Here is a 234,433-nt window from a genome sequence, read left to right as displayed (position 1 = left end):
GAAATTTTATACTCAAAGTCCGAACAGCGAGAGTAGCTTTTATTTGCATAAAGCAGATAAAACGATTAAATAAACGTGCATAATCACCAAAAAGATTCTTTTTCCTTTTTTTTCGCTAAAAGGCTTTAGGGAAAAATTGATGCAGTAAACAGATTAGTTGCCATCCAAGTTGATAGGTTGGCGTAGGAATCGCTCCATCTGGGCAGCCCTACTCCTTATCGACATGTCGAATACCTTTTGGCTAAATTCGACAACGAGCCCACCCAGGATACTCGGATCAATCTGAACAGATAATCGACAAAAATTACGAAACAGTGGAAGAGAAAAAGCCATCAACACAAGTACATAACCCCAATATATAGGCCTCGTTTGGTTGGTTTGATTAGATTTTATTTGATTACCCATCGTTAGTGTACCGCAATTATGGAAGATTGAGAACTCGTTTTGGCTTATAGTGAGCTCCCATAGTTCATTTATACAATTGGTTTCTCATAAGATTTTACATAATCTAATCTTGGGAACCAAATGAGGCCTTGAAAGATAATAAAAGAACGTACCTTCTGTTCGAGCTTGACTTTCTTGCCTTGTCCAAGAATATCCTGCAGTGTTTCTCTCAGTTCTTTCTCCTCTTCTGCTGGTAGAGGCTGCATCAAGAGAGAGACATTAAAAAAAGCGACTCAAAAGTATGATAAGCTGAGGCAGTCCTAGTTTATGATCCACCAATGGTTTACATGCGAAATTTTCAAATACTACAGACCCTCAAAAAACTTTTCTGACAGAGCTGATACAATGACATTCGTGACACGACAACATGAATTAGGATCCCAAGGCCTTGTTTGGTAATCACGATAGGACTTAATAGACAATATAATCAAGGTTTGTCAAATGCTTGGGGTTTAGTTAAGCCCATGGTTATAAAAAAAAAAAGACCCGGATTCTAATCATGCAGATGAAGAATATTTTGTCCAAATTCAACTCGTATTATTACACAATACTATAAAGCATATTACCCAATAGAAGGATTGTATAATCACAAATCTCAAATATAAGATAATAATCTATGTTATATTATCATGGACAATCTACTTGGCTACTCCTAACCATGTGTAATGAAAATGTGTAGTGAACAGGAAAAGTGAATATATCTGATGAACAAACAAGGATAAGCTAGATGTTAAAACATCAAGTGGAAACTACTGATGAAAATTTCCAGTTCCTCTTGTCACTTTTTCTATGATTTCTTTTTGTTTTAGATTCAAAGATGTTTCCCCTTCCTAATCAAAAGATGTCTAATATATGTTGCTTTAGATAGAACAAAACATAGACAACATGCAGATAACAACATACAATGTGCCACATCACAGTTGTGACTTGTGTGAGATAGAGAGAGAACAAGAGTATGGAGGAAGGTTAAATTCATATGCGGTGTTCCTTCTTCTTTCCTTTTTTTCCTCTTTTTTTCCTTTTTCTTTTTTGGTTCAGATCGCAGCTAGAAAAAAGAATACATTTCAGGAGTTGAACTTACAATCACAGAGGTTACTATTGCTTTAACCTCCCCTCTGTGGGCCATAGTCAGCTCGGAGAATCTCTGTGACATACGTTCTATGTGTGCCAGCCTCCCATTTCCAGCGACAACAGCTGTTACAAAGATAACATAATATGTCATACATGGATATATCTAGGCAAAACGAATTACTATAATTTAACCAGGACAATAACAATTGATGTCGCAACTGCATAAATGAAATAAACAATCAATAAACAAATGATGTTTTCAGCGTGGTGTACAAGCAACCAAAATTCGTTCACACTCTGTGAGTGACAAGTGACAATCACTTCATCAATCATTCATATTTCGTATCATCAAACATACTCTTATATGTTAATGTCGGTAAGGTGTCTGGAAACACATTCGAGATGGACTTCTAGGTGTATAAGTACATTTGTGGCATTGTTGTTCTCGTTGTCTGGAAACACATTCAAGTTGTACACGTATCATTACATAAAATCAGGGCATTCGATGTTAGCGTCTTGCACCATGTTTTTCCACCCACACATTCTTTGATGAAGGAACTCATAATAGCCCTCCCCCCTTTCTTCTTCCCTGTCAACTTCCTCCACCATTAACACCTATGTTACACTATCATTACACATACCCACCCACACCCTAAAACAACATTATTAAGGCATTCAAACTCTCTGAGACAAATGTTACTATCTCGAAAAGGAGTTTGTAATTTATAGATGATTTCCTAAATCCAGTACTGACAAGAAACAGTCAACTACATCTAATTCAAGTGCGAGGTCATGTACGACTCCTAAACTAATGCATATTTAATTACAATCAAGTATGACAAACACTGTTCTAAAGAGCTTGCACAATGCTAACTGGTTGTAATAGAATAAAATAAAATAAAATTCATTAACGGATAGGAAACACTAACCCAGGAAGTTCTTTGTGATATCTGAAAATTTAGCTTGAGTACAAATATCAATCACAGCTTTCACTCTCGTATCAGCACTGACTGAATGATCTTTCATGAACTGAGAAAATGTAGGGCTTTTCGTTGAAGCTTCAACTAGGGTAACAAGCTCAGATTCAACCTTGTCCAGTATATTGGCTTTCACTGCTGCGATGTACAAAGCCGTAGCATAGTTTCCAGAGACCCCGAACATTGTCAAAGGAATCTAAAATGCAACAAAACAATGTTACAGTTATAAAGACACTGTAATGTCATACATAGCTTTTTGCAAGCATAGGCAGACAGTTAGGATTTACACTGAAGATATCACATATCAGCAAACCAACATTACAAGACTCATAACATTTTAACTGAATCACGTCCCATTAGCAACTACTAACATAACTGCAAAACCTTTTAAACAACTACACAGAAATGCTTTTATCCATATGATCTCATGAGTTTGCAAGTGGTACAGCTCGTAAACAAATCAAAAGGCAATTCTTTCTCATCCCTTTTGCAAATCAAAACAAAACATTCTAGAAACACGAGAGTGCATATTTACTTTGCCAACAGAACTTATAGTCTGAATCATCTATTTCTCAAACAATAGGTAAAAATAGGTAAAATAGAACTGGTGCATTAGAGTGGACAGAAAATCGACTTTCCATGACAATGGTAAACATAGAATGTCAAGTACACTGTTGATTCGGCAATTATACATACTTCTCAACGACGACACGCAAAATTTTATAAAATCAATGGAGGAGCATAATAATCACACACGCAAAAAAAATACCAAATCTTCACAGAAGAAACTGTAAAGATATCAGTCATAATCTTACAATACAAATTACAAAAATAACAGAAATTTAGAGCATAGCTCAAAATCCGGACTTGAAATACAACGATTAAATAGTCAAATCGAAAAAAATGCCCCCTTACACTTGCTTATGAGGGTAAGGAACTACAAGTTTGTGACTCCTAAGACTTTTAACAAGTTCTTCAAAATTCTCAATTTATATTGATCAGCAGAATCAACAATAACACAAGCATACTTCTTACATGAACATGTATACCTTGTAAATCAATACCCCCAAACTGAATATAAAAAATTAAAAGACCATTACCTTGACTTTCTGCTCTTTAACAGGAGCGGCACTGGCATAGTTCCTCGAAAACTGAAAGAAAGTACAACAACCAACAGCTTAATAGAATGCCATATCTCCGTATAAACATAGCAATTTCACCAATATAAAGAAAAAATCAAGAGCCCGTATATATAATCTCTTTTCATGCTTCGAAAAACAGTGGAGACATTCCTATTGCACCGATGACAGTAACATACCAAAACAATGCCCAGAAAATAAAATTAAAAAACAAAAATCGGACAAATTAAAGAGGGAAAAAAAAACAAATCAACCAGATTTATTTACAGAAAAAATACATTCCTCTACGGCGACGTAAATTACACAAAATCGAAAGAGTGAGACTGAATTAAATCAACAATTTACTGTAATTAAAAATGAAAAGCTTTGAATCGAGTAATTTTAATTGTACCTCGGGGTTGGAGATGCTAGGGCACAGGACGGCTTTCGCGGCGACGGATCTCTCGGCGGCGGAAGGATTGCAGACGGTGAGGGCTCGACGGAGGAGGGGAAGGCCCGATCTCAAACGCCCTGCCATTGCCATTTCAGATTCTCTCAGAGAAAAAATAAATAAAAATATTTTTTATTCGCTTCGATTTCTCTCTCTCTCTCTCTCCGCAGTTTGTTTTACAGTCGACCTTTTCTCTCTCAAGCACAGCGCTTTTGAAGATTGGCAAGGGTAAACCAAATGTTGGAAGTTCTCACTTTAGGGTGTACGAAATTTATGTGCTACCTCACTCATCTTGTGACACGCGTCCTATTTTTTGTATACTGAAATATATTATTCTTTTTCAGATAAAAATAATATAATAATAAATAAGAATGGAAATTAGAAATGCTTCGATTTAAAACAATATTTTCATATCAAATTCTAATAATTCCGACTTTATATATATATATTTTTAAACATCGAAATTGCAATATATACAAGATTCTAATTTTCGATTCAATTTACATTTTTTTTTTAATTTAGATTTTCGCTTTCTAAAAAAAATAATGGACCATGAAATCCTACAACGGATGGGCCATTAAGTAGCAAAGCCAAAAGCCCAATTAATCTTGTAACCTTTGCAAAATTTTACATTTTTCTACAATCTATATATAATATAAAAAGAGAATCTATGTCCTCAATGATTGACATGTGGCAAATGATGATGTCATTTATCAAAATTGCTTAGTTGGAGTTCAATTGATGAGGTGGATTCTTCAATTTGTGAGTTGTCAATTTTATTTTGGTATGTATTTAAGTTATTTCCTATTTAACATTTATACACTCATTTAAACAATTACCACATGTATGTTATTTACTAATTTAATATTATATAAATTCGAAAAAAAATTCGAGTTTATATTTTCAATATTTCAAAATATATTTATTGAACAAATTCAGGATACTCAATTTTTTTTACGAAATTCAAATAATTTTCAGGTTTTTTTTTAATATTAAAATATTAAAATAAAAGAATGCAGTTTTTTTTTCTCAATATTTTGCAATATAATATCCATTCAATAAAAAAAGTATATTAGCAAAAATATTTTATTTTTACATTGTACTATTTAATAAAAATATACAATATTTTTTGTTAATAATAATTTGACATTGCGTATTTCTATTATACGTTCAAACAATTATACTTGATTAATTTATACTTTTTTTATTAATACATTATTATATTAAGACGATGATTGTATTAATACATATATATATATATATATATATATATATATATACATATATAAATATATATATATATATATATATATATATATATATATATATATATATATATATATATTTATATATGTATATATATATATATATTTGATATTCATTTATTTATAAAAATATTTTGATTGTGTATATACTGATTTTAAGTTTGTGAGAATTTGGTAGTGACATAAATGCACAATGCAATATCTAATTTAAATCCAACAACTTTCCTTTTACAATTTATCCTAACTTCCCTTTAGTTAGCAAATCGTAAATGGCAATATATATGCTGACTTTGAAATCAAATCATAATTGCAATCAAAGCAATTATTAGTTTTTTTTTTTTTTTGCGAGCAATAATTTCGGTGTAAGAATAACACGAATTGCCAAAAACGAAGGCATCAAATCAATGCTAAAAACAAATGCATCAAATCTACTCAAATTATATTTCCTTATTCAATTATTTTATAATATTTCTTTTCATATTAATTATGTCCAGTTATGGTAAAAATATTAATTTTATATGTAAAAATATATATTCATTCGATGTTACATATTCTACACATGTTTTGAATATGGAAAGAATGCTCATCGTATTTAGACCCGATCATGATTAATTAATTTTTAGGAAACTTTATTTGATATTGCCGCCCAAATCAAATTTTTGAAATTTGAACGTGTATATTTTGAAAACTATATAAACACCTTACATCTATATAATTTTTACCAGCATTTACATCTACTCGAGCGACACTTTATAACAATGTATGCGTGTTTCATATTCACATGTTGTACCTCTATTTACATGTTTTAAGTTTTATATTGTCTGCGTTTTCATATTTTACTTATCGCTGTTATTGTTTTGGTTGCAGCTTATAATCACGATTCCAAAGTCTTCGGTACGTAATGTCTTATGTGTATGTTCAATCCACTCTAAGCGTACTTTGCAATAAGTATTTATTACTATGTCTGTTTTTGTTTTTGTTTTTGTTTTGCAGATGTCATAAGACTAGGGAAAATTGTCATCAATCAAATACCGTGATAGATTTATATTTTTTGAATTCAATCTTTTCTATTGTTTGGTTGTATTGCATATGAGATTATTTTTTCCAAAGATAGGAAATTTGACGTCTTTGATTCATCCAAAATAAGAGACTATATGGAATTTCTATTGTGCGTTTTATGGGTCAAGTACATTTATCTGAACTTATTTATCGGATTTTTGAGATTTTATCTCCATAACACTAGGCGAACATAAACTATGGCACTATCATACACCTGCCACCTAGAAGTTTATTCAAAATATCTCTCTCTCTCTCTCTCTCTCTCTCTCTCTCTCTCTCTCTCTCTCTCTCTCTCTCTCTCTCTCTCTCTCTCTCTCTCCATTGGCATTTTTTTAATATATTTGCATCTATATATTATGCATTATATTATTGATTTTTGTTTTGTTTATTGTTTATATTTGTAGCATATTAACAAAACAAACATTTTGTTGAGGCAACTAGATTAATTAGAAGTAAAATAGTTCACTTTGAAGTTCAAGGTCGAAGTTCTTCAATAAAAACTCACTCGAGTTTGAGGATGGAGTTTACAATAGGTTCGAAGAATTGTGTGAATCACATGTGATTTATGCGGGGAATAAATATTCGTTTGCGGCAATCCATACAAAGAAAATATGCAATTCATATTTTTCTACGTTTTAAATATGATTGATTTTTTTTTTGTTCATTGAAGTTTTTTAATGTATGCACATATACAATTCATCCATGTACGATTGTATTTGTTTCATTTTATTTGTTAATATGAATGTTTATTGTAAAATAACTTAAATCTCATCAATCAACTACATGTTCATATTAAAACAACAGAAATATTAGTACATTATATAAGATCATATATTTAAGATTTTATTTGTTTCGCTCGCTGCTATTATGTCCGTTCTTCCCTTTTGTTTTTTATAATTAATGAAATAATGAAAAAGTGTTATTTTATCATTAATCAACTAAAAGTTCATCTATCTAAGTAACATGATAATTGTATATTTATACATAAATGCATGTATTAAATCAATATTATGTATTTCAATTACTATATGATTAAAGTTTTCGTAATTAACACAATTTGACAAAATTTTCTACTTATGTTTAAATATATTCCATCCAATCTTTATTCAATTTAGAAAATATTTAAGACTATGGATGAATTTAATGGTCTGTCATATTATAATCCACGTAAAATCATTATTCTTACCAATTACTCCCTCTAAAAATGTAATTAATATGACATTATTATAATATGTTCCATGTAATTGTCCAACAATAAATTTTCATTAGATACCACTGAGTCCCTCTAACTAATATGGCATTATTGTAATATGTTCCATGTAATTGTCCAACAATAAATTTTCCCACATTTTACGTAATACTGTTTGGTTGATTTCTCATTCCTAAAAAAAATATATTCGAATAAATTAATGAAACATAGGTACAACTTTTAAGTATTAGTATTAGTATTAATATTATTAGTATTAGTATTAGTTTAATATTAGTATTAGTATTAGCACCGGTGGAACTAGAAGTGGGCAGCCAGGGGCCCATGACCCCCGATGATTTTGCTTATTTCCTACTAATTACTAATATATTATTTTAATTATATGTTATTATGTATTAGCCACCTTAAGAAATAATATTTATATTTTATCAACTGAGTTTTCTTTTAAATTTGATTATTGATTCTATATTTCTAATCAATATTTGATTTTTTTTAACAATATCACACATTCACGTAATTATCTACATATATAATATCCTTAGAAAAAATCAACTACAGTAAGTACCGTCGAGCAAGTCACGCCCCTACAAACTTTTAGTATACCATCTAAAATTCCGACCCCCCAACTATATATACCTGGTTCCGCCACTGAGTATGAGTATAGTATCAATATCAGTATCAAAATTAATATAAGTATCAGTACAAAAATCAGTATCACTATTAGTATTAGTATTAATGTTAGTATAAGTATTAATATTAGTATCAATATTAAAATACGTATTAGTATTACTATCAATATAAAAAGCAGTATGAGTATCAATATTAGCATTAGCATTAATATTAGTATCAATATCAGTATCAGTATCAGAATCAGATCAGTATCAATATGAATATAGATATAAAAGTAAGTATTAGTATAAAAATCAGTATCAATATCAATATTAGTATTAACATTAGTATTAGTATCAGTGTCAGTATCTATATATAATATAAAAAGAGAATCTATGCCCTCAATGATTGACATGTGGCAAATGATGATGTCATTTATCAAAATTGCTTAGTTGGAGTTCAATTGCTTATGTGGATTCTTCAATTGGTGAGTTGTCAATTTCATTTTGGTATGTATTTAAGTTATTTCCTATTTAATATTTATACACTCATTTAAACAATTACCACATGTATATATATTATTTCCAAAGTTAATATTTTAAATTCGAAAAAACAATCTTATTTATATTTTCAGTATTTCAAAATATATTTATTGAAAAAATTCATGATATTCAATTTTTTTACGAATATTCAAATAATTTTCAGAAAAAAATATTTTTTGATATTCAAATATTAAAATAAAGCAATACAATTGTTTTTTTTCAATATTTTGGAATATTCGAATATCCATTCCATTAAAAATAATCATAAAAAATATTTTATTTTTTTAATTGTACTATTTAATCTATTTATTAAACATTACCACATATACATATATTCTTTAATGTATTTAATCTATATATTAATTCGAAAAATATTTATTCTTTAATGCATAATATTCATTTTTTTTTATATTATGTATAAATTTTCAATTTTTTTAAATAACGTATATATTTTTTTAATTTTAAAAGATTTTGAAATTTTTTGAATTCTACGCAAAAACAATTCGATATTTTTATTATAATAATATTCAGAATCTTTTAAAATAAATTTAATGCATTAATATATTTTATAAATTTAGACTCATATATTTATTATATTTTATTAATCATTTATATTTGTTATCTTTTAGAGTTAAATATCATTTATTTTAATTATGTCCATATATAGTAAACATATCAATTTATATTGAGAGAAAGATTGTCATATCAATCTATACATATCAATAGATATCATCCGGATATATATATTCTACATACTATTTTTTTAATTACATATAATATCTTTCTATTTATTTATATAATTTACAAAAGACAAGATTGATATTGCTTTTAATATTATTGATATTATTACCATATTCAATTGATATTCTCTATTTTTATCATGCAAACACAAGTATATAAACCCCTACAACTTCAATCCATTTCACCACTGCATTTCATTCAAATTAAACGTATGACATTGTGCATTTTTTTATTTTTTATCGTCTATTTGTTGTATTTTCCGATTTTTTTATTGTTGTCTTTATTTCTTTTCGTTTTTCGTTGGTATCAACATATATCAAATATATATTTATAATCTATTAATATATATATGTTTTTCTTTTCCAGATGAATATGATGTCAATTGTCAACCTATGAATCGGAGATTTCGGTAAGAGACATTCATTGATTATTGGTTTCAATATGATCCAATCATATCGTTTGCGGAAAGACTTATGTGCCGAAAGTTATAGATGAATGTCATGTGGTATTGAATAGAGAAATTAATAGTTATGATTTGAAAAAATTAATCGTATTGACTTCTTCTTTTTTGGTGAATCGCCGACTAAAGTATCGATGTTACAAAACATAAGACGACTTATTTTAAATAGTGTTCGCTTAGGAAATTTCATTAGAGCTTCAACAAGTTTATCATAGTTTATTTATTTATTTGTTTTAGTTGTGTATCCATTTTCTTCGTTACTCATGTTGAAGTCGTTGCTCCTTTGACAGAGTTTGTGTACAATGATTAAATAAGTTCTTTAATTGTATTTGTGACCTCTGAAAATAAAATATTTATAATTTGTGCATTAATTTATTTATTAATTATTTACCACATCGTCCACAAAATTCGTCTTTTTTTACATAGCTTGATTGGTTATTTTGTACTACATTAGAAGATTTCCATTTACTATCCTCAAAATCCGACTTTTTAATTATTATTTTCATTCATATCATTGCGTAATAGATAAATCTTGAAAATATTGACAATTTACACATTAATCTGCAATCAATCAATCCGCTCATTGGTCCACGTTAATTACATATTTATATTAATATCAATAATAATATAATCTTCTAATTTATTTAAATCTAAAAGATATTGTTACATTAACCACATCATAAATCCTATAAATACTCCCTCCATTGTTATCACTCACTTATTCGTTTGCTTTTTCATTATGACATCCTTATATTTTTTTCAATATTTTGTGGTTTGTAAATATTATGATATTTCATTTCCATTATTGTAATACACTGTTATTTGTTCTTATTTTTTATTTTCATGTTATTCTTGATATTCTTTTTTCATGGTATTTTGTTGTTATTTTTTTTAAAGTTGTTCTTGATATTCATTGTCCATTGTTGATAACTATGTATATATTTTCCATTTTTTCTGTTTTTTTGCGTACCATACTATACTTAATATGTTGACCTTACTACAATCTTGCCTTAATATAGTTAAATTGTGCATAATTATGAAATCAATTGATAATATCCTCTAATCATGCACAGTTAATACATATTATATGGAAATTTATATTCATGGTTATGGAATCATTAAGGAAAATTATATGAAAATTTGTATACGTAAGCTTTATGAGAAAAAAAGTGCAATTATGTTATATATGTGTTATACTATAATTATTCGATTCTAAAATTTCATAAACGAGATTTTATAATGGTAACTGATAATTTATATTTTTTAAATGATTGTTTATTTAATTATTTTTATTATTTTGACAAACTCAAACCCACTTATTGGGATAAATTATTTATACAATATCCGTTTTGTTACTAAATTTAGACAAAATATAATGGATAATTTTTTTTATACCAGTAAAATATTTTTTTTCATTTTTTAAGTTATATTTTGGTGAATTATGTGTGTTGAAATACTTAAATTGTTTCGAAAAATCATAAAAAATATTTAAATATGGATAAATAATTTTTAAAATATGTGTTACCACTACGGGATACAAGATTTTAAAAATTGGGTGAACGACATTTGATAATGGTAAAATTAATATTTTTTTATTTTTTTCAAAGTTATGTTTTGGTGACTTATGTGCTTCGAACAATTTTAATATCTTACACGACGAACTTAAGCTCATTTAAATTACGACAAATAATTTTTAAAATCCACTACTAGATACAATATTTAGTAATGAAAAAATAGTAACTTTCATATTTTTAGTTATTGTTTGGTGAATTATTTGATTTGAACTTTGAACTATTTGAGTTTATTTAAATGATATTTTTTTTTGTCAACATTTACTTAAAAAATCTTAATGCATATAAATTCTGATATATAATTTATAAGATACCCATTTTGTTACCACCACTAAATAAATATTTAATAATGGGTAAATAAAATTTTATAATGGTAAATTATTTTTTGTGTAAGTTATTATTTGGTGAATTATGTATTGGCCTATTTTAATTACTTTAACTAATCACAAACTCATTTAAATTTGGATAAATAGTTTTATTTATTTTGAGGAAATTTCGGTAAATAAATTTTAAAATACTTATTTCTTTACCACCACGAGATAAGAGATTTAAAAATTGGTAAACGATATTTTTATAATGGTAAATTAATTTTTTTTATTGTAATTTATTGTTTGGTTACTATTTTAATATTCCGACACACATCTAAATAATTTTTAGAATATATATTTCGTTACAATAACTAGAGTTAAATATTTAAGAAAATGGTAACAAAAATTTTAAAATCTAAAATAATATTTTTTTTTAAGCTAAAGTTTGGGGAATTATGTGTGTTGAATTAATTATTTTGATAAACCTAAATCCGTTTAAATTGGGATAAATAGATTTTAAAAAATTAATTCCGTTACTACAACTAGACAAAAGGTTCAAATCTTGGTAAATAAAATTTTATATATTATGGAGAAATAGTAATTATCATTTTTTATGTTATTGTATGGTGAATTATGTGAGTTGTACTATTTTAATTATTTTAATAAAATTAAAACCCATTTAAATTGAGATAAATAATATTTCAAATTTTTATATTGTTGCAATCACTAGATACATGATTTCAAGAAAAGTTAAACTATATTTCATAAAGGGGAAATAACAATTTTTATTTTTTAAATTATTGGTTTGGTGAATTATTTACATTGAATTATTTTTATCTAATAGACTAATTTGAGATAGCTAAGTTTTAAAATTTATATTTCATTATACTACAACTAGATATGTGACCAAAAAAATGGGTAGAAAAGTATAGTAATTACCAAATCATAATTTTTACAAGTTATTATTTGGAGAATTATATGGGTTGAACTATTTTAGTGTCTTTAACTAACTAAACCCATCTAAATTTAAATACATAATTTTTATAATACCTACTGCGGATGAAAGCTTTTAAAAAAAATGGGTGAACAAATTTATTTCATGCTAAAATAACAAATTTTGCAAGTTATTGTTAGGTGAATTATTTGTATTGAACTATTTCAATTACTTTGACTATTCTCAACTTATTTAAATTTCGTTAAATAATTTTTAAAATATTTATTTCGTTACCATTAGAAGATACAATATTTGAAGAATGGTGTATGAATTTTTATTATGGTCGAAATGATAATTTTATTTTTTAAAGTTATTTGCTTGTGAATTATGTGTATTTTATTGTTCCAAAAAAAAACTAAACCCACTTAAATTGGGATAGACACATTAAAATATTTATTTTGTTACCACAACTAGATAAAATATTTAAAAGTTGGGTAAACAACAATATAATAAAGGTAAAATCATATATTCTTTTTATTTGTAAACTTATTGTTTGGTAAATTAAATGCATTGAACTATTTTAATTACTTTTACTAATTAAACTCATTTAAATCTAGGTAATAAATTCTATACTAGGTTTGTTGTTAACAAGACTAGATATAATATTTAAAAATGGGTAGAAGAATATTAATAATGGTAAAAAATAACTGATTTGTTTCAAGTTATAATTTTTCAATTGAATTCCTCAACGTCGTGTCGTGCTCCGAACTCCCTTCGCATAGGTTGAAATTCAAGTTTGTTCATACGAATATCGGTCATCAAACAAGAATGTGCAATGAAACTAGGCTTCAAGTTAATCGAACGGACAATCACATTCTTCAAGTTAATGTTGATCCCATTGAACTTCACCTTGCTACAAAGTTCCAGAGACGATAATTGTTTTTTGTTAATCGTTTGCAATGATTATCAACAAAAGTTGGAATCAAACGCATGTAAGTTTATATTTTTTTTTACTGGTATTAACCGAAATTAACAGAGATTTCCCGCTTAAAAACATATAAGGTGAATATTTGTATTTATGCAAAATTTTAAATCGGATACAAAGCAAAAAGGGTATGAGTATACCCGTATTATACTCGCCCCGTATGTATATATATATATATATATATATATATATATATATATATATATATATATATATATATATATATATATATATATATATATATATATATTAGTTATTGATTTTAAAATACTTTAATTTGTAGCATGATAATTAATGATATTTGAAATTTTTTTATTGTCGTAAGAAATTTATTGGCAAATTTTCAAGGATAATTATAAAAAGGAAAAAAAAACACTATTTACAGGTATTTTACGAGGTGGATATGGCGATGTCAACTTAATAATTCGGGGATTTTGATGGGGAAGGGGAATTTTCTCACGGGATGGGGATGTGGATTGCGAAATCCGCCTGATACCCACCCCATTACCATCCCTATTGGAATACGTATCTGAAGTATTATATTAATTATTTATTTTGGTGATTGCTAAGGCAAAATTGGTGCGATGTTATTTGTTCCAATATCTTAAATTATACTAAGTTTATATTATCCTTTTTTATCGTGTTTTGTTGAATCAATTTTAAATCTTGAATTTGACTCCCGTGCATCGCACGGGTGAGATACTAGTAAATATCAGTATCAGTATCATAATCAGATCAATATCAATATCAATATCAGTATAAATATAAAAATAAGTATTATTATAAAAATCAGTATCAATATCAATATTAACAATAACATTAGTATCAGTATTAGTATAAAAATCAGTATCAGTACAAGTATCAGTATCAATATTAGTATGAGTATGAGTATGAGTATGTATTAGTATTAGTATTAGTTATAGTATTAGTATTAGTATCAGTATTAGTATCAGTATTAGTATAAAAATCAGTATCAGTACAAGTATCAGTATGAGTATGAGTATGTATTAGTATTAGTATTAGTTATAGTATTAGTATTAGTATCAGTATTAGTATCAGTATTAGTATCAGTATTAGTATTAGTATTAGTATTAGTATTAGTATTAGTATTAGTATTAGTATTAGTATTAATATTAGTATTAGTATTAGTATTAGTATTAGTATTAGTATTAGTATTAGTTTAGTATTAGTATTAGTATTAGTATTGGTATTAGTATTGGTATTAGTATTAGTATTAGTATTAGTATTAGTATTAGTATTAGTATTAGTATTAGTATTAGTATTAGTATTAATATTAGTATTAGTATTAGTATTAGTATTAGTATTAGTATTAGTATTAGTATTAGTATTAGTATTAGTATTAGTATTAGTATTAGTATTAGTATTAGTATTAGTATTAGTATTAGTATTAGTATTAGTATTAGTATTAGTATTAGTATTAGTATTAGTATTAGTATTAGTATTAGTATTAGTATTAGTATTAGTATGAGTATGAGTATTAGTATGAGTATGAGTATGAGTATGAGTATGATATGAGTATGAGTATGAGTATTAGTATTAGTATTAGTATTAGTATTAGTATTAGTATTAGTATTAGTATTAGTATTATTATTAGTATTAGTATTTGTATTAGTATTAGTTTTAGTATTAGTATTATTATTTGTATTTGTATTAGTATTAATTTTAGTATTAGGATTAATATTAGTATTAGCATATTAGTATTAGTATTTGTACTAGGATTAATATTAGTATTAGCATATTAGTATTAGTATTAATATTAGTATTGATTAGTATGAGTATTAGCACCAATATCAGTAGCATTATCAGTATCATAATCAATGTATAAATCAGTATCAGTGTCATAATCAGTTTAAAAATTAATATCAGTACCAATATCAGTATTCATATTTCTATTACTATTAGTATTAGTAATAGTATCAATATTAGTATCAGGATTAATATCAATATCAACAACAATATTTATATCAGTATTAATATTAATATGAGTATCAATATTATTATTAGTATCAATATTAGTAATACTATATTAGTATCAGTATCAGTATTAGTAATACTATTAGTATCAGTGTCAGTATTAATATCAGTATCAATGTTAGTATTAGTATTACTATCAGTATCAATGTTACTATCAGTATCAGTATCAATGTTAATGTTAGTGTCAGTTTTAGTTTTGGTATTAATGTTAGTGTTAGTGTTAATATTAGTGTTAGTATCAGTGTTAGTATTATTATTAGTGTTAGTATTAGTATTATTATTAGTATTAATATTAGTATTAGTATTAGTATTAATATTAGTATTAATATTAGTATTAATATTAGTAAAATTATTAGTAATAGTATTATTAGTATTAGTATTAGTATTAGTTAATATTAGTATTAGTTTTAGTATTTGTATTACAATTAATGTTAGTGTTAAAGTTAGTGTTAGTGATAGTGTTAGTGTTAGTGTTAGTGTTAGTATTAGTATTAGTTTTAGCATTAGTATTAATATTACTGTTAGTCTTAGTATTAGTAAAGTATTAATATTAGCATTAGTATTAGTATTAGTGTTAGTATTAGTATTAGTATTAGTATTAGTATTAGTATTAGTTAGTATTAGTATTAGTATTAGTATTAGTATTAGTATTAGTATTAATATTAGTATTAGTATTAGTATTTCTGTTAGTAATAGTTTAGTATTAGTATTAGTATTAGTATTAGTATTAGTGTTAGTATTAGCGTTAGTGTTAGCGTTAGTGTTAGTGTTAGTGTAAGTGTTTGTATAAGTATTAGTCTTACAATTATTGTTAGTGTTATATGGACTTTTATACATCGCTATGTCGAGAGTTAAGAGTAGAGGTGGCATAAAGATATTCATCAAGTCGGAGCGGCGAATAATGTTACTTACATTGCAATGTTGAGAGTTAAGAGTATATGTGGCATACAAATATTTATCAAGTCGGAAACGACGACCTATGTTACTTGCAATGTTGCCTGCAAATAAGTTTTTCAGCGACTATGAAGATAATCAGAAAAATTGTATATTATGATTCAGATACACATTTGTTTTTTCTATTATTTACATGTATAATTATTTTTTTCGTGTTAGGTTTATTTGCAATTTATGCTAATCTTATTGTCCATCGCAATGGGTTTTTTTCTTTAATAAAGGTAATTTAGTATAAATCGTATTTATTTTCTTATATTTTAATTTATGTTTCAATAATGTGTATACAATGAAAAATGTGAATGTTACTTGCAAGGTATTAGATGAGTTGTAGGCCATGTCAATGCATGAGTTATGAAATACTACTTTGATAATTAAGTTTCATATTAAAGATTTGAGTGTATTGGACGAGATGATTGTACCATTTGAGTCAGATAATGTCTCTTATTATTTTTTTAGCCCAAATTTTCGTATTTTATATTTTATTTTATCATTTTTTTTGTCTAACTCAGAACTTCAATCAAATGGAATGGATTTTTTTTTTAAGTTTCGGGCTATATCGTGTTATATATCAGCTATTCAAAATTTTAGGATTATATCGTATTATATATCAATTATTCAAAGTTTTTGTATGATTATTTTATTTAAAACTTTTTTTTTAAATTACCCCCATATATAGCATTAGCATCCTCTTTTCATTCATAGAGATATTCGATTCACCTCCTCGATGTGTTTTAGCTATTAATACACTTTAATCTTAGAGCTGATCCCCGTGCATCGCACGGGTGATCTACTAGTTGATTTTATTTTAATGTATATATATATATATAATTGATGTTTACATTATCCAACATTATATTAATCTAAAAATCAATGTAAATAATAATATAAAACAATAATTTAATCATTATATGGAAACAATCTTGCAAGACAATGTTACAAATTATCTAATATATTCATGGGGAGTAGGACAAGACAAGGCAGTATGTTCGTAAGCACATTGCATCTAAAACCTATCTGATTATTGGTTCGACTCACTCGGATGGGAATTAAATAATTAGTAATTAACCTCCTTTTAAAATATATATATAGTTTTATTTTTATTTTATTTAAAAGATTGTTAAATGCAACTTTATTTGTGTCTTTTTCTCAAGAGACAAATGGGTGTGATGCACACTCCAAATCATTCAAAGGGGGAAAAGGTTGGGGGAAATTGGCTAGACACCCCTTATTCCATACTTATATAGTTAGAGATCCAAGTTGTTAGATAAATATAGGTATAGGTCCCTTAATTCAAAAAAATAATTTAAATTAATTTTATATAGACATAAACACCCTTAATTAATATTTATATGAAAATAATTAATTATGGCAAATGAGGAAACAAATCCGACATATCACTCATTTTCTTATCTCTCTTTCTCTCTCTCCCCTCTATCTCACGTAAATCACTCTCCACTCTCTCTTTCTCAATATCTATTTGTTATTACTTATTCTTATAATTTTTATTTGCATTTTCTAATTAATTATGCTTCATCAAACAAAATAATTTGAACGCATATTTAACGTCACAAAGTCGTTGTAATATGTGTATTTACTGGTTACATTTTTTGGTAGGATTTCATACATTTATTTTCATAATTTTTCGACATTATTTTTTATTATCCAATTTTTTATCCACCAAATTTATATCTTTTGAAGTTGTTCAAATTGCAACAATCAAGCGAGAAATACAAAAGAAAGGATAAACAAACTGCAATTTGCAACAATAAAATAAATAGCATAACAAAGAGAATATGAAAACCAACTAAGTTATGTTTAAAATGTTATTGTACTAATGCCTTTACACAACAATAATATGGAACTAATGATCTTACAATGTTCTCTACCAAAGTCGTTGTTTTTTCCGGGCTTCGTTTGTAGTCTGATTTGCTCTTGTTTTTGCCTTTCGGGAAGACATTGAGGAGTCATGTAATTTTTCGTCCCTTTTTTTTTGACGTAATTGTTTGAGCAGGCAAAAAAAAAAATATCAATAAGATTTTCGATTGCAAAAATAAACATGAAATAGCAAATTACAAACAATAACTGCAATTGTAAACAATAACTTCAAAAGTAACAAGAAATTACAAACAATGAATATCAAACACGAAATTGCAAACAAGAGACTTGTAGTTGCAAACAAAAAACTGCTAACAAGAATATGTTGGTTCAACTATAAACTAACAGCAAACTGCAAATGCAAACCAAATGAACAACAATAAAAAGCAGACCTCGAGAACAACAAAACTGAGACTGTCATAAGAATAACTAATAAACGTAAATATAAACATTAAATAATGCACAATGTAATGCAAATTTCATACGATAAAATACAAATAACGATAACTGTCAACAAACAACTGCAAAAAAAAAAATTAAAAAAATACAAACAACAATATAAAAAGTACGGTTAATAAATGTACAAAATATGTAAATCGAAACCTTTGAAATGTGTGGATAATAAACGAGATTGATACTCATGTATCGGCAAAAGAAATTCCTGAGATAAAAAAAATCTATAACATCTGTCATTAAATCATCATCAAAGCATCTAAAAACAAATGAGAGAAATGCAAAAAAGGTAATTACATACCAGACTTTTACTTTTCTGCATTACTAGTACTTCACCCGTGCGTTGCACGGATATAAGTTTCAAAATGAGAAAAATAATAATATTTAAACGATTACCTCTTTATAACAACACCAATTCAAGTAAAACAAAATGGAAGGAAATAAAAAAAATTATTTCTTAATTCAGAGCTGTAACATATGAAATTCAATTAAATATTAGTAACAAAAACATGCGAACGACGCAAAGCACGATATGAAGATTAAGTGAAATAATTTAAAACATATGGTATAATTCTATTTCATGAAATGCAATCTACTATACCATGTGAATCCTCTGCAAAATAACTAATTTAACAACAAACACAGTAGCATAGAGGTAACACAATAGATATTCAAATAACCTCCAAGTTTATCACTAACAACATTCAATTAGTGATGCACATTACTCAAACAACAACATAACTTATAAATATTACAAAAAAGCTAGATAAGATGTATACGCCAATACCAATAATAATAATACCAATGCTGATATCAATATTTATTGATACTAATACTAATACTAATACTAATACTAATACTAATACTAATACTAATACTAATACTAATACTAATACTAATACTAATACTAATACTAATACTAATACTAATACTAATACTAATACTAATACTAATACTAATACTAATAATAATACTAATACTAATACTAATACTAATACTAATACTAATACTAATACTAATATTATTACTAATACTAATGCTAATACTAATACTAATACTAATACTAATACTATTACTAATACTAATACGAATACTAATACTAATACGAATATGAATACTTACTAATATTGATACAAATATTGATACTGATACTGATACTGATACGGATAATGATATTGATACTGACACTGATACTGATATTGATGTTAGTACTGATACTGATGTTGATAGTGATACTGATATTGATAGTCATATTGATATTCATAGTAATATTAATATTAATACTAATACTATTACTAATAGTGATACTCATACTAATACTGATATTAATATTGTTACTCATACTGATATTGATGCTGATAAAAATACTAATATTAATACTAATATTATACAAATAATACTGATACTAATATTAATATTGATACTGATATTGAAATTCATACTAATATTGATACGCATACTGATTTTGATACTGAAACTGATACCGATACTGATACATATACTGATACTGATATGATACCGATATTGATACTGGTACTGATATCGATATTAATACTGATACGGATACTTATACTGATATTAATACTAATATTAGTAAAAATACTAATACTATTACTAATAGTAATATTAATACTAATATTGATACTAATACTATTACTAATACTAATATAAATGCTAAAACTTATTTTAATGCTAATGTTACATATACATATACTGATACTGATACTGATACCGATACTGATACCGATACCGATACCGATACCGATACCGATACCGATACCGATACCGATACTGATACCGATATTGATACCGATACTGATACCGATATTGATACCGATACTAATAATGATACAGATACTGGTAGCGATATAGGTACTGATAATACTGATACTGATACTTATACTGATACCGATAATAATATTGATACGGATACTTATACTTATGTTAATACTAATATTTGTACTAATACTGATACTAATACTAATACTACTACTAATACTAATACTAATACTAATACTAATACTAATACTAATACTAATACTAATACTAATACTAATACTAATAATAATACTAATACTAATACTGATACTAATACTAATACTAATACTAATACTAATACTGATACTAATACTAATACTAATACTAATACTAATACTAATACTAATACTAATACTAATACTAATACCAATACTAATACTATTACTAATACTAATATTAATACTAATACTAACACTAATACTAATACCAATATTAATACTATTACTAATACTAATATTAATACTAATACTATCATTAATACTATTACTAATACTAATATGTTCATATTGTTAATGTTAATGCTAATACAAATTTTGATGCTAATGCTAATCTAGATATGCTAATTATTGTGCTAATGCTAATTATAATTGTAATTATAATATTATCCAAATCCTTATCGTATTCCTAATTCTATTCATAACACTAATAATAGTTCTAATCGTAATCCTAATCATAATCCTATTCCTAACAGTAATCATAAGCCTAATAATTTTAACACTAATAATGCTAATGTTAATGCTAATGTTAATTCTAATTCTAATCCCAATCCTAATGCTAATCATAATCCTAATACTAACGCATGTCACTAATTATCGTACTAAGCATAATCACAATCTTAATTATAATTCTAATACTAATATTAATCATAATCCTAATAGTATATTAATCCTAATTACAATCTGAATCCTATTTCTAGTATTAATACTAATACTAATTCAAAGAATCTTAATTATAATTATAATTCTAATACTAATATTAATCACAAATTCTGATTTTGCAACATTTTTTTGCAATGATCTATTATTTAATATTAAAAAAAAAATTATATTCAATCTCGAACCTTTATATCAAGTTTCTTATGTGTGGTAGCTGAAGCATAAAAAAACACATTAAATATATTAGAATTAATATTTAATTATATTATCAAACTAACATTAAGATTAATTAAAATATTATAAGGGTATAAGCAAACGTTAAGACGTAAAAGAACAATAATCATTGTTTATAAGATAAATTATGAAAATCCTCCAAGAACAATAATCATTTCTAAATTACAGAAAACACCCCCACTTATCGGTGATTATATCAAAATCCCCCTGATGTTTGTTTCTGCCTTACACGACCCCTTTATGGTGTGTTTTTTTTGTTGGGTTTCGGGCACGCATACGCAGCGGAAAACAAAAATTTTACGTGATTTAAACGACTTTAAAACACACAAGTACATGCCCGATAAATTAAATCAATTAATTGCGTACCTTTGCGCTTCCAGCGAAATTAAAACAACATACATGCTAATAAATTTAACCGAATTTAAATCAATTAACATGCTCGCATTTAAACCAAATAACATGCTTGCAACGATTTAATCGATTACACATAATCACATAAAATCATACGAACATAAGCATGAAATCATAGTTTAAATTTAAACCCTAAAACGAAACTAGGGTTTCGAGTTTTTACCTCTTGACGCGTGAGGTAGGAGCGAACGATACGTCGTGATTACTACGGAAACCAATCCGTAGAATCGGGGCAGCAATGGAGCAGCAGCAGCGGCGGTGTGGCAGCTCACGGCGGCGCGTGTAGAGCACGCGCGGTCTTCCGGGGCGGCGCGTGGGGCAGCGTGCAGCTTCGGCTCGTGCGTTGCTCCTCGATTCTTCGATCTACGGTCTTCCTCCTCTCGGATTTCACCTCGTATACTTCGATCTACTAAATCGTGGCACTAGACACGAAATAGTTAGAATAAAACGGAAAGAATAATGAAGGAGAAAGGATACCGAACAAGAACGGCCGACGAACGGCCGTTTTCCGGCGACGGAGCGACGCCAACGGCGGAGGTGGCCGCGCGGGAGAGGGGCGAGCGAGAGAGAGATCGGCCGCTTAGGGTTAGGGTTTGTGTTGTTTGTGCTAGGGTTATAAATCATGTATTTATAGTCCCTTGCATGAAACCCTAGCGGGCTTAAGTTGGACTGGGCCCAACAGCTTAAGCTCGTTAGTTTCTTTAATCGCTCGTATCTCTCAATTCAATGATCGAAAAATTGTAACGATTACAATTTCCGAGTCATTATAATTTTCTCGTCATTAGGAGTGCCATCTCTTATTTTCCAACTTTCCAAAAGTGGAAACCCTAGTTCAGTGGACTTTCTAAATTTGGAAACTTCCCGATTTAGAAAGTTCACTAACACGTTCGCTTATTCCTTTCCTTTTCTTATTCTCATTCATAATTCCAAATTACGAATGTTGGACTCAATCATATTGACTTCCAATTATGCAAAGACAAACTATTTTATCTCTGACCGTTTATTCAAAGATCTCATGTGCACGAGCAGTGTGACCCTCGATGGTTCAGGTGTAAGCTAGCCGTGGGCCCACAACCCTTTGTGGTCAAAACTCGTCCCCTTCGAGTTACGATTAAGATGAAGCTCGTTTCACATTAATCACCCAACGAATCAAGATTGGCGTCTAGCAACTACGCGTCATGATTCCCTAGATACAAATGAAGTGCCTGCAAGAACCTTCAGATATAGTTAACGTACAGTACGGTCCCTTCGATTCACATGTCCCGATCGAACTAGAGGCATTGGTTCATCGAGACCTCTTTATATGTTCAATAACGGTGCGATCGTTCTAAGTGTTGTAATCCTTACGTGCATGACTTAAAGAATCGAATTCTCTAATCATCACTTAGTCAGCTCTGGCCAGAGACTTAGAATGATTACAAACTTTCAGAACACACAGGACATCCAAGACTATTCTAGCGATCGAATCCCCGACTACAATGCACAGACCTCCCACTAGATTTCGGACTGCACGAACACTGGCCCTTGGGATGGTCCTCGGTGGAACTCAGGGACAGGTCACGATACAGCTGGTCCTCTAGTGAAGTCACGGTGATGTCTAGGTCATAAGGACTAATGGTGTACAACTATACCATAGATATCTCTACTCGATTATTGGGAACCACTTAGAGATTTCTAGGGTGAGGGAGTTCAGTGAACTCGTCAACTTACGAGCACCCACTTATGCATGCCGATATCACAATACCGTTTACTGATGAGATGCAGTACACATACACTAAGTGCTAGTCTTAATGGGAAAGGCCGATATCCTCATTAGTGGCGTAACCCTTCGACTAGGAACACGTTTAACAGTCATAATACTTAAGTAAATATCTCACGATCCTAACGATCAATTACTAGTACTTGTAATAACTGTAAGGACTATATCTATGCTTGTGACAAAGGGACAAAGATATAGAATGCCAATGTGTTTTATCATTAATACGAATAAAGGTTCGTTTATTACAATAATAAATACGAAAGACCACAGCCACAGGTTGGCTTGTTGGTCACCTACTCTAACAATCTCCCACTTGACCTAAAGCCAACTACCCATAAACCGCAATCCCATCGACTCTCGATGTTTCTCATGGACCGATCTCGGTAAAGGCTTCGTGAAGGGGTCTGCAACGTTCTCTTCCGAGGTGACTCGTTCAACCTTAACTTCACCTCTATCAATGATCTCTCGGATCACGTGATACTTCCTCAGAATATGCTTCGACTTCTGATGAGATCGCGGCTCCTTAGCTTGTGCCACGGCTCCGGTGTTATCACAGTACAACGGTACTGGATCACTAGCATCAGGAATGACACCCAACTCTTGGATGAACTTCCTTATCCAAGTCCCTTCCTTTGCAGCTTCGGACGCTGCAATGTATTCCGCTTCGGTAGTGGAATCGGCCGTCGTGCTTTGCTTGGAACTCTTCTAACACACGGCACCACCATTAAGCGTGAATATAAATCCAGAATTCGACTTTGAGTCGTCCACGTCCGATTGAAAACTAGAGTCAGTGAAACCCTCTAACTTCAACTCGGCACCCCCATAGACCAAAAATATATCCTTAGTCCTTCGCAAGTACTTGAGGATATCTTTCACGGCTTTCCAGTGAGCCGGGCCGGGGTTAGACTGATATCTGCTTGTGACACTCACAGCATACGCAATATCGGGTCTCGTACACAGCATGCCATACATTATGCTTCCTATGGCAGAAGCATAGGGCGTCCTTTTCATCTCCTCGATTTCACTAGGTGTTTGGGGACACATAGATTTCGAGAGACGAACCCCATGGGACATTGGCAAGAATCCCTTCTTGGATTCTTCCATGCTAAACCGTTTCATAACGGTGTCTATGTACAGGCTTTGGGATAAGCCAAGCATCTTTCTTGCTCTATCTCTATAGATGCGTATTCCTAATACATAAGATGTTTCTCCCAAATCCTTCATTGAGAAACGTGTGGACAACCATGCTTTCGTTTGCTGTAACATTCCTACGTCATTCCCAATGAGTAGAATGTCATCAACGTAAAGCACTAAAAATATCACTGCCCTCCCACTAACCTTCTTGTATACACAAGGTTCCTCCGGATTCTTCTCAAAATCAAACTCTTTGATAGTTGAGTCGAATCTAATGTTCCAACTACGGGATGCTTGCTTCAATCCATAAATGGATCGCTGGAGCTTGCAAACCTTTTGCTCACTTCCAGAAGATATGAAGCCTTCCGGCTGCGCCATGTAAATTTCTTCCTCAATGTCTCCATTAAGGAAGGCGGTCTTCACATCCATTTGCCATATCTCGTAGTCGTACCACGCAGCTATGGCTAGCAAAATCCTAATGGACTTCAGCATCGCGACTGGCGAAAAAGTTTCCTCATAGTCAACGCCTTGCCTTTGAGTGTAACCTTTCGCTACCAATCTAGCTTTATAGGTCGATACCTTTCCATCCACTCCAATTTTCTTCTTATAGATCCACTTGCAGCCTATAGGAACGATTCCCTTAGGTGGATCTACCAAGGTCCACACCTTGTTGGAGTACATGGAGTCCATTTCGGATTTCATGGCAGTTAGCCAATGTCCCATGTCCGCATCCGATACGGCCTCATTGTATGTTCTTGGATCTCGTCCGAGATCAACATGATCTTCATCATTTTCGAGGAGGAATAACCTATCCGGCATTTTCCGAACTCTTTCGGATCTACGTACCGTAGGTTCAGGAGGTATATTAGTGGTTTGTTGTATTGGTTCGATTGCTTTATCTTGTGTTTGAACTTCACTTTGTGGTTCTTGAACTACTTCAAGTTCTATCATGCTGCCCTTTCTATCGGATAGAAACTCCCTTTCCAAAAAGGTGGCATTTCTCGAAACAAACGTCTTTGCTTCTTTGACATAATAAAACTCGTATCCCATTGAGTCTTCGGGATACCCCACAAAATAGCACAAGTCGGATTTACTATCCAACTTATCTCCCACTAATCGCTTCACATAAGCGGGACAACCCCATATCCTAATATGTTTGTAATTGGGTTTCCGGGAATGCCAAAGTTCATAAGGTGTGGATTTAACTGCTTTGGTGTTAACTCTATTCAGCAAATACGCGGCAGTACGAAGTGCATGACCCCATAAGTATGCCGGTAAGTTTGTGAACCCCATCATTGATCGAACCATATCTAATAAAGTTCGATTCCGACGTTCGGATACTCCATTAAGTTGAGGAGTTCCCGGTGGAGTCCATTGGGACTGTATCCCATTTTCTTTTAGATAGTCAATGAACTCGATGCTCAAGTATTCTCCACCACGATCGGATCGTAGCTTCTTAATACTTCGTCCGAGTTGCTTTTCTACTTCATGTCTAAAATCTTTGAACCTTTCAAATGTTTCAGACTTGTACTTCATCAAGTATACGTACCCATACCTAGAATAATCATCGGTAAAGGTAGCGAAGTAGTTATATCCACCCTTCGCACTAACACTTAGTGGACCACATACGTCTGTATGGATCAAATCCAAAAGACCCTCGGCTCGTTCCATTACCCCTTTGTAGGGTGACTTGGTCATTTTCCCTTTAAGGCAAGATTCACAAGTTTGTAGTGATTTCACGTCCTCCAAAGAGAACAATCCTTCACTAACAAAATCGTTCATCCTTCTTAAAGAGACATGACCTAATCTAGTGTGCCAAAGTTGTGCGGGGTTTTGATCTATCTCCTTACGTTTTGCTGATATAACGTTAATAGGTATTTCACTTGGATCTAGTTCATATAAGTTGTTTAATAGTCGTCCTTTGCAAATTAAATTCTCATTCTTTTGTATAATGCAAATCGAATTTCCAAAAACAAAAGTAAAACCTTCAATATCTAATACAGGAATAGAAATAAGGTTTCTAATGAGCGACGGAACAAATAAACAATCGTTCAAAACAATAGGAAAACTAGAATCCAAAACATTTAAGTAAATAGTGCCAATGGCTTCAGCAGCAACTCTTGCTCCATTCCCCATCCTTAGGTAGGTCTCACCCGCTCTAAGTCTTCGACTTCTTGTCATTAGCTGCAAATCATTGCACAAATGTGAGCCACAGCCCGTATCCAATACCCAAGAAGAAGAGTTGACAGACAAATTTACGTCAATGAAATACGTACCCTTTTCAGAACTTTTCTGCCTTAGGTAAGCCTTGCAGTTGCGGCGCCAATGTCCTTTCTTTCCACAGTGATGGCAAGCATCATCAACTTGTTTGCTAACCTTTGCTTTGGGGCCCCCACTACCTTCACCCACTTCGAACTTGCTGTTAGGGAAAAGAACTCTTTCCTTTCTCTTCTTTTGGAAAGAACTCTTCTTTCCAGAAGTAGCAGCAACGAGAACAGACTTCTCTTTCTTAATGGTGGACTCGAAGCTGACCAACATGTTCATTAACTCATCCAAGGGAGGATCTAGTTTGTTCATGTTGAAGTTCACTATGAACGATTCATAGGAACTAGGAAGAGACAACAGGATCAAATCCAACGAGAGCTCGGCCGGGAGGGTGACATCAAGATTCACTAGCTTTTCAAGGAGAGTGATCATTTTGAGACAGTGCTCGTGGACCGAAGTCCCTTCGCGCAGTCTCGCTGTGATCAACTCCTTTGTAGCAGCGTACCTCGATGCCCTAATATTCTCACTATACATGCTATCGAGATGAGCCTTTATATCGAAAGCATGTAAGTGAGACTCATATTTCCTCGCAAGCGCGGGCTCCATGGCGGCTATCATATAGCACCTAGCATGGGTGTCATCTTTCTTCCAAACTTCATAAGTTTCCTTTTCAGCATCAGTCGCTGTGGCAGGTATAGTGGCGGGAAGCCTCTCGTTCAAAACGTAGAGACGCCCCTCAACAGTTAGCACAAGCTTAAGACTACGCAACCAATCTAGGTAATTAGGGCCATTGAGTTTATTGTCGAGGATTGACATTATGGGATTCTTAGACATGATTATCTGAGACATATAGAGAAGAGGATTATTAGAGATTCGCGTTAAATGATTGTTACAATTAAATGTTTGGACTTGTGTTATTTAATTGTTCTCCCACTAATTTTATCGAGTTCCACTTCCCTCTAGTAGACAAACGAGAAAACTGATTTTTCTTAATGGGCTTTAGGTCCAATAGACAAATATAACCCGTAGTTAATCTAGCCCGATTATATTTGCCCAAAGGTAGATCACAATCAATCATATCCACAATATGACCCTAAATTAATTTTCCTCACACTTGATAATGACCTAAGTTAATCTCGCGAATATCAAAATCGTCGTGTGTCAAGTCTAACCTACCAATCAAAGATGCTCATAGAACTTGATTATGCCAAACTAATGCAGTCCCTAGTTAATCTAGCCGACCACGTTAATCCAACATAACCCTTTTCTATGGCTACCTTCATCAATATGTCAATTGAATTACAGCTTACTCTACCATAGCACTCCCCGCTAACACGGCTTACTGCACTATAGTAAAGGGCTACACATAATCCAACCGTTGGCAGAAGGAAAGAAATAACTCAACAGATTGGGTTTTTCTTTATAGCTTGAAATGATTCTTAATTAAAAGAATGAGGGATTTTAATTAAAGTGTTTTATCTCATCAGAAGGTTTTGGATTGGTCTATGTGATTCCTACATCTATGTTCTCTAAAGGTATATGGAAGCGCATATTGTCCTAAGAGGAACATACGACCTAACTATATAATTAATTACATTAATTAATTATCAGGTTTTCAAAATAATTATAGAACCTCAACTAACATAAATCATTCAAATAATGTTGAGGTACTACTAATTAAATTGAATATATAATCAATATTATATATGTGTTCTATTAATTGAAATCAATTTAACAATTTAAATTTAATTAATTAATCTAACACCTATTTACTAAAATAGATGATTGTAAATCCAATTATCTAATTGGGATTAATTGAAAATAAATTTCCAAAAATTAAAATCAATTTGTTTTAAGTTTAATTTTAGAAATCTGAAATAATTTTTTTTTTTTTTTTTTTTTTTTTTTTCAGTGGACCGGTTCGGCCCAACCGGTCTGACCGGTTCGGACCGAATCGGGCCGGTTCTGTCCGGTCCAGCTGACCCAAATCAGTGGGCCGGGTCAGTCGGACCGAGAACCGGTCTGACCGACCCGAATCCACTTGGATTCGGTCAACCAAAACGCACATAACCATCGAACCGGCCGGTTCGACCGGTTCGATCCGAATAATTTAAAAACCGACATTTTAAAATAATTTCAGATCCGATTTTCCAATTTTAAACAATTTTAAAGCTGGAAAAATTCTAAACAATATTTCAAAAATATTTTAAACTTACGAAAACTCCCAATTACATAATACGACAATCGCTACTTTAATAAATCGAACATGCATATTAAAACGAACGCAATTAATTGCGCAACGAGCTCTGATACCACTGTTGGGTTTCGGGCACGCATACGCAGCGGAAAACAAAAATTTTACGTGATTTAAACGACTTTAAAACACACAAGTACATGCCCGATAAATTAAATCAATTAATTGCGTACCTTTGCGCTTCCAGCGAAATTAAAAACAACATACATGCTAATAAATTTAACCGAATTTAAATCAATTAACATGCTCGCATTTAAACCAAATAACATGCTTGCAACGATTTAATCGATTACACATAATCACATAAAATCATACGAACATAAGCATGAAATCATAGTTTAAATTTAAACCCTAAAACGAAACTAGGGTTTCGAGTTTTTACCTCTTGACGCGTGAGGTAGGAGCGAACGATACGTCGTGATTACTACGGAAACCAATCCGTAGAATCGGGGCAGCAATGGAGCAGCAGCAGCGGCGGTGTGGCAGCTCACGGCGGCGCGTGTAGAGCACGCGCGGTCTTCCGGGGCGGCGCGTGGGGCAGCGTGCAGCTTCGGCTCGTGCGTTGCTCCTCGATTCTTCGATCTACGGTCTTCCTCCTCTCGGATTTCACCTCGTATACTTCGATCTACTAAATCGTGGCACTAGACACGAAATAGTTAGAATAAAACGGAAAGAATAATGAAGGAGAAAGGATACCGAACAAGAACGGCCGACGAACGGCCGTTTTCCGGCGACGGAGCGACGCCAACGGCGGAGGTGGCCGCGCGGGAGAGGGGCGAGCGAGAGAGAGATCGGCCGCTTAGGGTTAGGGTTTGTGTTGTTTGTGCTAGGGTTATAAATCATGTATTTATAGTCCCTTGCATGAAACCCTAGCGGGCTTAAGTTGGACTGGGCCCAACAGCTTAAGCTCGTTAGTTTCTTTAATCGCTCGTATCTCTCAATTCAATGATCGAAAAATTGTAACGATTACAATTTCCGAGTCATTATAATTTTCTCGTCATTAGGAGTGCCATCTCTTATTTTCCAACTTTCCAAAAGTGGAAACCCTAGTTCAGTGGACTTTCTAAATTTGGAAACTTCCCGATTTAGAAAGTTCACTAACACGTTCGCTTATTCCTTTCCTTTTCTTATTCTCATTCATAATTCCAAATTACGAATGTTGGACTCAATCATATTGACTTCCAATTATGCAAAGACAAACTATTTTATCTCTGACCGTTTATTCAAAGATCTCATGTGCACGAGCAGTGTGACCCTCGATGGTTCAGGTGTAAGCTAGCCGTGGGCCCACAACCCTTTGTGGTCAAAACTCGTCCCCTTCGAGTTACGATTAAGATGAAGCTCGTTTCACCTTAATCACCCAACGAATCAAGATTGGCGTCTAGCAACTACGCGTCATGATTCCCTAGATACAAATGAAGTGCCTGCAAGAACCTTCAGATATAGTTAACGTACAGTACGGTCCCTTCGATTCACATGTCCCGATCGAACTAGAGGCATTGGTTCATCGAGACCTCTTTATATGTTCAATAACGGTGCGATCGTTCTAAGTGTTGTAATCCTTACGTGCATGACTTAAAGAATCGAATTCTCTAATCATCACTTAGTCAGCTCTGGCCAGAGACTTAGAATGATTACAAACTTTCAGAACACACAGGACATCCAAGACTATTCTAGCGATCGAATCCCCGACTACAATGCACAGACCTCCCACTAGATTTCGGACTGCACGAACACTGGCCCTTGGGATGGTCCTCGGTGGAACTCAGGGACAGGTCACGATACAGCTGGTCCTCTAGTGAAGTCACGGTGATGTCTAGGTCATAAGGACTAATGGTGTACAACTATACCATAGATATCTCTACTCGATTATTGGGAACCACTTAGAGATTTCTAGGGTGAGGGAGTTCAGTGAACTCGTCAACTTACGAGCACCCACTTATGCATGCCGATATCACAATACCGTTTACTGATGAGATGCAGTACACATACACTAAGTGCTAGTCTTAATGGGAAAGGCCGATATCCTCATTAGTGGCGTAACCCTTCGACTAGGAACACGTTTAACAGTCATAATACTTAAGTAAATATCTCACGATCCTAACGATCAATTACTAGTACTTGTAATAACTGTAAGGACTATATCTATGCTTGTGACAAAGGGACAAAGATATAGAATGCCAATGTGTTTTATCATTAATACGAATAAAGGTTCGTTTATTACAATAATAAATACGAAAGACCACAGCCACAGGTTGGCTTGTTGGTCACCTACTCTAACATTTTTTACGGAATCTTTTTTATTCCATGCAATGTCCCAAAAAGTATGGAGTCTACCCTAATGTGACATTTCTTTTATCGTACTTTTTAAACTAAAAAATTACCCTCGGGGTGGTCATGGTAATAATAAAAATTTGTGAAAGTGTTATTTAAGAAGAATAAAGATTTCGTGTAAAGTTCACCTGAGGGTAATTTTTGTCTTTAAAAAATACCATCAAGAAATGTCGTGTGTGCAGGGTATAATAAGCATTATTGGAATATTCCACGTAATCATACCATAAGGGGGTCGTTTTAAGACGGAAACAAACATTAGGGGAATTATTAATATAAACTATTTACGGCAAGAGCACTTCGAGTGGGATTAGTAAATGAGCTATTAAAATATTTAACCACCATTTTTATACTCCAAAATAGTAATTTTTAATTCTAATAGAGTTATGAAATGAGGTATTTTGATCTTTCATCTTTCATAATGTAAAAATACATTATGCAATCATGTAGAATAAAATATCAAACATGAGTTATGAATTTAATCACCTCAGTGTCCATTTAGAAAATAACATGTGCCAATTAGATATATTTAATTAACAACTATTTAATACCTACGGTTGGAGCAAATACATTTAGATAAATATCAACATAAAATATTAAATAGCACATAAATATTTACAAACTCAATTTTGATACTTTTGGGTTGGAGTTGCTGTAGAAATTTACTTAATTATATTTATTAGAGCTATAATGAAATACTTATTAATGGAATACAATATATAGTATATACGATCATTATACATTTTAAACAAAACAATTGATATTTTTAATGTTAGCCACTAAATAAAGTGGATAAACGAATTTAATTCCAATGATTTAGAATTGTTATGTTTTGAAATATTTAAAATCAATTCGTTTTTTTTATGATTTGATTAAACTTAACTTAGGTTATTCAGTTTATTAGTATAATCATGATAAAATTTGTATTTTAATTATTATATAATTTTAAAAGTTAAATCAATCGTAAAATTTATTGTCACTGGATTCAGTGAAGAAAAAATAATTATTTAAATAATAACGTGAAACTCATGTAGTATAATTTTCAATATGGTAAATAATTGGGAGTACATTACTCTACACATGGCATAACAAATAGTGTCAATTTTCGCAAGATAGTAAATTCAAACATGTATCTTTCTTTTTTACAGATAATATTAATATATAATATTAAATTAGTTAAAAAAATACATATTCTCTAGTCATGCTCATGTAAAATGTATAATATCAAATAATTTATTGTGCAATATTTTTTTTAATATAAATCCAATTTTATGAATTAAAATTAAAAAAATTCGTAACGCCACTCATGCAATTATAATAAGGGAATATTTTAAATCGAATTTAACTAAATTCAAATTAAATTAATTATAAAATAAAATTCAAAAATAAATTTATTTAGGGTTTCCAAGAAAGTTGATATATTTAGAGCATTTTATAAATGGTAGGATATAAATATATTAATAAAATAATTAAATATATTTAATTATCTCTAGTTTTGGAAAATGATGACATGTTTTTTGATGATTTATTTCCACCAATCAATTCGCCACTTGGGATGAAATTGATGACATGTCATCAATTGAAATTGCCAAATGTCAATCAATTAGCTATGGAATTCAACTTTTATATATTATATAGATATCCATAACATTTGTTGCTTACCGAGACTCGTACGTGTCCAAACCATTATTTGCGGGAGGAGTGAAAATCGCAAACACTAAACAAAGCTAGAACGAAAAAAATCCCAAAATAGCAAGCGGTGTCTCCAAAATAGCAAACGAATAACGAGCAACCAATTACCACATCACAAACAGCAAACGAAAGTTGAAGATTTCAAAACAACCCGAAGGCCCTTGCTATGCATACACGATGCAACTTTTGGCTAGGTTTTTTAATTTTTTAATTTTTGGCTTTTGGCTTTTTTAATTTTTGCCGATGAATTTTAATTTCAGGATTCTTGAGATTTTAGAGAGGGGTTGATACGGATCTTTTGGGATAAAAATGAAGTATTAAGTTGTCTATTATTTTGGGATTTTATTCCATATATTGTAAGGGGTATTTTAGATACAATAAGTGCAATAAATTTAATTAAAATAGGGATTTATTAGTTGGATTTATAGACATAAAATCTACTATAGGAGGACCTATAGCAAATTGCCCCAAGAGGTTGTAATTAAATTATGGATTGGTGCTAATTCTTTTATAATGGTCTATTAATTAATTAGTAATAATTCTTTTTCAAAAAAAAAATTAATTAGTAATAATTGTTCTCCCAACAAATTAAATTATATTTACAATTTCTTTTTTAATTTCATTGGCAAGGGAACCATTCCAAACAGTCCCTTTATTTTCAGAATATATTTTGTTAAAAAATATATATCAATGTAGCCCTTCGGGATTTAGATATTATCAAATAGTCCCCCCATTAAATGTACATAAATTAATTTTGTCCTCCTAGTAATTTTCACCTATTTTGTCGAAATTAACCTCAGAATTTTGGCTTTTCTTGCAATTTTGTCCTGTTTCGGCTCAGCCGAGAGAGCGCAGCCGAGCTGCAAAACGAGCTTCAAGAGAGCAAGAAAACGCAAGCTTTCCTTCGAGCTGAATACCGGCTTCTGAAACAACGGCTTTCAGCTGCTCGAGCTGACAAGTAAACCAATTTCGGAATTGTTTAATCATTTTTTTTTTACCAAATCTCACTAGTAGTCCTTTATCTTATTATTTAGTCCCGTTTTAGTCCCTCGTGCTCTGTTGTTTCATTTTCGTCCCTCAACGTTACAATTCATCTCACTTTAATGTATAAATTTGCTCATTTTAGTGGAATCTCTTCAAGATTAGATGGAATATTCCATTGTTAATTATTTTTGATAAATTATAAAATATTAAATAAATAATATAAAATTTATAAATGATATTTACAAAAAAGAAAATTTTAATTTATAAGAATATAATATAACTTCATAATTATACAACAAATTTATTTATATTAATATATAAATAATCATTTAGATCTATTTTGTTGACATGACTTGAATATAGATACACATAAAATAATTATGATAAATCATTTACATATATATTTTAGTGAATTTATTTATATTTTTTATGAGTTAATTTTTTGGCTCATACATCTTTAATATTTATTTAATTAAACAAGATGATGTGGATAAGATTGCAGTCTTTGTTTATGAATTATGTCTGCATGTGTGGTAGATGGCAAAGTCAACCGAATGACTAAATTAAAAGAAATTAAATCAACCTAATTGTTAAATTGAAATAACACATAAATATTCCATTTTTAAATTATTGTTTGATAGCACACCAACAACTTAATAATATAATGTAATGCACCACCACTACACATAATCGACAATCAGGAATTAGTTAAAATAAAATAATTTAATATCTATTTGCAGATTTAGTTTTTCTTGATATTCACATCTTGACTTTGGTCAATTTCATGAGCAGCCAGAATTGTTCAAATTAGATTATTATATCATCATCTACCAGGAGGGAAATTGGGAAAAAAGTAAACCAATTAGTTACAATTGTTCACGTTTTCATATTTTCATTTTAAAATAGAAATTGCTATATTTCATTGTTTTTTCTTAGCATTTTTTTATTTTAATAAATAATTTATTTTTGTTTTATAGAGAGATGTGTACTCAAAAAAGGCATAATCACAGTTTGGTCCTTATATTATACATCCTTTTCAATTTTGGTCCATAATTTTTTTATGGTACAAAATTGGTCCTAAAATAACCTGTTATTTTACAATTTTCGTCTACCTTTTGAAATTGCTATTAGATTTGGACGGAAAAGTCACGTGCAAGAAACGTGAAAATGAACATCAATCCCTTCTTTTTACCAATATTGTTTATTTAGCCTCAATATCATCTTATTTCTTACAATTTCGTCCTAATAAAACTAAGTTCGATAAATCTACTAAAAATGTGAAATGACAAAAAAATACTATAGGAGGTTTTCTAGGAATTATTACATTATATTTTATTCAAAAATATTATTTATTCTTTATTTAAAATTTTTAATCGAAAACAAATTTAATTATACCAAATTCTATTAAAAATTTGTTTTTTAATTTTATAAATATAATTTATTTCATTATTTTATTATTATTAAAATAAATAATATGAAAAAAATAGTTGAACATATATTATAATTTCAAAAATATAGTTTTTAGTCCTTTATACAATAAAATCAATTTTATATGAATCAATCCTTCAAGCAAAGTGCATTTAATCATCATATAAAAATTATATTTTCTTATCACAAAAACATATTTTACCAACGAAAAAAAATCCAGTGCTACTTTATTATCTAGTTATTTGAAAATATTATTTTCTTACAAAGTTGTACCATATATATATATATATATTCACAAAAGATCCACCAATCGAAAATTTATTGAGAAAGACTTATATTTTTTCTTTTGTCAAAAAATATAGTTTATAAGCAACTCAATATTTTTTGTGGCACTTTGTACATTCGAAATTAGGTTAAAAGATGGAAGGAAATGACAATTTAATTAGTTAATTTGCACCCCAAAAGAAATCAACAAAAAATGAAATTGTCTAATTAAGTTATAAGAGTTCAATTTAGGGTAAACTGTGAATAATTTATTATGTTTCGAGAATGCAAAGTACTATTAATTTTTTCTAAAGGTGCAAACTACCAAAATGCTACATTCCAACGGTGCAAAGTGGATTATTAAACATATGAGGTACTTGAATGCAATAACCGCTAAATTTTAAAAGTCAAACTTATTCCATTTTCCGAATCTGTAGACTGGAAGTGTATTTTTTCCAATAAAAGACCTTAATATCCTTTAAACTAAAAATAGTATTAATTTTTTTTTCTGATTCGGAGATAACATTTTTTTCTGGTTTATTTATATTTTATATTTGTTTTCTAAATTGAAATATTATTAAAAATAGAAGGGTAATTTTGTCCTTTTCATCTAAGTCAACAACTAAATTTGATATAAGGGGTGGTATCAAAATAAAACACGACATATGGGGTTATATGCTAATTATTTTTATTAGAAGGGGTTTTTTGCACTTTCAGAATAACAAGGGGGTCTATGTCAATAGCTCCATATATATATATATATATATATATATATATATATATATATATATATATATATATATATATATATTATTTGTTGTCGTAAAATAATATAATGGGAAAATATAATATAACAAAGACTTGTTAGCTTCTTCTTTAAATTAATCAAAAAGGAACACTAGAATGAATCATGACTAAGGTCATGACATTTTTTTTTTTGATGAATTAGGTCATGACATTTGAATCAAAGAAAAATTAACTATTTTCAAACGTAATTGAATACCAACTCTTAGTAGACGACAAAATTGAATTCAACTGCGCAATTACAAACATCACTAAACGTTGTCGTTTAATCATTTTAATGGGAATCTATTATACAATTAAAAATAATGTGAACAATCAATTGTGCATTGATTCGATTGCAGTCTAGGAGTTGGTTGTAACAATATTCAGAACATTGTCAAATTATATTTTTGTAGATTTCTTTCTTATTGATAAATTTAGATACGAATTAATTTGTTAATTTGTGTTCGACTGTATTCGATTTATATTCTCGACGTTTTGTAGTTCGTTAACTTTTTACATTAATGCATTTTGATTTTAGAAGTGATCAACGCGCATTGTGGTATTAATTCAATAAGTAGGGGTGTGAAGAAAAAAAAATTATGGTGTCTTACAAACATTAAAAATTTAAACAAATAACAAGAAAAAAAAAGTAATTGGAATTTTAATAATTTTACATCCCAAAAAAAATTATACAACAAAATATTATTTTTTTTAAAAAGAAAAAAAAAATTCACTTAGAGGAATTAATTTGATTATTAATATCTTCATCCTCGTAATATGCCACGTAGACAGTGTACTCCAGAACGCCGTAATTCGCCACCGCATCGTAAGAATAAGTGTTGGAGATCGAGTACCCACGCGCCAGCCGGAACCGGCCAGTTCCGCCGACGACCGGCAGCTCCCGGTTGGTGCTGTTGATCGGATTCCTCCCAATAATACAGAGGCTGCTGCCGCTGTACTCGCCGGCGGTGAAGTAAAAGTTCAGATTCATGGTGAGCGCCGCCTCGTCGAGGCCGGTGAAGGTGATCATCCCCTGAGCGCGACCTAATTTCGCCGAGTTCCGATCGGGCTCCGCCGTGATCAGATCGTCGAGAACCCTAACCTGGCCGAAGGAGACGGCGGAGGCCGCCGTCATATCGGAACGCGCCACCTCCGAGACGGTGGCGTTGGGGCCGCCGAGGGCGTCCTGGATGTAGAAGTGGAGCTTCACCGCCTTCTCCTTCGATTGGAGGAGCGCTTTGAACTTCTCCTCTTCGGATTTCGGGGCGGCGGCGGTTTGGATCTGGTGGTGGCCGCCGCCGCTGCTGTGGTAGGATCCTCTTACTGCTTTCATGAATGAATCCAGTTTGCTAAGCTTTCCCATTTTTTGATTTTTAATTTTCTCTCTCTAGCTTTCTCTCTCTAGATCATCCAATTTTAAATGTACACCAAAATAGGCGTAGAGAGCCAATATATAGTACATCATTATACATACATATATAATTAGTATATAAAAAAATATATTAAAAAAAAAACAATATATATATATATATATATATATATATATATATATATATATATATATATATATATATATATATATATATATATATATATATATGTGTGTGTGTGTGTGTGTAAGTGTGTGCGAAAACAAAGACCAATCCACTTGCAAGTGTGATCACGCTGTGAGTTTATAATTTTAGGTGTAACGACTCTCGATTATGCTGTCTAATCAGACCGGGATTAAAATAACAATATTGATTAGTGTAAATTACACTTACACCCCTAGAATATAATAAAATAACTTTAAGGTCCATGTAGTATCGGTAATTACAATCAACTCTAACGGTTTACTAGTTTCAGACAGTGGTAGATACAACATACAGCTAGAGGGTGATATGGTTCTCGTAACATTTATGAAATCCTTATTGGTTTATATAAAATTTATAAATTTTTGTCTATGGTTCCCGCGCGAAACAAATATAGTGCATATCGGCATACAAGACATGAAATTTTGGCTCCAGTAACTGTTTTATGGGTGTAGTTGTAATTACCAATACTAGAAAGACCTTAAAGTTATTTTAGCATAGCTCAGAGGTATAGGTGTAATTTGCCCTCTTAATTAAATTCTTAATTAATTGAAAAATCGAATTAGGCCTGAGACTACTATTCAAGTGGATAATGAATTAATGTGTACAATATTGTTTTGGCCAACAAGGAAATGAATAATTGAGATAGGTTTTGGGGAATATAACACGTGGAAATGTAATACAAATCTTTTATTTAATGTCACTAAAATGACAACTGATAAAATAACCTATTTATGATTTTTTTTTTTTCGTTCGACTAAATTTTGTTGACAAAATACAAGGTCATTTACCTAAAAAATAATTATTTTAAATTAAAGAGGTTAGTTAATTGACAATAATTTTCTAAACTATGGTTGGAGATGATCTCTAGAATTTGGTCTATTTAATAAATTAATTAATTAATTGTTACTTATTGTATTAGCTTATTAGCTAAGAGCATCTTTCACAATTTTGCAATAAGATTCATGTATATGAAAATTTCAATTTATATAACGGCGGTGACTATATGCAATCGCAAAATTACTTAAGGGAAGATCAAATCTAATTTTTCACCAAATGACTATTATATCCTTACTAAAATACAAAATCCACAATTACAAAATTCCACAACTTCCTTTATGCAAGACCACACAAGCAAAACTCATTTCATCTTCCTTACAAACCCATTTCACACAAATTCTTCAAAAAGATAATTATTCATCTTCTCCAAAAATCATCAACACCCAAAAACATCAAATCTTACTAAAACATGCAAATGATAACATTATGGAGTCACGAGACATCAATATGGAGAATTCTATAGAAAAAAATAGAAAACAAACTATGAATGAATGTATTTTTATAGTTAGGTGATCGATTTTTAAGTTTTCAAAAAGAAAATTCGCACAGTCAAAATTCGACACGTCACAAAATTCGACATTTAGATGTTGATTTTTCAGCAAAAAATCGACATCAACTCTAGATGTCGATTTTTGTGACAAAAAATCGACATTTAGATTTTTGACAAAAAATCGACATTTAGATGTCGATTTTTCACCAAAAAATCAACATGTACAGGTCGAATTTTCTTCTTCTTCTTCTCCTCCTCCTCCTCCATCCTCCTTCCTCCATATTCTTCTTCTCTTCCTTTTCAAACACCCACGGTTGGGTGGCGGCAATTCTTCGACGGCGGATGGGCGGCGACAATTCTTCGGTAGCGGATGGGCGGCGACAATTCTTCTCGTCTTGTGTTCTTCCCTTCTTCCCCTAGAACATCCCTCTCTCTCGTTTTTCAATTTTTCCTTTATTTTTATTTTTATTTTTATTTTTTTTCCTTTCTTTTTTTCTTTTTGGTATTGTAATAGTAATTATATTTAATTTGAATGAATAGTATCAAAATCAATATTGAGGTTATATTTGTAATTTTCAATCTTACTTTTAGTAAGTTTATTTATATTTTGGTCTAGCATTAAGTAAGATCGTACGCTTAGTAATTTTAGTCTTGCATATATTCATTGCCTATATAATATGTATTACCTAAGAGCGCCTATCAATCTCGTATAATAGCTTTCACACACGCTCGACTTAGCAATTATTGCTAAGAGAAATTCGAAAATTTAAATCAATAATTTCAATGCGGGACAGTTTATTATTTTGTCAATCTTTCTATAAAATAAAATAAATTAAAAAATAAGGATATTGATATTTATCAAAATCAATATTTTTTAATAATAAAAACAGCATAAATATTTAAAAAAATAATTTATTAATTAACAATAATGTATTACAAAATATGCTAATAAATCAGTAATTATGCGCAATGAGTTAAAATCATTATTTTATATACTAATTAATAAAATGGTATTAAGTACATCAAAATACTATTTTCACATATCATTGATGTTTATATATCATTAAAAAATTTCCAATTTCAAGAAAATCAGCAGAACAAAACTAAAATTGGTATTTCGAATATTGAATTTGTTTCAAAACTGTTTAATTAAATTAAATAATTGAAAAATTAAAAAAAAAAATTAACATGTGATTTTTCACAGGCCAAAAACCAATACCAAAAAAACAAATTAAAGAAAAAACAAATTGGAATAAAAGAAAAGAAAAAGAATGTTTTCACCCATGGCCAGACCGAAGAGATAATAGCAGCAACCCGCTACACACGGCGATGGAATATGGGGACGCCTCACTACCTTCGGAGATATACATACATATATACATACATACATATACCTCGACGAAGAAGGCTTTCTTTTGCGACGATTTTTGTTAGAAATATCTAAGATAAATCCAACAAGTTTCACTCGAATTTTACGAACACCGATCAAAGTTCGCCCCAAGTGAATCGTCGCAATCAAATAAATCAAAATTCTATAAAATCAAAATCAAAATTGAAATCGAAATATATATTAGTTTCTGTGTGTGCAGAATTGGGTGTTTTTTGCGTCCTGTAGTTTTCTGTAGAACCCTAATTGTGGGTGTTTAGTGTTTATGAAAAGTGAGGGAGAGAGGGTATTTATAGAGTAGAGTAGATTTGTTTGTGACCGTTGATTTTGATCTGGTTACGTTGTATTAATGCTTAACGCCGCTGCTTTGATCCAGTAATTACTTATCAATAATAACCTTAATTATATATATTAGGGCTCGTTTTTTATAAAGTTATTAGGTTGGATCACTTGTTTATTGTGGCCCACTATACAAACTATGGAAAACCGAGAGAGAAAGAGAGAGTTTATTTTGAATTGAATAATGACAGTAAAAAAATCCGATCGGAAATAGGAATTCTTCGGAATTTCATGTATGATTCTGATTTTGATCCAAAAAAAAAAAAATCGGAATAGTTTGCACTTAGAATTCGAAAATTGGATTGAAAATATCCTCGAAATCGAAAAATTTCGATCGTATTCACATTGCCAGAAAGGAGAAAAAAAATTCAACGTCGACATTGACCGGTCAATGGCAATCAAGGTATGCAATCTATATAATATATAAAAGTTGAATTGCATAGCTAATTGATTGACATTTGGCAATTTCAATTGATGACATGTCTTCAATTTCATCCCAAGTGGCGAATTGGTTGGTCGAAATAAATCATCAAAAAACATGTCATCATTTTCCAAAATTAAAGATAGTTAAATATGTTTAATTATTTTATTAATATATTTATATCCTACCATATATAAAATGCTCTAAATATATCAACTTTTTTGAAAACCCTAAATAAATTTATTTTTGAATTTAATTTTATAAATAATTTAATTTTAATTTAGTTAAATTCGATTTAAAATCTTCTCTTATCATAATTGGATGATTGGTGGTGTTACGAATTTTTTTAATTTTAATTCATAAACTTGGATTTATATTAAAACACATATTGTAGAATAAATTATTTGATATTATACATTTTACATGAACATGACTAGAGAATATGTATTTTTTTTTACTAATTTACTATTATATATTAATATTATCTATAAAAAAAGATAGATATGTGTTTGAATTTACTATCTTGCGAAAATTGACACCATTTGTTATGCCATGTGTAGAGTAATATACTCCCACTTATTTATCATATTGAAAATTATACTACATGAATTTCATGTTATTATTTAAATAATTATTTTTTTCTTCACTGAAGAATCCAGTGACAATAAATTTTACGATTGATTTAACTTTTTAAATTATATACTAATTAAAATACGAATTTTATCATGATTATACTAATAAATTGAATGACCTAAGCTAAGTTTAATCAATTGATAAAAAAATGAATTGATTTTATATATTTCAAAATATAATAATTCTAAATCTTTGGTATTAAATTCATTTTTATTTAATGGCTAACATTAATAATATCAATTGTTTTGTTTAAAATGTATAATGATCGTATATACTATATATTGTATTCCACTAATAAGGATTTCATTATGACTCTAATAAATATAATTATGGAAATATCTAGATCAACACTAACCCAAAAGTATCAAAATGAGTTTGCAAATATTTATGTGCTATTTAATATTTTATTTTGATATTTATATAAATGTATTTGCTCCAACCATAGGTATTAAATCGTTGTTAATTAAATATATCTAATTGCCACATGTTATTTTCTAAATGGACACTGAGGTGGTTGAATTCATAACTCATGTTTGATATTTTATTCACCATGATTGCATAATGTATTTTTACATTTGAAAGATGAAATATCAAAATACCTCATTTCATAAATCTAATGGAATTAAAAATTACTATTTTGGAGAATAAAAATGGTGGTTAAATGTTTTGATAGCTCATTTAATAATCTCACTCGAAGTGCTCTTGCCGTATATAGTTTATATTAATAATTTACCTAATGTTTTTTTCCCTCTTACATCAACCGCTTATGGTATGATTTTTGAAGGAATTTTTTTATTACGTGAAATATTCCAATAATGCTTATTATACCCTGCACACACGACATTTCTTTATGGTACTTTTTAAATACAAAAATTACCCTCAGGTGAACTTTACACGAAATATTTATTCTTCTTAAATAACACTTTCACAATTTTTTATTATTACCATGACCACCCCTGAGGGTAATTTTTAAGTTTAAAAAATATGATAAAAGAAATGTCCCGTCTGCAAGGGTAGACTCCATATTTTTTGGGATATTATATAGAATAAAAAAGATTCCGTACAAAAATCACACCATAAGGGGGTTGTGTAAGACATAGACAAACATAAGGGGAATTTTAGTAATCACCGATAAGTGGGGGTGTTTTCTGTAATTTAGTCTAAGTTCAGGAGGATTTTCATAATTTATTTTATTAACAATGATTATTGTTCTTTTACGTCTTAATGTTTGCTTATACCCTTATAATATTTTATATAATTTTAATGTCAATTTGATAATATAATTAAATATTAATTTCTAATATATTTAATATGTGTTTTTTTATGGTTCAACTACCACACATAAGAAATTTGATATAAATATTCGAGATTGAATAGAATTATTTTTTTTTATACTAAATAATAGATCATTGCAAAAACAATTGTTGCAAAATTAGAATTTTTGATTATAATTATAATTATAATTATAATTATAATTATAATTATAATTCTTTGAATTAGTATTAGTATTAATACTAGAAATAGGATTCAAATTGTAATTATGATTAATATAATATTAGGATTAGAATTATAATTAAGATTATGATTATGCTTAGTACGATAATTAGTGACATGTATTAGTATTAGGATTATGATTAGCATTAAGTTTGGGATTAGAATTATAATTAAGATTAGAATTAGAATTAACACTAGCATTAGCATTAACATTAGTATTATTAGTATTAAAATTATTAGGCTTATGATTAGTGTTAGGAATAGGATTATGATTAGGATTAGGATTAGAACTATGATCAGTGTTATGAATAGAATTAGGAATACGATAAGGATTTGGATAATATTAGAATTACAATCATAATTAGCATTAGCATAATAATTAGCATATCTAGATTACATTAGCATCAAAATTACTATTAGCATTAACATTAACAATATTAACATATTAGTATTAGTAATAGTATTAATAATAGTATTAGTTGTAATATTAGTATTAGTAATAGTATTAGTATTGGTATTAGTATTAGTATTAGTATTAGTATTAGTATTAGTATTAGTACAAATATTAGTAGTAACATAAGTATCTGTATCAATATTATTATTGGTATCAGTATAAGTATCAGTATCAGTATCAGTACCACAATATCTATCAGTACCAGTATCAGTATCATTATTAGTATCGGTATCAGTATCAATATCAATATCAATATCAATATCAGTATCAGTATCAGTATCAGTATCGGTATCGGTATCGGTATCGGTATCGATATCAGTATCAATATATGTATATGTATCATTAGCATTAGATCATTAGCAATAAAATTAGTTTTAGCATTTATATTAGTATTAGTAATAGTAAGTATTATTACTAATATTAGTATTAATATCAGGATAAGTATCCGTATCAGTATTAGTATCAATATCAGTACCAGTATCAGTACCAGTATATGTATCAGTATCGATATTAGTTTCAGTATCAATATCAGTATGAGAATCAATATTAGTATCAATTTTAGTATCAGTATCAATATCAGTATCAGTATCAATATTAGTATTAGTATCAGTATTATTAGTATAATATTAGTATTAGTATTACTATTTTTATCGGCATCAATATCAGTATGAGTAACAATATTAGTATCAGTATTAGTATGAGTATCATAATTAGTAATAATATTCGTATTAATATTAATATTACTATGAGTATCAATATGACTATCAACATCAGTATCAGTATCAGTATCAATATCAGTATCAATGTCAGTATCAGTATCACTATCAATATCAGTATTTGAATCAATATCAGTAAGTATTAGTATTAGTATTAGTATTAGTATTAGTATTAGTATTAGTATTAGTATTAGTATTAGTATTAGTATTAGTATTAGTATTAGTATTAGTATTAGTATTAGTATTAGTATTAGTATTAGTATTAGTATTAGTATTAGTATTAGTATTAGTATTAGTATTAGTATTAGTATTAGTATTAGTATTAGTATTAGTATTAGTATTAGTATTAGTATTAGTATTAGTATCAGTATCAGTATCAGTATTAGTATCAGTATCAGTATCAGTATCAGTATCAGTATCAGTATCAGTATCAGTATCAGTATCAGTATCAGTATCAGTATCAGTATCAGTATCAGTATCAGTATCAGTATCAGTATCAGTATCAGTATCAGTATCAGTATCAGTATCAGTATCAGTATCAGTATCAGTATCAGTATCAGTATCAGTATCAGTATCAGTATCAGTATCAGTATCAGTATCAGTATCAGTATCAGTATCAGTATCAGTATCAGTATCAGTATCAGTATCAGTATCAGTATCAGTATCAGTATCAGTATCAGTATCAGTATCAGTATCAGTATCAGTATCAGTATCAGTATCAGTATCAGTATCAGTATCAGTATCAGTATCAGTATCAGTATCAGTATCAGTATCAGTATCAGTATCAGTATCAGTATCAGTATCAGTATCAGTATCAGTATCAGTATCAGTATCAGTATCAGTATCAGTATCAGTATCAGTATCAGTATCAGTATCAGTATCAGTATCAGTATCAGTATCAGTATCAGTATCAGTATCAGTATCAGTATCAGTATCAGTATCAGTATCAGTATCAGTATCAGTATTAGTATAAGTATTAGTATTAGTATTAGTATTAGTATTAGTATTAGTATCAGTATTAGTATTAGTATTAGTATTAGTATTAGTATTAGTATTAGTATTAGTAACAGTATTAGTATTAGTATCAATATAACTATTATTAGTATCAGTATTAGTATTAATATTTGTATTAGTATGAATATTAGTATCGATATTACTATCGATATTAGTATTAGTATTAGTATTAGTATTAGTATTAGTATTAGTATTAGTATTAGTATTAGTATTAGTATTAGTATTAGTATTGGTATTGGTATTGGTATTGGTATTGGTATTGGTATTGGTATTTGTATTTGTATTAGTATTAGTATTAGTATTAATATTAGTATCAGTATTAATATTAGTATTAGTATTAGTATTAGTATTCGCATTAGTATTGATATTCGTATTAGTATTAGTATTAGTGTTAATATTAGTATTAGTATTAGTATTAGTATTAGTATTAGTATTAGTATTAGTATTAGTATAAGTATTAGTATTAGTGTTAGTATTAGTATTAGTGTTATAGCAATAGTATTAGGATTAATATTAGTATTAGTATTAGTATTAATATTAGTATTAGTATTAGTATTGGTATTGGTATCAGTATTGGTATTGGTATTAGTATTATTATTAGTATTAGTATTAGTATTAGTATGTGTATCGATATTGATTAGTATCAGTATTAGTATTGATATTAATTAGTATAAGTATTAGTATCAATATTAATATCAATATTGGTATCAGTATTGGTATCCATATTGGTATCGGTATTGATATCAGCATTGGTATCAATAAGGACGTATACATCTTATCTCTTTTGCAATATTTATAAGTTGTATTGTTGTTTGAGCAATTTGCATCACTAATTAAACGTCATTAGTTATAAACTTACAGGTTATTTGAATATCTATTTTGTTACTTCTCTCCTACCATGTTTGTTGTTAATTTAGTTATTTTGCAAAATATTGACATTGTGTAGTAGGTTGCATTCCTCGAACTAGAGTTATAACATATATTTTAAATGATTTCACTTAATCTTCATATCGTGTTTGCGCGCTTCACGTTTTCTTCTTTAGAATATTTAATTTAATCTCATATGTTAAAATTCTGAAATAAGAGATAAAGTTTATGGTTTTTTTTTTATTTTCTTCCATTTTGTTTACTTGAATTGCTATTGTTATAAAGAGATAGTCGTTTACATATTATTATTTTTCTCATTTTAAAACTGACATCCGTGCAACGCACGGGTGAAGAACTAGTTTGAGTGAAATGAGGATTTCAGTGTTTCTTGTATTGGGACTGAAATTACGATTCGAGGGATGAAATTGGAAATTAGAGTTCGATACCTTAAGCGTTTGTCATGTTATACGATTCGGTAAAAGAGAAAATTACCGTTATATTTAAACATCCCCTTTTAAAAAGAAGAGACCAAAACCTACATTTACAAACACTTGAAAAAGCTCGATCGAAAATCGTTCTTTCATTTCAAGAAAAAATAAAAACAATAATACGAGATGGAACTAAAATGGTAAACGCCTCATTCTTTTGATTCTCTCAAGTGCACCAATGTCTTTGTTTTCTTCATCATTAACAGCATCTTTCTCCAACTCATCTCTTTTCCTTGCTAATCCGCCAAAAACCGCCGACGGGATTTCCTTCTGATCAATCTCAACCGTCGGATCATCATCAGATTCATCTTCCGGAAGCTTAATCTCCTCCCTATTGACCGTCCCCTTTTCTCCTCCATCCTTCTGTTGAATACTACCAGCACTCACAAAACCGACTCGTTTTCTACCGCCGCTCTCTTTCACCGCCAGTTCACCGCCGCCACTTGGTGGTGACAATCTCCTCTCGAGTGCCTCCATTTCAAAACCCACACCAGCTTTCTTTAACACATCCTTCGCTTCCTCTAGTGCCCGCAACTGATCCTTTTGCAGCACATACTCCGGCAGCATAAAGTGCGTCTGTAAAACGAGAAACAAAAGACAATGTTAATTCCCGTAAGGGCAAAATCATAATTTATTTATTTTTCTAATTTTATTTTTTACACTACCTGGCTGTAACTAGCTGAAATGCTTCTTTTGACTCGGAACATCTCTGTGACGGTATCTTCGTTTCCGTGCTGAAACTCAAACTCCTGCCACTTCTTCCAAAAATCAGGGTCGGACCTAGGGTCGGAGAATTGGGAAGCCTGCTTGAATAATGCTCGGCCACGGTCGATTTCGCCAAGGCTCTTTTCTAGTTCGGCGTATTTAACGCACATGGTTTTCACATCCTTGTCAGGCAGGCCAGATTCTATTGCTTGCTCGTAAATTTCTCGAGTTTTGGGCACACCGAATATTTCTGCTGCTCTGGAAATGTATATTTCGTACATGCCTAATTTCTCGTTAGCTGGGACTGCTTTTGTGGCCTGATCGTATACTCTCATCGCCCTTTTTGCCAGACCAAAGTCTTCTTCTAGCTTCGCGTATTGGAGGTATAACTGTTTGACAGATTCTGCAGGGGCCTAATCAAAAGGAAAAACGGTTTATTAAGTCAGCTTCTTCAGAAAATTTGATTATTTCTTATGATTTGAAGAAAATAGTGAATAGAAAAGCATACCATTTCAACGGCATGCTCAAATAACTCTCGAGCTCGTTCCAGCTTTGACTTTCCGTATCTCTTGACAAACTTGGAAAGATAAGTGACCCAGATATCTTTCACGTGTGGGTACTTGAATATCTTCACACCTCTCTCATAAACTTTAAATGCATCTTCAAAGTACTTGTTATCCTGGTCAAATTAAAAAAAAATTAAAAAAATTAGTCTATTCTTATTTGCAGAAAGGAGGGTGAAGAAGACAGAAAAATAATACAATGGGATTGCACTTACTTCCAAAAGCATTGCGTAGTTTATTATAATTTGGGGAGTGGCTATTCTCAAATCCAATATTCTCTCGTAAACCGCACATGTTGACTCCAGGTTACCCAGGCTCTCCTCCAAATCAACGTAAAACGTCCAAAGCCTTAGAGATTTGTGAAGCTTCATTTGCACCGGTTCATTGCCATCAACAGCCACTGCAGCAGCAAAAAAAAAAAACAAGTTGTAGGAGATTCAAGTTCAATCGTATCACGTAATTGGAACAGAAGTTACTGATTTATTACATCTTTGCTCCAACAACACAGTAAACAAATAATACAAGATAGAAATAAGCATTCCCACTCAATTAGAATAAATATTTTTAAACATACTTTCTCCAATCCATACACGCTGCCTTTTGTCAGGCTCGTATGCATGGGACAACGAGATTCTATATATAAGCATGAAGATGCTAAAAGAATAATTTCAGAATAAAATGAGATGTAAGCAAAATACAGAGCAAGCATGACCTAGTGGATGAAGATACGAAAGTCAACCAACAGGCCTGAAATTGAATAAACTTCATATGCCATCTCACCGGAAATTAACTATCTAATTTGCTAGTAAATAACTTAGAAAGAACTTAGGCAGTCAGATACAAGAATTATATTTCGAATCACTGAGAGAAAGAAGTCACAAGTTCCCAACTTCCTTGGAGGAAGAAACAAATCTTATCAACTCTTATCTGCACGATATTAGCTAGCAGTAATACATCAAGACTAGCAAAGAACCCATAATCATCAATCTAAAAAGGCACTTTGATAATCAAGAAGTATCGTTGACGATGAAAAATTTAACTTTCTATACGTGGATCTTTAAAGACAAGAAGTTGCAACTAAATTGTTATTAATTTGACCAAAGATCAGAAGCATGAATATGATATACACAGTTGATAATAGGGACTAGGGAGCATCTAAAATATTAATTTCGAAAAGATGCTTAAACGAAAAAAAGATACTCAGATAACAGTACATATTGCAAGAAAATTCACCCAAAGTACATATTGTGCTTTTCTTTTTATGGATGTTCGACGAAGTAAGAAAAGACGGGCCAGAATCCAGATCATTCATTTAGTACTAAGCATTATTACTTGAAGAAACAAATAACATCGACATAGAAATTACAGAAATAACGAGAAAAAAAGGAATGGGTAGATTACCTCTCCTCTTAACCTCAGCTGATGGCTCTGCAGTAGCACGACACATAAGTTCCAACGCACCCTTGAAATTCTTGTGCCTAAGCTCCATCTCCGCCCATTCACACCACACACTAGCTAGATGGTCCACCGCCTTATAACCAACCTGCACAGCCTTATCAAATATCACCCTTGCATTCGAAACATCGTTGTGGCTTTCGTACAGCTTCGCAAACGCAACCCACAGAGTGTGTGGTTTACCCACAGCCTTCGTGGGGTCCACCGTCCTCACAGCTTCCGTGTAGGTCAAAATTTGCTTCGTGGGATTCCCTTCGAAAAGCCTAACCCTCCTATGCCACTGCTCTACATTGTGAGGATTCTGCCTCAGAAAAACACTGTTTGCCAACTCTGGCCTCCTATCCATCAAATACTCCAACCTCGCTAATCTCAAATCAACATCATTATCATCATTAAACCAAAAACTGTCGATTCTCTTCTTCAACTTCTCTAAATCCAACCTATCATCATCTTCCTCTTCATTCTCATTAACCTCGTCTTTGATAACACCCAAAGTCTCCATATTCTTAGACAACACACTCTCCTCAAACTGTGAATATGCATCAAATATCACACTAAAATCCCTCACAGTTATGACTGTGGCCATCCCTTCTTCGAATATGTCTCTGGCCTTCTCAAACAAACGCCTCCTTATGTAATAATCGGCTAACGATGTCCACAACCAACCAACTTCGTTGGTGAATTTTCTAATGCCGCCTCTAATTATGGCATCCACGTTCAATCCAGAAATTTCACTAGCGTGCTGCGTCAATATATCGCACAATTCTAACCACAGCCGATGCTTCGTCTTTCCCTTTATGGAGTAAAACTGACCGTCGTTCAATACACACGAAAGCCTCTCGGCTGTCTCCTGCCACAGCTCGGAATTGATCGAGAACTCGATCAAATCCTCAATGTGACTCGGGTCATACATCAAACACCTTCTGTGCACTCCCAAAGAGGTTTCGATCGGAACACCCTTCTGCGAAACGAAAACCAGATAGTACTCCCAAATCCGGCCGTGCTGAGTGACGGGGAGCGCGCACAACGCGCGGTCGAACGCGTGGCGCGTCTTGGTAACGAGCTTCTGCTGAGTCAGCACCTGGAGGTACATAATCCAAATACGGGGCATCTTGTGCATCGTGGCCAGAGCTCGCTCGAAGGTGTTGTTCACCGTCTCGTATTGCGAGTGTGTGATCGGTAAACCCCTTACCGCCTCGAGGCGTTCCCGGAGATCGGCGTGCCACCGTTTGTAGCTTCCGGCGATCGACATGATCGGGAAATTCGTTCGCGGGAATTTGGAAAGAGAGAATGTCAGTAGGGTTTTGTTTATGCGGGAATTTGTAATTTTTAGAGCGAGAATTTCGGGATTTGTTTTAAATAAACTGTATTTCGGGTTGACCCGGATATTTTATCTAATAAATATAATAATTACTTATTTATTTATTTTTAATAAAAAAATTATTTAAAAGAAAAACGTACCAGATCATTTAATTTTACACCTAAACCCAATGATATTTTGCAAATATACCTAGCTTATTTACTTTTTTGTCAATACCTGCCGACCGCGTTATTGTTCGGCTGTAGTAATTGCACGGTGTAACATTTCAAAAAATAATATGATAATTATTTAAATACATGAAGTAGTAATAAGAAATATATTAAACAATATATTGAAAATCTATTATGAAAATTAATATCAACATTGCTAAAATAAGAATTGTTACATAATATTAAAAGAAAAATGTTAAGCACCTATGTCGAAAACAAAATTATCGGATGCCGATTACACAAAAGCCGAACACTGATTGTCGATTGGGCTTCCTCTAAAAGTGCATAAACAAAACATAGAATATATAGCATGCAAAAGAGGGAAATTCAGGCCGGTGCTGGAGATAGCACTACGACGATCAAGTCAATAGAGTCTGAAATGTATTTATTGAAAGATCGATAGTGCTTTATATGTAAATGCTTTGTGCGCGTGATTATTATTTCTCTAAACCGAATTGAAATTCGTCAACACATAGTTTAAAAAAAAAAAAATATCATCACTAATATACGAAATCAAATCTTATTAACAAAAGAAAGGTTCCTGGAGAAACCCTAGAAAATTTTAAGGTCAATTTTTCCCGCTCATTTGGAGGATATCTTATAATTAAATTAAATTTAATTTTCTAATCCAATTTTTTTTTTCATATCTTATTAAATTTCGTATAATCTAATAATTAAACACGTAATTAAATAATAATTTCTACTAATCCGGTAACTAATCTCCTAAATATTGGCATAAATCTAAATTAATTTTCTAATACTATTTTTTCATATTTTATTAAATTTCATATAATCTATACTAATTTAACACGTAATTAAATATTAATTTCTACTAATCCTTTAACTAATATCCTAAATATTGGCATAAATCTAAATTAATTTTATAATACTCTTTTTTCATATTTTATTAAATTTCATATAATCTACTAATTAAACACGTAATTAAATATTAACTTCTACTAATCCTTCAACCACTCTCCTAAACATTAGCATAAATCTATCAAATCTTTCAATGACACGCACGGTTAATTATATATTAATTTCTACTAATGCTTCAACATTTTAAATCCACACTTTTCAATGACACGTTCCTCAATTTTTTGTATCACACGTTTCCCCCAAAGAATTACCGGGAACAATAATTTGATATATATATCTTAAAAGATCCGTGGATATCTTTTAGGTTTTCCCCACAAACTCTTTATAAGCATAGCTCTCTCTGTATCTCTCTCTATCTCTCCCTGTATTTGCTGCTCCAACACCTCAGGTAAAGAAAGTCCTGTTCTTTTTTCCGTTCCCTTGCTTTGGTCCCTGCTCTTTAATCTATTTTCACTTGCTTCGGTCTCAGTTCGTTTGCCCAATTTCACTCAATCTCAAATATCCTGATTTTTATTTCATTGAAGGATTTTTATTCATTGAAGTAGTTATGGCTCCACGAATTTTAACTACACAGGTTTCATTGCTCTATGAAATTTACAAGCAGTATTAATTGGAAGATAATTGTACGGGTAATTCGTCTATGGTTAGTGTCAGGTATGTGGAGAAAAATAGAAACGGGTAGCATTGAAATGGTTTTTTTGGATGAGAAGGTGATGTTTTTATTTTTCCGGATTCTTTTTCGATTTTTTTTATTTTCTTTTTATATTTCCAATATTTAGGAGCTAACTATTTTATTGATTTTGTAATAGGGTATGCGTATTCATGCTACCATAAAAAAAATATCATTATGAAATTTAAGGAATTGGTGAAAGAAGGCGAAACTTATATGTTTCAAAATTTCTTGGTGGGTGATTCAAATTTACCATTTAGAGTATCTACATACAGATTTAAGCTCAATTTTGTCGGAATGACTGTAGTTACTAATACAGTAGCCGAAAATATTCCGACAACCAGGTTCAAGTTCGTTTGTTTCGACACAATAAAGAAGAATGTGGATTAATATTTATTATTTGGTACACGGATTTTTCATGTAACTTAGTTAGGTAAATGTTAAGTCTATATCCCATCAGTTAGTCAATTATCGTCCCAACTTTCTTTGACTCGATCAGACGATCCACTCCAGGCAGATAGAATGACCATAGATGAGTGCGTTGAGAGTACAAAGGTTCGTTGATTTGTCTAAAATATATATGATATATTTTTACATAAACAAATATAATGCTTAAGAATCGATTGTTGTATATATATATTGTAGGAGTGTGTTGGATCCGCGCTGGTGAAAATTCTTGAAATCGAGTCGGCAGCTAATTGGTGGTATGCTTCGTGTAAAAATTGTATGAAGAAGGTCGACCTGTCTCAAAGAAATATTGGTGCGAAGAGTGTGACAAGTTTGCTTCTGTTGTACCAAGGTAATTATACTTTGATTTAGTAATATTTTACGAAATAAGTTCATTTGAATTGTTGCACAATCATTCCTCTTGGTATTCGAAATGTGTATATAAAATATATATTTTTGTACAGGTTCAGAGTTCAGGTTAGTGCCATTGATAGTACTAGGTCGACTTCATTCGTAATATTTGATCGGTAGTAAAAGTGTAAAACACTTTGAGGCTGTGGACAAGACTTTCAAAGATATACTGAAATTCTCCAATCCAAACAGCAAAAATGAACTTTTCGGTGGAAAAATAGTTGTTTTTTGTGGCGATTTTAGACAGATTCTACCTGTGATCCCAAAAGGAACGAAACAAGAAGTAGTTTTTGCCAGCATTAATTCATCACCTTTATGGGCATATTGTCAAGTTCTGACACTGACAAAAAATATGAGACTCCTATCCGACAAATCAGATTCAGAGATTTCCGAAGTAAACTTTTTTTCAGAATGGGTGTTAAGTATTGGGGATGGCACCATAGGTGATCCCAATGATGGGGTGGTCAACATTGAAATCCCTGATGACTTGCTCATAAAAGAGTCAGCTGATCTACTTGCTTCAATTGTAAATGAGACATACCCATCATTTTTAGAGAATATGGGTGATATCAGTTATTTGCAACACAAGGTCATACTAGCTCTGACAAATGAGATTGTTGATGTGGTAAACGATTACATGCTATCGTTGGTTCCTAAGGAAATGAAGACATATCTCAGTTTTGATAGTACATGTTCAGCGAACGGAAGCATTGACTGACCTGATGATATTCATACGCCCGAGTTTTTGAATACCGTTAATTCTTCTGGTCTTCCAAATCACGAATTAAAACTGAAAGAAGGTGTTCCAGTCATGTTGTTGAGAAATATAGACCAATCTTCAGGTTTGTGCAATGGCACCCGACTGTCAATCACAAGATTAGAAAATCGAGTCTTGGAAGCGAAAAATATATCAGGAACCAACATGGGTCACAAGGTGTTTATTCCACGATTGACTCTAACGCCATCAGATAGCAGGATTCATTTTAAATTCCAGCGTAGACAATTTCCTATCACTCTTTCGATTGCAATGACGATAAATAAAAGTCAAGGCCAATCTCTTCAACATGTGGGTATATATCTTCAGTAACCAGTGTTTTCACATGGACAATTATATGTTGCTATCTCAAGAGTTACGAGTCGAAGAGGCTTGAAGATACTTATTTGTGACAACGACGGGAACACCTCAAATACTACTACGAACGTCGTTTATAAAGAAGTTTTCCAAAATCTGAGCTAAGTAAGTTATTTATATATTTGTTTAAATTTATATATGGATTTTTTGTCTTCAAAGTTCTATAAATGAGCTTTGTAACATTTATTTTCAATTTATAAAAAGTTTTTCTTTTTCTTTTTTTGTCCTATGGTGCAGGTGACATATGATCAAGAGTTGAAGACAACTACTCTGTTGGTGGCCGGATTAATTCTTTGGTGGATAGAGTTTCATTAGATTTTCCAGTAAAATATTCAATATATAGTTTTTATTAGATTTTTTAGTTAAATATTCAATATATTTATATTTCTGTTTTTTTAATGATTGTTATGTTTGTTTTGTTCAATCCCGTGCATCGCACGGGTCAAATTACTAGTATTTAACAAAACAAATGAATTAGGCAATACAAAATTAATCATAATTCCCTTTTAATCAAAACCAAATTTAATTTTAGGGCAAATTACAGCCACCCCTGAGGTATGACCAAATTACGAAAAAACCCTCTTGTTTGGGTAATTACAACCACCTCCATCCTTTTAACATTTTCACGTAAATTTTATGTAATTCAGTTATTTACCGAACCAAATTGTATATTCAGTTCGCTAAACGGTACGAAATGTTGGCGTACCAAAATTCCGGTTCAGCTTTACCAATTTAACATCCCTAAATTTACCTTTGGAGGAGTTTTTTCGTAAAATAATACATAGTTGAGGAGATGATTGTAATTATCCAAATATAAGGGGTTTTTCGTAATTTGACCATAACTTAGGAGGGTGCCCGTAATTTACCCTTAAGTTTATTACAACAATTGCGTTACAATTAGGGGGCAACTATTTTGAATACTAATTTTTGCTTAGTTGAATACTACCTAGTTGAAAACCACAATTGAGTACATATTTATAAGTTTTTTCTTACTTTAATACCAAAATAAAAATAAAAGTACAAAAATACCCTTTCATACAAAATACTAATTACATCAATTTTTCTTTGAAATTACCTACTTGAAAACCAAATAAAAAAAAGAAAAAAAAAATTCAAACACAAAAAACCTCCCTCCGTCCACCTCCCTCCGTCCACGCCGCCCGACGCCGCCGCCGCCGCTCCAACCATCGCCGCCGCCGGACGCCGACGCCAAACACCGCCGAACGCCGCCCAACGCCGCCCAACGTCGCCCAAAGCCGCCGCCGTCGTCGTCTTCGAATAGTAAGTTATAGTTGTTTCGATTTTTTTTTCTTTAATATTTATTTAAGATTTGATTGTTTGATATGGGTAATTAGGATTTGGTTGTTTTAGGTTAGAATGATCGTTAATTAGTAATGGGTGCATCTGATTTCAGTCGATTTGAGCATTGATTTGAGATTCGTGGGTCGGTTCTTCGTTCACCATTTTCGACCTGTATATGTCGATTTTCGATGAATTTTCGACAGGTTGATGTCGAAAATTCATCCAAAATCGACATGTAGATGTCGAAAATGGTGAAATTGTTGTATCAGTTCAAATTCGACAGCTAGCTGTCGAAAACTCATCCAAATTTCGACAGCTAGCTGTCGAATTTGAACTGTGAATTTTTTTTTTTTTTTTTTTTCGACACTTAAGGGTATTTTCGACACATACACGTCGAAAAATAAGGGTATTTTCGACCTGTATGTGTCGAAAATACATGGCGAGTTTAAAAAAAAAAAAAAATTCAAAATCGATGTTTTAGCTCAAAAAATACATGAATACATACTTGAATGGGTTCTCCTTGCTCGTAAACTACTATTCTATTGTCATTTGAGGTCATTTTGCAAGTTGTGTAAGGTTTTGATTTCTTTTGTTTTGGGGTTTTTTAGGAGGGTTTTTGGGGAGGGAGAAGAAGGAGGTGGAGGAGGTGAGGGGTTTGTGAGTGAGGAGGGAAATGTTTTTTTTAGGTTTTTGATTATTTGGTTTTTAAGAAAGAAAAATAGTATTTGTAATATTTTTTGGTTTTAATTTTCATTAAGGGTATTAAAGTAATTTACAATTAATTATTTATTTTTTATTTTTTTGGTATTCAACTAAGCAAAAATTAGTATTCAAAATAGTTGTCCCCTTACAATTATCCTGAGAAAAGCCTCGTCATCAAAGGTGGACAAGTGTACACTTTGTCTAAAAAAAACAAAAAAAAAATTACAAAAAGAACCCATAAAAGAAGAAATCTTAATCTTTCGGTCCCTGTGCTTTAAATTTTAATAGAGATGTTACATTTGTTCTTCGCGGTGGGTTTTTCTGCAATCCCTTTGATTCTTTACATCCCTCCAGTGAGAAACTTGAGTTGTTTTGTGGAGACAATGGAGTATGTGTGGATGGAGACAAGTGTTCATACTGCTAGGGTTTATCCTCGTTTAAGGTATGCTTCTAGAAGGTTCTTTAATTGTTTGCTCTGTAATAACACCACTTAGCTAGATTTTCTTCAACTTATAGAGGTTTTTGAATCCAAGAAATTTTGCAATTTCTTTTTTCTTTCTTGCAGATTTTTTTATGCATATATTCAAATAATAATATAGAAAGTTGATGTATATATTATGTGGGGTAAATTACAGTTAATCTCTAGGTAATGTCAAATTTACTAAAAAAACCCTCTTGACGTATATATTCTACGGTAAATTACGGTAAAAAATCATTTTTTTGGGTGATTACAATTTACAACCACCATCAAATTTAGTGGAATCTTGAATCTTCTAGAGGAATATTCTCTAGTTTGTACTCGTTTTACCCCATTCGAGTTCCACATTTTGAAACAAGATGATCATAAGATGTGTCTCTTGGCTTGTAAATACCGTGTATCAGAAATTGTCTTTTTGAACAAAACGAGTAGAAACTAGAGAACATGCCACGAAATCTAAGAGATTCAGCAGAAGAAGCTAGCACTATAAGAGTGCACGTGCAAGAAAATTCATAATTGAGGAGTAGTTGTAATTATCCAAATATGAAGAGTTTTTTTCGTAATTTTTAATTTACCGATATATTCTATGATCCAATTTCTTGCCCAAGAATAAATAACGAAAAAATGCAACATAAAAAAGAACGAAAACGGATAACATTAATTTCATTTGCTTAATACAGCATTTTATTTGTCTCCTCAATTACAAATGGATCAAAGAATAGACGAAAATTAAACACGATTATTATTGAATGAAAAAAAGAATGAAAGAATGGCACCTTATATGCAGATTCATCCGAAGGCTTTTTGATATTTGTATATTATAATTCGATTTAAGTCGAAAGAGTGCAAGGTTTTAGGAACCAGAAAACATCCAAAGATCTTGCTTCCTTTTCCGCGACAACTCCTCCGTTGTTGTTAGTCTTGTTCTCTCTCTCAACCTTAATAACTACATCCTTGTTCGTCGCTTTCACTTCCTGCAGAATTCCTCTCTCCTGATTCTGCCAATCATGTGATTTACTCAATAAACAATTTCTATGTTTTTGTGTGTGTGTGTGTATATATATATATATATATATATATATAGGTGCAAGAAAGTTTCTTTATGCAAAAAAAAATTAGCTTCAATTTTGTTTCTCGTTTTAGGCGTTTTTCGATTTTTATTGCTATAATCAAATGGAATTCCTCTTTCCTGATTCTGCCAATCATGTGATTTACTCAATAAACAATTTCCAAGTTTTCGTGTATATATGTATATATATACATATAGTGCAAGAAAGTTTCTTTATGCAAAAAAAAAAAAAAAAATAGCTTCAGTTTTGTTTCTCGGTTTAGGCGTTTTTCCATCATCTTTATTACTATAAATCGAATGGATAGTATATAAAGGATTTCGATTAATTCATACCAGAGGAGATGGTCTTGGTTTGAGAGGCTTATTAGGTGTCGTCGATGTAGCTTTAAGAGGGGGCCCACGATTGGCTGAGAAGCACTGTGGAGTTGGTGGAGATGTTCGAATTTGCGACAAGCTACCATTTTCACAATTCTTGATAATGTTCTTCACGTTAACAGAAATCGGCGTGTTCTCTGCATTATCATCATCTCTTCTGCATTTACAAAAAAAAAAAAACAAATTCAAATTTCCAAATTTGATCACTATTCTTGAAACAAAAGGGAAGGATGGGTAAAAGAGAAACTTTACATTTTCCTCCTCAGCTTGCCCTTTACTTCACTCTTCTCTTTACTCAGCTCCAACAATGGCTTCTTCTCCTTTTCTTTGTCTTTTAAAACTCGTAAATTTTCATTTTCATCCACATTTGGAAAATTGTCTGACAAATTCTCCTTATCTCTTGCCTTATTAGTAGCAAACTTCTTTAACTCGTTGCAAAACTCAGCAACCTTATTGAGTAAGTCTCCGCCCGAGAACAAATTACGTGCAGATAAAGTACTTCTCAGCTTCGGAATATTCCTCTCATCATTACTCGTTTCGTAAATTTGCTTCTTCTTGTTCTCGGTGCTTGATTTGAATGCCTCTTTTCCGAATTTAGATTTGGGATTTGGAGGGGTCAAGAAATTGGGGTCCCGATTTTCGCCATCTTCGATTATTCTGTGGTATTTCGCGTCGGTGTTTGATAATGCAGAGGGTTGATTCGTTCCCCTCTTCTTCAGTGTTGCATCTCTGTAAATTGTTTCGAATTAGAAAAATGCATAAGACGGTAATTTTCGCAGTTTAGAGGTTGGATTTTCTTCTTCTTTCTAAATAAATACCTCTTGTTTTTATCGCCGAACGGAGGAATATCGGATACGCTAGCAGATCTTTGAAGCTGTAAACAAAGAGATGAGACAATGTATCAGAAAACAGATTACATTTTTACCATTTTTTAGGAGTTTAAAAACTACAACGGCTATATTTTTACCAATGAAGATTGTTCAACAGTCAGTAACTTCATCAATTCAACAAGAAATTACAGCAGAATTTGCTCTCATCAGTCAATAAATAAACCTAATTGAAAAACAAAACTCGAATTTTTTTTCCCGATCTTCAAAAAATCTTCTTGAATAACAAAAAATGTGCAGAAATCAAGAACAGCGAAGAAAAATATACCTTTGAATTCGAAATCGGCGTCCTCTGTTTCGCATTAAAGAAATCATCAACGGTTTTGGGGTGATTACAACCTAATAAAAAAACAACGAAGCAACAAAATCAGAACACCCAAATTTTGCAGCTCTGCTTATTCGTAATTACCCACACACCCCGACGTGTGTGTGTGTGTGTGCGTGTGATTTAGTGGACTCACCGGGACGGCAGAACCAGGCCTCATCGTCGACGGCGGGCTCATCGGCGGAGGAGAAATCAACCCATTTAGGCGCGTTGATGTGCTCGTACAACTCGTCCTTCACGAATCTCGAATCTATGTTTTTCCAATCAATCACCGCCACCTCCATTGTTCACAGAATCACAGTGTGCTGAAAAAATCCCCAAATTACAGAATGATTATAGAACAGCTTTTAGAGAGAGAGAGAGAGATGAGAGAGAAACAAAGAAGGAATTGAGAGTTAAGACAGTAGACCGTTGATGAAAGGTGAGCCAGGGTTTTGTTATTTAATTTCACTATTTTTTTAATTAGTATTCGACCGTTGGGGAATTCTTTTATTTATTTTTCCTCTTTCAACATTTATTTTGTGATTAATTAACTTCACGTTTTCACAGGGCGAGATCTGGATTTCTACCACCGTATGTATCTTAATGAATATTCCTCACCCATTGAATTACAATAAAATAATTTATCATTTTTTTTTACAAAACATAAAATAAAAATATGTACCTTTATAAATACATGGATTATTATCTAAAACATGGGATATAATATAATTACATCTAATAACCTAAAATCCGCAGTTTAAACTTTTTGGTATGTGCTATATATATTTTTTTACTAAAATACCCCTAATATTTTCAACACTTGCATTTAAAAAATCGAAACCCTCGTATGGTGTTAATCGGTAGCATTGATCGGGTTTTGCGGCACTGAGTGCTTAGGCGGATGGGGAAGAGGAGGTGTGGGGTGGTCGGAGAAAGGGAGGTGGATTATTTTTACTGTATTTCTTCACTTTATAATAAAAATTTGCGTAGTTTTACTGTTTGAATGAATGATGCAGAACACTGAAAATACCAAAATACTATTGTGATTTGGTTGAAAGTTTGTTCTAGGGGTCCATTTTAGATTGTATAGTTGAAGATATTCTACTCATAACTCTATCATACGAATTTTGATTGCAGTTATTTATAGTTGGGTCGATATTTTCAATCAATTCGTGCATAACAGGATTAATTGGTAGTTGCTAAAACCTTAAAATCTCGAGTCGATCGAAATACCAGACCAACCAACTTTTGTAAAAAAAACTTTTTTTATATTTATTTTCCATTAGTTAATTATATAGTAATTTATTTCTTTAACTTTTACTAGTATTTATTACAAAAACAAAATCTATAGATTAAGTCAATTAACTATTAATATTAATATTTCATAAAATATTTGTAAATAAATTTGAAAAAAGAGATCAATATAGTAAATTGAAGTTTCCCATTCATAAATGTTAAGAAGTTGAAGTTTTCTTGCTACATAAAAGTTATACCGATACTAATTTTAATTTTTTTGTATTATTGGGACGATAATCAATTTTCGGAAATTACGCATGTACCCCTACCCCTATATTTTATCAACCCCTTATTTGTTATACTTTTGGGGCATAAAATACTATTTCATCATTTATACAGACCTAAATTGCAATTTTCCCTTCTTCACCCCTTCTCCTATCTCTTCTTATCCCAACAGTCCAGAGAACAAACACACTGTCACTCTTGGAGAACAATAGAGATAGAGCAAGAAAAAAAAAATGTCCTGCAACCAGATTTCGCTCTCGTTTCTTCAAACCACATGGGCCACTACCCAAACCCGCCAGCTCCTAAATGGGGCCCGACCCAATTCAATCTCTGCGCTAACCCTCAGCCCGAAGCGTCTCGTCGTTGAAGCCAAGGCCAAAACCCGGACCCAGGACAGAACCGCCCGCCATATTCGCATCCGTAAGAAGGCAAGTTCTATACTCTCTCTCCCTCTCTTTTTTGTTGTCTGCGTTTGAATTCTTGAAGAATTGCATTTGTTGGTACTGTGTGTATAATGTAGTGATGAATAATGAACTGCATCACAAGTGTTTGCGTAAATGCTTGTGTGAACAAATGCTGTAACTTTCTTTGAGCAAACATGTTGCTGATAATGTATGTGTATACGGGTTTTGTTTTCGTTAGCAATTGGTTTATAAGTTTCGATTATATCCACAAGTTATCAGTTTCCGTTGAGGTTTGCTATATTATCTGTAAAACTGCTCGATAGTAAAGAAATGCCACTTGAATCGTATATTTCTCTAAGAAATAAATCTTTATTTTATTTTAGTTTAAGGAAGCCAAATTGTCGATTATGTCTAGTTGAGAACTCTTTTTTAACTGGGACTTGGTTTCTTGATGCAATTATTTCTTTGTCGTTACATTTCTCGAAAGATCTGTCTTTTTTGGTGGCACTAAGAAAAATGCGCGAATTTGGAGTTAATTTCTTGGTTTTGTATCAGGTTGAAGGAACAACCGAAAGGCCGAGATTGTGCGTTTTTCGGTCGAACAAGCATATCTATGTTCAGGTGATCGATGACTCAAAGATGTGCACCCTCGCTTCAGCCTCCACTGTGCAGAAGCCCATCTCGGAGGAGTTCGACTACAGCGCTGGTCCAACTATTGTAAGTCCGTTTCGATGCTTTCTTCAAATTCTTATTGCAAATTTCTCTTTGTAGATGTTTTGAATAAGAAAATCAAGAAAAAGTATTTTTTTATGAAAAAAGAAAAAAATCGGGGGAACCCTGAATTATTATAAAGGGCAAATCACGGCCACCCCTGAGGTATGGCCAAATTAGGAAAAGACCCCTCTTGTTTGGGTAATTACAACCACCCCTCCTTTTAAATATTTTTACATAAGATTTATGTAATTCGGTTATTTACCGAACTAAATCGTATATTTAGTTCGGTAAACAGTATGAAATGTTGGCGTACCAAAATTTCGGTTCGGTTTTACCGATTTAACATCCCTAAATTTACCTCTGGAGGGGTCTTTTCGTAAGATAATACATAGTTGAGAGGTGGTTGTAATTACCCAAACATGAGGGGTTTCGTAATTTGACTATAATTCAGGGGTGGCCGTAATTTGCCCTTACTATAAAAAGTTTCTGTGTGATCAATTTTCTCGATTTCCGTTGCTCGTTTTCTAAAGAAACTCGCTATGCATCAAACAAATATTTTCGTTATTGCCATTAATCTGGTATTCTATAGATTGCTGCATGAAAAAATATAATTGGAAGGGCTTGAGCGAAGGTAATTCGAAAAAAAAAACTTCTAGCTACACGTGCGTGTGTGTCGTTGTGTGTATATATAAAATGAGAGTGTACTGAAGTTAATCTTATGACAGGATATTGCAAAGAGAGTGGGTGAAGTTATTGCGAAAAGCTGTATCGAAAAAGGAATAACGAAGGTGGCCTTCGACAGGGGTGGTTACCCCTACCATGGAAGGATCGAGGCCCTTGCTAATGCCGCTCGGGAGCATGGTTTGCAGTTTTGAAGTTCGAGCACTTTAGATTTACAGTTCGTTCTAATTTGGCTTTTTTTATTGCTTTATTTTCACTATTTAAATGGTATGTGAAGAAGTGTTGAGAATTCTGAAATTGGGTAATCTTTTTCTTTTATGTTAATCTGTAATTTTGTAATGAATGATCAGGTCTTTTGAAGCATTTGGTTCTCACTAATTTTGTTTTGAGGGCAAAATTCAAAATTCACTTAAAACCCCTTAAATTTGTTTTTAATAACTAAATCCCCTATAAACATTCATAAAAAATGAGCTTGTTACCCCATAAAATATAAAATGGGTAAATTACAACCGCGCCCCTGAGGTATGGTCAAATTACAAACCTCCCCCTCTTGTTTGGATAATTACAATCACCCCTCAACTCCTCAAATTTAGTGGAATCTTCGAGATTATATGGAATATTATCACTTTTGTATGCGTTTTATCCCATTCGAACTCTACATTTTGAAGCAAGATTATCATAATATGTGTTTTTTGGCTTGTATATATCAGATTGTGGTGCATCAAAAACTGTATTTTTACACAAAACGAGTACAAACTAGAGCACATTCCACAAAATCTAGATGATTATGTTGAATTTGACACCATAAGGGTGGATGTGTAAGAAAAAAACATAGTTGAGTGGGTAGATGTAATTATCCAAACAAGAGGGTTTTTTTTAAATTGACCATACCTCGGGGGGTATTTGTAATTTACCCAATATAAAATTGATTGCACAATGCCTAATAGTGGTTTATTGCATTCGGCATCCTTGTATTTTTTTCTATTTTTTCAAAAAATTCCATATATTGTTTTTTTTTGGCAAAATCCCCCAAGAAAACTACCCATAAAACATCATATGCAATATAATGGAGTTTTTGCCAATATAATAAGATATAGAGTATTTTTAGCAATTCGATACAACATAGGGGGCACTAAAATGCAATAAACTCTATACTTTAGAGGGGTAAATTATTTTGAATAACTTTTAAAGGCTTAGCCATTCACGTATAAATGTAAAGGAGTCGAGTTCGAGTGGAACTTGAAAGGTTTTTTGTGTTCGAGTCGAATTTGAGGAGCTTGAGCTCACTTCATTCTTTTTAAACTTTTATTTTAAATTAGAATTAAAATTATTTGCTTTTACGAATTATTTATATGATGATAAAACAATTATAAAATAAAAATAAAAATAATTTTTTATGTATATATTTTATTGCAATTATTACTATTTATATTTATATAAAAATAAAGAAATGGGTTAACCGGCTCGTGAGCTGATGAACAACTGAAATGCTCAAACTTGTTCGAGGAGATAAGAAAGTGTATTTGTTACCCCTTTTTTTTTATAGAACAAAAAACCATATTTTTACCCTATTAAATATATGAAATGTGACATGGTTGTTTGATTTATATAGAAAAGATTAATATGTTAGTTTGAACTTGCAATAATACGATTAACCAAATTCATTAAATTAGAGAAATAGCCCCCAAAGTAGACTTAATTGCAGAACGCCCCCTCATATAATAAAACTTCTAAATAAAAGGGGCATTGGCATAATACACTTGAAATTGGAGGACTATCGAGACAAGAATTTTACCTAACATCTCAACCGCCAAAAAGCCCTAAATACACTCCCCGTTGTCCGCATTTCCTTGATTCAGTGGAAGCTGCCCCTCGTTATCATCGAACCGCCCGTTAGGGTTTCTTCTCCAATTCGCAGCAGCGACATGTCTAAACGGTATGCGATTGTGAATTCTTCTGATTTTCAAATTCAATTTTTTGTAATAGTTTTTTATCGTGATTAGAATCTGATTGCGTTTAAATTTGCGCTGGTCATTTAGGATTTTTTTATGGATTTTGTTTTCCTTGATTTCAATTCCTTAGGATTTTTGGTTGTTTATTTCAATCGGGTTGACGTTGGATGTAGAGAAAACTGGAACGAGGGGTGGGGGTGGGTGGGGTGGGGTGGGGGGGGGGGGGGGGGGGGGTAGAAAATGTTGTTATAATTAAGGCGAATAATTTCATCTAGCAAGTTAACTTCCCCAATCTGAAGTAAATAGGAAGATATATGTTATCACGGTTTTTTTTTCCGTCTTAATTTATGTTGTTTTATTGGTGTTATTATTTGGGTTCAATTGGAATTTCTTATACAGTTGGTGCTGGAGCTCATCTGTTGAGTTGACTTTGATTTTTATTAAAAATTCTTCGTGTTGTGGTAGTGTGAATGCTACTAATTATGGTTGATCCCATTGACTGCCGAGCTGGAAATTTATTTATCATAAGGATGGAAATGATTCTGGTCTTAAAATGAACAGTTTTGTTTGGACAGAACTTTCGAATGACAGTCTTTTTTGTGCTTTGCACATTCTCTTCTGGTTAAGATAGGTGTTCGTTTTTGTAAGAATTAATGCTTTCTCTGGTTTAATCCTATCAATTTTACTTCATCAGTTAAGATTCTCTGGTTTATCCCCTGGATCTTACTTTTAAATAAAGCGACTGGACAAAACTCGTAGACTGGATCCCCTCGTAAGGATTGGAAATACTGAATATCAGAAGTTAGGCTCTTGCAAAGAAGGCAAATCATTTATACATGGATATTCAAACTTTCAACCCTCTCTGCCAACAACTTCGAAAATATTAGGATGAAAACATAGTTGTGATTTGAGAAATTTAAATTCTATCACATAGTTGTGATTTGAGAAAGTCTCTGTAGTATAGTTTGAAGGTAAAAGGGTGAAATTCGGCTTGATCATCATAGGAAATCTTGATTTAGTAAGTACTACCATTTTTATCTTATAAAGTTGACTCGAAGAAAAATAGATCATAGGAAATTCGGCTTGATGTTTGCATACTACTACATTTTAAAACAGATTACACACGATTTCTGATGGCTTTTATTCTCTCAGGGTTCTTTGCAAATTCTTTGCTCATGGTGCATGTTTAAAAGGGGAACACTGCGAGTATTCACATGATTGGAAGGCCCCACCAAATAACGTAAGTTTCTGTCAACCTGCTTGGAGTCTTAGCAATTTCTGATGCTGTAATGAAATTTATTTTCTTCCGCTTTCCCCATGTTATTGCAGATATGTACATTCTACCAAAAGGGTCTGTGTGCGTATGGAAGTCGATGTAGATACGATCATGTCAAAGTTTCTCGGTTACAGTCTCCAGACGTGTCTTCATCGGCAGATATTTCTTCAGCCAGTGAATTTTCTTCTGGAACTGCAACTGCTGTTAGTGCTGATCGCTCAGCTTCTACTCGACCATTTTACCCTCCCAGCCAACCTGCTTGGGAAGAGAATTTTGTGAGTGGTGATACACTACTAACTGAGGATGATTTTGTAGATGTTGGGGGTGTTGATCCTGCTAGCCGACCAATATGCTCCTTTGCTGCTGCTGGTGAATGTCCACATGGTCTAAATTGCCCTCACATTCATGGGGATCTTTGTCCTACCTGTAAGAAACATTGTTTGCATCCATTCAGACCTCAGGAAAGAGAAGAACACATGAAAATATGTGAGAAGAGGCAAAGGCACTTAGAAGCACTGACACATAGTCAAGAAATAGAGTGCAGTGTTTGCCTTGAGAATGTCCTGTCAAAGCCCACACCAGCAGAACGGAAATTTGGGATATTATCGGAATGTGATCATCCATTTTGTATATCATGCATCAGGAATTGGCGTAGCAGTTCTTCAGCATCTGGCATGGATCCTCATTCTGCATTAAGATCTTGCCCTATATGTCGCAAGCTTTCGTACTTTGTCATCCCTAGCGTCATTTGGTATTCCTCGAAAGAAGAAAAGCATGAGATTGTTGAAACCTACAAGGCCAAGCTGAAGTAAAATTGAGTTTCTCTCGCATCTGCTTTCTTTTGTTACGTACTCGTACTGATAAGTGATTATCTTTCAGGTCTATTGATTGCAAGCACTTTGACTTTGGGAATGGGAGCTGCCCATTTGGGACTAGTTGTTTTTATAAGGTATATCTTTCTCTGATTTCACATTCTTTTTTTCATTTGTGAAATCTATTCAAAGGTCTGCCCAATTATTTTATAGATCGTGTTGCATTGCTGAATTCATACGTCTGCCCAATTATTTCAACTTGTGTGTGGTCTTGTTATCTCACATGATGTTACTCTAGTTACAGTGACTAGTACTGTTTCTTCCTCTTCTTCTATCTCAAGTTTTTAGCAACTGTAAAGCCCTGGATCTTTAAACATTAAACCATATGCCTAATCATCTCTTTCTGGACCCACTACTCTAGATATACACCATCCAAATACCCAATCATTACAAGACCCTCAAGCTTCCAAAAGTTCCAGAAACATTGTTCTGAATCAGTTTTAACATACATGATTGCTCTCTCGTTCCAGTCATCAACCACATTACAATAACCTTTACTATGTTCTCACTTGTGGTCTTGAATCAATCTTTATAGAACTTTACATAAGCTTCTATTAAGACATCTAACCTAATAGTTTTTAACACGTATCAGAAGTTGATGTTAAGCATGAACAACGAATCCGTGCCTGATCAGTTAACACTTGAAAGAGGATCCTGTTTAGTTGCTAATTGTTATGCACAACAGCGTAAGATCATAAGATTTTCTCGAAACAGATTGTACCTCAATATATCTTCACTTAAATTTGCTTCCCTTGTATCTTTTGTTTTTCATGTAGTAGTTGGGAAATGCTTTACTGTTAATGTTTGAAGCATTAATTTTATTGCTATGTGCTGTTTCTTTGTGGTCATGTTATAGCTTTTGCTTCTTGTAATATGAAGATATTGTGGAATGATTTTCAGAGTGTATTTTTTTTATGCCAAATGTAGTATTACTTGACATATGTATTGATTGCTGGTGGTATTCATGATGCTAGAAAGGTAAACTTACTTCAGGGGATGGGACTGTATGTCTTTTAAATTACTATGATTTTACTCAGAACCTCGGACCTTTCATTCCTTTGCGGTTTTCTCTTCTAATATTCTGATGTAAGTGGAATATAGTAAGAGAAATGGTCTAAGCCTATCAATACCAAGGATAACAATATTTACTAATTTTGATATTTCTTTTTATGATGTTAAAATATTATATGTTGTCCTTATTTATGGAAATGAGATGCTTGATGGTAGAAAACATTAATATACTGCTGGTGTGTTTGAAGCTTTTCAAACAAATCTGACTGGATAGTACTTCTTAGTTCAGTAGTGGAAAGTTTTATGTTATTGAAACTCGACCATTGTTTCTAAAGTACTGTCTTATTACCTTTTACGTTTTCTTACTATTAGCTTGGTTTGCTTATTTCCTAGTTAACGGCTACTAGTTTCCGTGTTCCAGCATCATGTCAAGTCTGGCTCGTTTTTATGGGATACTACATTCCATCCTGAATTATACAGCTCAAGAATGCAGGACATAAGTGGTCGCCTTGAATTGAGTGCCGACACCTATGATATGCATGGCTTACAAGTTTTTCTTGAGCAACTTCACAATCTCCACAGTCCAATAGAAAATGAAGGGCTCGATAATGATACTGATGAGGATTTAGAAAATATAATGGCAGGGGTGGTGGCGTTCTTACCTGCGCTGCGAGATGTCGACGCAAGTGATTCAAATCATTAAGACAGTGATAGTACTTGAGCTGTTGTAATTTAATAAGCTGGGAAATCTGTGATCTAGATGTTGATATTCAGCATAGGGGTTTGTAGAAATTAATAATTTGTCATTTCAAAACCATGAGTTAGGTCTTAGGAGTAGTGATGTTGAAGCGCTTATCAGACAATAAATTTCACTGGTGTTCTGTAGTAGTATTGGGATTATGACGTTGAATTGCATGTGCTGAACTGCAGTTTTTAGCGTGGTTTGGTAATCCAAATTAATTATGGCAAACTGCTAACCATATGGATGATTGAAGATTTGTTTGAGGGGAGTTTCTTAGGTGGGATGTGATGTCATAGGATATTAAATGTTGGAATTGATTCCGGGTTCCGGATATTAAATTGGATTGCCTCCGTTATTATCGGAATTGGAAATGTAGTCAATGTAAAGTGGGTCCAGAGTCTCAAATGTCTCAGTAGCGATTACTATACATTAAATGGGAGTTAAAAGAGTGATGTGTGCTCTAAGTTTGTTTGTTGTCATCACATTCTTCAACAATAGTTTCATTTAGTTGAGGGTGTGAACACAATAATGTGTTTGGTGTGTTACTATTGTCTTCACTACAGTCGACACCAGAGAATACATTAGGTAGTTGAATCAACAATTTTTTTTGTTGATATATTGAAACTCAAGTTGTTAATTGAGATATCAAACTGCAGATACTGATGCGGTTTTCAGGTTGTAAAAATTTACTATTTATGTGGGTACGTAATACAAGAAAGCTGACGTAGTACATGCATTTTTGTCGTTTAGATGGTAGATAACAATTTTCTTTGTTACTAGTGTATGACTTCCATGAATTTTGGAAACATTAAGCTGATTTTTTTTCCACTTGGTGCTTCTTCCGCATATACATCTATTATTTAATGAAGAGATTGAAACAAATATTAATTAATATACTCTATTTTACAGCACATGTATGGTGATGGTCGGCACGAGGAAGTGGTTATTCGCCATCTTGGAGCTGAAGATGGAAATACAGTTATTGCCAAAGATATTAGGTTTGTCCTTTTTTTTGCTAAGTTTCTTGATATTGCTTTGCTATGTTGTCTCTATAGTTTCACCAATTTCCTCCATTTGACTTATTCGTTCTACGTGTCGATAATGATACTTTCAGGCTCTCCGAATTTCTTAGTAATATGCGAATAAGGTGATTAAAGCTTTAAAGATTTCAGGGCGTGCTCAGGTCTGAATCCATCTCTCGCCAACTTATATAATCCCCCAACGTACTTCTTTTTGTGGGATTTATTCCGTGTTATTTATGTATCTAGATGATTTCATTCATGCGATTTAGTGATATCTTTTGTTTCTAGATGATTTTACTTAATTCATAAGCTTATGCAGGCTTTTGGTATAATTCCGGTGCACATCCAGCTAAAGAATTCTAAAAGTGATGGAAAAAGAGTGCTTTGTTATAACGTAAGTTGACCCTTTTGCATCGTTGCTGTTGCATTAAAGTCTTTGGTTCATTATGCTTGAAGAACTTTCTTTTCCATTAAGATTTATGCTGTTAATTATAATAATTAAATGTTGGAATCGAAGTGGAATGGCATCAGAAGAATATAAAAATTAAAATAGTGAAAAAAAAGGTTATTTGTTTACGATTCGAATGGACAATAATTTTTTTAAAACTTGTTTACCCCTTATGAATATATTTGTGTAATGAAAAAATGTCGAAGAATGGAATCAAAAAAAAAGGAAAAAATGTCGAAGAAACTCTATTCATTTTTTCCGTTAACAATATAGGTTTTTCTTGATGAACTCACGCTTTTACTTATTCGGGAAATCCATATTATTGTTGCAAGAGCGATATACTGTATTGATTGTCTAAGTCTTGTATCTATAGCTGTATTGTAAATATCTCTTTCTACAAGAAACGACTATGCCTTCTTCCTTCCAATGCTAAATAGGGTGGTTTTTTTTTTTTCCTTTTTTTCTTTTTTTCTTTTTTCCAGATACCGTAGTTCTTCCCTTGAAAGCAAGAATTTCCCGGAATCAAGATTCAAGGGGGGTTCACCCCCCATTGTACTAAATTTTGGATTACAGTATATCCAAGACTGAAAAAGTTTTATATATGAAATGTACATTCTGTACTTTGGGGGTTATTTAATTGTGGTTTAGAGGGCTTATATTTTTGTTCATATTATAAGGTCACTCAATTGAGGAAATACGAAACGGCTGTGCAATATGGGCTCAGTCTGTATAGACCTCGGTGAAAAATAAAGAATTTCGTGTGCGATGGTGAAAATGTGTGGAGTTGATTTAATTGCCTTTCGTACAGGCGTGTGCTAATATTTGCAATTTTATTGGCACATTTTTTTTTTCTTTTTTTAATCTCTCGTTAATCTCATAGCTACAAGATACCCGCGAATATAACTTCGTTACGACTTTAACAGAATTTGCTGTAGACTTGTAAAAAATGATTGCTATATGCAAATTTAGCTCTGGCTGATTATGCTGGTGGAGATGTTGGGGATTGGCTTTGTAGTTTTCATTGTCCTGCTGCTTTTTTTATTGTTCAACTTTTTTTTGGGAATTTTGTATGGTAAGGCCTCGTTTGGTTGGGCTATTGGGGAGATCAGCCATTATAAACTAAATAATTGGATTTTGTTTAAATTTTGTTAATCCAATAACTTAAAGGGTCGACCTGGAAATATTATGCATCTTCTATGTTAGAGAGCTTTTTTGTTGGACGTCCTGTGGCCTGAAAAAACAAATTGGTTTTCATTAGATTATTTAATTTTATATCGATTAATCTTATCTTGTCAACTAAACGATACCTTAAAGAATAATTCTTGCTGAATGGAACGTGACCAGAACACTGAGGAGCTTGTTAAATTAATAAGCTCACTTAAATAATTTTTTTTTCTTTTCTTTTTCGGTCCTGACTTGCTGAAAACGTACTAACTTATTAATTCGTTAATTTAATAATTTGCTAAATTAATAGAATTTTGTTAGTTCGATTGTATTAATATATAGATATTTAATTGTACGGTTAATGCTCTCTGAATTAGTACAATCGAGACTATCAAAATCCTATTAATTTATCGATAAATTAATAGTTATTAATTTATACATTAATTAATAACTTATTGATTTATGAAATATTAGTTAAGAATTAAGAAAAACAATTTTAAAACAAAAACATTGTGATGGGATACAATTGAAATACACGAGTCTCAATTTATTTTGCAAGGACCACCTAAATTCGTAAATTACGACCACATTCATCAAATTTCACACGATATATGAAAGAGATGAAATTCTTCGTTTCCTAGTAGAGTATATTTTTGATATTTTGCTACCAAAATTATTATTTTTTCCTAGTAGAATTGTGCAATATTCAACTTTAATATGAAATTAATTTTGTAATTTTTGAGTGGTGAATTTTCAAAATTAGATAATTTTACCTAAAACTATAATTATCATATTTGAATACCCATACCCCGTAACTACAGGACCAACACTTTCTAAAAATAGAATAACCACCGCCATAAAAAGCCTTCCACCGTCATAAAAACCCTAGCAAGGCGGAACCTCCGGCCGGTGATAATTTCCCTCAGCCACCTCCGGCCGTTTCAATTCTCGCCGGATATTATTTTTTCTCTTCAAATTCCACCACCACGGAAATGAAGAAGATCGCATGCGCAGTGACGAATCCAGGTTTTTTGCCAAGGGTGTTCGAAATTAAATATAGTAAAAAGTATAATGGTTGGCTAATAGTTTACGGGGGTTCGGGGGCAGCGCCCCCGGATTTTTTTTTTTTTGAATATTGTACACATTAAATAATAAAAATCTTTAAAAATTTTAAATTTAAAGGGATTATTTTACCATTTTTGGGCAAATTTAGGAAATATTTAGACATAAAATTGGTGAAAATATTAAAGAAGTGGTAAACATACTAAAGTTGCAAGTGACAAAGTGTACATTTCATTAACATATTTTGAATTCTCAAAAAGAAAAAAAAAACTCACGTAGTTGTTAATTTAGAAAAAAAATTGAAATAATACATATATATATATACAATATTTAGAATTTTGGAATAATTTATATTATATTTGATATAATATAAATTTAAAAAAAAAAAATTGAGTAAAATAAATTATAAGTTACAAATAGCAAAATATATGTTATATTAGGAGTTTTTTTTTTTTAAATATTAAAAAATACCCACATATTCAACAATTTTTAAAACAGTTGAAATATTGTATGTAATGGAAAATTAGGAATAAAAAAGAAAAAATAATACAGAGGTATAAGTTACAAATAGCAAAATATATGTTATATTAGGAGTTTTTTTTTTTAAATATTAAAAAATACCCACATATTCAACAATTTTTAATAGGGGTCTTAAGATATAGGTCCCTGGTGACAAAACTTATTAGAACTAAATGACAAGTCTAACTAAACTTTTGCTTCACATCCTTTATAAATTTCATTCCAGAAATGCCCTTTATCTTAAGAATATAAAATATACACCAAGTAATATTTAAATTGCATTTATCATTTTTTTATTATTTATTTAAGATATTCACTTTTGGATTTAACATTTTTTTATTATTTTTTTACGTAGAAGAACGTTATGTTACGTTTTCTTTTCTTTTTTCTTTTTCATTTTCGTATTTGTTCACTATTATAGAAATATATCATTTTCTACATAAATTGAAAATTGTAAATTAAAAAAAAAAAAAAAAAAATCGGCCATAGACATCTATAGACACCTATAGGATACCATAGAAAACCATAGTAATCCGTAGACATCTCTAACCCCATATTTTTGAAACCCTAACTCCTCCTTTGAACCCTAGCCGTCAGACACTCATAGTAACTCATAGACAACTGCAGAAATTAAATCGAAATTTTTTTAATCTTCCAAACCAAACCCTAGATCCACCCTCCAAACCCTAGATCTGTGACGACAAGGTCACCCACTCCCATCCACGCCACCATCACCAACCCCACACACGCAGCCATCGCCTACCCCAGCATCACCGCACCACCAGTATCATCCTCGAACCTCGAGGGTCGCCGCTGGGACAACAACCCAACGCCGCGCCACCACAACGCCTCCTCCCACCATTGTAGCTTTCTTACCTTCATAGTTGTTTTCCATATGCAGCCGCCTCCACCGCCGTGGTTGTCGCCATAGCCACCATCTTCCTCAATCATGGAGTGGTGGCGAGAGACAGAGTGAGATTGAGCGAGAGAGAGCGGGAGATTGAGAGAGAGAGAGGGAGAGACGAGATTGAGGGAGAGAGAGCGTGAGATTGAGAGAGAAAAAAAAAGAGGAAGAATAGATATGATAAAAAGAAACGTAATATTTAGTTTATAAGATTTAGGGTATAAGGGCAATATTGGGATATAAAAAATATTAGGGATGTGGCTCATATATTATTTTAAATTAAGGATTTAATTAAAAAAATTGATTTGAACTTGTCATTTAGTTCAAATTATGTTTGGTTTGAGGGACTCCTAGCATATTACCCCTTTTTAATATTGTATGTAATGGAAAATTAGGAATAAAAAAGAAAGAGAGAGAGCGGGAGATTGAGAGAGAGAGAGGGAGAGACGAGATTGAGGGAGAGAGAGCGTGAGATTGAGAGAGAAAAAAAAAGAGGAAGAATAGATATGATAAAAAGAAACGTAATATTTAGTTTATAAGATTTAGGGTATAAGGGCAATATTGGGATATAAAAAATATTAGGGATGTGGCTCATATATTATTTTAAATTAAGGATTTAATTAAAAAAATTGATTTGAACTTGTCATTTAGTTCAAATTATGTTTGGTTTGAGGGACTCCTAGCATATTACCCCTTTTTAATATTGTATGTAATGGAAAATTAGGAATAAAAAAGAAAAAATAATACAGAGGTTCAAACTCTCAATGGTCTCGAACCCTGTACCTCTACGATATTCTACAAAGCACTTAACTAGTTCAGCTACAGCATCGCATTTGCCAGGTTTTACATTTGCAGTTATATATTAGAAAATATATAGGAAATAATTTACCCTTGGACTACACTAGATACGCCACTGCGCATGCGCCGCCCTAATTGCCGCCGCTGCCACCATGAGCGCCGCCGTTGCTGACACCACCACCAACAACACCATCGCTGGAGCTCCAGGTCCTTCATACGTTCCGATCAGCCATGCCATCGGAACCCTGCCGGCCGTCGGGTCCCTCGTCGGAGCTGCCGTCTTGTCATTCTTTGCCCTCTATATGTGATTCTTTTTTTAATTACTATTATTTATATAATATATAAATAATAACATTTATTTGTTCCTTGTTCCAATTTCTCTTTTTCATAACATTTATATTATAACTTGAATGATATACAATTTGAAATTAAGAATTAATGTAGGAGTATACAATTATAGAAAGGGGGTAACTATTTTAAATCCCAATTTTTGCTTAGTTGAATACTACCAAGTTGAAAACCACAATTGAGTACATATTTATAAGTTTTTTCTTACTTTAATACCAAAATAAAAATAAAAGTACAAAAATACCCTTTCATACAAAATATTAATTACATCAATTTTTCTTTGAAATTACCTATTTGAAAACAAAAAAAAAAAAAAAGAAAAAAAAAATTCAAACACAAAAAAACGGCCAAACAAACCTTCAAACCTCCCTCCGTCCACCCCTCCCACGCCGCCCGACGCCGCCGCCGCCGCCCAACCATCGCCGCCGCCGGACGCCGACGCCAAACACCGCCGAACGCCGCCCAACGTCGCCCAAAGCCGCCGCCGTCGTCGTCTTCGAATAGTAAGTAATATTTGTTTCGATTTTTTTTCTTTAATATTTATTTAAGATTTGATTGTTTGATATGGGTAATTAGGATTTGGTTGTTTTAGGTTAGAATGATCGTTAATTAGTAATGGGTGCATCTGATTTCAGTCGATTTGAGCATTGATTTGAGATTCGTGGGTCGGTTCTTCGTTCACCATTTTCGACATGTATATGTCGATTTTTGATGAATTTTCGACAGGTTGATGTCGAAAATTCATCAAAAATCGACATATAGGTGTCGAAAAGGTGAAATGTTGAAATTGGGATTTTGGTAAATCGACAAGTAGCTGTCGAAATTTGGATGAGTTTTCGACAGGTAGCTGTCGAAAATTCAACCAATTTTCGACAGCTAGCTGTCGAATTACCATGAATTTTCGACAGCTACCTCTCGAATTTGAACTGTGAATTTTTTTTTTTTTTTTTTAATTTGTTTTCTTTCCTATTTTTATTTGCTTGTGTTTATATTATGTATATTAATTTTTATTTGTGTGTTATTTTGCAGTGGAAGAACCACGTGAACCTCGTATACCTCCGACTGTCTCGAACCGTAAGAAGAGGAAGGAATTATCCGATAGAGGCAAGGGCATAGCAGTCACGACCAAGAAAAAGACCACGACCAAGAAGAAGTCTGGAGAGGGTTCTTCGTCAACGAATCCGGTGCCGGCTCTACCTTCGACTGTAGAAGTTGGTGATTCGAGCAACGAACCGGTCCGAGGTCCCGAGATACCGGAATTGTACACAAAATTTGATAAGCACATTGCTTATCATATTGTGAACGGAGGGCCAAATCGCTCGGAGCGCGGCTCAGTATTTCGAATTCGAAATCACACAGGAACTTTGAAAGGTTGGGAGCCGGCGCCGTTTATTACAGAGGTAGTACAAAGATGTGGATTAATGTCAGTTGTACAAGCATCGTACAACACTGTGGACGGCCATCTACTTAGAGCCTTCATAGAGAGATGGCAGCCAGCTACCAACACATTTCACTTACCTGTTGGAGAGATGACCATCACACTTGACGATGTGAGTACGTTGGTCGGTTTGCCAGTTGTTGGGCGTACCGTATCTTGCGAGCGTTTGATCCGTGATTCCAAAACGACGCCCAGTAGTTTGATGTTCGAGTTGCTAGGTGAGTACCCGGACGATGTAAACAAGAAGAAAGCGGTGAAGTTGGAATGGTTGAAGGCTAAATTTAGCAAAGTGACCATGAGAGATAGTGCGGAGAATAGGACATACGCCATTCTGGCGTATTTGCTATTTTTGCTCGGGTGTACTATAATGTGCGACAAGACAGGCAACATGGTAAGCGTGGAGTTTCTAAATCTTGTATCTGATTTGGATCGGGTCGGCGAGTATGTTTGGGGCACTGCATGTCTTTGCCGGTTGTACGATGAGCTTTCCTCAGCCTCACAAAAATCAACGAACTCGATGGCTGGCTGGCTGACGCTCTTTCAGTCATGGATTTACGAGCACTTTCCTTATTTGGCGGGTGGCACATTGAAGACGGAATTCGAGGGGCCATTAGCGAGCCGATGGGAGCCTCAGTCAAAGACTACTTCAACGCCTGAACGAGCGTCGTACATGCGATCTCGATCGATTAGATGATTTGATCCCCGATCAGGTAAAATACCAGTTTAATAATTTGTTATTACTACTTAAGTAGGTTTTTAAATCTAATTTTTTATTTATTTTACTAGGTTTTATGGTCACCGTATACGGCTATTCGTGATCGTTTCCCGATGCCAGACTCTGCTTGGTTTAGTGGGATGATATGTTGCATGGATCACTTCGAGGCATATCATCCGGACAGAGTGTTGAGGCAGTTCAACCGGGTGCAAATCATTCCAGGTCGTGCATACATGTCAAAAGAAATGTACAAAGCTCTAGTTAGCAAAGGTCGACCGGTCCAGAACTCAATTTTCGTTGCGTACGGCGAACGATTTGTCCCGAGTGCTTGATTTGTCTTTCCTATTTTTTGCCGGTCGACCTTTGCTAACAACTTTTTCACTTGACTCCGTAAGGTTAGTCTTCTCTGGGTGGGTAAAATGTCTCAAATGGTTGTGCAATCGAGTTTTAGCATCGAGATCGGCACATTCAAAGAGCTTCTGGTATTCCGATAATTCTTCGTCGATGGTTGGTAGGATGACTTGGTCTGTGGTCGCGACGGGCTCCATGCTCATGTGTTTCCAATACGAGCCTATTAACTCAAGTGGGATAGGACATTTGTTCACAACAATATACTCTTGAAGTTCATGGAGACATGGTAGACCGTGAGTTGTTCGGATGGCGCAACTACAACCCATATCGCTCGGTTGCAATAGTTTCGCATTGTCCACCTCAACTTTCAGTAGTTGCAGAGCGTATTTTGAGATACTTCCACGAAGCTCATTGTATATCAACGTTTTGAAAGTGTGCTCGTAAGTATTTTTACTTACTTCAAAGGAAGCCTTGATGTCATTGTGTTGTTCGACAATTTGATTGTGGACTTTCGTATACAAATCCACAAATGTGCCAGTTGAATTATGCACATCCCTTTTCATTCGTCCGTGTGCCCCCTCCACCCTATTAGAAGTGTACGTTCCAAAATGAGTACACTTATTTGTCCACACCGATACAAGTCTCTCCTTGTACGGATCCAACCATGAATTAGCTACATATTCTATAGCCGGGAGATAACCGATAAATGTTCTTTTCAAATCCTCCCAATCCTCATTGAACTCCTCTTTGGTATTTCTTTCAATAAGAGCCGAAAAACTCGACTGAAATTGCTTCCATTTGGTGATGTCCTTTGGGAACAATTTCTTACAATTGGCCACTATATTCTTGTTCACATGCCACCGACACAGCAAGTGATGACTCGATGGATACACATTGGCCACTGCTTTCATTAAACCCAAATCTCGATCTGTTACAATGCAATTAGGCCGAGGACAACTGGTCATGGCCTCCTTCAAACAACGCAACGCCCATTCAAAATTTTCCGTCTTTTCGTGATCCAAGTATGCAAAGGCAATTGAGAACGTCTTGTTGGTACAAGTAAAACCCACAATCTCAAGAAATGGGAGTCCGTAACGATTGGTCTTGTACGTGCAATCGATGACGAATACGTACGGATACGACTGTGCCAACTTAATGCATTTCGGGTGGATCCAAAACAAGTCGGTAATCGCATTCAACTCGTTCGATCTATGGTACGAGAGGTATTCATCTTCTTTCAACTTGACGAACAATGATTGCAATTGAGATCTCCCATCCAATTCACTGAAATTTAACTTAGAGATAGTATTGTAAACTGTCTTCATACCAGTTACATTAGACGGGTCATTTTGCTTCAATGCTCTTAGAATTGCCCTTGGTTTCACCATTGCTTTCTTCATAGTGTGAACAAAGGAAACATCCTCCTTTGATAATCTTCCAGCATAAGAGTGTCCGTGCAAGTTTTCGAATAAGTTGTGGTTGTGAATACCACTATAAACATCCAATTTCCACTCAGCCTTTTCATTATCCTTGGATTCTTTTAACCCCTTCAATTTAAACGGACAATTGCATTTCTTTGAACCGGTGCTCCTTTTTCCCGGTCTTTGATCATCTTCACCTGGTACCTTCTTGCCAACATAATGGCCCCCACGCTCACAACGAACAATCACATACGGTGTCCTACGTCCTCTATCCCCGTCACTCGAACCCGCAATCATTATCACCATTCCAATTCTTTTACATACTTCACGAACCCATGCCAATAAAGCTTCTTTTGTTGGGAATTTTTCTGACGTGGTAAATGAATGGGTGCAATCGATCTACACAAAAGTGTCAAAAATATAAGACAAGTAAATTTGCAATATGAACAAAATTCGACACCTAAGTGTCGAAAATGACTACATTTTTCGACACTTAAGTGTCGAAAATGACTACAAAATTAATTGTCATCCATTTTCGACACATACATGTCGAAAATTAGGGAGATTTTCGACTTGTATGTGTCGAAAATGGATGACGAGTTTAAAAAAAAAAAAAACAATCAAAATCGATGTTTTAGCTCAAAAAATACATGAATACATACCTTAATGGGTTCTCCTTGCTCGTAAACTACCATTCTATTGTCATTTGACGCCATTTTGCAAGTTGTGTAAGGTTTTGATTTCTTTTGTTTTGAGGTTTTTTAGGAGGGTTTTTGGGGAGGGAGAAGAAGGAGGTGGAGGAGGTGAGGGGTTTGTGAGTGAGGAGGGAAATGTTTTTTTTAGGGTTTTTGATTATTTGGTATTTAAGAAAGAAAAATAGTGTTTGTAATTTTTTTTTGGTTTTAATTTTCATTAAGGGCATTAAAGTAATTTACAATTAATTATTTATTTTTTATTTTGTTGGTATTCAACTAAGCAAAATTCAGTATTTGAAATAGTGATCCCCTTATAAAAAATACAATTTGAAATTAAGAATTAATGTAGGAGTATACAATTATAGAAAATACAATACAATCTCGATAAATTAATAACCTCGATTAAATAAGTTTTTTTCGTTTCCGACTCGATGCAAATGTGTTAAATTATTAATTCGATAATTTAATAATTCGCTATATTAATAAAGTTTTTTCTAGTTCCGACTGTATTAATTTATAGAGGTTTATCTGTATATCAATAATTAATAGTTTGAATTATGTAATATACAAATTGAAGGATGAGAAAAAAATATTAGTAATTGTGAGAGAATTTGAGATTATTAATTAAAAGTTGAGCACTATAGAATTGTTGTGAATTAGTGTATGAGAAAAAAGTTTGAAGGTATTTAGGCGGTGATAATTGCATAACAAATTTTAGTGAATTAAAATTCAAAAATTAATATATATTGTATCTTATTTTATAAAAAAAAAAATTCGAAAGTTTTCAACAATATTATTTTAGGAGAATATCACACAAAGATATTTAGTAAATATAGACACCACTATTTAAAATTCTAAAACCTAATATCTATTCCATCTTATTCTCTTCAAACAATTTTCTATAAGTTTTTAACAAATTTTAGCACGACGGATCAACATAAATTTTGTCAGTTGTTTTGGTGAAATTTTGTTTCTTAATGCAACAAATTCAATCAATTATAACCTATGCTGCACGGACACTTCTAGAAGGTGAAGAGTCCCCGTATCCGATACCTGGACACTCGGACACTCCCGGACACTTCTCGGACACCCGTGTCGGGCCGTGTTGTAATTTCGCTAAAAGTAGGACACCCGTATCGGGCAATGTCCACAATTTTAAGAAAGTTGTCAGTTTTTTTGGTGAAATTTTGTTTCTTAATGCAACAAATTCAATCAATTATAAGTTATAACTCTATGAAGACAAATATAAGTTCCAATTTCCAATATAGATGATTTCTCCAAATTTAACTTTAGGAATTTAGAACATGAAAAATGGTATAATAGAGATTAAAATTAATTTTCAAAAAAAAAAAGATTAAAATTAAAATTAATAAGGGTCCATTTGATATACACCCCTAGCATGAAAAATATATAGGGATAGGTCCACCTCTAAAATTCTTCCTTTGAGATAACCCCCTGGAGAGGCAAAAGTACTATTGTGCCCTTAAGTGCATTTTCGCCCAATTGCATTTATTACTTTCGCCCTGCATTCAACATAATGCCAAACTGCATTTAGATTTTGGGCTTGCATTTATCATTTTTACAGATTTTTAAATAAAAAATATAAATGTTTATTTTTTTTATTATTCTTTTATATATACCCTATTTTCTGTTTTTTAATTTTTTTTAATTTTTTTTTAATTTTTAATTTTTTTAATTTTTTAATTTTTTAACTTTTTTGATAAATTTACTGTACCGAAATTGACTACACATGACTATATTATACTACACATAACTGTAATATACCACAATCATGTTATGTAATCATGTACTGTGTTTTTACCCAAAATTAATCTACACCAACAACAAAATTTACAATTTCAATCTTGATATTATAAATCAACTAACCCAAAAAAAAAATGAAAACACAATCACATCCATAAAATCTTCAAAACAAGAACACGCATTACTATACATTAAAAAACACATAACATAGATATAACTATATGTTACTACACGTGACTATAATTATCTACAATTATCTACAATGAAACGTCACATGACACTTCTCTGCATCTTATTCTTTGCATCTCATAATGTTACACAAAGCAAAACCTGTGACAAAAAATACAAGTTAAAGAAAACGAAGAACAAAATGGAACAAGCGAATTATATTACGTGAAAAAATACAAAAAAACAATGAAAGACATTTTTTTGATAAATTTATTTTGGTGAACTATAGTCACAAGTAGTTGTTACTGCATATGACTAGATATAACTATATGTAGTCAATTATAGTCACATGTAGTTATGTTCATTCTTGTTACTACATGTGACTATATATAATGTTACACAAAGCAAAACCTGTGACAAAAAATACAAGTTAAAGAAAACGAAGAACAAAATGGAACAAGCGAATTATATTACGTGAAAAAATACAAAAAAAAACAATGAAAGACATTTTTTTGATAAATTTATTTTGGTGAACTATAGTCACAAGTAGTTGTTACTCCATATGACTAGATATGACTATATGTAGTCAACTATAGTCACATGTAGTTATGTTCATTCTTGTTACTACATGTGACTATATATGACTACAATGTACTATATATGTATATAAACCAAAAAGTTCACAATTGAATCTATATAAGATTATGAATAAAACAATGTGGTTGGAAAAAAAAAAAGACACCATTTAGTGGTTTGAAACAGAAGAGCAAAAACATAAACACGATAGAAGAATTGAGTGAAAGTAAATCACGAGATATATTGACAATTACTTGTTGACCTTGCTACCATTCCAAATTAGTCATTCTACACAAAAGCTTAAGAGAGAGAGAGAGAGAGAGAGAGAGAGAGAGAGAGAGAGAGAGAGAGAGAGAGAGAGAGAGAGAGAGAGAGAGAGAGAGAGAGATGATATATGAACAAAGTGGTTGCAATTAATTTACCGGTGACGGTGGCGGTGGTGAGCGGTGGTGGGCGGTGGAGTGGCGGTGGGCGGCTGTTAGCAACGGAGTGGTAGTGAGAGGTTGAGGGTATGGAGAGATGGAAGAGGCGCGGCGGTGGAGATTACGCAGGCGATGGGCAAGCGGCGATGGTAGGCAAGAGATAAGAGAAAATGATGGAATATCTCTGCATCTTATTGTTTGCTTCTCATAATGTTATACAAAGCAAAACCCGTGACAAAAAAATACAAGTTAAAGAAAACGAAGAATAAAATGAAACAAGCGAATTACATTACATGAAAAAATACAAAAAACAATAAACAATGAAAAGACATTTTTTTGATAAATTTACTTTGGTGAACTATAATCACAATTAGTTATGCATTATTGTTACTGCATATGACTAGATATAACTATATGTAGTCAATTATAGTCACATGTAGTTATGTTCATTCTTGTTACTATATGTGACTATATATGACTATATGTATACGATCATATGACTATATATGCATATGAATAAAATTCATCTACACCACAAAAAATGTTCACAACAGTTTAAAATAATGAATTATGCAATCCCTGCCAGATGCTGCTGCAACATTCATTATACTTTATTTTAAAACAGAAATATATATATACAGGAAAAAGAAAACCAAAACACTATTATTGGGCTTTGTGCAGTTTCCAATTTACCACCTTGGTACTAAGACAACCCATAGAAACTTGGTAAATTAAATCACGTAATGAACAAAACCTCCCTTACAGTAGCATTACGCTGTGACGATTAATAGACATTTTGCCTGCTACAATGAAGTCATGTCATAACATAGAAGACAATTTTCAGATCCCAAATCCGTATTTTCAGATCCCAAATCCGTAGGGGAATAAAACGAATCTAAAACGAAGATGGGGAAAACGGAGAACGGGAAAATATAAAACGAATCTGAAACGAAGACGAGGAAATATAAAACGAATCTCAAACGAAGATGGAGAAAACACATAATGGGAAAATATAAAACGAATCTGAAACGAAGACGAGGAAATATAAAACAAATCTAAAACGAAGATGGGGAAAACGAAGCAGGGAAAATATAAAACGAATCTAAAACAAAGACGTGGAAAACGGATCGGAGCAGAGGAAAATAATACAAAACAACAGAAAACGGAGCACCTTGAAGATGTAGATCTCGTACTTCTCCACGCTCTTCTTCGTCCTCTTCTTCTCTCCACCGAAGGTTGCCTTGCCGGCGTCGTTGGGGAGCTTCTTGCCGCCGGCCTTCGGCTTCTTCTCCGTTGCCGGAGACTTTTTTGTGCAGTGGTTTCTTTTTTTGGCGAGCGAGAGTTAGAGAAAGGGAGAGATCGACAGAGATAGAGAGAGTGAGATACGTAACGGCAGTTTGTGGGTGTGGGTGAAGAGAGAGGAAGGGTTATGGCATCTATTGAATTGAAACTAAAAGGGCAAAATAGATATTGTAAGTTATCTAGGGGGTCTCACTAATTAAGATGAGAATTTGAGTTTTTGACTAGAATAAAAAAATTTATTAGACCTCCTCATATATATATTCAAAATTAGGGGTTATCACTTATTTACCCGATTAATAAATATCTTACATTTACTAACCGTCGTCATTTATTTATCATTTCAGAATTACAAATTGTAATATCACTAATATATTGAACTCAAACTAATCATTTGTTTTATTCTTAAATTTTAATTTTAAATTAAAATGTTATTGCAAATACGAAAATAGAGGAGGGGCAAAGATCGAATCATCGAATCAATGATCTCGACTGTTATAGATAGTCAATTTTATATATATATATATATATATATATATATATATATATATATATATATATATATATATATATATATATATATATATATATCTGCAAATTCATTTTTTTTTCCAATTACTAATTTCAATTGGCAAGGAATTCCTTCTGGACTGGTGCGAAGCAAATAAAGCTGAAATGTATTCGTCCAATGGTTGATTTGGCTGCAAACAAATTAAATTAAATGAGATTAAAAAAAATTGTCAATAAAATATTTTTAATCATATAATTAATTTCAATTCAGCCCCGAATATTAATTATTTTCAATTCAATAAATAAGTAAACCACATCGAAAAAAAATAAAATAACTTACGAGGATAATGGGTGATTATTTGTCCAAGCTCTTTATTGCATATTTTCGTTTGACCATATTTTTTGTGAAGAAGAAAAGATGCTTGTGACCGGGTACTCGTTACCATATCCGCATTTGAATCGAAACATAGCCCCCCGCGTTGGATGATCCGACAACTATTCGGATCCTTTCGGCAAGTGGATCTTACGTAATCGTTTAAGTCCAAGTTGTCGATGGTACCTCTTGGCTTTGCCACGCACCATGTACGGTACATCTCCCCCTATATATAAATATATCATACGTGTTAAATATAATTAATTATGTTTGTTTAATTCGACTCGATTAGAACTCATTCGAATTTCGACTTCGATTCTGAATTTTACCCGACAAAGATGAACATAAAGCAGCATATAGATGGAGCAGAAGAAGAGGTTTAATCTAGCCATAAGTGGATATATATTTTTAATTTTATTTTAGGTCCCATATTTAAAGAATTATTAGGTAGCTTTTTCCATGCATAGATAAGTTCCCTTTGAGAGAAAATAAATAGATAAATGAAAAGGGGAAAATATAATAAATATTAGTTTCTGCATTTATTAAATGGTAAATGTTGTGAACATTTGTTGTAAGTCGGATGGAACAGAACGGAAACAAGTCTTTCCGGAAAATTCCAACTTTTGGAAATCAAACAATACTTCTAATTTCAATTCCAAATTTTTCGAAATACAAAATCGCTTCTAATTCCAAAAATTTCAAAAGTTATACTCCTACGACTTATGTAATTGTGGAAAATTGAAACAATTTCGGGAAAACTAATGAAATTCATTGGAATTTAATCGACATTGGATCTAACCAAGGCAAGATCTAAACAACAAAATAGTTCTGAAAAAATCAGAATCATCGAAATTATTTTTGGATATCAAAATTGGACCGTAAATCGAAATTTCCAACAAAAAATATAGACCAAAAGAGATCATTAGTGACTATAGTGGAAATTCGAATGAGATTTCCGAATCCCGCTGATTATGACCGGAATTTCTAATTTTAGAATGTGCGATATTTTTCATTTTGAATTTCAAAATTAAGATTTCCAATTTCCAACTTTTATGATAGATAGGAGGGTTTGGGTCAGCCAATTTCGATCCGATTTTGTTCGGTTTTATAATAAAAAAAATTCAATCCAATTTTCAAAATTTCGACTCCGATCTTTCACATTATTCTTTTTTTTTTTTAAATCGAAATTCAATATAACTTTTTTGGAATTTCTCCGAAAGTTCCGATTGTGAAAAGATGAGAGGCAAATAAGTAAAAAAAAACATTCTAGGGGTTGGGATGCAAATTTTCAAGATTTTAATTTATTTTTATTTTTACAATTCAAAATAAAACAGTTTTCTGAAAAAATAGACAATAATGAAATAATCCTTATGCAAACCCTCCTACTCTAACCAGTATAAAATTAGGGCTTTCTCCCTTCTCTTATTCAATCCCCCAAATCCCCAAATTAAACCCTCCGAATCGTCGATTAGATCCGACAGTCGTCCAATATTAGCGCCACCAGTAATTCGAGAACGGTGATTTTTGATTCGTGGAGCTTGAGTTGGATTTTAAAGCCGTAATCAGGGGTTTCGGAAACGAATTGGAACCGGCGGCGGCGACGACGAACTCCCTCTCTTGTTTAGTCTCTAATTCCAAATTCTAAATTCCCTCCTCTCGCAATCAACCATGTCATCAATTCCGGAAGATTTATATCCGAGTGAAGAAGATTTCCTCTACGAAGAGGAAGTTCTTCGGAACCCTAATAGCTTCAAGCTATGGTGGCGTTACCTGATCGCCCGAAGTGGATCTCCGTTCAAAAAGAGATCAATTATCTACGAGCGCGCCGTCAAAGCTCTGCCCGGAAGCTACAAGCTTTGGCACGCCTACCTCCGCGAGCGTCTCGAGATTGTTAGGAACTTGCCCATCTCCCACCAGCAGTACCAGGCGCTGAACAACACCTTCGAGCGAGCTTTGGCCACTATGCACAAGATGCCCCGGATTTGGATAATGTACCTCCAGGTGCTGACTCAGCAGAAGCTCGTTACCAAGACACGGCACACGTTCGATCGTGCGTTGTGCGCGTTGCCCGTTACCCAGCATGACCGGATTTGGGAGTATTATCTGGTTTTCGTTTCGCAGAAGGGTGTTCCGATCGAGACCTCTTTGAGAGTGTACAGAAGGTATTTGAAGTATGACCCGAGTCACATTGAGGACTTTATCGAATTTTTGATAAATTCCGAGCGGTGGCAGGAGACAGCCGAGAGGCTTTCGGGCGTTTTGAACGACGGTCAGTTTTACTCCATAAAGGGTAAGACGAAGCACCGGCTGTGGTTAGAATTGTGCGATATATTGACTCAGCACGCGACGGAAATTTCTGGATTGAATGTGGATGCCATCATTAGAGGTGGCATTAGGAAGTTCACTGATGAAGTTGGTAGGCTGTGGACCTCGTTGGCTGATTATTACATAAGGCGGAATTTGTTGGAGAAGGCCAGAGACATATTCGAAGAAGGGATGACGACAGTGATAACTGTGAGGGATTTTAGTGTGATATTTGATGCGTATTCACAGTTTGAGGAGAGTATGTTGTCTATTAAAATGGAGGGTTCGAATGATAGCGAAGACGAGGTTAATGAGGAGTTGGAGGAGGAAGAAGAGTTGGATGATAGATTGGATATAGAGAAGTTGACGGAGAGAATCGGCAGTTTTTGGTTTAATGATGAAAATGATGTTGATTTGAGATTAGCGAGGTTGGAGTATTTGATGGATAGGAGGCCAGAGTTGGCAAACAGTGTGCTTCTGAGGCAGAATCCGCATAATGTAGAGCAGTGGCATAGGAGGGTTAAGCTTTTCGAAGGGAATCCCACGAAGCAAATTTTGACCTACACGGAAGCTGTGAGGACAGTGGACCCCATGAAGGCTGTGGGTAAACCACACTCTCTGTGGGTTGCATTTGCCAAGCTGTACGAAAGCCACAACGATATTTCAAATGCGAGAGTGATATTTGATAAGGCTGTGCAGGTTGGTTATAAGGCGGTGGACCATCTAGCTAGTGTGTGGTGTGAATGGGCGGAGATGGAGCTTAGGCACAAGAATTTTAAGGGTGCATTGGAACTGATGCGTCGTGCTACTGCAGAGCCATCAGCTGAGGTTAAGAGGAGAGGTAATCTACTATTTCCTCTTTTCTTTTTTCCCGTTTTTGCTCCTTGTATGTGGTTAGTTATTTCTGTAATTTCTATGTCGGTTATTTCTTGCTTCTGGTTTCCCTTTTAAGGGATTAGGGGATTTTCATGGCATAACACAATGAAAAGTTTGAGAGGTCTTTTGCACTGGTAATGTTATTAGAGTATGTGTTTTTTGTTAATGCGCAAAAGTAAGTTTTTAGATGTTGCCTTTTATCAACTGTGGATATCACATACATGCTTCTGTATTTGTTTAACAGTACTCTCGATCTTTGATCAATATCAATTTAGTCGTAACTTCTTGTCTTTAAACATCCAAATATGGAAAGTTAAAGTCTTCGTCAATGATACTTCTTGATTCTGAGATTGCCTTTTTATATCGACGGTTATGGGTTCTTGGCTATTCTTGATGTATTACTTCTAGTCAATATTGTACAGATATGAATAGATAAGAGCTGTTTCCTCCAAGATAGTTGGGAATCTAAAGATAAATTCATTATCAAATAAGATAGTTAACCTAACAAAAGCACTAGAGGAAATCTCTCTCCTAGTTCTAAACATGTTATTGCCAGCGAGATGGTGTAAGCTGGTTTACTAAATTTCAGCTCTGTTAGTTATTTTTCGTACCTTCATAACGAGGTCATGTTTGCACTGTATTTTATTTATCTCTCAATTTATTCTGAAGTCAGCTTCTTCATTCTTCACATTCTATTAAGATTTTGTTACCTGATGCATATTAGAGTGGCGAAAGGCACAGATTATATGGATGGGAGAAAGGGTGTTAAAAAATCTTTGTTTCTACTTACTGATCTATGATTGCTTGCTTACTTCTATCTTGTATTATTAGTGTACTGTTGTTGGAGCGAAGATGATAGTAAAACCTATGTTTCAATTTTGAAGTTATATGGTTGAACTTGAATCTTACAACTTGCTTTTTTTGCTGCTGCAGTGGCTGTCGATGGGAATGAACCGGTTCAAATGAAGGTTCACAAATCACTTAGGCTTTGGACGTTTTATGTTGATTTGGAGGAGAGTCTGGGCACCCTGGATTCAACTCGTGCAGTTTACGAGAGAATATTGGATTTAAGAATAGCCACTCCCCAAATTATAATAAACTACGCAATGCTTTTGGAAGTAAGTATTTAATCCTATTGTATCAATTTTCTGCACCCACTTTTCTGCAAATATTAGTAGACTAAAAAATGGTTATTTATTTATTTATTTATTTATTTATTATTATAATTTTTTTTGACCAGGATAACAAGTACTTTGAAGATGCATTTAAAGTTTATGAGAGAGGTGTGAAGATATTTAAGTACCCACACGTAAAAGATATCTGGGTCACTTATCTTTCCAAGTTTGTCAAGAGATACGGAAAGTCAAAGCTGGAACGAGCTCGAGAGTTATTTGAGCATGCCGTTGAAATGGTATGCTTTTGTTTCTATTCACTGTTTTCGTCAAATCATAAGAAATATTAAATTTTCTGAAGAAGCTGTCTTAATAAACCGTTTTTCCTTTTGATTAGGCCCCTGCAGAATCCGTCAAACAGTTATACCTCCAATACGCGAAGCTAGAAGAAGACTTCGGTCTTGCAAAAAGGGCCATGAGAGTGTACGATCAGGCTACAAAAGCAGTCCCAGCTAATGAGAAATTAGGCATGTACGAAATATACATTTCCAGGGCAGCAGAAATATTCGGTGTGCCCAAAACTCGAGAAATTTACGAGCAAGCTATAGAATCTGGCCTGCCAGACAAAGATGTCAAAACCATGTGCGTTAAATACGCCGAACTCGAAAAAAGCCTCGGTGAAATTGACCGTGGCCGAGCATTGTACAAGCATGCTTCCCAATTTGCCGACCCTAGATCCGACCCTGATTTCTGGGAAAGTTGGAACAACTTCGAGGTTCAGCACGGAAATGTAGATACTTTCCGAGAGATGCTCCGTGTTAAAAGGAGTGTTTCCGCTAGTTACAGCCAGGTATATATGTATATATATAAACAAATAATCAATAAATTAGGATTTTGCCCTGATGGAAATTAACTTGTCCTTGTATTTTTCGTTTTTTTAGACGCACTTTATCCTGCCGGAGTATTTGATGCAAAAGGATCAGTTACAGACACTTGAGGAAGCTAAGGATGTATTAAAGAAAGCCGGTGTGGGTGATGATGAAATGGAGGCACTCGAGAGGCGGTTGCTACCACCCAATGGCGGCGGTGAACTGGCGGTGAAAGAGAGCGGCGGCAGAAAAAGAGTAGGTTTTGTGAGTGCTGGTACTCAACAGAAGGATGGAGGAGAAGACGAGACAGGAAATCGGGAGGAGATTGAGCTTCCGGAAGATGAATCAGATGATGATGATGAAGATAATCCGACGGTTGAGATTGCTCAGAAGGAAATCCCGTCGGCTGTTTTCGGGGGATTAGCAAGGAAAAGAGATGAATTGGAGAAAGATGCTGAAGAGAACAAAGACAGTGATGAACAACTTGGTGCACTAGAGAGGATCAAAAGAATGAGGCGTGCAAAAGAGTGATGGCTTTTACCATTTTAGCCTCTCTTATTACACTATTATTTAATATTTTATTTTCTTGTAATGAAAGAGAGATTTTGATGGAGCTTTTTTGTATTAACTTGTATGGTGGTGTATACAGTTTCTAGAGCTTTTCTTGATAATAGCTTATTTGATAAATTTAGCTTTTGATTGTTTCTTTTAACATATATAGCAAGTAACATTTGATATTTGTATCACTTATTTTTATCAAAATCACTTTGTTACAACTTAAAATTTATTTAAACTTTTTAAACCGGTAGCTTAAATAATCAACTTGTAATTTATACAAGTTTAACACAAAAGATCAAAGTGAAGTATCTGCACTTTATATTAAAAGTGCCCAATTTATTATCAACAGTAAATAGCAATTAACCCCTATGGTTTGAGTTTTGTGTCATAACCCCTTGTACTTTTAATATAGCATATGAACCCCCCTTGTACTTTTAATAAGCATGATTTTTTACCAAGTGGTATTTCATAGGGGGATTATGCAATATTAAAAGTACAAAGGGTTTTTGTGCACAAAGTTCAAACTAAAAGGGGTCATGTGAACGCATCTCAAACCAATTAATTAATAATTTACTCAAAAAAAAATTATTATTAATAATTATTTAAATGACATCCTAAAATATTGTAAATCAAGGGTAAATAGCATTTAAAAAGAATAATTAATAACTTCGTTTATTTCTCCCCACCAACTTAGGGGTACTAAGTGAAAACAAGTAAAATCCAAAGGGCTAAAGAGAAAATTGACCTCTTGAAATTAAGAAAAAAAATTCAATATTTCACAGTTGACTTTTTCACAACAGCAAATCATCGTCTCTCTTCTTCACCATGAACATGGCTTCAAGAATTTCTCGCAAGCTCTCCTCTAATTTCCTGAACCAATCTCTCTCTCTCTCCTCTAATCCAAATCTTCATCAAAGATCGCTCTTTACTAATCCATTTCTGAACCCCATTTTCATCAGATCGAAACCCACTTCCGTATGTGAGAATCAAGCCGTCCATGGAAGATTTCTTGAGAGAATCTCGGATAATCCGAAAACCCATCGTATATCATCCGATTACGGCCAATTTTCAATTAACCAACTCACAAATTCAAGCCCCAAATCGCTCGCCCAATCACTGATAAACCCTAGAAAAATTCAAAACCCATACGCAGCATACGGGAAAATTAGGTTTTTATCAACCTCAAATAATCCGAATCAATCGCCACCAAGCAACGAAACCCCAGAAAATCAAGAATTGAAGCACCAAGAAATCACTGGGCCGACTGTGGAGCGAGATCTATCCCTATTAGCCAATGAAACTCGAGATGTACTCGAGACGATGATGAAGAATGTGTACAGTTTGAGCAAAGTTTTAGCCGGATTAGGGCTCGTGCATCTCGGTTTAGGGGCTTGGATTTCTTACACCATGAACAATTCCCCAGTTGCACAAGTTTCGATTCAGAGCTTGCTTGCTTTCGGGCTGCCGTTTTCGTTGGCTTTCATGCTGAGGCGAGCTTTGAAGCCGATGTACTTTTTCAAGAAAATGGAGGAGCAAGGGAGGCTGCAGATTTTGACACTCACACTTCAGGTTGCAAAGAATTTGAATACGTTCTTCGTGCGAATTCGTGGGGTTTCGTATTTATGCATTGCCGGTGCGTCCCTCGGTTTGGTATTCGTCGCAATATTTAGATGATTTCGTTTTTACTTGGGAGTTGGGATTCATTTCACACTAAAAGACTATAGAGGTGTGTAATTCTTGATTTCAAATTTTCTTGGGAAGTTTTGTTTTGGTTATTGATTATATAGATTTCGATTAATGTGGGGGAGTAGTTTATGTTGAATGAATGTTTCGGTTTACGATTACGTAATGTGTTCTTGAAAGATATATATATATATATATATATGGAGCATTGCTCTATGAGATTACTGCATGTACCGAGTGAGTAGCAAGTTTTAGAATTTATTCATTAGTTAAGTGCCCAATCCATTTGATTTTGGATTAGATGTTTTTGCTTGAAACATGGTTTTAAGTGTTTATCTTCTTGTGGGCATCTGGAGAAGCACCATTTCTAGGTGTTATTTACGCGTAGACGACGTATTTCACTTGTGCATAATTTTTGTTGACATTGAATATATGAATCATGAATGTGTGTGTGTGTGTGTGTGTGTGTGTGTGTGTGTGTGTGTGTGTGTGTGTGTGTGTGTGTGTGTGTGAAAGTTACACCCATCCCTGAACTAATTTTACTCAATCAATTATTTGGTCTTTGGCAAGATGTTGGTAAGAAATACTCACACTCGGTTGATTGAAAATGATTTCGACTCAACTATCTTCGTTCGCCCTTTTTTGTGGTGCAAGTATATAAGATTAGCTCATATTTGCACTTCCCTGAGATTCCATCTAATATACGCTGCGATTTCAAAGTGACAAATAATTTAAAACGAAAAAAAGTTCATAAGCGACGGAAACAAATTGGAATACAAGATCCAATACAAACCAATGAGCGCAACACTTAGAAAATCTGCTCAACATATACCTAATAATTGACATAAATGAACTACCATAGGGCCAGTTTCCAAGAAAATACTACGAAGAAGAATCTGTCAAATGAAATGTATATTCAACACAATTCCAGGAAGCAAAAACAAAACAAAAAAAACAAAAAAAAAACAGAACTTCACAGCATCGTCTTTTCGGTATCATATTTTCTTTTAAATTAAATAAAGCAAAAAGCTAATAACTGAAATGATAATGTCCACATCCAGTTCGGGTCCGATATTCACAAATAGCCATAACTATTCATGTGTCTTCTTTTATACTACAGAAAGAGAAAAGAAAAAAAAAAAAAAAAAAAAAAAAAAAAGAGACCAATTATCATGGAATCCTCACTAAAAATACCCATCCTTTTTTTTTCTTTTTTCTTTTTTCGAGAGACCCTCAAAAACTCTACAAAGAAACAGCAAACTGAAGGAAAAATGATCCCTCAACTTATGCGTTCTCCGAGCCTGACAGATGAATCCGACCAAGCTAAAACAATATAAGATGACGATGCTACATAAATTATCATAAGATATAAACCCTGAAATTCAAAATTACCCCCCGCCTTTTACTGATCCTCCATATCAAAAACAAAGAAATATAGACGAATTAAGCAGTGCCAGTACTTGCATTTGTCTTCGATTCCGGTCGAACGTAAGTGAGACCACGGGTAGTTGGTGGCTGAACTGAGGTTTCCTCACCCTCGCGCTTCCACTGGAAACTCCTTGCACCGCCACCTGGCTTAAGAGGTAGACGGGTCCTGTATAAAGCGGGAATGCCTCTGGGGAAAGGGGCTCTTCCAAATCTTGGAATAGCAAAGGGAGATGCTCGAGCAACACGAGGAGGCCTTGTCGTGACAGATACAGCAGCTTCAGTTTGAGCAGTGCTTTTCCTTACAATCTGTACGAATAAAGCTCAAGCGTTATGGAGGTCTTATAAGACAATAAATAAATCAATGAAAGGTCAAATGTTCGAAAGTATTACTGCATAGTTTTACCGGTTAAAATTTTAGCAGCATTAATTAACACAGAATAAAAAAAAAAACAGGCATAACAGGATAGTCAATGAAACTAGATACATAAGCAGTCACCCTACCCTGCTGCTGGAACTTTTTGTAGAATATAATATCGTATGTCTCATGCAATTATACTTTAAACGAAGTCCCCGATTTCAGGTTATTCACTCTCCTAACCTTCAAAGGTTCCCAAGCTATTTGATGATTTCTTTTACATGAGAACTGAACCCCACACACGTAAAAAAATAATTCATTTCCTTTTTTTTTTCCTTACGTTTCTAGTAAAGTAGATTTGGGATAATTTTAAGCATATTTTGGAAAGGTTGTTCTATGTTTGGTCTAATTTTTCCCCAACCAATCTCCTTCACTGGAGACGAAAAAATGTGTCTGCCACTTGCAATTTTTTGGGAATGGTATTAAAAAGTCCAATCATTCACCATAATATTTCAATAAACTTATAAAAACAAGTGGAAGCAGGCTAAAACCAAAAAAGGGAAACACAAATGATACCCCAATAGCATCATCTGCAGTTAACCACATTCAGGTAGATCGATATCTACTAAATAGCATCCTTCAATCACGTACCTTGAGATTGCGCGACATAAAGTAGGTCCCATCCAATGATAAAGCAAGCTCAGCAGCTTCTTTTCGCATAAATTCTATATAAGCTGACCTGAATATGCAGTGCATTTTAGAATGAGATTTGAAATAGCACTGGGGAAGGAAATAAAGCATCGAAACACCTTACCCTTTTGGTTGCCCAGTAGCTGGATCAGTCAAAATAATAACCTTCAGGACTTCTCCAAACTTATTGAAATGTCGTGAAATGCTATCCTTAGCGGCAGCAAAATGAACCTAAAACATGGAAAGAATACGTCAGCAGTGATGAAAGGAGAAGGCAAGAAAATAAGACAAAGTCCTAATCCATCAAACAGAAGGTTTAGACACAAACTACAGGCAATTACATTGCTAACAAAAATGGTCCGTGAATCAGCATCTTCAGTTGGTGGACCAGTATTATGTAACCCTGCATGCATAAAATACTAACATAATTAGCACGGCAGATATGCAAACATTTCTCAGATTGGTGAAGTGTTGAAAAGAGGATCATGAAACAATGGCCAATAATAGCAAAGAACAAAATATAAGAACGAACGTATAAACTTACAAGTTGATGTCTGCGTCTTTTCAGGTTGCTGCATAATTATGTCAGGTGTTGCCTACAAGGAAGCAAATCAGGAGAAATGTTGAATAGTGGGATATCAGTATTTAGAAGATAAATTACTACAGATAAAAAAAAAAAAAAAAAAGGAAACAAATTCCAGCATGCATGATTTCAAACGTTTCTTACATTTCCATTAGAGGCCACAATAGGATTGTTGTTCTCCTTCATCAACCAAACGTCAGATTTAGTAGCCAAAGTATCACTACCTTGTACTACTTTGTCATTATACGTCTCAAGTCCTTCCCTTTCTTCCTGATATTGAGGTTTCCTCTTGTTCATGCCTACAGCCGAAGCAATTTTAAGGGATGTATTATGCACAGTTGCGGGTTGACCCAGGTCCTTACGTGGTCTGTGCAGTCTTTCATCAACACTTTCAACAGCTCCATACCCGTATGTGCCTGAACGAGATAGATCTGTGGCTTCTCTTCCTCTGGCATCTAGATCATCATAACCTTCCCCATCATATCCTAAATCTGAATCCATGATAGTCTCATGAAAAGACGACATGTTACTTTCTTGCAGTCTGCTGCTACCATTACGTGGATCATAAGCCGAGTGAAAATCATCCTTTTCGACAATAAAATCAACACCACCCACATCTTCAGCAACATTTTCATATCCTCGATGATTGGTGGTTTCTAAAACAACATCAGTAGTACGACCAAGCCTATCAAACACATTGCGTGAGGGTCTAACTTTGTTCACATCCTTGACTGCTTCTGCCACAGCTTTAATAGCAGCGGAGGAAATGGTAGTACGTCGAATTCTTTGAGGGCGTTCTTCCAGTAATGGATCCCCTGTTGATGTGTAAACCACCGAACGCAGGCGTTTGAGTGAAGGCTCAGCTGTTGCACTGGATGGCCTAGGCTCTGCTGTTGCACTTGATGGCCTAGGCTCTGCTGTTGCACTGGATGGCCTAGGAGTACCAACGGCATCACGTACTGCAAACTGCAGCAGCCTTCTCGGTGCACAGACAGTTGGCTGAGAATTTTCTCTCTGCTAAATATGAAGAATAAAATGAGAAAAAAGAAAAGCAGCGAAAGGACTTCAATTTTTTTGAAGATATAAAAGGACCGTAGAAAACAGTTTCTACTTTCAATATAACATGAAGAATTAAATTAGATTATCATATCTCCACATATAATCTAACACAAATGATTTTCAGCATGGAAAGAACTAATTTGCATATAAACAAATTATATTATAAGAGAAATTTTCCCAACAGAATTCATTCCAGAGCCATGAAACATTTTCCGTTTAAGCTTTAGCAAAGAACGGTAGCCAGGAAGGTCCTACACCAGAGGATCGTACAGTGATAAATGTCAATTCGAAGTGGACCTTGATAAAGTATTATATTATAGGTAACCATAATAGAAGATGAGCATCGGGTTGATATATAAGAGCAAGACACCGGACTTCTAAAAACTCAGCCTAGTAGTTAAATGGAATATTAGACCAGCTATGAAACAGCTATGACCATTTTAAGATTCTAGAAACGGCTGCCACTACTGTACCATGAAAAGAAGCCCACTTGTCAGTTCGGAAGGAGGGGGTCGTCAATACGATTTACTATATATGGTAAGGGGTTTAAGATTAAAAGGCCAAATATGTGCACCTTCTCCATCATCCAATATCAGTTCCCATGTACCACGGGTAATACTTAATTTGCAAGATTCATTCATGCTAGCATACAGTTGCAAACAGTATAACTAGTTGAAAGCAACACCCAAAAGTCGATGATTTTTTTAGCTTAAACTATATTTTGCTCGAAGAATTCTTCCACATGTCGTGTATTTGTTTTCTGGTCTTGTCTCTTCGCATTTTCAACTTGTTGTTTACTGTAAGTTCCAGCATAATTTCTTTCACGTATTGCATTCTCTAGTATGTGGATCCTACAATATCATTCTGCCTACATTCAAATTATATTTCCTTTCTGAAGGAAAATTTCTATTGAGTGGGGATCAAGCTGGGACAAAGATGACACACTACCATGAGCATAGAAATAGTACTTCGTATGTTGGGAGGTCCCAGATGAAAAATGAATTCTTGTTAATAGCTAGATGGAGAAAATTGTGATAGAATTGAACACAGCAATCATCCAAGCTAAGTCGACGAAGGGAGAAATTTGTAAGCTTGCATCTATTAATATGTCCACAATAGAGCCACCGACCCAACTTAACAGGTGATTTCAAGAAAATTGAAGAGAAAACTGGTGAAAGACAGCAACTCAATATTGAATAAGCTGAAGTCTAAAACATAAACAAACTTTGGTGTTCTGAAATACTATTTCCCAGTACGTCAAATATGAAAAGCTTAACTAACTCGAGAAATACAGTGGAATATACAAGTTTATGCTACAAAAGAACTGGGAGGGAAGAAAATATCACCTTTCTCGACTGTTTCTCCTCAGTTTTCCTTCTTTTCTTATGAATCGTTGGCCTAGGAGAAAGAGATTTCTTAGCTCGACCAACCATCTGATGAGTTTCATCCTGGGGATTTACATTGTCAGTGACAGAGTTTAGGGGTACTTCCTTTTCAAACGCATCACTCACTACACTTTTGACTTCCCGATGGCGATGGTGTCCATGTACTTTAATAAAATTTGCTTTATCAGATCCAGATTCAATCTGGTGAGACTCAGTTTTCCCAGCCTTGTCCCCTGATGTAGGTTTCTGTTCAGGGGCTCCATCTGGATGTGCTTTTTCGGGTTGCATGTATAGACTTGAATTAGATCCTAAATGATCCCAGAGCCTGCACAAAACAGTCACAATGATTAGAGAGAACATGATGTTAAATACCAAAGAATACCATATTATAGAGCTTTGTAGTAACCTTACCAAGATACGAAAGAGCCGCTATCATCTCCCAAAAAGACATTCAACTCACTCTTCGCCTCATCCTTACTCCTCCCATTTTTTAGCAAAACTATTACATATTCCTAAAGAAAAATCTCAGAAGATCAGCAATATGTAAAGACCAGGAGTGATCATTCTGAGTTACACACACAAAGTAATCAAGTTCAAATTAAAAAAAACATTACTCAAGTTCAATATTAAAAGATAGGAAACTTGAATGCAATAATACAAAACCTATCAACCCGAATGCACAAAAGAAATTAGAAAAGACAAAAATAATTACCGGTCAAGTGAATAATCTTCCAAGCCCCAAATTCAGGAAACTAAAAATTAATATGATGTAGAAAATGAAAAAAGAGGAAAAAGTAAATGAGACGGGGAAGATAATTTGAAGCAACACGAAGGTATTAAACAAAACCGCATGCAAAAGAGGGAGAATGGAAATGACAGGGGAAGACAACAACTAAAAAGTGCAATCACTGGCCAGTGGCCAGATACGAGCTTGTAAGATGCTTACTAACAAATGATTCATGTTCATGAAAGACATCACTTGGTTTAATTAACATCCTGAATGTATTTACACTGATCAAATTTTAGCAAATAGTTCATGCTCTAGAAAGACGCAAATTAATTCAATGATCATCCTGAAGGCATTATTGCAGTATAATACACCAGAGGTAAGAGCTGGAAATGGCAGGGCAAAATTATGGGAAGCAAAAATGTTATCATGAGAAGTAGATTTTAAGAGTCCAAGAAAATTTCTCAAAACCATACAACTCTCAAGATTGTCCTAAAATAGAGTGCCTGGATCAAACCTAACCTAAGATTGTCCTAATAGAGAGTGAAAGATTTTTAAAAAAATACAGTGTAATTAACTCAAAGAACAATAAGATTCAGGAACCACTTCTAACAGTATTTAGAGTATCCCTTTCCATGATGGTGCATTTATGACTCTTTATCGGGACGGGTTAAAAGGCTATGTCCGTTGCAGCCCAAACTAATTTCTGTAATCTGTGACTCTTTATTACTACTGAATGTTGGGAAGAAAACTATGTCTGTCTGGTGAATATCACCTAGAATATTCAAATTAGAAGCGCCATTACTTAAAATTTCCTTAATACTTGAGATAGCAACAAAACATCATTCCTCGAGAAAAAAATGAAATCATTCACGTGGGAGAAAATTAGTTTATGCTTTAGTATTCAAATCCCTAATAAATCTGCATCGCAAATGCTTTAGTATTCAAATCCCTAATCATTCTTAAGCAAGTCACGGCTGCATTAACCAACCAAGAACTGACTTATAAACGAAATAAAGTACAAAAGGTTTAAAGCCATGTATGTGGCTACGAAAGGTACTCAATGCTAATAAATAATTTTTGAACCAACTAATCGTTTATTTAAAATTATTATTAAAAAAAAAAAAGGAACCTATTTTAACTAATATATTGAAGAAAAATCAATGCTGCTCTTGGTATTCATATTCTGCATCCATCCATGGGTCAATAGCTAGACAATATCTTAGTTGAGTCAAGGTTTTACTACATCGGCCATGGTAATCAAGCCAAATTCCCCTCTCAAGTACAACACGAAAATCACATTATGGAGCAATCGTCATCTCTGTCTAACCAGTTTAGCCGATCGAAAAAAAAAATCACAATTATCAAAGTACAATACACCACATTACACACTGCCTCCACCGAACGCACAGTTCGTTTTCGAATTAAACCACTACTAAACTACCTAGAACAGTGATAAAAAATCCAACTCATACCACACCGTACAGAATTCGCACCGGAAAAACCGCAATAGACACATAATTCTCAGCAATTCAGTTTCGGATTCCAGGCAATAGAAACAAAAAAAAAAAAGCAACTAGATTTCTTACCACGAGAGTATCGTCGGTGTAATCACCCATAAACTCCTTGAGTTTCTCCCCCACATCCTCGCGAAGCCTCGAAACTCCTTCAATTGAGAAATCAACCCCAAATGCCCGATCATCTTCCCCCATTACTGCACCACCGGCGCAAAATCAAAACAAAAGTTCCCACCCTAAAACCCTAGCAGCAATTCCAGGCAATTAATTATTCAACAAGTAACGCTACTGCTCAATCGAGTTTCCCAATTACAACAGGACGAAGAAAATCGAACGAATGAATTGGGAAATTTTGATTTTGGGGGGATTTATTTGAAGGAACTCTCCGATTTCCGGTAGATTAAACGGTAATTTGTGGGGGGAAATCGCGAGGTAGTTTCATTATTGGGTTTGGGTTGGAAAGGGGTAATTTCCCCGTGAAGGAAGTGAGAGAGAGAAGCCGTGCGTACAGAGATAAAAAGACTTTCGAACCCTACGTAAATTCTTATTTAGACGCATTGGATGGATAGGGGTAAAATTGGAATTTTAATTATAAATTAGTTTTAGGGTAAATTACAACTACCCATGAGTTATGGTCAAATTACGAAACCCTTTTCTGTTTGGATAATTATATATACTCATTAACTACGAATCTTCGTACATCTCCACCATGTCAAATTTTACATAATCATCTAGATTATGTGGAATGTCCCAATTTGAACTTATTTTGTGCAAAAATGCAGTTTCTAATTCACCACAATCTGATATATACAAGCAAAAAAATAGATCTTATGATCATCTAGCTTCAAAATCGGGAGTTTGAATGGGATAAAACGGGTCCAAAAATTGAGAATATTTCATATAATTTAGAAGATTCCACTATATTTGAATTTGCAATGAGACTTCGAAAAAAAAAAATTTGCAATGATAGACGTATAAGAAGATTAATAATTAAGGGATGTGGTTGTACTTACCTAAACAGAAGGGAGATTTTCGTAATTTGACAATACCTCATAGGTGGTTGTAATTTACCCTTAGTTTTATGTGGGTTTTTTTTTCAAACTTGCATAATTCAGGGCCATGAATAGTTTTTTAATATAATTACAAATTAAGGGTAAATTACTGTCACCACTGGAGTATGATCAAATTATAAAAAATGTCCCTCATATTTGGGTAATTATAATCAACTTCAACAATGAATCGTCTTACACGTTTATCCTTGTGGTGCCAAATTTAGTGGAATTTTCTAGATTATGCGAAATTATTCTCCAGTTTGTACCGTTTTACTCCATTTGAGCTCCACATTTTGAAGCAAGATGATCATAAGATGTGTCTATTTCATAAATATCAGATTGCGGTGCATCAGAAATTGTAGTTTTGTACAAAACGAGTACAAGCTAAAAAATCTTCCACCGAATCTAGAAAATTATGTTGAATTTGACAACATAAAGATGAACGTATAAAAAAACTCATAGTTGAAGGGGCTGGTTGTAATTACTCAAACATGAAAGATTTTTAAGTAATTTAACCATACCTCAAGGGATGACCATAACTTACCCTATAAATTAATCTAAATGAACCAAATAATGGGATGGATTGTAAAAATTGAGGAAAACACGTATATATATTTAAGACAAAATGCATTTTGCCCCCTCTAAATTATCATTTTTTTCACTTTCCTCCTTACAAACTAAGAAAAGCGATTATTTCCTTTAAAATTTTGTTCCAGTTGCACTTTTCGCCAAATTACAATGTCCGACGCATTTTTCATTGAAAATTTCATGATTCCGTTCAATTGAAGGGCATTTGAATCATTTCAAAGATGAACCACCATATTAGCTGCTAACTGGAGAAAATTTGAAGATCTCATAATTTTGGGGCAATAATAGGTGCAATTCATTGAAAATTAACTTTTTTTTTTTTAATAAAATTAGTGAAATGGATTGTTCGCTTACTAGAAAAAATAAGGACATTAGGAGATTTGGATGAGAATAATGAAATGATTCAAATGCCCTTGAAGTCGACTGGTAAACGACAATTCCAACGAAAAATACGTTCAGAATTATGATTTGAGCCAAAGTGCAATTGAAACAAAATTGGGTAAATTACACCCACACTCCTGAGGTATGCTTAAATAACTTTAAGGTCCCTGTGGTATCGATAATTACACTCACCCCCTTGAAACGTAGTTATAAAGTCTAATGGGATAATGCATTGGATACGTTATTACGATAGATTTCTAATGGACTATTGGTTTCAGGAAGTGGTGGAGAAGAGTTATGGGTAATTTAAGAAATATTGGGGGAGCGATACTGGAATCACTATTCCAATACAATCCTAATTATTTATTTATTTTTCCGTTTAATTTAATATATCTCTTTTAATTTAAAAAAAAAACGACAAGAAGTATTATTTTCCAGCCACTAGAAACTAGACACGTGTGATGAGACCAGTAGACGGAAAGCAGAAGATTATTCCTCATCTTTATATAGCTCGTGAACCTTCGTTTCCGTTCATTCAAATCTCTCTCCTCTCTCTCTCTCTCTTTTCTCTCACACACACTAACATATTTCCTGTTCGCTTCTAGGGTTTGTCTCCTTCACTTAGTCTCTCTAATACACAGCAGAAATTGTTATATATGCATCTAGATGTGTTTATATTTATATGAATTTTATTTTTATATCGAGTAATCAGCCTCTGGTTTTTATTTTTTAATTATTATAGTAATTATGTTTTTTTTTTAATTATTTGTTTTATTGTTGAATAACAGGGGATCCCAGGCTGAAACTCTGACAAGTTATTCCCTTTTGTCCCCTCCGCGAACAGGTCAGTATGTATGTATACACATAAGCATAATTGTTTTATTTCTTTTATTGTTATTCTTTCAATTACCCAAATTTTGAAACTTGTTATCTAGAATCTTGTTTATGAAATATACTTGATTCCGGTTCAAAGTTTATGTGAACTGAACTTGTTATTTAGAATCTTGTTTATGAAATATACTTGATTCCGGTTCAAAGTTTATGTGAACTGTAACCATCTTTTGTGGAAGGCTTCAATTAGTTCAATTTCATAAATTTGATTGAAAAAATTATAACTTTTTACTATTTTAAAGGCCATAAGTTTGGAGATGACAACATATTTGAATTGTACTACAAATCTTCTAGAACTATTTTTGGTTTCTCCACTCGACTTGTGTGGTATCTTTCTATTCATGTGAATTAAGCATCTTGTCACATAACCTTTGGTTTTCTTTTAGTCTTTTCATAGCACATGTTTTGTGTTTTTTTTTTCTTGTTGTTTTCTACCGGAAGAGAGGAGATGTTCGATATCCAAAGGGAACCTATTTCTAATTTTTTGTTGAGGAGTTTTCCATGGTTCAAAAAAATTTCGGAGCCGCAAGTATCTATTCGACCAACTATTGTACTATTTTTCATATTATATGATTAAATGCATTAAGAAATATTTATAAAACTTATCTATATAATTTTTAGTTAGTATTACAGATTGATGCATATTTTTCAATGTCTACAACGCAAAGTATCAAATATATGAAAGTATATTTTAGAAGGTATGATTTGTTAGAAAATAATTTTTGTTTAGAAGTTTTTAGGGAATATATAAATACAAAATGAAAAATTTCCTATAGAAAAAAAAAAAAAAAAACACTAGAGGACTTTCTTGTTAGTCTTTTCATATCCTCCGTTCATTTGAAACAGTGTCTAGTATAAATAACGGTAATGTCTCATTTTTAAAACAAGTATTATACACTCAATTTCATATAATGTCAAGGTAACTAATTTATTATATAAATGTGATATTTGATTTATAAGGCCAAATTTTATTTCAGACCATTTTTTATTGTCTGAGTTTTATATACTTTTCATGTATCGGATTTCTACAAATATGCATAAGGATCGCGTAAGGATCTTATTTAGGGAATATACTTGATTCGAGTTCCGAGTTCAAAACCTTAGAATTGTAAGTAACATTGTAACAATGGTTTGTAGAATGATTTAATTGGTTCAATGGTTTGTAGAATGGTTTGTAGAATGATTTAATTGGTTCAATGATTTGTAAATGCTTTAATTGGTTCAATTTGATTATGTTGTCACATGCTAGAAGAGGCCGTCGAAGAAGTAAAGGAACTGTTTTTCGTTCTTTCGTTCGTTTGAAGAGTATTCCATGGTTCAGAATTTTCCCAAAGTATCTGTATTTTCAAAATAGTTACCAGTCGTTTTTTTTAGGATGCTATTCCTTAAATAGTTTGGGATATCAAACCGAGTTCCAATTTTGCTCTTGAGACGCTTTCATAAATTACAAATACACTCTTGATGTTTGTTTTCTTTTTTTTCCAAACTGTACCTTGAGTTAAAAACAATTCTTAGATTCTAATACGTGATGATCTATAAATAATGTGCAACCGTAATTGCCAATTTGAGATTGCTTGGTTTTAGTTCTCTTCGTTTGTGGCTCAACTTAACTTGAAACGTTTTATTTGTCAAATCAACATACTATACCTGCCATAGAATCTGCAATCTGCAGTGAAAATACGTGTGACAAAGCTATTCTAGAGTCCCCATTAAGCTGTTGCGTGGATACGTGAAACTTGAGGGACTTTCTTTTTACAGGAAATATCCAAAAAATGGAACAGAACGAGACGGGATGCCAAACCCCTCAAGCTACGATCCTCTGTGTCAACAACTGTGGATTCTTCGGCACACCAGCAACACTAAACATGTGCTCCAAGTGCTATAAAGACGTCGTTTTGAAGCAAGAGCGAGCCGAATTCGCAGCTTCGTCTTTTCAAAGCATCATTAATGGCAGCTCCAAAAATGGAGCCAAAGTTTCAGATGCTGCTACCGCTGTTATAGCGGAAGCAAACGCCATCTCATCTGATTCCATGGAAGCTTCTAGAAGAACATCTTCCGAATCACCAGCGATTGGTGGAAGCGACGAAGCTAATAAACAAGGCCCGAAAAGGTGTGGGGCCTGCAATAAGCGTGTCGGTTTGACGGGCTTCAATTGTCGATGCGGCAGTATGTTTTGTGGGGTCCACCGTTACTCAGACAAACATGACTGCCCCTTCGATTACCATGCTGCTGGCCAGGAAGCTATAGCCAAAGCCAACCCTGTTGTGAAAGCAGAGAAACTCGACAAGATTTAAAGAATTGTAAGTACGCAAAATCTTGAAATCTCCGTGTTTTTTTCTTCTCATGTATTCGACATGGGTTTGAATTGGTGTTGTGCTGCTCTGGTTGAAGATGATGTACTAAGCAAGCAGTCGAAGTGGACTTGGGAAATGAAACTTAGGTATTCGATTGTTTTAATTAAACGAGAGAATATGTGTTTTGGCCCTATGGTCTAGTGCTTGTTTGTTTGATTGATGGCTATTTATGGATTGTCGTTTCGCAGTAGACTTTCTTGTGGCGCATTTGATAGACTAATAATTTTAGTGGTTTCTTCATGAAATCAAGCACTTGGTGTTACTAAAAAAATAAAATCGATTATCCGGTAATGTTTCTAATCTTTTTTTTTTTCCTTTTTCCCGAAGCTTTTTTTGCATTAGAAATAAGGGAAACATAGCCTTGGTTGGATAATTAAAGCATATCATCTATCTTGCATGTTTAGGGCATGTGGAAAAGGTACGAATATGAAGTGTAGCAACCTATTATTAGTATGGGGACACCCTATCTTTTCTAAAAATTTTATTATTTTTTATTTTTTATTTTTTATTTTTTATTTATTATTTTTTATTTATTATTTTTTATAGAGCAAATTATGGCCGCCAAATTACGAAAAAACTCATTTTGTTTGAGTAATTACAGTCACCCCTCTTTTAAGTATTTTTACATAAAATTTATGTAATTCAGCTATTACCGAACCAAATCGAATATTCAGGTCAGTAGACGGTATGAAATGTTGGCGTACGAAATTTTGTTCGGTTTTAGCAATTTAACATCCCTAAATTTATCTCTGGAGGGGTATTTTCGTAAGATAATATATAGTTGTAAGAGGTGGCTGTAATTACCCAAACATAATGGGGGTTTTCGTAATCTGATCATAACTCAGGGGGTGACCGTAATTTGGCATTTTTTATATTTTGCCAGAGGGGCATCCTAATAATTTTCAGTAAGAAATTTTGATTTTAGTTTCGTAAATTTGGCCTTCCATGAGGGTGTATATACATCGTTTATAAATATCGACTTCTACATATGTAAAGTATATATGCATCGATACATATATGGTAGATATATGTGGAGTATGCAAAAGCTTATGCAAAAGTCGAAGTTAGTGGTTGTGTGAGTTGAGTTGGGATTACATGATTATTTTTCAAAGTTTGTGGTATTTGCAAATTAGTTGGAGAATCAACTTAAAATGAAAAGACAAGTTCAGATGTGCTCTTAGAATTATAGGTTAAAATAACTTATTTTAAGAAATTATATGCAGAAAAAAGCTCATAATCAACTTTTGGAAACACCACCGTAATCTTGTAAAGTTTAGTAATCAGCTTTTGGAAACACCACCATAATCTTGTAAAGTTTAGTAAATTGAATTGAACCAATTGGGTTTTTTGCACTTTGCACCCTTAAATTACACCTATTTGGCACTTTGCACCCTTAAATTGTAAAATTGGCAGATTGCACCCTTTAAATATAAATTGTTTGGCACTTTGCACCCTAAATCACTTTTGGCTTAGAAAACTTACCTACAACTTGCTGGAAACCTGAAAAATGGGTAAATTCATAATTTTCTTATTATCTATCCTCTTCCCTCAATTCTTAATAATTGTTCCATTATTTTTATCTTTCATCCCTTCAATCAAAATATCCTAAAATCTTATTAGCCCTTTTTTTCAATGGTAAAATCGGTATAAACACTAAACAATAATAGTAAATCATTTTTTTTTTCTTTTGAGTATGAAAAATAATGTAACTGGAAATTTTAGGTCGAGCCCTCAATTTTTTATTTTGAATAGTCAAATGACAAAATAAGGCTACTGAGATTTTTCTTTGGTGGTAGAAAGGTGGTGCATATTAGTTTCATGATGGGAAGATTTTTGTGCTTCCATTGAATAGTTTGGATCTGCAAAATTATTTAAAAAAAAAAATAGCGTTGTCATGGAATAAAACTTGATTTTCTGAAGGTGTGTTGTCGGACTCTTGTCTATATATTCCGACCATTCTTGAGTTTTAGTTCAAAATTTACATATTATGGCAAATAGAAATGACTAAGAAGAATTTAGGATGTTTTTATAAATAGGACGAAATATAAAAATGATGGAACGATTATTAAGAATTGGGGATAGATGATAGATAATTAGAGAATTGCGAATTTGCCCATCTTTCAGATTTTCAACAAGTTGCAGGTAATTTTTCTAAGCCAAAAGTGATTTAGGATGCAAAATGCCAAATTATTTATGTTTAAAGGGTGCAATCTGCCAATTTTATAATTTAAGAGTGCAAAGTGCTAAAATGGTGTAATTAAGGGTGTAATGTGCCAAAAACCCAAAACCAATTCTAATGAGTTGTCATATAAATTTTATTATACAAATAATTTTTGAAACATGGGTACTGAAAATGTGAACACCTTTTAGATTAGAAAAGCAAAAGGATGATTGAGAATTTTTTTGCCTAAGAAACTAATTGCACATGGACCATTTTTCATTGCCCTAGTTCCTGGTCTATGAGGTACAACTCAATGAAAAGCATCGGATGATTTTTATCGAAGTTCAGTGTATATCACCAACGACTAAACACATATAAATATAAATATGTGTACTATGTGTAGCTCAACAGTGATATACGATCATCCGATGTATTTTATCGGCTGTATGCATCTACGAAACCCTACTTTCCAACTTAGCAACCAATATGGGCGGCTATTATTCGGCTACTTGTCTCCCTCCCACTTTAATATAATCTGGTTTTGATTATTTTTTAATTTTTTTAATTTATCCTTTTTCTATTGGATATTGCCTAATTAATATTCTTTGGTGATGGGAAAGCATGATTTATGCCCCTTGATTCAACTGCCCATACATATCTTCCATATAATTTAATTATATCAAGCTTTTTGAGATTTTAATTAATAACAATGTCTAAGTTGGACTTATTATTATTATTATTATTGTTATGCTTGATTAAATTATCCGTTTTTAACCACATGCTTCAAATTTAGACACCAAATATTTTAATATGCATGAATTATATTCGTTTTATCAAATACATCGTATATGTAATAGGATACGACTTTTTCCCTGACCCCCAATGACTAGATTCGACGTGGCAATGTCACTATGTGACGCGTTTGACGGGCGCGTGTGAGACACGCACAAAGTGGGGGAAAGGGAAAGCTACTCATTATGAGAAAGGTGGTGGTCGGAGTGGGCCGGGCGGCTCAGACAGCACAATGCCTTCATTTTCTTCATAATTTACTTTTTTTTTTTTCTTTTGAAGACTATTTTTGATTTGACAGCTACAAATTTAATCGAGTTATATTTAGGTGGTGTTTGCAATTGCTTTTTGAAAGTGATTATGCGGTTTTTTTACTCATAATCTGTTTTTAGGTGTTTGCAAAATCAACTTTTGCTTTTGCTTCTCTTAAAATAATCTGCTTTAAGCTATTTTTTTAAAAACACCCCTAACCCTGCTTTTTCAATTTTAGTTCATTTAACAAAATATTCGCAAACACCCCCAACTTTTAAAAATAAACATTTAAAACTAACTTAAATCACAATCACTAACTTCTGCTTTTAAATAATCATTTGCAAACACCACCTTAATAATTAACAATTAATTATATAAAAAATAGTGGCGAAAATCGGACGGGACGAATGTAATGAACTTTTTTGGAAAAAATTTAATGTTTTTTGAAGGTATAAAACTAATTACAGTTTCAATTTTGAATTTTTAGAATCTAGAAATTCATTTCCATATCAAAATTTATGTAAATTTCGGGATTTTGAAAATGTCGAAAATCGCATGAGTTTTAACATATTTAGAAAGTTTCATAAAACATTTCTAAAATTTCAAAAGTATTCGTAAAATCATAAAACTAAAACTACTGTTAGAATATATTATAATATTTAAAAAATAATTATAATGATTCCAGTTGCACTTGACACCTAATTGTGAATACCGTAAAATTCTAAACCCCCGAACTAATAAAGTCGAAAGTATCGAAAAAACTCCTTTTTTTTACATGATGTAAAATAAATAATATATTATACATATGTGCATGTATTACTTGAAATTGGAACATTCAGAATTAATTTCGAAAATTAAATTCAATTGAAAATCAAAAAATCCAAATATTTTTATATAATTTCAATTTTAATCCAAAAACTTCGAAAATCCGAATTTTAAAAATCAAAATGAAAAAAGTTGTTCAAAAAGCGAACCTTTTTAACTCGGAACGAAAATTAGAAATTCATTTCCCACTTCAACCCCTAGTAATAAATAATAAAGCAAAGTTTAAATTTATATGTATATAGAAATCTAAATATACTATACTTATAAAAAAAAATCTAAAAATACTATAAAAAATACATACCACTAGGCACTAACCGGCTAAAGAATTTGCTAATTTTATCCTACTGAAAAAAGAAAAAGGAAAAATCTTAAAAAATATCAATCAACTTTTTTGTCCGATCAAAATTAAAATATCCTAAAACGATGACGAATTTACGTGTAACACCACGTCAGACTAATCTAGAAAGACCTCCACAATCGTAATTCCAGTAAAACCACGAGGGTAAAACCGTCAAATCACACATCAATTTGACTGATACGCGGCCATTATTCTTTCACCATGACCGACTTCACGCCCTTCAAATTCCAGCCCCTGATCACCACCGCTTTCTCTCTCTCTCATCTCTCAACCCTCCCCCTCTCTCTCTCTAAAAATTCTCTCTCTCTCTCTAGAAAACTTTATCGTAATTTTAAGATCATTTTTTCTGAAATTTTTTTTACGATATATTTTTTTTTCCTAAACTCCGATGGCGCAGAAAACAGGGAATGAAGAAACCGAATTCGAGGTCGTACCTGAGAGCATCGCGTTGTGCGTGAAATGCGGTGTTCCGGGGAATTCCGCCGCCAATAATCTATGCCAGAAATGCTTCAGCAGCACCACCGCCGAGGCTTCGACCTCCGCCGTCGCGGCGGCGCCTGCGTCTTCATCCGGCGGAGCGAAGCCGAAAAGCCACGTCTTCGGGGAGAAATCGTTCAGATCTAGATCCTCCACGAGATCCTCACCGGAGAGACGGTTGAATCTGCCTGTAACGGTTCTAGATCTGGAGAAAAATCCTTCCGCCGTCGCCGACGCTGCGCCGCCGGCGAAGAGAGAAGTCAACCGTTGCACCGGTTGCCGGAGGAAGGTCGGATTGACCGGATTTAGATGCCGGTGCGGCGAGCTTTTCTGCGCCGATCATCGGTACTCCGACCGCCACGATTGCAGCTACGACTACAAAACCGCCGGCCGTGAGGCGATCGCGAGGGAGAATCCGGTGGTCAAAGCTGCGAAAATAGTCAAAATTTGAATTTCGTGCCAAAAAAGAAAAAACAAGCCTTTTATATATATTTATGCAGGCAAGCAAATGAAATTCGATTAAGAAATGAAAAATTGGAACACTGTTGCTGCAGTTCCCTTCGCGCGTGGAGACGAAACGTAGAAGATGGAGATGGGAAGACTATAATATATGGGATTTTATAATTTCTATATTTAAAAAAAATTATGGAATTAAATTTTCTTGTGACAGAGATTATGAAATTTATTTTATCTCATCTTCGAGTGATTTTTTTTTCTTTTTTATTTTTTATAAATTTTTTTTTTCTTCTCTCATTTGCAGTTGAACTTTTTATTATTAATAATCAGTTTCATATTTGTATGTATGTCAAAAGTTTTTTTTTTTTTTAATCCAGTTGAATAATATAAGAACATGATTAAATGTAATGGAAATTGATGTGTGTTTTCTGGGTTCAGCTGTATACTGATTATATCCCTTCAGAAAGGGTAATCAATTGGAAATATGGGTGAAGGAGAAGGGCAAAAATGTCATTTAAATGTGGGCAAGTTCACGGAAGGGGTAAATTAAAGATGATTTTAATTTTTATGTACAGCTTAATATTTTGGGTCAAATAATATTTAGGAAGTTGCCTTGGTAATTGGAAATTCATGTAGGGGAATGTTTTGGCTAAGTTTATAAGCTCTTAAAAATATTTTATATTTAAAAGCTTATAAGCTACTTAAAATTGTTTGATAAAAAAATGACAAAAGATCTCAAAGTACTTTTCTTTTTCTTGTTTGAAAAATTGCAACAAGTTTTCAACTATAATTTTCTTACACATTTATTTTTAAGTACCAAATTGAGTGTTTTTTAAAATACGTGGAATATTCAAATTTCATATTTTGAAATAAGATGATTATAAGATGTATTGTTTAACTTGTAAATATCTGATTATGGTATATCATAAATGTATTTTTTTTATAAAACTATGCATTATTTTACAAAATATAGAAAATTGTGTTAAATTTTAGGCGTGTAATAAGATACATAGTCAGAGGTTGCCGTAATTTACCGACATATATATAAAGAAATGAAAATTGGAGACCCCAAACATGAATATAATCGAACTAGTTTGACAACTTGCGGATAGAAACGATGTATCTATCATGCCAGAAAGATGTACCAATATTTTTTCTGTTTTTCCTAGTCACGTTTGTCCCTTCATAATCATACACTTTGTATACTTTTATTTACTATATTTAATTTTATACATATTGTATTATATATATATACATGTGATATATTTGTAATACTTAATTCTTACTTCACTTTTAAGCTTGAGTAAAGTTGAAAATATAATATGAAAGAGTATCCTATTCTTTTATTAAGCTATTTCTTTAAGGACATTAACCTGTGCAGAAATTGAAATAAATAAAGTTGTTCCAAAATCGAAATTTTCAAAAAAGTTACATTTTTTTGTTCATCTATAATATAAAATACATAATAATATTGATATTATAAGAGAGAAATTAATAATTAATTTTAAAAAAAAAAAAACTATAGGACAAAATGCACTTCCCCCTACAAATTTCACATTTTCGCAGCCCCACAAAAAACTCAAAAACCAGATAATCCCCTTCAAAATATTATTTTGGTTGCACTTTGCCCCGTAAACCAATTTTTGTGTGGACATTGTGCAACAAAAATAACATTTAAAAGGGGCAATGTACAAAAATATAATATTTTTAAGGGGTACAAAAATAACATATAAAGGGGCTACGTGCAACAAAAATACTCAATTACGATGAATAATCCATCAAAATTTTGATATGGGGGCAATGTGCAACAAGTGCAAACATTAGAAATTTCAAGGGGGTGATGTGCAATTTGCCCAAAATTATATTTGAATCGAACAAAATCTCATATATATTAAGATCTCAATTCCAAAAAAAAAATTCTGGAAAATCAGAAATTTTCGAATTCAAAATCAACAAAATTCATATATTATTTTTTGATTTCCACCCCTACCCTCTTGAAACAAGGTCGATTACTTTGACAAAGTCAGATCCATTAATTGTTACATTAATAGCTACAGATCATAATACTATAGTATTATACTGTGCTTAAATCTATGTTACACCCGGTGAAGATCACACCGAATAAATCTTGCGTTTTTGTGCATAAATGAATGATAACGATATATAGGTGTAGCATAGAATAATAAACCATAGTATATAAATGTCTAGCGAGAATATAGCATATCGGAGTACCTTAATATTGCGATATTACAAACCAAATTAGAGAAAGTTGACACAAATTGATTATATTTTTCACCTATGCCATAGGTTATCGTTGTAAATATTGATTACGAAAAAAGTAGATGAAAATTTGAAAATGATCTCAGAAAGTTTGCGAAGCAGAGAAAGTAGGAAAACTGATACCAGAGAAAAACGAGACTATGCTCCATCGGGCTGGACGAATGGATTGGAAATTTCGTCTGTTCCATCTGTTGGAGAAACGAGCATCACTGCTGTTCCACGGCAAACCTGAAGTCGAAAAATCACAACAAAATAATGGTTTTCAGGCACACAAAAAAAAAAAAAAAGAAATACGAGAGTTTTTCAAAAGAGAAAAATCTGAGCAATAAGACGATACAAAAAGAAAGGCAATCATCAAAGCTCAACTGCTCAAGTATAACCTTGTCAAAGTAATCGACCTTGTTTATAGAGGGTAGGGGTGGAAATTGGAAAATAATTTATGAATTATGTCGATTTCGATCCGAAAAAATCAGATTTTTCCAGATTTTTTTTTTGAATCAGAATTGTAATAATATAAATGAGATTCTGATTTTCGATCGATTCCTATTAAAGATTTTATTAGTACAATTTTGAAGCTAATTTAAGCATAGAAGATGACGACATTTACATAAGCACAATGAAAAGACATACTATTAAGCCAAGGCGACGTGTCTGATCAGTCGTCTTCAGTGGATCTTCTGGATCTGCATACAGAAAATAGTTAAACGTATAATATGAGGAAAACATCATAAGCTTCATACGGTTTAAGAAACATCTTAGGAGTTGATTAGAGCAAAACATTATTCCCATGAAGTCACGAGTATCTAATCGAGATGATATGAAATTGAATTAACCAATTGAAGAATGATATAACCGATGATTATTCAGAAGCAAACAAGAATTAAAATAAAATATGATATAATTTGTCGAAGTATTGCACAGACTAGCGATAACAGATCACTCACCTCTCAGAAATTCTATTGCTTCATCCAGAACAAGATTCAACAATTGGTCATACCCTTTCAGCGTTCCAGTCACTGAAAACCAGAAAAAAAGTATATTAAGCATTTACGAGATTTAGGCATTCACGGCAAGAAAATCGTACAATGTAACCAAAAATTATCATAGTGCATCAATTTACATTAGTGTTCCCGGACCTGAACCAACGAATGATTAACCAGAATACTTACGAATCAAATTTATATATCAGGAATTCGGTGGAATCTCAGATTACATTTAATCAATTCATAAAGATTAATTCATTGAGAAAAGGATAACAAAGAAAAAGAGGAAGGATGAAAACAAATGCAAGTTCACAGAAGCGCTGTCGATAAATTGGATAAGGAAAAATAGAAGACGTTGAAATTCTCATGATCCTAAAATAAAGGCAGTTGAATGTGATTTTTTTAACAAATCATACTATTAAATCCCGATCGAAACCAATTTTCTGTTCCATGTGGACCTTGTCTGTTTCGGTAGCTTACTACTGTGATCATTCATTACTAAGCAATACTCACGAGATTGGATGAAGAATAGAAGCTTCTGGAATCCGAAAGAAGATACCAGATAAATTCTCGACCACAAAAACGATGATGGTGGAGAATGAGGGAATAGAAAGTCAAAAGCTGGATATGTACATTGTCCATGTGTAGAGATTGTACCGGTGAACGTAGAATCTTGAGAAACAGTTTAATGGGTTTCGATAATCAGAATAAACTGAATATTAGGTCAGTGTAAGGGTTCATAAAAAAGACGAGCCCGTTTTAACAATTGGTGCTTACGACCAAACAGAGTGATCGAACTCTTTCAGTTCAGCATCAGTATTGCAATAGACTAAGAATCTTAGTACTACAATTTCTTCCCGTTTCTTGTTAAGAAAATTCCGACAATTGACAATTAAGGACCCATAGAAGATGGACGAATAAAAAATTACAGTATTAACCGCAAATGATGGAACCAATTTATATTCTCGAACATCAAGAAACTAGAAAAATTACGGCACTACAATAATTTTCAACATAAAAATATCATATCCACCACTTCCCATTTCTCCGTAGTATCATTAGCTAAATGAGGGCAACACAAAAATAGATCACAAAATATAAACGAACAAAATTATAAAGCGATAAACACGAAATCGGACCAAGTAAAGAGAAACCCACAAACTATAAAAAAGAAATAGATATGAAATTGCCGAAAAATCTATCAATAAACGAACAACGGCGAACCTTGTCTTCCACCAGTCAGTTTGACTTGAACACCTTTGTCCACGAATTTTGCTAAATCCAGAACAGTTTCTTTTCTGCCAGACTGAAACAAACAAGACAATTGAAGAGTGTAAAAAGACTAATAAAAACTAGGTCACTCCCAACAATTGAAAATCGCAGTCGTCTATGTATACAGTATACACACACATTTACACACACTAAAAACACGCACAAAACCATACCATGTCTAGCTTCGATCGACTGTAGAAATAGCTAAATGAGTTTCACCTTTGATCTGCGGGAAAAGAAAAAAAAAACCCTTATAAAATAGCAGAGAAAAATCTGAAGTTAAAATTTGTGAATTAGGAGAGGTAAATGTGAACTTACGGTTTTCCAACAAGAAATCAAGAAGGGGGAAAATGGATCGTGCCCTAATTTTGCTGCCTCTCTATCTCTTGCACATTCCCGCCTTTTGATTTACTTCTGCCCTAATTTATTATATTTTGAGGTGCAAATTATTATTAAATTTTTGGGAGGGCAAAAATGGAATTAATCCAAAATCAAATTGCAACTTTACTAAATACCTGCGAACCTTCATCATTCGATTTTATCGGTTAATCGATCCACTTTTAAACTACTTTTTTTATATTATATGATTAAAGGCGGACGTTATATGCAAGTCCATTTTTTTATTAGTTCAAACCCACATAAAGAGATTTATTAGTTCAAATCCATAAATTAATTTATTTTTATTACATCAAGACCAAAGATGACGAATATACCCTTATCCACAAATAATACATAAATACAACTAAACTCTATTTTTTATTTGTACAAGACCAAAAAATAAAAAAACTCAAGAAATAAAAAAAAAAATACGGAAAAAGAATACGACAGCCGCACAACCATCGCAGAAGACCACCGCACAAGACTGCCGCACGACCACCACCAGACCGCCGACGACGATCAGCAAGCCACCACCACCACCAAACCATCTCCACCGCACCATCACCACCACCCCACCACCACCAACAAGTCCTTTTTACTAAACTTTTGTTTGTCAATTCAAAAACATTAATCGAGCATCGATTCTTGATAAATATGCTTGGATGAACATTAATATATGCTTACTTCTTATTGGGTTGCAATGCGTTAGCCGATTTTGGAAAAAAAATTGAGATTGAAATTGATTTTTTTGTGTGTTTTCGTTGTTTTCCCAAATCGGTTTATCCAGACCGATTTTGTACACGAAAATCGGCGTCACAATACCGATTTTTGTTAACAAAATCGGCGACACAACGCCGACTTCACAAGTCGAAATCGGCGTTGTAACACCGAATTTTTTTTCATGATTTTTGTTTTTTATTTGGTTTTAAATTTCATTAAGGGTAAATTAGTATTTTTATATTGGAGGTCTTGAACTAATAAAAAAATGGGCTTGCATATATCCGCCGCCATGATTAAATGTATTAAAAAAAAATTTAAAAAACAGTATTTATGTAAACAAACATAAAACTTATCTATATAATTTTTTAGTTACTAATACAAATTATTGCATATGTTTTCAATGTCTACAACACAAGTTATAAAATTTACAAAATTATGTTTTAGGAGGCATGATTTGTTAGAAAATGTTTTTTTTTTTTTTAAGTTTTTAGAAAGTATAAAATAAAAATGATTTTTTTCCTAGAATACAATAGAAACTAGAGTACTTTCTTGTTAGTCTTTTTCATATCCTTCGTTCATTTGAAGTAGTGTCTACTATAAATAACGGTAATATCTCATTTTTAAAATAAGTATTACACTCAATTACTTGTATTTATAATGTTAGTGTAAGTAATTTATTATATAAATGTGACACTTGAGTTATTAAAAAAATCAAAAAATAATATCTTATACACTAGGCCAAATTTTATTTCAGACGACTTTTTATTTGCGACGAATTTGTAAGCGTTGCACCTATAGTTTACTATATAAATACTCACAAACAATTGTAATTTAAAACTTTTAGAAATATTGCGACTAAAAGGGTCGATCAAATATTTCGACAAGACTGTAATTAAATATTGATTGTTGCAGTCTAGTACCGATTCTCCATATTACATCAAGTAGGATAAATGTTTGTATAACATTGAGACCATCTCGCAGCGTCTTAATCTTATAATTCTCTAATAGTTTTCTTGGATTTATTATATCATCATTCAAAAATTGGGCAACAAAAGTCGGAGGACGGAAAATTGAATGGAGGGATGGGTGGGCTGAGGTACATGAGATATTAATTACGTTGATTTTTTTTTTTACTTTTTTTTCGTCGAAATGCTTGTAATAAACTTTGATATAACATGTACATTCTTTTTTTCTTTTCTTTTCACACAAAACCTAGTTGCGGATTAAAATTGGAATGGGATTTCCTATTTCCATCAATTCAATCCATTTTTTTCCGATTTTGGACAACAATTTTCATTTTCAATTCCGAAAATTCCGATTTCAATTTTGTTCGAATGATTTTGGATTCGAATTGCAATATACATGAGGTTTCAATTTCAATTTCAATTTCAATTTCAATTTACGATCCGATTTCATATGAATGAAAGAAGATTAGTATTTTTGTCTTATAAAACTTTTTATATTAAGTTTGTAAATTCCAAACTTGTATATTTCAATTTTCATTCCATATGTTCACTATGGTTAGACCCTATATTTTCTTATTTGTTGTTAAGATAAAACTATTTTGCAGGCACTCAAGCACTAATATAATAAATACGTAACTATTAAATTAGTTACATTTAATTTCTGGTGAGTCACTTGAAGTTCAAACTCGACTCACATTTTCAAGTTTAATAAAAAAAAAAGCTCAAACTCGGCCATCTCACAATTAATTTAATTAGACTCAACTCAAATATAATCGAACCGGAATCATCGAACTTCGTTAGACTCGACTCAATCGACAGTTTCTAACGAAAACATAAATACAATTCCTCTTCTAACCTTTATGTTGCTTTCATGCAAAAAATAAAAATAAAAAGAAAAAGAAAAATAAAAAAGAAAAAAGAAATGGACTGTGGATTTGGACCATATCAAAAGGCTTTTTCGGGCCCATGAGTTGGGCCGAGAACCCAAATATTCAGGGGTTCCAATCAAATATAAACCTCGCCGGTTCTAGGGTTTCTATTTATCCTACAGGCCCCAAATCTGAAAACTCGGCGGTGCATTTGATAGCAGAAGCGGCGGCGGCGGAAGCAACAATGGTGGAGAAGGGTAGCAAGGCGAGGAAAGAGGAGGTTGTTTCTAGGGAGTACACAATCAACCTTCACAAGCGCCTCCATGGATGGTACTATTCTTTCTCTCTCTAAAATATATACATGTAGAGAGAGAAATGCATATTTATGTCTTATGTTCGTGATTGCGAGGATAATTTAGATCTTCATTAGTTTGCTTGATAATTTTTTTTTTTTCATTTTTGTACTGCTGCAATTAGGGTTTGATGAATCAAATTGGTCTGTGCGTGATTTTTCTTTGTTCAGTGTGATATTTTCACCATTTTTGTATGTCGAGGATGTCTGAAAGGCATCTGATTTTTTAATGCTTCATTTGATTCTGGGTGAAAATGCTTCAATTTTTTTAATGTTTTATGTTGATTTTGGGTAAATTAAAAATTTGTTTTCAGAATACTGTAATTGTTGTACTTTGATGTTGGGTAAAATGATGTTCTCGTTTTTGTGAATCTCTGATTATCAGTCTTCAGGAACCGTTGGAGGCCTTTGTTCATTCGTCTTTTTTTTTTTTTTGAATTTTATGTGTATTAATTGTTAGATGTACTGCATTTCATGAAAAAAATTCGGGTAATAATACGATTTTTTTGCGAATTGGGGCAGTAATTGTATTTTCATTTGTCTTCTTTTTTTCCCCTCAAACAATCTTCCCCGATTTTTGTTTTAATTTAAGTGTATTAAATTTTCATTTGTCTTCGTTTTTTTTCCCCTCAAACAATCTTCCCCGATTTTTGTTTTAATTTAAGTGTATGAAATTGGGGCAATAATACGATTCTTATGCAAATTTGCTTTTTTCTTCGTAAATAAACTTTTTTTTTTTCATTTAACTTGTCCGATTGTGCCATTTGATGCTGCATATATGCTCTTGAAAAGTTGACTTAATAATGTTTTTTTACGACAGTACCTTCAAGAAGAAGGCTCCAAATGCCATCAAAGAAATAAGAAAGTTCGCCACGAAAGCAATGGGAACTACTGACGTAAGAGTCGATGTGAAGTTGAACAAACACATTTGGAGCCGCGGTATTCGAAGTGTGCCTCGTAGAATCCGTGTCCGAATTGCGCGAAAGAGAAACGATGATGAAGATGCTAAAGAGGAGCTCTACTCGTTGGTCACCGTTGCAGAAATTCCCGAGGGTGGGTTGAAGGGATTGGGCACCCAAGTTATTGACGAGGAAGAATGAATATTTTCTTTAATTTCTTAAAATTTACTTTTTTTTACGAATTTTGCTTTTTACCTATGTTTTAGAGAAAAAGTTTGTTTGAGGGATTTTGTGGTGAGTTGTTAATGCAGTTCTACTTCTACTCGTTTTTTTAGACGGATTTATCGAATTTGAATTCACCTAGCGTTTATTTGTCTGTTGGATCTTTTACTGTTGTGTCTTGTTGGTTTTGAAATTCTGGTTTTTCTGTTAATCGTCTTGGTAAGTTTTAGTGCTGGATCTTTTGGATCATTGTTATTTGATGTGCTTCTGGTTTTAAGTTTTAACTGTTTATTTGATGCTACGACCCAGTGAAAAGCACTGGATAATTATCAACTGTTGATGTGTACATGATCACACACACCTATGTGTACAAGCACTGGATAATTATCAACTGTTGATGTGTACATGATCACACACACCTATGTGTACGTGTACTTAGTAAGTGATTAGTTAACTAATCAATGGTTACAAATCAGTCAGTGTATATAGCTCGGTGTAGCATCGAATGATCCGTTTTGACTATGAGCCATGGCTATATTTTATCATAAGCCACGTGGATAATCATAATTTTTCTAGATACATTAATACTTCAAAATTAAAATGGTACATTTTCCAGGTGCAATCTTGATGAAACTCAAATAAATAAAAACATAAAGAAACATAACTTTAATTATCACCATTACAATAAATAAAAAAATAAAACCATTAACAAGTAGGCAAAGGCATCCCACATAAGCAATCATTGTTGCAAAACGACGAGGCCTCAAAACGATCGAACGGTGTTCCCTTCGGAATCGCCCCGCAAAGATGGTTATGGCTCACATCCAAGTGCCCCACATACTTAGCCGAAGACAACGATTTCGGAATCGAACCATTCAAATTATTATACGATAAGTCGAGCGCAATTAAATAAGTTTTCGGTCCGAAAACATTAGGAATATTACCTTCCAAAGAATTTCGACTCAAATTCAATATGCTCAACCCCGTGTTACTAAGTAGATTAGTAGGTATCTTGCCAGATAAACGATTGCTATCAAGATTTAGAGTTGAGAGAATCGGAATCGACCCGAGTTGAAACGGGATTGACCCGGTCAACCGGTTCATTGATAAGTCTAAATCGGCCAGTCTATGAAGATTGGCAAGAGAACTCGGAATTGACCCGGTGAGTTGGTTCCGACTCAGTAAAGCCCGGCTCATCATAGACAAATTACCAATATTAAATGGGATTTCTCCACATAATTTATTATTGGCGAGCTCCAAATGCATTAAGCTTTTTAGATCAACAATAGAGGCCGGAATCTCGCCGGAGATTCGGTTGTCGGCGAGGTTGAGCACTGTGAGCCGGCTCAAATTCCCAATACTCGCCGGAATTGCGCCGGTGATTTTGTTTCCGACTAGGTCGAGGATTCTTAAGCGCGGGAGGGCGGCGACGCACGCCGGAATTTCACCGGAGATGGATTTCCAGTCGGCGATTACGAGTGTGGTGAGGCGGTCGAGGCGGCAGAGCGAGGGGGAAATTGAACCGGTCATGTGGCCGGTCCGGCCCGTCTTCTGGAATATTGGGTCCTCGGATTCGCCCCGGAGGATGATGTCAGCGACCCGTTTGGTTTCCGGGTCGCATGTTATACCGTACCAGTTAGTGCAGCAGTTGGTGCCTGACCACGTGGCGAAAATGCCCAAGTGTGGCTCGTTTAGGGCAGCTTTGAATGATAGAAGGGCTGCCCGATCGGAGGGCGGGCAGGCATGAACGACTGAAGTAACGGTGAGCAGCAGCGTTAGAGCGGTGGCAAGAAAATCTCCGGTCAGCCTCATCATATATATATATATCCTTCTTATCTGTATATGTATGTATATATTGAGAAGTGAAGGCAATGTAGTTATACAACTTTATATAAGTGGTATTGAAAAAAATTTACCTCATATTAATACTATTTTGTTAATAATAAAAAATGCAATACAAAATAAATAAATAAAAAATAAATGGAGTCTCCGGAAAGTTATTGAATTACGGTGAAGAAAAAGATGAAATTTGGCCAACCTATGCTACAATTATAAAATTGGATTGTTAGTATAAGTTTCAGAATCAGAGATATTAATTAATTAATTAATTAATTAATTAATCAATCAATTAATTAATTAGTTTATTGAGTTAGCCGTTGATTTTGGATTGATGTAAGAAAATTGTGAGGTGTATTAGCTTCTTGTTGAAGCCAATTGAGAAAATAATGTCAACACAGAAACCAGATTTTCTGCAAAATTTTCAGGTGTACTCAAACATGTAATAAATAAAATAAAAAATATTCCCTTTTTTCGGTACAAATAAAAGAACTAAACTAACTCAGGCAAAAATGTCTTCAGTTAAAAAAGATGCCTCACTATCGATACAAGGCTCAGACGAATCTTCTAGAAGCTGCTCGTAATTAAGCTGTCTAGAAGCTTCGTACAAAGCAATGCCGACGCTCACAGATAGATTCAGACACCTAACGTATGTTTCAACCATTGGAATTCGAATCGTACCGCCACCTAGCGATTCGCTCTTACAGTCGAGCAGTGCATCGGGCGGCAATCCACTAGTTTCCGAGCCGAATACAAGCCAATCGCCCTTCCTATACGTAAATTCCTGCACAGTTAAAAATATTTATTAATCATAGTTAGTTACGTAGAATGCGATCCACGCCACAATTAATCATATCATTGTGTCAACTTTTTAGGTTTCGAATAATTTGTATTTTTAGATTTTTTATTAAATATTTGTTTTATAACAATGTAGCTTTTAACGCTAATTTTTAATCAATTAAACTATTGAGCAATATATAAATAATTTACTAAAATTATATGCACTACGCGCAAATACACGCATTAATCATGGTTAATTGCGTAAAAAACTTACTGAATGGGTTTGTGTCCCTCGTTTTGTAAACGCTAGTAACCTCTTTTCACCATCCTATATGATCAACGAGGCATTTATGCATTAGCAAGCGAATGAATGAACGAATGATAGATAGATACTATTTCGTACCAATTATAAAAAAAATAAAAAATCGAACCTGTTTCTTGAAGTATTCCCGAAACTCTGACCATGAACTATGCACCTTCACAACCACATACCTAATTTTAAGGAATTAATTACCACAAATGCTCACGAATAATTAACTTTGGGCTAAACTGATGCGAGTACACAAATTCATTTTGCGCAACAATCTTATTATCGAGCAATTTAATCATATCTATAACTTTATTTTGGAAGTGCTGAATTTAAGTTTTTAAACATCAAAAGAACTTAGTCAAAGGATACGGCCAGTAATCGAGTCCAGCTCGCTTTACCTTTGCATCGTCAATCTGGAACCCTAATGGCTGAAGCAAGAAACGAGAGTAAGAGGTAAAAAACAAAGTGACTTATTTTATTTTATTTTTTTTATTTATGGTTGTGTTCAAGAAAAATATCAATGATAAAAGAGGTTAGAAAATAATAACCTCAACTAAGTGCAATTTGACATTTGTCGCAGCACAAGTGCGAGCGGTGCATCCTGTGTTTCCCGGAATCTGTACGAGACAAATCGAAGAGAAGGCCTTTAGATTTTTAAGTCGTCTCCAAATAAAAATAAATAAAGCATCAAATTTGAATTTTATAATCTGAACATTTTAACCAAAAGGTCAAAGAGGAACTGCAATGAAAAATTTTACGTGGAGGTAAAAGTGGAAAGTCGTATACACTTCAGCGAGTTCATTTGTATATCATCTAATAAAAGGTCAACTCGTGGAGACATTTTTTTTTCTGATATTAACAAACATAAGTAGAAGCTCATAATCATTTAGTTTCTCTGAATGTAAAAAGATGTTTCTGTTCTTTGCGATAACCGAGAATCGATTTAGGGAAATCTCATTATCTAATGTTTCACCTTCCAGCCACACCTATGAGTTGAAATTGGATGGGTCGATTCAAAATTAGAACTTTCGGAAAAAAAATCGTTTTTTTTAAGTGAAAAACTAATTATAATTCCGTTCCAAAGAAAATAAAAAAAAAATCGGAAATCATAATTTCGGAAATTGGATTGGAATGAAAAAAAATTGTTCGAAAATTCGAAATGTTCGGATCGGGAACTGCGGAATTCGGAAAATTTCTATATAGTCACCTAAAATATAAAATACATTAAAATATTGATATTATAAATGTAATTTCCCCCCAAAAAAACAAAATTTTCAGAATTATTTTCTGTAGTTAACCCAGATCGAAAATCAGAATCTCATGTATATTTTCCAATTTCAATCCAAGAATTCGGAATGAAAAACATTGTTCCGAAATCGTAAATTTTTTGGGTCGGAATTCCAATTTCCACCTTACTTATAACCACATCCAAATCAATGAGGAACATTATTTGGCCAGGACAAGAAAAAGTTGAACTTCCTAAAACACAATCTAAAACAAGTGACTTTTTTTTTTAATTTTCATCCAAAATAATTTAACCATATGAACTCAGATATATACGGATTAAAACGACACCGTTGCGAAATTGAAGAACAGAGAAATAAAAACCTGCGGTGAAACTAGAACCACTTGAAGAAATTCTTTGTTCGCCGGAGCTTTGCTCGCTTCCCCACCAAATCCATTCGGCAATGCATCTGCTCGAAACTTTTCAGCTGAAAATTTCACAAAACGAACATCAATTCATGCAAAACACACGTGTTTTCAGTTGATGAAAATTGCTGCAGAATTGGAAAAAAACAATATGGATATAGAAATTACATGAAGAGCAAAGCGGGGATAAGCTGGGAGAGAGAAGGGAGAGGGGAAATTGGGATGAGTATTGCTTCCGATGAACGGAGAAAATAGCGCGGCGGAGGAGAGGCGGAGCTCTGCGGCGGAGGTGAAGTAAAGACGATGAGGTAATGGCGTTTAGGGCTCTGAGTCCCGTTGTCTCCATTTTCCGTGCAAAATGAAACGGGGCCGTTTTGGGCTTATCTGAGTTGAAGTTTGTTTTAAGTTTTGATTATTTGAGATCAGTCCCTCTAGTATTCAGAAACTGTAATTCTACCTCCTAGTTTATTTTAAATGTAAAATTTAGCCAATATATATCCAATAATTTTCATCTAATGAGTTCTAGGAGCAATATGTAATATATAATAGGGTAAATTACACCTATACCACTAATATATGCTAAAAAAAAATTAAGGTCTATGTGCTATTGGTAATTACAGCCACATCTCTAAAATAATTATCGGTGTCATATGTCTAAGGACTGATATGCACTATATTTGTTTCCAGCGGGGCCGTTAATGTATTGTTATTATACTATCATAGACAAAACTTTATAAATCTTATATAAAATAATAAAGATTTAAGAAATGTTAGGAGAGTCATCTCACGCCTAACTCTATGTTGTCTCCACCATTGCTGAAACTAATTTTCCGTGAGAACCCTAACAAAATAACTTATCATATGCACTATTTCATTAGGGTTTCTAACAATGTTTCAGGGGCGATGGTAATTACCGATACTATACGGACCTTAAAGTTATTTTAGCATATCTCATGAGTGTATGTGTAATTTACCAAAAAATATAATATATTTTGGATAAATTACACATACACCCCTGAGGTATGCTAAAATAACTTTAAGATCCATGTGGTATTGATAATTACAGCCACACCCCTAAAACAATTACATAAACCATGATTTCATATCATGGGACCGATATGCACTGTAATTGTTTTCCGCGGGACCGTTAATGCTACCACAGACGAAAAATTATAAACATTAACATAAAATAATAAGAATTTAATAAATATTAGGGGATGCATGTCACCCGTAACTCTATGTTGTCTCCACCACTTCCTGAAAACTAACATTCCGCTAGAACCCTAACAAAATAACTTTTATCCAATTAATTATTTCGGTAGGGTTTCTAGCAATGTTTCAGGGGGTCATTGTCACATGGACCTTAAAAGTATTGTAACGTACATCGGGGGTGTAGATGTAATTTACCCCTATATTTTTCTACTTCTCAAAAACGAAAGCGCTATGTTTATAAAGAGTCGCGTTGTATATATATTTTCTTTAGGCGGCCGACCAGAAATTGTTTTTCCCCTTTTTATGCAACTCGCTGGAAAACCTTCAAATACTATATACATACAAATCTCTCTCTCTCTCCGATTTGCGTCGGATTATTTTTTTCCTCCTCCGATCAATAGCGCTGCAATTGATCGATTCAGTTCTTTATTGATCAGGTAAGGCACGGTATCGAAATCCTAAAAATTAGGTCTGTATATATTTTCCGATTTGGGGGTTTCGATAGTGCGTCTTGTGGGGGTCAATTTGTGTTTTTTTTTTTTGTTTGGCAGCTCATCCAATAATTTGTAAGGTAATCTCGATTGTGACTTGATCCGAGCCTGTGTTTTTTTTCGTCCGGTTAAATTGGAACGGTGGATTAGCTTAAGGGATTGTTTTGTTTAAGGTTGTGTTTTCGACTTGTTTTCGGTTGACTGAAGTGTTAATTTTTTTTATTGATTTTGTTCCATTGGTTTAAAGCTCCAATTATAATTATTATTTCCTCTAATTGAGGATCTTCGAATTTTGTTTAGTCGGGTCTTCATTTTATTGTTTATTCCAGAATTTTTGTTTTTTCTTAAGGTATAGCTCTAGGGCGTGTGTGTACATTACGTAAACATGGTTTTATGTGATCGGTTGAATGAAATCCGTGTGTATGTAGAATCTCTTTGCCTGATGTTACAACATATATACAAGATTATTTTACTTCCCACTGATTTTCGTGTTAATTACGGATATGGAAATAAGTTTTATTACATTCATTGCTTCTGTGTGCATATAATTTTTATTTTTAATTTAAATATGGTTTTATTACAACAAGATTATAACTCTATGTTAACATAATGTATGAGAATTCTGATTATCTAGAGTTATAAATTCTGTCACTTAAATATCTCGTGAGCTTGCGTGTCAAGCAGTGGGTAATTGTAGGCAGCAAACATACTCGGCATTAGGCTATGGATAAAGGAAAAGAGCCAGGGTTATTTGTTAACGACGGATCATTCATGGAGAGGTTCAAACAACTACAGCAGGAGAAGGAGAAGAAGGGTGAGCCGTTGGAGAAATCTAGGTCGGGCTCAAGTACGTTGATAACTTCAACTCCCAAGGCTGTCATTAGCAACACGACCATCAATATTAAGGCTAACGGCCCTCGCAAAACGACTCAACCTCCTTCGGGTGGAAAACTTGCTTTCAGTTTGAAACAAAAATCAAAACTTGTTGCACCCCCTGTTAAGTTTGGTGAAGACGAAGATGAAGCTGAAGGGTATGCTGGTAATTCCACAGATGGCGGGCCGGTAAAGCGGCCGAAGCTGGACCAGCTTGGTGCTTCTAATCAGGCATCTAAGCGAGTAGATATTGGTAATTACTTATTTTTCTAATGTATTGATTATGTGCCTTTGCCGTATATGTGTTTGTTTGTCAGCTGGGAGGAATTTTCGGGGTTATGCTTGGAATATATGAATCTGGACATACTTGACTAGCACAGTTTTCAGCTTTACTTTTTGTTCGTAAGGGGGTTCTGCAATATGTTTGTTACGTTCTTTCTTTCATGGAGATTGACACACCATTAAGAACCTTTCGATTAATACTTTCTCTAAGCCACAAATTTTAGCTGCCTCTTAAGTACAGTGATTCAGCCTGTCATGTGTGCATTTATTGCACTGCAAATGGTTTCGGTATATTATCTGTACTCACTTTTTAGATCGGTGATTTTTTTTCCAGTTCTTCTCATTAATTCAAGAACCCTTGTCTTTTTATTTCTTCCCGTGTCTTTCTGGTATTTCTGATCTAGTTACTTCGATTATACCTCCATGTAAACCCTGATTTGCCTGAGCTAGTTAGTTGGATCGTATCAGCTAGATTGTTGTGCTACCCTCTACCAAAGCAACACATACTAGATTGCTAGGCACAATCTTCGGTTTTTTTTAACAAGGGGCAAATGAACGGGCAAGAAATTCTTGAATTGCTTCTTATCTGATGAATGCAGCTCATACGTAAGTCCATATCAACATTGGTGCAAAGAGATGTTCACTGAAAGATTTGTAATATGTGGCAGGCCTGCTACAAGAGTAATTTATATGCACTTCTTCATGGTGTTGGTATTAATCAGTTCTTTAAGTGACATGCAGCACCACCTTCCCCAAGTGATTCTACAGTGAAGAACGTTGCAGACAAATTGGCAATTTTTGTGGCCAAGAATGGAAGGCAGATTGAGTATGTAACACGTCAAAAAAACCCTGGAGACACCCCCTTCAAGTATGTAGACTTCGTTCTTATAGCTCTTTATTTATTTTTTTGTCATGATGATGAATTTCTAGTACTCAGCAAATTGAATGGAGTGATTTATTTAGCAAGCATTGGGGTGACATCGGCACCGCTGTACTATAATTAGTTATTATCATTTCTGGATCGCACGTTGTGATTTTATTTTTTATTCTTTTGTTTTCTGGTTTCCACGACTTATAAGCTACCTAAAGAATATAATCTTAGAATTCCTTAGAGCTCTTTGCTTTCTTTTTAACGCTACCTTACCACCCAAGATTTTAATCGATTCATTTTTTGCAGATTTTTGTTTGACGATAGTTGTCCAGATTACAAGTATTATGAGTACCGACTTAGTGAGGAGCAGAAGGCTTTGTCGCTAACCAAGGATTCTCAAACACCACAAAGTGGTAAGTGTGTTGATTCCACAAGTATACAGGGGATATCATAAATTGCTATTAAGTACATAACTTCTTTTGTCTTGTATTTTAGAAACAAGAATTTCTCTATTTACTCAAACAATATTGGATGAATAATTTTTGTTTCCAATTTTAATCCTCATTTTTTGACATTGATTTTAATCCTGACTGGTTCTTTATCATGTAAACCATGGCAATGTGTGTGTGTGTGTGTGTGTGTGTGTGTGTGTGTGTGTGTGTGTGTGTGTGTGTGTATATATATATATATATATATATATATATATATATATATATATATGTATAACTAAGTGTCCATAAAAAAAATTGCATATATAACCATCTTTTCTGACCGAGTGCTTTTTTTAAATATATTTGTGATTTAGGCACTACGACTCCTAATCCAGCATCTGGTGCTCAGAGATCACAGCGTCAGCACTTAAAATATCAAACTCCTGCCTCAGCTTTATATGATGCCACAGAGACTATAGGATCTTCGCATGCATCATCACAAACAAGTGCAAGATATGGTACGTTTTCCCCCTCGTTTCCTGTGATTAAGTTACTATGCAAAATGTAGAGACAGAAAACACTATTAAACAAAAATGTTAATCATGTTCAATCCGAAAACTCTATGACTTTATTGGATATCGAGTTGTCTATTGGGTTCTCCAGAGTTCGAAATGCTTTCGTCTTCCATTTAATAGTTATTATTCTACTTGTGCTAAATACCGTTAGGTGAATCAAGTGGCCCATCTGGTTCAGACCCTATAGCTATGATGGAATACTACATGAAGAAAGCTGCACGAGAAGAGAAACAGAGGCCTCATAGATCCTCAAAGGATGAGATGCCTCCACCTGCTTCCCTCCAAGGTTTACACCCGTTTTTTAATCTAAGTTTTTTTAAATTTTTTTCCTCTTTTTGCAATTATTCGTAATAATGGCTTCCTCGTTTTATGTTTAACACAGGTCCTATGAAGAAAGGGCATCACATGGGCGATTATATTCCTCCCGAAGAGCTCGAGAAGTTCTTGGCTACCTGTAATGATGTATCTGCCCAGAAATTTGTAAATGAGTATGCGGATAAAGCAAAAATTCAAGCTGATAACGTTGGCCACAAACTCTTATCCAAAATGGGTTGGAAGGAAGGTAAAGAGAGATAGATAGTCACACTCAGCTACATACAAAAAAAGAAAAGAAAAAGAGTCTTCCTTTATTAAATTCTTATACATCCCTCGATTTTGTATCTATTCTGTTCTTTTGCCAACTTCTCTTCGTTTGGTTCGGGTAACAAATAAGCAGTAAATACTCGATAATAAGATGGTAAATAAGAATAATTAATCGGAAAATTGTGCAGGTGAAGGACTAGGGATGAAAAGCAGCGGAATAGCGGCTCCAATAACGGCAGGGGATGTGAAAAAAGATCACCTGGGTGTTGGTGCACATGCTCCAGGTGAGGTCACACCCGATGACGATATTTACGATCAGTACAAAAAAAGGATGATGCTTGGTTATCGTCACAGACCCAATCCTCTGGTAATTTTTTTTTTTCCGTTCTATTTTCCCCGAGTTTAGTTGTCTGATATTCGAAAGAATTATCTCGTTAGTGAATTGTTTTTTTTTTTCTTTCCAAAATGTTTGCAGAACAATCCAAGGAAATCTTACTACTGAGAGCGTTTCGAACAGGTGTCGTGTTTGGGATCATCAGTGATCGTTGTAGTTGAAGTTTCTTGTTTTTCTTTTTCGTTTCGCAAATATACCTATCTTCTGGAACTATTGCCGAGAAATCAAATCAACTTTGTATTACATGAATCATATTTATATTTGTCTCCAATTTGAGAATTGGTATAATTTCTCTCCTTTTTGTATTACTGGTTTTCAAGAACTATAGGTAAGAACAGCTTTAAAATTGACCATATAAATTGCATGTCTTGCTTGTATTTATATTTATTTAAAGAAGCATTTAATTTTATTTAAATGTACACATTTTCATGGTTTCATGTCCTTTTTGGTCATTACAATATTAAAAGATCTTATTCTACGAAACAACAGTTTAACAATTTATAATGAGTGAAAATAACTTATAAGTCATTATTCAAACACTAATAAAATTAATTCGACATATAAGATGTGGTAGCTTATCTTATCAGTTATTAAAACATCTTATTAGAAGTTTAAAACAAGCGTAGCCAAACGACCTCTTAGTGAATAAGCGAGTCGGCTCAACTCATTTACCACACCTGATTCCCACACACTGTAATAAAAAGTGTTGAACATCACCTTCCTATAATGAAATTGTCTTTACTTCTCAATCCTGTCTAAGATTCTATTTGAGAGAAATTTAAATTTCTTTATTTGACGAATAATGGAAACTTTTTTTTTCTTTTTCTTTTTTGTCTGAAAAGTTCATTTTCAATATTGCATGATGAATCTTGAAAATAAATCAATTGTTCCATTATTCCATATGCTTCACCTGGTTATCTAAACGGAATTCCTGTATTTTATTATATAATAATCTCCATATGCGTTGACTTTTTAATTCTAAGTCAAATGCAACAACCCATACGTGTGAGATGTCCTAGTTGTCTTGCTGTTTTGTGTCGGCTCTTAATCTTAGCTAATTAATTTTAAGTATTATTTAAAACTAATTAATATAGTTGACAATCATTAGGGACCACTAAGCTATAATTGGCCAAAAACCCATCAGTTATATTATGGAGGTTCTGCTGTATATGTTTTTCTCAAATTGAAATAATAGTAAATTATTAATTAAAATAGCATTCTTTTACTTTCTTCACATTAAAAAACTGATCTATGAATAAATTCAACAGCTTCCCTATTTTTCTCTTAGAAAATAAATAAATTAATAATTAGTAATTAGAAATAAAATAAAATAAAACAAGTTGTCCTCAATTTTTCTTATCAAATTGACCATAAAAGAAAAATAAAATAAAATTGAATAAGCTACGAAAAGGAAATAGTCGAGCATCATTTTCAGGGGACAAAATATTTTTTTTAATTAATAAAATATAAATCTCTTGAGTCTTTGATGCATGCATCTTATTATTAATAAATCTCTTGAGTCTTTGATGCATGCATCTTCAGATAAAATCAATAGTATAGCATCTCTTTTGTCATTGGTCGAAGGGTAGCCCACAAACTTTCTCTCTCCTTCTCAACTAAAATAATTAATAGGGTACATTACCGTCGCCCCTCAATTATGGTCAAATAACAAAAATTCTTCTCTTGTTTGGGTAATTATAGCCACCCCTCAACTATATAACATGTTACGAAAATACTCCTCCATTTGTAAATTTTGCCTAATCGAAATTTCGGTACGCCAACATTTCATACTGATTACAGAATTGAATATACGATTTGGTTCGGTAAACAACCAAATTACGTAAATTCTATGTAAAAATATTTAAAAGGAGGGGTGGCTATAATTACCCAACCAAAAAGGGTTTTTTTTCGTAATTTAATCATACATCAAGGTTATCGTAATTTGCCCTGATTAAATAAATTTTGTTTTATCAAAATTTAATTAGTATGAGTATCCATTTCCCTGTTAGATCAAGGGTGGAAATCCGATGGAATGAGCATAATTGACTACATTTGGAAAAATATTTAATTCCATAATAAAATAACAAATATTTGATAAAAATAGATTAAAAGAACTATTTAAAATTGTAATATTCGACAATCTCGCAATCCAAAAACCAATCAACCAAACCCCACCCCCTCACATTTAGAAAGAACAAGATGACTTATCAGTTATCACACAAACCAACAAGTTCTTCTATGCTTCGATAACGTTAAATTAAATTAAACTAAATAAAAACTAGTAAGAATAAAATTTTATTATAAATTAAAGGATAAATTACACCCACACCCTGAGGCAGGGACGGATCCAGGGAGTTTTGGGAGGGGGCGAAAAAAAAGTTTTGGGGTAAAATGGTATAAAATTTTAACTTTAGAGGGGCTAAAGTGTATAAATGAATACATAAATAACCTAAAATATTAAAAAAATAATAAAAAAAGGTAAAAAAAAAAATCTGCAGGGGCGGGGTTCCCCCGACACAAGCCTTGGGTCCGCCCCTGCCATGAGGTATGCTTAAATAATTTTAAAATCTTTATGGTATCGATAATTACAGTCACCTCCCTGAAACGTAGTTAGAAACTCTAACGGGATAATGTATTGGATACATTATTCCGATACATAGAGTTATGAGGAGTAATGTATTGGACTATTACTTTTAGTTAGTGAACGAGATAACATAGAGTTATGAGGAGTAATGGGGTGACATGGATCCCCCAATATTTCTTAAATCACCCATAACTCTTTTGTTGTCCCCACCACTTCCTGAAACCAATAGTTCGTTAGAACTCTATCGTAATAACGTATCCAATGCATTATCCCATTAGAGTTTATAACTACGTTTCAAGGGGGTGAGTGTAATTATCGATACCACAGGGACATTAAAGTTATTTAAGCATACCTCAGGGGTGTGGGTGTAATTTATTCTAAATTAAATTTAGGGTAATTAAGGCCATACCCTTGAGGTAAGATTAAATTACAAAAAATCCCTTATGTTTGGATAATTACATCCACTCCTCTCAACTATGAATCTTCTTACGCGTTCACCCTTGTGATGTCAATTTTTTGTGTAATTTTCTAAATTATGTGGAATATTCTCCAGTATGTACCGTTGTATCTCTTTCGAGCTCCACATTTTGGAACAAGATGATCATAATATGTGTTTTTTGGCTTGTAAATATCAGATTAAGGTGCATTAGAAACTGCATTTTTGCACAAAACGAGTACAAACTTGAGATTATTTCACGAAATCTAGAAAATAGTGTTGAATGTGACACCATAAGTGTAGTCGTCAAGAAGATTCATAATTACACAAAAAAAGAGAGGTCTTTTCGTAATTTACCTTACTTTAGGGGTAGCCGTAATTTACCATAAATTTTATTTAGTATCATATTTATTTTTGACATATTTAGTTATTTAATGATGAAAGGCAAAAGTCAAATAGATTTCCAATTATTATGTTAGGATTGAAGTTACAAATTCCACCAACATTTTTAACTTTTAACTTTTAACTTTACAAGGTTAAAATTCGACTTTAATTCATTAATTTTGTCAAATATAGTAATTTATTTCTTCTTCTTTTTCTTTTTTTCTTTTTTTGTTTTTGTCAAATGGAGTAAGTGTCAAAGATGACGTGGACACAACGATGACATGGCAAACGGATATGTATGCATAAAAAATGGGTTCATTGATCCGGGTCCAGCGCACCCGGTCCACTAAAGAATTTCACGTGTGAAAATGGATAAAACCGAGGAAAATATTTATTATTATTGTCGTCACTCAATAAATACATACACCTCTCAAATCTATACATTTCTTTCAGAAAGAAAAAAAAAATTCTTGATTTCTGCACAAATTATTTCAAGAAAATAAAAACCCATATTTCATTTTCCATTTTCCATTTTTCAACCTGCAGAAAAACCCCCAATGAAAATCCAAGATCTGAAAATCTACTAATTCGTTGAAGTTCATACACAAATGGGTTTTTCTGAAATCTACTAATTCCACTGTAGCAAAAAGCTGTAATCTGATTGGCTGCTGAAGTTTTTTTCTTCTGCCTGAGATTAATTATGTTCAGCTCGGAGATAAGCAGAAACCCTAGCAAAGAGAGCACTGCTCTCAAGCATATTTCAGCCGACGGCGAGTTTCTCAAGAGCAGAGAATTTCTCGGCTCTGATTTCTTCCAGCAGCAGAGCTGCGGGTTGGAGAGGTACCGATCGGCGCCCAGCTCGTTTCTCGCCGCCCTTCTGGACTCCTCCTCCGCCGGCGGCGGAGATAACAGCAGCAGCGGCGATGAATCTGAAGCTTTCTTCTCCGCCTTGTTGGACGGCGGCCCTCGTGATCTGAATCATTATCCTATGAAGCGGGAGGAGGAGGTTGTGGTGGAGGTGGAGCTGGTCCGGCCCGGAGAAACCGGGTCGCCCGACCCGGAAAGTGGGGGGTATGTGGGTGGGGGTGCGGTTGTCGGATCTTATTCTGTGGGGATGGAGCATGTGAATAAGTTGAGTAGTAGTGGAAATGGGAATAATCTTATCAGGCAAAGCAGCTCTCCTGCTGGATTTTTCAATGGTACTTCAATACATACATCCATATATATATATATATATATATATATATATATATATATATATATATATATATATATATGTGTGTGTGTGTGTGTGAATCTTGATTTCATTCAGAAGTAAAAAATTAAAATTGTTAGATTTGATCTAGCTCTCATTATCTCTAACAATAGCAAATTTTGTTGGTTCTAGTTATTATTGATTTTTTTTTTAATATGTGTGTGTGTGTGTGTGTGTGTGTTCTTGAATCTCTAGTAATAGCAAATCTTGTTGGTTCATATATATATATATATATATATATATATATATATATATATATATATATATATATATATATATATATATATATATAATTGTGAATTGATTGGTGAAAATTTGTTTTTTTGGGGCTTAGGGTATAGTGTAATGGGAGAAGTGGGAAGCTACAGAGTACAAAATCACGGAGAAGGCAGTTCGTCGGGATTGAGCAATCACGTGAACTCGAGCTCGAGATTCATGTCTAGTATACCGGAAAATGTGAATGAAAACGCTCGTTTATTTAGTAGCCATGAAAATACTCGATCAAGAAGTGGCCATAATAATAATAATGGCAAAGAATACGAGGCCGCCTACGAACCGCAATTCAACGGCCTCAAAAGAAACCGTGACTTCAATGGATCGGAAAATCAGGTAGCCATTGAATTTACCCTTAAGGCTGCGTTTGGATTGAAGTATTCGAGTTTAAGAATTTTAATACTATTGAGCTTGTTCGGAATTTGGATGAGGTTCATTTTTACGTTGAACGAATTTCAAATAGTTAGCTCTCAATTTGAACTTATTATTTTCAGTTATCGGTTGGAGTTTATTGCATTTAATACCCCCTTGTCTTGTATCAAACTACTAAAAAAATTCGCCTTGTTACAAATATTAGCAAAAAAAGCCCTTATAATGCATTTTTTAGCACACGTGGATCCCTAAAAAGTGGGTTTGTAGGTGTCGTTTGCTAATAACATGCGGAGTTTTTTAACAATTAAAGAAAACACGGGGTGTCGAATGCAATTATGTACATAGTCAGATTTGTTTCATATTGGTGTTTATAATGTTGTATTCGTCTATTTTTTCAATCAGAATGGAGAAGCTAGAAAGAGGGGTTCGGGTTTAGTTTCCCATTTGAGCTTGCCGAAAAATTCGGCAGAAATGGAAAATATTTTACAATTCCAACAAGAGATTACGGTTCCTTGTCAAACTCGAGCCAAACGAGGCTGCGCCACTCATCCGAGAAGTATCGCCGAAAGGGTATAAAGAAAGAATATCCTTTTACAACTTAAATCGGCTTTTTAATAATTATACATTGTCGATAAATGTTTCGAATACGATGATTTGCAGATGAGACGAACGCGGATTAGTGACAACATGAAGAAGCTCCAAGATCTTTTCCCTGATATGGATAAGGTGAAATTTGTTTTTCTTCTTTTGAAATTCAATGATGAGAGATTTTTTTTTTTATTATTATTTAAATAAATAAATAAAGACTCTATTTTTATTTATTTCTTTATTTTTTTTATTGATGGCATTGATTATATTGGCAGCAAATCAACACAGCTGAGATGTTAGATTTGGCAGTTGAATATATTAAAGACCTTCAGAAACAAGTCAAGGTAAAATAATGGATACATCACTTTCAATTTTTTTTTTTTAATTTAAATCAAGAAAATTTGCATTTACATAAAGCCCTCATTTAATTTTCTCTTTTTATTTATTTTATTTTTTTGTAGATTCTCAACGACACGAAGGCAAAGTGTGTTTGTTCGATTGAACCTCAACAAACAAGCCCTACAAATTCATCTCTTCCAGAAAGACTATAGCAAGAATTCACCGAAAAAACCGAAAAATTTGGAAGTGTAATCGTTAGCAAATGATATAAATTGTTTATTGTTTTTGTCACCTGTTTAATGAAAAAAAAAAACATTTGTGTATATGAAAAATCTTTTGGGTAAATTAAGGCCACCCTCGAGGTAAGGTCAAATTACGAAAGCCCCCTAATGTTTGAGCAATTACAATCACCCCTCCACTATGAATCTTCTTATACGTCAATTTTTGCAGTGTTAAATTTAGTGGAATCTTCTAGATATGTAGCCGTTTTGTACCCGTTTATCTCATTCGAGCCTTGAAACAAGATGATCATAAATATGTGTCTCTTGGCTTGTAAATATCATATCGCATCAGAAATATTATTTTTGCACAAAACAAGATATTACAAATTTGTTATATTTATTTGAATTTTGACCAAACATTACTCATCTCTTACATTATGCAAGTTACATATACTATGAACTTTTGGCTTCTAATCTTCTCACTTTGCCATTCACTTTGCCATTTCACCTGTCCAACCAAAGAAAAAACAAATTAATTAAAAAAAAAAATTATATAAATAATATCGAATAAAATCGAAGAGTAAAAAAATGTACATGGTTCAAAGTCGGCGGTGCATTTAACAGGTAGCTGCATGGCCATGGTGCGATCGACGCCAGCAATGGGGGGCCCAGTTACGAGGACACAGAGGCAAGGCTGACCTAGAGCTTTTATGGAAGCACAGCAAGCCTCCGTTGGCGGTGTAGGGCTGAAGGGGGCCACTGCCGCCTTGCATGGTATCAGCTGGACTAGTGCCGAGAAAAACGTGCTTCCGCACGGATGGCCTATGCTATCCTGCACCGCCATTGAAGATATTACTAGTACTAACATTAGCAGAGGCAAGGTAGTTCTTGAATCGGAAAACTTCATTTTCTTTTTCGTTTTTTTTTTGTAGTTTTTCGGGTTTTTCTTTTTCTTTCTTTCGATGTGTTTCTTGAATCTTGATCATGCAGATATTTAAAGGCTGATGGGGTGGGGGTGGGGGGGAGGGGGTGGGTGACTTTTGGTGCTTTTGTCCTAACTATGTATCACATTTGATTCATGTTTTACTTGTAAGAAAGAAACTACTCTGTTACATTCATTTGTTCCGGAGGAAATAAAATTCACTTCCGAAAAATATCAGAAAAAAATCGGAATTGAAAAAATATTGTTCCAAGAACGAACATTTTACAATTGACAACAGAGGAACTAAAATTCGCTTCCGAAAAATATCATTAACGGATACAAATTGTAATTGATATAAAATTAAAATTTGGCAAGGGTTTTAGTTCTGATGAAGGCCAACTTTTTTAATTAATATTTAATTAAATTCATTAATCAAAATATAGCATTAATCAGTCATTTATGGGGTGTTTAGAATTAATCAAGCTGGATTTTTAACATCTCCAAGATTTAATTTTTAATTTCAGAACCAAGAACAGCAAATCTGAATCTAGAATTTGAAATTTCATCAACAAACTACAGATCGAGAGGCTTACAAACTGATAAACCCTTCTGCGAAACAGCTTTACACTAATAAACCCTAATTCAAATCCAAAACATCATAATAAACCCCAACATTTAAAAAAAAAAAAAAGGAAATTAAAAACCCTAGACTCGGACCGAGTCGACTCACTCTAAGCACGCTCGCCTCTGATTCTCCTGGCGAGCTGGATGTCCTTCGGCATAATGGTAACCCTCTTGGCGTGGATGGCGCAGAGGTTGGTGTCCTCGAAGAGTCCGACGAGGTACGCCTCCGCCGCCTCCTGCAGCGCCGCCACGGCGGAGCTCTGGAAGCGGAGATCCGTCTTGAAGTCCTGCGCGATCTCACGCACCAGCCTCTGGAACGGCAGCTTGCGGATCAGAAGCTCGGTGGACTTCTGGTACTTGCGGATCTCACGGAGGGCGACGGTTCCGGGGCGGAAGCGGTGGGGCTTCTTCACTCCGCCGGTCGCCGGAGCGGACTTCCTGGCGGCCTTGGTGGCGAGCTGCTTCCTCGGGGCCTTGCCTCCGGTTGACTTTCGGGCGGTCTGCTTGGTACGCGCCATTCGAATCTGAAAGAGGAGGGTGTAGAGATAGAATCTGTATGTATAGATTAGTGCGTGTTTGTGTGTGTGGTGAATTTGGGAGAGAGGCGGTGGGTTTTTAAATAGAGAAATTGAGAGCGGGAGGGATTTTGATTTTGGGGGGTTTTTGAATTTTTGGGTTTGGACGATGACGGAAAGCCGTTGATTAGGTTTGGAATTGACGGTAGGGATTGTAGATCCGGTTCGCGATCCGCGTTGTGGATGATGTAGCCAATGATGTTGTGCCACGTCGGATGGGTGGATTTTCGGTGGACTCTGTTCTAATTTGAATATTTGGTCATTTCGCTCCTTCTGGATTCTGAGCGGTATATATATTTCTTAATAAACTGAATAAATATACATAAAAATAACACGTAAAATGTATAAAAGAAAACATTGAATATGCATATATATAAGAGCATCTTCAATGGAGAGGGTGGTTTTCCGGATTCCCCCTCCCCTCCCCTCCCCCTCTCCTCCCCCCCCTTCCTCTCGCTCTATCTACGTTGTTTCCAACCGTTCGGTCTTTTATTACTTTTTTTCCAATCCCCAGTCTCACCACTATTATACTACTACTACTAATAATAATAATAATAATAATAATAATAATAATAATAATAATTTTAATTTTAATAATACAATATTCAAATAAAAGTAAAGAAATAATTTTCCACTAATTCAATAATTAAAAAACAACAAGAATAATAACTATTAATACAATAAAATAAAATAAAATAATGATATAATATAAAAATAAATACAAAAGAAAAAGAAAAATAAATAAATAAATTTCATATGTAAAAGAGCGAAAAGAAAAATGAAAAGAACAAAAAAGAAAAACAAAGAGAGAAAGAGAGAGAAAGAAGCGTGTAACAAAAAAAAAAAAGAAAAAAAAATTGGCAAGTAAACCACACGCCCCCTTCCAGCACGTGAGTTGGAAGGGGACCGCTCAAAGCAAAGCTCCCTCCCCCTTCTCCCCACCCATACCCAACCCATACCCACCCCTCCATTACTCACCTTTATTGGAGGTGGTTTTGTCTTCCCAGTTCCCACCCCTACCCACCTCTAGATATGGCCACAGGGCGGGTCGGGTCCGGGTCTGGGTCGGACCCGCCGGGTCGGGGTCCGACTTTTAGGGGATCCGAAACCGACCCGCGGGAAGCCGGGTCCGGGTCCAACCCGGTTTTTCAATTTTTTTATTTTTTATTTTTTACCGCTCAAAGCAAAGCTCCCTCCCCCTTCTCCCCACCCATACCCAACCCATACCCACCCCTCCATTACTCACCTTTATTGGAGGTGGTTTTGTCTTCCCAGTTCCCACCCCTACCCACCTCTAGACATGGCCACAGGGCGGGTCGGGTCCGGGTCTGGGTCGGACCCGCCGGGTCGGGGTCCGACTTTTAGGGGATCCAAAACCGACTCGCGGGAAGCCGGGTCCGGGTCCAACCCGGTTTTTCAATTTTTTTATTTTTTATTTTTTAAACAAAAAAAACATATATTGAAACTTGAAAAAACATGAGATTAACTTTAAATTCAAATTTAAAAAATAATTGAATTTAAACATTAAACAATTTTAGAAAAAAATGAAACGATAAAACCTTGAGACATAAACTAAATAAAATGAAAGTCGTGAAAATTGAATTATGGGTATTTATAAGTGAAATAATAATTGCGAAATTTTTCAAAATTTTAAAAATAATATTCAATCTTTCTTTTAAATTAAATCGTATTTTTTTATATTTTTCAACATTAAATTCATATGCATTTGTTATTAGTCGGGATTTTTGATATTAATAATAGTCAACATGATAATTAATAATTTATAAAATATTAATTATACAATAATATAATCATTTTATATTTTTATATTTATTGTTAGGATTATTATAACAAGGAATATATATAACATAAGCAAATGGTGTAAAATGATTATAATAAATAATGTTAAATAGATTATTAATTATCATATTCATTATTATTAAATAATTTAATTAAATTATTAACAAATATAATATAATAAAAAAAATAAAAAATAAAATGAATGGACTTGAGCTTAATCCGTTTAAGCCTTACGATTCGATTCTAATATTTGAATAAAATGTAAATGTAAATGTAAAAAAAAAAAGATTAAATCACATGATGTACGGTTTAATTCTTACGATTTTTACAAACTAAACCAATTATTAAAAGAGAAATCACATCATAATATTTTGATTATACTAGTCATATATAATGTTATTTTTAAAGTAAGAATATTAATTGAAATGAGATATAATCTATTTCTGTTAAAATAAACATCATTTATATTTTTAAATAATTATATTATGATAAAATCCTCAATAATATTAATAAGTTCTTGTCAATAATTGAGGTAAATCGATTTAAATTAATTGAAATGAGTTATAATCTATTTTTTAAAATAAACATATTATTTTATTTTTGATTTGATGTTTTCACACTATCGATTTTAATAACATAAGTGAATTGATTCAATACTTTATACTTTTCAATAGTAGAGATTATATTGATATATTAATTAATAATAGATGTTTTGAAATATTGAACCATGATTATATATTTTTTCTTATATTGCATTTGTTAATTATTTAATAATAATTAATATAAAAATTATTAATTTATTTAACATATTTATCATTTACATCATAGTTGTATATTATATATATTTATTGTCTATTTTTTATCAAATATGTTGTTTGGCCCAGTGGTAGATAGCTGCACATTCTTCCCTAGTGCCCCTAGTTCAAACCCCAAAATGTGCATTTTTTGACAAAAAACCGGATATTTCCGGGTTGACCCGCCGGGTCCTCGGGCCGGGTCCCCGAGTCCGGGCCCTCGGGTCCCCCGCCGGGTAGACCCGTCGGGTCCCGGGTCCAGATAATCGGGACCTAAAACCGACCCGGACTTGGTCGGGTCCATGGTCAACGGGTGAACGGATCGGGTCCGGGTCAAACCCGGCCTGTGGCCATGTCTACCCACCCCCATCTCCATTGGAGATGGTCTAAAGAAAATAAATAAATAAATCTTACGTGAAGAGGGCAAAATAGGGATAAAATAAAAATTAAGGATGTGAGTATAAATCTAAGTAGAGAAACTTTGACTTGTCATTTAATTCAAATTATGTTTGATTTAAGGGGCTCATAGCGTGAAGTTATATGATTTAAATAAGGGCAAAATATGGATAAAATAAAAATTAAGGATGTTAGTCATATATTATTTCAAGCTAAGGATTTAAATAAAATATTAGTATTCACCCGTGCGATGCACGGGGTGGCATATTTTCAACTGGAAATACATGTCTGAAAAATAAATTTACGCATATATAAATTATTACGCTCATTGAATTTAAATACAAAACGCGATCAGCAATATTGAAGCATCATGTTCTTCATAGTTACATCATAAGAATAATATTAAATATTAGTATATCGTCAAAAATAAATCTTAAAGATAATAAAATTTGCACTGAGCATCCTAGGGACATGACTGAAAATAACATCGCACGGGGGAAATTATATAAAGAAGAAACACCTGCCAAAGAATAAGTTGTTAAAAAAAAGACATGTTACATGAATAATTGGTAAATATGAAAATATTATCTACCTTCAAATTCGATGAAATACTTCCTTGTACACGACATTTCTAGTAACATTGGTTAGTTCACCCGAATCCAACTTGATGAATATTTTAATGCCACCTCTGCTCGTAACTCTGGACAGTGCAACATATAGTTGATCATGGCTGAAGACATGCTTAGGAAGATACAAACCAACATGCGAAAGAGTTTGAAACTTGGCTTTTATTGATTGTCATTGCAAAAGAAACAATCAACGGAAACTGTCTTCTCTGAAATTTAATTGGCAGTCCGGTAGATGGTATTAAAGTCATCCGAGGAATGAACACCATGTCACCGATATTTTTTCCGGAAAGAATTTTGCAACTCAGAACGTGAATGCCAGTTCTAATAATTTGAAGTTTGGTCCCGTTACACAATCCTTTAGCTTGATCGATGTTTCTTATTAGCATAACGGGTGCACCAATCTTGAACTTCAACGCATGAGAACGAAGTCCGGAGCATCTTATTGTGTTGAGGAATTCAGTCGAATAAATTTCTGCATTATCCTCCATTGTTTGCTCGTCCCTAAACATACTATCTGAGCTCAGGTACACCTTCTCCTCTCCTAGAAGGAGAGACATTAAGTGATCGTTCACAAACTCGACGCATTCATTAGTTGGTGCAAGAATTGCTCTCCCTTGAAAATAATCTGAATCATACATGTTACTCAACAATCCGGGTAAACGAATTCCAGTAGGTCTCTGAATGGATCTTCTGAATCACCAATCAACATGTCATCGGGAATCACTATCGAAGCTTCACCATGATTTTGTTCCCCAACATCCTCACTACCAACCTTCAGTATCCAGTCTCTAAATTATTTTACCTCATCCACGTTAGATGGAGAAGAGCATGACTGCAATCTCATGTTCTTAGTCAACTTCATGACACGACAGAAATTCCACAGCGGAGAGGAGTTTATCGTAGCATGTACTATGTCCTGCCTTGATGCTTTGAGCACAACTGGTAAAATCTGCCTAAAATCTCTTCTAAGAACAACCACCTTACCACCAAAGAGTTTGTCAACCTGTAATATTGATTTCATTGTCTTGTCAAGCGCTTCAAAATAGTATCTATGCATCATAGGAGCCTCGTCCCATATAATAAGCTTTGCCCTTATGAACAACTCCGCCTGTGGACTTTGTTGCGATATGCTACAGGTGGAACTCTCGTGGACATTTATGGGTAGTCCGAATCGAGAATGAGTTGTTCTTCCACCGGGGAGCAATAATGATGCTATACCACTCGATGCAACGTTAATTACAATCTCTCCCTTGGAACGAACTGCAGCCGAAAGAGTTTACCATAGAAACGTCTTTCCCGTTTCACCATGGCCATATAGAAAGAACATTCCACCACGGTCATTGGATACAACATCCATGACTACATCATAAATCTTTGTTTGCACGTCTGTAATTCAAGCAAGACACCGTTGAAGTTCCCTACCCATTTCAAACCGGTCGTAATCCAGTTCATCTAACACCAATATGTTTACTGTGTCATCCGCTGAGAATTCGATTGAAACTGGCATGGGCGCGTAATTTCGCAAGTTTTTACCATTGTTTTGCAATATTTTTTCTATTTCGGTGAGAGACGACAATATTAAAAAGATGAGTAATATTTAAAATTTAATTGAATAATGTGTTATACAATTTGCCATATCTGGATTATTATGAAGACTTTGTTGTTTGTAAGCAATACCCTCAGCCAAATCCAACCAACAACTTTGTCAAACATGTTCGGGCCAACTTAAGCTATTGGAAAGAAGCATAACTACAAATAACCTTCTTATATAATCCCTCGGTGCCCAAGTATTCACTTATATTATTGAATATATGTATTCTTTGTCGTTATCTAATAAACCCAACACATAACATGCATCCCTGAACGTAGGGTAGACGGTGTCAAAAAAAATTCTGATGTCCTCGTAGCACGTATATCCCCTCTGAATGTTAAGTAGCAATCTAATGTATTAGTCTTTTCCCTTTCCAGGGGGAACATTCGCAAGCCTACCAATAGAAAATCTTTTTTTCCTTGGCGCCCAAGTTCGAGAATCCTCTTTTAACCCAAGTTCGCAAACCTTCACATTGCCTCACATGCCGAAAGATATCTGCAGTCGTAGTACATCTTTATCTCATCACAAATCTCAGCACCGCCATCTGTATTGCGTGTTTCATAAAATGCCGCCGTAACTCGGCCATGCCCCTTGTTTACGTATTTGAACATGTATTTGATTGACTTGTTCTGGTTGCATAACTCGATATTAATGTGAGATCGGTATTTACTCAACAATATACGATTGTACGGGACTACAAACCCATTGTCAAGAGTAGTCTTCTTCTTCGTAACTGTTCTGCCATCTTCCATTATCCTGTACACAGTAAAACCATCTGCATCTGATTCAGTGCGCTGCACAAATGGCTTTGGAAATCGCTTCGTGCAAACTCGATCCTTCATACAGGGAGATTTCAAATTTGCCTGACCGCACGGTCCATGTATCATATACTTCTCCACCAACTGGTACATCTTTCGGTCGTTTACTTCGTCAGGATTTTCAGCACATATGATCCTATCAATTTCTTCTGGGTTATTGGTCTTATCGTTATTATGAAACCACAATAAAATATGTGCATGCGGTAGACCTCGTTTCTGAAATTCAATTAAGCATACATCTGCATAGAAAATATAAACACATGGTATTAAAAAAATATGCATTAATTTAGTTAAGGAAGCAATAAGTAGTTAAACTCACACATGAGCAAATTCTTTAATTTATATGAATGAAGTAAATGTATAATTATAAACTGAGATCTAATTAAATACTTACATGTTGTAATACGTCTGAATATACAACCTTTCTTGATTTCTGTCATCATACTATTGAGCTTCATCTTGAACACACGACAAAGAATGTATGGCCGATCCTCCGGCCTGAGATTTGTATCTTTCAACACCCTTTGCATTTCTGGCCATTGAGGATTGCATGTGATGACAATGAAGAGGGTTGTAGATCCAATCCAGTTACATATTTGAAGAGCATCAACGAAGTTGTTAAACATATACCTTGGACCTGCGGTGAACGACCCTGGAATTATAATGCGTTGTCCAACTGATTTACCCTCAGTGTCTCCTTTAAAAATATTTTCTTCGATACCCTTGTACATGTCAACCCTAAGTTGATCTTGATTGAACCTTATGAAATTCAACCTTTGTGACTCTACCATCGAAAATCCATCAACACAGAACTGCTGAAATAACTTCTTGAAATGCAAAAGTAACAAATGTTACCGTTTCTGGATTAGATATGCAAAGAACTCTCGCATGCTTACCTTCCTCCATTTTCTATTATCAGCAAGCGAAGATTCTCTCAAACAGATATCGTCTCGATAATCATCTTCCCTACAAGGAAATAAAAGAGGATACTGTAGAGGCAAGTAAAGAGGATGGAGCTCACTGATTCGTTGAAGCTTATTTGAGCGTGTCTCAGCTACAATATCCCTAAACGCATGTAACGAATCCAATACAATGCAATTGACCTGCTATTTTGTACAATGATTATACAAAATAAGTAAAACGTTACCAAAATAATACAAATATAAATATTTAATGACATAAAATCATTCTACAATAAATTACCTTGATAAAAATATTGAGTGGAGCCCGTAGCAAGTTTCTAGTACAATGCAAATTAACCTACAAATGAGGAATGCCAAAACATATAAGTTATACAAAATAAAGGTCATTATGTAAAATTGTAAAAAAAATTTATATAGTTACCTTCATATATATATGCCGAAAAACATCCTTGTACCACATTATTTGTAGTTGGTTGTATCGCTAGATTCCGACGTGATCAAAATCCTTATGCCACTTCAACTATTAACTCTCGAGAGTGCGACATAGAGTTGTCCATGACTGAAAACATGTCTGAGCAAGTGCAGTACTACATGGGAAAGAGTTTGTCTTTAACTTTTATTGATTGTTATTGCAAAGGAAACCATCACCGAAGACTGACATTGCTAAAATTTAATAGGCGATGTAGAGTTGGACGGTATCAATGTCATTTGTGCAATGAACGTACACTATATGGTCAACATGTTTATCGGGTAGTGTCATGCATTTGAGAACGTGTTTTTCCATATTAATAACCTGAAGCCTAGTTCCACTGCACGATCCTCTAGCCTGATCAATATTTTTGATGAGCATAACGGGAATACATCTTTTCAATGCAACCTAGGTGGAATTCTGGAGCACGATATGGTGTTGAGGAACTCGGATCTATGATATTAACTCCTCATTGTACACACTATCGGAATTCAAATAAACCTTCTCTTCTCCAGTTATGAGCGACAAAAAATGATCATTCACAAAACCGACACTTTCATTAGCCGATGCAATAATTTTTATGGCCTCAAAGTACTCAGGATTGAACAGGTTGCTCACCATATCCTGGTAAACAAACTCTATAAGATCAAAAAATGGATCTGCAGAATCACGGATAAGCATGTCATCAAAAATTTCAATTTCAAAATTGTTTTACTAATATTAGTCTTAGTCATAATCATCATACTAATACTAATATTAATATTAATATTAATACTAATACTAATACTATTACAACTACTTATACTAATACTAATACTAATACTAATACTAATACTAATACTAATACTAATACTAATGCTACTACTAATACTAAAACTTTAATGCTAATATTAATGTACTAATGCCAATACTAATGTACTGATACTAAAACCAATATCAATACAAATATCAATACCAAAACCAATACTAATACCAATACAAATATCAATACCAATTGTTTTATTAGTATTAATCTTAATCATATTTCTCATACTAATATTAATACTAATACTAATACTAATACTAACACTAAAATTAATACTAATACTAATACTAATATTAATACTACTACTAATGTTAATACGTTAATTCTAATATTAATGTACTAATGCAAATACTAATGTACTAATACTAAAACCAATAGCAAAAAAAATAGCAATACCAAAAACAATATCATTACTATTACCATTACTATTACATTTACCTTTACAAATATTAATACTAATCTGATAATAATACTATTACTATTAGTAATACTAATGCTACTGATAATCCTAATATGCTAATGTTAATGCTAATACCATTGTCAATATCAATTACAATCTTAATCATAATCCTAATGCTAGTGTTAATGCTAATCCTAATCCAAATACGTTAATACTAATGTCAATCCTAATATGCTATTATTAACATTAATCCTAATACGCTAATGCTAATATATTAATGCTAATTCTACTTCTACTTCTAATGCTAATGGTAATTCTAACCCTAACACTAATGCTAATGCTAATCATAACCAAAATTACAATCCTAATATTAATTCTAATCATAATTATAATCATAATCTTAATCCTAATCATAATTATAGTCCTAATCATAATGTTAATCTTAATTTTAATGCTAATTTTATTCATAATAATAATACTAATCATAGTTCTTATCCTAAAAATACACATATGCTAATGCTAACGCTAATCTTAATACTAATTATATTATGCTAATGTTAATGCTAATCCTAATCCGAATCCTAATTCTAATTATAATGCTAATATTAATACTAACTAATTCTACTAATTCTAGTCATAATGCTAATCATAATACTAATATTCATACTAATAGTAAAATCCTAATGTACCTAATGCTAATGTTAATCCTAATGCTAACATTAATACTAATACTAATATTAATACTTATATGATAATGCTAATTCTAATTCTAATTCTAATTTTAATATGCTAATGCTAATATGCGGCTTAATCCCACTTTGCACCCTCGAAATATGCCATTTTGGCACTTTGCACCCTCGAAATAAATTAATAGTACTTTGCACCCTCGAAACATAATAAATCATGCATAATGCATCCCAAATGAATGTTTAAAGCTAATAAACGTAATTTAATATTTTTAGTGGTAGTTTTTAGGATGACAAATGTCAAATAATTTTTTTTATTCGTCAATCATTTTGAAACTATAAAGTGCATAAATAAAAATACATCTCATCAACTTATTTAAAAATTATATTTTTTATCCCGATAAAATATTTAACAAAAAAAAAGAATCCTTCATCTATTTCGTTATCAAGTTATCTGAAAATCATATTTTTTTTCCAAATATTTTTACTTCATATTTCCACCAGTTACAATAAAAAAATCCATCAATCGAATAATTTAGTGATAAAATTTTATTTTAGTTTATTTTGTAAGAAAATATAGTTTTTTCCAATAATCAGGTGTTTTTTTCCCGCATTTTTTGCGCTCGAAATTAGGTTGGAGGTTGAAGAAAATAATAATTTATGTATTATTTTGCATCCCTGATAAAAAAAAAACAATAAAAAAAATTTCCTTCATTATTCAGTTCAGGGTGCATTGTGAATAATTTATTGTGTTTTGAGAGTGCAAAGTGCTATTATTGTTTTTCAAGGGTGCAAAGTGCCAAAAGGCTCAATTTCAAGGGTGCAAAGTGGAATTAAGCCGCTAATATACTAATGTTGATCGTAATTCCAATTCTACTGCTAATGCTTATGCTAATCATAAGCATAATCCTAATGTTGATGCTAATCTAAATGTGCTAATGCTAATGATAATATAATGTTAATGCTAAAACTAATATTAATTCTAATACTAATCCTAATTTTAATGTTAATTCTAATTCTAATCATAATCCAAATACTAATGCTAATATTAATCCTAATCGTAATCCTAATGTTGTTGTTAATTCTAATTCTAATTCTAATACTAATCATAATCTTAATCCTAATACTAATCTTAATCCAGATAGGAATACTAATACTAATATGAATTCTAATTTTAATCCTAATTATAATTCTATTACTAATACTAATCCTAATTCATGTATTAATCCTAATATACTAATGATTATCCTAATATGCTAATGTTAATCATAATATATTTATGTTAGTATTCTAATATTAATCGTAATCCTACTACTAATCCTAATTTTCATATTAATCGTAATATACTAATGCTAATGATAATACTAATGTTAATCATAATTTTAATCCTAATGCAAATCCTTATTATTATCAAAACCGTAATCCTAATCCTAATGCTAGTGTTAAGTATAATATTAAAACTTAATTCTAATCATATACAAATATTAATTATACTACTACTACTAGGGGTGTAAATCGGAAGGGAATTTCCGATTTCCGCCGGTTCCGATCCGAATATTTCCGATTTTGGAACGATTTTTTATGGTCCGATTTCCGAAATTCCGATTTCCGATTTTTCCGAAAAAAATCGGATCGGAATCGGAATTGTATATAATATATTCGGAATTTCCGAATTCCGATCCAAAAATAATTCCGAAATTTCCGAAAAATTTCCGATTTATTCCGAAAATTTCCGATTAATTCCGAAAATTTCCGAAAGTTATTACTATTTATTAATTATTACATACTTTTATGGATTTTGTTTTTGCAATCAATCCTTCCTGGACTTGGAGAACACCTTTTATATTTTATATTTTATATTTTATTTGCAGCAGCCCATTAGAAGCCCCAGAGGCCCACTTAAGCAAAATCCAAATAGACCAAACCCTACTCTTCTTTCTTTCTCATTTCTCCTTTACGAAGCGGCGGATGAAAATAATTGGAGCAGCAAAACCCTCTGTTTCTTCTCCTCATTTCTCCTTTATGAACCGGCGGCGACGGCGTCCAAACGGCGGAACAAGGCTTTCACGGCGGACCCAACCCTATTTCTTCTCGTCTCAGCCCCCTTCACAGCGTAGCGGCGGCGTAGAAAACAATTTCCTCCAACAAAATAATAAATTTCATTATCTTTCTTCTACATCTGGGATTTTCAATTTCTTTGGTTGTTGGTGCCAAGGTTTTGGATACAAAATTTAGTTTCGTCGAAAATTTCTGAGAAAAGTCCAGAAAAATGCTGAAAAAAATAAAATTCCGAAATTTTCCGAATTTCCGAAATTTCCGAAAAAATCGGAATCGGATTTCATTTTCAGATTCCGAAAAAATCGGAATCGGAATCGGAACTTATAAAACACTTCCGAAAAAAATCGGAAATTTTCCGAAAAGGTGTTTTCCGATCCGATCCGTCCGATTTCCACCCCTGACTACTACCAATACTAACACTAACACTAACACGTAACACTAACAGTAGCACTAACACTAACACAAATATTTGTACTAATACTAAAAATACTAATACTAATACTAATTATACTAATATCAGTATAATACTAATATTAATACTAAAACTAATACTAATACTGATACTAATACTAATATTAATCCTAATATTGATAATAATTCTAATACTTAATAGTAATACTTATACTAATATTATTACCATTACAGTATTACTATTGCTCATACCATTACTAATATTATAACTCATATTAATATTAATTCTAATCCTAATACTAATTGTAATGACGACTCTATTCATAATCCTGATCATAATACTAATACAAATACAAATAGGAATACTAATGGTAATACTAACCTAATTATAATACTAATACTAATATTAATACTAATCACAATTCCAATCTTAATCATGATATTAATATTAATTTTGATCATAATCTTAATACTAATCCCAATCATACTAATAATAATACTTATACTTATACTCATACTCATACTTATACTAATACTCATACTCATACTCATAATACTCATACTAATACTAATACTAATATTAATATTAATCCTAATACCAATACCAGTACCAATACCAATACCAATATCATTATCAAACCAACAACAATATTTTGAATAATTATTGTTTGATCAACCAAATCAACACCATGAAATACGAAACGAAAAATATTCAAAACAAAGGAATTTGGCATATAAATAAATTTGCCACAAATAAATACTGGGGTTTTTTCATATCGAAAAAAATAATAAATAAATTGCTTCGCATGTATCGCTGATTGTACACAAACTAAAATATGAGAAAGAAAAAAAATTAAAAAGAAGACACATGGTATGAAATTGGTACACAAAAAATTGAAACGGAATTGTAAACATAACCGAAAGTACACATATTTTTGGGTAGTAAACATTTGATTGCCAATATATAAGTTGTCCGTCTTGATCATATCTACAAAAACATATACAATTAAAAAATTGTTATATTGAAACAAAAAACCCAATCTTTTAACCCATAACAAATCATTTAAAACAAAATCTTAACAAAGTTTACATTTATTTGTTTAATTCATTTCCATTGTTTAACAAAGTAAGATATATGTAAACCGGTGATGCTATTAGAATGTATACGTTCGAAATACTATTAAAATTTGACAAACTTTTATAAGGATTAAAAAAATGGATAAAAAAATAAGGATTAAAAAAGCTACTTATATTTTACTAAACATATTTTTTGTTGTGATTCAAAATAAATATAAATATTACCATAATAATGTAAACAAAATCTTTGTTTTTTATGACAATTGCTATCAAAAATTCTATGAATTATGTAACATATTAGTATAACGATAATTTGCATTAATACCAATTTATTAGCTTTCATGAAATACCTCATGACCAAGAAGTATGTCATTATTCTAGTTTGCATCATCATTATAAATGGTGATACACATTTTATACATTCAATGGCAAATAGTGAATAGTATAATTATTGTATTATATAAAAAATAAGTCACATTATTATATAATAGCAAACATTCGATATAAAAGCAGTTATAAAATAGCAAAAATATTGGAAATTACTAATTACTATATCTTGTTAATATCTATATTATAACAGCAAAAAGTCAAATTATTATAAAGAAAAAACAAAAAAAGGGCAATATGGCATTGAAAAATATAATATTTATCTACCGGAAAAGAATTTATTATGTAATGATTTTAAATCAATCTCGTTTCTATGAATGTTGACTAATATATTTCCTAAATTTTATATTAAAATTTTTAGCAATAAATATGTATGGAGTTTTTTTTTTTAATTTAGTACTTGTGTGAGTCAAAAATAAATTCTTAAAAAATAGTATGTATTGATTTTAAAATAATCTCATTTTACAAAATTTTGTAACGTAGAAATATACTACTATTTTTTAATGTACGTGTGTGTATATATATATATATATATATATATATATATATATCAATAATTTTCTTCAGAATTTAAATTTGAGCACGATATATTTCATAAAACAATAGACAAAAACTATCAATTTAATTATAATAATCAAGAGCAAGATTAAAACATAAAATAAATTATAAATTAGAATGTCCTAACACTATTAAACTCCCAACATTAAACAAATTTCATCAAAAGAAAATTCTAACAAAAATTTAAATGAAACAAAAAAAAAATATTTAAGGAGTAAATCTTCTTCTTGACTTGCACGATGCACTTCAATGACGTTTTTGTTGGGATAAACAAAAATTGCGTGATTCTTAATTCCACGAATAAATCTTAAAGAAATCTTTTTTTTTTTTTTTGCCAATGTATCCAGCAACATCTTCAAATTACTTGGATATGTTCTACACGGAAATTGATCAATTAACAACATATTATTAATTACACATTAGTTATAGAAAATATAACAAAACAAAATATGAATATAACCTTTGATTTTTGAACTTTCAAGATGTAGTCGCACTTTTTGCAAATTCATAGAACTTTTCCATATCCGATATCAGTCGCGTAAAATACATGACTTAACAACGTCCATATCTACAGATCATTAAAAAAATGTTAGAGATATATACTTATGTAAAAATAACAAATAATATAATGCAAAGTTAATTTGGAGCAGATAATTATCATGTGCATCGAAACAAATAAATCATAATGATATATTTTGTCGAGAAAAAAAATGTACACCGAATTATGAATTTCTATATAATTATCAGAAGAAAAAAACAGAAAAACTAAAAAGAGAAATCAAGAATAAAAAAATACTCCCTCCCCTCTCTCTCTCTCTCTAACTTGATTTTTTTTGGTGGTGATGAATTTTGTGGTATGAGATTTTATAGTTGTATTTATGCGATAAAAATGTAAATAATATGTAAAAAACGGAAATAATTAATTAACATTAAAACAAAGATTTTCAAGATTGAATTTTTGAATTTGAATTTTAAAATAAATTAAAGTACATGTTTAAATAAGGAAAACCCGATACCAATATAATTAATGATATGCTTCAATTTTGCTAAATCACACACACACATATTATATATATATATATATATATAACTAATGATATCTAGAAATAAATTAACATCGTTTCTATAATTATAGAAATTATATATATTGTAATTGATATTAATTGACACTCTTGTATAAGATATTATGAAATGTGGAAAAGATATAAATCAAATTAATACACAAAATAATAATATCTTATATTAAGTTGGTAAGTTTTAATTAATATGCATCTATTATCGGTAATTGCATTAAATAATTAATTAATGTGTGTATATTAATATTGTGATTATAATGGAACAAAAAATGCCACATGAGATATGAGGTGGATGTCACATAGATATGTCACATGTCGATTTCTTAAGCTATGAGGGTTTTAATTTATATATTATATAGATATTTATTGTTTATAAAAAAAGAAACTCATTAACCAATAAAAATACACTATTTTGACATGTAGGAGAGATAAAATTTGATACAAAAAATGTGAAATTATTTCATTAATAATATGGGTGATTCTTGTAAGTGGGTTATTTTTGCAATTAATATAATATTGTGCATAAAATTTACTCAATTGTGAAATTATAAAAATTGCAATTAAGTCCTACGTTTTTTAAATCAAAATATTGTTTATAAAAAAAAACTTATGAACCAATAAAAAGACATTATTTTGACATGTAGGAGAGATAAAATTTTAAAATCAATAATGTCAAATTAATTAATTAATAATATAGATGATTATGATAATTGGGGTTTTTTTGCAATTAATATAATATTGTGTATAAAATTTAATGAACCCAAAAAAAGAATTAACGTATTTATTATGAAAAAATGGATTAAAAAAGGAAACTAAATAACCAATAAAAAGACACTATTTTGACATGTAGGAGAGATAAAATTTAAAAATTAATTATGTGAAATCAATTACATAATAATATGGTGATTATGGTAAGTGGGGTTATTTTGAAATTAATAATAAAATGTGGACTCAATCTCCTCAATTAGAAAACTTTGATTGTGTATCTTAGTTTTATATATAATATAGATTAGATTTGGACTTGTCATTTAATTCAAATTATGTTTGATTTAATTATGTTTGATTTAAGGGGCTCATAACATATTACCCCTGAGTAAAAAGCCCTAAACTCATGAATTCATTGCATGGTGTCTCCTAAAAGGAATATTCGGGCAATTTTGACCGAAATATTACAACGCGTGTATTGCACATGAGATTTGCAGGGGCAAATTGGTCCCTTCCCTTACATTATATATTTTAATATTTAAAACAAAATAATAACAATAACAAAATAAAAAAAAAAAGAAAAAGAAAAAAAATGAGTTGTCATCCACTCATCCCGTCTACCACCATGGCTCCACCCTCCCAACTCTAACCCATCCTATTCCATTCCCCAGTAAAAAAAATCATCAATTTTTCATATTGTTCCTCGAATGTGTTGTCTGATTGTGGTTTTGGTAATTTTGTTTTGTTTTTATTTATTTTTTATGTTTTTTAAAGATTAATTTATATTTAATATATAGCATATGCCCCTGCAAATGTCACGTGCAAGGCACATGTTTTAACTTTCCGGTCAAAATTGCCGGAAAATTGAGTTTAGGGGGCATCGTGTAACGTTTTAACGAGTTCAGATAAAAATGTGTAATTTTTTTTTGTTTGGGGTAAAGTGCAAATCGACCCTTAGTTTAGGATGCGAACTGCTTTTTACTCTAAAATTAGTTGTCGACATATTTAATTTATAATTTATTTGTAACATTTCTATTAATAATCACTTTATAAGTGGTGTTTGCAAAAGCTTATTTAAAAGCATAAGTTAGTGATTGTGAATTAAGTTGTAATTAAGCGTTTAATTCTAAAAGTTTGAGGTGTTTGCAAATTAGCTGGAAAATCAACTAAAATAGAAAAAACAGATACATGAGTGATTTAAAATTATAGCTTAAAAGAACTTATTTTAAAAGAAACAAAAACAAAAGCTTGTTTTGCAAACACTTAAAAACATATTATGTTCAGAAAAAAAAAACTCATAATCTATTTCCAAAAGTTTTTGCACACACCACCTTAGATATATCAATTCTAATAAGGGTCTATTAGTGGGACTCCCTAATTATTTATTTTAATAGAAGTAAACCCTCTTTGTTGTTTGTATTTGAGAGACCCTTCAATTTTAAAGGAAACAAAAAAAGTCAACTCCGTAAATCGGGTGACGTAAAGAACATGAAAAAATAATCCAAAAAAAAAACAAAAAGTCAAAATTGATTTTTTGTGGTCAAAATTGATGAAATTGAAGTTAAATTGGAGTTACAATTAAAAATTAGAGTTAAATAGTTAGAGATAATTTTGTCATGCACATTAATTTTGCATTTATTTATAATACATAAAAATCGCATAAGATTCCTCACGTAATTTATAATTAGACGTTCGTCACAAGTCACCACCCCAATCAAGAAACATCATGATTCAACTCTTGTTAACACGCCACCTAGCCAATCCGGCGGTCCGTCGGACAATCCAGCGTTGCGAGAGATAAACGCTCAGCGGTGGGAAATAATGTCCTCCAAACCCTCAGTAATCTCAGCAACATGCATCACAAAATGCTTGCAATTTTTTTTGTGCAGAATCTAGAGATTTCAGTATTCATTTACACGGAGTATTTACGAGTTCTTAACAATCAATACATGGATAATGTAAAAAGTTTGAGTAGAGGTAAGCTGTAGTTGTCATTGTTAGGGTTTGAAATTTTTTCAGTATGTTGTTATTGTGAATGTATTAGCATGTGTTTTGATCGACTGATTCAACATTAAAAGTTCAGTTTGTTGTCCGTGGAAGTAATGTTGCTCCTCAATCCAAACCATGTTATTTCTTCGTCTGGTGTGTGTCTTCATTTGAATTGAGCTTCTACAATTGTTCATATATTCACAACAACAATCATTTAAGGTCACTTGATTTATCTAACAGATTTTATATTGTAGAACAACAGGCAAATGTCTAATAACATGTCCCACTATTTTTTCAAAAACATCTTAAATTTTTTAAAATAAATTATTTGTGTTTATAGATCTTTTTAAAAGAGTTTATATACCCAATTTTTTTTTTCAGATCTTAATAACAGTAAAAATAACTTATAAGTTGTATCATCTCAACTTTTAAAATATTAACTTTTAGAATAAGACGTAACAACTGATCAACTGTTAAAATCATTTATCAGATGTAAGCGTTTATCACATGTTAACCAAGAAAATATTATACTTCACATGTGAGGTGGGCGTATGGAGGGGTGATGTGACGTCAAAGTCAGAAGGTTGTTCCCTCTATTCGAGTTATGCTACTAGCTGCCGATGACTTGGATGATCACGATAGTGCTCATGCAAACTAAATGCAATCTCTATGCTATAGTGAGCTTCGCCAATCATGTCATGCAATGAGTTCGCCCCGTCCGCATAAAAGTAGGCCACCCGATCCTAGCCGTGGTACAAACTTTTTGACCCTATTCACGATTCTGCGTCATGGTATTCGCTTTCACGGCCTATCTTATCCCATGTGGGGATGGTGACCACTTGAGTTGTGACCTAAATCAGTCGCTTGATGAAATAATGTTTGGGTTTGGATCTGGGCCTTTAATATATAGTCCAAACCAAATCCTTTAAGTAAGAAAAGTGAGCCCATATCAATAAATATTTTATGGGTAAATTACAAACACCCCCTGAAGTATGGTCAAATTACAAAAATACCCATCTTGTTTGGATAATTACAACCACCCCCTCAACTCATCAAATTTAGTGGAATCTTCGAGATTATATGGAATATTATCACTTTTGAACCCGTTTTATCCCATTCAAACTCTACATTATGAAGCAAGATGATCATAATATGTGATTTTTAGCTTGTATATATCAGTTTGTGGTGCATCGGAAACTGTATATTTTACACAAAAAAAATACAAACTAGAGCACATTTCACAGAATCTAGATGACTATGTTGAATTTGGCACTATAAAGGTGGAGGTCTAAGAAAAAATCATAGTTGAGGGGGGTAGATGTAATTATCCAAACAAGAGGGGGGTTTTTGTAATTTGACCATACCTCAGGGGGGTGTTTGTAATTTACCCATATTTTATTAATGGTTAAATAAAAAAACACTTCTGTATTATGAACTTTGTATCATATACTCCATGTACTATATATAAATATAAAAACTCCCCTACTGTTACATTTTCCCCAAAATATGACGAAAATACCCCTACTAAAGTATATATATACGTAAGGGTTTGTTTGAGCCATTTTCCATTATATTTTTTTTACCATTTTCAGTCCATTTTAACTGGAAAATTTTGGTATTTATAAATTTTTCTCTAAAACATCTAATTGCTTAAATTATTTTAATTTTCTGAATAAAACATTTTATTTTTATTATTTTGAGTTTCTTAATTTTTTCTTAAATGTCTTCCGATAGTTCAAACATCATAAGATTACAAACATTTAACAATCTTATGATTGTTCAAAATTTAAACTACCAAAAGACATTTAAGAAAAAAAATGAAGAAATTCAAAATGACAAAAATAAAAGGTTTTATTCATAAAATAAAAAAATAAAAAATCAAAGCAATTAGATGTCTTGTAGAAAAAAATAAAAATACAACAATTTCCCAAGTAAAATTGACCGAAAATGTTAAAAATACGTTGGACAATGGCTCAAACAAACTCTTATATTTATATGCTTCAGGGGTATTTTCATCAGATTTTAGAAAAAATGTAACAATATGAGGTTTTTTGTATTTACGTGTAGCACATGGAGTATATGATACTGATGTGCCTAATTGGGCTTTAACCCAAAAAGCCCATGAGGCTCATTCAAAGGAAAAGCCCAACACAAAGGCACTTAATTAAGAACCTCATAAGAAGCTATGGGAAGAAATCTAATGTTTTTGTCCCACATTGGTTTTCTACAAGAAAACCATACCAAACTCCACCTATAAATATGTGTTATCAATCACATAACAAGGGAAGAACTATTTAGGCAAGTAATTAATATTATTTGTTTATATTGTGATAATTTTCTGACTTGAGCGTCGGAGGACAATCGCCGGGCCACCCCCGGCGTGTCACCTAGTGTTTTTAACTGTTTTGTAGGTTAACGAGTGGAGCGATCCCTTCGACTACCTCGGACGCGTGGCAAGGACTCTCGGCATTCCCGATATTGGGCTTGAAGATTCCTGGACTTAGGAGACCTGTGGGCTTCAAGACCATTGGGCTGACCCAACATTTTGGAACAGCATCATTTTGGCGCCGTCTGTGGGAAGGCAAACTAGATCACGTGTCATGACGAAGAGGATCAAGGCGATCCCAACCACTCGCCTCAAGGTAGCGGAAGAGTCTTAGAGCCGCCCCGAGGAGCGGGGAAGAGTCTTAGAGCCGCCTCGAGGAAGTGACGGAGTCTCAGAGTCGCCTCGAAGAGCGGAAGAGTCTTAGAATCGCCTCGAGGAACCGACGGAGTCTCAGAGCCGCCTCGAAGAACATAAGAGTCTTAGAGTCGCCTCGAGGAACCGACGGAGTCTCAGAGCCGCCTCAAGGTAGCGGAAGATTCTCAGAGCCGCCCCGAGGAGCGGAAGATTCTTAGAGCCGCCTCGACGAAGCGACGGAGTCTCAGAGCCGCCTCGAAGAGCGGAAGAGTCTTAGAGCCGCCTCGAGGAACCGACGGAGTCTCAGAGCCGCCTCAAGGTAGCGGAAGAGTCTCAGAGCCGCCTCGAGGAAGCGACGGAGTCTCAGAGCCGCCCCGAGGAGCGGAAGAGTCTTAGAGCCGCCTCGAGGAAGTGACGGAGTCTCAGAGCCGCCTCGAAGAGCGGAAGAGTCTTAGAGTCGCCTCGAGGAACCGACGGAGTCTCAGAGCCGCCTCAAGGTAGCGGAAGAGTCTCAGAGCCGCCCCGAGGAGCGGAAGAGTCTTAGAGCCGCCTCGAGGAAGCGACGGAGTCTCAGAGCCGCCTCGAAGAGCGGAAGAGTCTCAGAGCCGCCTCGAAGAGCGGAAGAGTCTTAGAGTCGCCTCGAGGAACCGACGGAGTCTCAGAGCCGCCTCAAGGTAGCGGAAGAGTCTCAGAGCCGCCCCGAGGAGCGGAAGAGTCTTAGAGCTGCCTCGAGGAAGTGACGGAGTCTCAGAGCCGCCTCGAAGAGCGGAAGAGTCTTAGAGCCGCCTCGAGGAACCGACGGAGTCTCAGAGCCGCCTCAAGGTAGCGGAAGAGTCTTAGAGCCGCCTCGAGGAAGCGACGGAGTCTCAGAGCCGCCCCGAGGAGCGGTAGAGTCTTAGAGCCGCCTCGAACCAAAAAAACTACGAGAGAGGCTAACGAAGAGGATCAATGCGATCCCAACCACTCGCTTCAAGGTAGCGGTGGAGTCTCGGAGCTGCCTCAAAGCAAGAGACGCCTCGAAGCAAAATAACTACGGGAGCGGCCAACGAAGAGGATCAAGGCGATCCCAACCACTCGCTTCAAAGTAGCGGTGGAGTCACAGAGCTGCCTCAAAGCAAAATAACTACGGGAGCGGCCAACGAAGAGGATCAAGGCGATCCCAACCACTCGCTTCAAAGTAGCGGTGGAGTCACAGAGCTGCCTCGAAGTAAAATAACTACGGGAGCGGCCAACGAAGAGGATCAAGGCGATCCCAACCACTCGCTTCAAAGTAGCGGTGGAGTCACAGAGCTGCCTCGAAGCAATAGAACTACGGGAGCGTCAAACGAAGAGGACCAATGCGATCTCAACCACTCGCTTCAAAGTAGCGGTGGAGTCACAGAGCTGCCTCGAAGCAATAGAACTATAGGAGCAGCCAACGAAGAGGATCAAGGCGATCCCAACCACTCGCTTCAAAGTAGCGGTGGAGTCTCAGAGTTGTCTTGAAGAAAAAGAACATAGGAGCGGCCAACAAAGAGGATCAAGGCGATCCCAACCACTCGCTTCAAGGTAGCGGTGGACTCTCGGAGCTACCTCAAAGGAAGAGATGCCTCGAAGCAAAATAACTACGGGAGCGGCCAACGAAGAGGATCAAGGCGATCCCAACCACTCGCTTCAAAGTAGCGGTGTAGTCTCAGAGCTGCCTCGATGCAAAAGAACTACGGGAGCGTCAAACGAAGAGGATCAAGGCGATCCCAACCACTCGCTTCAAAGTAGCGGTGGAGTCTCAGAGCTGCCTTGAAGAAAAAGAACTATAGGAGCGGCCAACGAAGAGGATCAAGGCGATCCCAACCACTCGTTTCGAGGTAGCGGTGGAGTCTCAGAGCTGCCTCGAAGGAAGAGACGCCTCGAAGCAAAAGAACTACGGGAGCGGACAACGAAGAGGATCAAGGCGACCCCAACCACTCGCTTCAAAGTAGCGGTGTAGTCTCAGAGCTGCCTCGATGCAAAAGAACTACGGGAGCGGCCAACGAAGAGGATCAAGGCGATCCCAACCACTCGCTTCAAGGTAGCGGTGGAGTCTCAGAGCTGCCTCGAAGGAAGAGCCGCCTCGAAGCAAAATAACTACGGGTGCGGCCAACGAAAAGGGTCAAGGCGATCTCAACTAATCGCTTCAAGGTAGCGGTGGAGTCTCAGAGCTGCCTCGAGGTAAAATATCTACGGGAGCAACCAATAAAGGTGGTCAAGGAAATCTCAAAACAACCACTTCAAGGTAGTGCTGGAGTCATAGAACCACCTCGAAGGAAAAAAATAATTGGAGCGGCCAACCTTGCAGGATCTTCAGTGTCGGTCATCTAGATGATTGCAGAGGAACTACAAGCCTTAATGGAGAAGACGGTGGCCAAAGTAGCAGCTTAGGCAGTAACGGACGTTGTAGCTCAGTATATCAATGCTCAAAGCACAACTGACTTTGAAGAAACTATTCATATGGGAAGCGATCCTACGGATTTCGTGCATGTCCGTACCACTCCGCCGATCTTGGATCTCCATGTCTCAGAGTAAAGAGTATCGCTCAACGGCCAAAGTTATTCCTCCGAACAGGCTCCTTGAAGATACGCTCACCACCCATCGCCTCAGCGTAGCACATCCTCAGAAGGCGCGTTCACCGCCACTCGCCTCAGCGTAGCACATCCTCACACCGCATGCCTCGAAGGGAAACTCGTCGCTAATCACAGCGTCCACTAAGGCAAAGAGCCTGAGCCCCTTAAAGGGAAAGCGACGCAAAGCCGTCGGACGATAAGCGGTTATTCCCGGTCGTATGACTATCGTCAAGGGCCTCGAGGCGGGGGACACCGCGAACATGCGCACCCCCACTAAAACTCCCCACAAAACCAACTCGGAAGTAGAGCTTCCCGACACCAGGAGACAAGAAGGCATCGAGCAGGCTCCGACGACTGCAACTCAAGGAGTCCTCGACGAGAAGTCTCGAGGTCGACGGCCGCTCACTTTGAGGCATTGTCCATTCGAAATACCCATTTGTTCATGCTATTATGGAAGAAGTGTTGCTTATCGGATTCAGGATCCCAATATCTCCCAATTCGACAAAATTGGGGATCCCCGAGATCACTTGAATAATGTTTACGCCAAGATTGACCTCTACGGTCTTAGTAACGCAGCTCACTGCAAGATTTTTCGGACCACCAAGTTGATCTGGTATAAATTTGGTTCAACGGCTTGCCGGATCCTCCATAGACAATCTGGATCAACTAGCGACGATTTTCCATCACCAATACTCTATAAGCAAGAAATACGCCAAAAATGGTCGTATCTCTTCAAGGTCATACAACGGGACAAAGAGTCGCTCATGAATTACCTACAACGACTTCTCAAAGCAGTACATGAAGTGCCGTTCCTTAATCACGAAATGTTAACCGACATACTGCAATACAATTTGAAGCATGTTCGTTATCAAGAGTACATCGCAGGCCGACCCCCTATGACCCTAGAGGAGCTCCTGAATCGCACTGAGAAGTACATTCAGACTGAGGAGACTGCAGAAATGAGGGTACTCCTTAAGCAAAAACGCGATGAGGGAATCCACAACTATAATAGAAAAGAAGAGATACGTCCCGCCAAAAATCGCACCTTCGAGAAGTTCTCACCTCTCAAGGATAAGCTTGTTGACATAATGATCATCATAAAACATAAATGAATTCTACAACTACCGAGATGGATGAAGGAGAATCCAGAACAACAAAATTTGGATGATTACTGTGAATACCACAGAGATCGGGGTCACACTACTGAGGAGTTTTTTCAGCTTTTGCGAGCGCTCGGAAGACTTGTCCACGACGGGCACTAGAACAATCGCAATCCTGAAGAAATGCTTTACTTAGTATTTACTATAGCCCCACGCGGGCCCCATGTAATTTATTTTCAGCAATAAGTCGGCGGCATACCGCCCCGCACAATATTTTCAAGGCATACCGCCAGCATGATTCTTAATAAACTATTTTAGTCGGTGGGATACCGCCACCGTGATTTCTACATTAACCATTTGTCTTCTCTACTCATTCTCGTTTGAGGCATCTACAATCGATTTAACAAAAAATCAATTGATTCAAAAAAAGCTAAAGGGGAAGATATCAATGATCACAAAGGGTCTGGCCAGCCCGAACCTTGGTTTCTCGCTCCCGAAAACTCCAAAAAATAGAGCAACTAAAGCTCAGGGAAGTCTTACCCGCCTCAAAAAACTTAGGTAAACGTGCAGACTTCCTGCATAAAAAACTTGAGGGTCTAATCAACCACCAAGTGCAAAAATACGGACTTCCCACTAGGCGATATAGCCAAGGGATACCATCTCACCAAAAAAGATGAAGCATAACTCATTCTTTACAAAAATACGGACTTCCCACTAGGCGTTAAAGCCAAGGGATACCTTACCTAAAAAGTTAAAATAAAAACTTATTCTTTACGAGAGCCGAGCCTCCCACTAGGCGATATAGCCAAGGGATACCGTCTCACCGAAAAAGATGAAGCATAACTCATTCTTTACCAAATGCGTGCTTCCCACTAGGCAATAAAGCCAAGGAATTTCGCCCCGCTAAAAGATAAAGTAAAGCTCATTCTTTACGAGAGACGGACCCCCATTAGGCTATATAGCCAAGGGATACCCTCTCGCAGGATAAGTTGAAACATAACTCATTCTTTAGGAAATGTGCGATTCTCACTAGGCAACAAAGCCAATTGGATATCACAACTTCCTCCAATAATTTTGGCGGCGATCGTACGGGCCTCCCTTAAAAAATTATCATCACCTAACTGCAGCGCCCGCCTCTGCAAGATCCCTGTAGCCGACTTCAAAATCTCCTACGACCTTGTAACTCAAGGAAAACAAGAAAATTATTTGGTCTTCGAGCGACTATTCCTAATTACTCCCAGCCAGACCCACGGGCCCGTGGCTCAACCTGGGAGTGGGGGGCTTAATGATGTGCCTAATTGGGCTTTAACCCAAAAAGCCCATGAGGCTCATTCAAAGGAAAAGCCCAACACAAAGGCACTTAATTAAGAACCTCATAAGAAGCTATGGGAAGAAATCTAATGTTTTTGTCCCACATTGGTTTTCTACAAGAAAACCATACCAAACTCCACCTATAAATATGTGTTATCAATCACATAACAAGGTAAGAACTATTTAGGCAAGTAATTAATATTATTTGCTTATATTGTGATAATTTTCTGACTTGAGCGTCGGAGGACAATCGCTGGGCCACCCCCGGCGTGTCACCTAGTGTTTTTAACTGTTTTGTAGGCTAACGAGTGGAGCGATCCCTTCGACTACCTCGGACGCGTGGCAAGGACTCTCGGCATTCCCGATATTGGGCTTGAAGATTCCTGGACTTAGGAGACCTGTGGGCTTCAAGACCATTCGGCTGACCCAACATTTTGGAGCAGCATCAGATATAAAGTCCATAGTTCATAGATGTTTTTGTATTTAACCCTATTTTTAATCTACTCATGTAACTTATCGAATAAAAATATATATTTAAACCTCAAACTAACTTCGAACTAATCTTTAACAAAAAAGAATATAGAATTAAGTATCAAATAATTTATGGTAAATTACAATCACCCCTGAGGTATGGTCAATTAACGAATAAATCCTTTTGTTCTTCAAGTGTAATTTTTTCTTACACCTCCATCCTTATGGTGTCAAATTCAACATACTTCCATCTAAATTTCGTGGAATGCGCTCTAGTTTGTACTTGTTTTGTGTAAAAATACAGTTTCTGATGCACCACAAACTGATGTATACAAGCCAAAAACACATATTATGATCATCTTGCTTCAAAATGTGGAGTTCGAATGTGATAAAACGAGTACAAAAGTGATAATATTCTATATAATCTCGAAGATTCCACTAAATTTGAAACCGCAAGGGTGGACGTGGAAAAAGATTTATAGTTGAGGGGTGGTTCTAATTACCCAAACAAGAGGAGAGTTTTCGTAATTTGACCATACCTGAGGGGTGGTTGTAATTCACCAAATAATTTAATTTGATTAAATCAAAATATTTTTTTCATTTATATTAAAAAATATGTATTGTTACTTACTAGTTACTACTGTTTTATTTCCTACTTTATTATTGATAGTCAAAATCTTCAATCGTCTCTTCTCACACGTGAAAAGCAAAGCTTAAAAGAAAGGGTGAAAGCCCCATTCGAGCTCTGGATTTGATTATTAGCAATTGCATTTAATTTAATATTATAATTTACCATTTTCATTTAATATAAATTACGAAATGAGTACGATATCCAAATTCCAAGAGCCAACTATAACAAATGGAAAAATATATATAATAATAATTAATTTAGTATAAAATGAGTCCAATTACTCTCTCTCTCTCTACTCCCCCCTCTCTCTCTCTCATAAATTCATTAAACCTCAGCCCCCAAAACCCTGAAAACCCAGAGCAAGGAATCCCCACCGTCGCAAACTTCTGGTTTTGACATTTAATCAAACAGTTGAGCTGCGATTCCCGCATTTCATCGATCGGTAATACGTCAATACATTTGATTGTGCGCATCTCTGATATACGTCAATGAATCATATCACATGCGATTCAATTTGTGTATACTTTGGTTTATGAATTTTTACGTATCTTATAATTTTGGATTTCTGGTTATTTTTGAAGCGAGACGTGGAATTTTCTTATGGGTTATTGTCGATATAATTATTTGAAATTATTTGTTATTTGGGTTAATCAATTGTGTGCTGTATCTGCTGGTGTTGTGAACATGAATGAAAACTGGAAAAATCAATTGATTTTCTGTTGTGCTTTGACCATGAAATGGCAGTGAATGAGAATCTTGGATTGTTTATCTTTAGTTTGTTTGAAAGAGAAAGGCTGTGAATGAGAATCTTGGATTGTTTATCTTTAGTTTGTTATTTGGTCTACACGCATTTCGTAATGTAATTTATCTTTTTTTTGTTCCTGGTTTCTTGTACATTTCTAATGGCTGGAAACTCAGTGCTTGTTAACTAACATCAAATGTGTGTATTTCTTGATATAAGGATCCCGAGATGGGGGGAAAGTCAAATAGAGGGAAGAACCGTAAAGGGTTGCAGCAAAGCGCTCCGAATTCTGCAGAGCAGTCGGTCTCTTCTGATAATCCCGTAGATGATAGTTCCAGTGACGTACATGTTAATGCTAATGAAGATATAAATTTGAGCGAATCGGTGGAAGTACAGTCAGAGGTGAAGGAACAGGATAATGAATCCCAAGAGCATCTTGAGAAGCAAGGTGAGATTATTGATATTTTATTTTTTGGCACGGGGGAATTTCTTCGCAATCAACTTTTTCAAGCTTTTGAAAACTTATTTCATTTCTGCTTGTTGGTTAGAACTTGAAATTTAACACTATCATTTGCATAACGTTTTATTGAGTAAATAAATTGACAATAGAATATTATCAGATTAGGATCTTAAAATTTCCTATCTTCCAACATGTTTGCTATTGAAGGCCGATGGCCAAAGTAAAGTAAAAAAATGCATTTTTCTCTGTGTTAATTGCTGCTTGTTTTTTTAACTTAGTAGGAGATAGGCACACACCTATTTTTCCAACCTTTTCTTTTATTTGATGCTAATTGAGAACAATTTTATTTAATATGTTACTCACCCTGATTGTGGCGACTTGACACACAAGATAGGCACACACCCGTTACTCTAAAATATTGGCAATACACTGTTTATAATTAGCATTTAGCATAGGTAAATGATGTGTAATGATTTGCTCACTGACGAAGAGGAAACCATTCTTATAATGCTGAAAACTTGATGATTGTTGATTAATTGCTATTCGTTTGTGTTAAATACTTGTTGCCTCATTACACTGTCTGCCATCAATAGTTTATAATTTCCATTTTGTCCCTAAGATCAAACAATGTAGTACAAAATTTTTTCTCATTCTCCCCTTTTGTTTCTGACTGCTGCCAAGAAATTTAATATCAACTCATTAACATACTTAACTGATTGATGTTTCCTTCTTTTGCAGCTGATGTTCATCTGTATCCCGTTTCTGTAATAACACAAGGAGGGGAGAAGCTTGAACTGCAGGTAAGCTGGTTTGGTTGTTACTTTGAAATTAGAATATCTGAACACGTTCTCCCTTGTTTGCAGCTGCATCCAAATCCATTGCTTTCTTTTGCTTCATGTATATCAGTCATCTGATCTTCAAATATATGGTTACTGTCTCCTGTTTAGCTAATATCCCATGTTTTCTGTATTTGGATGCCCATTTCATGGATTTAAATCAATTGGAATTTATTACAGTTGAGTCCTGGAGATTCTGTAATGGATGTTAGGCAGTTCCTTCTTGATGCCCCAGAGACATGTCCTGTCACTTGCTATGATTTGTTACTGCACACAAAGGATGGTACTGTGCATCATCTAGAAGACTACAATGAAATTTCTGAAGTTGCTAATATTACTTCGGGAGGCTGCTCTTTGGAGATGGTTGCTGGTAAGCTTAATACTCTATTTCTATTATCATTTGCTCAACTAGTGAGTATTAACTTAACTGCAACTTACCAACAACCCATGATTACCTTTTTGGGGCATGGCATGGACGAGTTTGGTTTCTCTCGATTATTATTTCAAGTGTTGCATTGCATGTGTAATAGCAAAACATGTTTCTGCTTTTGGTTATGGATTTTAAAAAATTAAGGCTACTCCCTTGCAGCATTATACGATGATCGATCCATCAGAGCTCATGTTCACCGGACTAGAGAGTTACTTTCTCTTTCAACATTGCATTCTTCTTTGTCCACAACGCTTGCACTACAACATGAGATGAGTCGAAATGCATCTGCCAATTCCAATTCAGGAGGTTTGCTATTATATCAATTTATTTATGTTTTTAGCCCCCCCCCCCCCCCCCCCCCCCCCACACACACACACACACAAAATATCTGATTTTTTTCTCAAATCTATGTGTCATTTGGGACTAGATTGTGTAACTTCTCCTTTGACTATATGTAGAGGCCGTGAAAGCTAAAGTGGCAGAAGTCGAGAAGCTGGGTTTCATGGAGAATGATACAGATTCACTGCCTAATTTTTTTTCGTCACCTTCCAAAGAGATTAAATGTGTTGAAAGTATTGTTTTCTCCTCATTCAATCCTCCTCCAGGCCACAGAAGGTTGAGTTAACTCCAAATTATATTACGATATTAAGATATTAATTTCTGTTGTTTAAATTGATAGCCTTTCCTCTCTCTCGCTCACTCTAATTGTTCTCATTGTTGGCTGAATATCTGTGCTAACATATTGACTGCTTTTCTGGTTATGTCAGGCTTTATGGAGACCTGATTTATCTAGATGTGGTAACACTGGAAGGAAATAAACATTGTGTCACGGGATCCACAAAGTCTTTCTATGTGAACTCCAGCACAGGAAATATTCTTGATCCAAGGCCAAACAAAGCTGCTTCAGAAGCAACAACCCTTGTTGCACTTCTGCAAAAGATCAGTCCAAAATTCAAGAAAGGTATCAGAATATGGTGCTACTTTTGACCAGCCTAACACTTTTAGTTTAAAGTTTTATACTTATCAGATTGCTATTAATCACTTTCTTTGTCTTCTATGATTCAAGCTTTTCGTGAAATTTTGGAGCGCAAGGCCTCTGCACATCCCTTTGAAAATGTTCAATCTCTCTTGCCACCAAATTCATGGCTTGGCTTGTATCCTGTTCCTGGTACGCCCACTTGTTTCTGCAGTCTATTGGATGCTTATATGTCATAAGCAGCAGATAGATACTAGGCATTTTTAAGGTTTTCTTTCTGTATATTTGTAGATGCTGAGCAATTTCATATCCGATTTAGGCTTTTAAGAATCCTTCAAGGAGATTGGTGCTTTCCCATTCTTTCTTCGGTTAAAATATTATTCCTATTATTTTTTTGCCTTTTCCAGTCATCAACAGATCTTCGAAAGCGTTGAGTTATATTTAAGTCATATTTTCTAAAATTCACGTTTTTGCATCTTTAAATATGCTATCCCATTAATTCTTATATTTTTAGGAATAAACTGTTCTGAAATTCTTTTGCTAATATTTCTAATGTTTATATGAACTTCCCTTAGCACATAATTATTTCATATTGCGTTTTGCTGAATATATACTCGTTATTACCGTTCAATATGACTATGTTGATACATCTTTTTAATAGGGAGATTTGTGCGATTAATGCAGTGAGAAAAGGCTGGGCGAGGTAAAGACCCTTTGGTCTTCCTCGAAGCTTAACCCATCCTGGAGACTTTGTAGAAGCTGTATATAAGTTTATATAATGTGCAAGATTAGATTCACTACTAATCGAGAAGGAGTCTGGGTGTGCTAATATTTTTTGACAGAGTACGACAACTGTCCTGTCTTCTAGTAGATGCATTGTCTTCGCTTGAAAATGTAGGCTTATTTAGGCAAACCACTTAAAATATGATATTATTGATTTCCTTCTATTCAATGTTCTTTTTTTGCTGGTGTTGATTTGGTATAACATCTTCATAGTGTTGCCCGAAGAATTGCGATATAATAACCTTCCTCTATATCTCATATCTACCACTCTAAAAAGTAGCTTAATTTTTTATCTCATATTTTGATAAGCACTTTACTAATGCTGGTGGTTTCAGATCACAAACGTGATGCAGCTAGAGCAGAAAATGCTTTGACAATTTCTTTCGGAAGCGAACTGATCGGCATGCAGAGAGACTGGAATGAAGAATTGCAGGCTTGTAGGGAGTTCCCACATACGACACATCAGGAAAGGTCTGCCTTTTGAGATATTTTTACATCAATTGACTATTGAGTGTCAAAGTACTAAGGATTTTCTTATTGTATACTTAGTGCTTATACTTTTACTGCAGGATCTTGAGAGATAGAGCTCTTTACAAAGTGAGTTCTGATTTCGTTGAAGCTGCAACTAATGGAGCTATTGGAGTGATTAGCAGATGCATCCCACCTATTAATCCAACTGATCCAGAATGCTTTCACATGTGAGTAAACCTTAGAAAATATTACAGTACTTTCGATGTGCAATTATTCTAAAATCCTAGTCATATATTATTTAAACCATTGGTGTTTTTTTTTCTTCTTTCTCTTCCCTGAACTCTTCTGCACACACTGTTTATGTTTGCTAGAATTTTAGGAGGAAACGACATAGGCATTGCAACTATCCGATTACAATTTAATTTATTGACAGTGACTTGTACATAATAACACATTGTATGTGGCTCGCTTGAACTCTATATGATTGCTTCTTATTTCCTGTACCCATATACAATCACAGGAAATTTCAGTTTTTCTGCAGATCACAATCTCCTTAAAAAGTCTTCTTTTGCAACGTTTATTGTATCTAGCTTTTCACATTTGAAGGTCCAGTGCCCTCTCGTATCCCCTTCCCTGCTGATTTTCTGCCTTAACTCGGACTCCTTGTTGTATAGCTTGTGTTAAGATAAAACACTCTTCTGCCTTGTACTGTAGCTTGTGTTCAGCTGACATTTATGTTTTGTTGGATTCTAGGTATGTCCATAACAACATATTCTTCAGTTTTGCTGTGGATACGGATGTTGAACAATTGCCCCAGAAGTTGGCCTTGGAAGAGCTCTCTAAAGTCGAAACCACAGGCACTTCTCAAAATACTTCTGATAAGAAAGAAAACAATCTGCCAAATGGATCTCTTAAAGTTTCTACTTTGGATGGATCTTCTGTTCCACATGCAGAGAAGGCATTGTCCTCTGATGTGCCTGCAGAGGCTCAGTTGGCTGAAAGTGAGCAAGCCACGTATGCAAGTGCTAACAATGACTTGAAAGGCACAAAGGCATACCAAGAAGCTGATGTTCCTGGATTGTACAATCTTGCTATGGCCATAATTGATTACAGAGGTCATAGAGTGGTGGCGCAGGTGCACTTTACTACCATTTTGGATTTGGAAGTGATAAGAATAGAGTTTCAGTTATGTGTTAGGGGAAAAGATAGGTGTATATTCGCTAATTTATATGTATTAAAGCTTTCTACAGAAAAAAAAGGTTTTTCTTATGTCATTAAGTGTCCTTTTTCATTTCTTCGACTTGAATCTTATGTTGTTACCTGATCGTCTACCCCCCCTCTGCCAATCTGGTGTGTGCTTCTCAGGCCTTTCTTATTGAGTAGCTACTTAATTCTAGAATTTAATATCTAAATGGTAGTTAATTAAATAGAAGTTGATGATAAACATTGCCATATGTTTTTCTTAATGAATATTATTCCATCATTCTGCCAGAGTGTCTTGCCTGGAATCCTTCAAGGTGATAAATCGGACTCCCTTCTATACGGTTCTGTTGACAATGGCAAGAAAATTTGCTGGAGTGAAGATTTTCATTCCAAGGTAGAAAAGAGCTAAGTCATTTTACCATCAATTTATTTGGATCGCATTTTTCATCTAGAATTTACTGAATGTATACGTATACCAACTTTTATTAGTCAACTCATTAGAACCACAGTGATAATGCTTAGTTTGCGATTATATATAGGTGCTGGAAGCTGCCAAGCGTCTTCATCTGAAGGAGCATTCTGTGGTAGATGGATCTGGTAATGTTTTCACGCTAGCTGCACCAGTTGAGTGCAAGGGCATTGTTGGCAGCGATGACAGGTGAAATTTGGCTTCATATTGTTCAGTAAATAGTCTCATCAGCCTCTTTAAATATTGTCTTTTCATGGTTGAATAGTCGTCTATTCATTTGAAGCTAGAAAATTTTGCACTTCTAGTAACAACAGTTTTTCATAGTCAGTTAATCTGTTAATACATCTTCTGGATTCTTATTGGTTTCAATTGAAGGATACATTGTTAAAGAAAAATATTAATCGTTACTCCATTGATTTTACTCGCTATTTTAATGTGATAATTTCATTTCACGAAGGGTGGGATGAATTGTCATACTCTTCTCTATAAGAAAGTATCTTAAATGTATTTAATGAAGTGATTCCATTTCCGCATTGGGTGAATAGCTTGTACACTAACCTTGCCGCAAATTGAGATCTGAGATAGCCACATTCTTCAATCGCCCATGTTTGTTCTTTGTTAAGTGTTAGCTACATTTAAAGTTGGCCAAAGTTCGGCGAGATTAATCAATGTGCACTTATATAGTTATTTTACCTTCTTCTACATACTGTTCATTCTCTCCTTTTAGACCTCCTGAACAATTTAGAGCTACTTAGAATCCTGTTTTAGGCGATCTCCTTGGTAGACTGCAGATGTAACTTAGTAATAATTTTCTTGCCTCATTTTGGTGCTGCGTCTCGTGTTCAGGCATTATCTTTTGGACTTGATGAGGGCCACTCCTCGTGATGCAAACTATACTGGATCAGGCTCCAGATTTTGTATTTTGAGGCCTGAGCTTATAACTGCCTTTTGCCATGTAAGATCTTGCTTTTCAGTTGTAAATATAACTTCATCTTGTTCTTTTTTTCCAGTTCTTAAACTGTATCTTGTTCTTATGCATGAAAAGGCTGAAGCATCTGTGAAGTCAAACTCTGGGTGTGTATCAGAAGGAGAGAATCCTTCTGATTCTTCGGGTGCCAGTAATGCTGAAGAACTGGTGACAGTGGAGGAAAATACAGCAACAGCAACAATTGATGCACAGGTAACGGTGATCCTTGCGAGAATAACTTCTAGATGCTTTGAGATGAAACATGGCTTTTACTAGATTGAATTCTCTTGTGAAAAAATGAATATAGACCAAGTTGGCGGTGCATACAGTACTCAATACTGGCACTCCACATGTACATATGCAAAGTTTAGCACCTCTTAAGAGTGAGAACCAATTTCTGCACTGAAAGTACTGGAAAAAACAATATTTTCGTCAATGAACCATTCATGTACTTTCAGTATTTCAGATTTGATTGAATTCCTAACAGGCTCAGTTGTCATATTGTACTAATTTACTTTGCCAAGAATGGGTAAGCCAAGATTTGATGAAGGTGTTTGTTGTTTGTTGGATAACATGATTTTTGTTGTGTGTGATGTATGCATGAACATATAGTTTATTACATCATTGTTTTGCCTAGTTTTGGGGTCATATATGACTGTACATGGGTTTTGACAGGATTCTATGGATGGTGAAAAACAGAAGATTCAAGAATGTTGTTCTCACTCTGAGAGTAAAGCTACCAAAGAGATACTCTTCAATCCTAATGTTTTTACTGAATTTAAGCTAGCTGGGAACACAGAGGTACTTTATACAATCTTCCAAAACTTGTCATTTGGTAAAATACTCTGGAAGTTTGTTAAAAAATGTTCGCCATTCTAGGACATAGCTGCAGATGAGGAAAATGTGAGGAATGCAAGTCTGTATCTCAAAGATGTTGTACTGCCTAAATTTATACACGATCTTAGCAGCCTCGAAGTTTCACCTATGGATGGACAAACTTTAACTGAAGCACTCCATGCTCATGGTATTAACGTTCGTTATATTGGAAAGGTAAGAACAAGCTCTTGATGGTTTGTAAATTGTAATCCCTTTTTCTCATATTGTATTTGCTTATATTTTAGGAAGGCAAGCTTATCTTCATCTATTGAAGGTGCTCATCTGTTTCAATTTGTGCTGCAGGTAGCTGAAGAGACCAAACATATGCCTCATTTATGGGATCTTTGTTCCAATGAGATTGTTGTCAGATCTGCTAAGCATATTATCAAGGTGACTACCAATTTATCAGGCACTTCACCATTGTTTTTCAGCTTGCATATAAATGTGAAACGATCTGCAGTATATCAGTAGTTTCTTTGGATTTACATGAATCTGCTTCTTTATTGGCGAGTTTTTGTTCATGCAGGACACTTTAAGAGATACAGAGGATCATGATCTTGGGCACACAGTTTCACATTTTTTTAACTGTTTGTTAGGGAAAGTTCAGGGGGTTTCTGCTAAAGATGTCCCAAACAGCACACTGTCGAAAAATCCAAAGAAGGTAATGGATGTGTTTGTAAATCTAATCAACATTTACTGGTCTTCTGAAATTTAATATCCATGTTAGCCTTCTCTTTCTTGATCTGGATGTTTTATTATTTGCATGTATTAATATTTCTCTATATGTCAATGAACTTGTGGAAAAGTTTACAATTTCAACCTAATTGAAGCTCAACGGAGTGTATTTTCGAATTCAGTTTCAATGGAAACTATCGTCTGTTCTTGTTTTCCAGTGCAATACTTTAAAATTATTTTAACTTCTGGACTTGTTATTCTTTTGTGCCTGGATTTAACGTGAGGCGAGGCGAGTAGTATTCTTATAATGTTAAATCATGGGATTTTTACTGCATTTGGTGCTTTGTTACTTATATTTTGGCATTTGATCTGATATCTATTGTGTATATCTTTGCAGGGTCATTCGGGAAACCATGCTTCAGGCAAGTCTTCCAAAGGACAAGATAAGTTAGGAAAAGGAGGATATGCGAGAAAGAAGCAATCCTTGTATTTGAGTATTACCTCTGAAAGTTTATGGACTGACATCAAGGAATTTGCAAGACTCAAATACCAGGTCTTTTGTGTTTGGATTTGACTTTATTAATATATTTTTGGTAGAGCTGCATATTTATTTTGTTGAACTATATATTCTGCAGTTTGAGTTGCCAGAAGATGCAAGGGAACGGGTGAAGAAAATTGCAGTTATACGAAATCTTTGTCAAAAGGTAACTTTTTTGGCCTCGTTTTCTCCAGTCCATAGAAAGAAGAATGTGAAAATGCGAAAAGCGTTCTTTCAGCGGGCACATCGTCCCAGCTTCCTTCATCATGAAAATTTTTTTATTGAGAAATTTCCAAATAGTTAAATTGTTACTATAATTATCTCTCAGTTTCATATCCCCCTGACCAAAAAAAAAAAAGAAAAAAAAAAGGAAAAGAAAAATAGAATCTCAGTGAATGTTGTGATTCTGACAACTTCTCTCTTTTGGGTTCTACATATCGTACTAATGCAACTAATTAGCACTATGCGTACACTTATAAACTTGAATTCAACATACACTTCGTGCATCTTTTACATCCAAGATGCTTTTATTATGTTCCACTTGATAGTTATTGTGAAGTTTCCTTATATATGTTTGGGCATCTTAGTGTTTCATTGCTTGATTGCCAATTTTATTTGAACACGTACAAACAATTTGCAGCAGGCATGACTCTCTGTGGCAGTGGCTCCAAGAATGGTTGTTTCCTTGATTTTTCATGTCATTTGAACTTCAGTATTGAAGTTTGCCTTGAGTTATCATTCTTCACATGCTGGATTCATTGTATGTTTTGGCACTTAAGTCCGTATTTTTCATCATTGTATATTGACCCCTAAACAGGTCGGAATCACCATTGCTGCTCGCAAGTATGATTTCAATGCAGTGGCGCCTTTCCAAGTTTCAGATATATTGAATATCCAACCAGTAGTGAAGCATTCTATTCCAGTCTGTTCAGAAGCCAAGGATCTCATTGAAACCGGAAAAGTTCAGCTAGCAGAGGTATGAAATTCAAGTTATATGTACCTCTTTGCTGTACCTGGGTAAGAATATGCATATGCACCTAGGTAATGGTATTCATCTTTGTTATCGAGGATTGTATTTAGATGAATGTTGGTAACTTAAAATAGAATTCTCAGAAATAGCTTACTGGTTTTGTCTTATTAGAGATATAAGGTAACTATGCTGGTAAAATTCATTCAATATGAAGTATGAACATCCAGATTACTCTACACGTGTACAGTGATTGAGAATTATAATTATCTGTCAATGTTTTTTCTCAGGGAATGCTTAGTGAGGCATACGTCCTATTTTCTGAAGCTTTTACAATTCTCCAGCAGGTACGGCCATTATTGGTTGGTCAATATATCGTATTCTTTATTTTTAGAATCAATAACAGTTAAAAATTTGCAGGTCACTGGACCAATGCATCGAGAGGTTGCAAACTGTTGCCGGTAATCAATTTTGTTTTTTACTGTTTTTTTGTTTTTTTCTTCCTCCTACTGATATTTACCTTTCGGTTACAACTTACAGCTACTTGGCAATGGTCTTGTATCATGCTGGAGATATGTCTGGAGCAATAATGCAACAGCATAAGGAACTAATCATAAACGAACGGTGCCTTGGACTCGACCATCCTGACACTGCTCACAGGCACGATCCGTTTTTTCGTTTAATCTTTTATTATCCATGTTATTTATTGGTCATCTCAATGTTTTCCATGAACAAGTATATCGATTTTCTACGCCTGACGTCCTCTTTATAATGCATGTACACCTATATGGTTAATTTTGTTACCTTGTTTAAAAGATACAGGGATTTTAGATGGGATTGATTTTTTGTTGAGCCACCTCAAGTTGTATGTTAGTACCTATACTGATTATATCACACCTAACATTGCGAAATATTGTTCATGCTGTAACTAAAAGAACGGAGAAGCAAAAATTGCTAAACTGGGGTGCCTTTTCTGTAATGTGTGTAGGGGTGAAAATTGATCCACCTCTTCCGACCCGAATAATTTCGATTTTGGAATAATATTTTTTTCATTCCGAATGTTCCGATTTATGATCACTCCGATTTTTTTTTTTAATGGAATTGAAATACATATTAGATTTTGATTTCCAGTCCGCTTTATATGTAAAATGTTTTCAAAAAATTCTTCTTTTTTTTCGAAAAGTACTCTTATAATATCAATAATATTATGTACTCTATATTAGGTGACTTAAAAAAAGGGAAATTCCGATTTCCAATTTTTCTGAACTTTTTTGGAATGGAATTGGAACTACTTTTTCAATTCCGAATTTTTTTTTGGAAATTTTGCTTTTAGTGCCAATTCCAATCCGATCCGTCCAATTTCCATCCCTGTATGTGTGTTTCTTGATCTTATGTGGCCTTAAGATTCTGTCTTAATTCTGAAGCATATTATTTCTTACAGTTATGGGAATATGGCTTTGTTCTACCATGGTCTTAGCCAAACAGAGCTTGCACTGCGTCACATGTCACGTGCATTGCTTTTGTTGAGTTTGTCGTCTGGCCCAGATCACCCTGATGTTGCTGCTACTTTCATAAATGTCGCAATGATGTATCAAGATATCGGAAAAATGGATACAGCACTTAGATACTTACAAGAAGCATTGAAGAAAAATGAACGATTGCTCGGAAAGGAACATATTCAAACCGCTGTGTGTTATCATGCTTTGGCAATTGCATTTAATTGTATGGGAGCCTTCAAGCTTTCTCACCAGGTATGTTGTTGTGCCAAATCTCGACAATATGTTGCCTCTGAACTTACGATGTGTTGAGAAATTACAAATATGCCCATTTACATAATCGGGTTATTGTATATGCAGCATGAGAAGAAAACATATGATATTCTTGTAAAACAACTTGGTGAGGATGACTCTAGGACAAAGGATTCTCAAAACTGGATGAAAACATTTAAGACGCGTGAGCTGCAAGTAATACTCCATCCTAGTCACCTTGTGAATTCATTTTTCTTTTTCTTTTACGTTTTTGTTATTATTAGTCGTTTGATATTATTGGTGTTTGACAGATGAATGCACAAAAGCAGAAAGGACAAGCTTTGGATTCTGCCTCTGCTCAAAAGGCTATTGATCTACTAAAGGTATTTATTACATTCATTCTACACTTTTGCCAGTGGCCCTTAATTAATCGGCAAATTCGTATATTCCCCTTAATATAAATTCAGATATCAGCAGAGCACCTTCTTGGTGACTATGAAAGATAAATTAGTTAGAATCGATGTCTGTAAATAAAAGCATCATCTGCAAAGAGTAGACCAATACTCTATATAATTGCATGTGGAACTGAAACTAGAAGCTCTTCATCTCAGTGTTTAGACCTTTAGACAATATATAATCAAGATGTATCCAATGTTTGGGGTTTAGGTTTGAATCCAGTGATTAAAAATGGGCCCGAGATTTAATCAAGCATATCGAGTCCAACATTAACCCCTGTTATTACACAATGCTATGAAAGGATATTATTCAATACAAGAATTGTATAATCATAGACCTTAAACATAAGCTAGTCACATTTTTGTAATCCTATCCAATTCAATTAATCAATATCATTATTCCTAAATGAGGCCTTGGTCTTATCTCTTAGACAAAACTTTATTGCGTTGATTGCTATAAGTGAATATTGGTACAAAAAATTACCGAGATTTTTTTTTTCGTGATTGAATTAACTGTTCGAATAAACGCTTGTGATTATATCTAAATGGTGGATATGTGTACTTCAGGCTCATCCAGACCTGATACAAGCATTTCAAGCTGCCGCCGCTAAAGCCGGAGGTTCTGGCGGCTCCGCCAACCAATCATCAAACGGTGGTGGTGAAACTCTTCCACGAGGAAGGGGTTTTGATGAAAGAGCCGCTAAAGCTGCCGCTGAAATAAGGAAGAAAGCAGCAGCTAAGGGTCTTTTGACACGCCCACAAGTGGGTCCCACACAGGCCTTACAGCCGCTGACTCAGCTCCTTAATATAGTCAACTCAGGGTCAACACCTGCTGCTGTAAACGAGGCTGTTGATGAGGGGAAAAGAGAATATTCCGGTGACATTTCGAATGGAGTGAAAGGTCCTGAAGAACAGGCTCCGGTTGGATTAGGATCGGGTTTGGCTGCAAAGAAGACGAAAACAAAATCCAAACCAACTTCTTGAAATTTCAAACCCGAAAAAAAGTCTATTTTCTTTCTAAAACTCGTAATGCTCATTTTTTTTGTCTAATTTTTGTTAGGTTAGTTCTTTTTTGGGAGTTGAATGATGTAACACCTCCATGATTTGAGTTTAGATACATGCTGTACTTATGAAAAATACCTTTTATCTGTTGATAGGGTGTTTCAACAAGTTTGCTCAAAATAATTTTGCTTTATGTAGACATTGTCTTCGGTTTACTTATTATGTTGATTAGAAATACGTGTATTTTTGTTATATTATGTCGTAAAATTGTGTGGGAATACAGGGGAATGTAAATGATTGAATATAATTATAGAGAAAATAACAACACAAGAGAGACGATCCGTATTTTCATTTATATAGGTGTAATAAACCATCGAAAATAAACACTATAAAATAATATGTTTATGTACAACATAGTGAGTTCACAAAGATAGACAACCTATTTTTCAAATAACACTATAACAAATACAGTTCAGTACCAATAAATGCTACATATCGTACCGGTAAAGGTCAAAAAGAATATAATAGCGCTCATTTGTCCACCTTTTTAAGTCGAAATTGCTTGTCAAAAAAAATTCATGCAAGGGCAAATTGGTAAATTTTGTTTTCTTCAATACTACTGCGTTCAACCTGATGCACTTGCAACTTCCCCTTTATAATCTTCCCCTTGCTCTTCTTTACCGAACTCCTCAATCAATTCGCGCTGCCTTTGCGTCAAATTTCTGATACAATGGACACATCGATATTTAGAAAGGTCATATTGGAGTTTGAAAGAAGTGAACCAAGTCCAAGTCATGTACTTACGTTGGAATGCTGACGTTGAAGTGAACATATTCATCTCCAAATGAAAACGAGTTTCTGACTTTGATCCCTGCACACAAAAAAAAAAACATCAGGTATTATAATTGCACAGCTAGATGCTACTACAACAAAAATAATAAGGAAGGTAGTACATATACTAAAGCAGTAATGCATATGACATGAGCATGTAATGCACAAAACTCGATAAACCTTGACTAGCTAATTAAGGAATCAAATAACATAGCTATATGTCCAGATAAAAGTGTTACCTTTTTTCCTCAAGACAACTTTCTGGCCAGGTTGAGTGCCAGGGCGTACCTACGGATCATAAAAGAAATTAGAAAAAATAATATTTCCCGTCAAACAAAACCAGATAACCGTAAGTAGGGGTGAGGTGCTACCACCATGTTCATGTTTGTGTTATCAAATTTATTATTCGAGAATAAATAAATAAATAACAAATAAAGTTCAGACATACCTTAACGACAACATCTCCAGAAAGAGTTGGCACCTGGATTGTTCCTCCCAAAAGTGCCTGCAAAAGAATATAATCGCTGATTCATACACATTAAGAGACATCCACACAAAGGTCAATCTCTATCGTTCTCGAAGTAAAAGAACTGCATTTTACCGAAGTAGTATATTGTGCAATAATCACACAAGTACATGTAACTATGTAAGGATCAAACGTTACCCCAAATCGCAAAGGCTTCTTGTTTTCTTTTACCATTGACAGACAGTATTACTTCGTAAGTATTACCTGAGTTATGCTCAACACTGCATTAACATGAATATCGGCCTTCTCCCTGCGGAACACTGGGTCTTCTCTGACCTGTAAAATACAACCAAAGTTATATACCACATTCAAACTGTACTCGAAACGAAGATGAGGAACTTTAGGGGTAGTAATGGAGCTAATCGAGCAACCTTGATCATAACCAAGAGATCACCATGGTGATTTCCATCAGGATCTGCTCCACCACTTCTAGGAATTTTGATAGTTTCGTTGTTGTCCACCCCTGCATATCAACAGTGCGAATGCAGAATAAGGATAGTACTAATCGATGAACATTACAAAAGCGAATTAAGTAATAGTAGAAAAGGCCATGTAAGCCATGCAGGAACGATAATATTTTAGGAATCATTTTTTTCATATATCAGTAAATTCTCGTATTCCCTGGAACCATGCAGAAACTTGGAAGCAGCAGAAGACCTCCAAGGCTTGATAAAATTTATGGATAAGTGCTAGTTTAAAAAATATAAATGGTTCTGTTGAGGGATTCTCCCAACATCATCCATGGAAATACTAAACTAACCATATTTATGCTCTAAACAACAATTCGACTGCTTTAACAAGAAAATCAAGATATTAAAATTTGTAACACAAATTTCTCCGACTTTTCCAGAGCTATTAAAGCGAGCTTTGATACGAAATATCTAAGCAAGGTTAATAGATTAAAAAAAAATAGATATGCAACCAAAGATGATTTTCTATGAAATTACCTGCCACGACATTCATCTTCACTGTTTTCGACCCTTTCACTACCCGCTTACCCTTGCAAGACTTGCAGAAGCTCTGTCATTAACACGAAAAAAGTTTGTGTTCATAAATATATTTTCATCATCAATTGTTCATAAAAACTGTTCTGAAAGACATGTCTATTGATAGACATACCATTACAATTTTTCCAGATCCCCCGCAATGTGGACAAGTAGCTTGAAATGTAATAGGTCCATTTTGGGATATAACCTGGCGATGTAAAAAAAAAAAAAAAAAAATTATTAATCTTCCTCAATACGAAAAAAGTACTGCTGTGATTTAAATGCAATCACCGTGCCAGCGCCTCTACAACGTTTACAAGTTTCAGGCCTTGTACCCGGAGGAACGCCAGTTCCACCTGAAGAAAAAAACATCAATGAAGAATACTAAATGAACGAACTTAAAAAGATCAAAAAACGATAATAATTAGCAAAAGGGATTTCATTAATTTTGTTTGGGGTTATTTTGAGGAAACGCGTATAGCAGTACCACAAGTATCGCAGGCCAAATCAGTCATGAATGACAGTGTTTTGGTGCAGCCCTGGACAGCTTCCATAAATGAAAGTTCAATTGAAACCTGCATTTCGATGGCTGAGATATGTGAGAATTCAGTGAACTCCACTAACTTCATAATGTTCAATATTAAATTCAATCATTAAAATAAATAAATAAAATCATAACCTTGACATCTTCGCCACCCATTTCTCTGTTGAACAAGTTGAAAATCTGATCTCCACAACAGAGTACAGCAAAACATACAAGAAAGGATAAATTAAATCACTCGAACTCATTGATAGGTTATAAGAAATAGTGAGTAGAAACGGCAAGAATAAAAAATATTTAGCAAACATAATTATGTCGAGTTCAGTAATCCTATTGGCTGCAAAGTGGCTGGTTACCAGTTAAATGTAGCTGATTGAATATTTCGTCATCATTTAACAAGACCTCTTTATAACCGAAAAATCCCATTCTCAAAAAGCAATATTTTCGATTAGAATGATTTCCTTCTTCTCTCTTCCTTTGCCACTATAACCTCTTACGAATCTCACATTATCATCATTCAACGCAACTTCTCCAAGATTATTGCACGGCATCGTCAGTAAATATTTTTTAGTAAATTCATGACTAAAACAGTTTTTAGTAAATTCATCGCCATAATATAAGTAACAAGAGTTCAAGAAAAGTTTTTTTTTCAATTTCATTATTTTAGTAAATTAATTAAATTTTAGCAGACATACAAGACAGTTTATGGAGTGAAAAATAGAAGAAATGACGTCATCAAAGACTCACGTCGGAGTTAAATATGTCATCGAAGGGATTATCAAAGCCTTGATTAAACCCAGGACCTTCACCATTACTGACACGTTCAAAAGCTTCATGGCCTATCTGTTAACATAAAAAAATTCAACGCAGTAGGTAAATGAAAATCATGAAGCCCACTTAAAACTGAAAATAAAATGAAACGAAATAATCACTTTCCAATATCGCAAATAAGCGTTACACGTACAACCAATGTACCGCATGCAAAATGGAAAGCAACATACACATTAAGACATGTGTATTTGGTACCTGATCATATTGCTGACGTTTTTCGTCGTCTTTTAGAATCTACAAAATTGGAGATATGAAACAATATAAAGTTAATATACACAGATAGTATCTAGGACTTTTACTCAGCAAATTTCCAGAACATTCAGAGTGTACCTCATACGCCTTCTGAACTTCTTGGAATTTCTTTTCAGCATCTGGGTCATCTTTATTTATATCTGGATGTAACTTCTTTGCCACCTGCGTAATCAAGAAAATAAGAAATGAATATATTTCCTAACTCCGTAAAAAGATGATGAGAGAGGAAAATACCCCATAATAAGATTGCTTGATTTCAGAGGCGGTTGCATTTTTACTGACGCCCAGTACTTCGTAATAATCTCTCGATAATGGTGCTAAGCAGGGACGACCAAAAAGGAAATGGAAATATAATGGACAAAAGCATCAGTTAACCGAGCATATGCGCAACACGAAATACAAAAATACTTTTTTTTTCTATATATGCCTTCATGACCAAGTATCTTAGAAATTGTAGTTCGCGTAAATACGCTACAAATTTTTCAATTCTCGATAATCAAATTTAAGTTACAAAATGAAAACTATAGAACCAAGAACTGTAAAAAAGGAAACGAAAAAAAGACACTAGTCCAATAGGTAAACAATTACCAGTGCCATGAATTGACCGAGCTGCGCCCAAACTTCCACTGAGAAATCCTAGATTCAAGTTATACTTCTCATTACCCACTGTATTTCATTCAGAAAAATATCTTCAGTTTCACATAATATTACCAAAAAAACTGGAAAAAAAATATCTGATCCAAATTCAGTACCATTTCCACAATTAGAAGTAAAAAGAATCCTAGATTGATTGGTGCTGAAGTTCCTGCACCCCTCCTTCAATAACGAATCACATAACTGCAATCGATAATTACAATAATTTCACCAAGTATCCATCATCATATCCACAGTAGTTCATATAATACACCACATACATATAGATATATATATATATATATATATATATATATATATATATATATATATATATATATATATATATATATATATATCTATAGAGAGAGAGAGAGTAAAATGTGTACGTGCGAAGGCGATTTGCGGAGGAGAAACGATGAGGAGAGGCGGCGAGCGAGCCGGATGCCATGGTTCCGCACCATTGATTGGAACTGTAACTGTAACTGTACGAACTGGATAGAGAAAATTTAGTACGGACTAAAACCCTACAAAAACCCTAATTTTGTAATTAGGAAGCCACAGTTCTTGCAAGGTTTTAGTGAGAGACTGTTATAATTGACAAAATGGAGAAGGGCTTCTGTTTCTCTTTTTCTTTTTTTCCTTTTTTTTTTTTGGTAAATTACGAAAACCCCTAAACTTAGATTAAATTAAAGAAACCACCTCCATCTATTCGTAATTACAAAAAAACCCTGAGATTTGTTTTCGTGTTACACCAACCCCTTACAGTGTGATTTTTTAGGGAATAGACTTTACACAATTTCAGATATTTTTCTTTTATTTCTCACTTATTTAACAGAATATATATAAATTGTACACATTTTCTATTAAAAAACTCAATCACCGGTTAATCGGAGGAGGATTTTGGCTATTACATATAGATGGAGGGGTATTTTTGATTATTTAGCCTAAGTTCAAAGGAGGTTTTCGTAATTTACCCTTTTCTTTCATATGGTTTGTTTTTCCAATAATAGGGACCCAACCCGTTTTCTTGTGGTTTTTAGCCCAAGTTACGGAATTGCATATTTGATTTCTTTTATTTTAAAATTTAATAGTAAAATGTCTAAATGAAGTGTTAATTCATAATTCTGAAAAATACTTTTTGAAGTAGAAATTTTAGTATGTCTTGGGAGTTGTGTAGCACGGAAACTTCACTTTTTTAACGTATCCATGTTTTGGATAAGTTTTGTGTCTGAAACTCGAGGACATCTGGCGGACGAAGGGCCATTTTGTAAACTCTAAAAAGTTAGACACATGTTTAAATAGCAAATTTTCAAATATTTTTGTTGCTTCTCTAACTAATTACATGATTTAATGACTAATTTCAAATTGATAGTTGATAATAGTAATATTTATATTGAATTATTTGTATGAAAATATATAAAAAAAAATTACATATACATAAAAACTTATATAAATTTATATAGCATATTTATAAATATGTCGCTATACTTTTAATATTTATATGTTTCCCCCAAGTTCCAGTATGCCCATTTTTTAGGCATACCGTTTAATTTTCACTTGTCCGTTTCCCCGTTTCCTAGTATCGTTGTTTCCGTACGTGTTACATAGCTTCAGAGTTAATATGATATATCTGAATGTAATTTTCTAATTTTGGCTTTTGGGTAAAAATGAAAAACTTGAGCAACTTCACAAAATAAAAAAAACAAATAGTAATAATAATTAATTAAAAAGAGATGAAGAAAGAAATCTATATAATATATAAATTGAAACCCTCATGGCCTAGAATTACGACATGTGTCATCCATGTCACCGTCCACTTAGGCATCCTAATCATGCTCCATGTGTCACTACATATTACATATATAATGTCCATTTAATAATAACTTTCCATAATAATTTATTAGAATATATTAAAAATATATGTATATATTTCCGTAAATATATAATACATAAATGACATTTTTTATGACAATTACATATTTCCTTAATATTATATAGGTTTTTATGGTAATCATTAATTTTGTCATCTAATACCAATTAAAATCCGTGATATATATGTAATTATATATTATAATAAATGGCATATTCCATAATTATATATATTAAATCCGTGAGATGATGTTGTTAGCTTTTGATGTTATATTACATTCTAAAATGAAATAATTTTAATTGTATCAATTTAATGCATATAATTGATTACCTTAAATATGTATACTATTTACCTTTTATTACATAAAATATAAGTATAAATACCTCACTCCACATCCATTATTTCTCATTCATATAACAAAGCACACGGCAAGAAAAAAGATTGTATCCCCTAATTCCATTCTTTCATTATTTTAGTTAATATTCGGTTAGTTTATACCGTAATTTTCGATTGTTTACTACGTCCATGTTTGTATATATATATATATATATATATATATATATATATATATATATATATATATATATATATAAACCAGGTTTAGATATATACAATAAAATATATATATATATATATAATATGTTTGACTTGAATAGTTTTTCCTTATTCAAATTTTGATTGACAATATATAGATACGATTCCCATATTTGTAGTATTAATAAATCTTAAGTATCTATCTTATATATTGGTAAGAAAATTGAATCTTTATAATGTATCTATGGCATCTTTCAATCTATATCGGTCCTTTATTTTATTTTGTTTGTGTAAATATCGGTCCTTTATTGATACAATATATTTTTTATTGATATATAGGGCAAAGATTACGTCTATATTATACACATATTGAGGTAATATCATTTTTAGGTAATGATCTACGTAAATCACTCTTGCAATTTTAATTCTATATATCTATCCATCTATATATACATACGTATATGCACACACATTCAACGCATTACTACAAAAGCTTTTACCACTACCGGATTCTTCTTGAATATTTACCTAAACAAACTCTCGAGGTCAGTATTACATGAATACGTGAACGCAGTTCTGCTGTTCTCGACATTGTTATATTTATTATACAACTATATTAGAACTTTTATAATGAAACTATTATGATTTGTTTTTAAGAGAAGTTTGTCTTATTAAACGAAAGTTAGTTTTGATTTCATTGTTTGCATGATTTTCGTTGTACATATTATTAATGTTACGTTGTTCATTTTAATTTAGATGGCCGGTCAATACGAATTAATTAATACTCTTGGGGCGGACAAACAATCGCCCAAAATACGTGTTCGTGTTCTACACACTTGGATCGACAAGAGGAAGTATGGAGATTCGCGTGAGTTCATATTCGCCGATGAGCAAGTTAGTATTAATATATTTTTTTTTATATTGATCGTTGCCATTCCTCATTACTTTTTTTCATAGGGCGACCGAGTACAGGCAACCATCAAACTTTCATTATGTTCTAGGTACGAAGGGAAATTGGTGAAGAATAAGTCATATCTTATTTCTGATTTTTCACTCATTAATAAATACTACAATATAATGTACAAGCATTGCATTGGTGAATATAGAATAAATTTTGGTTATAACACTAAGATTAGGGAAATAACATTCCCAAATATACCAAGCGATGTCTTTAATTTTGTGCCGTATCCGAACATTGGTGATGTTTCAGAGGACAACAAATTCCTCATAGGCAATATTTTTTACTATTTTTTTCATTCCATTAATGCCCATTATTCTTTAAATAAATTTTTTTTTTCTTTTTTATCAGATATCATTGGTTCGTTGATTTCTATTGGTGTTCTAAAAACGTTCACCAAGGATGGGGAGGTAAAGGAGAACGTTACCTTGGATCTGGAAGACCTATGGTATTTTTCAAGACAAATATTGAATTATTGAAAATGATTTACCAAATTTATGTAATTGTTTATTACATTTAATAATATAATTGGTTTCTTGAACGGTGTTATGTAGTGGTTTGAAGCTGCGTTGTGTGTTGTGGGGTACAATGGCGCATGCTATCCTGCGCTATGTTAAAGAAAATGTTGACGGTCCATATATTGTAGCACTTCAGTTTGCAAAGATACAATATTCTAATATTGGTAATAGTATGTCAATTTTAAAAATTTGTTTTATTTTATTGCATGCATTATTCAATTCAACTTTAATGTATATATGTATTAGGTGAAATCGAGGTGTCCAATACATTGTGTTCGTCGAGATTGCTCATAAATGATGACATTCCCGAATTGCAAGACTTTAGATCAAGGTAATTGTCCAAATTGTTGTAATAATCAAATGGTCTTTTTCCTATATAAAATTGTAATTTTCAAAATATTAAATAATCTTCCAATTTTGTTTAGGGTGCTTGAAATGAAACCAAATGAATGCAAGTCTATAAGTCATATTTCTTCCCAAAATACGTACTCAGTAGAGGAAGATTTTCTGCGACAAACGGCGATGAAAACATTAGACGGTTTAAAAGAGTCAACACAAGTATAAGTAACGTATTTGTTATACATGTCAAAATTCTACCTACACGTTGGTAAGTATTTGTATTAATACTATCAACGTGATGTTAAATGTTTAGGTTGGTAAATGTGTCGTCTATGGAACTATAAAGAGTGTGTTGAAGCAAGGTAGATGGTGGTATGATGGGTGTGCGAATGTAAAGTGTTACAATAAAGTTACACAAGATTCTGACAAGTGGTACTGTGAAAATTGCAACAAAAGTTGGACGTCGCCCGAAAAAACGTAAGTGCATATTTAACTAAGTTAACAAGTCGATGTGTTTATTCATAAATAATTTTTTTATACATGTTTTTTACATTGTTGGTTATTAGTACATTAACCAATTTTAATTCAGTTACAAAATCGAGATGATCGTGATGGATGACACAAATGCTGCATCATTCATCGCCTTTGGCAAACAAGCGGGAAAATTAGTCAGTGTTGATGCCGGAGCTTTAATCCGTATCATGGAAGAAAGAGTAAGTAATTAAATCTATCTAAAAAATTATAACACATTTTTACGTCTATTAATGATATATATATATATATATATATATATATATATATATATATAAAGAACCCTAAATATATATTCTTAAGATGTATATTACTTTTTCGGCCCCATTATTTAGGGTGAAGATCCTAATGAGTATCCTGCTGAACTCGATGAATTGATTGATAAGAAGTTTCTGTTCAAAGTCAATGTCAAGCACAATAACATTGATGACCCTGAAAATTCTACTTATAATATTCTAACAGTCTGCAACGACAGTGCTATTACTGATTCATTCATCAAAAAGTACCAGTTGGATGAGGTATTAAATTTAATATTGTTTTCTCCAACATATTTTTAATTTCTTATATCCTATTAAAATATATTTTCAATTTTAATGTGTATATGCAGCAAGTTAATACTACTTCACCCCATGCAAGTGTCGATGATAGTTCTTCGGTCTGTATGTTGTCATCAAAGGCTGGTAGTCTTCCAATTTACTAAAACATTAGTATTACTTAATTACAGTTCGTTCAATGGTATTTTATTAATGGATTATGTAACATTTCAATATAGGAAAACGGTCCTTAACTGTTTCGAAGGATTCAGTTTTCGATTCCTCGGCAGTTGAAATCACTACAATAAAGAGAAGTTTGGATTTCAGTCTTGATTCGCAAGAGGATGAGAATACCCCAATGCATTCGACCAATGTTCTCTTGAAGAAGATCAAACAGGAAAAATTGGAATAACAACTTTGGTTTTAAGCATTACTTATTGTTTCCTTTGACATACTTTTTTTTCGGTGGAACTTAGTTCGTGGTTTTATTCGCCAAGACATTTTACTTTTTTGTTTTTTTTTGGGTATTTTGCACTATTTATTTATTTGAATTAATATTTAATATCATAATCTATAAGGGGTTATTTTACATACCCCCTAGCCACCAAATAAACTAGGGATAAACCCAAGCCCAAATCATCCTTTGACATACCCCCCTGGGAAAGCGAAAGTACTATACTACCCTTATGTGCAATTTTCGGCCAAACTGCATTCAGTATTTATGGTCCTGCATTTATCATTTTCGCTGATTTATTTATTATTATTTTTTTTTTTTATAAATCTGTTTGTTAAATATATATATATATATATATATATATATATATATATATATATATATATATATATATATATATATATATATATATAAATATATATAAATATATATATATTTTTTTTTTAAATTTTTAAATTTTTTTTATAAATAAAAAAATAATATATTTTTTTTTAATTTTTTTAAATTTTTTTTTTATTTTCAAAACAATATGTTTACAGTACTGAAAATAACTACATGTAACTATAGTACCTATAGTAATTCATAGTTATGTTCGTTTTTTCCCCATATTTTTTAGTCGATCAATTGTACGTATACACACACGAATACTGACTTATACAAAATAAATTCATAAAACCCCAACAAACATTTACAAATTTAAATATTTTTATTATAAATCACATCAGAACCAATAAAATACAAATCGAAAATAGATAAATATACGCATATGTAACTACATGTAACTACATGTTACTATAGTAATGTATAGTAATGTACACAGTCTGTTGAACAGATCTGATGTAACTTAAAAAAAAAAATTGACACCTTCAAGGAAAGGATCAATGGCCTTCATTAAGCTGCAATTGCAAAATCAAAACAAAAAGAAATTACTTTAGTGCAAATCAACAAATTTGAATAAAAACATCAAAACACTCAAAAATCACCAAACATTAAGAGATCGAGAGATAGAGAGAGAGATTATTGCTGGGAAATGCAAAAAAATATAGAAATAATCTGAAAAGATAAAAATAAACGAAATTACCATCAAAATATAGATCCGACGAGAGGAATCCAACGGTGGATGACCCGTCAAATTTCGACGGGTGGAACACAAAATAAAGCTCCGGCAAGACCACCGTTCTCGAATGAAAAAAAATTGCAGAAACAGATCCGCGCTCGAAACTGAATGAAATCTCCACCAAAAGAAAGAGCTCGACGAGAGGAATCCAACGGTAGTTAAACCATCGAATTCCGACCACCGGAGAGAGAGTTATGGCTCCGGGAAGCAATTTCCGCCGGTGAGAGGTTGGTAGAGGCGGGATTTTGAATCTGGGAGAAGAAGAGAGAGACCGTGAGTGGCTAGGGTTAAAACTGATTTTAGAAGGGTATTATAGGAACTTCAGGGTAGCCCAGGGGGTATGTCAAAATATTTTCGAAATGAGGGGGGTTTCACCTAGAGTGTAATCCACTTGGTAGTTAGTTCTATATAATTTGGAAATGAGAGGGGTCTACAAAATAATCCCAATCTATAATTCTATTTTTAAGATTTCATTTATATAATTCGTAGATGTTTTTATTTCAAATCATTAATGTGTCTTTTACTCAATTTAATCCGTTAAAATACAAGTGCTATCTCTCCTCTCTAATTTTTCCCCCTTTTTTTCGTAAAAAAATGTTTTTTTACCTACTGTTATATGTTGTTTATATAAAAAGTTCTATTAAAATAATAAATACTATTGTATCCTAAATAGTATAAAATAATTTTTTTTTTAATTGGATAATTATGTTAAACAATTAATCAAAAGAATTGCTCGAAGTAAATAATTTAAGAGAAAACAACCAAACAAAATAGCCTACATTTAATTAAATAATTTACTAAAAAAACTAAAACAATATTTTTTTTAATTATTTAACCCAATTCAGTTTTATTTACTGCCACTAAAAATTTAATGACAAATATGTGTATTACCATTAATTTAATAACAAAATTAAATTAAAGCAAAAATAATAAAAATAAATTTAAAAAAAAATAATAGCAAAATTAAACCGGAAAAGGAGTCCGAATTAAACAATGTTATCAGAACCGGACCGGACACAGAACCGTCGAGGCATTCGGGTCACGGTTAGATCGGTTCAACCGGGTTCAACCCGGGTTTTTATTTTTTTTACTTTTTTAATTGTTTTATTAATATTAATATGTTTAATTATAATTTCTACATATTTTATTCATTTTATCTTTCACACGGGTCGGTCCCTTCTTCTTTAATATTATATTACGCATTATTTCTCTTCATCAGTCCACTCTCTCTCTCCACCCTTCACCCACTTTTACCCACCATTAATTTTTCCCTTAAACCACTGCACATCTGCCCCCTCTCTCTCCTTTTCTATTAATGTCATTTTCTTCTTATTTTTCCTCTCTCCCTATCCAGAAACACACAACGTTTTCCGGCAAACCAGAACCAAATCTGTCGAAATTCGCAATTCCACGGCCAGATCTGCCGATTTCCGACCGACCTCGGCCTATTCTACACAGATCCGGCTACACCCAACGAATTCCGACCGTATCCCGCCACCAACAGTCACCGGACATAGTTTTTTAGATGAAAACCCGGGCCATTGACCGGTTTCCGGGTTCACCGGTTTTGGCCGGTCGAACCGGGTTTTTTATGTTTGGCCCGGGTTTCTAATTTTCCCGGTTTTGAGGGTCAAATCGGACCGCTTTCATCACGGCTCCCGGTCGAACTGGTCCGACCGGCCGGTCCGGTCCGGTTCTGATAACATTGTTTATTACCCTAAATAAAAATCACCAATAAAAAATAGTTAACATATTATAAAGTACGATTAGGAATTCTAATGTGGTCTGACTACTGTCTACATTAAGAATATTAAATTAATCATGATTTAGTATTAATGGAACAAACATAATTGATGGATATAATAACAATATGAAATCTATTTTAAAATTTACGATGAATACTCCTAATTTAGGAGTATTCAATCTTTTAAAAATAGGTCCCACCAAAAATTTAATTTAGGAATATATTTACTCCTAATATATTCTTATAAATAAAATATATTATTAACTAATTGATTTCTTGCCTTACATATCTTGCAAATTATATATTTAGTTATTATTACAATCCACTAAATACGGGAACATGCCAATTAATTAGATCTTAATAAATCATTCTATATTAGTCGTAATATTTGAAGATTTTATGGCCTTAAATAGATTTAATAACAATATTGCAATTATATAAATACGCTACTTCATTTTGTTGTATCACATTGTAATCTTATTTTTTACGTATATACAATCAAATATGAAAGAAAACGTTCCCCGCGAGATGTTTTTGACCAGAACAACATTCATGACACAAAAGCTGTAAGGAAAAATCGCATAAATTATATTCGAAACAAGAGAACATTAACACCGGCGAAAGGTAACAAATACTTTGTTGTTTGCAAATAAATTCGTGAAAATTGTTTCTTTATGGTGTATATTCACAAGTATTCATTTTACTAATCATGTTATTAATATTTCACTCTAATATGGGTCTTACTTGATAGATAAATCAAATAATGAGACCATGAAGGAGTTTCAATCGATCCATGGCTGCGTAAATGGAAATAAAACTGTGGGATTGTGCTCATCTAATATTATGAAAACACCAACCACAACAAACAGTTTAATTCTATCTGCTATGACAAATGGTTAGTATAATTTTTTTTATTTTATGTATTTTCTATTTTTGTTAATTTGTATTTATATATTGTCACGATGTGTTTACCTACGTTTGTTATACAATAATATATTTACCATTGGATGTAATAATACTTTTAATTTATTCATACAGATGATAGATACACCCATAATATGCAAACAAACAGAAATGACAAGGGAAAGAAGCCAGTGGATACCTCAGGTCAATTAAATTATGCATTTATATGTTCGGTTAATACAAATGTCTGCTTCATATATCATTTAACAATGTCCAATTAATAAAAGTTAGTATTGGGCATCCTTATTATATATATTCCGATAATATACATAAGAATTTTCGGAAAAAAATGCAGGTTCTTGCGGAATTTCAATCGTTAAATCAAACTTTTACAACACAGAGGAGTTTCGATCCAGGCAGAGAGCTGGAATTCGATTCAAAGATCTTGAATTATATACACCAAATAACCCGACATCACCAACTACACCCACAAATTTAATTATATCTGATATTACAAATGGCAATGATTAATTATTATATTCGTAGTTTACATACATTTCATGTTACTAAATCCCCCTTACATTTTTTAATATGAATATATCTGTATTAAATGAATTTAAATTATTACTGTGATGTGTTTCAGTAAGTAGAACTGAAAGAAACAATGGAAGAGTTGTGAAGGATGTCGCAACAACAGGTACAAACAACATTACCATTTGTAATGACGAAACTCAAACTATAGTTATATTATATATATATATATATATATATATATATATATATATATATATATATATATATATATATATATATATATATATATATATATAAATAAATAGTATTTCACCTATAATGAAATAAGATTTATCTTTTGTATACACATATGTGGCGTAATTTAATATATAAATTATAATGAAGAATTATATTTTTATATTATGTAAACAGATTTGGAATACACTGTCAGCAAAAAGAGAGTTGCCCAGTATAAAGGAAAAACTCGAACTCTAAATATTAAAAGTATGTCAAGTACAGATACAAATGACAAAAAAAGCTATAAGAGAAATCGTGAGGTGACATATAACAATGTTGCAGCAAATTGTGAAGGTTTGCACTGTATTGATTAATTATCATCATTCGAAGAATTATTCAACATTTTCTTACGGATGTCTTTAATACTATTTCCAACAGATACTAATTCGTACGAGATAGATGGGTTACATAGCATTGGCAGTGTGAAAAATATTTCTGCTAATACATACTACGAAACCATCAAAAGGTACATTTCGTAATATGTATGAAACACAACATTAATACAATTATATAACACATTTGTATTTAATATGTTACCATATCCAACATTGTAAAAGTATAATATTTTTTTATTCATTGAATAAGTTACAGTTCTTCGGTTCGTATCGGAAAGTGGATATTGAAGAGTCAAAAAACCATACATTCTGTTGCACGTGGCTTGGATATGGATTCAAAACCTGTCACTTTGGTCGATGAAGATTTACAGACTATACGGGAAATTACTTCGGATAGTGGAGGTATGTGTTATAATTTCGATCACATTTATCACGTAAAATTCGTCTTGAATAAATTGTTCATAATAATCAATTGATATCATTTTTTTTATTTAAATAGAATCAGAATATGTATCAAATGACGAAACATTCACTGATTCCGACGACGATGTAAGTACTCCAATATTAATTAAGTATGATAACATGTCGTTTTCATCGTAATAACAGATGTCTTTTTCCTACGCAGAGTACGATGATCTTGGTGATCAGTCATACGAATGTCAATGATGTGGCGCAATGATGTGGTACGGGGAAAAGATCGATAAGCAAAATGGTACATCAAATCCTAAGTTTTCAATGTGCTGTAATGGGGTAAAAGTCGAATTGCCCAATTTAATAGAAGCACCAGATCCCCTAAAGATTCTCCTATTTGGTACCGATCGAAGAAGCAAGCATTTCCAAGAACACATACGGTCGTATAATATGATGTTCTCATTCACATCTTTTGGAGGAAAGATACAGACAACGATAAACAGAGGATCCGGTCCGTACACGTTTCTACTACATGGACAAAACTACCATTTAATGGGTAGTTTGTTGCCAGATGAAGGATCGCGTCCCAAGTTTGCTCAGCTTTATATATTTGACACGGAGAATGAAGTCAAGAATCGAATGGATGTAGTCAGGTATAAAGCACTTTCAGTTATATGTTATTATTATTTTTTTATATTACAAGGAATTTACTTTATGTTTCATTTTATCGTTGTAGATCCGGAAACAATTCCAGCGAATTGGATCCTGAGATTGTTTCTACATTGAAGGATATGGTCGACAGCTCAAATATGCTTGCTCAGTCTTACAGAGCTGCCTGGGACAGGCTCTCACAGACAAGAATTGAAGATGTCAAATTGAGACTCATAAAGAAACGGAGTACGGATGGCCGTACTTACAATCTGCCGAACTCTAGTGAAATCGCGGGACTCATTGTTGGTGATTTTGACACCCAGGAGGGTGTTAGAGACATAGTTATCGAGACACGGTCGAAAAAACTCCAGCGAATCAGTGAGTTGCACCCTTTATATCTTCCACTGCAGTATCCGCTAATATTTCCTTACGGCGAGGATGGTTATAGGGATGATATACTACTGAGGGAAACATCAGTGAGTGGTACACGTATACGCAAGAAGTTAACAATGCGGCAGTTCTTTGCGTATAGGATCCAAAAAAGATTTGGCGACAGCGCGGTTCTGTTGCACTCAAAAAAATTGTGCCAGCAATTCATGGTCGACGCATTTTCAATGGTTGAATCGGAAAGACTGAAATTCATAAGATTTAACCAGGATAAGTTAAGAGTTGACATGTACAAGGGTATCGAGGAAAGTATTTTGAAGGGCGATACGGATGCTAGATCCATTGGCACGAGGGTTATTCTACCGGGCGGTCTTACCCGAGGTCTAAGATACATGTTTAACAACTTCGTCGATGCTCTTCAAATATGCAACTGGATTGGATTTCCATCGTTGTTCATCACTATTACCTGCAATCCACAGTGGCCGGAAATTCAAAGGGCGTTGAGCGGTACTAATTTGAGACCTGAAGACCGTCCCGATATTCTTGCTCGAGTTTTTAAGATGAAGCTCGACAGTCTGATGTCAGATTTGAAGAAGGGCAAAATATTTGGTCGCATTAGAGCATGTAAGTATCAATTTATAAGATAAAAATATAACATAATATATATTTTATACATTGTCTACTCTTATAATATTATAAATATTTTATTACGTCAAACATTGAAAATTTATGTATATTAATGCTAACCAAATACGTTTAAAATGTAAAATGTTCAGATGTCTGCACAATTGAGTTTCAGAAGCGCGGTCTCCCGCATGCACACATATTGATTTGGCTTCACAATGAAGACAAACCGAAGACATCAAAAGACATAGATAAAATCATATGTTCCGAAATCCCAGATAAGGTAACAGACCGAAAGATGTACGATTTGGTTGAGAAGTATATGAGTCACGGCCCGTACAGTCTGGCCAATCAAAACTCTCTATACATGAAGGACGGGATTTGCACGAAGCGATTTCCAAAGAGTTTTGTCAACCGTACTGAGGCCGATGCAGATGGTTATCCGGTGTACAGAAGAAGAGAAAATGGGAGGACCGTGGTTAAGAAGAAAACATATCTCGACAATGGTTTCGTCGTGCCTTATAACCGTGCTCTACTGAAAAAGTACAGAGCACACATTAATGTCGAGTTGTGCAACCAGAATAAGTCGATAAAGTATTTATTCAAGTACGTCAACAAAGGAAATGATCGGGTCACGGCGGCATTTTATCAATCAAATAATCCAGGTGCAACTCCTGAAAGTCGCGATGAGATAAAGATGTACTACGACTGCAGATATCTTTCGGCATGCGAGGCTGCTTGGAGGTTATTTAGCTTTGACATTCACTTTAGAGACCCACCAGTGATTAGGTTAAGCTTTCATCTTCCGGACAGTCAGTCAGTTGTGTTTATAGATAATGACTCATTAGTTGATCTGCTGAACAGACCGACTGCAAAGCAAACGATGTTCCTTGCTTGGTTCTAAGCGAATAAGTTGTACCCTGAAGCTAGAAATTTGAGGTATGTAGAGTTTCCACAGAAATTTGTCTATAAGGAAAAAGCTCGCTGTTGGATGCCGAGAAAGATATGATTCTCGATCGGAAGGGTTACCAATGTACCGCCGGGCAGGGGTGAAGACTATTACTTGAGACTGTTGTTGAACTTTCAAAGAGGTTGCACGTGTTACGATGATCTTAGAAAAGTCGAGGATCACGTCTACCCAACTTTCAAAGATGCGTGTTTTGCGCTTGGGCTACTAGATGACGACAAGGAGTACATAGCTGGCATAAATGAGGCAAACGAGTGGGCCAGTAGTGACTATGTGAGACGATTATTCGTCGTACTTTTGGTCGCAAATAATATGAGCAGACCGGAACATGTGTGGGAGTGTTGCTGGAAAGAATTCGCCGAGGATATTGCGTACAGACTGCACAACATCGTACCAATTCAGGTATGAGAATACATATTACGTTTTTACACCGTTTATTACACACGTTTGAATTAAAACTATATATTTTTATAATCGTCACATTATGTTAATTTTTCATATAATAATATATTGAAGGTCCACATGTGTCAGACGATACTCTGAGAAACTACGCTTTGATCGAAATAGAAACTATATTGCAAAGCAACAGTAAAAGCCTGAGTAACTTTCCCCGAATGCCGATTCCAATTGGGTCGATGACGGACGACACGGTAAATAGATTAGTTCTCGACGAGTTGGACTATGACGTTGATGATATGCGTGAAGAACTTAAGAAATACCTTTCATCCATTACTGATGAGCAGAAAAAAGTGTTCGATGATATCATGGATGTTGTTGCAAATGACAGAGGTGGACTGTTCTTTCTTTATGGGCATGGAGGAACGGGAAAGACTTTCATATGGAAAACGCTATCGGCTGCTATCCGTTCAAAAGGAGAAATAGTTATAAATGTTGCTTCCAGTGGTATTGCTTCGCTTCTACTTCCAGGTGGCAGAACTGCTCATTCTAGATTTGGACTGCCAATAATTGTACATGAGAGTTCCACATGTAGCATCAAACAACAGAGCCCACAGACAGAATTGTTGTCTAGAGCAAAGCTAATCATATGGGACGAGGCACCGATGATGCACATGTACTGTTTCGAAGCACTCGACAAAACAATGAAATCTATACTTGATTCAGATATGCCATTCGGAGGCAAGGTTGTAGTGCTTGGAGTGGACTTTCGGCAAATTTTGCCAGTTGTGTTGAAAGCGTCGAGACAAGACATTGTGCATGCTACAATCAATTCATCACCGTTGTGGAGGCAATGCAAGGTTATGAAGTTAAACAAGAACATGAGACTTGAATCGTCCTCCTCTTCCGCCAATGCAGATGAAATAAGAGAATTTGCGGACTGGATATTGAGAATCGGCAATGGCGAAGCTGGCGAGATAAATGACGGTGATGCCACAATTGAAATTCCCGATGACATGCTGATTCGGAATTCTGCAGATCCCTTTTTGGATCTTATAGAGTTTGTCTATCCCGATCTGGTGACCAACCTTTTCACTCCCGAGTATTTCGAAGGCAGAGCAATCCTTGCACCCACTAATGAAAGTGTCGGTTTTGTGAACGATCATTTTTTGTCGATCATAACTGGAGAGGAGAAGGCCATTTCAGCTCAGATAGTATGTGCAAGGAGGAGTTGTTGTCGGATGTCAACGCAGAAATATACTCACCGGAGTTTCTCAACACCATATCATGTTCCGGAATTCCACCGCATAAGTTGACATTGAAAAGAGGATTGTGCAATGGAACAAGGCTTCAGATTATTAATATGGGAAAACACGTTCTCAACTGCAAGATCCTGTCGGGTAAACATGTTGGTGATATGATGTTCATTCCTAGAATGACTTTGGTACCGTCCAACTCTGCATTGCCTATTAAATTCCAGCGACGTCAGTTTCCACTGATGGTATCATTCGCAATGACAATCAATAAAAGTCAAGGACAAACTCTTTCTCACGTGGGCCTGTACTTGCCGAGACCTGTTTTCAGTCACGGACAGCTCTATGTCACACTCTCGAGGGTTAAGAGTCGAAGTGGCATAAAGATTTTGATTAACTCGGAATCTGGTGATACGACCAATGTTAAAAATAATGTTGCATACAAGGAAGTTTTTCAGCGTATATGAAGGTAATTATTTATACAAAAAATTACAATATTTATTGACGACCTTTATTATCTATTATTTTTATGTTTGGTTATTCCTCATTCGTAGGTTTATTTTAATTGTACTAGGAACTTGCTATGGACCCCGATCGCTATATTTGATGAAGGTAATCTTTTTACAATAATTTTATGCAATTAAAAAGTTATATTGGTATTGTTTTGGTAACAACTTACATATTTCGTGTGACCATTTTACAACATATGCAGGTCAGTTGCATTGTATTGGATTTGTTGCATTCGTTTAGGGCGGTTGGTGGCAAACAATTCAAGTTTTCAACGTTCATGTCATTATGGTTGTACAAGTTTGGGACCAACTATATATTCGTTCTTTTGTATGAGGAAATTAAAACATTCGAATTTTAGTTTTTTTTTCACTTATTTCGGCTTATTTTGAACTTACACCATACAAATTATTTTTATTTTTGAATATGTTCTACTTCTTTCTTTTACTTATTAACAATTAATATCACTATTTTGAGAACCTTTTTTATTATTCAATATTTGTTTTACGATGAATACCCCGTGCATCGCACGGGTGTATTACTAGTAAAGCACAAGAAAGGCATACTTGAGCAACTTCACAAGCTTATAAAAAGTTCAAAATCACTTTTTTCTTCTATTCCAAATTTGCATGATCATCTCCACGTTAATTACCTTAATGCCCTTATAGTTTTTTCCCACATAGGAATTGCTGCATAATGAAGTATAGAATGTTCCTCAAGAAAGTACAGTTTTTTTTTTTAATTAATTAAGTGAATATAATTTCATTAGTAAAATTAATCAAAGAATCAGTTTCCAATTCCAAATGTTCTTTCACATGGATTAATCTTTTTTTCAACTTCACCTCAAAAGTTTTATACCTTCCCTCCCTGAGAGAGAGAGAGAGAGAGAGAGAGAGAGAGAGAGAGAGAGAGAGAGAGAGAGAGAGAGAGAGATTCTTTGCTTCTCAATGGAGACAGAGGTATCTTGAGGGAATTGCTTCACAAAGGAAGCAAGTTAACAGGAAAAAAAATGATAGAAAAATAAATAAATAATAAGAACATGAAACTTGTGGTACAAGTCATATATGCACATGATCTTATGCCCAAAGGATGGTGCAGGATCTGCCACTCCATATCTAGAGGTTGTCCATTTCGATAATCACCTCATTCGAAACCGAAAGAAACAATCCCGAAAATACCCTCAATCCCGTTTCGAACCACAAACTCATCTTTTTCGATTTTCGATCATCACCTCGAACAATGCAGCATCATCGTAAAGTCAACTCACAACAAGCTCATAATACTTCTAGCCATGAATATCAAGAAGACTTTGAGGTGAAAGAAACGAATCTCAACCTCGGCGAGGCGGCGGCGGCGTACGGCGGGAGAGGGTGGCTAAGCGGCGGCGAAAGAATGGCCAACACATTAGACCTCGTCGAGCAAATGTACTATCTCTACGTTCGAGTGGTGAAGGCGAAAGATCTTCCGCCTACCGCCATCACAGCCAGCTGTGATCCTTACGTGGAGGTGAAGCTCGGTAACTACAAGGGAAGAACGAAGCACTTTGAGCGGAAAACGAACCCGGAGTGGAACCAAGTGTTCGCCTTCTCGAAAGAGCGGATCCAATCGTCCTCCCTCGAAGTTTTCGTCAAGGACAAGGAGATGGTGGGGCGGGACGACAATCATCTCGGTAGGGTCGTGTTCGACCTAAACGAGATCCCGACGCGGGTCCCGCCCGATAGCCCGTTGGCCCCTCAGTGGTACCGGCTGGAGGACCGGCGCGGAGAAGGGAAGACGAGGGGTGAAATCATGGTTGCCGTTTGGATGGGTACGCAAGCTGACGAGGCATTTACGGACGCTTGGCATGCCGATGCGGCGTTCGTGTACGGAGAGGGAGTTTTGAACGTTCGGTCGAAGGTGTACGTTTCGCCGAAACTATGGTACTTGAGGGTGAACGTTATCGAAGCTCAAGACATCGTTCCGAATGATCGAAGCCGTTTGCCGGAAGTTTTCGTGAAAGTCCAAGTCGGGAATCAAATCCTAAGAACCGGGATATGTCCCGATAGGACGGCTAATCCGATGTGGAACGAGGATTTAGTCTTTGTTGCGGCGGAGCCGTTCGAAGAGCACCTTGTCTTAACCGTCGAGGATCGAGTCCATTCGTCGAAAGACGATTTATTGGGAAGAATAAGCCTACCCCTCACCGTTTTCGACAAGCGGCTCGACCACCGGCCGGTGAATTCCCGTTGGTTCGATCTCGAAAAGTTCGGATTCGGAGCGCTCGAAGGCGACAGGAGAAAGGACCTCAAGTTCTCGAGCAGGGTACATCTTAGAGCGTGCCTTGAAGGTGGATATCATGTCCTAGACGAGTCGACACTCTACATAAGCGATCAACGGCCCACGGCGAAGCAGCTATGGAAGCCTCCGGTCGGAATTCTTGAAGTTGGAATACTAAGCGCACAAGGACTCCTACCGATGAAGATGAAGGACGGCCGAGGGAGCACAGACGCTTACTGCGTGGCGAAATACGGACAGAAATGGACTCGTACGAGGACGATCATCGACAGCTTTAGCCCTAAGTGGAACGAGCAATACACGTGGGAAGTCTACGATCCGTGCACCGTCTTGACGCTCGGAGTCTTCGACAATTGCCATCTAGGAAGCGGAAACAAGCCCGACGCCAGTCAACAACGAGACTCGAGAATCGGGAAGGTTCGCATTAGGTTATCGGCCCTCGATGCCCACCGTGTCTACACACACTCATATCCGCTTCTCGTCCTGCACCCTTCGGGTGTGAAGAAAACGGGAGAAATCCAACTGGCCGTCCGATTCACGACGCTCTCGCTCGCTCACACGATACACATCTACGGACACCCTCTCCTCCCGAAAATGCACTACATACACCCTTTCACCGTGAACCAGGTCGAAAACCTCAGATACCAAGCCATGACCATTGTGGCGGCTCGGCTCGGCAGAGCCGAGCCGCCCCTCAGAAAGGAGGTCGTTGAGTACATGCTCGACGTCGATTCGCACGTCTGGAGCATGAGACGGAGCAAGGCGAATTTCTTCCGGATAATGTCGCTCTTATCCGGTATAATCTCGACGAACCGGTGGTTTAACGACGTATGCCATTGGAAAAACCCTACGACCTCGGTTTTAGTCCACGTATTGTTCTTGATACTCATTTGCTACCCGGAGTTGATACTCCCGACGATCTTTCTATACGGCTTCCTTATAGGGCTGTGGAACTATCGGCTCCGGCCGCGGGGCCCGCCGCACATGGACGCGAAGCTGTCGTGGGCCGAGGCGGTGAACCCCGACGAGCTGGACGAGGAGTTCGACACGTTCCCGACGTCGAGGGAGAACGATGTCGTGAGGATGAGGTACGACCGGCTTAGGAGTGTGGCCGGGAGGATTCAGACGGTGGCCGGCGACGTGGCGACTCAGGGAGAGAGGCTGCAGTCCTTGCTGACGTGGCGGGACCCTAGGGCCACGTGTCTATTTGTTGTGTTCTGCCTTTGTGCGGCGGTGGTGATGTATGTGTCTCCGGCGAGGGTGGTGGTGCTTGTTGGAGGGTTGTACTATTTGAGGCATCCGAGGTTTAGGAGCAAGTTGCCTTCTGTTCCAAGTAACTTCTTCAGGAGATTGACTGCTAGAACTGATAGCATGCTGTGATGGTGATTGGTGGATTTTTTTTTTTTTTTTTTTTCGTGTGTGTTCTTGATATTTGTATGTGTTACATACGAATTATAATTCTAATAAACAGAATAATTTGTTCTTTGGTTTAATTATTCCTAGTTTGTGGTCTATCAATGTAAATTTGTAATCTATTTAAATAACTTTAAAAATTGGCTAAAAAAATCTGAATAGCTATTTACCTGAATTTCGAATAGAAAAAAAAACTGTCCAAATAAAAATTGACAAAAATGCCCTTAAATATAGGTCTATATAGGTTACTCTTTCATATATATCTTATCTTATCTTGTAATCTTATATATAAAAGAAAGTAACTCTGACAACCCTAAAAAACCCTAATGTATTTCTGTGATTACTTATTTTTAATATTTTTTCTCTATTAATTTCTAACTATAATTTATTTTTAACAATTATCAAAATTAAAACTAACTCATGAAGAATCCTACCTTATTGCTACTTATGTAATTATTTATTTTTAATATTTTTTGAACTAACTTTTTAACTATAATTTCTAACAATTATTGATCTCCTAATTTTCATCAATATATCTCAAATCTTAAGAGATAAAGGTGTAAATTCAATATGAATAATGCTAAATTATTAAATTTCACTATATTAGTGTATGTATTTAATTGATATTTTTTTTCACTATTTAAATAATATTTCGTGCATCGCACGGGGAAAAATGCTAATATATATAAGATAAAGATATATAAATTCATAAACCCTACGTTAATTTCTTAGTTGTGCTAATGAGTTTTCTTTCTCAAGTCTAAATAAATGGATTTTATGGATTTTATGATAGGATTCAATGTTTTCATAATCGGACCGGCTATAGAACCGGACGACCATTTGTATCATGGGTTTATAGGGTCGAACCAGTTTAACCGGATTTTTTTTTTTTTTTAATATGCCATTATTTTATTAATTTTAATGTTTTAAAAATATTATTTTCTTTATATTTTTAATCTCCGAGTTATTATTTTCACTTTTATCTAATTTACTTCACTTTTTATTATATTTTATTGCTTATACTCTATATTTTTCCATTTTTTATTATTCAAATCCAGCAATTGGCTAACCCTATTCGATCACCCATGATCATATCCGACAATCATTCGACCACTCATGACTAGATCCGGCCATCCACTACTAAGTATGTGAAGATTCAATCAAATCTAGCCACAAATAACCAACTTAACGATGATTCGAGACGTTTTGACAGAAAACTGGGTTCCTTGACTGACTCGTTGGTTCTCGAGTTTTACCCGGTCAAACCAGATTTTAGTCATTTGACCCCGGTTTTCGATTTTTTCGGTTTTAGATATTAGACCGGACCGCTTTATTGCCGGGTCACGGTCGAATCGGTCTGACCGGCCGGTTCGATCTGGTTCTAACAACACTGATTGGATTAATGGCGGGCTTGGTGTTTTCTCTATCAAGAACACCCATTCGAAGAATAACGCATAACAGAACAAACAAAGCCGCCGTCTGCGGTTTAGACTATTTAATCTTATCTCGACTAATTTTATCTTGGCAACCAAAAGGGACCTTAGGATTGTTATTATTATAATTATATAGAGTGGTAATTGGCACTCTTCAACCTTAAAATAAAAAAATAGCAAGAGACTCCTCGTAATTTCCCACAACCTAGGGAATTGGTCTTCTTTGTACTATACTATCCTTTTAATTTAAGGATGCAAAGTGCCAATCACATGTAATTTGAGGGTGCAAAGTGTCAATCAGACTATAATAGAGTTATATTTAGATTAGAAGTTCTGGTTTCCCTCCCTCTCTCTCATTTTCGATTAAAATTATTTTCGAATATCACTTTTATAAACTCAGGAAAGTGAAGCTACCTTCAAATGGAGATTCTTCCGGTTCAAACGACCGTGAATTGTCAATGGAATTGGTGTGTGCGACTGTCAATACCTTTGCTCCTCATCCAAAAGCAAATGTGGGTTTTTGCATGCGCCCAGTGTTGTCTGAAACTCTGGAAATCTGTGAATGTGTTGATGTGTGATTTTGTGCGTCTGCGTATATGTTACTGTATATTTTTGTGCCCCAGGTGTAGCATAGAAATTGTTAGAGTAGGTGACCAACAAGCCAACATGTGACTGTGGTCTTTCGTATTTATTATGGTAATAAACGAACTTTTATTCGTATTAATGATAAAACACCTTGGCATTCTATATCTTTGTCCCTCTGTCACAAGCATAGATATAGTCCTTACAGTTATTACAAGTACTAGTAATTGGTCGTTAGGATCGTGAGATATTTACTTAAGTATTATAACTGTTAAACGTGTTTCTAGTCGAAGGGTTACGCCACCAATGAAGATATCGGCCTTTCCCATTAAGAGACTAGCACTTAGTGTATGTGTACTGCATCTCATCAGTAAACGATATTGTGATATCGGCATGCATAAGTGGGTGCTCGTAAGTTGACGAGTTCACTGAACTCTCTCTCCTTAAAAATCTCTAAGTGGTTCCCAATAATTGAGTAGAGATATATGTGGTATAGTTGTACACCATTAGTTCTTATGACCTAGACATCACCGTGACTTCACTAGAGGACCAGCTGTATCGTGACTTGTCTCTGAGTTCCACCGAGGACCACCCCAAGGGCCAGTGTTCGTGCAGTCTGAAATCTAGTGAGAGGTCTATGCATTGTAGTCGGGGATTCGATCGCTAGAATAGTCTTGGTTGTCCTGTGTGTTCTTATAGTTTGTAATCTCTCTAAGTCTCTGGCCAGAGCTGACTAAGTGATGATTAGAGAATTCGATTCTCTAAGTCATGCACATAACGATTACAACACTTAGAACGATCGCACCGTCATTGAACAAATAAAGAGGTCTCGATGAACCAATACCTCTAATTCAATCGGGACATATGAATCGAAGGGATCGTACTGTACGCTAACTATATCTGAAGGTTCTTGCAGGCACTTTATTTGTATCTAGGGAATCATGACGCGTAGTTGCGAGACGCCAATCTTGATTCGTTGGGTGATTAAAGTGAAACGAGTTTCATCTTAATCGTAACTCTAAGGGACGAGTTTTGACCACAAAGGGTTGTGGGCCCACGAGGGTCACACTGCTCGTGCAGATGAGATCTTTGAATAAACGGTCAGAGATAAAATGGTTTATATTTGCATGATTGGAAGTCAATATGATTGGGTCCAACATTCGTGATTTGGAATTATGAATGAGAATAAGAAAAGGAAAAGAATAGGCGAACATCTTAGTGAACTTTCTAAATCGGGAAGTTTTCAAGTTTAGAAAGTGCTCTGAATTAGGGTTTCCACTTTTGGAAAGTTGGAAATCGAGAGTTGGCACTCGTAATGACAAGGAAATTATAATGATTCCGAAAATATAATTGTTACAATTTTCCGATCATCGAATTGAGAGAGGCGAGCAAATAAAAGAACTAACGAACTTAAGTTGTTGGGCCCGGTCCAACTTAAGCCCGTTAGGATTTTTTGCAAGACACTATAAATACTTGATTTATAGGTCTTACACAAAGATAACACACGAACTAAACCCTAGCCACTCTCACCTCTCTCGGTCGATCTCAACCCGCGGTCACCATCGCCGCCGTCGCCACCATCTCGCCGGAATCAGCCATCCGTTGGCCGATCCTATTGGTATTTCTTTCCTCTTTTCTATTCTTCCGTTTTTCTAACTATTACGTGTCTAGTGCCACGTTCTAGTAGATCAAAGTATACGAGGTAAAATCCAAGAGGAAGAAGATCGAAGATCGAAGAATCGAGGAGCAGCACCGAGGAGCAACACACGAGCCGACGCCGCACGCAACTCCACACGCCGCCCGAAGACAGCGCGTGAACCACACGCGCCGCCGTAGCTCGGTTCATCGCCGCTGCTGCATCGCCGTTGCTGCCCCATATTACATGGATTGGTTTACGTGGCAATCCAGCTTTGCTTAGTGCGCCTACCTCACACTTCAAGAGGTAAAGTTTCGAATCCATTGTCATTCGATTCGTTGTCGTTTAAGTTAATATATGCATGTTCGTTTCAATAAAAATCATGTATGATTTTACGTGTCTACATGAAACTGTTTTTATTATTGCGAGCATGATTATTTGATATAAACGCGAGCATGTTAATTGATTTAATTTCGGTTAAGTAATTAAGCATGTATGTTGTTATTAATTTCGCTGGAAACGCAAATGTACGCAATTAATTGTTTTTAATTATCGAGCACGTGTTTATGTGTTTTAAATTCGTTTAATTCACATAAAATTTTTGTTTTCCGTTGCGTACACGTGTCCGATTCCCAACAGAAATAACCCTTCCCCGACCTGCAGATTAACGTACTGTCACGGCCCGCCAATGTGGCCAAACCCTTTGCCAGTTTCCCTTGGGTTGAGAGGTTAAGAAGCCCGAGACTTAGCGCAAATAAGGTTAGATCCAAGTTGACCCAAACGTATAGAGATGGGTAGAGATCCTTGGAGGATTTTTGAAAACTTTCTAGAACCCTCCCTTGTAGATATTTTGTAGGAATATTTTGGAGTGGTCTAGTGAACAACTCCTAGCTGTTAGATCAAATAGTCATCCAACAATAATTCAACATATCCAAGCATTTAAGGCACAGTTCGTTGTTAAGAGGACAAGTCCGTGACAGTACGCACACTTAGATATGTGACATGTTTTATTGATAGTTGCTTGGATAGAATTTTGTTTTAGATGTCATTATTTTTATTTATTTCCTATTTAAAATATATATTTAGTTATTATCTCTATTAGAAGAAAAAAAATCAAAATTTTATGTTATCTTATATACTTGATAAATATAAGCTATACAAAATTAGAATACAAGGAAAAGAGAATTTGTTATAAAGATTTTATAATTAATAAGGTATGGCCGTTAAATTTCAAGCGGTTTAACTTCAATTACAACGACGGCGAAGCAGAAATAGCGACAAACCTTCGATTAAAACGCAATGGTTTATGGTTTAAGATAAAGAGAGGGGTGTTGTACACTTCTTCCACTTCGTTTACAAAATGACCAAAATAATTTTTTTAACTACAATAACAAATTAATTGAATTTGTTGGGGTCATTTCGTGCTAAAATAAATGGGTTTTAAATCATTTTAATTGTTTTCATATTTTATTTATTTTCATTACTTTATTTGAGCGTAAATTTCACTTTACTCATATACTTTGGCTCGGTATTACTTTACCCCAGCCGGGCCGCATATACTTTGGCTCGATATTATTTTACCACATTGTACTCCACCCGGGTCCGGGTCGGTTCCGGGCCGGGCCGGGTCCGAACCGGATTTTTAAACTTTGTCCAAAATATGCTTTGAATGGTGTTCGAACTCTGGTTGCCTCAAATGTGTATGCCAATCCAAACAAGTGAGACAAGGCAATTGTTTGTGAAATTACTTGAAAAAATATATATACCATTAAATTAAGTGTAGAATGATTATAAAAATAATGTTTGGATTATTAATAATCACATTCATAATTATTAAAGAATTTTAATTAAATTATTAACAACTATAATATAATAAAAAATAAAATAAATTGAAAGAACCTGAGCTTAATCCATTTAAATCTTACGATTCAATTCTAATATTTGAATAAAATGTATATGTAAAAAAAGATTAAATCATATTATCTACAATTTAATTCCTACGATTTTTACAAATTAAACCAATTATTAAAGGAGAAATTACATCATAATATTTTGAATATACTAGTCATATATAATATTATTTTTAAAGTAAGAAAATTAATTAAAATGAGATATAATCTATTTTTGTTAAACATCATTTATATTTTAAAATAATTATCTTATGATAAAATACTCAATAATATTAACAAGTTATTGTCAACAATTGAGGTTAATCGATTTAAATTCATTGAAATGAGTTATAATCTAATTTTTTTTTTAAATAAACATCTTATTTTATTTTTCATTCGATTTTTTCACACTATCGATTTTAATTACAAAAGTGATTTTGTGTTAAGTCTACGCATTTGTTTAAATATTGAATTGATTCAATCCTATATATTTTTCAATAGTGGAGATTATATTAATATAGTAATTAATAATAGATGTTTTGAAGTATTTAACCGTGATTATATATATTTAAAGTTTGCATTTGCTAATAATTTAATTAAACTTATTTACTAATAATTAATATGAAAATTAATAATTTATTTAACATATTTATATGCCAATTAAATCATTTTACCGGCTTATTATATTATATATATTTTTTATTGCCTATATATTATCAAACGTTGTGTTTGGCTCAGTGTGGAAATTTATTCCTATTCTTTTCAATTTGCCCCGAGTTCGAAACCCATCTGACCCATTTTTGGATGGGGTCATTAGCAATACACCCCTTCAATAGATAAAAAATAGTGATATGTCCATACCATAATTCTTCCTTTGTGAAAACCCCCTAGAATATTTATTTCCAATTTTACCCTTATACTACCCATTTTTTTTTTAATAATTATCTAGTATTAACAAAATTCCTATTAATAAGGCAACTAAATCTGCACGTTTTTTTTTAATAAATATACAAAATTCCTATTAATAAGGCAACTAAATCCGCACTATTTACAAAATTCCTATTAATTAGGCACCTAAATCCCGCTAATTAGGATTAATTAGTATAATTTATCTCAATTATTCCTTTTTCCTCTCTTTCTATAATAACAATTTAATTCCTAAAAATCTGCTTTCAAATTCCTAGAAAAAATTGCTACCAAATCAAAAAAAAAATTAAAAATTTGAATCTACTTACTAGAAGTCAACTTGAAAACAAGATGATAGATTATATTCAACAATAGTCATATTCGAATATGACTACAGTCATATTCGAAAAATACATAAATATGACTATAGTCATGTTACTGCTGTTGTTCAGATCTGAAAAAAAAAATCGAAAATACAAAAATAAAGATAGAAAAATAACGAGAGAGAGAGGGATGGGAGTCGACAACAACGGCGGTGGTGGCGGTGGTGAAGGAAAGAGAGTGAAAGAGGCGGTGACGGTGGTGGTGATGGCATCTGGAAAAAAAAAACTGAGAAAACGATAAAGATAACGAAAAAAGAGAGAAAGAGCCTTACGTGGAAACGGAGGAGGAGGCGACGGCAACGAGCGACGACGGTGGTGGTGGTGTACAAATCTATGTGGGAGACGATGGTGGTGTAAAGAGAGAGAAATCGACAGAAACAACGAACACGAGAAATTAATAAATCACTAATCGAGTGAATCATCGATAGTCATATTCGAACCAGACTATAGTCACGTTAATGCTTCTGCTCCAGATCTGGAGAAAAAAATCGAAAGTAACGAAAGAGAAGGAGGGGGAGGCGACGACAACGACGGTGAATGAAAGAGAGAGTGGAGAACAAACAAGAAATTCATAAATCACTAATCGAGTGAATTAACAATAGTCATAATTATTAACAGAACAGTGAACATGACTATTATGTGACTACTCTGTAAATCGAGATAAAATGAAATCAGATACAACTCGGACGACACAAACCCCATACATTTTGCTCTGAACAAAACAAACGCTCGTAAATTGCGAACCAAACATTATAATCCATAGACTAAATTAAGAAAACAAAAAACAAAAAACATACAATTCCGTACAATCTCTGATCTTTTCCACGCATTTTTTCTTCAACATCAAGCATAGAGCGCTACAAAGACGACGACTAGGCACCTCGATCTCGCCCAAAAATACTTGCGTATATACAGATCTGCCAAAAGACGAAAAAAAGGAAAAAAAAAAAGACGAAGAAGAAGAAGAGAAGATGAGAGATTGAGAACGTGAGAGAGAGAGAGAGGGGGGGAGTGAAATAGTGAAATAAATTATATCACGTTAAAAACCTAATCACAAAAGGACACTTTAGTCTTATCATGTCTAGTTAGTGGGGTCTCACTAATTAAGAATGAAACTTGGGTGTAAGCAAAAGTCTTTAATAGTCAATTGAGTTTAGTTCAAAATATTTTCTATTTGAGGGGGTTATTGCATATTTCCCCTTTTTGGATAATAAGCTGCAATTAACACTCGGGTCAAGTCCCACGGGTGGACCTGTCGGGTCTCGGGTCTTGAAACTGGGGACCCGAAACCGACCCGCGTATGGGCGGGTCCCGGTCAACGGTCAACGGGGCGGGGCGGGGCAATCCACGGGTCGGGTCCGGGTCAAACCCGGCCCGTGGCCGTGTCTAGTCATCGCTGTTAGTTGTTTGATCTAAGCTCGCCACATTTCCCAGTTTAAATAATTATTAAAATAAAAAAAAAATTCAAGACAACGAGAAAACATGGACAAAAAATACAAAAAAAAAATATAAAAAAAAAATAAAAAAATTCAAGACAACGAGAAAACATGGACAAAAAATACAAAAAAATCAAGACAACGAAAAAACATTTGAGATGGACAAAAAAAAAATTATTCAATTTTTAATTTTTTTTAATTAATTAAAAAAAATCAAGACAACGAGAAAACATGGACAAAAAATTCAAGACAACAAGAAAATATAGTCCACGACGTCATCCACAATTTATTTTTTATTTAATTTTTAATTTTTTTTAATAATTATTTAAGAGGGGTGTTTTCTTTGTAATTTTCAGACTTAGATCAAACGGTGTCAATGTTAAATGTCTGAAAACTAACGGCGATGGCTGCATTGAGACATTTTTCAAATACAAGGGGCAAATCGATGCAATCGAGAGTCGAATGGAGTAAATGGTATCGATCCAAAGTAAAAAATGGAAAGTGGAATTTAATCATTGATTTAAGGCAGACGCGCGATAAAGAGCAAATGGGCCTACGTAGACATCCCACTCGAAGTCTGAGAATGACAGCCCAAATGTTAATTGTTTTTCAGTTAACATTTTTTTTAGTAATAATGTAAAATAGCACAAGTAATTAAGCAAATATTTTTTGTATTAACAAGATCTTTCTAATTTTAATGAGTATTCAGATAAAAATAATAGCTATTGCATCAGTAAGAATACATAATTATAATTTTAAATATTTAGGTGGTGTTTGCAAATAATTATTTAAAAGCAGAAGTTAGTGATTGTGATTTAAGTTAGTTTTAAGTACTTATTTCTAAAAGTTGGGAGTGTTTGCAAATATTTCGGAAAATGAACTAAAATTGAAAAAACAGGGTTAATGGTGCTTTTAAAAAAATAGCTTAAAGCAGATTATTTTAAGAGAAGCAAAAGCAAAAGTTAATTTTGTAAACACCTAAAAACAGATTATGAGCAAAAAAAACCGCATAATCACTTTAAAAAAGCATTTGCAAACACCACTTTAGTCATCAAAAAGTTAGTGTTCTATCATAAGCTTGCTAATTTAAAAAAAAAAAAAGAAAACTTCAAAAACAAAGAAAATTAAGTGATTCAAGAAAATACAATTGACAAAATAATGCAAATAAATGAAATAAAAAATATCTTTTAAAAAACTAAGTTTGTACTCCAAGGGTTGTATACTTAAATTCGCTATGTGGAAGAGAATGTGTGGAAGAGAATGTTAATGTCGAAGAAGAAATAAACGCATATATTAAATGTACTAGTAATTGTACCCGTGCGATGCACGGGATAGCAAATTGCATTGTTTTGATGTTGTAAGAATATAAACAAACGTTTGATGTATCGTATGATCAAAATTCTTTTATAATCATTCATTAATAATTCATCAGTGGAACATTATTAAGTATACTACACAAAAAAAAAAAAAAAAAAAAACTTTGCTGTTGAATAATTTTCCAAATGAATTGAATCAGCTAATACCAGTAGATTGAAAATTTGAACCAGGAAAAAAATCATCAACTATGTCTTTCATGTTGAACTTAAAAGTAATTAGATTCAATAACTTAATTAACATAATCAAAACTAAACTATCGACAACATACCATCGTAAAAGACCATCTATACATCTTGCATCGGAACTAAGCCCTTCTCCACTGCTTCATTTTAAGGTTGTTTTGCAACTGGAATTAACAATTGGAAAATTAAGAAACAAAAATAAATATAAACTATAAATTAAATATCGCATACAAACAATAAGTCTTGAATGTCGACTTCCAATAGCTTGTGGCTCCGCCCATTTTTGGTTAATTCTCTCAAATCATCCCTTTCAATAACATGTCCAATAACATATAAAATGAAACAATTGTTATACATAAAATTTGAAATCTTTGGTATAAATTAATGAAACACATAATTTAACAAAATGAAATTACCTATAAGCCATGATGGAAAAAGATGTAAACTAATTACCACACAGTCAATAGGATGAAAAAGAAGATAAGAAACAAAATCTTAAGTCGGGTTACCAAAAAAAGAAGCATTAGGTAGGGAAGAAATAAAATTCAAATGTTGCAGACATTCTGTAAAACGATGTCTCAAAATCCGCTAGGTATGAAAATCAGATTTATTTACCCTTTTCTGTAAAAATCGAAAATCAGATTATTATAAATAATATCTAGGAGATAAAAATTTGATGAAAATCGATAATAATATTTAAAATAATATTTAGGAGATAAAAATTTGATAAAAAATCAAAAAATAATATTTTGGAGATAAAAATCTGATAAAAATCGAAAATAAAATTTAAAATGATAGTTAGGAGATAAAAATTTGATAAAAATTAAAAATAATATTTAAAATAATGTTAATGAGATTAAAGTTGATAAAATACGAAAATAATAATTAGAATAATATTTAGGAGATAAAATATGATTAAAATCAAAATTATTATTTAAAATAATATTTAGGAGATAAAAATCGAAATTAATATTTAGGAGACAAAAATAAGATTCAAATTGAAAATAATATTGAGGAGATAAAAAACTAATAAAAACATGATAAAACTCGAAAAAATATTTATAATATTATTTAGGAGATATAAATTTGATAAAATTCGAAAATAATATGTAGGAGATAAAAATGTGCTAAAAGTTGAAAATTATATTTAAAATTATATTTAGGAGATATAAATTTGATAAAATTAAAAAATATTATTTATAATAATATTTAGGAGATAAAAATTTGATAGAAATAAAAAAATAATATTTAGGAGACAAAAATCTGATAAAACTAAAAAATAATATTTAAAATAATATTTAAAATAATATTTAGGGGATACAAATATGATAAAATTCGAAAATAATATTTAAAATAATATTAAGGAGATAAAAGTTTGATAAAAATTGAAAAAAAAATACAAATATGACATTAGGGTTTCTTAGGGTTGCCCTAGCGTTTCTTTCTTTTATATATAAGATTTTCGTAAAAAGTATTTTAATAAATTTTAACAAAAGATAAGTATTAAATTGATTGAGTCATATAAATTGGCTGGATTACACAATGGGAGGTGTTAAATCTCGCACTAAAAGTTAATGAACAAAAATTGAAAAAAAAAATTCTCTATCCTTGTAAAATTTTCTCTCGTTTCTTCCTTCTCGGGCGTCCTCTCAAAATCACTCAAAAACTACAATGAATTCAACATTTCCACGATTCTCTTGAACATTTTTTAAATAATTTCTTATTGTTAATATTTTTTAAATATTTAGTATTGTTTATTAAATTGATATTTTTTTTCTAATGTCTGATATGGTTGTGTGTTATTTCGCGATAAAATAAATGAATTTTGCCGATTCAATAATTTGTGTGTGAGATTGAACATTTTAGTTAAATAATGGAACTTTGGGTGGACAAGAGTTAGTACATTAAAATTCATTACAGGTTTTATTGATACTAATTAATAGAAGGGGTAATATGCCTCACACCCCTCAAACCAAACTTATATAGATATAAGTGACAACTCAAATAGAACATTTTAATTATATCCCTATTTTAAAATAAAAATTGATACACATCCTTTAATTTTTGTTTAATCAAAAAATACCCTTACAATACATAATAAAAGTCACGTATCTTTTTTTTTTCTTTTCTCATTTCTTTCTATCTGTTTTCCCCTCTCTCACGCCACTCAACACATTTCCACATTCCCCCCTCTCTCTCCTCACGCCCCCTCCTCTTCCTCCTTTTCTTTTTCTCTTTTCAATTATAGTGGAATAGTATAGAGGCTGACGGTGGTTATGGTAGGTGGCGACGGCTATAGTGACGGCGGTTATGGTAGAATGCGACGGTTATGGTGGCGCTCGGTGTAGTGGTTGCATCTGAAGGCTCTTTGACGCTGAGCAGGGGATGGTAGGCTCGTTGTTTGTTGGCAACCAATAGGGATGAGTCGTGAGGTGGGTCTGGGTGTGGGGGAGGGAGAGAGGAGTAGTGGCGGTGGTGGTGGTGGCGGCGGCGGCGGCGGATCGGATCTAGGGTTTGGTAGGGAAAATTTAAGATTTTTCGATTTGGATGTCTACAAATGTCTATGAGTGTCTATGGATGTCTGTGGTGTCTGGCGGCTAAGGTTCAAAGGAGAAATTAGAGTTTTAAGATGTCTGTGGGTAACTACGGATTACTACGGTTCCTAGGGGTTTCTATAGATGTTTACCACCGAAAAAAAATATTAAAAAACCATAATTTTTAATTTATGTTGAAATGAAGGGGAAAGAAATAGGTTTTTATATAATAAAAAAATAAGAAAAATGAAAAAAAACAAAAGAAATCATAATTTTCAATTTATATAGAAAATAAGGGAAACAATAGATTTTTATATAATAAAAAAAATATGAAAAATGAGGGGGAAAAAAGAAAAAAAACGTGTTCCACGTAAAAAAAAAATGCTAGATACAAACTTAAAAATGTTAAATAATAACATAGTTCATTATAGTATATTTACAGTATGTTGTAATTTTGAATTTGTGAGTAGAGGGGCATTTTTTGAATGAATTTAATAAAGAATGTGAAGAAAATTTTAATTAGACTTGTCATTTAATTCTAATAAGGACCAGTGACTTATATCTTAAGACCCCTTAATAGAAATACAGTTAAACCTCTATAAATTAATACAGTCGGGACAATTAAATTATTATAACAATTTAGCTAAAAAATATTAAATTATCGAACTGAAAATTTAGTACGTCCATACTAATTCGGGACCGAATTTTTTTTATTATGAAGCGAATGTCATTAAAAACATGGTGTATTGATTTATCGAGGTTATAGTGTGTATATAGTTTATTACAACAAAATTAATACTCAAATAGATATATAAATATTTTTAATATATTGCCACATATTTCCTTATTCAAAAGTCTCCAATTGTTCTCAATTATTCCATGAAGATTCGAAATTTTATAGAATCCAAACGGCTCCTTAAAGAATTTGCCACGTGGCCACTTTCCCCCACCCCCACACGTCCACCGTTGCAAGAGGAAGACTGTAGAAAACGTACGTGGGAAGCCGCCACAAATCCGGTGGCAGTCTCGTAAATTCCCCCAAATTACAGCCCCAATTTCACATAACAATTCAGGAAATTCAATCAATTTTTTTCTGTTTTCGCGCCTCTTTCCCTTCCCGCTCCCCCCCCCACCCCTCCCCCCCAAAACCCCCCACCCCGCCCACCCTACCCTTTTTAATTCACACACACAACACACACCAAACCCCACCGCCACCGCATCCCGCCGCCCGCCGCCGTATAGAAGAAGAAGAAGGGGATGTTCTATTCGCACACGTTTCTGGCAAGGAAGGGGCCTTTAGGCACTGTTTGGTGCGCCGCCCATTTGCAGCACAGGCTCAAAAAATCTCACTACGTTGCCACCAATGTTCCGTCCACCGTCGGTTCGTGATTTCGATTCGCCTATTTCTGTACTCGCACCTACTTTTACCATTCTGTTTATTTATGTAAAAAGAAAAGCAGATTTTTTTTTAGTGGTTTGTAGGGTTTCAGTTCATGAGAAGCTAATACTTGATTTTGTAGTCAATTCTGCATTCCTGGCCGTGTGGTGTTTAGTTATTTGTTGCTTAATTTTATCAATTTTAAGTCTTGAAATTTAAGGTTTTTTTTTTCTCCCCTTTGTAAAGCCCCTTTCGGTTCTCGATTTTCTTGTTGCCGTTCGATAATAATATTCTTTTATTCGATTAGGGGAAAAAAAAAAACCAAATGTGGGTTCATTTTATTTGATTTTGTGATAAAGATTCAATTTTTATCATGCGATTTGTTTCATCTCTGCTTAATTTTATCAATTTGTAGTCTTACAATTGAAGGGTTTTTTTTTCTTCCCTGCTAAAAGCCCCTTTTGGTTCTCAATTTTCTTGCCGTTCGATAAGATTTTTTTTATTCGATTAGGGGAAAAAAGAAGCAAATGCTGATTCATTTCTTTGATTTTGTGATAAAGATTCAATTTTTTTTCATGCGATTTGTTTCATCTCCGCTTAATTTTATCAATTTGTAGTCTTAAAATTTAAGGGTTTTTTCGTCCTTTTGTGAATCCACTTTTGGTTCTTGATTTTCTTGCCGATAAGAGTTTTATTTTATTCGATTAGAGAAAAACGAAGCAAATGCGGGTTCATTTCTTTGATTTGTGATAAAGATTCAATTTTTTTTCATGAGATTTGTTTCATCTTCGGTTTATGTTCAGCAAATTTATGGCAAATGTGGATATTCATTTAAAGATTACATTTTTCCGTAGATAGATTTAAAAAGAATATCACTTACCAATCAAGATTCTTTGTTCTCGATTCATATTATTTGCATTGATATATTAATTTTTACTCAAATTCGACGTCACTCCACAGTTGAGTTCGAATATTTAGTAGTGTATATTTACTAAATGTTAGCATCAGCAGATATGGAATCATTTAATCCTACGTCTTTTTGAAAAATTGAAAGTTGTTGAAATGTTTGTAAATAGGAGTTCTTTTCTGCGTTTGTTCTTGATTTCGTACTTTAAAATTACGTTTTTTTTATTGCAAAAAAAATTGAATATTGTTATGAAACTCAATTTGCAGAGAGAATCATGTTTCCGGAGGTGCCTATTGCACTGAGAATGTCGGGGCATCTTCTACTTGGAGTCGTACGCATATATTCGAAACAAGTCGACTATCTCTACGAAGACTGCAACGAAATTCGGATTACAATAAACCGTGTTTTTACAACCGTGAACGTCAATCTTCCTAACGACGCGACACACGCTTCGTTTAAGTCCGTCACTTTGCCAGAAAATTTTAATCTTGATTCCTTCGAGTTGGACGATTTTCGCAACGACTGGTAAAAGTCTTTAATTTTAATTTTTTATTTTTTGGCGAAAATATTTAGGTTTGTACGAAGATTAATTATCGGATTTGTAATTCTTTAGGTCCGAGGATTCTCATTTATTGAGGCAAGAGGACATAACTTTGACAGGTACTTACTTATATCAAATGTGACGGCTTAATTTTCTTTTCGTAATAATGTTGATTTTACGACTTACGATATTTTGTCACAGAGCAAATTCCGACTGATAGAGATCCCTATATCGTCATCCATTTTAACGAGGTAACACCATTTTCTTGCATATGCATTTAAATATCTTTTTTTTTTTTTTTTTTGTGTGCTCATATTTTTCTGAAGACCGTTTATCTATCGCAGCATGATTTGAAGGATTCGTCTTTCACGGGAGACAATTCAGAATCTACGCACGAGCCAATGGACGAAGAGTATGTCCTTTTCCATTAGATTATGTAATTTTACTCTTTTGCCCTTTTGAGCGAGTTGTGTAATTTTACTCTTTTGCCCTTGCAGTGTTCCTCCTCCTCCAGATGATTTCGATGCTCGTTCTCCTCCTAGCAACGATAACAACAATAATAATGATAATCTATTTGGAAATGATGATATAAATGTCGGAAATAGAACTCCTCAAGATTTACCGAGTATTGAATTGATGCGCGATGCTAGAAGAAATGGTTTCGATTTTAACAATTCACCGAAGCTGCCCGATCGGGCGGAGCCCGATAAATTCCTCGAGGAACAATTCAATAGAGATAACAAAACCTCTTCGACCACTCCATCTACACCCGAAACAACAACAGTGGTGCCGCCGGCTGATGACCATGTTCCTTCGTTTGAAAATCACCAAGAACAACATTCGCCGGTGCGGTTGGATTCTCCAATTCATTTCGGTGGGTGCAATTGTTTTTTATCATCGATTTTTTTACTTAACCATCACAATTTATAATTACTTTTTATTTATTTATTTTGTGGCAGTCCATGAATCACCGGAAATGGAACTACAACCGACGCCACCTGTCGCACAGCCGGCAAGAGTTAGGAGGAACAGGAGACAGCTCTTTGACGAGACAACTGTCCTTAACAATGAGTACGATTTGTTTGTCATATGTTTCGTCGATTTTGTATCTAATGTCATCCCATAATGTTTGGAATCTGACGATTTTTAGGTACTTGAAGAATAACCTAAAGTACACGAAGGATATTCTTCGGGAAAGGAGATCGAGTCCTTTAGATTCCCTTCACGTTTGGAAACGAAACAAAAGATCGAGAATGAGAAAGGAAGGTGTCCTTTACGACCCGTTTATAACTGGTAAGTACTATTTATTTATCACTTGAATTTCGGTTTTTTTTTTTTTTTTTTTTCTTCTCTAAATCGGGTTTTATTACAATGCAGGATCTTGTGCTGACCTGGAAAGCATACATAGAGACGACTTTGTCTCTTCTAAACTTGATCGGTTTATTACAGAGGAAACGAACGAAGGGACAGGTGTCGTCGCTACTGATATGGAAATCGAAACGCTTCGTAATAACGACTGTGCTGCTACACCGGAGAGATTTATACCCTCCGATGTTCTGCCTTCTCCAAATAAACAAGGTTACTCAACTCCTGTGAACCCCACTGTTGGATCGCCGTCAAGACGGACGGAATATACCGATGGGGACGGAATATTCCACACCCCAGACAATGGACCATCGAATAATTTTTTCTCGGAAATCGAAACCCCCAATACTGGCGGGGGCACTTTCAATTCCGACATTCCCGAGCTTGTGCCTTCTCCAGGAGTATGTTCTTTATGCATGCTTATATAATATATTTATTTTTATATTATTTATTTATCGACATTTACGTGCAAAGTTATAAGCCTATTGCATTTGAAATGCTTATATCTTTACTTATGTGGCAGGAACTTGGATTTCTAGAACAAGATGGCAGTTCAACAATCGGTAATCTTTTAATGGAGCTTTAAAAAAAAAAAAATTAAAACGAATTGATTTTAAGACAGGATATCTGATATTTCTTACGCGTGTTTGAATAGGATCCGAAGCAACACCGGAATTTGGTATGTTCTCAAAGAATCAAGGAACCCCCGAGCTGCAACAATTGTCTTCACGAACAAGGTAATTCACTTACAGTTAAACCTCTATAAATTAATACAGTCGGGACCGGCAAAATTCTATTAATATAGCGAAATATTAAATTATCGAACTAATAATTTTATACGTTGTTATCGAGTGGGGACCAAGAGAAATTATTATTTAAACGAGGTTATTAATTTATCGAGGTTCTACTGTAGTTGGAATTTTTTTTTTTTTTTTTTTTTTAATGTTTTGGTTTTCGTTTGCAGGGCTTTGGCACAGTACTTGAAAAGGCAGTCTTCAGCAACTCCTATCTCGGACAACAACTCGAACAAACCACCGGGAGATCTCAGTTTGAAGAAGATTCTAGAAGGCAAACCCAAGAAAATATGTGCTAGAATGTTCTACGAAACTTTGGTAACTTCTAAAATTCCGACACACATGTTTCCTAATATTCGTGTAATATTTTTGCTAATGAAATAGAATCTAAATCGGTTTATATATCTATATATAATTTTTGCAGGTTTTGAAGAATTACGGACTTATAGATACAAATCAAGAGAAACCGTACGACGATATTATTTTGAGGATTACTCCGAAACTATCGAAGGGGCAATTCTCCGGCTGAAAAATTGTGCTATTTATTCGTGTAAATAGGTACGGGTCTGATTATTAATATTTCTTTTTTTTTTCTTATCAATTATCGAAATTATTTGGAATCGGTACATTTTGCAACGAGAAAAAAGTGTTTAATAGGTATTAATGTCTTTAATGCAGGTGGAAATGTACACTAGCAGGGCCTGCAATAATCTCACCAGAGAAGAATTTCTTCACTAGGAAGAATTTGTACTAAATTATTTTTCTTTTGTTTATTATTTATTTAACTTAAAAAGTAGTAGTTATTATTAGTTACTAGGCCTTTTGTTTTATTTATTTAACTTAAAAAATAGTAGTATTTAGTATTTCTTAATATTTATGAAGATACATATATTTTGATCTATTTTTTTTGAAGAATATACACAAGTTCCAAATATTCTTCATATTGTAGGCTCTTATTTATGAAAATTTTGCTGGTGCAAATGAAATTGTAACGGAATTTCTGATTTCCGCTAATTCCGATCCGAAATTTTCTCATTTTGTTTTCAATACAAATTCCGAAATTACGAGGTTCCAATTTCTGATCTGATTAAAGTTCCAAAAATAATCCAATTTTTTTTTTTTACGAATATTACAATTAAAGTACCAATATTATCATGTATTTTATATTTAAGGTGAGGGAAAATTGGAAAATTCTGAAATTTTGATTTGAAATTTTCCGATTTTGGAAAAAGTTAATCCATTCCAATTTCCGAAATTCCAATTTCCAATTTCTTTTTCCCGCTTTTTATTGGAATGAAATTGGTACTAGTTTTTCACATTCGAAAAAATCATAATTTTTCCAAAAGGGTCAATTACGATCCGATCGGTCCGATTTTAACCCCCCACTGCACACATCTCGATAATGAAGGATTGAAATATCGAATGCGAGTAAACGAACACAAATATGATTAAAACACATCCAGACATTTCACTGCAAACACCCTTCAGACAATGTGCACATTATTAAAGATAGAGAGAGCAGCTTAATATTCCATCAAAAAAGTGTATCGAAAACAAAACGAAAAGAAAAAAGAAATCGTCATCTAATTTCCGGATAGAAGGGCTTCGATTTTGGGCTCAACATGGGCTTCATGGTCTTCGAGACGGGCTTTTACAGCACCATCTTCCCAACGGATCAGAGTCGGAACCCCTCTGAGCTTAAAACTCGAGTCCGTTCTCCATGGATGGACGGGATTTCGCCACGTCGGCCTATCTCCAACGTACGCCCTCAAAAGCGCCACGTCATCGAGCGAAGAGTCTAGCTTCTTGTATATCACTGGCTCAGCTCTCACACAATCTTAAGTAGAAAAAAAAACGACATCAACGAAATAGAAAATTTGCGAAAAAGTCGAAAGTATCTCAAATAGTTTGGATTTCGTGTAAGCCCCTCAATGTAATTTAATTTTTATGACCGATAACGAAACCCAAAAAAAAAATAGACAAGAAAACGAAGAGAAGATGATAAATGATTCACATTAAACTATTTCTAGTGTCTTTCTTCATTAGTGATGTTTAGATTGCATAAAAGTGAACATATTATCACACTATATTCAAGAGAAAATTGGAATTAGAATAACAAAATCTACTATAAGCAATTAAGCATCATGATTAAATCAAATTTGATGTTCTCAAAATTAATTTTTTTCAAAATTAAATCCCCCACTAATTTAAAATCATATTGTTTTTCAAAATCCCCCACTTATTTTTTTATTTTTTATTTTTCAATTGAAGATCATGTCAGATTAGGACTTATATCCCATCCAAAACCCACAACACAATTTTGTCAAATAAATAATAATAAATAAATAAAAACTAATCCTTAGTGCAACCAAAATCAAGAACACAACCACAAAAATTCTCAAGATTCCTTTTCTTTTTTTTTTTTCAATTGAAAATCATGTCAGATTAAGACTTATATTCCATCCAAAACCCACAACACAATTTTGTCAAAAAAACAATAAAAATTAAAAAAACTAATCCTTAGTGAAAAAAAAATAAAAATCAAGAACACAACCACAAAATTCTCAAGATTCTTTTTTTTTTAAAAATATTTTTCTATTAAATTTTACCGAGAAAGAACCAAACCCATTACAAAAGATTAATACAACAATTAAATTCCAGAAAATATAACAACTCAGAATCTACCAAAAAAAAAAAAACCAATATAATATCAGACAAACAAGAACAAAGAGATATATATGATTATAGGGTGGAGTGATAAGTGTATTACCAGGGCACCAACTAAGATTGGTGGATGGTTCATTGTCGGCCAAGAAAAGTATTAAATTTGCTTTGTGATTATCAGCCTCACTCTTAAATTTCTCAAAAACCTCTCCAAATGTTGAAACTGTTGCATCCACCACCTTCATCGGCATTTTCGATTTTTTTTTTGATGGGTTTTTAGCAGAGAATCGAATGATGTGCCAAACTTGTCGCGTGGGTTCGACGCATTTAAGGATCAAAAATCAGACGGCAGTTGTCACTGTCAGTGATGGGGTTTTCAAGAATGGTGGGTTCTTGGAATTGGGCTTTGTAATTCGAATTATTACCCCAATTGTGAGGAATTAGGCTTTGGGCCTAACAAATATTGAAAGATTGGTGGATATCAGACGGATCAGATTGGATTTTTTTTTTCCGGTAGTCGAAAAATTAATTCCAATTCCGTTTCAAGAAAATTCGAAAAAATTGGAACGGAAAAACTTGTTCCAAAATTAGAAATATTCGTGTCGAAAAATCGGCAGAAATTCGTAAAATTTCAATTTTATATAATACAAAATGCATAGTAATATTGATATTACAAGTATATATATTTTTTAAAAAATTCAAAATTTTCAGAAATTAAAATCGGATCAGAAATCGTAACATAATATGTATTCCAATTCCGTTCTGAAAAAACAAATTGGAACTTTCGGAATTCATAATGATAAATCTTGTTAATAAATCAAAATTTAATTGCCGAAATAAATGGAATTCGAAAATTTCATTCCAATTTTCAACCGTATCAGCTTCTAAAGACCTGAGAAATTAACGGAATTCGAAAATTTCATTCCAATTTCCAACCGTATCCGCTTCTAAAGACCTGAGTTCGATTCCCCATCTCGAGATACTCCATGGCAATTGATGATGCTAAAATGTAGATCATCTGGGGTGGTGTAGAAAATGAACTGGGAGAGCAAAACAGATCAGTAGCTTGACAACTTGATGATCCAGAGGTACCTGCGAAATGAACACACGTGAACTACGCTGGGGGTTGATCCGGCGGAAACCCCTCCGACGCTCAAGTCAGACGTGCTGATCATAGAAATGGTCCAGAGAATACGTATTGTAGTATTGCTCAGTTAATAGGACGTACCTTATGGAATGAGTTCAACTGTGTATTTATAGCTTAGTTGAGATTGTCGGGCCCGAACCTTACTTGAAGGTGATTGGGCCTCGGTGATAATTGTCTTCGATATTGGGCTCGTGGCTCAGTAGGTAAATAAATTGTAGGCCCATTGGGTTGGCCCAATTAGGCATATCATTAAGCCCCCCACTCTCGAGTCGATGTGGGGGCCATGTCGAAATGGGTTCTCAATCGTGTCGAGAGTAAAAATTGTAGTGTTCGTTCTTTGGCATATGGCCTGATGATGTGCGAAAACGCATTGGAGCGTGTGTCGGAGGGGCGTGAATGCGCGTTGGCGCATAGCGCGACCAAGTTGTCGCGATGTATGTTAATTGAGTCGTCGGTTTTGTCCCGCGCGATGTAGTAGCGATTTATCTCCTCGTGGGAGCTATCTTGTCGCGGGGTAATAGTGTTGATCGAGTTATCTCCTCGTGGGAGTTGTCTCGCGATAATGTAGTAGCACGGATCAAGTAATCTCCTCGTGGGAGTTGTCTCTGGGGTAATCGAGTTGATGGAGTTACGTCTTCGTGGAAGTTGTCTCACGATAATGTAGTAGCACGGAGCTAGTATTCTCCTCGTGGGAGTTGTTATTTTTTGACATTTTCAATGTTTTGACGCGTTGCTTGTATGTGTTTACATATAGCCTTCCGCGTGATGTACTTGAGGAGGGGATCAGGCTCTCAAGATTTTTTTTTTTATATGGGGGTCGTGCCCCTTGTTAGACCTCGTGGGTCTTAAGTATGTTTGGACCGTGGCCACGTTTTAATGAATGACCCATCGAAAACAAGTAGATAAATTTGAGTAATCAAGCTGGCCAGGCTATATAGATTCTCATAATATCTCTAAGTGCTTCTAGGGTTGTAATCGTGCTAACTTGAGCTTGCGATTATATGGTGAATTTCGGGCGAGTTGTCTCCTCATGGGAGTTGTCTCGCGGTGAGTAATATTATCGAGCGAGGTGGTTGCACGTGAGAGTTGTCTTGCAACGGATTTGTAGTGTCGAGCGAGTTGACTCCTCGTGGGAGTTGTCTCGCTGCGGGTTGTAGTATCGAGCGAGTTGGCTCTTCGAGAGAGTTGTCTTGAGCGAAGTTGTAGGAGCATTGGATGATTCGCAATTTAGGCGCATGTGGATTGAGGTTGCTCTGAGCGAGTTGTCTCTTCGTGGGAGTTGTTTCGCAGCGAGTCTTATTATCGAGTGAGGTGGTTGCACGTAGGAGTTGCCTTGCAACGGATTTGTAATATCGAGCGAGTTAGCTCCTCGTGGGAGTTGTCCCGCTGCGGGTTGGGGTACCGAGCGAGTTGTCTCCTCGTGGGAGTTATCTCGCTGTAGGTTGTAGTACCGAGCGAGTTGGCTCCTCGTGGGAGTAATCTCGCTGCGGATCATAGGATGGAGCGAGTGGTCTCCTCGTAGGAGTTATCTCGCTGTGGGTTCGTAGGACCGAGCGAGTTGGCTCCTCGTGGGAGTTTCCTCGCTGCGGGTCGTAGGATGGAGCGAGTGGTCTCCTCATAGGAGTTATCTCGCTGTGGGTTCGTAGGACCGAGCGAGTTGGCTCCTCGTGGGAGTTTCCTCGCTGCGGGTCGTAGGATGGAGCGAGTGGTCTCCTCGTAGGAGTTATCTCGCTGTGGGTTCGTAGGACCGAGCGAGTTGGCTCCTCGTGGGAGTTTCCTCGCTGCGGGTCGTAGGATGGAGCGAGTGGTCTCCTCGTAGGAGTTATCTCGCTGTGGGTTCGTAGAACCGAGCGAGTTGGGTCCTCGTGGGAGTTGCCTCGCAACGGGTTGTAGGATTGAGCGAGTGGACTCCTCGTGGGAGTTGTCTCGCTGTAGTTTTGAGACTAGAGGGGGTTAGCTCCTCGTGGGAGTTGTCCCACAACGGGCTATAGGACGGAGCGAATGGTCTCCTCGTGGGAGTTATCTCGCTATGGTTTCGTAGACCCGAGGGAGTTGGCTCCTCGTGGGAGTTTCCTTGTAAGAGGTTGTAGGACCGAGCGAGCTGTCTCCTCGTGGGAGTTGTCTCGCTGCGGGTTGTAGTACTGCGCGAGTTGGCTCCTCGTGGGAGTTGTCTCGCAAGCCCCCCACTCTCGAGAGGATGTGGGAGCCACGTTGAAAAGGGTACCGGATCTTGTCGAGAGTAGATCGGTGTTGTAGTCTTGCGTTAATCGTTGGCATGGTGTGGAGAAATATTGGGTCACGGCCTCTATGGCAGCGCGAGTTGAAGCTTTTGCTATCATGCGTTGAAGCGCATCCTCGGTTATTTGAACCATTCGAGGAGCAGGGAGTGGTGGATCGGCGAGTGGTTGGTCCCGAGGGGGATCACCTGAACCTCGCGAGGCGGATCCATGGGACGTGGAGGAGGTGACAAGCCAGAGCCTCCACGAGGTGGGAGGTCGTTAGCTGTGTCATTTTCTCTCCGAGCAGACGCCTCAGGAGGATCTTGTTGGCTACGTGATCTGGTTTGCATCGTTCCCACAGACGGCGCCAAAATGATGATGCTAAAATGTAGATCATCTGGGGTGGTGTAGAAAATGAACTGGGAGAGCAAAGCAGATCAGTAGCTTGACAACTTGATGATCATGAGGTACCTGCGAAATGAACACACGTGAACTACGCCGGGGGTTGATCCGGCGGAAACCCCTCCGACGCTCAAGTCAGACGAGCTGATCATAGAAATGGTCCAGAGAATACGTATTGTAGTATTGCTCAGTTAATAGGACGTACCTTATGGAATGAGTTCAACTGTGTATTTATAGCTTAGTTGAGATTGTCGGGCCCGAACCTTACTTGAAGGTAATTGGGCCTCGGTGATAATTGTCTTCGATATTGGGCTCGTGGCTCAGTAGGTAAATAAATTGTAGGCCCATTGGGTTGGCCCAATTAGGCATATCAGCAATGTACACCTATAGATAGAGTTCTCTTTTTTTTTTTTCTTTTTTAATTTTAATTAATTAATTATTATTACTATGAATTCTTGATGAGTTGATATGCATTTGTTTTGTAAAAAAGTAATGGATCATTTTCAAGGGTTTGACTTTTTGCTAAAATGAGTCAACAAAAGCACAAAGGCTAAGGGAAAATTTGGTCCACAAGTTGAGATTTTTCCTTGCTTGGTCTCCAAGTCTGCAGCCCACTAATCTCCAAACTTTCTTCACTACCAAACAAATTTTCATGCCTATAAATAAAATGTAACAAATTTATATACTTTCACATTCATTCATACTATATAGCAATCTCCAAAGATATATTACATATTCTTCAATTCATCAACACTTCAAAATTAACAATGATGTCATTAATAAAGGGTTTTTATTCTCTGTTTCTCAGTTGCTTTAAACCTTCTTTGAAAGCTAATCTTATTAGTGATCAAGATTGTGATAAAGAAGCATCATCAACAAGTCGAAGCAGTGTTCCGATCATCGTCCCTCACTTCCCAATTAAATCTCAGCCGTTGAGACTTTAACTTGGAAATATCCGAAAATGGAGGAAAGGATAATTTTTGTAATTTCATGCAATAGTCTATATATTGTAACTTGTAAGCATATTTTTACGAAATATGTGAACACGATTAACGAGCAGATATTTTGGAATATGTCTCTTCTTCTATATATGTTTTACTCGTTTTAGAACTTGTTGAATTACAAGTACAAATAAGCGACTAAGATATCTTAAGCTATAAATATAAGGGTAAATTGCACTTAAACCCCTTGTGATTTTAGCTTTGTGCACATGACCCCTTGTACTTTCAATATAGCACATGACTCCCTCGTTTCTTAATGAACATGATTTTTTACCAAGTGAAATAACATAGGATAAAATACAAGGGGGTCATGTTCACAAATTTTAAGCTATAGGGGGTCATGTACTTATATTGAAAGTGCAGGGGGTCATGTGCACAAAGCTCAAACCACAGGGGGTTTAAGTGCTATTTACCCTAAATATAATGACAACTTTATTATTTTTCATTTTACTTCAATTTTCTTTTCACTCAATGTTAATTACCTCAGTCTTCAATTGAACTTCATGATATTGACCCAACATTTTCTTTGTAAATTCTGAAAAAGTTGGGCCTAATTGCAAATTTCAAGAACTATGAGGGTGAAAATCGAAACAACCTGAATCTTTAACCACTTCTTAAATCATATTCATAAGTTACCTACAGAAGAAAAGGACCTTAGTAAAAAATGTAAGAATATTTATAATAGTCTCTGTATATATATGTATGTACATGTGTAGTGACAATGTGGGCTTTTTAGGCACACAAAAAAGAATAAATCAAATGAAAAAAGAATAAACACAAAGTTCAAAATTGATTTGCCATAAATAGCTTATTAGAGTGAATTAGATCATCGAAGAACGTGTTATCGTATTATTGCACATGCATTCCGGTATAGGATACTTCGTCACGTCCCTCCCGTTTTTGCTTGTCCTAATTTCCGGCTGTCCGAACGAATCTTGGTGCAAATCGAATATGATTTTCTCGAATTCGATCTCGGAGATAGACGAGTTCATAAAGTACGGGATCATTTGTCTTTTGTTCGGGATGATCGTCTTTTTATGCCCGGCATATGCCCGATGCCCCTGTTTTTTACATGACAAACGAAACAACGTATATGTCAGTTAACACTTCGAACAAACAAGAATTGTAATAATTAAGTTACGATTAACACTATATTTCCGATATTTTCGTAACAAATCTCATAAGGCCTTGTTTGGCTTTCTTTTGGACCTACTCGAAAATCATTGGACTAAAATCAGACACTAAACGAGACTGAATTATCTACTAATCATGACATAATCTACAAAATTGGATGGATTGGATTGTAATTTAGCAATTCCGGATCCAGGAAAAAAAATTATATTTTCGGAAATGGAAAACTAATTCAAATTCCGATCCAAAAGAAATCGGAAATCGGAATTTCAGAAATTGGAATGGAGAAAAACTAGGCCCAAAATCGGAAATTTTCTGATTAGAATCAACGGAATTGGAATTTATAATTTTGTAGTCACCTATAAGTTTATAATATAATGCATAATAATATTGATATTATACGTTTAATTTTCGTTCTCTTTTTTGGAATTTTAAAAATTGGATTGAAAATCGGAATCTAATATGTATTCCAATTCCGTACCAAAAAAAATGGAAATCGGTTTATACCTGGATAGCATGGCCCATATTTCCACCATGAGAAGCCATGAAAACATCGCTATTCTCCGAAACTATATAATCGACAGCCGCCATTAACGAGGCTTTCTTTAAAAACGGTTCGAGTTCTCCGGGCAAAGCAAGATCCTCCTTATTATAAAAATAAGGAAACTCCGTTATCAATGGCAAAAGAGCATCTTTTCCTCCCAACGGAATCCCACCCGCCCAATATATTCTCGCACTTTTCGGAGCTTTCAACGCTTTAAGCAACCTAAACAAAAAACATAGTACCTTTGTAAGAAGTTTCCATTAGTTAAAAAAAAATTTAAAAAAAAAAGCATTTCAAAAAGCCGTACCTTGCGACTTCTAATGCGTTCAAGGGGCAAAGGCCGGAAATTTTTCTTTCGTGGTAAGTCATGTTTGACCTCGAAGTCAATAGCTTCGGACGGGATTTTCTTTCGTTGTATATAATTTCATCGTACTCGTGCGTTAAACCAGGAAGGCAGCCTGTCCTAACCCATACATCTTTTTCCATTCTCAAATGAAGTGCAAGATAACGCCCTTTGCTTCTCATTCTTTCGGTTAGCTTATTACCGAGTTCCATAATATTTGGGGCGAATCGTAATGCATTAAATGCCACCTACAACATTTAAATCGGATAATAAGTTTATTTTTATTAAAAAAAAGGCACATTATATTTAATATTTATCTCTCTCGAAATGGGAAGTAAAAAGGATCATAGAAATACGAAGAATGATTTAAATGGGATACCTTGCAACGAAGCTTTTGGAGATCGGAAGGAAGATCTTTAGAAAGTCTTGAGTCGAGACCACGTAAAAGTAATACACCTTCCCTCCTAATCTACAAGTAGACCAAAAAAAAATAATAAAAAAAGAAGTTAATTCCAATGATTTTAAACGAACATATGAATAAAAACACATCAATTCGAACATAACTACAATCAAACGTATCATTTCGAACATTTAGCGATATAATTCTTGAAAATACATTTTATCACAAAAAATCTACTAAAACATTCAAGAAATCGAATTTATTTGCTTACCCTTTTAAGATAACGCGACCGAATTTATCGATATAATTCTTGAAAATACATTTTATCACTAAAAATTTACTTAATACATTCAAGAAATCGAATTTATTTGCTTACCCTTTTAAGATAACGCGACCGAATTTATCGATATAATTCTTGAAAATACATTTTATCACTAAAAATTTACTAAAACATTCAAGAAATCGAATCTTATTTCTTACCCTTTTAAGATAACGCGACCGAATCCACTCCGGCGAAGCGTGAAGCGGAGTATTCTTCTCCTCTACCGGCCTCGTCATTAAATGCGTAGAGGGAAGAGACGAAACTATTCGGACATCGTTCGCCAACACATTCTTGAAATGATCCAAATCAAATATTTCATCAAATTCACTGCAAAATTTGTCAAATTACAAACCTTTAATAATTCCTCATAACTAAATATGGATGAAAAAAAAAAATATTTTTTTAATTTCAAGAATTAGGTCAAAATGACAAACCTTTCATCACCCCAAATAACATTGACTTGCAAAATGGGGACAACCAAAGATGCTCCGAGGATTCTTGCAATAACAACAGCATCAACAATTTGATTCCTCTGTTGATTCATCCCACCAGAAACCACCACCATCAAATACTTGGTCCTATCCTCCAAAATTTCACCACTCTCTTTTCCGTATTTTTCGCTGAAATCCAAACACGGCCTAAACCCCATCCCATCAGGTTGCTCCCAAAACTCAATCCCCGAAATCGAATCGTTACTATTCAGCTGAGAAATCAAGAACCCACTTGAAATCGAACATGGGTTTTGCCAAAACGGCGCCGTTGGATCAAATTTGAACCACATCTTCAACACCCAGAGAAAACCCAGAAGAAAAATCAAGAAAGCGAGAAATTTTGAGCTTTTGAAGAAGAGCTTGAGCTTATTGGAGGGCGGTGAGTGGATTTTTGGGGTTACTTGTTGTTGTTCTTGTTGTAGCAATGAATCGAGCGAAGATTTTGAGATTGAGATGCAGTAGTTGTGCTTCTTCTTGATGTTGGATGATGATACAGCCATTTTTTTTCTCTCACACACTCAGACGCGCGTGAGGCACACGCACACGCACACAGACGCAAAAACACGCAGTAGAAACTAGAAAAAGGAGACACTTTAGAGATGAATGTGAGTGTACTAAGGTTGTTGTTCCGTTCGTTCCACCATTTTTTTTGTGAGCTTTCGTGGAAAGATTTAAGAGAGAGAGAGAGAGAGAGAGAGAGAGAGGGTAGAGAGAGAAAGTTGGGCGGCGGGAAACGCGAGAAAATGATTAGATGCGCGTTGGGTTTTTTTTTTTGTTTCCTATTGGCTGAAAAAATTGCTAAAGTCAAAGTAAGTGTATTTTAAGTCAGAGTTCAGTTTCCTATTGTGCTATTTATTATTATAATTAATTTTCAAACTTGTTATAGTTTATTAATTAAACTATTAATTAATATTTTTAAAATGTGTAATTTATTATTATTTCACTTAATTTATTGAAAATAATTAACTATAACTTTTTTATAATTATTAATTTTTTTATTAAAAAATAATATTATATTTATTATAATAAAAGTTATTTAAAAAAAATAATAATTACTAAATATTTACATATAATAATGTTTCATTACAATTAGGGGTGTAAACGAGCCGAGCCGACTCGTGAGCTCGAAGAGCCGGCTCGTAAAAAGCTCGAACTCGAACTCGAGATTTTCGAGCTCGAGCTCGAGCTCGAGCTTTCTGACGAGCCGAGCTCGAGCAAGTTTTCAGTTGTTCATGAGCTCGCGAGCCGGATTTATTATTATTTTTTTATTTTTATTTTTATTTTTTATATGTTATTTTTATTTAAATAATGTAAAATATTATAGAAATAAATACAAATATTAAAAATATATATAATTACAATTTTGTTTTTATTTTTTATTTTTTTAAATAATTTTTAATAATAAAATAATAATTAAAAAAATATTTAAAAAAAAAAAAAAAAAGACAATGGGCTCGAGCTCGAGCTCGACAAAATTGACACGAGCTCGAGCTCGAGCCAAAAACAGAGGAGCTCGCGAGCTCGAGCTCGACAAAATAAACTCGAGCTCGAGCTCGAGCCAGCCAAAAGAGGCGAGCTCGGCTCGAGCTCGAGCTCGAGCCAGCCAAAAGAGGCGAGCTCGGCTCGAGCTCGGCTCGAGCTCGGCTCGTTTACACCCCTAATTACAATATACATATATTATTTATATAAATTGTGTGTGGAAGGAGGAACCGTGTTGAGTTGTAATGAAAGCCAGCTGTTGTACAAATAACAGTCCTCAAATTGATTTTTCCCAACTTTATTCCACACTTCTAATTCGAAAATCTACTTTTAGACTAAAATGACCTTATTTTTATTTTTGTTTTCGCAACTCGGGATAATGATGGCGACTTTCATTGCATTTGGTTTTAAATACAATGCTCGTAATGTTGTTTGATTATTTTTCCAAGTGAAATTAAATAATAATTTATGATGGGATCAGTTTGGCAAGCTTGAGCCAAACTCTCTATATTGGGCTTATTAAATAGTTTAAGGTTAAATGTACGGGCCGTAAGAGATTTGTTGGTCCCACCGACCAAATACACGTCAAAGATAAGGTCCATTTAGAAGTTCGTGGTTAACGAGCTCGCCAGCCCATCCGAACGTGCCAGAGACAAATCAACGGGATAGATGGCGAGCTGAACGAGAGTCATTAGATGTAGAAGACTCGGAAATATCTTTTCTAAATAGATACGAAAGTAAAGTATGTAAATTAGTATTTGTAATGGATCAATCAATGTAAATCTCGATCTAATTAAGGCGAGTTAAACTAGGAAGCAATTAGAGAGATCTTCTTATATAAAGTCTTATAACAAGTCCAATTAAGAACACGATTGAATATCAATAAAGAATACGTTATACTCTCTTCCAAACTCACTCTCTCTCTCTCTCTCTCTCTCTCTCTCTCTCTCTCTCTCTCTCTCTCTCTCTCTCTCTATTTATATTTTCCATTCGTCGAACTCATCTTCTCCGGTAAAGGACCGGTGTTCGGTGGGTTTTCCGACAGTCAAGGAAGTTGGACTTGAAAGGACTTAAGGATATAGATCCTACGCCATCAATTTATATTGAATTATACGCTGATTACTGAATTGAATCTGATATATCTATGTTTCCACAAAATAATTTGTCATGATCAACGAACAATTAGTTACGCGGTTATTCATATATTTCAGTATATTGAAACAAGAATGGTATTTTTTTTTAGTTTATGAGTTATGATGCTCGCAAATTTTGTTAGTCATTGAAGTACACCAA

At 33.9% G+C, this 234,433-nt stretch overlaps 31 protein-coding genes, 2 long non-coding RNA genes and 2 pseudogenes across 39 annotated transcripts in view; 18 read left to right on the top strand and 17 right to left on the bottom strand.

The window, feature by feature from the left end:
• The window catches only part of ATP5 (delta subunit of Mt ATP synthase), a 4,394-nt gene extending 49 nt beyond the window's left edge, over positions 1–4,345 (bottom strand). Inside the window, exons 1-6 of the mRNA XM_012991906.2 lie at positions 4,023–4,345; positions 3,593–3,643; positions 2,445–2,688; positions 1,526–1,638; positions 558–644; positions 1–282 (exon numbers count right to left, since the gene is read on the bottom strand). The exon at positions 1–282 is cut by the window's left edge and continues 49 nt beyond it. Coding sequence (XP_012847360.2) covers positions 154–282; positions 558–644; positions 1,526–1,638; positions 2,445–2,688; positions 3,593–3,643; positions 4,023–4,154 — 756 coding nt within the window. The 5' untranslated portion in view covers positions 4,155–4,345 and the 3' untranslated portion in view covers positions 1–153. The remainder of the gene's footprint in view (positions 283–557; positions 645–1,525; positions 1,639–2,444; positions 2,689–3,592; positions 3,644–4,022) is intronic.
• Positions 4,346–37,829: 33,484 nt separating this feature from the next.
• Positions 37,830–38,712, bottom strand: LOC105967291 (dirigent protein 22 pseudogene; annotated as a pseudogene). Its single transcript, XR_016029939.1, has one exon. The product of XR_016029939.1 is annotated as a dirigent protein 22 pseudogene (transcript).
• A 9,244-nt stretch (positions 38,713–47,956) lies between these two features.
• LOC105967308 (uncharacterized) lies at positions 47,957–52,058 on the bottom strand. The gene is made up of 5 exons (XM_012991909.2): positions 50,638–52,058; positions 49,452–49,636; positions 49,182–49,352; positions 48,634–49,086; positions 47,957–48,544 (listed from the first exon to the last, which is right to left on the bottom strand). Exons 1-5 carry the CDS (start codon positions 51,941–51,943, stop codon positions 48,101–48,103), a joined length of 2,559 nt encoding a protein of 852 aa, XP_012847363.2. The 5' UTR covers positions 51,944–52,058; the 3' UTR covers positions 47,957–48,100.
• A 2,234-nt stretch (positions 52,059–54,292) lies between these two features.
• Positions 54,293–55,906, top strand: LOC148765292 (uncharacterized; annotated as a pseudogene).
• A 2,092-nt stretch (positions 55,907–57,998) lies between these two features.
• On the top strand, positions 57,999–58,308 carry LOC148765291 (uncharacterized). The gene has a single exon (XM_088814605.1). The coding sequence runs from the start codon at positions 58,055–58,057 to the stop codon at positions 58,256–58,258; it is 204 nt and encodes a 67-aa protein (XP_088670731.1). The 5' UTR covers positions 57,999–58,054; the 3' UTR covers positions 58,259–58,308.
• A 566-nt stretch (positions 58,309–58,874) lies between these two features.
• Positions 58,875–61,321, bottom strand: LOC105956253 (interferon-activable protein). Its single transcript, XM_012980101.2, has 6 exons — positions 61,035–61,321; positions 60,842–60,912; positions 60,505–60,560; positions 59,939–60,415; positions 59,645–59,843; positions 58,875–59,240 (listed from the first exon to the last, which is right to left on the bottom strand). Exons 1-6 carry the CDS (start codon positions 61,180–61,182, stop codon positions 59,073–59,075), a joined length of 1,119 nt encoding a protein of 372 aa, XP_012835555.2. The 5' UTR covers positions 61,183–61,321; the 3' UTR covers positions 58,875–59,072.
• Positions 61,322–62,499: 1,178 nt separating this feature from the next.
• EMB3105 (Ribosomal L18p/L5e family protein) lies at positions 62,500–64,578 on the top strand. The gene is made up of 3 exons (XM_088814604.1): positions 62,500–62,829; positions 63,361–63,522; positions 64,245–64,578. Exons 1-3 carry the CDS (start codon positions 62,635–62,637, stop codon positions 64,392–64,394), a joined length of 507 nt encoding a protein of 168 aa, XP_088670730.1. The 5' UTR covers positions 62,500–62,634; the 3' UTR covers positions 64,395–64,578.
• A 1,327-nt stretch (positions 64,579–65,905) lies between these two features.
• Positions 65,906–72,298, top strand: LOC105964734 (zinc finger (CCCH-type/C3HC4-type RING finger) family protein). Of its 2 annotated transcripts, none has more exons than XM_088813229.1 (8): positions 65,906–66,136; positions 67,305–67,392; positions 67,482–68,236; positions 68,308–68,377; positions 70,963–71,051; positions 71,168–71,236; positions 71,395–71,469; positions 72,006–72,298. In XM_088813229.1, exons 1-6 carry the CDS (start codon positions 66,126–66,128, stop codon positions 71,202–71,204), a joined length of 1,050 nt encoding a protein of 349 aa, XP_088669355.1. In that variant the 5' UTR covers positions 65,906–66,125; the 3' UTR covers positions 71,205–71,236; positions 71,395–71,469; positions 72,006–72,298. The 2 variants fall into 2 exon arrangements, with proteins under 2 accessions (XP_088669355.1, XP_088669354.1); XM_088813228.1 differs by having other exon boundaries at positions 65,947–66,136; positions 69,733–71,051.
• Positions 72,299–78,758: 6,460 nt separating this feature from the next.
• LOC105961913 (protein FAR1-RELATED SEQUENCE 5-like) lies at positions 78,759–80,549 on the bottom strand. The gene has a single exon (XM_012986174.2). The coding sequence runs from the start codon at positions 80,547–80,549 to the stop codon at positions 78,759–78,761; it is 1,791 nt and encodes a 596-aa protein (XP_012841628.2).
• Positions 80,550–82,779: 2,230 nt separating this feature from the next.
• LOC148765289 (uncharacterized) lies at positions 82,780–85,269 on the bottom strand. Its single transcript, XR_016029810.1, has 3 exons — positions 85,040–85,269; positions 83,869–84,069; positions 82,780–83,032 (listed from the first exon to the last, which is right to left on the bottom strand). It is a non-coding gene; the product is annotated as an uncharacterized LOC148765289 (long non-coding RNA).
• Positions 85,270–85,755: 486 nt separating this feature from the next.
• On the bottom strand, positions 85,756–86,440 carry LOC148765288 (uncharacterized). The gene is made up of 3 exons (XR_016029470.1): positions 86,380–86,440; positions 86,018–86,276; positions 85,756–85,868 (listed from the first exon to the last, which is right to left on the bottom strand). It is a non-coding gene; the product is annotated as an uncharacterized LOC148765288 (long non-coding RNA).
• Positions 86,441–87,372: 932 nt separating this feature from the next.
• LOC105964752 (Tetratricopeptide repeat (TPR)-like superfamily protein) lies at positions 87,373–91,898 on the top strand. The gene is made up of 5 exons (XM_012989257.2): positions 87,373–89,195; positions 90,164–90,348; positions 90,471–90,641; positions 90,740–91,192; positions 91,284–91,898. The coding sequence occupies exons 1-5, from the start codon at positions 87,719–87,721 to the stop codon at positions 91,740–91,742; spliced, it is 2,745 nt and encodes a 914-aa protein (XP_012844711.2). The 5' UTR covers positions 87,373–87,718; the 3' UTR covers positions 91,743–91,898.
• Positions 91,899–92,517: 619 nt separating this feature from the next.
• On the top strand, positions 92,518–93,769 carry LOC105964750 (uncharacterized). The gene has a single exon (XM_012989255.2). The coding sequence runs from the start codon at positions 92,595–92,597 to the stop codon at positions 93,441–93,443; it is 849 nt and encodes a 282-aa protein (XP_012844709.2). The 5' UTR covers positions 92,518–92,594; the 3' UTR covers positions 93,444–93,769.
• A 669-nt stretch (positions 93,770–94,438) lies between these two features.
• LOC105964749 (uncharacterized) lies at positions 94,439–101,730 on the bottom strand. Of its 2 annotated transcripts, none has more exons than XM_012989254.2 (9): positions 101,269–101,730; positions 99,364–99,464; positions 98,914–99,277; positions 96,653–97,522; positions 96,470–96,521; positions 96,267–96,328; positions 96,050–96,156; positions 95,887–95,974; positions 94,439–95,186 (listed from the first exon to the last, which is right to left on the bottom strand). In XM_012989254.2, the coding sequence occupies exons 1-9, from the start codon at positions 101,389–101,391 to the stop codon at positions 94,896–94,898; spliced, it is 2,058 nt and encodes a 685-aa protein (XP_012844708.2). In that variant the 5' UTR covers positions 101,392–101,730; the 3' UTR covers positions 94,439–94,895. The 2 variants fall into 2 exon arrangements, with proteins under 2 accessions (XP_012844708.2, XP_012844706.2); XM_012989252.2 differs by having other exon boundaries at positions 96,653–97,525; positions 101,269–101,719.
• A 2,018-nt stretch (positions 101,731–103,748) lies between these two features.
• LOC105964751 (zinc finger A20 and AN1 domain-containing stress-associated protein 8) lies at positions 103,749–106,762 on the top strand. The gene is made up of 3 exons (XM_012989256.2): positions 103,749–103,823; positions 104,006–104,061; positions 105,867–106,762. The coding sequence occupies exon 3, from the start codon at positions 105,881–105,883 to the stop codon at positions 106,400–106,402; it is 522 nt and encodes a 173-aa protein (XP_012844710.2). The 5' UTR covers positions 103,749–103,823; positions 104,006–104,061; positions 105,867–105,880; the 3' UTR covers positions 106,403–106,762.
• A 3,970-nt stretch (positions 106,763–110,732) lies between these two features.
• Positions 110,733–112,194, top strand: LOC105964748 (zinc finger A20 and AN1 domain-containing stress-associated protein 5). The gene has a single exon (XM_012989251.2). It carries the CDS (start codon positions 111,236–111,238, stop codon positions 111,773–111,775), a length of 540 nt encoding a protein of 179 aa, XP_012844705.2. The 5' UTR covers positions 110,733–111,235; the 3' UTR covers positions 111,776–112,194.
• Positions 112,195–113,950: 1,756 nt separating this feature from the next.
• On the bottom strand, positions 113,951–116,845 carry LOC105964736 (sm-like protein LSM7). Its single transcript, XM_088813652.1, has 6 exons — positions 116,634–116,845; positions 116,489–116,541; positions 116,268–116,349; positions 115,005–115,076; positions 114,691–114,743; positions 113,951–114,288 (listed from the first exon to the last, which is right to left on the bottom strand). The coding sequence occupies exons 2-6, from the start codon at positions 116,489–116,491 to the stop codon at positions 114,199–114,201; spliced, it is 300 nt and encodes a 99-aa protein (XP_088669778.1). The 5' UTR covers positions 116,492–116,541; positions 116,634–116,845; the 3' UTR covers positions 113,951–114,198.
• A 2,504-nt stretch (positions 116,846–119,349) lies between these two features.
• Positions 119,350–120,931, top strand: LOC105964747 (large ribosomal subunit protein eL31). Its single transcript, XM_012989250.2, has 2 exons — positions 119,350–119,577; positions 120,420–120,931. The coding sequence occupies exons 1-2, from the start codon at positions 119,492–119,494 to the stop codon at positions 120,697–120,699; spliced, it is 366 nt and encodes a 121-aa protein (XP_012844704.1). The 5' UTR covers positions 119,350–119,491; the 3' UTR covers positions 120,700–120,931.
• A 347-nt stretch (positions 120,932–121,278) lies between these two features.
• On the bottom strand, positions 121,279–122,603 carry LOC105964746 (uncharacterized). Its single transcript, XM_012989249.2, has one exon. It carries the CDS (start codon positions 122,533–122,535, stop codon positions 121,426–121,428), a length of 1,110 nt encoding a protein of 369 aa, XP_012844703.2. The 5' UTR covers positions 122,536–122,603; the 3' UTR covers positions 121,279–121,425.
• A 345-nt stretch (positions 122,604–122,948) lies between these two features.
• AGL26 (tRNA (cytidine(34)-2'-O)-methyltransferase) lies at positions 122,949–125,684 on the bottom strand. Its single transcript, XM_012989236.2, has 7 exons — positions 125,465–125,684; positions 125,255–125,358; positions 124,195–124,263; positions 124,016–124,074; positions 123,768–123,828; positions 123,611–123,664; positions 122,949–123,340 (listed from the first exon to the last, which is right to left on the bottom strand). Exons 1-7 carry the CDS (start codon positions 125,640–125,642, stop codon positions 123,059–123,061), a joined length of 807 nt encoding a protein of 268 aa, XP_012844690.2. The 5' UTR covers positions 125,643–125,684; the 3' UTR covers positions 122,949–123,058.
• A 1,042-nt stretch (positions 125,685–126,726) lies between these two features.
• LOC105964745 (SWAP (Suppressor-of-White-APricot)/surp domain-containing protein / D111/G-patch domain-containing protein) lies at positions 126,727–131,295 on the top strand. 4 transcript variants are annotated; one of them, XM_088814448.1, is made up of 10 exons: positions 126,808–126,945; positions 127,060–127,079; positions 127,697–128,125; positions 128,896–129,022; positions 129,332–129,438; positions 129,831–129,974; positions 130,183–130,317; positions 130,414–130,593; positions 130,802–130,980; positions 131,089–131,295. In XM_088814448.1, the coding sequence occupies exons 3-10, from the start codon at positions 127,723–127,725 to the stop codon at positions 131,113–131,115; spliced, it is 1,302 nt and encodes a 433-aa protein (XP_088670574.1). In that variant the 5' UTR covers positions 126,808–126,945; positions 127,060–127,079; positions 127,697–127,722; the 3' UTR covers positions 131,116–131,295. The 4 variants fall into 4 exon arrangements, with proteins under 4 accessions (XP_012844702.2, XP_012844701.2, XP_088670574.1 ...); XM_088814447.1 differs by having other exon boundaries at positions 127,684–128,125; XM_012989248.2 differs by lacking the exon at positions 127,060–127,079 and having other exon boundaries at positions 126,727–126,945; positions 127,684–128,125.
• Positions 131,296–134,834: 3,539 nt separating this feature from the next.
• LOC148765287 (transcription factor bHLH130-like) lies at positions 134,835–137,619 on the top strand. The gene is made up of 6 exons (XM_088813651.1): positions 134,835–135,610; positions 136,001–136,275; positions 136,714–136,881; positions 136,972–137,037; positions 137,175–137,243; positions 137,361–137,619. Exons 1-6 carry the CDS (start codon positions 135,112–135,114, stop codon positions 137,448–137,450), a joined length of 1,167 nt encoding a protein of 388 aa, XP_088669777.1. The 5' UTR covers positions 134,835–135,111; the 3' UTR covers positions 137,451–137,619.
• A 220-nt stretch (positions 137,620–137,839) lies between these two features.
• LOC105969651 (Bifunctional inhibitor/lipid-transfer protein/seed storage 2S albumin superfamily protein) lies at positions 137,840–138,445 on the bottom strand. The gene is made up of 2 exons (XM_012994425.2): positions 138,054–138,445; positions 137,840–137,967 (listed from the first exon to the last, which is right to left on the bottom strand). Exons 1-2 carry the CDS (start codon positions 138,364–138,366, stop codon positions 137,951–137,953), a joined length of 330 nt encoding a protein of 109 aa, XP_012849879.2. The 5' UTR covers positions 138,367–138,445; the 3' UTR covers positions 137,840–137,950.
• Positions 138,446–138,921: 476 nt separating this feature from the next.
• LOC105969653 (histone H3.2) lies at positions 138,922–139,636 on the bottom strand. Its single transcript, XM_012994427.2, has one exon. It carries the CDS (start codon positions 139,521–139,523, stop codon positions 139,113–139,115), a length of 411 nt encoding a protein of 136 aa, XP_012849881.1. The 5' UTR covers positions 139,524–139,636; the 3' UTR covers positions 138,922–139,112.
• A 5,621-nt stretch (positions 139,637–145,257) lies between these two features.
• LOC148765286 (uncharacterized) lies at positions 145,258–147,681 on the bottom strand. Its single transcript, XM_088812737.1, has 6 exons — positions 147,502–147,681; positions 147,325–147,357; positions 146,812–146,868; positions 146,505–146,711; positions 146,003–146,420; positions 145,258–145,847 (listed from the first exon to the last, which is right to left on the bottom strand). The coding sequence occupies exons 1-6, from the start codon at positions 147,679–147,681 to the stop codon at positions 145,258–145,260; spliced, it is 1,485 nt and encodes a 494-aa protein (XP_088668863.1).
• Positions 147,682–166,131: 18,450 nt separating this feature from the next.
• Positions 166,132–179,773, top strand: LOC105964743 (clustered mitochondria protein). Its single transcript, XM_012989242.2, has 29 exons — positions 166,132–166,366; positions 166,886–167,114; positions 167,865–167,926; positions 168,143–168,332; positions 168,552–168,698; positions 168,851–169,007; positions 169,160–169,353; positions 169,459–169,560; positions 170,487–170,622; positions 170,721–170,849; positions 171,376–171,757; positions 172,115–172,219; positions 172,365–172,483; positions 173,141–173,249; positions 173,340–173,474; positions 173,937–174,062; positions 174,141–174,311; positions 174,441–174,527; positions 174,664–174,798; positions 175,210–175,365; positions 175,448–175,516; positions 176,168–176,326; positions 176,608–176,664; positions 176,738–176,778; positions 176,858–176,977; positions 177,759–178,068; positions 178,174–178,281; positions 178,377–178,448; positions 179,088–179,773. The coding sequence occupies exons 2-29, from the start codon at positions 166,895–166,897 to the stop codon at positions 179,502–179,504; spliced, it is 4,215 nt and encodes a 1,404-aa protein (XP_012844696.2). The 5' UTR covers positions 166,132–166,366; positions 166,886–166,894; the 3' UTR covers positions 179,505–179,773.
• A 94-nt stretch (positions 179,774–179,867) lies between these two features.
• Positions 179,868–184,765, bottom strand: LOC105964742 (chaperone protein dnaJ GFA2, mitochondrial). The gene is made up of 18 exons (XM_012989241.2): positions 184,512–184,765; positions 184,242–184,326; positions 184,078–184,155; positions 183,724–183,806; positions 183,568–183,651; positions 183,433–183,471; positions 183,154–183,249; positions 182,545–182,589; positions 182,353–182,440; positions 182,157–182,221; positions 181,999–182,073; positions 181,827–181,899; positions 181,251–181,342; positions 181,084–181,155; positions 180,802–180,858; positions 180,593–180,641; positions 180,327–180,393; positions 179,868–180,244 (listed from the first exon to the last, which is right to left on the bottom strand). Exons 1-18 carry the CDS (start codon positions 184,584–184,586, stop codon positions 180,148–180,150), a joined length of 1,320 nt encoding a protein of 439 aa, XP_012844695.2. The 5' UTR covers positions 184,587–184,765; the 3' UTR covers positions 179,868–180,147.
• A 2,520-nt stretch (positions 184,766–187,285) lies between these two features.
• LOC105964730 (replication protein A 70 kDa DNA-binding subunit B-like) lies at positions 187,286–189,820 on the top strand. Its single transcript, XM_088812736.1, has 11 exons — positions 187,286–187,423; positions 187,487–187,760; positions 187,839–187,935; positions 188,042–188,169; positions 188,252–188,336; positions 188,431–188,563; positions 188,658–188,821; positions 188,934–189,057; positions 189,211–189,393; positions 189,483–189,555; positions 189,648–189,820. The coding sequence occupies exons 1-11, from the start codon at positions 187,286–187,288 to the stop codon at positions 189,818–189,820; spliced, it is 1,572 nt and encodes a 523-aa protein (XP_088668862.1).
• Positions 189,821–195,449: 5,629 nt separating this feature from the next.
• On the top strand, positions 195,450–198,354 carry LOC105964986 (uncharacterized). Its single transcript, XM_088812735.1, has 5 exons — positions 195,450–195,835; positions 195,919–196,844; positions 196,997–197,741; positions 197,868–198,213; positions 198,328–198,354. Exons 1-5 carry the CDS (start codon positions 195,450–195,452, stop codon positions 198,352–198,354), a joined length of 2,430 nt encoding a protein of 809 aa, XP_088668861.1.
• Positions 198,355–198,446: 92 nt separating this feature from the next.
• On the top strand, positions 198,447–199,422 carry LOC105964729 (uncharacterized). The gene is made up of 2 exons (XM_088812734.1): positions 198,447–199,352; positions 199,396–199,422. The coding sequence occupies exons 1-2, from the start codon at positions 198,447–198,449 to the stop codon at positions 199,420–199,422; spliced, it is 933 nt and encodes a 310-aa protein (XP_088668860.1).
• On the top strand, positions 199,415–199,927 carry LOC105964728 (uncharacterized). Its single transcript, XM_012989232.2, has one exon. The coding sequence runs from the start codon at positions 199,424–199,426 to the stop codon at positions 199,925–199,927; it is 504 nt and encodes a 167-aa protein (XP_012844686.2). The 5' UTR covers positions 199,415–199,423.
• Positions 199,928–201,076: 1,149 nt separating this feature from the next.
• LOC105964740 (FT-interacting protein 1) lies at positions 201,077–203,734 on the top strand. Its single transcript, XM_012989240.2, has one exon. The coding sequence runs from the start codon at positions 201,207–201,209 to the stop codon at positions 203,619–203,621; it is 2,415 nt and encodes an 804-aa protein (XP_012844694.2). The 5' UTR covers positions 201,077–201,206; the 3' UTR covers positions 203,622–203,734.
• A 13,210-nt stretch (positions 203,735–216,944) lies between these two features.
• On the top strand, positions 216,945–221,929 carry SYN3 (Rad21/Rec8-like family protein). Its single transcript, XM_012989259.2, has 14 exons — positions 216,945–217,393; positions 218,564–218,822; positions 218,911–218,957; positions 219,040–219,089; positions 219,183–219,250; positions 219,336–219,712; positions 219,798–219,909; positions 219,989–220,131; positions 220,216–220,604; positions 220,727–220,766; positions 220,859–220,940; positions 221,168–221,315; positions 221,422–221,555; positions 221,676–221,929. The coding sequence occupies exons 1-13, from the start codon at positions 217,270–217,272 to the stop codon at positions 221,524–221,526; spliced, it is 1,944 nt and encodes a 647-aa protein (XP_012844713.1). The 5' UTR covers positions 216,945–217,269; the 3' UTR covers positions 221,527–221,555; positions 221,676–221,929.
• A 513-nt stretch (positions 221,930–222,442) lies between these two features.
• On the bottom strand, positions 222,443–224,093 carry LOC105964735 (Thioredoxin superfamily protein). Its single transcript, XM_012989238.2, has 2 exons — positions 223,768–224,093; positions 222,443–222,834 (listed from the first exon to the last, which is right to left on the bottom strand). Exons 1-2 carry the CDS (start codon positions 223,910–223,912, stop codon positions 222,581–222,583), a joined length of 399 nt encoding a protein of 132 aa, XP_012844692.2. The 5' UTR covers positions 223,913–224,093; the 3' UTR covers positions 222,443–222,580.
• A 4,994-nt stretch (positions 224,094–229,087) lies between these two features.
• LOC105964739 (O-fucosyltransferase 20) lies at positions 229,088–232,442 on the bottom strand. The gene is made up of 6 exons (XM_012989239.2): positions 231,605–232,442; positions 231,329–231,497; positions 230,828–230,917; positions 230,413–230,696; positions 230,069–230,327; positions 229,088–229,491 (listed from the first exon to the last, which is right to left on the bottom strand). Exons 1-6 carry the CDS (start codon positions 232,159–232,161, stop codon positions 229,252–229,254), a joined length of 1,599 nt encoding a protein of 532 aa, XP_012844693.2. The 5' UTR covers positions 232,162–232,442; the 3' UTR covers positions 229,088–229,251.
• Between the last annotated feature and the right edge of the window lie 1,991 nt (positions 232,443–234,433).

The sequence above is a fragment of the Erythranthe guttata genome, chromosome 14, assembly GCF_056151865.1.
Source record: "Erythranthe guttata isolate IM_541 chromosome 14, IM_541, whole genome shotgun sequence".
NCBI lineage: Eukaryota > Viridiplantae > Streptophyta > Magnoliopsida > Lamiales > Phrymaceae > Erythranthe > Erythranthe guttata.
This window is presented reverse-complemented; position numbering and strand designations above follow the sequence as displayed.

Coding starts and splice junctions, on each gene's coding strand:
- LOC105967308 (XM_012991909.2), bottom strand. CDS start 51,943: ATGTCGATCGCCGGAAGCTACAAACGGTGGCACGCCGATCTCCGGGAA. Junction 49,637..50,637: donor AGCTGAGGTTAAGAGGAGAG/GTAATCTACCCA, acceptor TTGCTGCTGCAG/TGGCTGTTGATGGCAATGAA. Junction 48,545..48,633: donor TTTCAGCTAGTTACAGCCAG/GTAGTGTAAAAA, acceptor CTCGTTTTACAG/ACGCACTTTATGCTGCCGGA.
- LOC148765291 (XM_088814605.1), top strand. CDS start 58,055: ATGTTACATTTGTTCTTCGCGGTGGGTTTTTCTGCAATCCCTTTGATT.
- LOC105956253 (XM_012980101.2), bottom strand. CDS start 61,182: ATGGAGGTGGCGGTGATTGATTGGAAAAACATAGATTCGAGATTCGTG. Junction 60,561..60,841: donor CGCCGATTTCGAATTCAAAG/GTATATTTTTCT, acceptor CTTTGTTTACAG/CTTCAAAGATCTGCTAGCGT. Junction 59,844..59,938: donor GGCAAGCTGAGGAGGAAAAT/GTAAAGTTTCTC, acceptor TTGTAAATGCAG/AAGAGATGATGATAATGCAG.
- EMB3105 (XM_088814604.1), top strand. CDS start 62,635: ATGTCCTGCAACCAGATTTCGCTCTCGTTTCTTCAAACCACATGGGCC. Junction 62,830..63,360: donor ATATTCGCATCCGTAAGAAG/GCAAGTTCTATA, acceptor GTTTTGTATCAG/GTTGAAGGAACAACCGAAAG. Junction 63,523..64,244: donor ACAGCGCTGGTCCAACTATT/GTAAGTCCGTTT, acceptor ATCTTATGACAG/GATATTGCAAAGAGAGTGGG.
- LOC105964734 (XM_088813228.1), top strand. Junction 67,393..67,481: donor GGAAGGCCCCACCAAATAAC/GTAAGTTTCTGT, acceptor ATGTTATTGCAG/ATATGTACATTCTACCAAAA. Junction 68,378..69,732: donor GGACTAGTTGTTTTTATAAG/GTATATCTTTCT, acceptor TCCGTGTTCCAG/CATCATGTCAAGTCTGGCTC.
- LOC105961913 (XM_012986174.2), bottom strand. CDS start 80,549: ATGGTGATAATGATTGCGGGTTCGAGTGACGGGGATAGAGGACGTAGG.
- LOC105964752 (XM_012989257.2), top strand. CDS start 87,719: ATGTCATCAATTCCGGAAGATTTATATCCGAGTGAAGAAGATTTCCTC. Junction 90,642..90,739: donor TTGAGCATGCCGTTGAAATG/GTATGCTTTTGT, acceptor CCTTTTGATTAG/GCCCCTGCAGAATCCGTCAA. Junction 91,193..91,283: donor TTTCCGCTAGTTACAGCCAG/GTATATATGTAT, acceptor TCGTTTTTTTAG/ACGCACTTTATCCTGCCGGA.
- LOC105964750 (XM_012989255.2), top strand. CDS start 92,595: ATGAACATGGCTTCAAGAATTTCTCGCAAGCTCTCCTCTAATTTCCTG.
- LOC105964749 (XM_012989252.2), bottom strand. CDS start 101,391: ATGGGGGAAGATGATCGGGCATTTGGGGTTGATTTCTCAATTGAAGGA. Junction 97,526..98,913: donor AGGAGAAACAGTCGAGAAAG/GTGATATTTTCT, acceptor CTTCATATTTAG/CAGAGAGAAAATTCTCAGCC. Junction 95,975..96,049: donor GCTACTGGGCAACCAAAAGG/GTAAGGTGTTTC, acceptor CTGCATATTCAG/GTCAGCTTATATAGAATTTA.
- LOC105964751 (XM_012989256.2), top strand. CDS start 105,881: ATGGAACAGAACGAGACGGGATGCCAAACCCCTCAAGCTACGATCCTC.
- LOC105964748 (XM_012989251.2), top strand. CDS start 111,236: ATGGCGCAGAAAACAGGGAATGAAGAAACCGAATTCGAGGTCGTACCT.
- LOC105964736 (XM_088813652.1), bottom strand. Junction 115,077..116,267: donor ACTGACTGGTGGAAGACAAG/GTTCGCCGTTGT, acceptor TCTGGTTTTCAG/TGACTGGAACGCTGAAAGGG. Junction 114,289..114,690: donor CACGTCGCCTTGGCTTAATA/GTATGTCTTTTC, acceptor TTTCGACTTCAG/GTTTGCCGTGGAACAGCAGT.
- LOC105964747 (XM_012989250.2), top strand. CDS start 119,492: ATGGTGGAGAAGGGTAGCAAGGCGAGGAAAGAGGAGGTTGTTTCTAGG. Junction 119,578..120,419: donor CACAAGCGCCTCCATGGATG/GTACTATTCTTT, acceptor TTTTTACGACAG/TACCTTCAAGAAGAAGGCTC.
- LOC105964746 (XM_012989249.2), bottom strand. CDS start 122,535: ATGATGAGGCTGACCGGAGATTTTCTTGCCACCGCTCTAACGCTGCTG.
- AGL26 (XM_012989236.2), bottom strand. CDS start 125,642: ATGGAGACAACGGGACTCAGAGCCCTAAACGCCATTACCTCATCGTCT. Junction 124,264..125,254: donor TGGTTCTAGTTTCACCGCAG/GTTTTTATTTCT, acceptor TGTCTCGTACAG/ATTCCGGGAAACACAGGATG. Junction 124,075..124,194: donor TCAAATTGCACTTAGTTGAG/GTTATTATTTTC, acceptor TTCTTGCTTCAG/CCATTAGGGTTCCAGATTGA.
- LOC105964745 (XM_012989248.2), top strand. CDS start 127,723: ATGGATAAAGGAAAAGAGCCAGGGTTATTTGTTAACGACGGATCATTC. Junction 129,023..129,331: donor CCTGGAGACACCCCCTTCAA/GTATGTAGACTT, acceptor CATTTTTTGCAG/ATTTTTGTTTGACGATAGTT. Junction 130,594..130,801: donor CAAAATGGGTTGGAAGGAAG/GTAAAGAGAGAT, acceptor AAAATTGTGCAG/GTGAAGGACTAGGGATGAAA.
- LOC148765287 (XM_088813651.1), top strand. CDS start 135,112: ATGTTCAGCTCGGAGATAAGCAGAAACCCTAGCAAAGAGAGCACTGCT. Junction 135,611..136,000: donor TCCTGCTGGATTTTTCAATG/GTACTTCAATAC, acceptor TTTGGGGCTTAG/GGTATAGTGTAATGGGAGAA. Junction 136,882..136,971: donor CGAGAAGTATCGCCGAAAGG/GTATAAAGAAAG, acceptor GATGATTTGCAG/ATGAGACGAACGCGGATTAG.
- LOC105969651 (XM_012994425.2), bottom strand. CDS start 138,366: ATGAAGTTTTCCGATTCAAGAACTACCTTGCCTCTGCTAATGTTAGTA.
- LOC105969653 (XM_012994427.2), bottom strand. CDS start 139,523: ATGGCGCGTACCAAGCAGACCGCCCGAAAGTCAACCGGAGGCAAGGCC.
- LOC148765286 (XM_088812737.1), bottom strand. CDS start 147,681: ATGCTTATCCGTGATTCTGCAGATCCATTTTTTGATCTTATAGAGTTT. Junction 147,358..147,501: donor TCATAACTGGAGAAGAGAAG/GTTTATTTGAAT, acceptor AATATTGATCAG/GCTAGAGGATCGTGCAGTGG. Junction 145,848..146,002: donor ATTCAGACGTATTACAACAT/GTAAGTATTTAA, acceptor TTTTCTATGCAG/ATGTATGCTTAATTGAATTT.
- LOC105964743 (XM_012989242.2), top strand. CDS start 166,895: ATGGGGGGAAAGTCAAATAGAGGGAAGAACCGTAAAGGGTTGCAGCAA. Junction 170,623..170,720: donor CATACGACACATCAGGAAAG/GTCTGCCTTTTG, acceptor CTTTTACTGCAG/GATCTTGAGAGATAGAGCTC. Junction 174,799..175,209: donor TGTCGAAAAATCCAAAGAAG/GTAATGGATGTG, acceptor ATATCTTTGCAG/GGTCATTCGGGAAACCATGC.
- LOC105964742 (XM_012989241.2), bottom strand. CDS start 184,586: ATGGTGCGGAACCATGGCATCCGGCTCGCTCGCCGCCTCTCCTCATCG. Junction 184,156..184,241: donor TACTTCTAATTGTGGAAATG/GTACTGAATTTG, acceptor AATGAAATACAG/TGGGTAATGAGAAGTATAAC. Junction 180,245..180,326: donor TTCAACGTCAGCATTCCAAC/GTAAGTACATGA, acceptor CCATTGTATCAG/AAATTTGACGCAAAGGCAGC.
- LOC105964730 (XM_088812736.1), top strand. CDS start 187,286: ATGGCCGGTCAATACGAATTAATTAATACTCTTGGGGCGGACAAACAA. Junction 188,822..188,933: donor TGGACGTCGCCCGAAAAAAC/GTAAGTGCATAT, acceptor ATTTTAATTCAG/TTACAAAATCGAGATGATCG. Junction 189,058..189,210: donor TCCGTATCATGGAAGAAAGA/GTAAGTAATTAA, acceptor CCCATTATTTAG/GGTGAAGATCCTAATGAGTA.
- LOC105964986 (XM_088812735.1), top strand. CDS start 195,450: ATGTGGTACGGGGAAAAGATCGATAAGCAAAATGGTACATCAAATCCT. Junction 196,845..196,996: donor ATTTGGTCGCATTAGAGCAT/GTAAGTATCAAT, acceptor TAAAATGTTCAG/ATGTCTGCACAATTGAGTTT. Junction 197,742..197,867: donor CAAACGATGTTCCTTGCTTG/GTTCTAAGCGAA, acceptor CTCGATCGGAAG/GGTTACCAATGTACCGCCGG.
- LOC105964729 (XM_088812734.1), top strand. CDS start 198,447: ATGACGGACGACACGGTAAATAGATTAGTTCTCGACGAGTTGGACTAT. Junction 199,353..199,395: donor TTGCACCCACTAATGAAAGT/GTCGGTTTTGTG, acceptor TCATAACTGGAG/AGGAGAAGGCCATTTCAGCT.
- LOC105964728 (XM_012989232.2), top strand. CDS start 199,424: ATGTGCAAGGAGGAGTTGTTGTCGGATGTCAACGCAGAAATATACTCA.
- LOC105964740 (XM_012989240.2), top strand. CDS start 201,207: ATGCAGCATCATCGTAAAGTCAACTCACAACAAGCTCATAATACTTCT.
- SYN3 (XM_012989259.2), top strand. CDS start 217,270: ATGTTCTATTCGCACACGTTTCTGGCAAGGAAGGGGCCTTTAGGCACT. Junction 218,958..219,039: donor AGAGGACATAACTTTGACAG/GTACTTACTTAT, acceptor ATTTTGTCACAG/AGCAAATTCCGACTGATAGA. Junction 221,316..221,421: donor GAATGTTCTACGAAACTTTG/GTAACTTCTAAA, acceptor TAATTTTTGCAG/GTTTTGAAGAATTACGGACT.
- LOC105964735 (XM_012989238.2), bottom strand. CDS start 223,912: ATGCCGATGAAGGTGGTGGATGCAACAGTTTCAACATTTGGAGAGGTT. Junction 222,835..223,767: donor CAATCTTAGTTGGTGCCCTG/GTAATACACTTA, acceptor TTTCTACTTAAG/ATTGTGTGAGAGCTGAGCCA.
- LOC105964739 (XM_012989239.2), bottom strand. CDS start 232,161: ATGGCTGTATCATCATCCAACATCAAGAAGAAGCACAACTACTGCATC. Junction 230,328..230,412: donor AACGCATTAGAAGTCGCAAG/GTACGGCTTTTT, acceptor TTTTTTGTTTAG/GTTGCTTAAAGCGTTGAAAG. Junction 229,492..230,068: donor ATATGGGCCATGCTATCCAG/GTATAAACCGAT, acceptor TGTAAAAAACAG/GGGCATCGGGCATATGCCGG.